At 42.3% G+C, this 288,358-nt stretch overlaps 1 protein-coding gene across 9 annotated transcripts; it reads right to left on the reverse strand.

Annotated features, from left to right (window-relative positions):
• Positions 1-28,434: 28,434 nt before the first annotated feature.
• ATP2B1 (ATPase plasma membrane Ca2+ transporting 1) lies at positions 28,435-151,094 on the reverse strand. Of its 9 annotated transcripts, none has more exons than XM_054027828.1 (22): positions 151,006-151,094; positions 96,210-96,646; positions 81,536-81,733; positions 77,651-77,905; positions 77,446-77,571; positions 75,486-75,623; positions 71,661-71,699; positions 70,939-71,100; positions 61,808-62,022; positions 59,552-59,794; positions 56,000-56,241; positions 51,684-51,921; positions 50,173-50,352; positions 49,998-50,085; positions 49,610-49,716; positions 44,101-44,292; positions 43,642-43,855; positions 43,271-43,482; positions 40,449-40,556; positions 39,568-39,750; positions 39,157-39,243; positions 28,435-31,695 (listed from the first exon to the last, which is right to left on the reverse strand). In XM_054027828.1, exons 2-22 carry the CDS (start codon positions 96,412-96,414, stop codon positions 31,384-31,386), a joined length of 3,744 nt encoding a protein of 1,247 aa, XP_053883803.1. In that variant the 5' UTR covers positions 96,415-96,646; positions 151,006-151,094; the 3' UTR covers positions 28,435-31,383. The 9 variants fall into 9 exon arrangements, with proteins under 9 accessions (XP_053883803.1, XP_053883828.1, XP_053883852.1 ...); XM_054027853.1 differs by having other exon boundaries at positions 150,951-151,024; XM_054027877.1 differs by lacking the exon at positions 151,006-151,094 and adding an exon at positions 150,947-150,963.
• Between the last annotated feature and the right edge of the window lie 137,264 nt (positions 151,095-288,358).

The following is a 288,358-nucleotide window of genomic DNA, read 5'->3' on the forward strand; positions in this document are numbered from 1 at the left end:
ACAGTGAACTTCTGGTCCGGGAAGAAAGTCCCTGCTTGCAGCTTCCTGAACAGGCCAACATTCCAAAAGATGCGTGCGTCATGTGCCTTTTTGCACCAGCCTGTGTTAATGTCCGTGAAACGCCCACGGTGATCCACAAGCGCCTGGAGAACCATTGAGAAATACCCCTTGCGATTAATGTACTCGGTGGCTAGGTGGTCTGGTGCCAGAATTGGAATATGCATGCCATCTATCGCCCTACCGCAGTTAGGGAAGTCCATTTGTGCAAAGCCATCTACAATGTCACGCATGTTGCCCAGAATCACAGTCTTTCGGAGCAGGACGTGATTAATGGCCCTGCAGACTTCCGTCAACACGAGTCCAATGATCGACTTTCCCACTCCGAACTGGTTAGCAACCGATCGGTAGCAGTCTGGAGTAGCCAGCTTCCACAATGCAATCGCCACCTACTTCTCCAATGGCAAGGTAGCTCTCGTTCTCATGTTCTTGTGCCAGAGGGCTGGGGTGAGCTCATCATACAGTCCCAGGAATGTGACTTTCCTCATCCAAAAGTTCTGCAGCCACTGCTCGTTATCCCAGATATGTATCACAATGTGATCCCACCACTCAGTGCTTATTTCCCGAGCCCAAAAGCATCATTCCACTGTGGTTAGCACCTCAGTGAATGCCACAAGCAATCTTGTGTCGTAGTACTATGCATGGCGAGATCAATGTTGCACTCCTCTTGCCTTTGTAGTTTAAGGAATAACTCCACTGCCACTAGTGATGTGTTGGTCAGAGCGAGCAGCATACTGGTCAACAGTTCGGGATCCATTCCTGCCACCCAAAGAGGCAGAGCGTGCAGTACACAAACCGTTGAAAGATGGTGCCAAATGCGGTCAGAAGCACAGGGATTGCTGGGATGCGAAGCAATGCATCATGGGACATGGGGCAGGACCCAGGATGCCCCATGACCCCCTCTGCCTTCCCACAGCTCTTAGCGGCAGAAAAGAAAGAGGGGCTCTATGGGATAGCTGCCCAGAGTGCACCGCTCCGAATACTGCTGCAAGTGCCACAAGTGTGAAAATGCTATTGCGCAGGCAGCTGACAGTGTGAACACACAACAGCGGTTTCCCTTCAGTGCTCTCTGAGCGGCGCTGTAACTCCTGGCACTGTAACACTGCCAGTGTAGACATGCCCTTATAAATCAATTTAGTTTAACGTAAAACTAATGTGAACTACATGCACCATCTGCGATAGGACAAAAAGTAAACTTTAAAACATGTTTTGACTATCAAAACATGGGCATGTGGAATTGAGAGATATTAACAGGCATTTTTTTTCATGCTTGTCCTAATCAGTGAAGTCATAAATGCTATAGTAGAAGCAGGAAAGACACAGAAAAATAGAACAGAGGTGCTAGGACAGTTAGAAGGAATCTGATGCCTGAAGCCACTGGAAGGATTTACAGCATGTCTGACAAAAGACTAATCAAATGGATGCCACCTACTTTTACCCTACAGATTTTAACAGCTTTGAGATGTGTCCTTTGGCAGAATAACTGTCAAATTGTTAGCTGCTAACTCTACTGTTTATGTTATTTGGCTTATAATGCTGCTGTTTAATTACATTGGTGCTCTTTTTTCCCCTTACACATACTCAGCTGAGGTATCTTAAAGTCTGAAAATTACCCTTCATCTGAAAATTAATAATATCAAACCATCCACCAGCTATAAGTTAAACTTCCTATAGTATAAGCTGCTTTATACATCTCTGAGATGCACTGAAGCTGAGCAGGTCCCCATTGTTTACCCTTCTTTATCAGTGTACATTGTGGCTCATAGACTTGTGCAAGTTCAGTTGTTTGTAAAAGGGCATTTGTTGCCAACGTTCATCAATAGAATAAAACAGATGTTTAAGGAGGCAAAGCTTCTGATTTATTTAGCCAAACCACTCCTTGAGATTCTTAATGTAAAACTTTCAGCTTCTGATCACTTAGAAACTGCATGACTAATAGAGCCACATCGAATAACTTTGATTCCAGAAAAAACAAAACAAAATATTTTTGGGGAAATATAGTTTTATTATAGTGGAGTTGCACTTAAGGGTATGTCTACACTACGAGAGTAGTTCGATTTTACTTAAAGCGAATTTGTGGAACCGATATTACGAAGTCAGACGTGTGTATCCACACTAAGGACAGTAATTCGACTTTGTGAGTCCACACTAACGGGGCAAGCATCGACATTGGAAACAGTGCACTGTGGGCAGCTATCCCACAGTTCCCACAGTCCCCGCTGCCCACTGGAATTCTGGGTCGAGCTCCCAATGCTTGCTGGGGCAAAAAATGTGTCGAGCATGGTTTTCGGTAACTGTCGTCATTCAACCCTCACTCCCGCCCTCCCTCCCTGAATGCGCCGGCGGGCAATCAGTTCGCGCACTTTTCTGGTGATTGACAGCGCGGATGGATCCTGCTGCGGTTCGCGCACTTTTCTGGTGATTGACAGCGCGGATGGATCCTGCTGCGATCATCGCTGCAGTTATGGCCATTGTCAACACCTCGCACCTTATCAAGCACCTTTTTCAGAGGCAGATGCTGAGAAATCGGGCGAGGAGGCTATGGCAGCGCGGTGAGGACATTAAGTCTGAGAGGGGCACAGACCTCTCACAAAGCACGGGACCCCACGCCATGAACATCATGATGGGAATGGGTCATGTTGATGCTGTGGAACGGTGATTCTGGGCCCGGGAAACAAGCACGGACTGGTGGGACCGGATAGTGCTGCAGGTCTGGGATGAATCACATTGGCTGCGAAACTTTCGCATGCGGAAGGGAACTTTCCTGGAATGTTGTGAGTTGCTGTCCCCTGCCCTGAAGCGCAAAGACACCCGGATGCAAGCAGCTCTGACTGTCCAGAAGCAAGTGGCCATAGCCCTCTGGAAGCTTGCAACACCAGACAGCTACCGGTCAGTCATGAACCAATTTGGAGTGGGCAAATCTACCGTGGGGGTTGCTGTGATGCAAGTAGCCAACGCAATCGTTGAGCTACTGCTCTCAAAGGTTGTGACCCTGGAAAACGTGCAGGTGATCATAGATGGCTTCGCTGCGATGGGATTCCCAAACTGCGGTGGGGCTATAGATGGAACTCACATCCCTATCCTGGGACCAGACCACCAGGCCAGCCAGTACATTAACCGAAAGGGCTACTTTTCAATGGTGCTGCAAGCACTGGTGGACCATAGGGGACGTCTTACCAACATCAACGTTGGATGGCCAGGTAAGGTTCATGATGCTCGCGTTTTCAGGAAGTCTGGTCTGTTTAGACAGCTGCAGGAAGGTATTTACTTCCCGGACCACAAAGTAACTGTTGGGGATGTGGATCCTCGGGGACTCAGCCTACCCGCTAATGCCCTGGCTCATGAAGCCCTATACAGGCGCCCTGGACAGTGAAAAAGAATTCTTCAACTACCGGCTGAGCAAGTGCAGAATGGTGGTGGAGTGTGCTTTTGGACGTCTTAAGGGGAGATGGAGAAGCTTATGACTCGCTCTGATCTCAGCGAAATCAATATCCCCATTGTTATTGCAGCTTGCTGTGTGCTCCACAATCTCTGTGAGAGTAAGGGGGAGACGTTTATGGCGGGGTGGGAGGTTGAGGCAAATCGCCTGGCTGCTGATTACACCCAGCCAGACAGCTGGGCGATTAGAAGAGCCCAGCGGGACGTGCTGTGCATCCGGGAAGCTTTGAAAGCTAAGTTCCAGAGTGAGCAGGGTAAGCTGTGACTATTAAGTTTGTTTAAACAGAAGCTGAACCTGCCCCTGTTTCTTTACCCAGTTACCAACCCCCTCCCCCCCCTTCCAACACACCTTTAAAAATAAAATAAATGAAACTTTGTTCATTAACACAGTTTTCTTCATTAAGGATTTCCTGGTAAAGTGTTGAAACTGGGACGCAGACTGTGGTGGGGAGCGGGTGTAGTGATGGAAAGGAAGCTTCTAAACTCGAGGAATGACAGGCTCCTGCTCCTAGAGCAGTCTGCAGTGGTGGGCTGGTTGTTTCAACGGAGCCTGCCACCCCTCCTTTTCGGGACTCTGTGTGTGGGGGTTATGTGACTTTGTGGCGGGGGAGGGCGGTTACAGATCCAGTGCTGCGTAGCTCTGTCATCCAGGCTAAGGACCGCTGTATAAGATCTGTAACCACCCTCCCCCGCCACAAACTCACATAGCGCCCCCCCCCCCCCCGAACATGAAAACCACCTCCCAGACTGACCAGGGAGCCTAGTGACTGCAACGTGTGTGTGACCTTCTGCTGAACCTGCCCCCGTGTCTGTACCCTGGTAAAGGTGACTGTCCTCTCCAATTACCAGCCCCCTTCTCCCCCTTCAAACACACTCTCCTCTAAAAGAACATGACGGAAACAGTGATTAACAGAAACATATTTTTTATTAACAACTACACAGTTAGGGGATGAAACTGGGACGGGGCTTGAGTGAGGTGCTTTTGGAGTGAAGGAAAGGACTTATCAAATCTTTGGGAATGAGAGTCTTCTGCTACTTGAGCAGTCTGCAGGGGTGGAGTGACTGTTTTCACGGCCCCTGCCGCCCCTCCTTCTCGGCACTTTGGGTGAGGGGGGGATGGGACTTTGTGGCGGGGGAGGGCGGTTAGAGATAGACTGCAGCGGGGCACTGTCCTCCTGCATCCAGTCCTGCAGAACATCTACAAGGTGCCGGAGCGTGTCTGTTTGCTCCCTCATTAGTCCAAGCAGCGTTTGAGTCGCCTGCTGGTCTTCCTGCTGCCACCTGTCCTCCCGTTTGCTGTGTGATCGTTGGTATTGCGACATGTTCTCCCTCCACTGGGTCTGCTGTGCCGCCTCGGCTTGGGAGCAGCCCATAAGTTCTGAGAACATCTTGTCCCGTGTCCTTCTCTTTCGTCGCCTGATCTGCGCCAGCCTCTGGGAGGGAGATGCCGGGGTAGCTCGGGAGACACTCGCAGCTGTGGGATGGGAAAAAGGGAGTGAATTCCTCACAAAGATACAGTTTTGCGAACAATGAATATAGTCTTTCTCTGTGAACAAGACCATGCACAGTACCTATCACATACGCACTCAGTACAAGGTCGAATTTTCGGCCTTCCCATTTCGTGCCTGGGGTCTTGCTGTACAGATCACACAAGCGGGGCCGGACAACGGAATTCGGCTAGCAGGCGGACATGGTAAGCCGTAGACTTTTGGCTGCTTAAAGCTTAATTTATAGTAGTGCCCTCCTTTCACGTTCCAAGCAATGCTCCTAGCGTTGGCCAGTTCCTGCTGCCAGCAATCCGGCCAGCATGAACTCTGCCCCTGTCCCACCCCCTCGCGGCTGTCCCCGGGAAAGATCCCTGCATGCTGCCCCTGTCCCGCCTCCACTGCGTGGCTGTAAACGGCCGGTTACAGTTATGTAAAGGAACAGGCAATCAGTCCCAATACTAACATTCCCCTAATTCAAAGCAGGTCACCATGAGTGATATCACTCTGATGAGGATTTTGGAGACAGAGAAAGAGCGCATGCTGCATGAATGCCAGCAAACACCAGGGCTGTATGCCGCCATGCTTTGCGAGGCAATGATCCCGGAGTACTTGCTGCTAGCCTGGCACAGAAAAGTTTCCTACCATGGAGGACGCAATAAGGCCGCTCTCCCCAGGAACCTGATGCAAAGGCTTTCACAATATCTCCAGGAGAGCTTCGTGGAGATGTCCCAGGAGGATTTCTTCTTTATCCCCGGACATATTGACAGAATTTTCCAGTAGCTGCACTGGCAAGGACTAAAAACTAAAGCGCCTAGGGCAAACTAATCATGAAAAGCCCATTGTTAAGATACCATTCCTATTCTGTTCAAAATAAATGTTTAAAAACACTTACCTACTGATCTTTCCCCTGATTCATGGTCCGGGTTACCGCCTTGGGAGGGTTGGTAGGGGATCTCAGTGAGGGTGATGAAGAGATCCTTGCTGTCGGGGAAATCAGCGTTGAAAGCGCTATCGACTGCCTTGTCCTCCTCATCTCCTTCCTCATCTTCCCCGTCCGCGAACATCTCCGAGGAAGCGGCCGTCGACAATACCCCATCATCAGAGTCCATGGACAGTGGTGGGGTAGTGGTGGCGGCCGCACCTAGAATGGAATGCAGTGCCTCGTAGAAACGGCATGTCTGGGGCTGGGATCTGGAGCATCCGTATGACTCTTTGGTCTTCTGGTACCCTTGTCTCAGCTCCTTGATTTTCACGTGGCACTGCGTTCCATCCCGGCTGTATCCTCTCTCCATCATGGCTTTTGAGATCTTCTCATAGATCTTCGCATTCCGTTTTTTCGATCGCAGCTCCGAAAGCACGGACTCATCGCCCCACACAGCGGTCAGATCCAAGACTTCCCGATCAATCCATGCTGGGGCCCTCTTTCTATTCTGCGATTGCATGATCACCTCTGCTGGAGAGCTCTGCATCATTGCCAGTGCTGCTGAGCTCGCCACGATGTCCAAACAGGAAATGAGATTCAAACTGGCCAGACAGGAAAAGGAATTCAAATTTTCCTGGGGCTTTTCCTGTGTTGCTGGTGGCTGGTCAGAGCATCCGAGCTCGGACTGCTGTCCAGAGCGTCAACAGAGTGGTGCACTGTGGAATAGCTCCCAGAGCTATTAGCGTCAAATTCCATCCACACCTACCCTAATTCGACATGGCCATGTCGAATTTAGCGCTACTCCCCTCATCGGGGAGGAGTACAGAAATTGATTTAAAGAGACCTCTATGTCGAAATAAATTGCTTCGTTGTGTGGACGGGTACAGGGTTAATTCGAGTTAACGCTGCTAAATTCGACATAACCTCCTAGTGTAGACCAGGCCAAAGTAAGGCTGCTATAGTTTATAATGGAAATATGGTAATGGGGATTGGAGGAAGTTTTACTATTTCCAAATACACCATACTATGATATAATATAAGTTTGTATTCTTGGCTGCCATTTATTTAAGAGCATGTAAAAATAGTCTAAATTCAGTACATTGATTCTGTGCCCGAAACAGGGTGTAGAACCTTTCACACCCAGGCCTTTTGTTTAAATAGGCCTTTACCAAGCTGGTAATGACGACTTTTTTTTTTTCCTATGAAAAATGCAGATTCAGATCAACCAAAACGTTTTGCAACTTCATGTCAATTTCAGTGAGGTGTTTTGGTTCAAACAAACAAGAATTTTAGAAATGCCAAAACAATTACATTATCTACGTTATTCTACATTATCAAAACAAAACGTTGAGTTTTTTTTTTGGGCTAGATTCACAAGGGGAAGTAAGTATCATTGACAAAACCAGGGAGGAGACAGTGTCCCCTTATGCCCAATAGCCCCATGTCAGGACAGTCACCTAGGATGTGGGAGATTACCAGTTTGACTTCCTGTTCTGGAGAAGGAACTGGAACCCAGGTGTCCCATCTCCTAGGTGAATGCCCGAATCACTAGACCGTAGAGTCATTTGCTCATTCTGGCCCAATGACTATTCAAGTATTTTATACAAAGTGGAACAGCTTTAATAGGAGAGCGAGACCCATACCAAAATCGCCTATAACCATTTTCCCAAGGCAGTAACCTAGGAGTGGGGTGACTTGGATTCAAGTCTCTGTTCCAGAGCAGGGATCCAGACTTAGGTCTCCCATATCTCCGGTGAGTGCCCTGCCCACAGGGAATAAAAGAGGGCTCTACCTCTGCCTCAGTTTCCTGAATCTAGCCCTTCATTTCCTTTGCTTCTATTAAAAAAGTTTAAAATAATTGAAACTTAAATTGTTTTGGATCAAACAATGTTTTTTGGTCCAACTTTCAATCCTGGTTTCTGTTTGACCCCAACTGAATTTTTTTTTTTTTTTTCAGAACTGCCAGTGAATTGAAAAATCAGTTATTCACAAAGCTCTAGTTGTAATGCATTCTAAAAGCTGTAGCTACTTCCTGGCTGAAAGGACCCTAGCCTCAATGTGTCTGATGGAGGTTGAATGTAGATCAAATACTACTTCTATACCTGTCAATTTCAACTGATGCAGCCTTAGGAAAGAGGGTGCTGAAGTCTACAGTTCCTAAATAAAATCCCATTGTTTACAAGGGCTGAGGCCTGGTCTACACTAAAAAAAAAAATAGGTTGACTCAGCTATGTCACTCAGGGGTGTGAAAAATCCACACCCCTGAGCGATGTAGTTAAGCTGATGTAACCCCTAGTGTAGATCGTGCTAGGTTGACAAAGAATTCTTCCATTGACTTAGCTACTGACTCTTGGGAAGATGGGTTACTTATGCCAATGGGAGAACCACTCCTGTTGGTGTAGGTAGTGTCTGCATTGAAGGTAGTATCTATACCTGGCCATTGATGTAGTAATAGTAAACACTAGAATGAACGTGGATATTGATTTAAAAATTGAGTATATGGAAATAAAAACAAAAAAGCGACAATTATATTAGGTAAATATGTAAGAGTGGAGAGAGAAGAGGCAAAGAGAAATGAGAGCTTAAGGAAAGAAAAAAAAAAAAGAGAGAATGGAATCTTGAAATCTGAGTTCATTCATTCAATGTTAGGCAAGACTGCTTTGTCTGAAGCCCAGGCTTTTGTGAGCCCAACTTTTGGCTCTTTGATGAACTTAATTAATAAAAAAAGGAGACAAATCTAACAAGCACTGGTTTGAAGTCAGGAAGAAAGCCTCAGTATAAACATTCTAGTACTTTCACATCACTGAATTCATATTTAACTGCACTATGGCATAAGTTAGTGATAAATATTTTCCATCAAACTGCACTGAAAAATGCAGTGAGGGGTTCAATGCTTACATTGAAGATAAAATTGAAGAATCTAGAAGTGATAGCACTTTACCAGACTATATAAACTTTACTTCATTTTCACAAGAAAAATCCAACAAGTATTAGAGCTGGTCAAAAAATTCATAGAAGTCAGTTTTCACTTGTTCCAGTTATTAGTATTTAGTATTATTTTCCAGTAGGGTGACCAGACGGCCCGATTTTATCGGGACTGTACCGATATTTCCTTGTTTGTCCCATGTCCCGACTGATGTGCGGTCGGGACACTGGACAAACAAGGAAATGCTCCGGAACCTGGAGCCTGGACGTGCTTGCGCTCCACCCCCCCCCCCCGCCCCGACTCTGCCCCCTCTTCCCGAACAGGCTCGGGGGGTTTGGGCCCGGGCGCCAGAGCCGTAGCCGCAGCTGCCGAGCTTGGCCATGGGCCGCTTCCTCCCCCCGCGGCAGTGGGAGCTGCAGCAGTGGCTGCTCCCGAGTCCCGCTGCCCGGGGGGGGAGAACAGCCGCTGCCTGGCCCCGCGGGCCGCTCCCCTACTCTCCCTACCGCCCGACTGAGTCCTGCCTGCTCGGGGCCAGGCCGGACTCACTCACCCTGGCCCCCTGCTTCCCCTGCGTCTCCCGGGCCTCCCTCCAGCACTTGTGGAGGAAGGGTGTTTTTTTTTTTTTTTTTGCCCTATTTTCCAGTAACGTAAAGCGATGCTAGGAGCTTCACAAATAAGGCACATTCCCTGTTCTGAAGTTTGCAGTTTAAAAGAGGAGATGAAACACATGTCATCCATACTTTGTTCACAAGAAGGAAGGAAAGGGAGTTTAAAAGATTATGTAGTTACTAATATATGTAGTGGGCACAGTTCCTAATTATCTATCCAGTACTTATTTGTTTTACTTCAATAGTTGAAAGTTGAGCTTGAGTGACAAGTGAGAGAATATGGAGAAGGGAGATGATGGTGAGGAGGAAAAGGTTGGAAGACAATGTTAAGGCGAGGAGGAAGAGGGTGGGAGGCATAATAAGGCAGGGCATACTGGTGAGGACAGACTGTCATTGGCTGTTGCTAATAGAGACTAGAGTCCTGGATTGTCTAGTACGCTGTTGAACTTGAAAGAATGGAGGTTGAAGTCTGAGGCAGGAGAGCGTATAAAGGTTCTGCTGTAGGGATTCCAGGAAAGATGAAAGAGCTCCAAAAAACTATCTTCATTTTTTTTAAAAATGGTAGTAATAAGGTAATTCATAGTTATGTAATGCTTTGTAGCCATAGATCTTGAAGAATTTTCTAAGTGTGGGCAAGCTATTTCATCTACAGGCTGGGAACATAGAAATAGCTATTTCTCTGTCTAAATACTTCAGAGGAACTCATTGTGCAGTCATGGAGGCCATCTAAAGATCTAGAAGAAGATTCCAATTTTAAAAAAACAAACTCAAAAAGGTTAAATGAAATGTTCAAGGCTACACAAGCAGTTAGCAGCAAAGTTGGGAACAGGACTCATACCTGATTTCCAATTCTGGATTCAGGACTGTGAAATTACCATTCTATGATTCAATGGTCTAATTAAAAACAAAATTTACTTACATATATCAGATTAAAACAGTAACAGTATGTATAATATGTTATCTGAACCTGAGCAAAAACTAAGTCACCTAGGTACATCTTAGGCTTAGTTGTAGGGAAGCAAAAAACCATCTTACATTTCCAATAACTTTTCCCCCTCTCTGATCCACTTGGATTGGTACCATTTCAGAGAGACTCAGTTACTGGTTTCGGGAGTCTTGTTTCATACCTCCTTTCGATCTCAGTTCCTTACAATCTTTAATCAGTAGTGTTAAGTGTCTGACAGTCACTTCATTGGGTCAAGTTTACATCAGCATGTCAACAATGTAATGTTTGATCAGGTGTGCCACCTAGTGTCTATTTTCAGCACCCATTCTATATAGCTCTGAAAGTACTTTGCCAGTTTCCACTCTATTTAGCTTTTTAAATGCCACTTTAAGGTTCAGGCAAAATCAGTCATCCTAAACTGTCAAGGCAGCTGGACCCTGGTTTGTATATTAGTTGTCTTTGGCTGGAGATGTTAGTTTGAGTAATTCAAACTGTCTTGAAAGCAACTGGATTTATATTTTTGTACTGTTTCCTTTTCCCAGTATTTCTACTCTTTATCAACTAGGAATTGATTAACATACTTCCATAAAACTGGCAGAAATGAGGAGTGCCTGGGCCAGCTACTGACAAATTAGTGTAGTGTTGTAAGACAGAAAGCTACGAACAACCCTTAAACAATGAGTGGTTGTATCTTGAGTAGCCTACAGCATAGTCAACTTTATTTTATTTATTACTCTAGCTACCCTTTCTTAGAAAGAGTTAGTGAGCTGGTGATGGAGATGGGTATCTCTACAGAGGAGATGGGGATTGGAGCTGGGGAGAAGGGCTGGCTAGGAGGAGATGGAGATAGACTTGGGCAGAAGGGCATAACCACTAGAGAACACATCCTCCAGAACATGGAATTGAATCCAGGAGTGCTGTGTCACTATGTTCAGCTGCTATCAGCAAAGAGCTGTAAAATCTACTCACTTTGTGAATGCAAGTCTGTGATGTGCATTTAAATGTTTGAAACTTGCCGGTGACTAAAGTTGGGTGCCAATATGGTTCTACATGATAGAATAACTGCTTTTTTATTTTTATTTATTTATTTATTTTAAGGGAAAAGGAAAGTTCATTCAAAATACCTATGTTAAAAAAAATAGGCTACAAAATCAAGCAAGCAAAAGTTAGGCAATTTTACTTCTGGCATTTCCTGTGTAAATTTAATTCACCCTTCCTTGTGCATATGAATTATGATACTGTAATTACATGATCACATACTATTTTCTCCAGAGAATCCATGCCTCATTCAGTAGACAGGATGGCCCTGCTTTGAGAACGAATTAGGGTTGTGTTATGAAAGAGGCTGTTGTTTTTAGGACCCCTGCTTCATTTGTTGCAGCAGAATAGAAGGTGTGTACTAATTACAAGTACTGATACAGGCAGATCTAGATCTTCCCCTTCACCTGACAGGGAGGAGCCATTGGACCCAGGATGCAACTGAAAACTGGGGATAACAAATGAAAAAACAGTGACAGGAGTGAGAACAAAGGTTGACAAATCAGGGAACCAGAGGGGGACACTGAGCAGAGAACCCCAGAGAGTGCCCCAAGGAACTGTAGCTGGGGACACAATTGAACTAGGAACCAGAAACAGGCCTGAGAGTCACAGAATGCCCTCCTGGCCAGCTTCTCTTTCTGGTGTGATGGATGGCTGTCTTAACCAGCATCAGAAGGAAGTTAAGAACATAAGAACGGCTATACTGGGTCAGAGCAACAGTCTATCTAGCTCAGTATCCTGTCTTCCAACAGTGGCCAATGCCAGGTGCCCCAGAGGGAATGAACAGAACAGGTAATCATCAAGTGATCCATCCCATATTGCCCATTCCCAGCCTCTAGCAAATAGAAGTCAGGGATATCAGCCCATCCTGGCTAATAGTCATTGATGGACCTATCCTCCATGAACTTACCTAGTTCTTTTTTTGCACCCTGTTATGATCTTGGCCTTCACAACACCCTCTGACAAAGAGTTCCAAAGACTGACCATGCGTTGTGAGAAAAAAAATACTTCCTTTTGTTTTAAACCTGCTGCCTATTGATTTCATTTGGTGAAATTTCATCAAGTTCAGGGGCCGGCCACCTTTCAGAAGTGATGTGCCGAGTCTTCATTTATTCACTCTAATTTAAGATTTCGCATGCCAGTAATACATTAACGTTTTTAGAAGATCTCTTTCTATAAGTCTATAATATATAACTAAACTATTGTTGTATGTAAAGTAAATAAGGTTTTTAATTTTAAATGAAGCTTAAACATTTTAAATTAAAATGCAGAGACTCCCGGACTGGTGGCCAGGACCTGGGCAATGTGAGTGCCACTGAAAATCAGCTTGCATGCCGCCTTCGACACACGTGCCATAGGTGGCCTATCCCTGCCCTAGTTCTTGTGTTACGAGTAAATAGCACTTCCTTATTTACTTTCTCCACATCAGTCTTGATTTTATAGATCTCAATCATATCCCCCCGGCATCTTTTTTCCAAGTTCAAGTGTCCCAGTCTTATTAAATCACTCCTCATATGGAAGCCATTCCATATCCCTAATTATTTTTGTTGCCCTTTTCTGAACCTTTTCCAATTCCAATATATCTTTTTTGAGAGGGGGCAACTACGTCTGCACACAGTATTGAGGAGGTACCATGGATTTATATAGAGGTAATATGATATTTTCTGTCTCATTAGCTATCCTTTTCGTAATGATTCCCAACATGCTTTGCTTTTTTGACTGCCGCTGCACATTGAGCGGATGTTTTCAGTTGACGAGGTCTTGTGAGGAGTGTGAAATCAGGAGGTGCGGGGAGAAGTGCAGCCAGAAACCCAGCAGGAGGTACTGGAAGAGCCAGCAGATGGGCTGCAACTCTGCATAGAGGTGTGCCAGCATCTCCCTTTCACTGCAAAAGGAACAAATGTTGGGGGAGTTTGTGAACTGTCCCAGGTACACTTCTGTGCTTATGGCTCCCTGAAGGAGCCACCAGGTAATATTCCCACCAAGCGATGGGACCACAGTGGATTATGGACTGAGTCAGGGGACTTCAGGAAGAGAAAGGATGATCCATGTATAAGGCAGTCACATGATGCCCTAGATTCTATCCCTGCCTCTGCTACAGAACTCCTAATGTGATGCTGGGTAAGGCACTTAAACCATACTTTTCAAAGGTGATCACTAATCCTGTGTTCATCATCTGATAGCTCAATGTGAAACCTCAGGGGTCTGATTTGTAGCAGGGTTGAGCACTTTGAGCTGCCACTGCAGTTGATTGGAGGAGCTGTGCTTTGAACATATAAAGTTATAAAAATCCTGAGTAGTGAAATATCAAGCTGTAAGTACCTCAAGTTGGCCACTTTAGCCATAATCTCGGTCTCCATACCCTAGCTGTAAAGTGGGGATAAATACCATCAAGAGGTATGGTGAAGATACATTCATTAACATCTGTGAAGCATTCACACAGTGGTGAAAGCACGTTCAAAGTTTTGAATTGAATGCAGGAGTTCGATGCAGGGGATGGGTTTAATAGGTAAGTCTGGTGCCGCATAAGGGAGGATAAAAATACAACTATTGAATGGTCTGTGTTTGTACAGCACTTAGCACAATGGGGTCCTGGTCTATGACTAAAGCTCCTAGGTGTTATGATAATACAAGTAACTCATTCACTAAATGAGGCCAAGTTCCTGTGGAAAAAATAGTATGTGATCACATAGTTAAAGACTCTCAATCACGCATGCACACAAGGGGGTAAATTAACATTGCCCAGATTACCTTAATTCTAGCATTAAACAACTGAGTACTTGATTTCGCAACTTGTTTTTTACAATCTCTAAAACATAATGCTCCACCCCCTTTCCTCCATAAATATCTCTTTTTAAAAGGAATAGACTCAGTGGACTCAAAGGCCTCAAGAGGGATATTCCTAATAAAGAAATAGTGTAACAAGCAGAATCTCCCTTTTTTAGCAGCATGTTTCAAGTCTTTATACATGAGCAAAAAAAGGGCACAAGTCTGACTGCAGTTTGCACAAGATACAAAGATCCTAGCGATGCATTTAATGATGTGGCATAGTCTCTTGCAAATCATTTATCTTCCCCTTCCTACTGGGCTTGTCCTCCACCATTCCTGTGTGTGCCACGTTGCACAGCTGAGGCCACAGTCAATGTAGTATTTCAGTGAAAGGGAGCAACTTCCACGTGTAAGACTCCAAGATAAGGCCCTGTAGCCTAGCCACAAAGCTCAGGCCTTGGCTACACTGGTGCTGTACAGCACTGCAACTTGCTGCGCTCAGGGGTGTGAACCCCCACGCGCAGCACTGTAAAGCGCCAGTGTAATCAGCGCTCGCAGCGCTGCACGCTCACTCGCAGCGCTGCAAGCTATTCCCCTCGGGGAGAGAGCTCTCGCAGCACTGGCAGCGTGACTACACTCGCACTTCACAGCACTGCCGCGGCAGCGCTATGAATCCCCAAGTGTAGCCAAGGCCTCAGCAAAATAAATCAGCCCCGCTTGTTTTTTAGAATGGCTAATTGTGTTCAATGCTCTCCTTCAGGAAGGTTTGGAAAAGCCAGCCTGCAACTGAAGCAGAAGAATCAAACTAAGAGGCTTTTCTGGCGGTGCAAGTAGAGTACACACTCCTTTGTATGGGACAGATCAGTTCCCCCCTTCCCCATTGACTAAAAGTTGTAGTCAATTGTTTGACTGTACTCACTCTTCATTCTTAAAAATGTTTAAGAGACCAAATAACCGAACTTAGCCAAATTTGTCTTAAAATTAACAGTGTAACAGACAGGAGACATACAAACCTTCCTGGGAAGCAAATCCTCAGCACATGTTCACCTTACAGATGGTGTCCTTCAAAGATAGGCCTTTTAGCTAGCAATATTCATAGTATGATTTGACTAATTATAAAACTTGTTACACATCACTAAAAGTTTAAGCTTGATCCACTTATTCGTGCCAGCTTTGTCCTTGGTACCTCCCTCTACTTCCCCATATCTCATTTTGAACACTACATTCCAAGTGTTGATGAGCCATGAAAGTACTCCTTAACTGTGCTTGGTACAAAGTATTCACGCAGCTTTGTAAAGTGTTGTGGGATGCTTGACATGGGTGAACAGAATTGTGGGATAATACATTCAGTTAACATAACTTCACAGCACTTACTATAATTACACACACCCCATGTGCATAATACCCATCAGTATGGTGTATATTATGCTTAACATATGTGTTGGCAAACAACTGCAATGCTGCAAAAGCACAATGAAGACCCCATAAGGTCCTGTGGGTTTTCCTACACATTCTAATCCTGTTATTTTTAAAAGGTTAAAAAAAACCCCACACATTTCTAAAGCTTTAACACCTGCATAAGACAAGCTTTGTAGAAATCCATTTAAACTTGCTGTTAAGAATCATTGTAATGGCAATAGAGTCAGTGAAGTTTTCAGTCAGGTGGGTCATTCTTTAATCAACGGACTCAGGCCATGTCTACCCTATAAAGTTCAGTTGATACAAATTATGTTGGCATATAACCACCAACTGTAATAAGTTGCTTATATGTGTACATACGTGGGTGCTTGCATCACATGCACAACTAGGTTGATGCAGTGCTGTCTGTACAAATTTCGTCTTGGATTAATGTAAGCTCCCTGTTACGCTGATGCAATAAACATCACGTCTTTCAATGACTACACACCCATGGTCAACTTACTTAGGGTTGACACAGGTCATAAAATGTCTACACTCACATTGCGTCAACTTAACAGCCCTTCTGCAGCTGTCCCACATTTCCCTTGTCCCTGTGACAGTGGCCACTCTGGTTACAATTTGGAATTCCATTCCCAAGGGTCACAGACCCTGGAAGCCTGCTCTTCCTATCCCACACATTGCCTTTAAAACCTTGCACATGTTTTTGAAATGCCTTTTCCTGATTGCCCACCACCTCACTTTTGTCATTTGCATCTGATTGTCCTACCATGCTGGCTCCATGAACACAGAGCTGCTAGAAGTGCTCCTTCCTGGAGCAGACAAGTAGTATTCGATCCTCTTGGCCTGGGGTGAAGAGGCTGTGCAAGCACTGCTAGAAATGTTGCCATCTACAGGCAGATTGGTTGGGGGATGCTGGCAAAGGGGCATGACAGATAGCAGAAGCAGTGCCACATGAAAGTGAAGGAACTTCACTAGGCATACCAGAAGGCAAGAATAAATCTGGCATGGCCCCACAGATCTGCCGCTTTGATGAAGAACTGCATGCCATACTTGCTGGGGACCCCACCAGCACCCCATGTACAACTGTGGGCACTTTGCAGGAGTCTGAAGTGGAGAGCCCTGCCATGAATGGCAAAGGCAAGGCAATGCAGCAGGGGACTCAAAGCATGCCATGAGCCAGGAGCTATTTGAAACTATTCTGGAGTCTAGCCAGTCCTGCCACCCGAACACAGACGATGAAAGGGAAGTCAGCTTGGGTAAATTTGTACAGGAATTATTCCTTATATTAAATTTTTCCCAGAAAAATCATCTCCCTCCCTTTCCTCACGCCCACTGCTCTTCTGTGATAAACTATGCATTTCCTCCCATACAGGAGCAATGAAGCTCAGGCCCTCTTCACACCTCTGTAATGTATTTAAGACTTTTCTGCTCTTTCATCAATAATGGGTTAATACCCTCCTCCCATCTGTGCAATTCAGAGGTGGTCCAATATTGCTGGAGGTTCCAGGACTAAAGGCTAGGGGTGGGGGTGAGGGGGGAGTGAGTTGTTTTTGGGCTACCAGCATAGGTTGACTGAGGAGAAGTTGCTAGCAAAAGAAAAATCTGGTAATAAGTTTTGCCTTCTGCAGCACAAAGCTTTCTGCCCCTCATAACAAAGGGGAAGTTGGGGAGGGGGGAGAGAAGCAAAGTATTATAGTACAATAGGTAGAAATGGGAGTGGTCTCCCTCCATCCCCACTCCAGCCCCGCATATGAAGCCAGAGCTATATAATTTAAAGAACTGTTGGGAATCAACTCAGTTGCACCTTCCTAGCAAAGGATACTTCTATCGAGGACTGGAAGTCTATTTTGCAAACCTTTCGGGAGGTATTCGGTCTAGTACTACATGACATTGATTAAAAACTAGCACTATACAATAAAGCAGACATTAAATCAATTAAGAACTGGCTATTAAACAAATAGCAAAAAGTAGTTTTCAAAGGGGTATCATTGAATGGGGGGATTTCTAGTGGGCTCCATGGTAGTTAACATTTTCACCAATGATTTGCAAGTAAATATAAAATCATTGCTGATCAAGTTTGCAGATTACACAAAGATTGGCAGCATAGTAAAGAATGAGGAGAGGGTAGTCACACAGTATTCTGGATCATTTCATTAGTTGGGCCCATTCAAACAAAATGTATTTTATTACAGCCAAGTGCACCATTATACATGTAGGAACAAGGAATGCAGACCATACCTAGAGAATGGGGGGCTATACTGGAAAGCAGTGAATATGAAAAGGTTCTAGGGCTCATTGTGGACAGTCAGATCACCATGAGCAATCAGGGCAGTGGTGTGACTAAAAGGGCTAATGTGATTCTTAGCAGTGTAAACAAGGGAAATGATTTTCACCTTTATATATGGCATTGGTGAGAGCATTAGTAGAGTATCGTGTTCAGTTCTGGTGTCTACACTTCAAAGAGGATGTTGAAAAATTGGGAGGAAAGCACAAAAAAGTGGTTTGAGGGCTGGAGAAAAGCCCTTCTACTGAAAGCTCTAAAAACCTTAACCCACTTAATAAAAAAAAGATGGGTGAGGTGACTTTGAATACAATGTAAAAGTATCATCAAGGGGGGGGAATTGCCAGGTACTAAAGAACTCTTATGTCATGGAGAAAGGCATAATGAGAACCAATGGCTGGAAGCTGAAGCCAGATAAATTCATAGTGGAAATAAAGGCACTTTAAAAACAAAAACAAAAAAGAGGTAAGGTTGATTAATTACTAGAATAGGAGACTGAGGAAAGTGGTGAATTCTCCATCTCTTGAAGTCTTCAAATCAAAACTGGATATCTTCTGGGAAAATATGTTTTAGTCAAACCCAAGTTTGAAGGTTTCTAACTGTCAGAAGAGTGAGGTTCTGGATCAGCCCCCCAATAGGAGTAGTTGGAGCAAACAACCTGTCTTTTTTAAGAGGGAGCTCAATAAGTTTATGAACAGGATTAAGTGGTGGGGACGCATGTGATGGCAGAGGACTAACTTCAGTGACCCAGGAGGAGCCTTCTGGTCATAAATTAATAGTCTGAATACAGGGCCAACTAGGTAAAGTTTAAGGGCTTGTGAAATACAGGAGGTCAGACGAGATGATATAATAATCCCTTCTGGCTATAATCTCTGCAAAAATAAAACTATGGAAGTATAGGTGGTCTGAGTCCAAATGGAGTCATCCCTTCTTCAAGAAGTCTGGCCTTCTGCCAGTGCAATGGAGGATCCTTGGCTGTTTATCAAGTCCAACAGCATATAAATACTCACATGTTACTCGAACGCCAAGTTAACAGGAAGTAGGAGGAAACTTCCTACGAGCACCATAATTGCCTAGGGCATGGTTTCTTGCTTCTTTTTCTGATGCAGCTGGTATTGGCCATTGTCAGACAGGACACAGGACTCGATGAATCATTGGTCCAATCCCATATAGCCATATTTTGTCATTCAGCTGTGTTTTTGATAGAGCTCTCAAAGTGAATTAAAAGGATGTGTTCTGATATTTGGAATTGGGTCTTTCAAGTATGCACCCCAACCTGCGAGGCTTGCTTTCATCCTGAGTATGCAAGAGTGTATGGTGGAATTTGGGTTGGCATTCAGAATGAGTTTGTACTTACCTGCCAAGAAAGGGGCAGTGATATGATCCAGGAATGGAGGTTAATTTTGCATTGTACAAGGTAAGCATTTCCATGTTCTCAGAAGGAATTTCTGGAGGTACATTTTGAGAAATCCCATTCAGGGGATGAAGGCTATGCATGGCACCAGCATCCTAGCCATGGGAAATAACTGCCTTCTGGTGACCACTGCCAACACATGACTGTTGCCATGACATTTTGGATTTTTTACAAAGCTTTAGCATGGTGGTAAAAATATGGCCAGAGCCATGCCTGTTTTGAATCCTGGGTAAGCAATTCTCTGTAGTGGGTCCAGAGGTTCTTGATTTTGCCACTGGCTAGTGCTGAATGAGTCTTTTTCCCTGTACAGGGTGCTGATTGATATGTTGTCTATGAATGGGAATAGATAGGTGGAGAGGGTGGATCACAGGGAAGAGTCTTGTGCAGGAATTAACATTCTCATACACAAGTGGTCATTTGTCTTTGTCATGCTGAGAATTTAATTGGTTTGGGAAGAATTTATCTTGGTTTCTTTGTAAACATCAGCTTGAGTTTGTTTCCTCCTCCTTCTGCTAGGGGGAGAGTGCCTTCTTGAATACCCTTGAAGTTGGTAGCAACCAACACATTGCCATGTTGGCTTTGATAGTGAGGGTTGAATCCCCTTGGGGAAATGTTATTGAAATTAATAGCTGGGATTGCAGAAACTCTTCACCTGTGTGTTTGGATGCACAAGGTACCAGTTTAGGATTACTGATTATTTATGGGTGCTTCACCACTTGACAACCTCATCATTTCTTTGTAGCCACCGAGTTAGGAGTCAGAGCTTATCACAAATTTCATGAAGGATTGACACAAAGCAGAACTTGAGACCTTTCACTCCAAGGAAGATTCATACCCCTGGACAACAAACCAAGTATATTTTCCTTACAAAGTATAGGATATTATTTTCTGAATGGTTGTGGCTTTGAGGGCCAGCGTAGTAAGTCCTTCTCTTGTGGACTATGGGGGTCTTCTGGAATGAAGCCCCCTTCTGAAGGTGACAATGTCTTTCACAGGTGGAGCTTCTGCTGATTGAACCTGAGGTTCCCAACATACAAGGTTGCTTTGTGTTCTTGTGTAACATTTAATTCCTTACAAGCCATTTGCTTCATGTCCTGGAAATCATAGAGGCTTTATTTTGGTGATGCACCTGTGGTACTTCCCCAGCTCTTTACAGGAAGGCTATTGATACGGGCCTGGGGACCACTCAACCATGAATAGGTATGGTTACAAATACCTCAATTGTGGGAATAGCTTGCTCAATGTCCCTAGGAGCCTGAAAGGCTGCCTGCCTGCTTTGCCAGGCTTGCTAGCACCCATGTGATTACTGTAGAAGCGACCCAATACCATTGGGGGCTTTACTTAATACAACGAGAGTTATTTTGAACATTGCAAGACATCTCACCTACTACTATAATATTTACATGTCTCTGTTCTCGGCACAGAATGCCCGATGTGCTCCTGATGCTTGAGTGTGGAGCCAGCCTATGGAGTGGAAGGGGGGGGGGGTGAAGAGTGACCCCTTCCCTCCCTTTCAGACTGTGATCTCCCTTCCATAGCAGAGCAGTCTGTGGGCTGAAAGCCAGACACACGATTACCATTACACCGCAGCATGAGGACAGGCTTCACTGGGGTAAACATGCTTAGCTGCAAGCCCAGACATATTGCCAGGTGAGGGAGGGGCAGTAGACCCTATAGGAGCACTGGGAGGCAGCTGGGGTCCTCAGAGGTGGACACTTTCCCAGGCTGGGAAAAGCAAGGGAGAGAATTTAATGACTGATCTTTATCCCATGACTTGTTCATTAACATTAATTTGATGCCTGGCAAAAGTCATGCTTGATTTTGCCTTTCTGGGACCACAGAGCCACTGGAGGTTGCAAGACTTATGCCTGAGCATCATAAGAATCTCAATGCACAGTGGGAAGAAGGGAGTGTGGAGCCCTGCTTCTTCCAAGGAATTAGGGCTCCACTCCAGTCTTTTGGGAGTGGGGAGGCTTTTGGATCCTTTCAATGGTTTCCTCTCCCTAGCCAACATCTGGAGTGGGACTTATTCCCAGAGCCAGCTGGAGAGTGTCCTCATCCTTAGACTCTTTCCCCAAAATGCTCAGAAGCCCCAATTTGGCACTAAAAAAATTTTAATGTGCAAGTTTGACCAGTATATGATTCACAATCAGTTTTGTAATTAAATGTGATATAACATGTAACTGTTCTTAAAGCACCCAAGCCTTGTGCATAAATCTAATCTATACTAAAAAATTTAAGTCACCATATAACTGCTCCCTGTTCCATTCAGGACACAGTCTACATTAAATTACAGAACAGGGCCATGAATCCTCTCTCCACAACAAGAAGTTTAGAGTATTTTTTCTTGAGGGGGAGGGCTCTGAAGTTAAAAAACAAAACTATACCTTTGAACTTTTACTTATAGGGTAAAAGGGTATTAAGACCCTTTTACCCTATACATCTTTAAGATTTAATATTTGTAACAAGATCCTTTTATCTTTAACTTGTAAAGCTTTTGTTACTCTCTAGCAAAAGACCAACACAGAAGTATGCTTTTAAATTCTAGCATATGTCATTCTATTGTGGAGACCAAACTTTCCACCTCCCACACATCTAGTGCAGTTTTGTTTCAAATAACTCACAACCGTAATGCAGAATCATGAAGCTAAGGCTATAGAATATTTTTGCTGATGAAAGTTTTCCACACCAATTTAAACTACTCATGCTTAGAGTTGTGTCTCATTGTGTGCTTTTCAAAAAGAAGTCAGTCCTATTATTTGGATATTGGCAGGTTGAAAGGTATACTTAGAATTCACATATCTATTTTTTTTAAAGCAAGTTATACTAAATTGGTTTTAGAAAGAAAACACGTCTTTTTACTGAGAATACTATTTGTTTTAAAAAGGGTACAGGAGAGGTAGTGGAGAATATATTGCAACTAAAGACAAATGCACAGCAAAATGAAAAGTTCCCACTTGTCAGTTACTCCTTTTGAAGAAGGAACACACTTGTTGATTACATATAGGGTCAGGTCCCAAGTCAATCAATGGAGGCAGCTAGAGCTTCGCACGTGGGCAAGCCTGGACAGTAGACTGCCTGCTCATGGGATTCCCTCCAGAATATGTTCCTCTACAGCTACTGTAAGTGACTAACACTTGAAATATATTTGAACTTTTCTGATCAAAACTAAAATGAGCTAGGAGGAATATCAGTTATAAAAGAGTAAAGGGAGGTAAATAGGGGACACAGTATAGAAATTACTCACACACTATGTAAACAAATCAGCACCACTGAACTGAAGAAACGTTGCCAAGACTGCATGTTGAGTTTGTATTTTATAAGAGCATGAATGTTGGAACAGTTAGTTTACATTTTACTTGCCTGCCTTTTCCACTCATTAAAGTTGTCCAACCAGAAATAGAAGATCCATGTGTAACTAGTGTTCTTAGGTCTCAGCCCTGTACCTCAGGATAGTTAAAAAGGACTTTAGACATCAAGACCAACCTCAAGATTAACCTTGACAACTGAAAAATCTAATGCATGCCAATTTCCTTGGCATTTGGGATTCCAGCAGAAAGATTGCCGAGCTAGGTTTTTGGATTTATGAAATGCCATTTTAAGTGTGGAATCTTCAGACCCAAAACACTAGAGTTATGAAATCCTAACTGAGGAAGGCCTCTTTTCAGCTGTTGAGTTGTGATGCCTCCATCAATGTGACCTTAAAGAATAAGGAAGTACACAAATAAAGGGTTTGAATGGGCAAGAGCCACTAAGATCAGATAGATGAATATATTATTCAAGGATTTATATTCAGTTCTGCACAGCATTCTATACACTCATTCCAGTAACTCAAGTATGTTCTGGATATGGATACCTTAAAGAGGCAGGTGTTAAATGACTTCCCTGGAATACCATGCTTTCTTCAACTGGTTCTGTTCAGCAGCCATGCTGCAAACCTAAGTCTTTTCAGACCCATATTTCAAAGGGCAGTGGGTTAAGATCTTCTTGAGGTAGAAGCCAAAGGAGTAGATTCATAATGAGGTGAGTGACCTCAGAACCAGGACTTCTCAGGTCATTGTAGCCCTGTGGCCTAATCTCATCTTCATTGACTAGTGTGATTCTATTGATGACTGGTCTTCTGTATGAGGAAAACTAATCATACAGCAGTCAACCAGTTTTCAGCTACCACTTTTTTTTTTTTTGTTCTGAACTATATCATCGTCTTAAAAAGAGTTAAGATATTTGTTGGCTGAAACAAAGTCAAGGAGTGCCTGAACCATCTGTAAGGACTCTTTTATAACCCTTAGCAAACACACACACTTTCCAGGGTACATTTTTCCACTTGGATGCTGTTACATTTAAAGTTGCTTCTTAGGTGATCATTCTTGATGAATTGTAGATGTCCTTTCCAATGAAACAATAGTATTGCTTCCATTTGGAGTGTTTACGTTCACCATTGTAGGAAGGTGCTGACTGCTTAGGGAACTCTCATCCATCTTTGTAACTGCTTTGAACTACAGTAGAAAATGCTGCAATTACTTCATTTTTCCATCACATCAGGGCAGCACTTCAAAATGAGTTTACCATTTCACAACAAGATGATTGAGTCCCCAGTATTTCCTCCCTTCATGGGTGGTCTGGTCTATGGTGAAGTTCCTGCCTATGTATAGGTGTGTTGATCTGGTAGTTCATAAAACCCAGTCAGAGGGCTCTGGTAATCCAACCTCTGTAACAGTGAGCATAAGTACTTCTGGTCAAAATCAGGGAGACCATTTCATGACAATTTGAATTCACACTTTATTGAATTATTAAATTTGAAATGGTCATTTAAATTTGAAAAAAAGTTGGCTAGTTGTATTAATATAGCCATCATCCAGAAGTGCACACACGTGTATTCTCTGCTCTTTGAGGTTGGCCTGCACCATAAGGCTGAATAGGATCACCTTGTACTGGAGTGTGAGGCTGTGAATGCAACCTGAAGAATTCTGCTATGGGTATTCATAGATTCCAAGGCCAGAAGGGACTATTGTGATATCTAGTCTGACCTCAACAAAAGCCTACATACAGAGGCCATAAAACTTCCCCAAAATAATTCCAAGAGCAGATCTTTTAGAAAATATCCAATCTTGATTTTTAAAATGGTCAGAAGTGCTCTGCTTTCTCCACAGGGGCCAGTTTGTGTTATGCATAAGTATGTAGCAGGGTTAATATCAGCCCAAAGCATCTAGAACTAGTTTTCCCCATATATTAACCTTTTGACAGGACTTGAAATGTAACTATGCAGTGTTGCCAACGTTCACGATTATATTGTGATTAGTAATTTTGGGTGTTTACCTGTCTCAAAAACTAGGATGGGAGGTCCCAACTCACAATTTTTCCTCTATTGCTGTCAGTTGGTCTGAAGCCAGCAAGATGGTTGCCATTTCTCTACAGAGTGAGGTTGCTATCACCCATTGTTTTCAGTGAGACTGAAGCCATGTCCACAGGCAAAATAGCTGCCATTCTATGGTTCAACGGGTAGACATGACACAGGAACTGTGAGGAGCAGCAGAGACACTGTGAAAGGTGGATGGGAAGAGAGGGGGAGATGAAAGAGATAGAGGTGGGGAAGGGGAGTCTCCTCCAAGAAGCCTAGCAATGTTGCCAAAACACATGAATTGATCACAAGTCACAGGATTCTAGGTGCTGACAGGAGGATGTTATGATGCAAGAAGCCTCTCTGATCCCACAATTTTCAGACTTGGCAGAGCTGTGTGAAAGCTTTTAGGGTTACAGATCTGCCCTGCCTTCAATATATGGTCCTAAAGCAGTGAGAGTCAAGGAAGAGAAGAGTCAGGGAAAAGGAGAATCCCCAGGGAGGAGATATTGCTGGGTCTGGGGGAGGGGAGGGAGTCAAGGTAGTGATAGGGGAACTGCCATCCATTTCCTATCTCGGGATGAGGAGATAGTATGTCGAGTCTTCCAGTAGAGCAGACAGGGAAAGGCGTGCATGGGTGTGCATATAAAGGATGACTTTTTAATCTGAAATTCTCTCTCACACACACAGCCAGAAGAGTAGAGGGGAATGAAAAAGCCCATATGGAAATAACTAAGAAAAATCATGGGTGGATACTGACTAGTGCAGAAGATCCATCCACTGACTAGAGCTTTTCCATCGTAAAGCTCCTAGGTTGATAGGTACATTTATCAGGACCTTGTGGTTTTGGAAGGCCTCCGATTCTTCCAAAGTTCAGAATGGAAGGGAAAACTGAGAAAGAACTGTATCAGTTCCTCCCCTTTAGAGAAGAGAGGATGTATGACTACTTCCATAAGGGAAAACAAGGGCTACATGAATTTGGAACTTGGTGGGGGAGAACGGGACTAAGAAAGAAACCCCTCTATGCTTCAAAATAATCCCAGAACAACTACTCCAGAACCTCCTTGTTTAAGGCAAATTTCCTTCAGGCATGGAGGAAACTGGGAACACATTCCCCCCCCCCCCCCCCCCCACTATCTTCTGGTTCACAGGCAAGCATGAAGATTTGTTGGTGTCACATGAGGTAATATGGCATGGATCCCAATGACAACTATCTTTTTCAGCTCAGTCATGAATGTTTCGTTCTATAGAACCTGTAGGTGAAAGGAAACATTCGTTCTGAGGGAAAGGTATCTTTTTCCTTTGATTCTTTAAGAGGATGGGGGTGAGCAATTTTCCTTTACCATTCTCTGCCACTTTTGGTCAAGCAATACTCCAAGTAGACTTCCATCTTGAAAGGTGGGACAGATGCTATAAACGTTTTTCCTATTAGTCTTCCAAGAACAGACTCTTACATCCCTTCTCACCATAATGGTGGCCACAGAACAAGAGGATTGATTCCTCCAATACAGACAGCAGTAAGGGATGAAGCTGCAGAAGTTTTGTTCTATTGGGCTGGTGCATATTGTCTTTTACGTTGGGCTTTTAAACTTCATGCTTAAAGAAGGGACATCCTAGCAAAGCTGGTGACTGAAGTGAAGACCTCCAGGATGCCAGCATTGCTTCGTTGCTTCTACAGAGGCAGGCATTGGCCTCTATTTTAATCCATTTGATCCATTATAATTTTTCAGTAGGCATGACTGTTTTGACCTTGCAATCCCATTCTGACACGGATTTTTGTCCCTGCACCAGGGTTTAGTCTTTTGTTAAAAGGTATAAAATGATATAGTTGAGCAAGTATCACTGGGATGACAGCAGGACAGGGAAATAAAACCAGGTCCTAATGAAGGTCACAGTAGCTGGGGTGAGATTTCCCCTCTTCCTGCAGCCCTAAGCATCCCATGCTTGACTTCTATAAGCACATCCCGGACAGTGATAGGCCAGGTGGTAAGTGGCCATGGAATGACCTGTAATGGATATAGAACAGCGGAAGAGTCCCTGTGTAGCTAGAGGAAAGAGGCATGCTTGCTTTCCTTAAGTCATAACCATCCAGTACACCAGCTCTTCGAGCACAGCCATTGGGGAGGGAAGAGAAGGATAATGGTGCTTGATGTCAAAGTTGATGAATGAGTAAGAGTGCATATTTTTAACCTCTTGCCCCTGCTACTGAGAAATTAGCCTTCTCTCTTGTTGCTAGATTTCCTTTTTTTTGGTGCAAAGTACCTCATCCTCACTTTAGTCTCTAAAGTAGTGCTGCCATACATGCAGCTGGTTCTCTTTTAATGCTTTTTTGGCTCTGAGCTAAGCATTCTGTAATGCCATGTTCTGTGTGGGGGCCCCAACCCATCCCATAGCTTCTGTATTCTCCTGCTCAGGAAGAAACCTGTGAGCAAAAAGGCATTTAGTAGGTGCCTTTAGAGGAGAGGGAATGGACTCCTGGGCTTCGACATGGCATAAACCATCTCCTTGATTGTTGCTATAGGCTCTTCAGAGGACTGTAAAAACTCTGTATGCAAACTGGGAAAAAGAAAATAGACAGGAATAGGAAAAAAAAAAAAAAAAAAAAAAATCAGGAAAAGAGGTCCACACAAGACTTCCTCAGAGACTTTCAACAGAAAATGGTGAAAAGAATGGAGATCATCTGGGCTGTCCATGTCGAGGAAAATAGATGGACAGGCCTCACCTGGTGGCCAGGCTAATCCAACAAAACTTTAGTTACATCAGTCCAAACAGCAGGGGGGCTCCAACATACAAAAGGATCAGCAGACATGCACTCAAAGGAAAAAAGCCTTTAGGACCAATAACTAGTCTCTGCATCTGAAGTAGTATTACTGAATTTAAGATGGACATTTCATTCTGTTTAAATCCATGCAAAGTTCAATATGAATCTGATCATTCCAGCGGTTCCAATTTCTGCAGAATTTAATTTTTTTATTGATTTTTTTTTAAGTCTTATCAGCCCTTTAGGACAATTTCCAAATATAAGCCCATGAAGTGTCTTCTGGAGTCTGCAGCAAGCCTCAAACAATAGCTCGAAGAGGTGGTAACATCTGCAATTCATCAATAGGTTATTGACTCTAAAACCTAATGATGGTAAAGTCAGAGTTCAGTTTCTCTGAATTGTTTAATTACAAAAGCTACCTGTAATATGCTTATCCAGTATAGTTGATTTGAAGAAGTAGGAATGATATGGGTTCATATCTAGTCCTTGCTTAAGGACTTTTGTACCCTACAGTATACTTAGCATTGCTTTGGGGTGACTAGAATCATCTGTTTCCATTACCTCTTAGGAGACTATTCCACAATTTAGATCTTATCAGGGAGGACGACAGACGGTAAAGTGGATACAGAAACAAAGAGGTTCCATATGTAGCAATTACTACTACTTTTTGCCCCATTTAAGACACTTAATTTCAGTTTGAACAAGACTTGCTGCCTTTATGTAAGTTATTCTTTGCATCCCATTATTCATCCTATTTACAAAGACTGATATTTGATATAATTAACCACTATTTTGTAAACAAGATTTATATTAAACCATTCTTCTGGCTAAAATGTTAATTCAGTACAAATAGAAAAAGTCAATGTTGCATGATCGTAGTACAGTACACATTTTACAGCATGTAACAAACTCAGTATTGAGATAAGTTGTAACATTTCAGGAGCAAAGTGATTACAGTAGTAGCATTAACTATCCATTTTCAAAATCTTAAACTGTACTGTATTACATTCAAATCAGTCCCCAATCAGACTGGAGATGAACAGCACATTTATTTATTTGTGTTACAATGAGCAAGACAAGTAAACCTTACAACCAGAAAGGTAATAAAGGGCTCAGCAGCTAAAAGTGATAATTATTTTTATAAGCTTAACAACAACATGTCATGGTTTGTTGAGATCACAACAAGAGAGAAAGCATTTCCCTTTTTAAACAAGTATTCCTAATTTCAGGTTTCACTTACACTTGCTATGAGGCAAAGTCAATGTACTGCATGTCAACATGATCAGAAGGAATCATTTGTGCACAAAGCCTACACATTTTTATGTTTCCCCCAACTGCTTAAGTGTATAATTCAGTTTTTTTAAAAGGTATAATGGAATCATGACCACCATTAGGACAGGCAGAGGGGTTAATTTTAAATTAAAGGTAAAAGTTAGCATGCAAATTCAATTGCACTGGGCAGAGTCATTTTAAGAAAAGACTTAAACAGCTTCCTTCCATTTTAAAGCTATCATTTATTGAGGAAGTTATTCTGAACTAGGTAGGGAGAACATCTGAGCCTATTTGAAGTCAAAACTCTACCTAGTTCCTAACTTAACTTTTTTTCCAGTTACATCAGTATTCTAAGAAGCTCTGGGAGAAGTTGTCATATAAAAGTGTTAAATACAAATATCCTGTACCTAGAAAGGAAGCCTCCTTCTTTCCAAGTCTATGGGCATAACAGAAAAAAAATCTCGGAAGGCTTAAAGAGTGGTTGACAGTGGGATACAGTGCTTGAAACCCCAAGAATGATTGCCCCCACTAATTTTTTCAGTTTTAAACAAGCAATATTTTCATTGTTTTCCCAAGAACTCCAGAGAGTTTATAGAGATCACACCCATAAAAGAGAGCAGTCTTCTCACTCTAAGTCTAATGCCTTTTAACCCAGTTTCTTCTGCATCTTGAGTTTTTAGATCCCCACCCCCACTCCTCTTTCCTGTCATTACTAGCCTGATTCCTTCAAGTCGTTTATGCACTCCTCTACCATGTGGGCAACTGGTGTCTACCTTCAGGGTTCAGACATACACCAGGATCCCTTGTGTGGCTTGTGCTGTGCCTATGAAAATCTACAACAGCTCACTAAACTGATTTAATAGTTTGAACCCTGATGGTACCTGCTGCCATAGCTCAGAAAGGAAAACACTATCTTTAGGGATGTAGGCAGTCTCCCCCAGTCAACCATGTCTATATCTGGACTACTTATCTGAGCTAGTGAATATCATCAGGACACTCACCCTGAATTAGTTCCACTGGCTAAAAACAAAACTAGGAGACAGGTAAAGGTGAAAAAGTTACATGCAGAAGAGGAAAGCTATGGAAGAATGGGATTCTGGGGTGGGGGAATGTTTGGTAGAACAATAATCCAAATGGTGGAGACAATGTGACTTATTCACCCAGTTGCTAGCAGGTAATTTTTTGGTGCCAGAAACTATTGCTTAACTAAGAACATGCAAACAACTTGTCAGCTACCCCATGTGAGCTAACCTGATTTTATTCAGATTTTGAAGGGTTTAATACAGTAAGTTATATAAATGAAAAAAAAAGACATTTACTATTCACATTACGTCTTTTCACCCTGAGATAAATTTTTCAGCCACAATCAGTCAACCAGAAGTATCCATTTGACTCAATGAAGATTTTTTTGAGTGCCTTAACTTGCATCCATTCTGTAGGGCAGTCACCAACATCTGATTTATAAAAGTGCTTTTTAAATGGGGCTGTTACCATCTTGAAATTGTAGTTTAATTTTACTAGTAATATAAAGCAGTCTACCTTTTCAATGTTTCCAATGAAGCTGAGAAAAATCTGTAAAAAACCATCGCTGCATATTTATTTTAATAAAAGGGCAGATTTATTCATGTTTACAAACAAATTCCAAAAACAAAAAGGAGAACAGGTATGCTACCTACTAACAACCTTTCAAAATGCCAACAGCCCTCATGCTGTATGAAGGATTCTATATATTAGAAAAATCAACACAGTTCCACTCACAATTCACCAAGACAGCACTATGCTAACATGTTTAGACAAAAACAAAAAGGACTAAGGTTCTGATGTATTTTGATTTAATCCATTTTGCCTGAGATAACAAAAGTATTTCAAGCAAGTTCCATCACATATTGATGTCCCGCATTAAACAATCCTCTACTAAATTCTGAACAAAAAAAGTTATTCAGTAAGTTTCTCAAAATTTTTAAAAATTAAACAGTTGTTTCAAAACCATTAAGTAGTAAATGTATTTAAGAAACTAATTAGGACAGAGGCCATAACTTCATTAGAACACCACTGCTCATGTTTTTACAAAGCATTAGTGTTATCTATTTGGCTATTAGTATTAGCAATTTATCTACAATATTTAACAAAGTAAATTGCAGGCAAAATTTAGTACAGTTTCAATAGAAACACCCTTTTCCTGAAAATACAGCAGTATTTGAAGGACTAATTTTTTTCTCTGCATCATTTATAAGGAAGCTTCCCATCTAAGAACAGGAACAAAAAAGTATCTACAAACCTTGTAAACAGATCTGTATCATTTATAAACATAAATAATCCAAATTATTAACAGCCAACAGCAGAAATTTAAGTATCGATTCAATGATCCAGGGCTTCTTTGCCCTTCCCAGCCCCCCCCTCAAAAGGATCAAGATAAACTAAAGTTCTAACACACTGTTCAGGACCATTAAGTACAACTAATGATCCGCAGGTCACTTATGCCGAGTTACCGTTTATCTGTCAGAGTTCATTATTATCCCCACACCCCAAAAACACCCTCAAGTCTGGCAGAAAGCTTTTTTAAAAAAATAAATCTACATTCGTACAAGTGTGTCTTCTGTTGAAGTCCAGGACAAGACTATTATCTTGTCCATCACAATGTGTGAAAAGACCCAGTTTCAATTTGTTTCTTTACAATGCAGCTAGTGTGTTAACATTCAGCTTACAATCAGAGTGATGTTTCCAAACTATGTAGTGGGCTCCCTGGGGATGAAGAGGTAGCAGACTTGTTCATGTCTGTTGTAAGGTGAATTCCACTGTCAACCGCATTGTTATTTTTGTTGGGAGACGGGGGAGGAGTGGAGTTGCGTTTTGTTGGAGCATCATCTTCAGCGTCAGTATCATCAATAAGGGGAATATGAGGCTCAGAATCTTCTATTCTAAACTCAGGATGCGTCATAAAATTGTGAATTGAACTTCGTGTCTCAGGTTTTTCTAACCCTTCATATAAGGAACTACGAAATGCATTCACCACTCGGATCTGTAAACATGAAAGAAATACAAAAAACTGTCAGTATGCTGCAGATTTACTGGTAGTGAATATGGTTCTTATGAGTTTGAATCCACAAACAGCTAGACATGAGTGAATCGAATTTGTATGTAATGTAGTGGAACTTGCAATAAACTGTAAAAAATGAGGAGCATTTCAGTAGAGCACTGCCAATCTACAGTTGGAATAAAAATTGTAGAAGTGTACTGTAAAAAACTGAAATGTCTAAAAATTCAAAGTAGTGCTAGAATTATTTCATTGCTTGACGTGGACTAAATGTTTTAAAAAAATGAAGTCAACATGAAAATTTTATCCAATGTACTTATTCACAAATTCAATAAGTTTTACTAAGGAATGTTTTATTCAACACCAAAGGGAAACGTCTAAAAAAGTTGGGGCACGCAGGGTTACTATTTCTCATGCTGGGAATTAGGATGTCACTGACTATGAAAAAGCCAAGCAAGTGTTCATCGAATGTCACAATGATTGGACAGTTACCAGCAGGACTCATGCAAAAGATACCTCTACAACAGCTGTAAATATTCGAGTATATACCTATTTGCCACAACAAAATACATTTCCCCCCATAAAAAGTAATACGTTCTGTGCCCCAATTTGTTAAAAGTGGTAATAAATTACAAGTTACATTTTGCAATTGTTTTCCATTATGTGCAAAATTAAGTTTTTCCTGATGCCTTTCAAAAGGTGAAAAAAAGTTAAGCATTTTAAATGCCTCCACACGAGCTAAGTGGCAGATACAAGAACCTCTTTTTGAGAACATTGTATGAAAATTCTCAAGCCATACAAGTATTGGAATTGCTGCACATTTCAGTATGAAGGCCACCACTGTAAGATTTAAGTAATCACCTTTATATACAAGTGTGCATCTCAAATGACAAAAACATACAAGACAACCAACCAATGTGTAAGCTGTCACTGGCTAATTATAACAAATTTTATATATACACACATGGCCATGTCGGTCTTCTATTAAGAGGTCAATTCTTCTCTGCTTTTGGTGCAGAGATGCACACAAGAAGAGTCCAAAAAGCTTCATATATACTGCTGAAGTTGTATGGCTTATGTACCATTTACAACTATTAGGTTCAGGACATTAGAAGTGGTCTGTTAATTTGCATTTTAGAGCCAAAAAATGATTTTCTACCAACCTAGTAGAATTTGTTACTTAATGAGAAGCTGATAGAATGTACACTCCATAAAAGTTAACAGGTTACAGAACTCTCTTAGGTAACATGTCGAGATCCAAAAATTAACCTTTGCATTTAGCATCTTTAAGAATTTTCTTTAGCATTGCCATATAATCCTCAAAGTATTAGTTTTGCTAACTGTTCAGTCTGAAATCAAAATCCTTAACTATTAACTTGTAATTAAATGAGTACCTATAAAAACCAACACTAATATCAAATTCTTTTTTCAGTGTCATTTTTGCCTGGAAAAATGTAATAGGAATGCTTCGTCACTTCTGTAGCTCCTTTCACTGAGGCTCTCTCAGGAATGTAATAGAAGTTGGGTATTATTCCCATTTTACCGGTGGAAAATGGATGTACAGAGAATAAGTAACTTGCCCAAGTAAAAGTAAATCAGCATAGAACCCTGGAATAATATGCAGGTCTGATTCCTAGTCCTCTGCCTTCATCAGCAAATTCCCATGATCAGCTGGTTCAGTACTATTCAGTTAGGCCCTGATTCAGTAAAGAATTTAAGCATGTGTTTAACTTTAGATAAATAGTCCCAATAAAATAAAAACACTCAGGTTCTTTGCTGCTATTAATTCAGCACTAAGGCCCTGATTCAGCAATGACTTCCCTTTGAAGTATTTTATATAAAAACAGACACGTTCTCACACCCATCATCATAGCACCTGAGCAATAAAAAAATGTACACTGACAGAACCCAAGACATGAGAGGCACTGAGGAAGTGCATGCAAGAACCAATTAACAGTGAAAAGAAAATATAATCTACATACAAGATTGGCACCAGTCTGTCAACGCCTGCACTCCATCTAGTCAAAGAAAGTGCATTTTGGCACCATCTCATGCAAAGAATCCTAGAGAGCCTAGCTTCAAATATCTCAATCAGTAAAGCTGTGTATGTACTTCCCTACAATCAGAAAAGTCTTGTTGTTACCAAGTTAAAGGGTTGAGGTCCTTACACTAGTTTCAACAGGGAAAGACCTTGTTACAAATAGTTGACTTAAAAGGTATTTAGCACATCCAGGACCACTTACATCTCTGCATTATTAATGACTTACAGCTTTAAGTATCAGGGAAACCATGTCTGACTCTGGTACACTTCCACTAAACTTCCTAGACATGTTTGGCCATGAAATTAATTCCTTTTCTTTGACTGGGATCCCAGTATATCAGAAGCGTTAACAAAATCTGATGCATTCAGCAAAATGAGGTCTTTGGAGTCTATAAGGGCACCTCACATGAAGGCATGCTATGGTTGTTTTTTGTTTGTTTTTTGTATAAAGATTCACCACAGAATCTATTAACCAACATTAATTTTACAACTGGTGTGGTTCTAGTTAGAACTGTGTTCTCTTTTCCACCTTAGGGGAGAAGGTGAGTCAGTTACTTCTCTGCTGAAGAAAGGATTCAAACAGGTTGAGTTTTGCTCCAAAGATTACAGGAGTTCATCCTAATCTCTTAAGGCAGAGCTCCACAGCCAGGCACTCCTTCAAGAATGGAAGTATTTAAAATAGAGGCCACCATGGCAGTCACCATAAAGTGAGTGATGGTTGCGGATTCATCTCCTTCGCGCCTTTCTCGAATGCAATGAAGAATTTGCTGCAATTGGCAAGAGCTTTGTTAACAGCACTGAATTTAAAAATAACCCATGAAGGGGGAAAATCCACAAATGATATCAGCATAAACCAATCCACAGCATGTTGCATAAATAACCTCTGCACTCATTCAGCAAAAAAACCTTTTACCAATTAGACCTAATGTGTATGAGTTAAGCTCCAATACATCATCTTCATTTTTGCTATGACAATCTTAAATTACCACAAACATTTGAGCCACATTAAGAACGTGTCAAATTAAAAAGAAAGAACATTCAAAATTGAGGATCCTCTGGTCCCAGTTGATCAGGCACAAGGGTTATTTTTTGCAAACATGTTAATGCATCAATAAATATATTAAATTAGACTGATCATCTCCATTGTCCGAGCTGAGTGAAGAATAGTACATTTTCAGTTTTAAGTAACTGAAGGGTTAAGAGTAATACCATTAAGGAAATCTGAAAATATAACCAGTTCTCTGTAAGTGTCCCTTTTACTTCAACTGTTAGTCTAGATCAGAGGTTCTCAAATTGTGGTGTACAACTCACCAATAGTTCAAGGAGCATTTGCTGGCCACATGGTGCCGGCTTGTCCTTATCTCCAATTGGTAAATCACATTAAAAAATTAAAAGTATTACTTTTCAACGTAAGTAATGCCATAGCTGCCACAGGGAGGTTAAGGTATCTCAAGGGGGTGGAGAGGTAGTTCTCAAAACACCACTATGATGTGGTCCATAATATGAAAAAGCTTGAGATCCTCTGCTCTAGATATCAATGTGTGGTACATAATTTCACATTGCTACAAGATCCTGCAAAAATCTAGGGATGACAGTACAATTCAGAGATTGTATCAGCACCTTAGTTACTCTTAAATGGCAAAACTGTACAGTTTATTGATAGAAATGAATTCCTCAGTTTATGTAGACAAAGGTATTGCATAAATATATATTCAAGGAGTATTTTAGAAGACAATTTGGTATGTATTATAAACATATAAAACATAATTCTGCTGATGTTATCAGGCCCCCCACCACAAAGGCTAAATTGTAGCTTTCCCTTATATGCCCACACAGTGATGGAGCGTTATAAGCACTGCACGTATATTTCCCTACCTACAAGGCTCGCATAAGGGCAGCTCAGAGTTGCAGCCTCAAAGCTCAGGGGAACACAGGGTCAAATTACTCCCCAATGATAGCTTTTAAAAAAGCTAAGAATGGCCATACTGGGTCAGACCAATGGTCCATCTAGCCAAGTATCCTGTCTTATGACTGTGGCTGGTGCCAGATGCTTCAGAGAGAATGAACAGAACAGTGATCCACCCTGTCATCCAGTCCCAGCTTCTAGCAATCAGAGGTTTAGGGTTGTGTCTCTGAACATCTTGGCTAATAACCATTGATAGACCTGTTCTCCACAAACTTCTTATTCTCTTCTGAACCCAGTTTTATTTTTGACGTTCACAACATCCCCTGGCACCGAGTTCCACACAGACTGTGCGTTGTGTAAAGTAGTACTTCCTTATGTTTCTTTTCAACCTGCTATCTATTAATTCCGTTGACCCCTGGTTTTTGTATTGTGAATTGGTAAATAACTCTTCCTTATTCATTTTCTCCACACCAGTCAAGATTTTATAGACCTTTACCATATTTCCTCTCAGTTGTCTCTTTTCCAAGCTGAAAAGTCTCTTTAATCTCTCCCCTATGGAAGCTTTTCCATACCCCTAATCATTTTTGTTGCCCTTCTCTTTACTTTGTTCCAAAATCTAATATATACTTTTTGAGATGGGTCAACCAGAACTGCATCCAATATTTAAGGTGTGGGAGTACAATGGATTTATATAGTGGCATTTAATATTTACTGTCGTTAACTATCCTGTTCCTAACGTTAGCTTTTTTGACTGTTGCTGCATATTGAGCAGACGTTTTCAAAGAATTATCCACAATGAATCCAAGATCTCTTTCTTGAATGTTAACAACTAATTTAGACCCCACCATTTTGTATGTATAGTTGGGATTATGTTTTCCCATGTGCATTACTTTGCATTTATCAATGATGAATTTCATCTACCATTTTGTTGCCCAGTCACCCAGTTTTGTGAGATCCCTTTCTAACTTTTCAGTCCGCTTTGGACTAATCTTGAGTAATTTCGTATCATCAGCAAACTTTGTCTCCTCACTATTTACCCCTTTTTTCAGATCATTCATGAGTATGTTGAACAGTACAGATCTTTTGCAGACCCCTCTATTTACCTCTCCACTGTGAAATCTGACCACTATTCCTACCTTTGTTTCCTATCTTTTTAACTAGTTACTGATCCATGAGAGGGCCTTCCCTCTTATCCCATGATTGCTTACTTTGCTTAAGAGCCTTGGGTGTTCCTAGCCTCTGTTTGCCAGAAGCTGGAAATGGACGACGGGATGGATCACTTGATGATTACCTGTTCAGTTCATTCCTTCTGGGGCACCTGGCACTGGCCACTCTCGGAAGACAGGATACTGGACTAGATGGACCTTTGGTCTGACCCAGTATGGCTGTTCTTATGTCTTTCTGAAAGTTCAAATAAACTATATCCACTGGATCACCTGTGTTCACATGCTTGTTGACAACCTCAAAGATTTCAAATAGATTGGTGAGGCATGATTTCTCTTTATAAAAGCCATGTTGACTCTTTCCCAACGTATTTTGTTCATCTGTGTGTCTGAATTCTGTTCTTTACTATAGTGTCAGCCCATATGCCTGATACTGAAGCTAGGCTTAACGACCCTGTAATTGCCAGGGAGGAGGCATGGCTCCTTCTCTACCTTGAGACACTGGCTATCAGAGCTGGGTGCCAGGACAGGAGTAAGTATGCTGTGCTCCTTAAAGCAATGTTGCAAATTAATCCCCTTTCCACACCAGGACAGCAAAATGCTTCCTGGCCGCTCACCCGAGGGTCACGTAGTTCTGTACTACCACTTGCAGCAGGCTCTGCTTAACAGGCAGAATGTAACCCAAAAAGTTTCTTTCCATATATGGGAAATAACTAATGAACATTCCCATAGACATCAGATTTTAAAATACAGTGCTGTACTGCACATCCCTAGTCCCACAAACAACAGAATGTACTTTGTATTTATGTGGCACTTTTCATTTAAAGATTCTAAGTGCTTTACAAACATCAAATGAATTAAGCCTCACAACATCCCTGTGAGGTAGGGAAGGATCCTCATTTTACAGAATGGAAAACAGGTAGACACACAAGTGACTTGCTCAAGAGCATACAGGAAATCTGAATCAGAAACAGAGCCCAGAGGACCATACTTTCTTTTTAAGAAGAAAACTCCTGAAAGCTGTAAAAAAGTCTCTGCCAGCACTTAGGCCAGCAATGTGCAAGTTCTTAAGTTAGCTAACTACTTTTCAGGCTAGTTAACTAATTAAGTTTGTCACCTAGCCAACCCATAAGAATGTATGCAAATGTTAAAAGGTAAATTATTAAAACAGGAGGGAAACTCATCTAGTCAAAAAAGTTTAATCTTTTTAAACATTTGTTTAAATAAAATACTTGTATATTTAATCTATAAATAAGTGTGCAGAAAATACCTACATGAAACAGATATAATTGAGATTAAGGATATAATGCATTTAAAGTATCCATTTTAGAATGAACTATTACACTTCTAGTCTTAACAGAAGAAGGCTGAAAAACCCAGATGCCACTTAGTTCAGAGAGCATAACGTAAAGAGAACAGAATTAATTAATTGACAAAACATCCCCTGCGCTGGAAGTTTATGTATTGCTGCCAAATGAACCTAGAGAGAGAGTTATCCAGTTTGAACGAAATAAAATGTTTTACAATTCAAATATTGTAATGTTCTTACCAATGCCCCTGGTTGATTGGCTGAATGCTTCTGCAGTTTTCTGTATAGTTGGAAATTTACTACTATTGTAACTATTTGGAACAAGCCTATTTTATTAACCTGTACCCTGAAGTTAAAAGATAAATAAATATTGCCATCTTGTTAAGAACAAGTCCAACAAAAAGTGAAGCATTCCGATCAGAAGCAAGCTTTTATTTGGTCTATATTTTAAACTTTGTAAACTTTAATTTAAATAATTTAAAATCAGATTATTTTGCCAGAGAAAGTGTTAAAATGTAAAATATGTAACTTTCAACTGTGTGTTATTTTAAATTATGGTTTATTTTCAAATTGGTATTACCTACTTTTGTTGGACCAGTTTAATGTTATATGCTGCATTGAGTAAATTATGAACATTTTCATAAAATGAATCATTAGAGGCATATACTCGAAAATTTACAACAGTTTTCCTATTTCAGTTTTTAAGAAGTCCCTCTGTACATGAATGAATGAAGGCACAGTACATACAGGCTCACAGCTTTCATGTTTAAGTCTTTTCTTGCAACTGTTTCCATCTGTTCTCTAGCCCTCTAAGAAAAACAGTCTGAGGACTCCACTTTGTGAAAAGAAAGCTTTATGAAAAGCCTGAACAATGAATTTAAATACTAAGGAGAAAATGAGAAACGTTAGGTGTGTGAATTAGGAAATGTTAATTTCATGCACTTAGGAACACACACTCACACCCCACAGTAGTAGAAGCAGTAGTAGAGGAAAACACTACATGTGTAGGGGTAGAAATATTTGTTACATCATGATGCTGGCTGGCGATGGAAGGTTGCCGCCTTAGAGCCCCCTGAATGGTACTTCCACTCTGGAAAGCATTCACTACATCCATCTGCAAGGAATCAGAGATTGTGACAGCTTGCTCAGCAAGAGAGAGAGAGAACAAGAGAAAGGACCATCCCATCTATAACACACAAGAAGTAAAGAAAAAAAGGCACTTTTTATAGAGAGATACACAGGCAAGAGTTGCATTTAGAGCTGAAGAAAGTAAAGAAGGAGCTTGAGGGATTACAGAGCCATCCATACCCCCATCTTGAGAAAATCTCAGTCACACAGTTTAAAATTGTCACCTTATTGGGGTAAAGGGGACAAAGGGGAAGATTTAATTAAAAACCTCAACTACCACTGTCTCCTCCTACCTTTTCCAAGACCATACCTGAGTTTGTATCCTGTTCAGGCCCCTAAACCACAAGATCTGACCACGACGCAGTTCTCTTTCAGCATGATCAATCTCTTCTACATCTTCTGAAAATTCTTCTTCAGGAATCTCCTCCTTCTGTGTTCCATGCCCAGCTTCTTTAAGGAATTTCAAACGGCTGGTTGGAATTGTTGAGATCAGCTAAAGATGAATGAAAAGATGTATAAGAATTAACAGAAGAATGGTAGTAAAAATTATATTTTTTTAAATGTAGTTTAAGTCACTGAACATACAATGTTGAAGTCTTTGCCATTTTGCCTTTAACCTATAATATTCCGCAAAAACTATTTTTAAAATGAAATGCATCTTTCTACTTCAGAGATACAACTTTCAGTGTAAAACAACTGTCCTGATATCACCCTATTCACTCAGTATTACTGGACACTCTCCAGCTAAGTAACAGCTGCAAAAAATGTGAGAACTCATCCCCCTACAGCCTCATTTCAAAGGTGTGCAGCTGAACTCAGGCTATTGAAATTCTAAAATTAAGTGCAAGCTCTTCACTAACTAAAGAAATTTTAAATTAAAAGTATAAACCTACATTAATATAATGTTACAGTTGTCTTTTTTTTTTTTTTTTTTTTTTTTTTAAAAACACTACAAGAGTCCGGTAATGCAAAAGTTAGAAAAACTGCCAAATTACATGTCTGTTATTTATTCATGTGGCCCACACACAGCAAGGCCCACTTAAAATTTTGAAACATGTTTAACATCTTTTGGATGTCAATACAATTCTCATATGTACCCAAAAAGAAAAACCCAAATATATCAGCAAAGCAAAACATGAATTCATCTCAGGTTGTCTTAGCTTGTACACACACACAAAAAAGTTGATTTACCTGGCCCCAGAGTAGTGTTCCCATTCCCAGGAAAATGGACCATAGCCATTGTTCTATTGTAAGTTCTGAACAACTGAAAGGTTTCCCACCAAACTGTACAATAATTATCTGTGGAAAAAGTCAAAAAGCAATACTTATTGAAGTTTGTAAGTTAGTGAATGTAGGTATTGTAAATTTTAGCTACTTGGTGCTTCAAATGTAACACCAGTCATAGAAGCTGTTTACGTAATATATTCACTTTAGTTTGTCATTTTAGTATTTTGATCCCCTGCACTTCCCCAGGCACCATCTTCAAACTACCTTTATTCTGAACCTCAGCTTAGATACAGAAGAGTTCTCCTCCATGCTTACCTTGTACTTCAAAAGTAAAATCTGATTGTAGTGATAATTTAAACAGTTAATCTGGTTCAATTTAACAGATAAAATACAATACTTTTCTTTATGCCTACATCTAGAAAAACAGCAGATTTTACAGAGACCAAGATTTAGGTTTACAATTTACTATTTTTTCCCCTGTTAGACAAAATACAGATGTGTAGTACCCAACCTAGAGTTACAACTCTGCTTTGTATAAAAGCAAGTACTGTATCAAGTGGACTCCCCTCCCAGAACTAGACATAGTGGTAGTATTTTCCTATTTTAAAGATTGTCCAAAAAATAGCAATTAACACAGCACTCATTAAACTGCATTTCTACACCTCCATTTCAAGCTTAGCAGCAAGTATAAAAACCAAAGAAGAGTTGATTAGGAACCATAATATGAGGAAAAGTGAAAATCTGAAATCAAACTAGAAATTAAGGTTAAGTGCAAATTGTAGTAATTATCCATGCCTTGTTTAGTGAGGGCAGCCAAACATATGCTATCATAAGCATATACACATTTGTATGCTTTACCTGTCAAAATTTAGAGAGCTTTTAGGAAAACCAAAATACCAGCATTAAAAATTAGTATTTGTAGTGTATACACACACATTACAGCATGGTAGCACTCAATTTGTGTATCATCATTTTAAGTTAGCCAAATGCTAACTAGATCTTTTCCCTAAAGCTTCACATATTGTATTTTAGGCTTTTAAAAAAAAAAAAAAAAAATCTCAAATTACTTTAAAATTAACCTTGTACTATTGATTTTTGTTGTCTGTCATTTGTATTAGGGAGCTCTCAAGGGGCATCAACCAAGATTGCGGAGCACAGAGTGCTCGGCACTGTACATACACATCATGAGAAACTCTTTGAAGAGTTCCCAAACCGAACAGCCAAGACAGGAAAAAAGGACAGGAGACAGTACTAATCCCATTTTATGGATAGGGAATTGAGGCAGAGAGATTCAGTTCCAAGGATACCTATTTTACTCCTTTTAAGGAACCATCTTGCCCCACTCAGCAAAGCGTTAATTTTTTGAACTCTGGTACTGTATGAGACAACCTACTAAATACATTGTTGGCACTGATGTAAAAGTAAAAGAGACTTCAGTTAATGAACTGGAAGCCATCTAACCAATTCAAGTTTTGTTTTAGCTAGCTGACAAGTAGGGATAAATCCTTTGTTTCACAATGCTGTATCAGAGTTTCAATGTGTTACAGTTTCTGTAGAGTACTTCACATTTGCAAAGTGATGCATAAACAATCTTTAAAAAACATCTTTGAGGTAAGTTAGTCTTAGCCCCATTTTATAGATTGGGAGGATAGAGTAACTTGCCCAGAGTTATACAGCAAATCAAGAGTAAGAGCCAGGATTAGAATTCTCAGGTTCCCTGATCCTATTCCTGTGTTCCTGTCTCTAAATCACAGTGCTTCCTGGTATCATAATTTTATGGAATTTCAAGTTTTCAGGTAAAACAATCTTAAAGGTGCGGGTGTGTCTTGGCAAGGCTAAGTGGCTATTTTATACTTGGCAGTTAAATGTTATGTCAAAAACATAGCGTAGTATTAAATATACGTTTCAGTACATTTCTAGTTCTCCTGATGAACCACTATCACCATAAAAAATAAAAAGGACCTGTTAGAAACAAATGTGAAACCACAAGTTTAAGAGTCCAGAGAACATAGTTAAGTTGTCATTCACATGTGTGAAGCTGAAAGATACTAGAATTACTTGGGCTGGAAAGTTAGCTGCCATGTGTCTGAAATATTTAAAACTTTGGCAGACTGTATAGTCTGACCAATTCTTTTAACATGTCCCATATACAAAAAAAAATAAATAAAAAAATAAAAGGGTCCCCAGATGTTTGTAGTCATTAAGCTTAGAATAAGTTAAAGGAAATATAACCTCAGAGTATAGTCAATTTATGTAATTTGTTGCAGCAGGACATTCAAATACTTGATTTGGTGATGCTGACATTTCCAAGCTGATTAGGTATAATTAATTCTCACTTTGTAAGGTATAAAAAAAACTGACCAACACTGCATGTTTGATAACGGTACACTTTTTCTTCTAATGGGTCTTAGTTCAGCTAATTATATATAGGAAGATACTGCACTTTACCACTGTTCTGACAATGGGTGACTTGTATTTAGATCACATTTAGGTACATAACTCTTCAAAGTCAGATTTTAAAGTATTGATTTCTATAATGGGAAACTGTTCAATATTTTAGGCTCAAATTTTACATTTGTAACTAAGTTTTAAAGCTCAATTTAAAATGGTCTATATGAACCAACTTTTCCTCCCGTGTTGACCAATGAAGCTGTTCATGTTTAGAGATACATAAACCTGATACTACTTTCTCTGGAAATGTTGAGAGACCTTTAGTGCAGATTCACCAGCAACAAATAAATTAAATATGATTAACAATATTAAACTAAAAATCTTCAATTACCTACCTGCACAATAAACGTGCCCAGAACAATAATACAGAAGATGGCATTGTTGAAGATTCCTTCAAAAACATTTCTTTCACCATGGATTTTTCGGGCATTGATTTCATTAAAAAGTTGCATCATCACAAATGTATTAAAAACAATAGTGTAATGCTCTGAAGGGGGAGCATGCAGAGGTGCATTTCTTCCACTATCAATATCAAAAATTTTCTCACCTGTGTAATAAGACATTTCAGTATCATGAATTAACAAAAAAATACACAATTAGAATCAAAAGATTAAAGAGGTCAGGATTAACATGACTAAGATTGAAATGCCATAATAAATTAGCTTTAACTTCTAGAAAATGAGCAAAGCTTTTATAATATTCTTACCAGCAAACAGGAGTGTAAAGACTACCACAAGTTGATAGACTGCATGACCCAAAATATTCTTCATCATCGTGCGAGAGATCAGAGGTTTATTTCTACCATAAGGTTTCCGCAGCAAGAGAGATTCAGTAGGTGGTTCCGTTGCCAAAGCAAGAGATGCTAATGTGTCCATTATGAGATTTACCCACAACATCTGCACAGCTTTAAGTGGAGAATCCTATAAAAAGGATATGTTTCCTAATAGATAACACAATAAATATCCTAGAAATGAACAAGTTGCAGCCATTAAAAAAAACACTTGCTATATGGAAATTTGGTGTATTGCTTTGAAGAGCAGTACATTCTTTAGAACAGCACGCAAAATGGTGACTTTGAAAAGATTTCAGTATGCAAGAGTTCAGTTAAAGAGGCACATGTTTTCAGATCTTAAATTAGTTGAAACCAGCTACCACCAGTACCTACTTGTGTAATACATGCTCCTGTGAACGCAACAATTACTGCTACGACATTGACAGTAAGCTGGAACTGAAGAAATTTGGAGATACTGTCATAAACATTTCGTCCCCACATAACTGCTTTAACAATGCTTGTGAAGTTATCATCTGTGAGAATAATATCAGAAGCTTCTTTAGCTACATCTGTTCCAGCAATACCCTGTTAGGAAGAACATACATAGCAACACCGTGAATCAAAACAGCAGGAATAACTGATATCTAGCATATTTAGCATAATAATTACATTTCTACTACACAACTTTCAATTAAGGAAAAAAGTACAACACTAGAATATTAGGCATACAGTAAACTCAGTTTTGGAGAACAAATATTGTTTCTTAAAAAGGTGTGAAGAAGCGCAAAATTGAAATGCAAGACTGAAATTTTAACAAGTTAAAGATACCGATGTTGATATGTATTTAAAAATTATCAATAAAATACAAAAGTTGAAGTACTTTACTGAGGCAGGTACCAAGGGATAAACACATTTTATATGCTTAATCAAATTAAGCTCTTGTGCTCAAACAATAAATCATCCTTTTGTTTAGTTTAAGCGTGTTTTTAATTTGAACCATTAGATAAACCTGACCTCTTGACATGGTTAAAAAAACCCAACCACATGTAACTGTATTGAGGAAACAGTTATTTTTTTAAGCAGGTGAATAGCTTGGGCAATCCAATAAAGAAATTATAAAAGTTAAGGTAGTTTTCCCATCGAAGTTTTATTTCACTGACCAGTTAACTTATTCTCTCAGATTATCTTTAATAAATGCTTTGTTACAGGAGCAGTATGTTTGCTACCATGTATACCAGCACAAATATCAAGATAGTGATGATCAGTTGATGTTTTAGTTAAAGCAGGAGTCCGCACAGAAAGCTGGAGTCTTTAAACCTAGTGTCTTTTTTTATTTCATTCATCATTTCTTGGCAATGGATTAGTAATCTTGGGGAAAAAACCCATCCTCAATATACTAGAGATTCATGGTCCACAGTACTTCTCCTGATAAGACTGTCATGATTTTGCTATAATTTAAGTACTATTCATGCTCTGCCATCCTCATTGTAAAACTGTCCCTGTAAAAGATATCACAGAAATATAAACTATACTTTAACAGTTGAAGTGTGCTGTAATCGGTCTATGGTGTAGTAATATTTAAAGGAGCCTCTCTAAAGGTGCTGCACAGGTAAAACATAACTACACAGTCTCAATCAGAGCAGACACTTTCTGCTCTTGTTTTTGAAAGAATATAAAAGGTGAAATAATTACACAAAATAATGACAGACTTGTCTGTGTGGTTTCTCGTTATTGAGAAAATACGTAGACATTTATTATCTAAGCTTATGTGGCTCCCCAACCAACATGGTTGGTTGAAACGGCTGAAGTACAGTAATAGTATTAAGTCTTTCTGAGCCACCAGATAGTGCAGTAGTACAGTACTGCAGCTTGTGCACCAAATCTAGCTGATTTATATAGGTTAACAGAAATTAACTTCATATGATCAGAAACAATGTACCTTTTGGAAGATAAACTTTTGTTTTATAATAGAGAATGCTTCTCTGCAAAAAACAGAAAAACAAGTATGTATGTATACAAGGCACAAGCATTGGGTAATGAGGGTCTGAGATATATTAGTTAACCATTTATAATTTTTTTTTTTAAATCCCATTGGAGGCTAAATTATGTTTTATAGATTTCAAGGAAGAGTATAGGACTATACCCCTCCCGCACTGAATGTAAGATACTGGACCCGTTGGTAGCAATATTTAATGACCTTCATTTGTGCAAACACTCTTGCCAGGAAGTCAACTCCCAGTGTCAAGAAATTAAAAATACATAGGCCACAATACTGGTATATATCAGTTTAACAAAAATCTCAATTCAACATTTAAAATTCATAAAATTCAGATGGCTGGAGAATGTCATACCAGAAACCATTATGCATGCAACAGTGCTTGTTTTAGTCAGAGGAAAATAGTATTTTTCACATGTTGGCATCAATACAATAGTGAGCTATGCTTCTGAAAAGTGCTAATTGAGACTGGTATGCGAGTTATTGTTTTGCTTTCCCATGTGAAACTTTACTGTCTACGTATCTGCTTCTGTTCTAGGAAAAATGCATCCATGTTAGCTTCAGCATTAAAAAAAAAAATCCCTAAAGAAAGAAAGCTTCAGGATCTTGTAACCAATCCATCTGACACCAAATTCCACAGAGATAACATGGTGTACATTCTTATCTTCAAGTTGGTGTCAGAATTCCACCTTGACAAGTAGCCAGAAAAAACAGAAGAAACTTGAACTCAAGTCTAGGTGCTTAAAAGGAGGTATCGGTTTTGTATTGACCGCATTAACATCTCATGATTGAGGATAGTTTTAAAATTAACCATCCTTGTAACTCAAGTAATTTCAAGTGTAGGGGAGAGCACCATCATCATCTAGTGCATTCTAATTCCAGGAATCCACTTCTCCACAGCCTTACTCAACTGCAATCCCATGCCTCTCTTGTAAGACTTTGGAACAATGAATTTATCTTACATTAAGTTAATGTAAAATGGACTGTCTTCCTAATATCACAGTAGCTGCCGTGTTAGTCTTTATCCACAAAAACAGCAAGGAGTCTGGTGGCACCTTAAAAACTAACAGATTTATTTGGGCATACGCTTTCGTGGGTAATGTGTGTCAGTATATTTATGCCTGCATCTGTAATTTTTTTTTTACTCATGGAAGCTTATGCCCAAATAAATCTGTTAGTCTTTAAGTTGCCACCGGACTCCTCGTTGTTTTTGTCTTCCTAATGTGAAAGTTAATTAAAATTACCATATATACACATTCATTAGCCCGTTCATTTATAAGCCGACCCCCAAGATGGTTAGGTAAAAATAGCAGAAACTGTATGACCCTTTCATAAGCCGACCCTGTATTTCAGGGGTTGGCAAACTTTGGCTCCTGGCCTGTTAGGATAAGCTGCTAGTGGACCTGGACGTTTTGTTTACCTGGAGCGTTCACAGGCACGGAGCCCCTCAGCTCCCAGTGTCCGCAGTTTGCCGTTCCCAGTCAATGGGAGCTGTGGCCACAGGGAGCCGAGGGGCTCCATGCCTGTAAATGCTTCAGGTAAACAAAATGAGAATGTATTAGATATTTAATTCAATGATTCCATAGAGTTTAAAATCAAATTTTGTTGTAGACCCATTTATAAGCCAACCCCCACTCTTTGATAAGTCATTTTTACCAAAAACATTTGGCTTATGAACGAGTATATACATTAGTTAATTATAAATAACTGAACAAAGTTGAAGCTAGAAAAATGTCCACAGAAAGATGAAATAGGTGCCAAATAAAGAAGGATGTTAATCCCAGACATAGAAAATAATCAAGTAGTTTTGCATGACAATATGAAGTTACTTTATCTTTTAGCGCATTAACATAGTTTTAGTCAAAGGGTACCAACTGGAAGTCCTAGAGAGTAACTCTTTTTGGTTTATCCACAGAAGAGGTACAATATGAAGAATTAGTTCAGTTTCCCTGCCCATTCAAATCCTTATCTTTGTCCCAATGCATCCAACAAGGGCCTATATCTATAATATTAGAGCTAAAATTAAAAATTGCATTTGGGAGCCCAACTCTTCAGCTCCTGTTTTTGAAAATCATCGTTGGGTGTCATGTAGTCAGTCAACTGGGGATGGAGACCAAACTCATCAAGTATATTAAACATCTATCAGGTAGTAATTAATTCCAATCATTAACCTGTGATAGACATATGATATGGAGTTTTGCCTATATTAGTTAATCCTGATATATTCAGTCCAAAATTAATATCTGAATCAGAACAGGCTTGGAACTTTCTAGTAAGCTATGGAAAATTCATCTTGGAGAATTTAAGGTTGCAATCCAGCTGCTCTCTACCCTCTCAGGATCTAGCCAGACCGGTACAGTTACCAGATTCTAATATAAAGAGATGCCTGGATTTGGATGATGAATGTTGAACAGAAAGGGTCCCACTATACTAGAGATCTCAATGGCCAATGTAAGTGGGAACAAAATTAGTCTAATACTGTGGGATTATCAGGATCACGTAACCCATACCTCCTCTCCATTCTTTAAGGTCAGCATACTTAAAGCCAACAATTTAGTGCTCTCCCACTCAGTGAGATCAGGCAATTGTAATGCAGTATGACTCAATGGGTAAGCCTATCTTCTTTTGCACTAGGAAACTGAATAGTACAAGTACCTGGCAAGATATTGCCCAGTCCCACACTTCAAGCTTTCCCAACAGGGGAAGATCTTTTTCCTTTCTTGTTGATGCTGTGGTCCAACTGATTCAAATTAGACCACAGTTTTGGGACACTACCTCTGAAATCTCCACTTGGTGCATCACAAATGTATTTGTTTTCTGGAAGTTTCTGAAGCTTGGACTACTATAGGGAAGCAGCTCACCTAGTATAGAAGCTTTTTTGTATGATCTCCCAGCCGAGGTCTGATGCAAATGGTCACTTGAACAGGAGGATTTTGGAAGTTCAGAGTTTAAATTTCCGTAATCCTCTATCAATCATAGCTTATTCATAGATTTTAAAGTCAGAAGGGACAACTGAGCATCTACTCTGACCTTCTGCATAATGCAGGCCCATAGAACTACCCTGAAATTATTGCTGCTTGAATTAGAGCACATCTTTTAGAAAAAGAGAATCTTGGAGGGAATTTGTTAAACGGATGCATCCATAGTCTGTTGTCCAAGACCTGGTCTCTGTTCTTTGAGGGTGCCTCCAGATGCAGTAGGCCATGGTATCTACAAAACACTGCTTTGACTGAAGACCCAACATCCTTCTGTATCGGATACTTTTGTGAAGAACTGGAAGCTCTGAGCATCCATAAACTCATTTAACTTTTCACTTCTAACAGGTCACTTTTAGACAAAATTATATAATAGATATCAATGAAGTACTGGAGGAAAATATCCTTGATAAATTTTAGAAATAATTTTTTTCTTCCAGTCAAAGCTGCAACAGGCTATGTTGATCTAAAATTATTTCTATATAAAACCAACTGCAAACATTGATCATATCTCACTTTAGGCACCTTGACAAGCATGACAAAAGGAGTAGAAGAGGTAGCAATGAACTTCTGCATAAAAACAGTTTGATTTGTAATTATTAAAACAGATTGGAGACGAATGCTTTTAAGTAGATTTCATTCAGCATCTTATGACACAAGAACACACCCTCATTCTCTACAACTGAAAACCTGAACCTTAGGTTAAAAGGTAAGGAAGTCTGAAGAAAATAAAAAAAAGTGTGGGAAGCAGTAGCTGTCAATGCTACATCTGGTAGCTCGGTGGGCTACCAAGCTACAAGCAAATTTGTTCAGCTTTGTCAATTCACATATGACACTCACAGCAAGAAAGATTGATGCTTTAGCTAAAAAAGGCTAAAAAACCCCAAATTACTTTTTTAACCACTGAAAGTAAAGAGACTAGAGTCCGTACCATGGCAAAGCCAACATCTGCTTTCTTCAATGCTGGACCATCATTAGTGCCATCTCCAGTTACAGCTACAACTTGTCTCTGCTCTGAGACAGTGCTGTCAATTATACCTAAAATGAAAGCACACAAAGATTTGAATTTCAGCATTGGTAATTACAAGTTTGTGGGGCAGCCTGACTGTAGTGCTCTGTGTTTATGCACAATACTTAGTTAAGATGGGCCAAATACTCCTTAGGTGAAAGGACTGGGATGCGAGACATGACCTCAGGTATTGAGATCATCAAATTTTAACAGATACAATGGGCAAGCCTAATTTAGTTTTTAAAAAGCCTGAGTCCGGTAAAAACTTGCATTTTGAATTTTTGAAACATTGAATGAACATGCACTTTACCTTTTACCAATGTGTGTTTGTCAGTGGGTGAAGATCTTGCAAGCACACGAAGCTTTGGCCAAATCTTATCTATTCGCTCTTGCTCTATCTGTACAAAGAATGCAGATTAGTTATACTGTGCAAGTAAAACACTATAAAAGACAAATGCAACCCTACTGAAAAAAAACAGACTAACCTCTCCTTTTTCATTACGTATTCGTCTGTTGAAGTCTTTGCCCTCTAAGCATATGAAGTCCTCACCCGGATTCAAAATGCCACATTTTGAAGCAATAGCACGAGCAGTGTTAATGTTGTCACCAGTGACCATGCGCACCGTTATGCCAGCACGCTGGCATTTTTTTATTGCATCTGGTACCTGTTTATGCAAAAAAAGCTTGTTATTATAGTTTTCATGTTGATTGCCTAGTACTTGTCCTAGCACCACCAAATAAAGTAATGGGTGATTACAGTAAATTCCACTACTGAAAAAAGATGCACTGTGTTCTTGACATGACCCATAGTAACACAATGTGACTGTATGGCCACCTCTAGTACTGGACTGCATAAAGAAGTTTACAAGTATTCCACTTCCTCTGAGATAATGGCCTTAGCCTCCGCCTCAAGTAGTAAAGGTCCTTCAGATCAAGGTTCTTTGTTCAATCCCCAACAGCTGACCAAGCAAAGCTGGTGTTCTAACATCAATAATTCATGTGTCCATGCACAGACTTCTTTTCCCCATAAAATTTAATTTTCAAATACATTTATTTTTTTTTTAGTTATCACTTAAAGAGCCTCACGCAATTGACCATTATTGTGCATTTCACTATCAGACTTTCTGCAGAGCACCACTATGAAATAAATTGTATACTTTAAATATCTGCAAAGAGCCACATGCCACGTTAGTAAGCTCTGGTGTTAAGGTTTACAAAAACAAATACCAGTATTTTATTCTCTGCATGTTTTATGATTTCACCATTGTTTCCAACTGTCAGTATGCTACAGTTGGTAGTGCTCACTTTTGGGATAGCTCAGTGGCTTGCTAAACCCAGGGTTGAGTTCAATCCTTAAGGGGGTCATTTAGGGAACTGGGATAAAAAAAATCTGTCTGAGGATTGGTCCTGCTTTGAGCAGGGGGTTTAGACTAGATGACCTCCTGAGGTCCCTTCCAACCTTGATATTCTATGATTGGACTCAAATCCCACCCTGGGATTTGTTCTCATACCCATTACTTATACTTAAATGCATTGTGAAGTGTTACTGTTCTCCTGAAAAGATCTACAAAGGAGAGGTCTTCTTTCCTTACCTCTGGTTATTGAGACCCTATAAAAAGATACAGAAGACAATGGCCAATATTATTTGGTCCTAAATAATGTTGTTTCTAATGTCCAAGTTTGTGAATGCATTACTACTGAGTGCTTACTGATTGTTCCATTTGCCTTCCAGGTCACTGTAGAGGGCTACAAGAAAACACTGGCAATATGAAAGTCTTAATTATTTATAGTCTCCATCTATCACTAGGTTCCTGGACCACCTTTCATCACATAAGCAACATTAAATCTTAAGCACAGTAAATAAATGAGACTTTTTTGGCAAACAGTCCTGTAAAGAATGTCAAGAATCCAGATGCCTAACCAACTGATATAGGTGAAGATTTATTTTAGCAAAAATACAGTTTAAGAGTTGCAATGAATTCACAGTTCTTCCTACCTCAGGCCTCACAGGATCTTCAATCCCTACCACAGCAATGCAGGTAAGACCAGTGACAATATCATTTTCATTGTCCCACACTGGCTCAGGTTCTCCTGCTGGGAAGTCTCTGAATGCTAGACATATAGTTCTGAGTCCCTCAGAGGCCATAGGTTCAATCACAGTTTTTATAATATCATCACGGTCCCTAGGTCTGAATGCCTTTGGTTCACCATTAGCACTCAATATTTTGAAGCACCTAAAAAAAGAATGGAAGAGGTGACTAAATACCACATAAAGGTATTAGTTTATGGTAAGATTCAGAACCACATAAACACCTGATAAAATGAAATTGTAATGCTCACAGGCATAACTAATCATTTTCCTCAAAGGAAAAAAATTTTGAGTCCCTCCAAAAAGGCAAAGGAAGGTGGTGTCAACCTTACATTAACTCCCCCTCATATACGCACTATATTTTGGAGGCACTTAAAATGGCAGAAATTGAAAGTTAATATATTAGTCTGTCTGTATTGTACTTCTGTGTTTTGTGTTCAGTGAGAGAGAGATCGACAGTGAGGAGCTCCACAGCACAAAACAATGCCCAAAAGCAGCAGCAGCTATGGTGGATGAGAGTGCATAAACTAACATTACCTTCAAAGAATTAAAACTCTCTAAACTGGTATTTAGATAATGCTCACTCTGACCAGCTGAGTCTAAGAAATTTACCTCTTGAGCAATATGAGAACCAGGCCTAATGTTTCCCGTGGTACAGGAGTAGGATTTAAATCAATTGTGCTTATCAATTTATATGGTACTTAATTTGGTCTGACAACAAAATATCTGCCTGCAAGACATCAGACCAAACTGCAGTGATTTTAAGCAATGTTTTTATAAAAATTATATTTCTAAGATTAGCTTCAGACTTGTTGTTTTTGCAAGTCTGAGCTTTACATCTACATGTATAACGTGAACACAAGAAAAACCCCTTTCCCATGCCCCGGGTGCCCTTGTGTTATGAATTGTCTGTGTATATTGTCGGGATTTCCAGTAAAGTTGGTAGTGAGTTGATAAACGTTTAGCAGTAAACAAGTGACTTCTCCCTACCCGCAGCAAGTAAGTGGTGTAGTCATTAGTAAGGCAGTGCCAACAATCTGTAAACTGAACCACAAGTTCTCTTTACACAGACTACAAAGGAAAGCATTACAATAGCCCAAAAGCAGTTTATCACTTCATAGGTTTATTCCTTCATCACTTGAAATACTTTAATATAGTATTCAACATTCATTAAAAATCAGCAGGTAATTTGTTTCAGAAAGAAACAAGTTTAGAGGATCTGACTAATGAGGAAAGAAATATTAGGTGTATTTTTGACAGTAGAAGAGTTTGATTTCTCATTGCCAGGAAATACAAAAATAAATGTGTTTCCTCCTCAAGCAGCAAAGCACTAAAAAAAAAAATTCCACTTAAAACTTCAAATACATTGCAATACAGTACAATATACACTAACTCCAGAAGCATAAGAAAGATGCTTTTTAAATATTAAGTCATAATTACATACAACTGAGTAGATGTGTTAACATTCTAAAGTACCAAATGACTCAACCATTCCCCACCACCATTATAGCCAAAATATGAATTTCAGGTCTCCCAAAAAGCATTTAGGAAAACTATGATGAATTCTTAAACTACACATTTAACTCAACACTTGTCAAACAAATAGAACATTCACAAACTACCTCATGATTTGTTGAGACTAGAAGGAAGGTAAAGAAGGAAAGATGCACAACTACTGTATATTTAAATATTGGGAAATTTTTATTACTTAAACAAAAGCTATGAAGCAGCCAAATCACAAATTCACAATGCCATAAGCTAAAATGTTTAAGTCTATAAAAATTTATGATTTTCCTTACCTTCCAAGAAAGGTCTTAAAAATATTTAAGGAGGTGATGAGGGAATCAAGCTCCTGCTAATAGTTATAGAAAGAGCCAGGGGGATGGAGGTGGGAAGTCACTGGTTAAGTAATTATCAAAAAAATGATAATGTAGAGATTACTTAAAGTATTATTCTGGCATACTAGATAGATTTCCTTATCTGCTATTTTCTTCTGTTACTTTTCACAAGACTGGAGTAATTTTATGTTTTCAGCTACTCAGGTAACTTCCAATTCCATCTAAGTTTTCATGTCCCCTCTTCCCAACCCTGGCCAGAGGTCCCAAACTCTACTTCCAGTTTGGCATGTAGAACAGAAGCTCATGAGGAAAAAAAAAAAAAAAAAACAGGAATAAAAAAAAGCCACACTGTTTAAATTTGGATAAGGGTAGGTGCCTGTTACACTAGTGGAGAGACTACTTCAATTTTCCAACATGGAAAGAATAAGGACAGCGAACATTTTAATTGTCAACAATTAAGTAGTCATGATTTGTGATACTCTGTTGATGAGATTTAGCATTAAATCAATGTGTGGAACAAACCTATGTCAATGGCTACATCCACATTCTGTGCCAAAGTGACCAGAGAAACACACAAGTTACTTCCAGCTATTGAGACACTGAACTATAGAGAGGAGGAAGGATTTCAGTTTTACCTTTCAGTAGTAAGAGATTAGCGATCTATCTACAAGAGTGCCCATGTTGACCAGTTTGATCTAGCAGCACTGTTCACTACCAATCCAACAAGATACAATTTTTAGTTTGCAACAGCTCCCTGAGACTTTCTCCTGGATCTAGCCCTGATAAAACAGCGAGGATATGATACAGGTCCATTTTATATACCCAAGCTTTTAAAAATACTCTAGCAGATACTGGAGAATAAAACTAGTTCTGGTAACAGACTGCTTTCTTTTCAAGGAGACAGGATCTCGGTCTAGTTTTGGCAACTCGGCTCTCTTTCTGGAAAATGGCTCAAGTTCTCCCATTCCTCCATGGAAGATTCAGAACTCCACATCTCAAAGAAAAATCCCCAAAGAGATCCTACCCATGTCGGGTTCTGCATGCCTCTTGAAGGACAGAAGAGTTTCTTCAGGCTGACATCTGCTTGGGAAAGGTCTTAACCCTGGAGTTGTGGATACAGCTTTAAAATCCTATGAGTTAGCTGGTCAGTTACATTATCACTAAATGATGAAACTGATGCAGAGGAAACAAAATAGACCAGAAAAATCATCTTAGTTAGGGGGGCATTAACTGCTGAGCATGAGGGAGTAGTTTCCTTTTGGTCACAGAAACTTAACATTTAGAGCAGTGAACTCAATCAACTATCATGACTGAATCAGAACTTTCACACTTGACATAGGGGGCCTAACTTTTGTTTCTTCTTGAAGGCTTGACTGGGCTGATGTTATGGTCTGGATCTATGTCTGACAGAGGCACTATCCTTCCCTAGAAAGTTGGCCACTGCCTGTGTCAGTTGTTCACAGCTGGGTGGGAAACATGCCGCACAGCAACCAACTAGCGACAAGACAGCCCAATGGTCTAAAAATAGGACGAGGAATTTCTCAGGTGCATGGCTGTCAACGTGAACTTGCTTTCTGGTCCCATTCACTTCTCACTTCTGACACTGTCCAGGTAAGAATGAGGACAACCGATGAGAGGGCTGACACACCTGAAACAAAATCACTGACACACAGAATGGACGAAGGAAAGCCTGTCTTCAGCTTCAGAGAGGCTTTATCTATCTTTTAAAAGGAATAAATAAATTGTTCTCAGGCAGGGCGTTGAAACTTGCCATGGGGGGGAGGGGGAGGGTTTGTAATGGTTTGTTGGTTCTATTTCTGTCTAGCAAGCATTTTGGGGCAGTAGCTGTCTCACATCTAGAGAGAGTCCCCACTTTGCATGAGCCTAAAGCCATAGCACTGTGGTTGTGACTAGCCTTCTGCTCTGCCCACTTACCTGCTTCCTGTCTCAAAAGCAGATTCAGAGTTTGCTTAGGCATAAGAAGCAGCATGCCATTGCCTGCACCACACTTCAACTTTTATGCAAGTTTTCCCTCTTCTGCAATGTGATTATAGGGAAGCAAAAAGGAAAAGAGAAACCTATTTTACTGTTTTCCTGCTTCACTGAAATAGGAAAAAGCAGTTGTGTGAAAAAGGCAAAATATAGTAAGAGCAGCTCTCAGGATAGTAGGAAATAAGTCTTGGTTACAGCTGGTTTTCACCTTGACTAACAGGAGAAAGGTGTATATCCCAAAATCTGCATTGGTGGCAGCCAACACATAGAAGAGCCAGTACTTTTGCATGGTATAGTTTAACAGTTTTACTGTTCTCAAATGGGAAGATAAAAAGATTATCTGATTAGTTTGTCAATTACATGTACATAACATTTAAAAAAAATTAATCTTACTTTTTAAGAACTATCTCAGAGGCACCCTTGCTGAATATCCGAAAACTGCCATCAGAATTTTTTAACACTGTACTCATTGATTTTCTGACTGAGTTGAAGGTGTATACTTTGTACAGTGCCTCTTCTGGTATTTCATTTCTTACATCCTGATAATCTCGTTTTAAATCCAGAAGCAATCCCAGCAAGGCACATTCTGTTTTATTACCAACATGACGTGGTAGGCCACCTTCTTTTTCAGGAGGCTGTAATAAAAAGATGCAATTCTATTCTAGTTTGCAGAATACAGTACTCCATTATTAGAAAATTGCAAATTTACGAGCAGTAGAAGTGAAGTTATTACAATCCTAGAACCAGATATACCCTGCTTATGAATTACTGAATTTGTAAATCAAAGTCACTCATTACAAGTGTTAAAAATCTGTATTTATAAATGCCCTGATCAAAGTGAAAAGAAATCGGCAGCTTTCATAAATTGTAAGCCAGGAAGGGACCATTTATGATTTTTCAGTCCGACATCCTGTAACAGGCCAAAGAATCCAACTCAATAGTTTCTGCATCGGATTCCGTAACTTCTGTTCAAGTGACATCTTTATGGAAAGATATCCAACTTTTGATTAAAAAGACTACAAATGACAGAATTCCCCACATTCAAAGGTAAGTTGTTCCAATTCTTAAGTGCCCTCATTGTTAAAGTTATTTCTAGTCCAAGTTTGTTTAATTTTGGATTCCAAAAATTGACACATTATGTCTTCTCTGATAGATTAAAGAGCCTATTACTATGAGATCTCTTCCCCTTGTAGGTACTCGTAGCCATGATGAAGTCACCCATTAACCTTCTCTAAACTAACTATATTGTACTTAAGTCTGATTGTAAGGCATATTTTATAGAACTCAAACTATTTTTAGCTCTTTTCTGAACCCTTTCCAACTTTTCAGCATCTTTTTTGAAGTGCTGACAACAGAACTGGACACCATATTCCAACAGCGGTCCCACTAATGCCATGTATAGGGACAGTACCACCTCCTTATTCCTACTCACTATTTCTCTACTTATATAGCCAAGGATCAAAAAGAATGGCCATACTGGGTGAGACCAATGGTCTGTCTAGTCCAGTCCAGTATCCTGTCTCCCAACAGTGGCCAGTGCCAGATGCTTCAGAGGGAATGAACAGAACTGGGCAACTGTTGAGTGAACTATCCCGTGTCATCCAACCCCAGCTTCTTGCAGTCAGAGGTTTAGGCACACCCAAAGCATGGGTTGCATCCTAGCTAATAGCTACTGATGGACCTATTCTCCATCAACTTATCTAATTCCTTTTTGAACTCAGTTATACTTTTGGCCTTTACAACATCACCTGGCAATAAGTTCCATGGTTAACTGCATTATGTGACAAAGTTTGCCCTCTTAGCTACAGGATTGCACTGTAAGTTTATGTTCAGTTTGTCACCCACCGAAATCTCTAAATAATTTTTGGAGTCACTTTCCACCCCCACTTCCCCAAGATACACTGCTGAATCTTTTAAGTATGATCTACATTCTTTATTCCTAGATGTAGCATCTGACATCTGGCTGCGTTAAACACACATGGTGTTCAAATGAGCCCACCTTACCAAGCAATCTAGGTTGGTCTGTATTACACCGATCTTTTCTCATCGTTATTTACCACTCCACCAATTTGTGTCATCTGCAAACTTTACCAACTTCTTTATATATTCTTCCATGTCGATTAATTAGCATTGAGCCAATGCCAGATCCCTGTTGGACCCACTAGAAACACCTCCAATTAAATTTTTCATATCAGTTAACCCATTTTATGTTGATTTTTGTCATGCTTTTAAACAATAAAGTCTTTTCAAAGTTTTTCCATTAGTTGATGCCAGCTAGCCTAATATACAGTTAATATATTCTGGACAAAATTTGCCTATTCAAATTAGAAGACATGCTCTTGCAGATTAACAAAACACACATAACATTAACAACTTCAACAGGCAGATGGTTTAGTATTTTTCACAGATTCTAGAATATTAAGATACTTGTGAGTTAAAAATTGTAGCTTGGATCTAGACAAGGTATTGTGATGCCTCTTCTCTGTAACGTGTTTTTTTGGGGAGTGGGGATAGTCAAGGGTACCACGGTTACTGGATATAGCGAAAGGCTTAGAGCAACTTTCCTTTTTACATGTACAGTAACACCAATATCATTCATAAGGGTTGTTTCCTACTATTTCTCCAAAAATCATTCTTCCCATGCCAGCATATTATAGGTCCCGAACCATCCGCACAAGACAAATTGGAGCAACGCATATTCTTGGAATGAACCTCAGCACTGAGCCACTCATATGCACCTACTGCACTCTTACTGGATATTTCTCTCTCCGTACTGGCTACTTTCTGAAAATTTTCACCAATTTTCTCTACAGGTAGCAAACATATCTTTTTCACAGAAAAAGTTCTAATTTAGCTATGTATTGTAGAGTTGATATTCCCTAACATATAGATGGGTCCTGGCAAACTTATGTAATTGGCTGGAGTATTTAAGGCATGTAAGCCATACTCTGCTATATGCTTCACAGTTTTCTGTCTACTCCGAAAGCAACCTCAACATTTTTCCTTATTATGTATGGCATGTAATATCTCCTGAGATCATGATTGGTGGTGTGTATATGAATCAGATAAGTGGATCCCACCATTAAATTACTAGACAAAAGTAACAAACTAAAAAGACAAGTTTCAGAGTAACAGCCGTGTTAGTCTGTATCCGCAAAAAGAAGAACAGGAGTACTTGTGGCACCTTAGAGACTAACAAATTTATTAGAGCATAAGCTTTCGTGGACTACAGCATCCGAAGAAGTGGGCTGTAGTCCACGAAAGCTTATGCTCTAATAAACTAAAAAGAGTGCAATATTTATACTGAATATCAAGTTGTGCAATAGATTTGTGATACAGGCACTGAACTATTCATTTCACAAATGCTCAACATAATGAAAAGGAATCATTGTTATGAACAATGATTGAAATTATTGACCCTTAATCTATGCACTTATTCTACTAACATTACATTATCCAGGAATAAAAACTGATCAATTAAATGAAGCCACTATTTGTACTTGCATTTTTCATTATCTCTAGTGAACACACTATACTGCTCTCACACGTTTATATTGTGGTAGCACCCAAAATGTGCTAGATGCTTTCCAAATGGAGGAGACAGGCCCTAGCCTGTAGAACAAAATTCGTAAGTTTATCCAAGAATTAGGTATTATAAGAAAGTCAGCTTCTTGGAGTCCATTTCTGAATCACCAATTCAAAATAATGCCACTGTAAAATAAGCCAGTATTTGTGTTTTGAATGGTTCCCAAACCAACTGAAATATTGGGGTGTCTTAAATTACTGTACAGTTAAAAGGTATCTTACCCTTAACTCAGTTTATACACATTTAAATCAGCTAGCTGATGGTCAAACATGACCATTATTTGTACAGGGTTTTTTTAGAACTAAAGATGAGTGGCCTTTTATTGTTACTATTGTATAAAATTAAGGAAATTCACTTACCAATATTTTGGAAGTATAAGCACAATTAACAGAAATTCCTGTTACAAGATGAGCCAGAGTTTTCTCAGGAATAGCATCTGGTTCTGGAATTTTTTTATAATGTTTTTCACTGACAAAAGCCTGCACCACTGTCATTCTGTTCATGGTCAATGTTCCAGTTTTATCTGAGCAAATGGCTGTTGCATTGCCCATGGTTTCACAAGCATCCAAGTGTCTCACCAAATTATTATCTTTCATCATTTTCTATGAAGAAAAAAAAAGCAAATATGAACAGCTAGTCGCCCCCACCGCCACCAGTGCTTCAAACTTTCAAAACTTCTGACTTTTAAGGTATTGGGTCTTCAGAAAGCACTAATACCTACCTGCAGAAGGGCAGGCCTCTTTAAAAGGTGCCTCAGGTTGGCAACCCAAATACTGACACACACAAACTCAGAAAATTTATACCCAAAAATATCATGCCACAATAAACTGCATTTTAAACATGTCTACTAGAGCCAGAGTCCATATTCTGCTGCATTTGTATGTCAAACTTAGGTGAATAAGTAGTAAAATTCCAGCGAATTACTCAAAGTGAGACACCAGCTATATCACTACACTAAGGGTACATCTACACTACAGGGGGGAGTCTATTTAAGATACGCAAATTCAGCTACGTGAATAGCGTAGCTGAATTCGACGTATCGCAGCTGACTTACCCCGCTGTGAGGACGGCGGCAAAATCGACTTCTGCGGCTTTCTGTCGACGGCGCTTATTCCCACCTCCGCTGGTGGAGTAAGAGCGCCGATTCTGGGATCGATTTATCGCGTCCCAATGGGACGCGATAAATTGATCCCCAAGAGGTCGATTTCTACCCGCCGATTCAGGCGGATAGTGTAGACCTTAGCCTAATAGAACCTGGGATCTGAGCAGACCACTTTCTAATAAAAGACATTTTGTTCAGCATCTACTCCTGACTGATCAACCGGAGATGAATATTCAACTGTTTCCAAAGACGAATGTCTCTGCTGTAGGAGACAGTTGCTTTACAACTGCTCTAAAAAAAAAGGGGGGGGGGGGAACGCGGGGGGGGGGGGGGAGAAGAGGACAGACATATAGGGAGGTTGAGCTCTTTCTCCCGCCCCAATTTTTAAGTTATGTTTTTACATAGTAAGATTAGCATACAACTTAAATATTTCAGCTTGCATTACAGGGTGCCCTCCATTCACTGACTGGAGAGCAAGACAGAACTACTTTGTTATATTTTCTTTTAGCCTAAAGGGCAAACTATTCAGTCATCTTAAAATTTGTGTGATGTTCGGACTGTATTTTTTTGTTAGAATTTTATTTAAAATGTTTCAAGTCAGTGAAATTTGACTATTCAAGAACTGAAATCTGTGATAATGGACTGAACAGCCAAGAGAAACAGACCAGATGGTGCAGAAAAGTAGTGCATGAGTTTCACCTATAGACATTAGTTCACCTATAGACTAGTTTCAATCTTTCTAGCTCCCAAAAGGCAGTTAAGTGGGCTATAGGTCTCGAATACCAACGCTGCTGCAAGTTGCAATAAAAGTTCATTAGCAGAGCTGTATGAAAAAGCAGCACACAGTCACTGTCTGCACTATGCCAATCTCAAAGCAGTGTTCAACCTTCCATTATCACTACTGTATTGGAACAAAATAAAGATATCTAAGAATCTGAAGTTTACCAAGGTAGCAGATACCTTGTTCTAGATAGGCTCTAGATATTCTGCAATATTGACTCAGAAGTAGGGGAAAACAATGAATTGGCAAGTACCCAAGCAGACTATGAAGGATTATTGCATCATTTTTGGCTTAAATTTACTAATTAGTAATGCTTATTGGACAAGTGTGTTAGTGGCAGAAAGGAAAGCTTACACAGATCAGTGTACAATCCTAACACACACACACACACACCTTTATTTTGAGTTAGTACAATAGGTTATGGCATGAATATGACAAGCATACTGGAGTGCTAAAACTATACACACACTATGCTTTACTTCATGTCAAGAAGACTATTTCTAAGTTTACATTATTCTGCCCAAGGAACCCGACTTATATTAATGCACAGAGGATTAGATACCAACTCGCCACAATGTTTTTTCATTGTACTGTACTACAGACGAGAATGAGTGAAGTAAGATTCCCTCAGTCTCCAATTAAGACAGTTTAACAGTGTAGAATTTCCTGCTTTGCATGATTTAGAACTGTTTTATGTGCCCACTTACCTTTAAGCATGCTTTTTACACATACCTTTACAGAGTAAGCCAGTGAAATAGTGACCGCAAGTGGAAGACCTTCTGGTACTGCCACCACCAGGACTGTAACTCCAATAATGAAGAACTTCACAAAGTATTGAATATAAATTGGTGTGCATTCAGCAAGCCAAGGTCGCTTCTGAACCCAGAAGGTATCAATTACAAAATACAAGATAAGGATAATGACTGTGATTGCAGACATCAACAAACCTTGTTAAAAAGAAAAGGATAAGCAGTTATTTAAAAAAAAATCCATCTTATCTATTATACAAATAACATCTAAAGTAAGATTTCAAAAAAAACTACCCTCATTTTCAGATTAAATACAAAAATCTGAAAGTGTTATTTAAAATGGGAAAAATAACAAAAATCTTAAGTATAAAATTGTAACAGGTAAGTCAGAAGATTTTGAGAACTTAGCTTCCAAACAATTTTTTAATCGGATATAAACTCTTACACCGCTATATTAAGATGTAAGTAATGGAAGAGTCTTCACAAAGGTGAAGGGCAAAGCACATTTGTGACAGACTTATGGGTAAGGGGAGAGTTCTCAGGAGAAAGAATAGCATTGAAGATAGCAGGCTGATCCAAAAGGATGAAAATGTAGAAGAGGCCTTGATATTTCACAACAGGACATTGCTGAGGGCAATTTCAGTGGAGTGAATGGAAGCTAGATTGTAGGGGATCATAATGCTAGTTAGTGAAAATACATTCAAGACAGGACTAGACAACATATTGATTAAGCATAAAGGCAAATGAAAGGAGGGAGATAGAAAAGTAGATGGAGAGAGAGTTGGGGTCAGAGAGAGTTTACACTAGTGAGACAATGACATTCATGCATATAGAAAAAAAGTTGCCAGAGGAGTGACTGGGGAAGAGAAGAAATGGGATTAATTTTAGGGCCAGATACAGGAGCAGACAGAATTGAGAGAAACAAGGAGAACACTTCAGAGTGAGAGCAGGAGAGTGCAAGCAGAAAGAAGAGGCATGGAAGGATCTCTTTAAAGAAGCTGAAGATAACCTAAGAAAAGGGATTTTAACAAGGGAGTGAAAGGCACAGAAGAAAGTTGTAGTGAGCTGCTCAAATGTGAAGTAAAACATTGTTTAGAAAGAAAAACTTGCATTGAATGCCTGGAAGAAGTGGAATTACACATGAAACACTTCAGTATAATTATTGAATGAAACTGAATGTGAACCCTTTGCACATCAACTACTAAAAATCTGTTCTCTTCCAATAAGATAAGCATAACTACATACATCAAGAAACGACTCCTGTGTTAAATGCCCTATTGCAATAATAATTTTCATGGTTTTGGTACAATTTTAGTACAATGAAACTATGAACTGGTCATTTTATATTACTTTAAAAATGGTGCACTTTCTAGTTCCTCTTCATAAACATAATAATTAGCTTTCTCATCCCATCAAATAAGCAATTGTTTGCCAAGCATTTATTTTGTCATGTGCTTCTAAGAGCTGAAACTATCTAGCTTTTTTATTATGTAGACGCATTTGTCTTTAAGACCTTTTTAAATAAAAGAAATCTCTTAATTATTAAAACTAAATATTTAAGATAAATATTGTATTTATGTGTATATTTATGCCTGCATCTGTAATTTTCACTCCATGCATCTGAAATGGGCTTTTTACCCACGGAAGCTTATGCCCAAATAAATCTGTTAGTCTTTAAGGTGCCACTGGACTCCTAGTTGTTTTTGTGGATACAGACTAACACGGCTACACCTCTGATATTTAAGATAAAGTAATAAGGGGAATGGGTGGAAAGAATAGTAATGTTAGTTTACAACATTAAGAAAATAAAGAGCATATGTAAAAACCTAATTTGCTAGTATACCATCCTGTGGAAGTATCAGATGAAGATGGACATGCAATATGACACTCTATGGATACACCGGCACATGCCACCAACCCAACAAAACAAACCCTAGGAATAACAAGCTGCTCCTGCCTGCCAAAAAGGGTCTGTTCTAAAATTTTAGTTTAGATAATACTAATAGTGACCTTGGAGCTAGTTACTCTCTCATGCTGATATGACTTGGTTACTGAGCTAGTGCTCCTCAGCTGTGTTTCAGGGCATCAGTCATTAGCGCCTAGGAAATGCCTGGCTCCAAGGTCATTACTGATCAATTTAAGAAAAAATAAGCTTCAATAATGACATTTCACATCTACTTCCCCATTTACTTTGGAAGGGCAGAGTCAAGAATTCAAAAGAAGACGGTTACTTACCTTCTGTAACTGTTGTTCTTCGAGATGTGTTGTTCACGTCCATTACACATTAGGTGTACGCGCGCCGCGTGCACGGACGTCGGAAACTTTTTCCCTTAGCGGCTCCCGTCGGGTCGGCGGGCCCCCTCCTTCCCGCCAGAGCGGCGCCCCGCTCCAGGGTATATATATCCCTGCCGACCCGACCCCTCCAGTTCCTTCTTGCCGGAGACTCCGACAGAGGGGAAGGAGGGTGGGAAGTGTAATGGACGTGAACAACACATCTCGAAGAACAACAGTTACAGAAGGTAAGTAACCGTCTTTTCTTCTTCGAGTGATTGTTCACGTCCATTACACATTAGGTGATTCCCAAGCTTACCATTGGAGGTGGGTAGGAGTCAAGGTACAACTGACTGTAGCACAGCCCGACCGACCATCGCGTCCTCTCTGGTCTGATGATGGATCGCGTAGTGGGCTGTGAACGTGTGTATGGATGACCAGGTGGCTGCCTTACAGATCTCCTGGATCGGGACCTGCGCCAAGTAGGCCATTGAGGACGCTTGGGCTCTAGTCGAATGGGCCCGGATCTCCGGGGCCAGAACATTGGCGAGCTCATAACAAGTGCGTATACAGTGCACAATCCATGCCGACAAGCGCTGTGTCGAAATAGGCAAGCCTTTCATACGTTCCGCAATAGCAATGAACAGCTGGGGTGTTCTGCGGAACGACCTGGTCCGCTCCAGGTAATATGCCAACGCCCTTCAGACATCCAGGGTATGTAGGCTGCGGTGGTGAGGGTCCGTATGGGGTTTTGGAAAAAACACCGGAAGGCAAATGTCTTGCCCCATGTGAAACTGTGACACCACCTTTGGGAGGAATTTGGGGTGCGGCCTAAGCTGCACCTTATCTTTATGGAACACCGTATAAGGTGGCTCCGACGAGAGGGCCTTCAATTCCGAAACCCTTCTGGCCGACGTGATGGCCACGAGAAACGCCACCTTCCAGGAGAGGTGCGTGAGGGAGCAAGTGGCCAGGGGCTCAAAGGGGGGACTCATAAGTCTATTTAGCACTAGGTTCAGAGACCACGTCGGAACCGGCGGGCGTGAGTAGGGAAACACCCTTTCCAGCCCCTTGAGGAATCGGGCCACTGTGGGGTTAGAGAATACTGACCCTCCCAATTCTCCCGGATGGAAAGCCGAAATAGCGGCTAAGTGAACCTTAATTGAGGCGGGCGCAAGCCCTTGATTCTTGAGGTGCAGTAAATAGTCCAAGATGGACGGAACCGAGGCCTGTAAAGGTTGTATGCGTTGGGGCTCACACCAGTGGGAGAACCTTTTCCACTTCGCCAGGTATGTTGCCCTTGTAGAGGGCTTCCTACTATTAAGGAGGACTTGCTGAACCTGGTGAGAGCACCTATGTTCTGCATCGTTCAGCCAGAGAGATACCATGCCATGAGATGAAGCGAAGACAGGTTCGGGTGGAGTAGGCGACCTTTGTCTTGTGTGACTAGGTCGCGATGGAGGGGAAGGGTGATTGGATCGGCCATGGACAGTTCCAGCAGGGACGTGAACCAATGCTGGCGGGGCCAGGCCGGGGCAATAAGAATGATCGTTGCCCTGTCCCTACGGGTCTTGAGAAGAACCTGGTGTATAAGTGGAAATGGAGGGAAGGCATATTTTAGGCTCCCTCCCCATGGGATCATGAAGGCATCCGCTACTGATCCCGGGCTGAGGTTCTGGAACTAGCAGAACTGAGGGCATTGGCTGTTGTCCTTGGTGGCGAACAGATCCACCCGGGGAAAACCCCACCTCCGGAAGATCGAATGCAGGACGTCTCCCTTCAGCGTCCATTCGTGCATTCGGTAGGATCGGCTGAGGCGGTCCGCTAAGCCGTTTTGAATTCCTGGAAGATATGTCGCGATGAGGTGTATCGCATGGGCTATACAGAAGTTCCATAATTGGAGAGCCTCGTGACAGAGGGGAGAAGACCGGGACCCGCCCTGCTTGTTTATATAGAACATGGCGGTAGTGTTGTCCGTCAGGACTGCCACGCTGTGACCTTTTAGGAAGGCGTGGAAGGTCTGGCAGGCGAGGCGAACCGCTCTTAGCTCCTTCAGATTGATGTGAAGCAGCTTGTCCTCGCTGGACCACAGCCCTTGTGTCCGCAGTTCCCCCAGGTGCGCCCCCCAACCTATGTCTGATGCGTCTGTCACTAACGTCAGAGTGGGTTGTGGGGTAGCGAAGGGGATCCCCTCGCATACCTGCTGGCGGTCGAGCCACCAGCGTAGCGAGCTGAGCACCTGGTTCGGGATCGTGACTACTTGATCCAATGGGTCTCTGTTGGGGCGATGCGTGTGGGCGAACCACAACTGTAAAGGCCGGAGCCTCAGCCGGGCATGTCTGACCACGTGTGTGCAAGCTGCCATATGCCCCAGAAGTTGCATGCAACATCTTGCTGTTGTCGTGGGAAATTTTTGGACCGAGCTTACGGCCCCGTGAATTGACATGAACCGTGCTTCTGGTAAACTCGCTCGCGCCGTTACCGAGTCCAGGGTGGCACCTATGAAGTCCAGCCTCTGAGTGGGGACTAACGTGGATTTCGGTACGTTGACCCGGAGGCCGAGCTCGTCGAACGTCTGCAAGGCCAGCGTTACGTGAGATCGGACTTCGGCCTCCGACCTGCCCACAAGTAGCCAATCGTCCAGGTACGGGAACACACGCATCCTTCTTTTTCGAAGGAAGGCTGCTACCACGGACATGCACTTCGTGAACACCCGTGGTGCTGACGCCATGCCGAAGGGCAGGACCGTAAATTGGAAATGGCGCTGGCCGACGATGAAGCGCAGAAACCTCCTGTGGGCCGGATTGATTGTGATGTGAAAATAGGCATCTTTCATATCGAGGGCAGCATACCAATCCCCCGGATCCAGGGATGGGATAATAGTTCCAAGGGAGACCATACGGAAGCGCGCTTTGATCAGGAACCTGTTTAGATCGCGCAGGTCCAAGATAGGACGGAGGCCCCCTTTTGCCTTGGGAATCAGGAAGTATCTGGAATAGAATCCTTTTCCCCTTAGGTCCAGAGGGACCTCTTCTACTGCTCCTGCAGTGAGAAGGGTCTGTATCTCCTGTACGAGGAGTTGCTCGTGAGAAGGGTCCCTGAAGAGGGACGGGGAAGGGGGATGGCAGGGAGGGGGCGAGGAAAACTGGAGGGTATAACCCGCCTTCACTGTGCGCAGGACCCAGCGGTCCGATGTTATGCGCGACCAGGCCCGGTAGAAACGGGACAGACGGTCCTTGAAACCCAAAGGAGGATCCGGTATAGGGGGTGGTACGCTGTCCTCGGGCATAGCTTCAAAAGCCTGGTTTATTTCCCGGCTGTGGCTTGCCCTGGCCATGATTCTGGCCCTGGTTAGGCGTATTGTTTCGTCTCCGCCTATTATCCCTGCCTCGACGGCGGTAAGGCTCGTGTCGGGGCCGAGGATGGTAATGCCTTTGCGGCGGCTGGGGCTTGAAGGGCTTACGCTGCGTCACCGGCGTGTGCATACCCAGTGACTTAAGGGTCGCTCGTGAGTCCTTAAGGCTGTGCAGCCTGGCGTCCGTCTGGTCGGAAAACAAGCCCAAACCTTCAAACGGGAGGTCCTGCAGCGTGGTCTGTACCTCCGGCGGGAGACCTGAAGCCTGCAACCACGCCGAACGCCGCATCACGACTCCCGACGCAATTGTTCTGGCCGCAGCGTCGGCTGAGTCTAGAGCGGCCTGCAAAGAGGTCTTGGCCACTGCCATTCCTTCCTCTACCAGCGCCGTGAACTCCTGATGAGCGTCAGGTGGGAGGGAGTCCTTAAACTTGGCGACTGATGCCCAGGAGTTGAAATTGTGCCTGTTTAGGATCGCCTGCTGATTGGCGATCCTCAGCTGAAGGCCTCCCGATGAATAGACTTTCCTCCCGAATAAGTCCAATCTCTTAGCTTCCTTGCCCTTGGGGGCAGGAGCTTGCTGGCCATGCCGCTCTTTCTCGTTCACCGCCGAGACCACCAGAGAACAGGGGGACGGATGTAGAAAGAGGAAGTCAAACCCTCTAGATGGGGCGAAGTACTTTCTCTCCACGCCCTTTGCAGTTGGCGCGCTAGAGGCCGGTGTTTGCCACACCGTCTTATAGTTGAACTGTACTGTCCGTATAATTGGAAGAGCGACTCTGGAGGGGCTCAGGATATCGACCATGGGGTCGTCCTGCTCCACGGTCTCTTCCGCCTGCAAACCCAGATTAAGGGCTACCCGGCGAAGCAGGTCTTGATGTGCCCGATGGTCAATCGGGGGAGGGCCGGACACCAATGTGCCCGCAACTGCCTCATCTGGCGAGGAGGACGAGGTCGGGGCCTTTTGCCCATCCTCAGTATCCTGCAGTCCGGCCTCAGCCAATTGCTCCTCTGCGGCATGACCCGCCGCGTGGGATTGGGACGGTACCGTACTCTGTGCCGAGTCCCCTCTTTCCCGCTCCGGTGGTCTAGAGACCGTTGCCTCCCTATACGATGGCGGACGGTGCCGCGGGGAGCGGGATCGGTACCGGGATGGCCCGGATCTCGAAGCCCTTGATGGGGGCCCTTGCTGGTGGTAGGCCCAGGGTGTCCAGAATGGCCATTGGCTCGGCTGGCCCCATTGTGACTGTCCGTAGTCCCTGCAGGCCTGTGATCTACGGGCGACCCCGCCGTATCGGTCTGAGTCAGTCCCCGAGACCACGGACGGTGACCTGGAAGGCCACGGTGGCGCAGTAGGACGGTGCCGGTCCGATCTTGGGGAATAGCGCCTTCGCGACCAGGACCTGGAACGGCGCCTCGTCGACCTGGACCTGGAACGGTACCGGTGATCCCGGGACCGGGAACGGCTACGGCTGGTCGGCCTTGGGTAGCGAGCCGCCAATGCTTCACGGTGCCGACTCGTGCTCGGTTGCTGAGTCGGTGCCGATCGTGTGCTGAAGCCCGACTGTTGCGGTGCTTCTTGCGCCGGGGGCAACCGGGAGTCCACCGAGGCGGAGCTCGACCGGGACCGGTCTCTGGAACGGTGCCGAGACGGCGACCGTGACGGGCGCACCATCGCCGGCTTGCCTCTGCGCGGCAGCATAGGCGGGGCGCCTTCAGCGCGTACTGGGGCCTCAACGGACAAGGCGATGAGGTCCTTAGCTGCCTCAAACGTGTCCGGAGTGGAGGGCTGTTCCACAAGTTCCTCTAGCCCTTCATTGTCGCTCGACGCGCTCATCCCGGGGCTCGACGGGCCCTTTGGCGCCGGAGCCACTACCGGGGTTCTTGACGAGGCCGTGTCGGCCTTCGGGGCACTCGAGGTTTTTACCGGTGCCGCCTTCTTATGCGGGGAGCGACCGCGGGCCTTAGGCTGGCCCTTCACTTTCGCCGGCGAAGACGATCGGCGTCGCGCCCTTCCCCGCTGGGCCGGTGCCGCGGTCTTCGAGTGACCCGCCGGTGCCGGTTCCCTCACCGAAGCCGGTGCGCTTCGCACGGAGGCAGACGGTGCCGTCGAAGTGGAGGGCTGTAGCGCCGTCTCCATGAGCAGCTGCTTAAGGCGAAAGTCCCTCTCTTTTCTAGTTCTGGGCTTAAAAGCCTTGCAGATTTTGCAGCGCTCTTTCTGATGAGCTTCCCCCAGGCAACGCAGACACGAAGCGTGGGGGTCGCTCAATGGCATAGGCCTGCGGCACGTGGCACAGGCCTTGAAACCCTGGGCATGTGGCATACCCCACCGCCCGGGGCCGGTGCCGGAGCTGAACAGACAACCCCAGCAGGAGCTTTAAGTACTCTAATGAGCCGTTAACTACTGAGTAAACTGTATCTTTGATGACTACTAGATAACTGTAATGACTATTTGCTAAGGGACACTCTCAGACGAGAGACAGAGTTGTTCCAACGCCGCCACGGATGGTAAGAAGGAACTGGAGGGGTTGGGTTGGCAGGGATATATATACCCTGGAGCGGGGCGCCGCTCTGGCGGGAAGGAGGGGGCCCGCCGACCCGACGGGAGCCGCTAAGGGAAAAAGTTTCCGACGTCCGTGCACGCGGCGCGCGTACACCTAATGTGTAATGGACGTGAACAATCACTCGAAGAAGAAGTCAACGTTAGTGGTAACTTAACTTTACTTATATCCTATAGCCTCTGTGCATCCCCCCCCCACCCCCACACACAAAACAATATGCTTGATTAGAGTGGGAACAGATTCTCAAACCTGAATATACACCAATACAATACACAAAAGAAATATCCAGAAAACAAACAAAAGTAATTGATAAAGATGCCATTGATATACTTTGTGGGAAGAGGAATCAGAGAAGAATGCCTCAATAGTGGGCCCTTTAAATCGAAGAAAAAGTCCTATCTTCAACAGTGTACGTCAACATTACAAATTCACATTCCCTCTGCTCAGATAAAGGGCAACAGATTCAACAATCACATTTCTATGCAGTACACTGCCTGGTCAAACATACAGTTTTCCAGGAAAGACATTAATATGCCAAAGTGAGAAGTAGTGTGAAAGGTGGAAATATTTCACAATACACACCATGCACCATCTTGGAAACCAATGTTCTAAAGCTGTACTTTCTTTAAGAGAAACTACCAATACATTCCTTTGATTATACACTCAAAGTAAAGCACACGCGGGTTCCTTGTAAGTTTTCACTTTACAATTAGTGTATATGTGCTTTAACTTGACTTAGCCATAAATGTCTATCAAATAAGCCAGTGTGATACTAGAAAAGGATAAAAACAAAAAACCAAAACAAAAATAAACAAAAAACCACCTACGAGTAGGTTATTTCAGAGCAGGGCCACCAGAATATTTCAGAACAATGACACCTAATTTGTTCAGTGTCAAAAACCACAAAAATATGAATAAAAATCATACCTGCTTTGCCAATCTGAACTGCTAGCTTTGTAAGTTTGCCTTGTAGAACTGATTTTTCTTTCTTTGGCATATTTGCTCTCTTCTTGTCTTTCTCATCTCCATCTCCACCATCTTCACTCTTCAAGGGTTGCATTTCCATGGCTGCACCATCTTGAGCTTTGGCTAAGTTTAGAAATATAGGGGACATATGAATGAATAATTACAAAGTCCAGTCAGACACTGGAATCAGTGTTAGATGCATGTGCTCAGCAATCCCAACTCCCATTAATATCAGCTTTAGTAGTGTCCTTGAAGCCAGTCATTCCCAGCTGATCAATAACTTCACCAGTGATCCCTGATCACGTCAAAACTGGCTTCAGGATCACCACCAGAAATGAATGCTATGTGACCTAGAGGGGCTCAGGTCACTTCTGTTTAGATGTTTAGCCAAGGCTTTTGGGAATTTAACATTGGACACTGTTTGAAAATTTGGGGTGAAGTTAGAAAATGTGGGTCTTAATGTTTGCTACTTTTGATTTTAATCATAAGGGACATTTCATATTGGCATTTTTGGGTTAGGTTCTGGCAACATTTACCTAGATCTATAATATTTAAACAAACTACTGTATATAAGTGAGGCAGATTAAGATACACAAGCTCTTTTTTCCCCCTATAACAGACACCTATACAAAAAGAAATGTTTTTAGTTTTTTTTTTATTATTATTATCAAATAAATACTTACCTTTGTTGCGGTTCTCAACAGCTCCATCTTGTTTTTTACCTATTAGGAACAAAAATAAGAAACTGTAATTTTCAAGCTCCATCTCTCTCTTTAACATATAACATTAAAAAAAGTAAGTTCTCAAGTCTTATTTCTGTAACCTATGGTTGCTTATTTCTCATATCAATTAACTTCAATTTAATTGTAGAAAATTTGACTGGATACCTAGGAGGAAAAGTAACTTCTTGTGTAATTTTTGTTTTATAATGGAACCATCAAGCTATGGGTTAATCATCTAAGTATAAATATCAACTTTGTTAGACCTGCATATCTCAGCAAAAGAGGTAGCTTAGACGTTCCTGTTTTGAAGTTCAGTCTGTTTTCTCCTGTTTATTCCTAGGGAAATTCTGTGCCAAAAAATTGAAAGTTCAGCACAAAAAAAATTTCTGCATGCAGTATTTCAAAATTCTGTGAATTTTATTTGTCAAAATAACACTACATATTCAAATCAGTTTCAATTATTTGGTAATTTATTTCAAAATACTTGTCAGCAGGTATGTCTAACAATACAGACAGAAAAATTCCCCCAGATATCCGCACCTCCTCAGATCCCAGCTTCAGGGTCCACCCTTGCCCAGATACACCCCCCCACCACCACCACCACCCAGAGCCCAGCTGTACCCCCCCACCCCAGCACAGACATCCACTCCCCCTACCCCTCAGAGCCCAGGAATCCAGAGGAGAAACAGCCTGATGCTGGGTCCCAGGCTTGTGTGGAGTTTCCTGTGCACCACCGTCTCCTTCCCCCAGAGTGTGCAGGGAACCGCACCTACCAGGAACCCTCTAGCTCCCTCCCCCCTCATGCTAGCAGTGTCTATGTACGAGGTGGGCTCTGTCAGGTCCAGCGGGCCGCTAGTGGCGGCCAGCAGCACTGCGGCTCATTTCTGTGCGGAAAAGGAAGTTCTGCACGCACAATAGTAATTTCTGCAAAATTCTGCATTGTGCAGTGGCACAGAATTCCCCTAGAAGTACCTGTTGGACTATTACAGCACCAGAACTAGGCTTTTTACACTACAGATGCTTCACCAGCGCGGCTATACTGATGTAGGTATGCCAGCATAGCCACCTGATGAAAATGCAGCATAAACTGACAGGAATTCTCCTAGCATAGCTAAACACCTCCCATGAATGCCATTAATTATGCTGACAGAAACACTGTTGAAAAAAACAGGGGGGTTTGCAAGCATAGCTATGTCAGCTAGGCAATGCGATTTTTAACTCCTTCCCTCCCCCTCCCCCCCCCCCGCCTTCTACCCCCCCACACACCTAGCTAACGTATCTATGCTAGGAAACTTTGCAGCATAGCTGAAACCTGAGCAGGGAGGTCACTGCCAAAACTGAAACCACAAATTTAGTAATGTTTTAGCAACACTGCAGATGAGAGAATAAAAACTCAAATTAATACATATTGATATTTAGAATCACAAATGCAGGACTGGAAGGGACCTCTTTACATTATCTAGTCTAGTCCCATGCACTGTGGCAGGACTAAGTATGATCCTTCTAGACCATCTCTGACAGGTGTTTTTCTAACCCGTTCTTAAAAACCTCCAATGACCTTCCCTTTCCAGAGGTATCTGTTAGGACAGTCTTATTTCTTAATGTCCTGTCTACATAGACATGGCAGACTACTTTTGAGTAACAGTTTTGTGTCTGGTCATTTGCCATACAAGGGAATGCCAAAAATCTTTGTGGATACCCTCTAATGATAATCTGCAGTAAAGTGGCCACCCAGGTAAATATGGAAAATCTGGATAGTTTCACATCGTGTTTTGTGTTAGGAAAACCACCTCAACCTTCCTTGAAGTCAGCTGCAGTGGGGGTAAGATCAAGATCCCAAGATCAATTACTGCAGCTGCTATCTTTTTCTGTGGAACCACAACAGCTGCTCCCACCTCTCTTCCTATTGCCCTATCCTGAAAGCGCCAGCATCTCCTGCACCAGCTGTTGCTTCTTTTTCCCCCTTACTTCCCCTCCCCGCCATTGTGAAGGCTACGCAGCTCCAGCTCTCTGAAAAGTGGCTCCCCTCTTAAATGAGCAGCAGGTCAGAGGCTGCTTTGCTCTTCACTCGCCCACTCATACTGGAAGAGGAGGGGGGAGGCGCTATCAGGGAACACAAGTGCACATTTTCTTACCATTTGTCCTGAAGGACCAAAATTTGGACAATCCTAGTTTAAGGCAACCCATTTACAGATCTGAATACAAGGCTGAACTACACTTCTATATCTTCTACATACAAAAAATGTTTTAATCAGGACAATGGAAACAAAGCAACTAAATAGGATTTTTTAAACTGAAAATTGATATGCAATGACACCAAAGCCAGTTTGAATAGGCTTCCAGTACTACCTTTGACAGAAGAATAAGTTATGTTTTCTGCAGAAAAAACCCCGCACTGGTTACTTCAGTAGTCAAGTCTCTAGTCTAATTCAATAAGCCATACAGCAGTAGTTTCTACTATAAGCCTAAATGTAACTGGGTAGGAGAAAGACTCACCACAGCAATCAGCATGTGCCAGACAAAGGCTGACATCCAGTCCATGCTGCTTAGTAAATATGTATTTTAGGTCATTGCCTTGACTATTCTCTTTACCCTGGAGGGAACCATGACTTTAGTTAAGTGGATCTTTATTTCCACAACCAATGCTGGCTTGATACATGGTTATTGTCTGAAATTGGAAAGGTATCCAGGTTGACACTTAAGCTACAAAATAAAAAAAACTTTAAACACACAGTCTTCATGATTTTGAATCCTCATATCTACACTGAGGATTTATCTGCAGGTTTGCATAGTGAATGAATTCAGAGAGTGCTGTTTCCAGATTTATGAGAGAAAGATGTTCCTAGTTTTTGAAAGACACTCAGATTATATGTAGGGACAAGTCAATATTGAACAAAAGAGCACTACATGCCAAAAGGGCTTTGTTCTTTGTCTGCTTTGGTTAATGTGAATTATATCAGAAAGTCTGTGTTACAAAGATAGAATTGAAGGAGGAAGGGAACAGATGCATTAACTCCATGCCAAGGGGTCAATGCTTGTTTGGTTTTTCTTAAATTTAAAGAATTAGCCTGCTTTACCTGAAGCCTTTGTTGATTTCTAATAGGAGTAAGAAAAGACAGGGTTAAGAGGAGAAAAGATACTCTGTGTGCTGAGCTACCATAAAAAGGTTCCAAAGGAACTGTAATTGCCAACCATATCTTCTGCTACTGTTTTGCCTTAGTAACCCAGCCCACCTTTTGAATTCTGGGGAAGTTTCTGGGATAAGATATGGAGTTATGTACCTCAAAAAGGAACATGGAATTATTTAAGATAGGAAGAAATATAATTAGCCTTTTGCAGAGATCCTAAAACAGATTATCATCCCCATAATAATTTATATAGATTATTGTGGAAGGAATATTTTGCTTCAAGTCCTTCCCAACTTCCTGGGAAGACATTTTTAGTGAGTGATGTAATGATTAAGGCCCTCTTCTAGGAGTCCTCATGTTTATCTCTGGTACTGCTTAGTTCCAATAGCCAGTTGCCAGAACTGAAGTTATGGAAAGTCATACAGAGTAAGACAACCTTTTCCAAAGAGCTGTTCTCCATTGATTTGTCTTCTTGAGAAGACAGTAGATGCCATGTTGAAAGATTTTTTGGCTGCAAGACATTACATGGGAACAGGTGCTCTGCACAGGCCGCTGCAATTTGACTGACCTTGCCAAACAGTACCGACAGGATAGGAGAATATAAACTTTAAAGAACTCTAATATTACATTTTTCAGCCATTTAAAATTCAATGCTTACTTTTCTTGTCCTTTTTGTCCTTCTCTTTCTCTTCATCATCCCCTCCAGCCCCAAGTAAGGTAAATATAATTCCAGTTTGAGAGTTCACACCTACAGCAGTAACTACCATTCTTCCAGAGCCTTCCATCACATGGGTACCTGAAACAGAGTACATCTTAATACTTTTCCCCATAAGTGTAAAAGTAGCCAGCTAGCAAAGCAATAAAATCAAATGTTATGGGTTTTTTGTTGTTTTTAATAGAAGAGTCACTAAATACTAGACAGACTGTTCTTAAGAGACTAATTGGATGCTAGGGCAATCTAAAAATGTATAAGGCATTTTCCTGCACTTTTTTCCTGCTATTCCAACTTGTTTTAACAGAAACACTCCCATCCACAGGCCAGGCTTTCATTCTGCTTAATCCTGCAATGAATTTAAAGAGAGTCACATTCTTATGTAAGCTACTTGCCAACTAAATTAGTTTAAAAGCTAGCATTAATATTACAAGGCACAATCAGAGACAAGGCAAGCTCTTAAGGAGTAAACACTGTCTTGACAGCAAAATAACCTATTTTAAAATAAATTATATTCTTAGACAAAAAAGTAAGAGTACGTATCAGCAGTTTAGGATAAAATACCCTACAGGGATATCACTGGTATCTCAAAACCAGGCATTATGGAACTAAGCAATTTAGAGCTGGGGCTAAATTTAAAAAAAAAAATCCAAATATGTTAAGGTGTAGATATATAGTTAGGGTATCCAAAACAACTCTGCACAATAGAAAAAATTGAGTTTAATCTGTCTTTAAAAATCAATTTACCTTACTCTGAAACTATGAACATTTATAAGTTAGTCATTTCCATACCTTAGCATGTTTGAATTTTTTTTTCATAGTTAAAACTAAATTTATTTGCTGGATTTATAATATATTGTTTTGGGATAATTACCACAACCTAGTATTTATTTCCCACTCAATTACTCAGACATTCTCACAAACTTAACCCAAGAATTTGCACCCAGGAATTTCAGAGTGCTTTACAAACAGATAAGAGTTCCACTAGTCCTAAGAGGTAAGCAAGATTTGAGTTTGTAAATATGGGAAACTAAAGCAAAAGTTAAGTGATTTGGCCAGAGCACACTGCAAACTGGCAGAACTATGAATCTAAGAATTGTCTTCTTCCTCCTTTGTTCCAACTACTAGAAAAAAAAATGTCTCCCAGCTAGCTATGTTGTAGGGACTAAAAAATAAATGTAAAGAAAATTATCAAACCTTAGCCACTTCTGTTAAGTGGTGAGATACAATGTTCTCTTCTTTACAGGCCATCTTTAAAAAGCTGAACATACTTATGTAGAATATAGAGCTAAAAGGTTCTCCCCGCTCCCCTGCCAAAACATCATGCTTATGCTTGTGCTTTATTAGACATTTCATATTGTCTGCCCTGAGATTACGGTGAGTAGAATACTCAAGAAATGACAAAAGGCACAAGAGACAAAGCTGAAGGCATTTTTATACTGTTTAGGTTTTGTTTTACACATTTAGCTTTCTTGGTTAACATTGTGAAGGGATAACATTAATAAAGCATGCCACAGAACAAGGGCTCATGAACACACTGTGAGCCATCCAACAAATCCTCCAACAAAACCAAAACCAAGACCAGACCAGACTTGATATTGCTGGTATTTCAAAGATAAACCTCAAAAAGCGTCCTAATATAAGCTGTCACGTCTGGTTTACATATCATAAATGATAACAGAATACAGCCCATTTTTAGAAGAGTCTTTTGCAAGTCACTTTGCAGGTGAAAATAGCTAACCTATGCAGACTTATTAGGCATTGCCTCCGATAGCACAAGCCCTTAGCAGGGTCATTGGGTCCAGTAGGAAGGAAAACCAGAATTCTAGAAATTCAAGTTCCAGGGTCAGTTATAACCTAGTATCAACTGCTCCATTCTATGAGTTAAATATTAATATTCACGCACCTGACAGCAGCATAGGATCTTTATCCAAAGTCTTCTTAACCTGATCTGATTCTCCAGTCAATGAGCTTTCATCAATTTTAAGGTCATTTCCTTGAATAAGTACACCATCAGCTGGCAGAAGATCACCTAAAATACAGAGCATTAAAAACTGCAAACTTGAAACATTATTAATAAAGTCAAATAATTGAGTTAAATATATATTCACCATATTTTACTTGCGCAATATCCCCAACAATTATGTCAGCTACTGGTATCTGGATGACTTGTCCACCCCTGATGACAGTGAACTTCTGTTCTTGTTCGATGCGGCTCTGCAGCCCCCTAAATTGTTTCTCTTTACTCCAGTCATTGAAAGCGGTTACCAATACCACACAAACTACAGATAAAAGGATTGCAGCTCCTTCAATCCAACCTGTTTCACCTTCCTCCTCTTCTTCACCAACAGTCACTGCTCCACATGCTGTAAGAAATAAAGACTTTTTTTAAAAGTTCAGAAACAGACTCCTTTGTAATCCATATTAACTTTCACAAGGAATAAATTTACACTGATTTTAGTCTGGTAAAAGGATTTCCTAAGAAAGGCTTAAATTAAAGCTGGTCAATGTCTCATTCAGAGATTACAAGAGAGAGTAGGAACAAGTAGGATCTTATGAGAGAAGTAGTGTAGTTCAGAAACTCAGGAAGCAAAGAAGGATTATAGGTGCTCAGCAGTTTAAAAATATCAGACCATTTATTTAGATATCAGAGTTAGGTGCTTAAGTTTGAAAATTTTAAGGGTCCTTATCACTGCAAAGGTAACAGCTATCCAGCTCCAGCAAATCTTTTTTGCTCACTTTTACCTGGCAGCTGCTCAGTGACAAGATTTTGGTCAGTTATCCTACTACTATTCAGAACTCTGCCTGTAGTGAAACAGAAGAAGGCCTGTTTCACTCTTCTGGCTGCTTGGAGAAAGCTCTGAGCAGCTGGAGGGAAGATCCAGAGGAACGGAGACCTTTCCTCCCCTCCCCAAAAGAATGTGAAGTGGAGTAGCAGAAGAGCAGATATTTAACCTCCCTTTTCAGTCACCCTCTGATCTTCCCAAAACAACAGTTAGGAAGAGGTTCTAGGCAGGAAAGGAAGGAAAAAAACCCTTCTCTGTTCCAGCAGCTAAAACGATGTGGAGCTTTAAGTGTGCCAGATAGTTAGTAGCTAGAGGCTTATTCAAAAGATGAGCCCCTGAGAGGGTTCCACCACCACCATCTTGGCAGGAAACCCTAGTACTCTCCTCATCTCAACAGCTATGTGCTGCATGGAAACTGATCTCTCCCAATGTTTCTCTTGACCTGGTTGGTGAATCTTCACCACTGTCTTGCTTTATCTACTTTTGACTACAAGCATTACCTGGTATATTTTTTCCAGTCCTGAACAGAATGAGATGAGATATTGAAACTAAAAAAAAAAAATTAGCATGTTTTCAATCTATAATTAATTTCTAGCTGTCTTCTGAACCACCTCCAGTCTTCCAGAGCAGACAATGCTTTTAACTTCTATTTACATGAAGAAATGTCCCCCCCACCTCAAATGTCACAGTAGAGGCAAAGGCTGCAACAGTGGATTTTCCTTCAAATTTTGAACCATAAAAACAAAAGCCATGCTTTGGCAAAAATTTCAGTTTGAAAATTTCAAGAAACTCTGGCTAGGACTTCAATGACAGTGCTTCTAAACAAGCTGTAAAAGGTAGTTGTGAAACTTATTTTGGATTTATGATTGGAACAGTTACTAAATTCTGCCATCCAAATTGACAGCAGCAGCTGTCAGTCTGAACGATCTACAGAATTCTGGAGGACTGCTCAAATGGTGAACTAGGAGCAGCTCTTAACTTTGACTATTTCAGAAGTTGTAACAAAATCAAAATAGGAGTTACTCTTTTAAAAGCTTTGATTTAACAACTGACAGTTATGTCAATAGTATGAGGTATGGTGGATAAAAACCATTAAAAATATTGGATTTTTTAAAATTGGATTTTGTTTATTTTTAAAAGTAAACATGTATTTAACTTAAATCTATTCAAAATTAAATTTGAAAAAAATCGATAGATTTTAATAAGTTTATCCCTTAACATAATTTATCCATTTTTTTTAATTAAGTTAATCAGCATACGTGTTTGCTGCCAACTTTTGGAGAAAGTCAAATCACTGAGCTGGTAGAAGGCACTGGCTAAGCACCTGGAACAAAGCTTGGTGAAATGCTATGCCAGCTCTCGATAGCAGTAGCCTCTTCTGAAGGCACAGAGAAAGTTTTCTTCATTTCAGTTTATTCAACTAGTTCAGTTCAATGGCTACTACATTCAAAGTTAAGAAATCAATTGGAAGTTGGAAAAAAAAAAACAGGAAAGTTTTTTATTCAGAGAGGGAAAGAAAAAAAAACAAAAACAGAGTTAGGTGTGAAAAGAGGAGATCTTCTAGTTCTAAAATCTTGACGGATATGACCAGAAATAATCAGTTCTGTTCACTAACTACAGTTAACACTTTAGTTTTAAATGCAAAACATGTTTTGTTAACTTTGATCATTTTTTCTTATGTAGCCATCACATTTGTTATATTTATCTAATACATTTTCAAATTCTTTTTTGCATTTAATTTGCATTTCCATCCAGAGCTCAACACAAATCAAATTAAAAAAACCCTAGTAAATAAGATTATTCACTATTTATAATACATTTAAAAATTAAGAATCCAAGTAAAATTCAGATGTAAATTAAGCAACATGATTGCTTACATAAATGTGTACAGATATCCTAAATTTAATGTAAAGGCTATAATTAATTGCAAATCAACAGGTTTTAATGCTTACAACTAATGAGAATCAACCTTTCCGAAAAACTAAGAAGTACAAATGCAAAATAATTTAAATCAATTTAAATCAGCGCATCCTGCTTGGTGATTTAAATCATGATTAAATTTGATTTTATTTAAAGAAATCCACCCTGCTATGAAGTCATCCTTGAGCAATACTACAAACAATTCTGTTTAGCTGATATTTATGCTAGTTTCTGAAACAGCAAAGGTTACTCAAATTCAGTCAGATCATCTGGTTGTCTCTCTTAGGTCTGAAGGGTTTTAGAAGATTCTTTGACAGGTACTGAAATAGCTGGCTCAATGGAGAAAAGGGCTTGGTGACTCAGACCTGTGATCACATTAGTCACAAGAACTAGAATGTCTAAACTGAACTTGAGAAGAACAACTTGTAGCAAAAACTCTACTATCTATGCAGCCTGGATAGGGTTTCACTTTGTCTTGATGGCTAGGTCAGCTTCTACAACCTCATGAAAGATGTCTGGGATCAGGGTGAAAGAGCACCAGACTGGAAACAGTTGTATGTCCATTTTTATTTAGTCAACACTTCTTTGCATTCTAGTTTCAACTTGTCAAAGCAAAGAAGCCACCATTATGTTTGCGCCCTCCCCCTCCCCCCAGAAAAACCCAAAAAACAAAAACCCTCACTTAAAGCCTGATCCAAAGCAGGTGCTGAAGTTTTTAAACTGATTGTCTGTACAGTCATTCAGAACTATCTTTTCATTTCTGAATTGGAGGATCAAAAACGGTGTTAACTATCATTTACAAATGAGAAACAGAAGACTGCTAGACATGCCAGCTCTCAGTGGAAAAAACCTGGTCAACACTATCTGGAAACAATTCTGTTTATTCAGAATCTTCAAGAAAGAGAAAAGCTAAATATTCATTTGCATTTCATTGCATGAAAACATGAACTGTGTGAGCGGTTTACTTTTGAAGAATCCAGCAGCTCCTGCTGCTTATACCTCATTTGAAGTATGAAAGCTTGTGTATGATATCACTTCACAGTCAAATATGACTATGAACACAGAATATTATTGGAATTGCTATTTTAAATGCAACCAATGCACCTGTTTTTTATGCTAGTGTTATCCCAGTAGAGAAGTGAAATGGAAAGCAAGCAAAATTACTTTGAATAAGAATTTTCTTGTCTCCATTGGCTGATTAAAATTGATCTTATGTAAAATTTAGAATTGAAGTTTCACAACACTGCAATTTACATATATTAAATATCTCTTGCTTCAGGGTTTACTTACCTGCTTCGTTCCCTCCTGGAGGCTGGTAAAAAGAAAGGCCCAATGATATTATGGCTGCAATTTCTAATATAATTAGGGTAACATCCTGTAGTGCTTCCCATACTAACTGAAGAAATGTTTTTGGCTTTTTAGGAGGTATAAAGTTCTTCCCAAACACTGCTTCTCTTCTCTCTATATCTGCTGGATTTCCACTTAGACCTAAATATTTAAAAAGAAAAAAAGAAAAAAAAAAGTAAATTTCAGCATTCTTTTTATAATCATATGTATTTCCCATTCACGAAACTCTGTATAAGCCAGAAGTGTCACTCTCTACAACCACAGCTAACTTAACAGGTAGGAATACAGCATGATACTATATATTAAATACTTTCAAGGATGATTCTTACATAATACAAAGTAATCTTTAAATTATTGGGGTTACAAAGTAGGAAACAATCACAAATCCACCCAATTTAGGTTTAATCTATTTCTGCCTTTTTTATACAATTTCAGAGAGAATTATTGTCTCTTATGTATCTGAACATATATGTATGCCAGACAATAGCTAAGACTGAATTGGTAGGGGGCTCAAGCTACCATATTGCGGGGCACCGAGAAGTTCTCCTATATCTCATAGCTACTAAGGCCAAAAAGACCATTATGATCTAGTCTGACCTCCTGTATAACACAGGCCATAGAACTTCCCCAAAATAATTCCTAGAGTAGATCTTTTAGAAAAAGATCCAATCTTGATTTTAAAATGATCAGTGATGGAGAATCCACTACAACCCTTGGTAACTTGTACCAATGGTTAATTATTCTCACCTATTAAAAGTTTATACCTTATTTCCAGTCTGAATTTCTCTAACTTCAACTTACAGCCATTGGATTGCATTTTACCTTTCTCTGCTAGATTGAAGAAGCCATTATTAAATATTTGTTCCCATACTTCTACACTGTAATCAAGTCACCCCTTAACCTTCTCTTTGATAAACTAAATAAATGGAGCTCCTTGAGTTTTTCACTATAAGGTAGGTTTTCTAGTCCTTTAAATCAATCATTCTCATGGCTCTTCTCTGAACCATCTCTAATTTATCAACATCCTTCTTGAATTGTGGGCACTAGAACTGGACACAGTATTCCAGCAGTGGTCGCACCAGTGCCAAATACAAAAGGTAAAGTAAAATAAGTCCTCTACTCCACTTGAGATTTCTCTGTTTGGGCATCTCAGGATCACATTAGCTCTTTTGGCCACTTCAATCATACAGGGAGCTCATGATGGTTGTCGCCTCCTCCGATCCCTTGGTCTGGTCCCCTCATTCCTGTCCTTCAGTTTCTGGTTCAGTATTTCTCCAATGAGAGCCATGTTCACTTGGATTATTTTACATTTTCACATTCCATATTACTGAACTTTTCTCCAATCAGCTTTTTAGCACATCACACTTTATGTAACCAGTACACTACACATGCGCAAGCTTCAATTTACATAAACTTCTGCATTTTTTTAGGTCATGTTTTGTGTTACCCTGTTTCTGGGTCATCCCACGAAAATGCTTCTTGTCATTTCAAGTTTGTGTTTTGACCTCAAAACTTCCAGCACATTACCTTTGTTCTGTTTGCAATAGAATCATTTTAAGCAAATCAGCAATTCTATGTAAAAGAAGAATTGGCAAAACCACACTTATGCTAGCAAGGCTTGGCATAAGCGTTCTCTCATACAAACTCATTCACTAACTATACATTAATGATTTGTAACTATAGATATCAGAGCTTTTAGTTGTACCATTAGCAATTCTTCATTTTTATATTTTTTAGTATCATTCAGTATGTTATCCTATTCTACCACTGAAGGGATGTGTGTGTGCGCATGTGTGTGGGGCGGGGGGGGGGGGGGAAGCAGAGGGGGAGAGGTTATGGAAAACAATGACCCTTTTCTGCCAACATTTCTTATAGTCTTTAAACGGGGTTTCAAAGGCCTTTTTATTCAATGTCCAGTTTTGTTTGGGAATCACTACCAAAAAAACTTCACAGGAAAATTTTGAAAGTTGTATTTTGAAGGGGTGTCTCCATTTTAGAGCCTTAATATTTAGTTGCTTTTAACAGTACCCCAACAACATCCATAAGTCGAACATGTCACAATCTGTAAGTTGAGTAACTCGAAGATCCACATATAAGGAGCAATAAGACATTCAAGTTGTGGCTTACATTCTCAGTATGCTAGTGCAAGCACACAAGATGCCGACTGAATGAATGGTACCACCCCCATGATAGTGAGAAACATCACTAACATTTCCAGAAAAAGCAAGATAATCACCAGGGGACTGCTTCATGACTAAACTGAAAAGGACAAAACACAGGTGAGTAGGCCAAATCCCAATAGGTTATTCTCTTCTCTCCCCACCCACCCCGCACACCTCTAAGTGCACACTTATTAATGTGTTGCTAGGAACAGAACCATTTTCTGTAGCTAAACAATAGTAATATGGATAAGGCAGTTGCGGGAGATATTCGTTTCCCTGATTCCTAAGGTGAGGGTCTGAACATCTAAATAATCGCAGCGGGGGGGGGGGGGGGAGGAAAGAGCAAAATCATATACAGTATACATCTTTAGGGCTCCTTTTCTGCAAGTCTACTTGAAAAAATTAACTATCTATCCTTATGCAGATAAGCTGCCACTACTGAGGCATTTGCTGAATGCTCAAGTAGCAGCCTACATGCAAATAGTAGTACTGGATACTGAAAATAAGCCAAATCCTACCACAGAAAAAAATTAATTTCTACGTGTTGCAATCTATCCTGTCCCACTGTCTAAACTGACACCAGTCTGTTGGGAATCCCACGTGCGGTTAAAGCTGTCTGGGTAGTGACTGATTACTGTTCCTAGAGCTGGGTCCACTCAGGCACACACCCCAGTTGTGGACCCCCATGTCTGACACTCCTGAGTCCGATCCTGCAGTCTCGCTCACCTAGGCCTTGGAACTAGTGCCACCACCCTCCTTAGCCCTCTCGTTGCTTCGACATGTTTCCTCCAGTAGGGTTACCATACGTCCTCTTTTTCCCGGACATGTCCGGCTTTTCGGCAGTCAAACCCCCGTCCGGGGGGAATTGCCAAAAAGCGGAACATGTCCGGGAAAATGGCGGCTCTGTTTAAGAGCCCGGCTGCCTGAACGCTCCCGGCTTCGGGCAGCCCCGTGCCTGGAGACCCTGCGCCGCTGGAGCCCGGGAGGGGAAGTGCCCGGCTGGGGGCGCAGGGTCTGCAGGCACGGGGCTGCCCGAAGCCGGTAGCGCTCGGGCAGCCCGGCTCTTAAATAGAGCCGCGGGGACTGGAGCCTCCAGCCGCCGGGGCTGTGTGTAACTGACACAGTGTCAGTTACACAGAGCCCCAGCCGCTGGAGGCTCTGTTTAAGAACCGGGCTGCCCGAGAGCTACCGGCTTCGGGCAGCCCCCTTGCCTCCGGACCCTGCGCCCCCAGCCGGGCACTTCCCCTCCCGGGCTCCGGCGGCGCAGGGTCTCCAGGCACGGGGCTGCCCGAAGCCAGTAGCTCTCGGGCAGCCCGGCTCTGTGTAACTGACACTGTGTCAGTTACACACAGCCCCGGCGGCTGGAGGCTCCAGCCCCCGCGGCTCTATTTAAGAGCCGGGCTGCCCGAGCGCTACCGGCTTCGGGCAGCCCCGTGCCTGGAGACCCTGCGCCGCTGGAGCCCGGGAGGGGAAGTGCCCGGCTGGGGGCGCAGGGTCCGGAGGCAAGGGGGCTGCCCGAAGCCGATAGCGCTTGGGCAGCCCGGCTCTTAAATAGAGCGGGGGCGGCTGAAGCCTCCAGCCCCCGGGGCTCTGTGTAACTGACCCAGTGTCAGTTACACAGAGACAAAGAGGAGAAAAGCCTCCAGCCCCCAGGGCTGTGTGTAACTGACACAGGGTCAGTTACAGAGCCCCAGCCGCTGGAGGCTCTGTTTAAGAACCGGGCTGCCCGAGAGCTACCGGCTTCGGGCAGCCCCCTTGCCTCCGGACCCTGCGCCCCCAGCTGGGCACTTCCTCTCCCGGGCTCCGGCGGCACAGGGTCCGGAGGCACGGGGGCTGCCCAAAGCCGGAAGCGCTGGGGCAGCCCGGCTCTTAAACAGAGCCTAAGAGGAGCAGAGCCTCCAGCTGCGGAGGCTCTGCTCCTCTTCGGCTCTGTGTAACTTATACAGTGTAAGTTACGCAGAGCCGCCGGAGCCCCGGAGGGGAAGTGCCCGGCTGGGGGCACAGGGTCCGGAGGCATGGGGGCTGCCCAAAGCCCGAGCGCTACCGGCTTCACGGTTTGCTGGGCAGCCTCCAGACCCTGCGCCCCCGGCTGGGCGCTTCCCCTCCCGGGCACCAGCTGCGCTGGGGAAGCGCCGGCTGGGGGCGCAGGGTCTGGGGGCTGCCCGGGAAACCGTGATGCTGGTAGCATTGGGGCAGCCCTTTCCCCCTGGCTGGGAGTGGAAGGGAGGAGGGGGCGGAGTTAGGGTGGGGGAAGGGGCGGAGTTGGGGCGGAGCTAGGGGTGGGGAAATGGGCGGGGCCATGGCCCGTGGAGGGTCCTCTTTTTTTATTTATGAGATATGGTAACCCTACCTCCAGGGTCTGCTGGTTGTGAGTGATCTGGGACATCAGGGACAGTGTGATATTAAAGTAAGGAAACAGACTTACAAAGACTTTTCTCACACACATTTTACTCAAAGCATAAAAATTAGCAATTTATGGAAACTCTTCAACACAATCCTCCTCAGTGGGATCTCTCACTTTTTGCAAGTCCCTGAATTTGGTCTAAGTCCTTTGAGAGAGGCCTGCCTCCACTTCTACCTGTATCTTCTGTTCTTGTGAGGATACTGCAGCTTTGGAGAAGTCCACCATTTAAGAGAGTATCTGTCCCTCTCTGGTAACAGAAAAAAAAACTACAGCTCTCCTAGCCATATGAGCAGACCAGGAGGAATTCCAGATAGCCCCACTCCACCATCTGATTTCCATAAAGAGTCCATTCAACAGTAGAGGCCCTGGAGGTAGCAATCCCATTGTTTCACCTAGGTATGGCCATTCAGTAGTGCTCCTTGATTGCTCTGTTACAGCTTTCTGTACATGTCAAGTTTCTATTACAACATGAATGGATCTAATCCACCACTGTTACAGTTCTGAATAGCCATCAAAACCAAATGAAATTCGCAATGGGGGACACACATTCACCTAGGATTTAGCTTAGGTCTATTCTATAAACTTTAGCAGCTCTACACCAATGTAACTTGCATCAGCCAAAGTTTGTATATAAATAAATAAATAGAGATATCCCATCTCCTAGAACTGGAAGGGACCTTGAAAGGTCATCAAGTCCAGCCCCCTGCCTTCACTAGCAGGACCAAGTACTGATTTTGCCCCAGATCCCTAAGTGGCCCCCTCAAGGATTGAACTCACAACCCTGGGTTTAACAGCCAATGCTTAAACCACTGAGCTATCCCTCCCCCCAGTAGGGCGAATGCATACTGGGAATGCATTGAAACAAAATGCAGCACACCACAAGTAGGTATCCCAGTGTACCATATGCCCACCATCTGGAGCAATACCTTTCGGGAATTTTCAAGTGAGTTGTGGTAGAATAAGGATGTCCAGGGATCTCTGGGACGTAGAGGTGAAGTTCCCAACGTGCAACTTCCCCATCCCATCAGATCATCCATATCCATCATTTTTTTAAAAAAAATCCCACAAACTCATGCAGCAATTCTCAGTCTCTGCTATCCCGGACAGAAGCATAGAACCCACAGAACGCTGAGCTATTCTCATGAATATGCAAAGACAGGATGTATGTATGATTCTCCTGTACTTGCAGACCTGCAGGAAGTACTGCAACAAAAGGGGAAGTGAAGATGTGTTTAAGAACAGTCTGCTGAGAAACAATGAAAGAACAATTGAAGGTTGCTGGCAGCATTCACAGAGCAGTTGCAGATGGGGGGGAACACCACTTCTGGGTCTGAAAAACAAGCACTGATGATGGGATTGCATTGTAATGCAGGTTTAGGACTATGAACAACAGCTGCAGAACTTTCAGATGTGAAAGGCCACATTCCTGGATCTGTGTGCTGAGCTCATCCCAGCCTTGCAGTGTGGGGACACTAGCATGAAAGTGGCATTGACAGTGGAGAAGCGAGTGGTGATAGTATTTTGGAAGCTTGCAATGCCAGATTCCCCATTACCCAGCAAGTCATTTTGGAGTTGGAAACTACACAATGGGGGCCGCTGTTATGCAAGTGTGTAGGGGTCATTAATCATCTCCTACTACACAGGACTGACTCAGCAACTAGTAGATGGATTTGCAGCAATGGGTTTCCCAAAGTGGGGAGGGAGGGAGCAATAGACAACAACATGTATATCCTGTTTTGGCATCGGCCCACCTTGTCACAGACATCAGTAGAAAGAGCTACTCTCCTATTGTTATGGGGATCCCCAGGTATGCTTCGCTGATATCAACGTGGGCTCATCAAGGAAAGTGCATGATGCCTGCATCTTTTAAAACACAGGACTGTTCACGAAGCTGCAAGCAGACACATTCTTCCCAACTAGTAGATTGTCATTGGCTATATTAAAATGCCAATAGTGATTCTGGGCCTATTCCCTTGCTCCCTTGACTCATGAAGCCTTTCGCTGGCCACCTTGACAGCACCAAGGAAAGATTCAACTACTGGCTCAGCAAGTGCAGAATGACAGTTGAATGTGCTTTTGGTAGATTGAAGGGGCACTAGTGCCTACTGACTAGACTGGATCTCAGTGAGAAAAATATCCCAGTGGTTAACGGCTTGTTATGTCCTGCTTACTATGAGGCAAAGGGGAAAAGCTGCTACTAGGGTGGAGATGGTGTAGCTGTCTGCCAACTTTGAACAGTCAGCCATGGGGGTTGTTACAAGAGCTCAAAGTGAAGCTGTGCAGTTGAGGGACGCTTTGAAAGAGCACTTTAATAATCAGCCACAGGAGTGTTCTGTGTTAGTGTTCTCTGGCCCTGGAGTTTTGAGTACTGCTAAATATTTATTTATAAATATGACTAGGTGTTTTCCTGAAGCTATGCTTTCTGTGGTAGTTAGTGTGCATTTACAAGTTCTGTTTGCTTGATTACTGCTATGCATCTGCAATATTGTTGTGAACTAAAGATAGTGATTCTCCAAAAATATAAAAAAAAACTTTGAGTGGGAAAAACAATACAGAGAATCAATGTTAATTTTGTATAAACAATTTAACGGAGTAAACATTTATGTCCCTTTGAGGGCACAATGTAGTTAGTTGTGGATACAAATACAACAACCACAGTTCTCACAGATCACAGTATGTGTAGCTGCGGTTTTCCTTGCTGTCCTCTGGTGTGGAGTAATATTGGTAAGGATACATCCCACACCACATTTTTGGGGTGCAGGGAGCAGCCACCAAGGAATTCTACAAGAACTGCAAAGAAAGGGAAGTCTGGGGCTTTTGGACCTGAAGTCAACCAAGGTCTGCAGCCTGTGAACAAACATAAGAAAATACTCCTTGTCCTGTTGGGACTCCTGGGCCTTTCTCCTGTCTCATCTTTCTCCATGCTGTTCATTGTACTGGCTCTCCAAGCCCTTAGTTCATGATCTGATGCTACACTGCAGGATCTCTTAGAACATGTACTCCCTTATCCTCATTTTTTCCTCTTCCTCATTAGGGTCAGGCATTCTGCAGGTATGGATCAGACTGCCTCAAAGCTGCAACTCCAGAAGCAGCTGACAAAAACCAGACAGATATGTCACTGGATTTACAGTCACAATAGAAAGGGAAAGTTTCAAAACTTGTTTTCCCTATTTCCATAAACACTTTAATAAGAAAGGCTTATTGACACTTCAGCTTTGGAGCACATCAGCACAGCACTGCTTTCCAGACCCAGCCATGGTCTGCCAAGGGAAAGGGGGTGAGTGCGAAGAATTTTCTGCTGCATGAAGCTGTACAATTTCAGACTATTCCATGGGTATGAGTATAGGGCAACATACACTGAATATTAGCACTATTTTCCATCGGTGGTGTTAGCACAGTGGTGCCCAAACTTTTCCTCTTGAACACCTCCCCCCACTTCCCCAGTAATGGAATGTGTCCGCCCCCTGCCCAGGGGGCTGAGAGCAGGGGCCAAGGGCCAAGAGCAGAGGCAAAGTGGGGCTGGGTGGCTCTCCCTCCCACATGGTGGCAGGACCAAGCCCCAGCCCTGCAGTGGCCCTCCCCATATGTTCCTCTGTGCCCCACAGTTTGGGGGACCATCGTATTAAGCAGATCTCACTCAAAGAATACAAAGGCACAGAAGAGCTGCCCAAGCCTGTATGCTGCTAGCTGAACTCACTACTGAGTGGCAGTCTCCTACTGCAGAGGAAGAAATAGAGCAGCCACCCCTATAAACCTTTGGGAGAGAATTGCAGGGTATCTCCATGAAAGCTTCATCAAGATCTCTCAGGAGGATAAGAGGCACCCCTATACACATGAATGATGTGCTCTGCATGCTCCCCCCTGTCCCTGTGGCTTATTTCAAATGGGGAATGAAAAGCAGATGCCAGTTCTACTTCTACTGAACTTGTCTCTTTGTGTACGAGTGAAATAATGAAGAGTTAATACTTTTTTTCTTGTTAACATGTGGATGGGCCAGGCACCATTTTAATACTCAAACAATGTAAGGAAAAAGGCATGTACACACTTACTTGAGTTTCCTTCCCTGTCATCAGGCTCCATCCGTGTTTGCCTATTGGGATGGCTAGACCATGGCAGAGTCTCAAACAGATCCTGGTTCACAGTATGTCTGGAGCCCCCTACCATGTCTCCTCCCTTTTGCTGTTCATGGTAGGGGGTCTCTGTCTTGGTCTCTTCCAAGGTATCCACAATAGTCTGTGGGGTGCTGGTCTGGTCTCCGCCAAGTATGCTGTGCAGTTCCTTGCTGAAGCAGCAGGTCTGCAGCGCAGCATCAGATCTACTGTTGTACTCCCTGGCCTTGTGGTATCCCCTGTGGTTCCTTCACTTTCACTATACACTGCTGCTGATCCTGTTGTACCCTTTTGCCTACATCTCCCATGCAATCTGGTTGTAGGTGTCCATATTTCTATGGCTTGTCCGTAGTTGTGTTTGCACAGCTTTTTCTGCCCACAGGCCCAGGAACTCCAATACTTCCTGTCTACTCCAGGTAAGAGCGCATCTAGAATCTGTGTGCACATGGAGCCGGCCTGGTCATTTGGGCAATTGCACACAAGAATGAGCTGCTAGATATTCTCACAGAGTTGGGCAATGAGAAAAGGGCATTTCAAAAAACAGAAGGAAAAAATTAAGAGGATGGTGGTTTCCAGTTTCTATGACCCCAGCGCAGTGGAGTTTAAAATTGTGACTAGAGCAGTCACTTTTTCAGGGAATGGGGCATTGTGGGACAGCTGCTGGATAACTGTTAGGATCAACGTACGTCATGCGGTATCTAGACCTGCACCATGTCAACCTCATTAGCCAGCCATGACTATGCCATTTGGGGAGATTGTTTAAAATGACTCAGTACAACCGAGTGCTTATGTGAGTTTGAGTGCAGACACATGCACAAACAGGTTGGCACAAGGTGACTTACACTATTACGGAGCATAGACTAGGCTTGGTCAAAAGGCAAATCATTCTTAATTCTGTAGATCAAAAAGACAAAAGAATTGCCAGTATGGCTTCCTGAGTGTAACTGAATGTGGTTTTTGCTAACATCGCCTGTTTCAAGCCCAAGTTTGGAGAATGTTTGTCAAAATTAAATTGTATTAAAGCTAATGTAAATTCACTCACCCGCAGATTGCCCTATTTGTTCTGGTACATACAGAAGTGAACACTGAACTTTAAGTGTCAATCTAACACCACATGTTTAGTTTAATGACTAGATAAATTGCTAGTGACTTAAGGAATTAATAGTTGAAGTTAGTTATAATTTAGTAGTTTCAGAAGGCTAAAGTTCTCCTACACAGAGTAGAACAAAGTTATAGGAATAGTTTAAAGTCACTTGCCTGGGGTAGGTTTATAGTATGCTGTATACACATTTCAAAAGCCTTTGAAAAAGAAGTTTTCAAAGAGGAAAGTCAGCAATAAACACCAACAAGAAGGTAATTGGTTCTGGAACTGTTACACACTGAAGTTTAAAATTAAAATCTGATAGATTTTATGGAAGATGAAACTATAAAGACAACTTCTGCTGTAAGTTTTCATGCAGCTATTTTGAAAGTCTTCCCTTTTTTGGGCTGTAATTGGCAAAGCTTAGTTTCATTCCCAATTAAGGACAACAAAAATTCTTAAAGCAAGAAATGCATCATAATAACTGAACACTAGAACTTCAACTGTACCTGTGGCTAGTCCTCACTTACGAGTTGTAAAGTCAATTTGAAAAGTAGGACAGTACAAAATGACAATGGAATTTGTATATGCACAATTTTAAAAGTTTTAAGCTGTGTAACTGCATATTGGTCAACTAATGTTTTACGTTATGGATCTTCGTGCCGAGTTTAATACCTATGCTTAAGCTGCACAAATCTCAGTTATGCAGCCATACTGCTAAGTCTAGGTTCCTTGTTCACCTGTCCTTTTGACATTAATTTAATAATGGTTACATTACAATCACAACCTTGGCTGGTTGGAGGGGAACTTAAAGAGAAACTTGACCAGCCCAATAGATAATAGAATGTTGGCATTTTAAGAACCATGAGGAAGGAAAAGCTTGAATCTATACCTAAGGAAAGAAAGCTTTCAGGGGAAAAAAGTGAGAAAGTACTGGGATGCAAGGAGTTAACAGCACAGAGTTTGCAGAATGGAAAGACATTAACAGAGAACAGACAACTAAATAGGCCATGGTGATAATGAAACGTACTAGTTCATTAACTTTTTTAGAATTTTTCCATTAAATTTAAATGTCAAATCATTTCATTGTCCATTACTGTTACTAGAGTTGCCAGCTCACCAAGAAATTCTGTGATTTATATACAGTAATTTGGGGTCCTTCTGTGGAATTTAGGTCTAAATTGCTGCATGGTACACAGGAGTATATAAACCACAAGAATTTTTATATCCTCCATTACAGTTACTCACCTATTTAAATAAAGTGATTTGTTGTCTGTCCAGAGCCATATTTTTGAACTAGGTGTCTCAAATAGAAACTCTGCTAGGTTTACAGTTATATTGACCCTATAGAGCCATTCAGTACAACCTTCCTTAGCTGATCAGTTTCCCCTCAGATACACTGGAGAAAGTTTATTGCCAGTATCAGCATATTTGCTATACACTACAATAATTTTGAATGTATGGATGCAGAGCAAGAATTTAAACTAGGCATAGAAATCATGAAATCCCTTTCTCTCCTGCTCCATTTAGAAGAATTATTTAAATAAATAAATAATATAGTGAAAGATCATACCTGTGCTGCTAGGCACATACCTTCTCTAGCAGTTTTGATGGCAGACGAGACTGACAATTCCACTAACTTCATCTGCTACACCCTACTACATTCACTTTTCAAGCAAAGTAGGTGCCGCTTCATCATTGGGATAGCACATGAAGTGGACAGGAACACAGCAACAGAAGATACAAGAATATGGCTAGCCTGATTGTCTAGTGCAGTAGTTTTCACCCTGTAGTCCATGGACTCCTGGGGGGGTCTGTAGACTATGTTTAAGACTTCCAAAGAGTCTGCACCTCCATTTGAAAATTTTTAAGGGTCTGCAAAAGGTTAAAAACCACTGGTCTAGCGATTTGGTAGTCTAGGGTCCATTAAGACCCTCAATTGGCAGCAAAAAGCTACTCATTTCATTACAAGTTTCAGGGATTTGTGGCACATTTTCTACTATACCTCTAATAATCACGTAGGACAGCACATAATACAACAAGCTTCAGTAATATGGGAAGTCCTGTAGTGAATAGCTGTGCAAGGTCACACAGAGGATGTGTCTGACATACAATGAGAGTGTACTGAATCTATTCAGTTAGTAGTCTTGCTCATTTAATTTTCCCCTCTTGTCTCCCATTATGTGCATCTATCCTCCCAACTCCTGTATTGATAGTGCACTGAATGACCACTAAGTGAAATTTACAAAGTTTCTGATCTGTGATGTTTCTAAGCATGTGTGTTCACTGGACAGTTAAAACTCCTCTCAAAACCTGGGTTAACTCTTAACTCCCCTACCATCAGGTTACATGGCTGGGGGGGGTATAGGTTAGAACTAGGGCTCCAGTTTCTCTCACTAGAACCCACCTATTTAGCAGCAAGAACATAGGCAAAGGTCACTTGATTGCCAATAGTCCTCCAATGCCCTTCCCACAATTCTCCTCAATGATAGACAAATTTTCTTGCAATTGACACAAGTGACCTGGAAAGAATCCAAGTGTTTCAGCACAAGGAATCATGGGGTATGCTCCCAGACTCATGGGCAAGTGCAGAAACAATAATGCGGGTAAAGTGCAAGCATCCCCACAGCAAAACTAGGGCACTAATCACGCAGATTAATTATGCAGTAAAGAGATACCACAAGAGACTCCACAATTTACACCATTAAGAAGTTTCACTTCATTGCCAGTGGAGTGACAAAGAACACCCCAGTGGGGAAAGCAACATAAAATAGTAGGTCCAGGTAGAGGTCAAAGAGAGCAGTTGACTAAAATAGCCAGGTAGTAAACTGGTGCTGGAACAGCCTGTTTGGGCGCATGTGGTAAATCCCAATCTTGTGCCAGACAAACAACTCTTGACAACTAGTTTCAAACTTGTTAAGTTTGCCCTACAAGCCATGGTTATGTTCATGATATCCCTACCCCTTATTAAAGGTTTACTCCAATCACAAAAAATAAAGAAAATTGGAATTATTCATTAAGATAAATGTATCCCAATGTGCAAGGAGTGTCCTGTTTAAGGCACAATTTTTATTACCATTCACGTTTCTATTTCTACAATGCTACCGTTCCTTTCATGGAACAAATAAACGGTTGTACAACAACTTTTCACCAATATCTGAATTTAAGACAAATGATATCAACTGATCTTTTCATCCGTTGCAGTGGTCTCCACAACTTTGTCTCCACTGCATGTGCTTTTACTCATGCTAAATGGTATATTGTCTAAGATATTTATATCTGTTCTTGCCCTCACCTCAGACCAATTTCATCCTCTGTACATCCTCAAGTTTATATCCTGTTTGGTCTACTACTCATGTTGTACTCTGGCTTGGAATATTCCAGTCCTCTGCTAGCACAGGAGACTAGGAAACATCCACCCCCCTACTTTCAACACCAATATATCTGATGTTCTTGTTCCAATACCCCTGGTTCACTATATGGGGCTGCTGGTTAGCCAGAGAGTAATAAAACTCTTACAAGGATTCTTAAACTGGTAACAATAAAATGACTGCTAATATGAAGTTGCATAAGTGGCAGATGTGTGGACTATGGCAGATTGAAATACAAGTGCAGCAGGAGGTTTTTTTTGTATCAACATGCAGTCACTCTCTGCTTTAAAAAAAAAAAAGCCTGCATTTTCCTCTCAGCACCACTAGTCATATTTGTAATTCAGGATACTTTAGAGTACTGAATGATATAGTCAATGATGGTTTTGTAGAAAATGCAAATCAGCAAAAAAAATTTGATTGACAAAAGTATCTCAGAGATACCATAAAATTACATAAGCCTCATGTGTCTGGTTGGTAAAGTTGCAAAATTCATCCATTAAGTTTTTCATGGTGCTTTATCACTTTCACACTTGTGAGCAAGCAATTTGCAGTGAACAGATCTGAAGTACTGTTAAATATAAAAGTTTGACAATTCTGTTTACTACAACTACATGTAAATATGCTGGAAAACAGTTGTCTTCAAACTTAGAGCAGGTCAAGTCAATCCTGAGGAGATTACTCCAATTTGCCTGAGCAGCAAATAGGCTTCTCATCAGGATTCAACAATAATGAAGTAGACAAGAAAAAAAAAAAAATGTAAAACCAGAACAATTTACAGTCATAATTCCCTCATTTAGACAAGATAGTTGAAATAAGAGCTTACCAGAGGATGAAGACAAAGTAATAAATGCAGTGTTTCAGATCCTTCAGTTTCCAAGGGTTTTAAAATACAAGTTTTTTCAAAAATGTAAAATTCAACTGAAACCATTCATTGTTTACACTGCAATAGGAGAGGTTCATGCATTAACACATTTCCCCTCCCCATATTGGGCAACAGATGAGCCCATATTGCCAATGTATAGTTGGGTAGCAATACATCAACTTAGATGGTAAGCATAGCTTTCGAACATACACAAGCCAAGGCTGGAGTTTTTTTCCAGCATAATCACCACTAGTTTATGAAACGGGGTTGACGATCTGTAACTTACCATTCAAGCTAGAAACAAGTTTGAAGGTTCTCAAAGTGCAATAAGAGATAAATTTGGCAAAGTTTATTTCAGCACTATGGAATAGATTTGTGTAACTGAGAATCATGACATTTTTTCAGAAATCTTGAAATACGTGACTTTGTGCAATTTTATATCAGTTACAAAAGTTGGTCTAGTTAAACTTGCTATTCGCTACCATGACAGATGATCATAATTCTATTCTTACAACAGCGAACACAAGCTAGCATTCTATTTAATTATTTATAACCACATTCAGAGCCAAAATAACTGATCTAATTTAAATAAAGATCTTCTGGACACATGCTACCACAATACACTTACCTTCATTTGGTGAAGTTTTCAATCTTGTACAGATAGCATAAACATCTCCATAACATTCTTGTATTTTATGCACTGCATCTGTAGATCGCAGTTCCATAAGGGCACGGAGCTCTTCAAGTGAGATTCCAAAATCTCCATGATTAGATTCTTTTACAGAGTTTTTTACGCCACTGTATGCAACTGAGTTGTTAGCCATGTCACCCATGATGTATACAGTCCTTAGTATGAGGAAACAGTTTCCAAAAAGGAAAAAAAATTTGACTTGAAGTACTTCCAAAAGTAAAATAAATCCTTTAGATATGAAGACAGTCAGATGAGCAGATACACATCACCCAAATAGAAGAGCGCGACAACAGTAACCCTTTCCAGAGAGGAATCTTGAATGTCGTCCCATGGTTAGTTCCTTTTCTTCAAGTTAGTCATATGAGGTGTATAGTCTAGGGAAAAAGAATATTAAAGCCATTATTTATAGCTGACAGGTTTCAGAGTGGTAGCTGTGTTACTCCTCATTATTTATAACTGTATTTTCAAAACTCTTAAACACTATATTGGAAGAACTTAGTTAAACAAAGTTACATCAAAATAGCAAAAGTGTAAGTTACATTGATGCAGTATTTGATGTATAAAAGCTTCAACCATGTCCTTCAAATCCTTAAGACCCATGTCTACTTTGATGCCTACCATAAATTGTCAACAATAATAGCCAGTCATCTGGTCAAAGAGATTAACGGTTCTCGCTTATGTCTTGAGACTCTAAGGTCTGTGAAATGGGCACAAAGGTTACATAACCTTTCCTGGTTTACACATTTTTGTACTCACTACCCTCAATCCTCCTTGCACTCCCTCCATTTGTTATACCCTCTTGTTTCTTGTGTTAGTGAACTCCTCAGAGCTGGGATTGCCTCTTTCTAGATATACAGTACCCAGCAGTATTGAGTTCCATCTTACCGTGGTCTCTGGATGATACTCTAATAAAAAAACAACAGCTATAGAAGCATCAGAAAAAAAAGTTTCCACAGTACCCATATGTTTGCATTCATGAAAGATGGCGTTACTGTGTTAAGATTGTGGGAGTGTGTAAAAACTTGATCAGGTCCTGGAATCCAGGGCTTAGTAGACTTCTCAGAGAAAACCTATGACTCAATGAAGCTTCTTCCTTCCACAACTAGTCAGATAACTTGGCCTTCACCTCCACACGCCCATTGGGCATCCTTGTGAAGTTTGATCCCTTCAGTGTTCAGGTAATACTGTATCACTATTCGGACAAACCTCAATCCACCAGCCTCTGAAGGATCTTAGCTCTAGTTCACCCGGAGAATGGGTTTTGGTTACAAACCTATTTCTTCTGCTGGATACCATAAAGCGCTTTCTCTGAGCAGGCCAGTTTATACATTCACTTGATCCAAAATAGTCTGCTTGCTTGCTCACAGTGCACTGAATATAGTTTCCTTCCCACAGTATTTTTTTAAAGTCTCATGCATTTACACAAGTTGTTACTTCCTTTGATGCAAAGATACTGCAACTGAAAAGTAAACATCTAGACTTAAGGGACAATATCAAGATAATTAAGCCTCTGATATGGCCTTTGTTCCAGCTACCCAGAAAAAGGTGAACTTCAACTAGATCTCAGACCTGAAACAAACTGCATTTTAAGAAATCAGATTTGAATAAGCCCTCTGACCCAGCTATCAATGTTCAGCACTACAATTACAATACATAATGGAATGACAAAAATAGTTACTTACATTACATTTTTCATCCAACTCTGAGTGCTTTTCAAAAAGCAGGCAAGTATCATTATCCCTTTGCCTCAGTTTCTCCACTGCAATGTGATTTGTCCAAGGTCACAATCCAAGAACAAAAAACCCAGATCACTCCTATTCCTAGGATGGAGCTAGATGGCATCTTAGGTCCAGCTATTTGGTCTAGTTTGGATCCTATCTTTCTCAAGTGCTTTAATTCCCAGAATTTGCTTCTAAGGCCTGGTCTACACTACGACTTTAATTCGGATGTATCAGCTTTAATTCGAATTAACCCTGCAACCGTCCACACAACGACGCTATTTATTTCGATGTAAAGGGCCCTTTAAATCGATTTCTGTACTCCACCCCGACGAGCGGAGTAGTGCCAAAATCGATTTTAGCAATTCGAATTAGGGTTAGTGTGGCCGCAATTCGATGGTATTGGCCTCCGGGAGCTATCCCACAGTGCATCATTGTGACCGCTCTGGACAGCAATCTAAACTCGGATGCACTGGCCAGGTAGACAGGAAAAGCCTCGCGAACATTTGAATTTCATTTCCTGTTTGCCCAGCGTGGAGAGCACAGGTGACCACAGATAGCTCATCAGCACAGGTAACCATGCAGGCTGATAATCGAAAAAGAGCACCAGCATGGACCGTGAGGGAGGTACTGGATCTGATCGCTGTATGGGGAGAGGATTCAGTGCTTGCAGAACTTCGTTCTAAAAGACGAAATGCAAAAACTTTTGAAAAAATCTCCAAGGGCATGATGGAGAGAGGCCACAATAGGGACTCAGATCAGTGCCGCGTGAAAGTCAAGGAGCTCAGACAAGCCTATCAAAAAACAAAGGAGGCAAACGGTCGCTCCGGGTCAGAGCCGCGGACATGCCGCTTCTACGCCGAGCTGCATGCAATTCTAGGGGGGGCTGCCACCACTACCCCACCTGTGTTCGTGGATTCTGGGTCGGGGATAGTCTCATCAGCGACGCCTGAGGATTCTGCCGATGGGGGAGAGGAGGAGGAGGAGGAGCTTGCAGAGAGCACACAGCACTCCATTCTCCCCAACAGCCAGGATCTTTTTATCACCCTGACTGAAGTACCCTCCCAAGCCAGTACCCAAGACTCTGACCCCATGGAAGGGACCTCAGGTGAGTTTACCTTTTAAAATATAAAACTTGTTTTAAAAGCAAACGTTTTTTAATGATTACTTTGCCTGACTTTGCATTCGCGGTCAGTTCAGCTACTGGAAAAGTCTGTAGCTACTGGAAAAGTCTGTTAACGTGTATGGGAATGGAGCGGAAATCCTCCAGGGACATCTCCATGAAGCTCTCCTGGAGGTACTCCGAAAGCCTTGCCAGAAGGTTTCTGGGCAGTTGCCCAGACCTGTGATCTCTAGCAGCAAAGCCACAGGCACTCAGCATTAAGAGGCAAGATGCGACCTTGCACAGAAATCACATGTGCTATGTAATGCGAACAGTGTTGGTCACCGTGAAAGAGTATAAGCATTGTTCTGCAAAATGTAGCTTTTAAAACAGTTCTCTCTTTTTTCCCCTCCCTACAGCAGCTGCAAATTCCTCAAGCCTCCCTCTTCCATCCCGAAGGTTATCACAGATAAGGTGTCATAAGAAGAGAACGCGAGAGGACATGTTTTCTGAAATTATGGAATCCAGCCGCAGTGACAGAGCTCATGTGAATGAGTGGAAGGAAACAGTTTCAAAGTATAGGAAAGAAGTCAGTGAACGTGAGGACAGGAGGGACCAACGTGAGGAGAGGAGGGACGCTCGAGATGAGAGGTGGCGGCAGGAAGACCAGAGGATGAAGGATGCAACGCTGGGGCTGCTCCGGCGTCTGGTGGAGGTTCAGGAACGGCTGCTGGAAAACAGACTGCCGCTTCAGCCCCTGTTCCACCCTCCCCGCTCCCCATGTTCCGTATCCTCCTCACCCAGACGTGTAAGAACGCGGGGAGGGAGGCTCCGTACACCTTCCCATTCCACCCCAGTAGACAGCCCAAGCAAAAGGCTGTCATTTTTTTAACCTTTTCTTCGTGGCTTTTTCCTTCCCAGCAATCCTCCTCCCAAATACCACCCGGGTTCCCTCCCTCTTTTTCTAATCTATTAATAAAGAATAAATGATTTTTAAATGATAGTGACTTTATTTGGTTTGAAAGAAAGCTGGGGGAAGGGGCAGGGTGGGTTCCTTACAGAAAATCAGTCAGTAAAGGGGGAGGGTTTTCATGAAGGAGAAACAAACAGATATTTCACACGGTAGCCTGGCCAGCCATGAAACTGGTTTTCAAAGCTTCTCTGATGCACAGCGCATCATGGTGTGATCTTCTAATCGCCCTGGTGTCTGGCTGCGCGTAATCAGCAGCCAGGCGATTTGCCTCAGCCTCCCACCCCGCCATAAAGGTCTCCCCCTTACTTTCACAGAGATTGTGGAGCACACAGCAAGCAGAAATAACAATGGGGAGATTTCTTTGGCTGAGGTCAGAGCGAGTCAATAATGATCTCCAGAGACCTTTTAAACGGCCAAATGCACATTCTACCACCATTCTGCACTTGCTTAGCCTGTAGTTAAACAGCTCCTGACTCCTGTCCAGGCTGCCTGTGTACGGCTTCATAAGCCATGGCATTAAGGGGTAGGCTGGGTCCCCAAGAATAACTATGGGCATTTCAACATCCCCAATGGTTATTTTCTGGTCCGGAAAGTAAGTCCCTTGCTGCAGCCCTTTAAACAGAGTAGTGTTCCTGAAGACGCGAGCGTCATGAACCCTTCCCGCCCAGCCCGCGTTGATGTTGGTGAAACGTCCCTTCTGATCCACAAGTGCTTGCAGCACCATTGAAAAGTACCCCTTGCGGTTTATGTACTCGGTGGCTTGGTGCTCCGGTGCCAAGATAGGGATATGGGTTCCGTCTATTGCCCCACCACAGTTAGGGAATCCCATTGCAGCAAAACCATCCACTATAGCCTGCACATTTCCCAGAGTCACAAACTTTCGTAGCAGCACCTGAGTGATTGCTTTGGCTACTTGCATCACAGCAGCCCCCACAGTAGATTTGCCCACTCCAAATTGATTCCCGACTGACCGGTAGCTGTCTGGCGTTGCAAGCTTCCACGGGGCTATCGCCACGCGCTTCTCAACTGTGAGGGCTGCTCTCATCTTGGTATTCTGGCGTTTCAGGGCAGGGGACAGCAAGTCACAAAGTTCCATGAAAGTGCCCTTACGCATGCGAAAGTTCCGCAGCCACTGGGAATCGTCCCAGACCTGCAACACTATGCGGTCCCACCAGTCTGTGCTTGTTTCCCTTGCCCAGAATCGGCGTTCCATGGATAGAATCTGCCCCATTAACAACATGATCTCCAAAGCACCGGGGCCTGTGGTTTCACTGAATTCTGTATCCGTGTCTGTGTCCATGTCCTCATCATGCTTGTCGCTGCGCTGCCGCCGCCGCTGCCTCCTCGCCTCGTTTCTCTGGTCCTGGCTGAGCATAAACTCCACGAGAACGCGCGAGGTGTTTACAATATTCATGACTGCTGTCTTGAGCTCAGCGGGCTCCATGCTTGCCATGGTATGGAGTCTGCAGTGTTCACCCACCCAGGAAAAAAGGCGCGAAAATGGTTGTCTGCCGTCCGTTGCTTTCATGCAGGGAGGGAGGGAGGGAGGAGGTGAGGCTGTACCCAGAACCACCTGCGACGATGTTTTTTGTCCCATCAGGCACTGGGATCTTAACCCACAATCCCAATGGGCGCGGGAGACTGCGGGAACTATGGGATAGCTATGGAATTGCTACCCACAGTGCAACGGTGCAGAAATCGACGCTAGCCCCGGTACTTGGACGCACACCACCGAAGTAATGTGCTTAGTGTGGCCGCATCCATTTCGACTTTATACAACCTGTTTTTCAAATCCGAATTATCTAAATTCGGATTAATCCCGTAGTGTAGACATACCATAAGAGTGAATTATGGTTTTACTGGAGGTGAACACTAGAGACCAGAAAAGCAAAGTTGGCTGTTTCTGCAATCTGGAGTCACATGTACAGCACAGTGTTAAATGAGAATATTTTCTTCTGAAATATAAAAAAGGCTTTCAATCATTTCAATGCAAGATTGATTCTAACACAATGTAAATTTCAGCCTACTTGCTGCCAAGCTAAGTGGTATTTTAAAACTGCTGAAGGTGAGAACTAAGAATACATACAATGCTGATGAAAAGTACCAGATTGACAGCCCTAGAAACTGACTCATTTATTTACTCACAAAAAGGAATACAACAGGGTACTAGAAGTATGACGTTCCCTACATGGCTGTCAGCAATGACCTAGAGGGACTATCAATACATGTCAGCTAGTAGTTCAGTCTCTATGCTTAGTAATTAGCCTCTGAGGGCCAAAGCTGGAGGTTTTATTACTATAAGCATCTCAATAAGGCAAACTTAATCACAAGGCCAAATCACCATCAAGATACTGACAGTCACTACAGAACAAGCTGCATTCAAATTCATGTGCTTGAGACAGAACTGTAGCTTCTCAGTCAGCTAGACCCGTTAACATAATTCAATACAAGTGAAGCCTCCCCCTTCCTTCATGATGGATTCTACATTTTTCATCCAAGTATGTGTAAGCAAAGCTTTACCTGGTATTTTCTAATGAAAGGAAGAAGCTATCCAATGAAGGCTCATACTTTGGACACCCAATGAGAGGTCAGGCCTGGACAGTCAAAGTGTTACTTCCATAAAATAGGATTAAAGGAATTGCCCTACAGGATCAGAACTGAGGTCCATCTAGTCCAGTAACAGGTTAGACAGTGGCCAGTGTTAAAAGCTTCTGAGGACAGTTCTAGAACCCCATATATTTGCAAGACAGGATGCAAGTAAGCCAATATACCACAGCAACAATAAAACAACACACTGGAGACAAACCTCATGACATACCATTGGAATTTTGGCAAGATACTATTTTAGCTAAGTAATTCCTCATCCTTGAAGTCACCATATTTAAGGTATTTGCAGCGTACAATTAGAACGCAGGCAGATGTTTTTTCATATGTATTTAACAAACCTGTAAGTAAGAGCAATATTGAAAGTAAAGTTTAAAGTAAACAGAGAGAGAGAGAGAAAGAAGATCAGATCTCACTCACATGGTGGTCACTTTATTCAAACACTTCATGGACCTTCAAATGTCAAAGTTTCACCAGTTAGATATCCTTTGCAACTGGGTTAGATTATGACCTATTAAAATAGTTCGAAGTTACTTATAGGTTGCAAGCCTTAGCTTTGCGAAGAATTTGACCTTTAACTGCACATTATCAGCAGCCCAGCTTTATTATGGGAAAAGACTCCCCAAGTGATTATCTTGGGAAAGCCTCTGACAATCTAATTAGTTCAACAAAGAACCAACAAATCTATGAACCCACAGTTTGCATTCTGGTAAGAACTGCCTCCTGATATTTGAATTCACTTGCCATTTCCAAGCGTTTAAGTTTCACAAATTAAATTTTAAGATAGCTGGCGTCAAACAAGATTTTTGTACTGAGGTACTTTAAAAAAAAGAAAAAAACAAACAAGTTATTTGTGTACAAATTAGGTTGAGATCTTCTGAGCAGATACTGTTTTGTTCCACGAAGCTCCTAGCACACTATAAATTGCTGTATCAATAAATAGTTGAGACACTCAAAACACACTTCCTGGGGGGGGAGGCAGAAGATGAAAAATTGCTTTGCTAGCAATTATGCTATTTAGGAGAACATGGTCACCTCATATTTTGTTCCTGTGACTAATTTACAAAAAGTTATCAAAGTCTAAAATTGTATGTAGGTTTAAAAAAAAACAAAAACAAAAACAAAAAATAACACACGCGCGCGAAGAGATTTGGGGTTGAACTGTTGTACAAAGGCGTGTGTTTTGCAATTAAAGTGTAAATAACAGGGTCCAATTTGGCAAGTTGCATAAAATTGTTTATAAAAAGCAAAAATAGCATTCAGATTTATACAAAATTGAGGAGTCCAAACTAAACGGAGCCTTAAAGGCTCCTGGAGAGGTAACAAGTTGGCATAAAAATAATTGAGGAAATCTGAAGGGGGGGGGGGGGGGGGAAGAGGGTGAAAATATTCCTAGTTGGAGTAACTGAAAAGATGCTTGGATTAGGTAATTTTGATGGAATGATGCTGCCCCCCCCCCCCTTTTGGAGACATTGCTTCTGTGTGTGCAACTTGCTTGAGAGTGGACAGTGTAATGAACAGCTTAAAAGGAGGGAAGCTTAACTAGCATAGCTAAAAGTCTCCCAGAAAACAGTTTTAGTTGACATCTATTTTCAATAGATAAGTTTCTCATTTAATATACCTCCAGCCCTTCAATGGAAAGGAGAACAGCCTCTACCAACATAAAGCTTCATTACTATGGGCTTGTCTACACTTAATGAAAAAGAAAAAGAAAAAAAAAATGCAGTGGCACCACTGCAGAGCTTCAGTAAAGATACTACCTACATCGACAGAAGAGCTTCTCCCACCAGTGTAGGTGACTTACCTTCCTGAGAGGCGGTAGCAAGTTTGACAGACCTAGCACTATGTATACCAGGGGTTTGGTTGATTTATATGCATCATTCAGGGGTGTGGATTTTTAACACCCCTGAGCAATGTAATTATACCAAACTAGTTTCCTAGAATAGACCAGGCCTATGGCTCCTGGGTTCCTCAGAATAAAAGTTAGAAGTTCTGAAATCTTTTGATCTGTCAAAGAAGAATTTGATAGCACATTTAAACAGTTTCAGAAGTTCCACTCTTTCCTAGCTTATAACAGAAGCTCATTAGTAAGTGTTCCTTTTACTGAAAATAATGTGAATTGGCTGGTGCTCCAAGACCTTCATCTGGTGGCAACATGGAAGACTAGAAACTGCTGGTGTCTGCAGAGCCTGCTGCCATGGGACCACCTCCTGCAGGTAACAGCACCCATTTAAGACTCAAAGCAGTTTACCAGTTGGAACTTATAACAGATTGTTTGAGAAATCAAGATATCAGAAGCTATTGGTCACTCTGTATTTAACGTTAGAGAAGACGGGGGCTCTAGAGATTAATGTATTCATAGTGTTCTCCCTCTCCCACATTTAGTGTTCCAGGTTTAAACAGCTGATGAAGAGGATATTAAATGCCTACTAACTTACCAAGAAAGATCAAATCTTCTTTACATTCCTCTAAAATTCAGAAGTTCCAAACCTGAGTATGGTAAAGGACCAAACTGATACAAGGGTTTAAGGATTTAAGTAGTTCTTTCAAAATATTCCCATGCATTAGTACAAGACTGTTGCAAAAACAGACTGGAGAGGCCTGGAGGCCCTGTGTTTATTCTTCAACCTATGATAAGAGCTTGAAAAAGTGAAGGGACATAATCCTCCTATTATATTACAAAAAGTTATTTTAAGAATTAATGGATGGACGTTTGACACTGAACTGTCCATACAAAAGGCCTTTTGTTTATCTCCCTCTTGAACCAATGTTGAGAAAAGAAATTAATTGGACTTTTCTGCTGTTTTTAGTTTTATTCATGACTGTGAAAGTAAGCTTTTCAAAAATTGAATCAAGGACACTATCTGATATTTCTTGAAAGGCCAATTTAAATATTTTGAAGTATTAAAACAGTATTTAATTCGCAATGCACAATCTAAAGTTTTGCATTATATGATATACTTGAGTTTTTCAGATTAGGTCTAATTTAAGGAAGCTTCAGAAAACTTCCACTGAACTCATCCAGTACCTGCTCTACAGGGGCTTTATAATCACTAACAATTCATTTTTTTTAGCCTGTCAAGTCTGATTTAGAGACTTTTACATTCCTAAATAAAATTATTTGGATTGTTTGCTATGAGAGGAGAAACTTTTCCCCTCTACTTGGAGATACCTTAATTTTTTTGATTGCCCCAAATATGTATAGTCACTGTGGTTTAAATGTTCTATTTAAATATGCTGTTTACAGCCTACATAAGACTGGTCCTCTCTTAAAAGGGATAAAAATTGAGATGAGGAACTGCTAAGATTTAAAATAGGACAACTGCTAGAAGGTAAAATTACTAATTCTACTCCATCATCAGATTCTCTGACACGGAAATTTTAAAAGGAGTGAAACAGATTTCTCTCCTCAGGCCACACCTGATGAGACAGCTCCTCTTACAGTTTTCCATCGCCCAACATCCATATTTGTTTGATGCCTCTTGAGTCTGTTAGTAGGAAAATCCTCCACTACTTGAAACCTGAGCTTTTTCACTCCACCTCTAACAAATTTCTTGTTGCCTACATTGTACTACTTACCTCAAATGAACAGCCTGGCAGGAACATCAGTCCAAGTGCTGTATTTTAACTTAATCCACAACCCTAAGCAAGAGTAGTCAACTGGTCAGAGATGCATGCTGTATAGTACATTATTTGATATAGGAAGTCTAGTCATGTCATGTAAGAGCACATTATTTAAGTTACAGGAAGTTCTGCATGGGAATCTTTCAGAAGATTTCCCCCAGATATTGGAAATTTCTAGCCAGGCACAATACTTTGACAGAAACTGCAAGATGTGTCAATGTAAAACTTGAACCTTTTTGAAGCTATAACCCTTTTTATAATCAAACAGGTTACATGAAAGCGTTACACTATCTTCTAAAGCATAATCAAAATGTAGGGTATGCTGGTTAACACTACAGCATTTATATGCTTCCCATCACCAAAACAGCTGTCTGATTAAACAAGCTATTGTCAAGCTCCTTCACTGGAGGATCCTTGTCTGAGACTCAGCAGAGAAGTAAATTCTGTTTATTCATCTTCACAGCATAATAAGCAGCACCTCTGACTTTTGTTGAGGGGATGGTAGATGTGCAGTCAGGGAGATAAGAGGCATGGATGAAGGTCTTGTAGTGCAGATCCCTGTGGCATTAGACATTTGTTGCATCAAATTGTGTACATGCTCATTAAGAATTTGTAATACAGTGCAATTATACACTAAACTATAAAAGTGAGAGAGTCAATATTTGACCCCACAATGATGATATGAAAAGCAAGACTGAACCTGGTCCTCCTGTAAGATATGTTGCCCTAGCTAAGTGGCTTACTATGCTGAAACTCTTCTTTTTGCTACCTTTCAAAGAGTAAGAAGTTAGGCTCTCATCTCTTGTCACTCTCCATTAAGGAAACAGCATCAAAGGGAGTCATTTTATCAAACTGTCCCAGGCCTGATAGACCTACATTCCAGCAGTCCCTAAATGGACAGGATTCCCTATTTCCACTTTGTCTTTTGAATCTCAAACCTTTTAAATGTTTTTATCTTCGTTTGAAGACTCATTCATGGTAGCCAAGCCAAACAGTCTTCCTTTTCTTTCGGAGCATAGTGAAAGAGCTAAACAAATTCACATGCTCAGAAAATGGACAACATACGGGCATTACTACATAGGATATCAAGCACTACTTCTGTGAAACAACTCTGGTTTATGTAAGTTTTACAGCATTTTCCCTACACTTCCTTAGGGAATCAAAATTGAGATTAACTTTTCTGTGGCTTTGCTCTACAAAGATTTAAGGTTATTTTCATATTCACAAAGATAAACAGCAATACCTCAGATTCCTAACTTGTCTGTATATGGAAGTGCAGGGATTTTTTTTCCTCCCTCCATCCCTCCAACCCCCCCAGCATGTAGATGATTTAACATAATAGTCCCTCCTTGTTGGCTACCCACTCCAACTACCTACCTACCTCACCCCATATCCTCCCAATAGCAGCAGCCTGCATAGGAATGTGAAATCCATGTTGCTGATGGAGTAAAAAAAGTGGGGGGGAGGAGAAGGAAAGTAAGGCCCATCACAATCCACTACACCGCCACTTCATCAGTTGTGCCCATCTGAGGACTATCATGCACATTTTCTGGTGTGCAGCACAACGTTGCTCGAAGGATCCAGAAAATTGGTACACCAGCACCTTCAGAAGGACTTCAAACCCTATTTCCCCCACCCTCCCAAATCCCCACTATCACCATGCACTAGGATAAATCCTAAAGTTGGGCATCTGAAGCAACTTTAAATAGAGAAGAGGGCTTGAAGCGCCTGCTGCCAAACGGAAAGTCCAGAGTCAACAAAATCATCATCTATCCATGATCTCATTTTGGATGAAGCATCCAAACTTGCGAGCATCACTAAAACATGGTTCAATGCCATCTTCAATCTTAATCTGGCATGGCCAGTCCCCACAGGATAGTGTCACAAGACAAGACAGACTCCAGAACATATTAGAAAAAAGAGTGGAGTATCAGTCCTGTTCCCCTGAAGCCTCAGATGCAGAGGACATGCCATCCCAGAAACAAAAGCCATTTGAGTGCATTCATGGGACCTTTGAGGTGATGGAAAAGGGGAACCTAGGACTCCTAGTAGTGCCTCCAGATGGAAGCCAGTCAGCTTCCTGGAGAAAGTTACAGAGACCTGCTGCCCACCATGGTACTGGAAAACCCCAAGTTCCTTGTCCTCAGTCTTCATATAGACAACATCAATGGTACAATAGTATTTGACCTTAGTCTACATGGAGACAAAAGGATTCTCCTAGGCAATCACTGGACCTACACATGCAGATGTGCATGTGGTTGGATCCTTTCTTTACCCTAGAACTGGAGATCAGAGATGTCACTAGTACACCACCCTTTTGGTCTTATTTCTATCTCATCCAGGCAGATACATCGACAAGCTCCTTCACACCAGCCGGTCCACTACCAAAGACTTCTGATCCCCTGAGGTTTTCAGCTTGCCTTAGGAGAACAAGCCACCCAAACAAGTTCGAGGTGCCAATGAGTTAATACAACAGTATAATCACCTGTTGTCCACTATCAGCAGTGTGGCTCCAAGCAGTCCACTCCCTCCATGCCAATCAAGATCATCACGATTCAAAGATGAAGTGCACATGGAAAAAGTTAGGATCCTAATGGCAAAAACACACTAAATCCCTTGGCTGGCAGCAAAAACAAAAAAGTCTACAGGACTATGCCACTGCAATCAAGGAGGCAAAGTGACCCTAATGGGAATAGTAAATGCTTCAAAGGGTTTGAACCACCCTCCTTGTAAACCTTCTCCCAGGTGTTGCTGGAAGCAGCAAGTGCCAGGTACAATACCTATGGGGTTGCTCTTAAAAAATAAAGAAATAAATCCTGCTCATGTCTCCACCCAGAAACTGAGGAAGCTAAAAATCTTCCCCTGGACTCCCTTAATATGCAAAACATCTCCACTTGCAAATGCTGTATATGTGTATAAAAAAAACTCAAGGAAAAGGAGAACTCAGTATTAATCTGAAAAAACACAGAATCATCTGTGTGTGACTAATAAGTCCAACACCCACAATATCTTTGTCAGTATGCCTTCACCTCATTTCCCCCACCTACAGGTATGAATATCCAAAGAACAAGTGTTCAAAGTTGAATATGCCACTCTCCTCCTTCCCTCCACTGCACCCCACTCATAGTCCCAGAGTCCAAGCGTGTATTCAGCCAGGTTCACCTCCACCCCTGAGGGAGTGGGAAAAGAGGCTGCCTGGCTTCCATTAAGAGGTACCTTGTCTGCACTTCCACAACATCTAAACCATCTCATCTCCCCACTGCTGAGGCCTCAGCGAGGAACGGTTTCGAGGAGGATTCAGAGATGCATACCCACCAAACTCCTTGAACATGCAATAACTTGCCATTCCATCATCCTGTTCCTCGGTAAGTGTGAGGAGAGGAAGGAGAAAAAAAAAAAAAAAGGTAACCACCAACCTCCAAAATGTCACATCAGCCAACTTCCTAGATACCTCACAGCCAGGACACAGACAAGGGCACAGCACACAGACTGCTCTAGTGGCACTACAAAGATTGCCTCCTCATGGACCACAGACAGTTAAGATCTCCATGCTCATTCTGTTGGACTTCTTTGCAGTTTTTTTATTCAGTGGCCCATAACATACTACTAACACACCTACATTACATAGGAGGAGTAGATGGTCTAGCAATACAGTAGTTTCAAGTTCCTCTTCAAAGGCCCTCACCTGCAGCATGGCATAGGAATCCATATTAAGTGGTTTTCAGGGTCAACATGAGATAACCAGGAGACAGGATCCCCTGAGTTTACCTGCCAACAGCATACTGATACACTCAGCTACAAATATCAGAGGGGTAGCCGTGTTAGTCTGAATCTGTAAAAAGCAACAGAGGGTCCTGTGGCACCTTTGAGACTAACAGAAGTACTGGGAGCATAAGCTTTCGTGGGTCAGAACCTCACTTCTTGCATCTGAAGAAGTGAGGTTCTGACCCACGAAAGCTTATGCTCCCAGTACTTCTGTTAGTCTCAAAGGTGCCACAGGACCCTCTGTTGCTTTTTTCAGCTACAAATCTTATTCTTAAACTGATACAGCCACCTCTAAAGTCAGAATGCCTACAGGAAATTAGCTTTCGGATGAACAGCAGTTGGCTCAAGTTGAACCCAAGCAAAAGACCCAAATGGAAGGGAGAAAAGCTTCAACAAGCTGGTCAAGTCTCCGTCTCCACCTTCCATTGATGAATGGGAACTGTATGCCTTCAAAGCTGTGTGAAAAGTCTCAGAATCCTGTTTGACTCCTTGCTAAGCTTGGATGACAAGATAGCATCAGTTTCCTCCCCCGCCCAAAAAAGCTGTTACTACAGCTTGCTAGGAGACTTCATCAATTCCTCCCAGCTAAGGACTTTGCCACCATAATCCATGAATGGGTCACTCTCAGGCTGGATTGCTATAATTTACTGAAATTGAATTAAGACAATGCACAGGCTCCACAGGTCAGCTTCTGTACCAAATGACTGGAGGATAGCTAATGTGACGCCAATTTTTTAAAAAGAGACTCCAGAGGCAATCCTAGCAATTACAGGCCAATAAACCTAATTTCATTACCAGACAAACTGGTTGAAATTATAATAAAGAACAGAATTATCAGACACATAGATGAAGGCAATTTGTTGGGGAAGAGTCAACGTGATTTTTGTAAAGGGAACTCATGCCTCACCAATCTACTAGAATTCTTCGAGGGGGTCAACAAGCATGTGGACAATGGTGATCCCTCACCAAAGACTCTGAAGCAAAATAAGATGTCATGGGATAAGGGGGAAAGTCCTCTCACAGATCAGTAACTGGTTAAAAGATAGGAAACAAAGGGTAGGAATAAATGGTCAGTTTTCACAGTGAAGAGAGGCAAATAGTGGCATCCTCCAGAGGTCTGTACTGGGAACAGTACTGTTCAACATATTCATAAGTGATCTGGAAAAAGGGGTAAACAGTGAGGTGGCAAAATTTGCAAATGATACAAAAGTTAACTATCTTGAGTAAGTCCAAACCTGACTGCAAAGAGTTACAAAAGGACCTCACAAAACAGGGTGACTGAGCAACTAAATGGCAGATGAAATTCAATGTTGATAAATGCAAAGTAATGCACATTGGAAAACAATCTCAACTATACATATAAAATGATGGGGTCTAAATTAGCTGTTCCCACTCAAAGCTCTTGGAGTCACTGTGGAGGATTCTCTGAAAAACCATCCACTCAGTGTACAACAGTCGAAAAAGGTTAAAAGAATGCTGTGAATCTTTAGGAAAGGGATAGACAGAAAACATCATATTGCCTCTATATAAATCCATGGTATGCCCACATCTTGAATACTGCCTGCAGTTCTGGTCCCATCCCCCTACCTCAAACCTCAAAAAAAGATATATATTGGAATTGGAAAAGGTTCAGAAAAGGTCAACAAAAATTATTAGGGATATGGAACAGCTTCCATATGGAGGAGAAATAAAGATTAGCACTATTCATCTTGGAAGAGACACAACTAAGGGGGATATGATAGAGGTCTATAATATCATGACTGATGTGGAGAAAGTCAATAAGAAAGTGGAATTTTAGCCCTTCACATAATATAAGAACTAGGGATCACCAAACGACATTAATAGGCAGCAGGTTTAAAAGAAATAAAAAAAGTATTTCTTCACACAATGACAGTCAACCTGTGGAACTTCTTGTCAGAAGAGGTTGTGAAGGCCAAGACTATAACAGGGTTCAAAGAAGAACTAGATAAGTTCATGGAGGATAGGTCCATCAATGGCTATTAGTCAGGATGGGCAGGGATGCAAAAACCATGCTCTGAAGTGTACCTACCCTTGGTTTGCCAGAAGCTGGAAATGGGCAACAGGGATCACTTGATGATTACCTATTCTGTTAATTCTCTCTGAAGCATCTGGCATTGGCCACCATCTGAAGACTGGATACTGGGCTAGATGAACCATTGGTCTGAATCAGGATGGATGTTCTTATGTATGGAATGGAACTGCCCATATTCCCCATGGCTGTGAGTACATAAGGCCTTTGCGCAAGTCTCTCTACTAGTTCCCAATCAGCCTTCAATGCCACTTTGGATCTTTCTGTAGTACAGCTAGGAGGTACAATTCCCAGCTCAGGTAGGCAGCCTCACACTAGCTCTGCTTGAGCTGTCACATTAAAAATAGTGTGCGTGTTGCAGCACAAGCCAGCAGCTTAGGCTAGCCACCTAAGTCCAAGCCCACCTGACCCACTAAGGTTTGAGTTCATGGGCTAGCCTGAGTCACCGCCCATGAGGCAATACATTTGGCATGCTAGTCAGAGAAGAACTAGAGCCACTGTGCAATGCTAGGAATCAACTCCAAACTGCAGTGTAGGTCCATGGTCCTTTAAGGCCATGGTCCTAATTTTCAAAGCAACTAATGGATCAAGACTAGTTATATCAGACAGCTTTGATCTAGGACCCCTTATGATATCTACAAGTGCACTCCTGAGACAAGACACATCAGAAAGCCCAGAATGAAGCACATGAGAGGTGGTGACAAAGCAGTTTTGGAAAGGGAATCTCACCACAGAACAATCTTTCAGAGGAGAAAATGTGAATCCCACATCTGACCATCTTCAGGGAAAGTTGCAAAGATTCTCTTTGAAAAAGTCCTTTCCATCATAAGTGACAATTCAAAAAACAGCCGTTTTATTTCCAAACCCCTCTGGAAATTACCTAGCCCAAACAGAATTCTACCCCAGAAAGAGAGAAGTGCTAGTGACTTCATGAAATCCACTCTGAACTTGATTTTACGTGGAAAGGCTTTGATATGGCAATGGGCGGCAGTATAAACTAGATATAATCTTGTACACACTGAATATTCCCTATGGAGGGAATATCAAAAATAATTTTTCCTTATCACCTGGGGACCACAATTTTAGACAATACAAAGAGACAAGCCAGTGGAGGGAAAGCTTAACACCCAACACATGCTCAAATAGGTTGAAAAGCAAAAGCAAACAAACAATCTCCACTTACAGAAATAAGGAACAAGTGTTTTTGTGTGGACATAAATCCACAAGTGCAGTATACTGTCAATTTACAATGGTCTGAAATTTAAAGAGTTTGACATGAGACATAGCACTGGAAAGCATTTTTGAACTTTGTAGTTTTGATAAAAGGTTGGAGATGTTCAAAATTGGAAATTAAACTTAGCTTTATTTTGGTGTAGCAGCTTACATGCAGACAAAGTTATCGTTGAGTTATCTTAAGTGCCTATACACAAATGCAAGAAGCCTGGGAAACAAGCAGGGAGAACTGGAAGTCCTGGCACAGTCAGGGAACTATGATGTGATTGGAATAACAGAGACTTGGTGGGATAACTCACATGACTGGATTACTGTCATGGATGGATATAAACTGTTCAGGAAGGACAGGCAGGGCAGAAAAGGTGGGGGAGTTGCGTTGTATGTAAGAGAGGAGTATGACTGCTCAGAGCTCCGGTATGATACTGCAGAAAAACCTGAGAGTCTCTGGATAAAGTTGAGAAATGTGAGCAACAAGGGTGATGTCGTGGTTGGAGTCTGCTATAGACCACCAGACCAGGGGGATGAGGTGGACGAGGCTTTCTTCTGGCAACTAGCAGAAGTTGCTAGATCGCAGGCCCTGGTTCTCATGAGAGACTTTAATCACCCTGATATCTGCTGGGAGAGCAATACAGCGGTGCACAGGCAATCCAGGAAATTTTTGGAAAGTGTAGGGGACAATTTCCTGGTGCAAGTGCTGGAGGAACCAACTAGGGGCAAAGCTTTTCTTGACCTGCTGCTCACAAACAGGGAAGAACTAGTAGGGGAAGCAAAAGTGGATGGGAACCTGGGAGGCAGTGACCATGAGATGGTCGAGTTCAGGATCCTGACACAAGGAAGAAAGGAGAGCAGCAGAATACGGACCCTGGACTTCAGAAAAGCAGACTTTGACTCCCTCAGGGAACAGATGGGCAGGATCCCCTGGGAGAATAACATGAAGGGCAAAGGGGTCCAGGAGAGCTGGCTGTATTTTAAAGAATCCTTATTGAGGTTGCAGGAACAAACCATCCCGATGTGTAGAAAGAATAGTAAATATGGCAGGCGACCAGCTTGGCTAAACAGTGAAATCCTTGCTGATCTTAAACGCAAAAAAGAGGCTTATAAGGAGTGGAAGATTGGACAAATGACCAGGGAGGAGTATAAAAATATTGCTCAGGCGTGCAGGAGTGAAATCAGGAAGGCCAAATCACACTTGGAGTTGCAGTTAGCAAGAGATGTTAAGAGTAACAAGAAGGGTTTCTTCAGGTATGTTAGCAACAAGAAGAAAATCAAGGAAAGTGTGGGCCCCTTACTGAATGAGGGAGGCAACCTAGTGACCGAGGATGTGGAAAAAGCTAATGTACTCAATGATTTTTTTGCCTCTGTCTTCACGCACAAGGTCAGCTCCCAGATTGCTGCACTGGGCAGTACAGCATGGGGAGAAGGTGACCAACCCTCTGTGGAGAAAGAAGTGGTTCGGGACTATTTAGAAAAACTGGACGTGCACAAGTCCATGGGGCCGGATGCGCTGCATCCGAGGGTGCTAAAGGAGTTGGCGGGTGAGATTGCAGAGCCATTAGCCATTATTTTTGAAAACTCATGGCGATCGGGGGAGGTCCCAGATGACTGGAAAAAGGCTAATGTAGTGCCCATCTTTAAAAAAGGGAAGAAGGAGGATCCGGGGAACTACAGGCCAGTCAGCCTCACCTCAGTCCCTGGAAAAATCATGGAGCAGGTCCTCAAGGAATCAATTATGAAACATTTAGAGGACAAGAAAGTGATCAGGAACAGTCAGCATGGATTCACGAAGGGGAAGTCGTGCCTGACTAACCTAATTGCCTTCTATGATGAGATAACTGGCTCTGTGGATGAGGGGAAAGCAGTGGATGTCTTATTTCTTGACTTTAGCAAAGCTTTTGATACTGTTTCCCACAGTATTCTTGCCACCAAGTTAAAGAAGTATGGGCTGGATGAATGGACTGTAAGGTGGATAGAAAGCTGGCTAGATCGTCGGGCTCAACGGGTAGTGATCAATGGCTCCATGTCTATTTGGCAGCTGGTTTCAAGTGGAGTGCCCCAAGGGTCGGTCCTGGGGCCGGTTTTGTTTAATATCTTTATTAATGATCTGGAGGATGGTGTGGACTGCACTCTCAGCAAGTTTGCAGATGACACTAAACTAGGAGGCGTGGTAGATACACTAGAGGGTAGGGATCGGATACAGAGGGACCTAGACAAATTAGAGGATTGGGCAGAAAAAAACCTGATGAGGTTCAACAAGGACAAGTGCAGAGTCCTGCACTTAGGACGGAAGAATCCCATGCACTGCTACAGACTAGGGACCGAATGGCTAGGTAGCAGTTCTGCTGAAAAGGACCTAGGGGTCACAGTGGACGAGAAGCTGGATATGAGTCAACAGTGTGCTCTTGTTGCCAAGAAGGCTAACGGCATTTTGGGCTGTATAAGTAGGGGCATTGCCAGCAGATCAAGGAACGTGATCGTTCCCCTTTATTCGACATTGGTGAGGCCTCATCTGGAATACTGTGTCCAGTTTTGGTCCCCACACTACAAGAAGGATGTGGAAAAATTGGAAAGAGTCCAGCGGAGGGCAACAAAAATGATTAGGGGTCTGGAGCACATGACTTATGAGGAGAGGCTGAGAGAACTGGGATTGTTTAGTCTCCAGAAGAGAAGAATGAGGGGGGATTTGATAGCAGCCTTCAACTACCTGAAGGGGGGTTCCAAAGAGGATGGAGCTCGGCTGTTCTCAGTGGTGGCAGATGACAGAACAAGGAGCAATGGTCTCAAGTTGCAGTGGGGGAGGTCCAGGTTGGATATCAGGAAAAACTATTTCACTAGGAGGGTGGTGAAACACTGGAATGCGTTACCTAGGGAGGTGGTGGAGTCTCCTTCCTTGGAGGTTTTTAAGGCCCGGCTTGACAAAGCCCTGGCTGGGATGATTTAGCTGGGAATTGGTCCTGCTTTGAGCAGGGGGTTGGACTAGATGACCTCTTGAGGTCCCTTCCAACTCTGATATTCTATGATTCTATGAAAAAGGATTCACTCTCTCTCTTTAGTATACCATCCTGTCTTTTTGTTTAATGTGGAAAAGGGATAACAATCTAACAAACATTCTGCACTTAACTCTTTAGAGAGCAAGACTGAGTAGCATGGAACAAATAAAGAATGAGCCAGAAAAGTTCAGAGAGTGTAAAACTTACATACTAGTAAACCAAGACAAACTTACTTCAAAAATCTCTAATCACTATCATCTCCAAAATTTCTGTTATTCATACAGGAAATCTCAACCCTCATAGATGGCATTGCTAGAAGCAAAATGGGGTCCAAACTAGTGTTTGCACAGGACAATAGAACTGCTGCTCTGCATATCCTTCCATATCCCACATCTTTTGAACCATGGAAGACGCTACCATTTTGGTATAATTCATTCAGCAGAGAGTCCTGATGTCCCATTTAAACCAGAACAGACAAAATAGAAGTTGCCCAGAGAGCTTTGAAAAACAAGCTAACATGTGGTCTGAGATTTTAGTCTAGAACAGATTCTGACAAGCACAGACATTCCATGGTAAATCATCATTCAAAGGAACTGTAGTCACTCTAAGCCTCACAGCACTCTTCTGAAGTAAAAGAATATTGTTCTTGTTCCACATGTGGGTAAAATGAGAAGCGGCAACACTAAGTGGTTTGCTGACATTCAAAATCTTTAGATTCCCTTCCTGACTCAGTCACATATTCCAAGTCCAGTTACACAGCAATACAGTACTACTATAGAATGCTTCCAGGGAAGGAAACAAGCTTCAGATTTCAGAACACTTCACAGTATTCTTGTTTGTGCTACAAGAGTTTACATGACAAAGCAGCAGATTTCCCCCTCCCCATTTGATTACAGAATAGAGTTACTGAAGGAAATCATGGGTTTAAAATCCATGGGGCAACTGAACTTATAAAACCCTGTGCTTTTTCAGATAACTAGCTCAAATAATGATTTGCAGAGCTCACTGAAAAAAAAAAATCAAATTCCTAGAGAGAACTGTGTTAACAGATGCTACTTGAGCACTGTATAAGATCATGACATCTTACTTGATCCCTTTCAGCTTGACGTTTAATGGTTCCAAGAGCTATAATTTGCCCCCAACACTAGAGTAACCCTTTAATCTGCTGAAAGACAAAGGAATAGTTTTGACCTATCAAATAAGAGTTGCATGTGTGCCTGAAAGACAGCCTTCCTTTGATTCTCCTATCTTCAGTCAGAAAACCTGGAAGCAATGCTTCTATTTTTGCACTACAATAGCACCTTGGAGCCCTGATCCATGACTGGGGCCCCTTTGTGCTAGGTAGAGTACAAAAATAAGGGTTGGTCTACACTGGGGGGGAGGGGGGAGAAAATCGATCCAAGATACGCAACTTCAGCTAGGCAAATAGCGTAGCTGAAGTCGAAGTATCTTGGATCGAATTACCTGGGTCCAGACGGCGTGGGATCGATGGCCGCCGCTCCCCCGTCGACTGCTCTACCACCGCTCGCTCTGGTGGAGTTCCGGAGTCTACGGTGAGCGCGTTCGGGGATCGATATATCGTGTCTTAACGAGACGCGATATATCGATCCCGGATAAATCGATTGCTACCCGCCGTATCGGCGGGTAGTGAAGACATACCCAAAGACAGTCCTTGTTCCAAATAGCTTATAAACTGAACTATAGGAGAAAGATAGGGGAACCACAAAGGAACAATGGACAAATTACTCCTAGCTTCTGAGTATCGGGAAAGTCCTTGGGTTTTGCGGAGGGGGAGTGGTGGATCTGGAAGGCCTCACAAGCAGTTACATGATTTATGCCAGGCAATTGTAGTATCAGGTTTGAGTTCACCCTTCATGAAGTATTTTTTACAGCAATTATTTGGATCAGCATCCAAGATATGGGAAAGTATTAAGCAGCTAGTATCACTCATCCAGAATCCTCTGCCTATTGACAGGCCAAAGATATTTTGTTTGAAACTTGGATACTGTTATTCTGTCCCACCCACCTGCCTCAAAAACAATGGTAGGTACTACCAACTGCAGTAGTTCTAAAGTTTAGATTTTAGGTTTGCAAGCACTTGGTAACTCCTAATTCAGGGTCTCTGTAAACAAGAATGGAATGTGGCCAAAGCACATTATGCCCCACGTAAGATGTGTCAGTGAGAAGAGATCTTATAAACAGAATAGAACTCTTAAAAACTTCGTATTAAAGTACTACTTGGAATACAGAGGCAGATTTTCTTAAAGTAAAATTCACTGTTACCAAGGGAAACATGAACCACCATTACAAAAAAGATTCAGAAGCCTTTGGTCTTTGTCAAGACTATGACAATAATATACAAGAGACTATTAACATTTAAAGTACTCAGAATCCAAAGTCATCTTATTCATTCATTTAGCACCTACACTCCTACGGCATGCTTACTGCCATGTAGTCCAAAGCATTCCATGCCCTGAAAAACTTATAATCTAAGGCTTGAGCTACACTACAGACTTACGTCAGTATAACTACAACGCTCAGGGGTGTGGAAAATCTACACCTCTAAGCAACACAGATATACCAACCCAACACCTGTTGTAGATGGCGCTATGTCAATAGGACAGCTTCTCTAGTCAACATAGCTAGCGCCTCTTAGGAAGTGAAATACCTACACCAAAAGAAGAAACTCCTGTCAGCAGGGCCGTCCCTGGGGGAGGAGTGCAGGACCCAGGACATAGGTGCCAAGTTTCTAATGTGTCAAGGGGTGCTCCCCCTGGCTCCGCCCAGGCTCTGCTCCCACTCCACCCCTTCCCTAAGGCCCCACCTCCACCCCGCCCCCCTGAGTACACTGTGCCATCACTCTTCTCCCCTCCTCCCAGCGCTTCCTGATGCCATGAAACATCTGATCTGCGGCAGGTGCTGAGAGGGAGGGGGAGGCGCTGATCAGTGGGACCTACCGGCGGGCAGGAAGTGCTGGGGGGAGAGGGAGATTTCTGGTAGGGGAACCCTTCGCCTCCTCCCTCCCCCACACCCACCACTTACCTTCTCACCCCTTTTACCCACCCACCTCACCTCCCCACCCAGCTCCTCATAATAAAAAGTGTGCCCCCCCCCCCCCCAAAGCACAGGGCAGTTGCCCCTATTCGCCATACCCAAGGATGGCTCTGCCTCTCAGTATAGGTAGCATCTTCACTAAGCACTGTATGTGCAGACAAGCCTTAAATGTTTAAATATTTTCTTCAGTTTAGAGCTTTAAGAGAGCCCTCAAGCCACAGGACTGACATAACTGATAAACATTTACTCTGTTACAATACACACACGTGGAAAAGCTTGTATGGTGCAAGTGATTTTAACATTTCTTTAATCTTGTTCAAGATTGCATCAGGTGCAACTGTATCTAAAATATGTTATACTAAAAGCCCATTATGGAGTCATAGCCTCAGCTTCAGTAGAATAGATAGAACTATAAAATGTATTTATTAAGTATTTCATAAGTGTGCTGGCTAACTGAAGCATTCTATTAAAGAAAACAGTTACAGAGCCTCGACCAGGGGTATAAAATGTATGACAAAACCAAGCAGCAGTCAGAAATAAAAGAAAATTGAAACTTTCAGTGCTGTAAGCAAATGCCAGGTTTGTTCCTTGAACCACGTTCTGCAACTTTTAAATTTAAGGTGTCAAATTAGCCTATGGGGACACCTCCCCAAGTGTTTCCCTGTATCAGCTCCAAGACACAGGAATGCTCTGTCCCCCCCTCTGCAACTCCTCCTGTTGCATCACAGGGAAGGAGCAGCAGCAGCACAGGTGTACTGTGCAAGTCCCAGAGAGCAGAATTCAGGCTCAACAGGTCCTTACCAAGTCTAGAGCTACTTCTAGCAAAGAATAGCTGTCCTGCCCTACACAGCTGCCTGAGTATTCCTGAAGAGAGGAAGGGGGAAAAAAGAAGAAAAAAAAAAATGAGAAATAGCTATCAGTTATTGCTCCTCAACTCTATGCCCCAACTCAGGTTAGAGGATACTGGGGGCTGCTTTACCTTGTGCCAGGTTGCAATGTTCTCTTCTAGGCCACAAAGCAGTCAAATACTTTCTGTACAATGTGCTCCAACCACTCTCTCCCCCAACATGTTTTCATATCAGGTGCTACAAGGAGGGAGATGTAGGAGCCAGGTTTGTGTATTCAGTTTCCAATTTTGATAGGGAGCAGAATAGGGTAAAGATTCTGCTCCAGAGTACTGATTGTGGCTCTTTAATGTTTAAACATAAACTCAGCCCTCTGACTGAACATCACTGGTTTAGACTGCATATGTAGACTACACAAAGGTTTATAAAGTGATCCACATTACTGCCCTTGTAGAAGAACTGTTCAATCAGACTTCATCCTTTACTTTCCTGCATTAAGCTGTTTTCCATAGCAAAAGTCTCTTCAATTTTACAGAGCAATACATTAGAAAAAAAAACATTTATGAAATAGTTAAGGCTCCTACACACATACCAACCACACAAGATATAGTGATAAAGAGGGATGAATCCTAGAATGGCAGCTACTCCACCTCAAGTCTGGAGATCTCCCAGCAATAAGCAGGATGGCTCACTTTTGTGCCTTTTTTTGGGTTAAAAAACTCAACCTTAGATTGCACAAAAGTGGGGGATGGGAAATTTTCCCCTACTGGATCACATCCAGGGAATGAAGCAAACAGTGCCTGGGAGTGGGACAGGAGGAAAAAGTGAAAATAAGGATGACAACGGAAGTATTGGTGGACTAACACAAAAAACTAAATCATGCGTGTCCCTCCTGTCCAACATCAGTGACTTTGTTACTTTGCACTTTTAAGGGGAAAGAATTCTGGTGAACAATTTATTCAAAATTAAACCGGAGATGCCCAATTGCAAGCCTCCAGCTAGCTGCTCAGTGGGCTACACTGTCTCCCTTACATTCCCAAGGTTCCCTTGGATTCCTCTATAATACCTTCCACCTCTGAGTGCCCCCTTCTGCATGGGACAGGGGCTGCGCTCAAGGATGAGGGCAGCTCATCTTCACTTCTATTGGGGAAAAAGGAAAGCGACTGCCATCTTTGCCAAGAATAGCCCAAGCTTCCTCCCACACAGATTATAGCAAAGCTGATAGTTTATCTGAATGCAGCTTGTGTCTTCAGTCCTATTGTTCCCAATGAGCAGCGGCCACTTTGAAGAGGGCCATTTTTTCCAGAGTTCTCTGCTGGATAAAAGATTATTCACCAATCTCTGACAGAAGCTTTCCAATTATGAACTACAGAAAAATTGATCCTTTCATGCTGAAGTATTTTCACAAACTTTCCATTGTAGCAGATCAAGAGCCATAGCTGACAATTTGAGTAGAATGCCTTTAAAAATTAGTGTCACTGCCTGTCATGAACAAATTTCAGAATAGTTTCAGACATTGGCTTTTCATACAATTTTAATAGACAAACAACCCCCCCAATCAAAGTTTCATTTTGAAAGGTCACCTACTTGGGAGGGGACGGACAAGGGGGGGAGTTATGTTCCATTCTAAAGTTGTGTTTTGAAATGGGCTCAACAATGGATTAACATTCAGCACCTTCAGGATATTTTTATTCAATGTTATGCACTGTGGCAATTGTTTTAGAAAAAATATTTACTACAAAGCTTTCCCTATTAACAAGGGAAGATAATTGCACCATATTTACTTCAATTTGAAACACCTGATTGCTTGCTGCTCCTTTTGGTGTCTTTCATTTCCACCAAATTCAATTTAAAGACATTAAAATCTAGGATTAAACTCCAAAAATCTGTAGTCTGACAGGGTCTTCAATTAGCCATATAGTTATGAGTTTCAAGATAAAAATCCCACCACAACCAACTTACAGTAAACGTTTATTAGTAAGTATATTTTAAAGTTTCCTATCACCACTTTTTCTTATTTTAAAATCTTTCATTGTAGCTTGTGAACATTAATGCAGTTTCTTACATGACTACATTTCTAATACTCAGCTTTCAACCTCTTTTCAAACAATTTTAATTTGTTAAATATATGTTAACTGTGGCCCATCCATAGTGATGAGGGAGATTGGGCAAAGTACCAAGAGGATATTCTTTGACAGCCGTATAACCTATCATTGCCACAGTTTCCAGAACTTTAACCCACCGTACCTGTTACAGTTACATATCCTTAACAGCATCAGTTACCTAAATACTTAACCCATATAATGAGTTCTCAGTCTGCCATCTGCACAAGCCATATAGAGAGAGCGGGTTTAACATATTTCTTCTCTATTTCTGAATTCCTGATTGCCAACAGTTTCACTTCCTTTTAGAATCAGGGCTTGTCTATACTTAAAACTGCAGCAGCACAGATGCACCACTATAGCTCTTCGGTGAAGAGTTTACCTATGCCAACAGGAGGGCTTCTCCCCTAAGCGCAAGTACTCCACCTCCCCAAGAGATAGTAGCTAAGTTGACTGAAGAATTCTCCCCTCGACCTAACACTGCCTACACCAGGGGTTAGGCAAGTTTAACTGCATCGCTCAAAGATGTGGATTTTTCACACACATGATATAGTTATACAACCTACCTTCCTAGCCTAGATCAGGACTCAGTTTGGCTGGTAAACAGTTGCTACTAAAGTTTTATGCCAAAAAACAGACAGGATTCACATCAGCATGTGTATTTCATCCAGGATCTAGGAAGAGTAAGATTATCTGGGTTTGACTTATTAATACTGTAACTCTAAACTTCTCAGATCAAAGTTTAATTACTATCACCAACCACTTATGTAGTTTTCCCATTTTGACTAGGAATCTGTTATAGGTTACATAGAGATGCTTCCTCTACATTCTTAACCAGGTATCCAGGGATCAAACTATCAGATGGTTTATATCAATCCCTTCATTACCCTCTGAGAAACAGAAAATGCATTTTATTTGCCCGGATTTCATTTTCGACGACATTATTGCTCAAACAAGGATGACCTGTAACATGGTTTCCTCATAGTCTGGGAACACAGTGCAGTAAAATCTCATTCTGTGGACAAGTTAACAATAGAAAGGTCATTTGATTTTTTTTTTTAAAAAACCAAAACACACACCCTACAGAATCAATTCCAATGGTGTCACCCTCTGCAACATGGCAGGGGGACTTGCTGCCCCCACTACCTCTCTGCTCCAGGTCCACTGGTTGGTGAAAATTGATAATATAACATCACTAGGTATCATTCAAAAGTGCATTCTCCCACAAACGCAATGGTAGCAAACATGACAACCCCAAAACAACTAAAGTAGATCAATATTTGAGGGGAAAAAGTGTTTAAAATCATTCTTTAAAATTATACTTTAACATAAGGATGCATTGCTTACATTAAAAAAAGGACATTGATCTTCAGTAATCCTAGGGAAGTTAGCCTTGACATGTAGGACTGAAAACATTTATTCATCAATAATTTATTCATTCATCAGCACCATCTCCATCTAGGACACCACTGCTAGACACTGTAAAATTGATCTTTGTCTGTGCCATGCTCAGACAACTCTGTAAAAGGCAGGCTGCTGGCCAAACATTTGCAGGGCGGTGAGCATCTGGTCTTTCCATGTGACGATTTGATTAGCTGAAGATTGATGTGGGAGAGCATGATATTTCACACAACTGATGTGATCAGTCCATCCTCGGAGAGCCATCCATGACCGACAGAGGGAGGGGAGTTTTAGTATACTTGACCATTCCAGAGCCATTCCACTGCTTGAAAAATTGCCCTCTTGATAGCAAGTATAAACGTACCGCTTGTCAGTGGCAATTTTTCTCCATTTGCTTCTTGGAAGACATCCGTCAACATAGCTCTGCAAGTGTCATAATGTGATCTTCAAATGGTAAACAGCACATGAATGCCTCCAGTACAGTGGAGGATGACCTGTGGCCTGTCAGGGTAATCCGTTGGCAGGCCACGAGACAGTTTGTTTACACGGACCATCCGCAGGCACCGACGCCCACAGCTCCAAGTAGCCACGGTTCGCCATTCCCGGCCACTGGAAGCTGCGGGAAGTGGTGGCCAGGAACAACGAATCACGGCCACTGGGAGCTCTGGGCAGCCATGCATGTGGATGGTCAATGTGAACAAACTGTCTTGTGGCCCGCCAGTGGATTAACCTGACAGGCAAAGTGTGGACCACAGGCCGCAGATTGCCCACCAATGCTCTAGTACATTTATGACCTCAGGACTGTCTCAGCTGTTTCGAGCACCCTCAGAGTAAAGAAAGTCTTCAAATGCTGAATCAAATGCTTTTCAGTAAAATAATTTGGACTTTCCAATGGCCAATGCCTGTGGCGGATTACTCATATGACGTACAGTTGCCATGTATATGTTGGAAACCTGCCATTCACCCAAGCATCCATACGTGAGGCTTTGTGATAGAATGGCAGCCTTGTGTTCCACATGCTTACTGTTATATTGAAGACACCAAGACCACCAATGCACCATTTAAAATTAGTACAGGCCACATGGTTACCCCCCCACACACACACACTCACACATTTGGTATCAGCTATCAATCCTTCAAACTCCTACCAACTCCAGGACAAAATGCTTTTCTGTAAACTTTTAGCATGAAGACCATTTGCAGCTGCTACTGTTGAAATCAGCATTGTCTTCTGCTTTTGATAGCATCATATCTTTTGTAGCTTTTAAGAATATGCATGGCGATTCACTTCTGAGGATAGGATTGTTTTGCCTTTCTGCTAAGCTTTGTTCCTCTTCAATCCCATGCTAAGGAGAGAAAAATATGTGCTTTGTCTCTGCATCAACCATTGCCACTGCTTTCATCCATTAGAGCATCTGTGAGGCAATTTATGAATGCCAGCTGACTTGCACAGTTTGCAGTAGCCAAAAAAATCAAAAATCAATCAATCAGTATTTGTTTGTTTTTAACCTTTTGACATAACCCATTACAACATACATTCTTGGTGTAGCACTCTATGGAATACGCAATGTCATATGCATGGAGGTCTTTTGGGTCCATGCACTCACTTAACTTTATTTCCCATGTAATATTCTCACGTAAGAAACTGTCTGAAGCAGTCATTCTTATTGTCTCACATGCTGAAACTGTGCTTAATGGATGCCTTCAGGCTTACTGCAGAAGCCATATTCTTTAAATTCATGCATGGGACCTAGTATAAGGCAAGTCTCAAGGTTTTTAAGGTCAGGCTTGACAAATCCTTGGCTGGGATGATTTAGTTGGAGATTGGTCCTGCTTTGAGCAGGGGCTTGGACTAGATGACCTCCTGAGGGCCCTTCCAACCCTGATATTCTATGATTCAATTGTCCCAGCATCTACAATTCTTTTCCCCCCGCTGCTCAGTGTACTTCTCTAATCTCATCAAATTCAGTTTAAGGTGCTTCTAATAGCATGGTAGGTGCCACCAAGCATTATGTTTAACCAGGTCCCCGGTGGTGGTATTCTCCAAAAAGATTCAGCTACTAATTGGTACTCTTCTCCCCACTGATGCCTAAAAATAATCAAGATGGAAGTAAAAACAAGGATTTTGTAAGAAGTTACTTTAGAGTTGTAATGAATTATGTTATATAACTATGTGGATACCATTTCTGGATGGATTCCAGTAATTTCTGCTGGATGTTGACATTTTAACCAGTGCCTCCTGACAACTCTTCGCATAATAAACAAAGCAGATAATCAATACCACTGAACTGCTTCTTTTTTGCTGATGATGGCAAATCAACTTGAAGAACTCCTATTTATAGACATCTTTAATATTAAACACAAAACAAACAAATGATCAAGTATCATGTTCTGAGCATTATCTGATAGCAATGCTGTCAGATGAGGGCCACAATTTAACTATGCGCGGGCTACGTGTTTGACATGTCTATATTAAAGTCTGAAGTTTAAATATTTTCTCAAATATATATCTATGTAATTGTTCTAGGTGTATCATGTTTGGTACCACTATGTTCATGTGAAAAAGGGCTTTCAAATGAAACCCAAACTGACCCATTTCTGACATCATCATCATCATCATATTTCCACAAACTGGAGGACCTAGAGCTCGGAGCAGCAAGTCACCGCCTGCCACGTCACGGAGGGTGACACCACTGAAATTAGGATTCTGCAGATTTTTACAAATCAAATGACACCTCCTTACTATTCTATCATTAACTTGCCCATGGCATTGCACGTTTCCAGACTGTTATTCTCAGTTGCTAAATTATAATTAAAAGGGATAGCTAAAATACAATAAAAGCTTTCCTAGTAGTATTCTCTGTAAGCAAGTACTGCAGTTGTCACATTCATTTGTGATTGCATGACAGCAAAGAGCTAGCATCGCAGACAAAAACTATGTGCCAAGAGATGAAGTACTGGAAAATACAAAATACAGTTAAGTTTGAACACCTCTTGCATTTTTCCCCTTTCTACAAGCAATTTTTCTAGTCTCTTCCTCTCAATATTCCACATTAGTACCCCCTTCTGTCAGTTCAATTTAGCATCACTTTCTTAGGGAAAGAAGATATTGTCCCTTAAGGTTAGCAGCAGCAAGGAATACATGAGGCCATGGCCTGTTACTATATCAGGATAATAATGGCTTGCACATGCATCAGACCTCTCTTACTTCTAGTGTACAAGAATAAGCAAGTCTTCAAAAAGGTGTTTGTTTGGTTTTTTTTTGAGGCAGGAAATATTCTGCAACCTACCTCAACCAGCTACCTGCAGTAAGTTGTACTGAAGGACCCCAGAAGGCTAAAAATCAGGCATTCAAATGTTCAACTGTATTTTTAATTTAAGCGATTAATACATTTGAGTTCACCTTGATGACTGGACTGTGAATATAAGCCAGAGGGTGTCAAGCACACATTCCTGTACCTCCCTTGGGAGGTACAACACATTTTATTTATTTTTAATTAAAAAGAGCTCTTGCTGTCCCAGCCTCAGGTGGCTGGGATTCATGCAGAAGGGCCGTGCATACCCAGGAAGCAAGGTTAAAGGGGACAGCCAGGGCCCCGTCACCTGGGCTTTTCTCTCCTCCCCACAACCCCTCGCCTATCTGCTATGAAAAGTGATATTCATCAATATCACTTTTCATATTGCCACCTTTACTTCTCTGCTTCTGCTGGCACGGCAGAGCCTTCAGAGCTGGGTGCCCTGCAGTAGCCACTGCTCTCCAATCTGCCCTCAGAGCTGACTGGTAGTATATGTACTGATCGTGAGGGGGGGGGGGGTGGGAGGAGGGAAATCCAATAACTTTCAGAACAGATATAAAGCCACATTTACATTTTACTTCTGTTCAATATGAATTCCCCACACCCTCACCATGTGCTCTAATGCTTCCCCCTCTAGCAGTCAACAATATTTCATCTTCTAGCTCATTACTGGAAAAATGAACTGATAAAAGATTACTCACATAGGAATGGTCAGTACTCAGTCTGATTCCTAATTTAAACCAATCCTCTACCCAAACAGCTTTGTTTGTTGAGCAATACTGTTTCATCAGGATTGGAAGACAAGAAATAAGTACCTCAAGACAGTTGTGTAATTAAGTGATAGCCTCAGCAACATGTGCAAGAGGCAGGGAGATGGTATATGGCCAACAAATTGACCTCTTCTTGATCTTGCTAGGCCTAGATGGTCCTCCCAGAAGAGTGCCACACCAGAACTACAATGTAATTTTGCACAACATGGTACAGTCAACTGTGAAAAAGTGTTGCCTCATGTACACATTAAGCATCTGACTGATTTTTGATGCCTAAACTGTTTACACTATAGTTCTTGTCTGAGATAGTGGTAAGTTTTTATAAAGGTAGTAATGATACAACTTAACAAAAAAGGTACAGCTATGGAAACAATCAAAGGAAGAATCACCACTTCTTTTAAATATGTAGAATTGCTTCAGAGGACTTTGTTATTCTTAACAGACAAGTTGAAAGTTAAAGGAGAGCTGAAAGTGATGGAACCATGTAGACAGCCTTCTCACCCATTCATTAGTGGGAACCCTGAAAGACTTAGTAATAAAGAATTAAGAATTCTACATTACTAAGTTACTATGCTAAACTTTCCTAGAAATATTCAATGGCAGGATTTTCACAAGGATTGAGAACTTGCAGCTACTGTTGACTACTTGGAAGACTGAGATTGAAGTTTTATGGTCTATGTTACACAAGTCAGCAAGTTTGTTAACTAACCACATTAGAAAACTTTTCTAGCTAGAAATTCACCCCCAAAAATTGAATAAGAAGTTAACTTAATCTGAGGAATTCCAGCATTGCCAGGATTTGTGGCTCCATAAAAGTCAACTGCTCTTTGATCACAAGTATTTGATATCCTTCCCTTCTGTACTGAGGGTAAATATTTGTTTACCCTCTCATGATCAGAGTCTCTGTGCCAAGAGAAATCTCCTGCATCCAAGCTGGAGAAGACTCAGTGACAGCACAGTGAGTTCTTTGGCTGAGCCCATGTCCTCCATTGACAACAGTAATGCAGCTGGGAAGGAGTGTAAATTGCAACACTGAGAACTTGCAACTTGTTTCCATCCATAGTCTGGACAGTTTCCTGCCTGTTCCCTCTCAGGCAGAGGGAAACTTTGTCAACTGTCTGAAATGGGCCATCTTGATCATCACTACAAACGTTTTTCTCCTGCTGATAATAGCTCATCTTAGTTAATTAGCCTCTTAGAGCTGGTATGGCAACTTCCACCTTTTCATGGGGGGGGGGGGGTGTGTGTGTCTCTTCTTACTATATGTTCCATTCTATGCATCTGATGAAGTGGGCTGTAGCCCACGAAAGCTTATGCTCAAATAACTGTGTTAGTCTCTAAGGTGCCACAAGTACTCCTGTTCTTTTTTCAATCCAAAGGATATGCCCCTCTCACTGGACATTGTAGCCTACCTGCACAGTCCTGGCTGCCTCACGTAAAGCAGGAAGAGAGTGACTGCCTTCCAGAGAAGGAAACAAATTAATTCAAGATCAGCATGGTATTTGGATTCAGCTGAAGAGGGAACAGGGACAGCGATCGTTGGCTCTGTATCATGCATGCTCCATACAAGATGTGTCTTCCTGGGTGGTGTGTTCTCAAGAGAAAAGACACCACCAAATTGAATCTGTTCAAGAGTCTAGCACCCAATCCCTGAAACATCTTCTCTATCTAGTAAAGAAGATGATGTGTTGCTAGTCAAGGAGAAAGATTTTGGTGCCTTTTATCAGCTGATGGGTGGAACAACGTGAATAAGCAAAAGAACAAAAGAGCAACATTTACTCCCTCCAACAAGCTTATGAAGTGAGAAACAAGGTGCAACTGTGAGTTGTGCTGTAAAATGTCAGCTGACAGCTATGATGTGTTATACTACAAGCCTGATTATGTCTCAGTCAAGAAATATTTTTAGTATTCAACTAGAATTAGCAGACTGTCTCATTAATTTTCTTTGCCTATTTCATTCTCTATTAGAACAGCTTCTCTTCCTCACCATAACCATTCTTAATATGGCAGAATTTACAATAGCTAGTTGATGATCATTTTTCACATCAGCAATGTGGTTGTCGTCACACCCTTAGTGCAACAGATAGTTAACTGATTTTTGCAAAGCCAGCAGAGGGAGTACAGACATTGTTTTTGCTAGTTCCATATACAGTTGCTTTAAATATCAGTAGAGGAAAATAGAGAATTTAAAAAAAAAAATTAGAGACCCGGTTAAGTAAGAAAAAAAATATACAAATTTTGGATCTAAATAACTGCATTTTACAGTAACTAACTAGTCAAAAATGAAGCAGAGAGTTTCCTCATGCACCAATACATAGTATACTAATTGGTGTACTAATACAACTAGTAGGTTGATTGACAGCAATTTTTCTAGCCAAGAATTAAACCTTGGAAAATAAGAATTTGCATAATGAGTGCACTGACCTGACCTTAACTGTATTAGCATGAATGAGCCTTATAAAATAAGCAGAGTAGTTTTGGCTTAAATTGAGATTAACAGCTACAGTTTAACAGGATCAAAAGAGCTAGCAACTTCTGCTTTGCCTTTTTTATTTATTTATTTTTAAAGCACTGCAGAATTCGTTCATTACGATCAAATTTAAACTTTGTGACAGGGTTTTTTTTTTTTTAAACGTTTGATTAAGATTATATTTGGATTTTTAAATTGAAAATAATTCAGTAGTTAAAAATTCACTTTTCTACATTTCTCACCTTTCACACTTGATACTACAGTACAATTCCAGTGATCCAAACTCCTTTTATCCAAAAATCCTAGTTATCTGAACTGCAGTGTTCCTCCCCCCCCCCCACCAATGTTAATAGCACTTCTGTTTATTTGCTTGCCTGGTTATCCAAAATTTTCAGATGTTCCCCAGGCCATTCGCATGAATGGGAGTGTACTGTACAAAGACCTATGGGATGGTCTACATTAGAAGTATTGCACTGGAGAAAATATATCCGTTTTAAATTCAATTACTCCAATGAAACTTTTTTAATGTTAAGAAGCACTGTGATAGCACGGAGAGCTGCATTTTGCACTGCTTTAGTTGTTGTTGGCTATGTAGCCAAGAGATCCCTGCCAGGAAGAACATTCAACTTAACAGAACAGATGAGTTCACAGGATTGAGGTCTAAGACATCTAGGTTTCAACTTCACAGGGAAAAAAAGTATTAATTCAAGTTAGTACAGTGTAAAATCCTAATAAAGGCTAGGCAATTATGTCATTTTCAACCTGCTAACTTGTGTGAAAATGACTAACTGCTTCATCTTCACTAGATGAAGTGAATTAACACACCTTCCCCACCCCTGTGAAGACAAGACACAAGTGGAATCATTTGTGAGATTCTGCCAATACACTTTGTGGCCACTAAGGAAGCAATGGTTACTTACCCTATAGTAACTGTGATTCAAGATGCTGTAGTCAGTGTGAATCCTACTGCAGGTACATGTGCACGTACACCTCAGGTATGAGATCAGAATCTCAAAGAGCGTCCTTTAAGGCTGTACATCTACCTTGTGTCTCTTCACGTTCCCATGAGACCATAAAGGACAGAGCAGCCACAACTCTCCTCAGTTCCGTTGCAATTCAAATCCTGTTTTGCTCATTCCTTTGAAAAGCAGCGATGGACAGCAGGTCGTGGGATCCACACCAAATACATTTCAAAGAATCATAGTTAATATAGAGCAGTTAATCATTCTCTTAGAGTATGGCTGTAGATCCCATTGGAGGCAACTGGCAAGCCATATCCCCCCCTCCCCTCCCCGATGGTGGGGATAATGAGTTCTACATGAATCAAACAGCAGTTGTAGTACTGTGCTCCCAAACTTAGCAGCTGATGGCAAGTCCAAGGCAAAGTGTTTGGCAAAGCTCAGTGGGTTACCTCACATTGAGATCTGCATGGTGGCAGATAAGCAATCACACCTTCTGGAAAGAAGGTGTGAGAGTGCTGTAGAACTCACTCCATGCTTCTTTTTTGGGGGAAGGCGAAGGAGGTACTGCCAACAGGTAATGTGTGATACATTGTGTAATCCATTTTGATATCCTATTATGAAGTAGCCTGACCTTTAGTTATTTGTAGCCAGGAATTCTAAGGAGACAATTTGAACCGTTTGGTTCAGTCAGTGAAATAAAGGTAAGTTTCCTCACTTCAGTGGGGTTTTAAGAAGAATCAAAGTTAACTGATTACTTTGGGTGAGACTCAGACCACTTGTCAAGTCCCAGTTGAGCAACCCATCTCACAAACTCACTAGTTTGCTACGAGGAACCCAGCTGCTGGGTCCGTGGCTGTTTTAAGCTTCCAGGGTCTCAGCAGGCTGCAGCATTGTTTCCTTCCCTGGCACATTTCCTGGGCACCAACCTGGCATCTGTTACCCCTTCATGGAAGTGGAGCCCCTCAACCCACCTGCCTAAGGCTGCCAGGACTAATGCCGACTGCCCTCCCACCCCAATCCCCAAAATGTCCCAGTAACTTTAATAAGTCCTCTCCCAGAATTCCACCCAAATGTGAGAGACCTCTGGTTTACCTCTCATGGGAGGCATATAGTAAGTGTAATAGATACTTTGCACAAGATTTTAATAACATTGCTGTTTTACTTAAAAGCTAAAGCGACAGAGTATAGATAACATCCTAATCACAATGCCCCTCAGTAGATCCCCCTTCCCATGAAGTCCTTGGGGGCAGGGAAATGATCTACATTCAGGAAGGTGGGCAGCTAGCCTGATGGCCATAAACTGAGGATGTTTGTGTGGAGGCTCGTCTTCTGGGGACCAGGTTCCTTGCATCTGTAGCTGGTCCAGGTGGTCTCTCCAACTTGTGCCCAATGTACCTGATCATTGCCAGAACCCAGCTGAGAATGGTATTCTGCTTTGCATGTTTTGGGGTGTAGATACCAATTCAGCTTTAATATTATATTCTGCGGAACTATGACCTTGTTCATCTGGTGTTAGGTCAGACTAAACTGACCTGAGACAGAGATGTAAAGGCTGCTGGTGAAGTCTGGCAACTGGTGTCATGTACGTGCATTCCAATATGTGGCATATCTATTATTATGGTTTGAGGGGAAAGAGCCTTTCCAAATGAAAGCCTGTGAAACTTTCGTCTTTCCATAGCTGCAGCTGAACAGATCTAGTGCTTCTCTTAACGCTGCTGTTCAAAACTTTACCAAGTAATTTCAACATTATTGTAAAGAAGTTTTGCCAACATATTTAGCATTACACCTGTGTCTGTTTCACATAACTTCTGTTTGGGAAGCCTATAAACAGCTGATACAGGCACTAGAACTATTCATAAAATAGGAAGGTCAGAAGAAAGAGGAAGTCTTAGAGGTCTGCTTTTCCAGAGTCAGTGTTGAGTCTGTGACAGACTGTCAACCTATAAGAATCTGGGGACCATCACACCAAAGAACCACTTTGACTGCAAAAAGCCACTCAATCATGCTAAATGCCCACCGCTGAACCTCATTAACCTAGACAGACGCAAGGACTTGCATGCCACTTATGTGAGGCATAACCACTATGACAAGCAGGTCTTTGGTTTCCAGTAAATAGTACTAGACACCGCCACACAACCCAAACTTATTACACTTCAGCAGTCAGAAGGAATTGGGGTGGCCTCAAATGCCTCTCCTTTTATACTCTGGAAACCCTGTGTTGGGGAGCGGAGCGTGGCTACAAACATTGCTCTCTAGATGATTCTGGAATCTCAGATGTCTTGACTCCACAAGTGAAAATATGCAGAGGCTACCTTGACAGAGAACTAAATATTTTAGATAGTTCTTCATTCCTTCCACAAGGGGTGTTCAGTCAAATAAAGAATTTAAGGCAAGATTTTCAAGAAAGACACATTAGCAAGGCCTCATTAGCAAGGGACGGTTTTGCAGCCTTGTCTGGAAAGCAAAGCCCACTTAAGACCACTCAGGTTGTGCATTCAAAAAGAGTCACCAGTCACTTTTGAAAGTCTTAGTTTAAAATGTATATAAAACAATATTTTCAGGTAGTCTACTCCCCAAAACACAACCACACCAATCTCGGTGTGAAAGTGTCATGCAATCATTGTGGAACAGACACTATGGTAACAGTTTCATTACAAGTGTCTTTGCACGCATCAGGATGTGCATCTGATGAGAAGCAGTACAGAATAGTACTACTGACCAGAATTGTGGTACTAGAATCAGAAGCGAACATTAAATTCAGGAATGAGCAGATGGGAGGTGGAGATGGAGATGTATTCTACAGAGCAGTGACATTCTATGTCTAGTATAGATAGGATGAACAAGTAAACCAATGTCATCTATTTGATCAGCAAAACAGACAACACAAGCCAGTTGAGTAACTGGAGACAAAACATATATAAACAGTTGGAGACAAGAACAATTCAGGCTTAAAAGCAAAACAAAGTTACTGCAACTGAGATCAGGAAAAAAAGTTTTTATTTTTGCTCTAACTTTTGAAGAAAACATATGCAGTCAGCTCTCCTATTTGCATGGATCTGTCAAACAGCATCAGTGAAAGAGAAACTCTGTATTGCATGGAAGTGAGAACTAAAAGTAGTTTAGATGTTTTAAGAAAATAAAAGGAACATTGCCAGAATGGAATTTAGTAAAGGTTAAATAATGTTTACCTAGGGTTTTTAACCACACCAGTATCCCAGTTGCTCATGTCCTTTTCAGGTCGTTGTCGTGCATTATGAATGAATAAGAAGTTACCTTTATTAATGAAGACAAGTTCCTTACAAGCTTCTGTAAGATGACTTTACCAAAGACAACCAAAATCTCAAGTCCTGTTGTCCCATTAGTTATTTGGCTAGAAAATTTTAGACACAAGATCTGTATTTCAGAATTAATCTGTGTTGTATCAAGGGCAGGGTAATGCACTGATCTGACTGGAACTTAAATACTGTGTGACTTATTTAGCTATCACCTGCAACTTAGGGCAGAAAGAATTAATATCTTCCCATTTCCTCATAATAAATGCCTCCAATATGCCAGTCCTGTTCCATTTTAGAGACTGTGCATACATGATCATACCATCTCCCTAGCGTGTGGCATAGTGACTTGCTGAGCCAAAAAGGAACTTGAAATAATACATCAGGAGGACAAGTAATTGATTTTTTTTTTTTTTTTAAACACTGATGTCCAGCATACAACAGGGTTTATACAGAATAATTCTTTTCTCCATATTGGTATTCAGAGGTCAGCAGCTTGCACCCAGTGAGCAGTGCATTTTGGTTTTCTTGGGGTGATGGCCAATAGTTTTCCAAACTTGCTTTACCTTTTGAAAAAGAGAAAGGCAGCAAGTTACTTAGGAAGACTATCCCGTTAAACCAGTGGTTCTCAAACTGGGGGTCATGACCACTTAGGGAGTTGCAAAGTGATTACATGGGGGTTGTGAGCAGTCAGCTCCGAGCTCCCATTAAGTTACCCCATTTTTTAATTTTAAGGGGTGAGGGTCACACAGATTCTTGCTGTGTGAAAGGAATCTAACACAGTTTGAAAACCATTGTGTTAAAAGTAATTTAAAAATCCCTTGAGTTCACACAGTAGATTATAAATGCAAGACTCAGACATAAGTATTTATTAGGGCTGTCGATTAATCGCAATTAACTCACGCGATTCAAAAAATTTTAAAAAAAAAATCGCAATTAATTGCACTGTTTAATAAATTTCAATTGGTATTCTATTTAATATTTTGGATGTTTTTCTACATTTTCAAATATATTGATTTCTATTACAACACAGAATACTAAGTGTACAAGGCTCACTTTATTTTTTATTCTAAATACCTGCACTGTAAAAATGATAAAAGAAATAGTATTTTTCAATTCACCTCATACAAGTACTGTAGCGCAATCTCTATTGTGAAAGCGTAACTTACAAATGTAGATTTTTTGTTACATAAAAACACAAACAAAATAACGTGAAACTTTAGAGCCTACAAGTTCACTCAGTCCTACTTCTTGTTCAGCCAATTGCTAAGACAAACAAGTTTGTTTACATTTACAGAAGATACTGCTGACCGCTTCTTATTTACAATGTCACCTGAAAGTGAGAACAGGTGTTCGCATGGCACTTCTGTAGCCAGCGTTGCAAGATATTTATGTGCCAGATGTGCTAAACATTCATATGCACCTTCATGCTTCAGCAATATTCCAGACGACATGCTTCCATGCTGATGATGCTCATTTAAAATAATATGCTAATAAAATTTTTGACTGAACTCCTTGTGGGAGAATTGTAAGTCTCCTGTTCGGTTTTACCCACATTCTGCTACATAATTTCATGTTATAGCAGTCTCGGATGATGACCCAGCATATGTTCGTTTTAAGAACACTTTCACAGCAGATTTGACAAAATGCAAAGAAGGTACCAATGTGAGATTTCTAAGGATAGATACTGCACTTGACCCAAGGTTTAAGAATCTGAAGTGCCTTCCAAAATCTGAGAGGGACGAGGCGTGGAGCATGCTTTCAGCTGTCTTAAAAGAGCAACACTCCGACGCGGAAGCTACAGAACCCAAACCACCAAAGAAGAAAATCAATCTTCTGCTGGTGGCATCTGACTCAGATGAGGAAAATGAATATGCGTCAATCCGTGCTGCTTTACATCGTTATCGAGCAGAAATGATCATCAGCATGGATGCAGGTCTTCTGGAATGGTGTTTGAAGCATGAAGGGACATATGAATCTTTAGCACATCTGGCATGTAAATATCTTGCGATGCTAGCTACAACAGTGCCAGCAGAACATTTGTTCTCACTTTCAGGTGACACTGTAAACAAGACGTGGGCAGCAGTATCTCCTGCAAATTGTAACTAATCTTGTTTGTCTGAGTGATTGGCTGAAGTAGGACTGAGTGGATTTGTAGGTTCTAAAGTTTTACATTTTATTTTATTTTTGAATGCAGTTACTTTTTGTACATAATTCTACTTTGTAAGTTCAACTTTCATTATAAAGAGATTGCACTATAGAACTTGTATTTTATTTTTTATAGTGCAAATATTTGTAATAAATAAATATAAAGTGGGTACTGTACACTTTGTATTCTGTGTTGTAATTGAAATCAATATATTTGAAAATGTAGAAAACATCCAAAAATATTTAAATAAATGGTATTCTATTAATAGTGCGATTAATCGCGTGATTAATTTTTTTAATAGCTTGACAGACCTAGTATTTATGCGTCCCTCCCCTTCCAGCTCACAGAGAGAACAATTTCTGATTCTCTTGCATTACCATTCTGTAGTGTTCGGGCTGCAAAAAGCACAGGGATTTGAATTAAAGACCATATCCTTAGTGTTTTTTTCCAGGAAATTCATTACGGTTTTCTATTAAAATACAGATCCTTTTCAAATATCAAAAATCTATATACTTGCTGTTGTGTGTTTCTCCAAATTAATGCTTTGAGAATTTTCAGTATCAATCTATGAGGACATTCTTTCATCTTATGCAGATAATTCATACAAGTTCTGAAACTGAAATAAAAGAGTCATGAAAACATTTCTAGAGTTTTAGAAACAAGACTTATAGTCTGAATTTGGAACCTGCAGTTTTCTTAGTGTTCAGATTTTAAATTTGACTATTTCTCATGTACACAGTTAACCATTTATTGCTGTTTTACAGCATAAACACTCAGTGGTAATTAGTACGGGAGGGAGGGAGGAAAAAAAAAAAAAAAAAAAAACCCAGAAAACAGTTGATGCCACAAAGTCCTTTATACATACAGGGATAAGTTATCTGCCATGATTGCCTCCAGTCCCTCGTCCTCTTTTTAGCAGTTAAGAGAATGTTGTAGAAAGTATTTATTAATTATTGGAATTTCAAATCACACAAATTAATAAGCTATGCTTGAAAACTTGAAACTGATCTATTCCCTTGCATCCTTCCTCAAGGACACAAGGGTTGCAGAGGTTTAATCTTAAAACCATACTTTTTAGTTAAACTGGTTCAAATTTGTATGTAGACAACACCAGGACATTCATGCTGATTTTTGCACTCTGTTAATCTGATACAATTGTAAATTTAAAGAACAACCACTGCAAAAATATAGCGATCTTGTTTAAATACAGAAATTGATTTTAAAACGGGTTTTAGTTATTGTAGGTTTCCTCACAAAGTTGAGCAGATGTGTGTCGAAAGGGACAGGTGATGAGATAGAAATAAAAAGGCAGATCAGTTTTGCATTGAAAGTCTTGAGTGCCTTTGAAATGGCTAAATGAGAGTGAAAAATTACTAAATATTTTTGTACTTTCAGAGAGACCAAAGGGACCATTCTCTTACCTGTGAGTTTTCACTATTTTGACTGCATAGAAACAGAAGTTCTGATTAAGTAAACATGAATCCAAATATTTTATACCCAACAGTTTTCAGTACAGGCAGAACGGATAACAATGACAGAGTTTCATATGCACAGGATGCTAAGTGACAGAGGATAACCTATTTATTCAGTTAATTAATGCTGTCTGCCAAACTGATTCAAGACAACAGGAATTAGCACACACTTTGGTGATATATTCACCCGGTAACAGTAGACATATAAGCATATACCTGCTGCCCTCACTAACTGAAGTTTTGGGCACATTTCACCTACTTGGATAAAGGTTTTACTACTATTGGTAGCAATTCATGAAGTGCTGTTTAAAGTTCTCACTTGAGAGCCTTAAAATTTGAAGTAAGTATTTGAGAGCACACTCCAAGTACATACACTATTTTTTACAGGTAATCACTAACAGGTTAGTAAGATCACAAAAAACTGCTTTATAGCCAACTACACATTGTCTTCACTGCTAGCTAGATGTTTAACTGCCTTATTTTTTTAAGACCAGAACACAAATACACCTTGATTAACATCTAGACTATTAGTAAGGTCTATGCAATTATATTAGCAGATGCAAACCAAAACCAGTTTCTTAGATACTTGGAGCATAAACAAGGGTTAAAATAAATAAATATGACCTACAGTGGCATATTTAATTGCTCAGCTACTTTTACAACAAGGTAAAGAGCCTGAAGCAGATTCCTCAGTGAAACAGCTGTCAAACTCAGATGTGGTCTACCACTACCAACTTATGTCGGTGTAACTACATTGCTCAGGGGTGTGGAAAAGTATACCAATCTAAGCCCCAGTTTAGACAGCGTTATGTTGATGTGAGGGCTCCTCCTGTCAACATAACTACTGCCTCTCAAGGAGGTGGAGTACCTATGCCCATGGGAACCCGTTGGCATACATGCCATTTTCACTACTACAGCAGCACTGTAAATGTAGAGAAGCCTTAACTTACAACAATCTAATCAAGGTAGCATCAAACTAATACTACCCTACTACCTTCTTGCATATAACTATAGGAGTAAACGGCATATTTACCCAATGTATTGAATTTTATATACACAAAATTTAGTATGCTTACAAACTCTTGTTTTGTCTTACCTCTCTAGTTTTTAGCTCATGAAGTTTCGAAGAGAAGAGCTTCATAAAGATTCCCCAAATACAAATATATTAAAAAAAAATTTAGTTTTAGATTGACTAGCCCACATGCTAAAAAAAAAAAAAAAAAAAAAAAAGGCATTGTAATACCATTTTAGAAACTTGAAGATTCCCCTTCAAGCCCCCATCAGTAGCACTTCTCCATCTGAAGCGGATTTCCTGTGCTTTGAGGCTAGCTGAAATTAGCATAGTATTTTTGTTTTAAATTTTCAATCTTAGGTAACCTTAGACTGTTTGAGTGTAGGAAGTACAGAGTTCCTATCCAGGGTTCCCTTTGACATAGCATTGAGTACAATCATAAACAGAGTAGACTGAAAAGTCAACTGCTCACTTGCAAAAACGTACCACCACCACAAATATCAACTCTCATTGTGTCCATTCCTTAAAATCCTGGGAAGAGGAAGAGAGAGAGACAGGCTTTGCAGAATACCCTGAAGGATGAATGATCAGGGCTACTTCAGACTAAGGATAGGGGTGAATGAAAAAAGGAGTATCAGAAGTGAATGCCAATAGTCCTCTCCTAACCCTCTTTTCTTTCAATGTCTGGTCTGGGGCCTCCAGCTTGAGTGTCTCTACTGACCACAACTGCATCAGAATGGCAAGGACAGAAAGAACCTCTCACATATGCTAGCCTTTGATCATTTGGTAATTTATAGATAAAAAAGTCAAACTCATCTCAGAAGACTGGCGCAGCTCAAAAGACAACCAATGTCATACATATGGTGAGAAACTCCTTAGCAAGCAGGATTTACACTCCACACCACTTCAATTTAAAAACTTAAGACCCAAGCTCCTTGTTATTTGCATCCACTTAGCTATCTAAATACACCCCTTAGCACAGAATTTCACACCAGAACTCAAGCTTTCATTTGAGTTTCCAAACCTTATGGTTGCGCAGAAAAAAAAGAGTTGCAAATGTGAGCCAAGTCAGTGATGTCTGCCTAAGGCCTCGCCTATTCTAGAAGAGTTGTGCTGGTTTAACTAGATTAATGATTTTAAAATCTAAAACAGATTTAATTCTTGCTTCAATTGTTTTAACATGTTCAGTAAGGGTTAAGTTTGTTTAAGTTCACACTGATTTAATTAGATAAATTTAAATACATTTAAAACAAGTTAAACCAGTGCAACTTTCTTAGATTAGACAATAGTCTTGCATACATGAATAAGCTTCAGTTTATTTTAAAGGTGTTACTTTAAATCAGTTTAGTTCAACCAAAGCAAGGGGTCATGTAGATACATTTTAGTTTAAACCAGATTAACTCTGTATTTCATCTACTTAAACTGAAGAAAACCAGATTTAAATCAAAATAAGAGCATGCACCAGTGTTTTCCCCAGTTTAAAAAAAAAAAGAAGAAGAAGTTAAACGGTCTAAAACCAGTGCAAGTCTGGAAGCAGCCTGAAACAATAGCTAAGATATTAACTGCTGCCATTCATCTCAATGAGGTTTTTATTCTAACTTATAAAATATGCAAGTTTGTGTCAACATTAATTTTTTTTTTTTTTTTTTTTTTTTTTTACAGAGCATTTTAACATCCAGACAGCATTTATCTCCGTAACCTAAAACTACCTCCCATATCTTCCCAGCTTTTAAGAACCCTAACTATCCCTGTCCAACCACCCAAGAAACTTCTGTAAGAGTTATGTATATTTTAATTAAATTCCTCAATACAATAGAAGTTATGGGGCAATGTAAGTTTTACATAACACTGATGATCCCTTACCCCTCCTTCTCTCTCACACACAGACTCTTCAGGCATTCCTGTAACACAAATCAAACAATATGCTCTAGAGACCATTTCATACTTGATCCAATAGAAAAAAAATTATTTAAGTTTGAAAATTATGAGCCAGCCCCATTCTACCAAAGAATACTAAAGGAATCAGCAGACCTATGCATATTGCACTAGTTTAATTGTGAGGTGACTACAGGATGGAACACTGTAGCAGTGGTTCCCAGGAGAAACTGATTAACTCCTGGCCATATGTATATTAAGTCTACCCTGGGCTCTGCTTTACTTAACTATCTGAGAGGGTAGATATAAGTAATTGTAGGAAAGGGCATTAACAATTTGCCGTATCTTCCACTTGCTTCCCTAGCCTACTAACATCAGTTTAGTCTTCTCCAGACCGACTTTCAGACAGCAAGCCCTTACTACAGTATATCCAAATGTCTACCATTGTAGAAAGCATTTGACAGCTGACTGGGTTGGTGAGGTTGAGCTGCACCTTAATACTGTATTTAATGCCTCTTTACCAATAGAGCTAGATGAGATCTTTTTCAGCAAGTAATTTGTTGGGGGGGGGGGGGGGGAAGCTTCAATAAACCTAAAACTATCAGTAAATTCATTTATGTCAGATTTGCCAAATATTTTAAATTTTTTTGCAGTTTCATCAAAACTGTTTCAGTAGAGTCAACACAAAACAGTTTTTTACATTACTGAAATTCTGATTTTATGGGCTGGAATCACCAAGTGACCTGCTGAGAAGATGCTGGAGCCAGCCTCATGAGTTTTAGCCAAGTGATTAGGTGCCTCACCAGGAACATGGAAGTCCCAGGTTAGATTCCTCCATTTGTCGGATATGGCGATTTGAACTTGGGTCTCCCATACTGCAGGAGAGTGCAATAGCCACCAAGCTATGGGTTATTTGGGGCGGGGGGTGGGAGGATCCTCAATCCCTCATGAGAAGCTGTTCCTGACGATAAACATGGACCATTCATGGGGCAATTCACAGTATTCGTCATGAGTGACAAATCATTGGGCCAAGGAAAGAGGAACAGCTTCAACAGGAGAAACTGAGGAAGATCCTCACCAGACCATCCCATAGCTCAATGGCTAGGGTAGTCTCTTGCATTGTGGGAAACCCAAGTTCAAATTCCTTCTCCATATCAGGCAGAAGCGGGGAAATGCCTCTGTCCCCCATCTGCACCCTAGGTGAGTACCCTAAACACCGGGCTAACACTTATAAGGAAATCACCCCTTTGCCCTCCAGCCATTGTGTGAATCTAATCCTCTTTTGCGTTTAGCAGAGTGCCTGAAATTGAAACCAAAAATTTCAAGTCTGCTCAAACTATGTTTTCTGATTTATTGGAAGTTTACACACACACAAACACACACACACACACACACACATACACAGAGAGGTGTTGGTACATCCCAAAAATGAAACTTTGATTTCTGGAACTGTGAGCAAACTGAAAAAATAAAATAAAAAATTATTCACCTAGATCTACTTGCTAATGCTCCTAATGAATATTTGCACACTTCTAAAGAAGAAAGGACCCTGCACAACCCCTCCCAAGAACCCTCGGGCAGAAGATTAGTTACCAAAAAGCTTTCTGCAGAGATGCAAGATTAGAATTAAGACACTTAAAGGCAGCCCCATCTACACTAGCATTTGCAGGAAAAGGAACTAGCTCATAGTTGAGATTGAATAGATAGAACAGACAGCTCGAACATCAGCACTGACACCTGATCTCAATACATTAGCAGAAGAGGATCTACCAACACAACCAATGCAGTCTATGCTCTAGCACGGTCAGTATTTTTTCCTTATTGACAAAGGCCAAGCAGATCCAAGGCATTCAAACAGATATTTAAAAAAATTGACTCATACCAGCCTTTAACCTAAAAGGGGAGATTACATTATGCCAGAAGTCTCTGTACACCAGCTTCAAACCTCTGATAAACACTGCTGTCACTGAAGACTACCAACAGCTATAGGAAAAAAAGCATGGCCTATCTTTTTTTAAAATAGAGATATTAGGAGAAAGGCTGCAATAACCCATCACTGGGCCCTAAGCAAACTTACACTTCTCCCAGTCCAGTGCAGAGGAGAGGCCAAGGCCAAGAGACTAAGCCCACTCTGCACCTCGTTCTGCAGCAGCAGCTCCTGCCCCATGGGGCAGCTCCACTCACGCAGTTATGGTCTGGCTACACCTCTGACATGACATGCTTTTACACAAAGTCACCTATGTCCCAAGGTTCTTTAAGTTATTCAGCACAAAACCCTATATTTAACTACGTTCTTTCAAGCATCACTTACGGCACATCTAAAAAGTCTAACAAGCCAAAAGTCAATTAAGTGGAATGCAAGCATGGGGGATATTTCAGTGAAGAAGAGCCATAAGATCTGAATAAGACAAAAGACCAACATGACCTTTCAGCATCTGGATCCTAACAACCTGAGAGCCTGATAGCAACATAAAGCAAAAGTGCCCAAATGACCCCCTCTCCTTTTAAATATAAACAGTAATGAAAAGTTGTCTGTCAAGTGTTTCTGTTCAGCACCGTAAGAATGTGGAGCAAATAAGGTCCCTGATCCATAGATCAGATACTGTACACCTGGTGATCACAACTGAATAATGTAGTATTCTCTCCTGCCACCTTATCTTTAAGTGAAAGTGTAAGGGCACAAGCTAGGGTAGCAGATTACAGGTTCCATGGAAGTGTTTTTGAGGGTGGTAGGTATCTCCTATACCTACCTTAGAGTTAACATCACATTCCTCTCAGTGATATAAAAAGTATTCCACCTGTAAGTGACAATACTGAAGGTATCAAGTTCTTGACACATCTGCACAGGTGAAGGACCATGCCTCTATTCACCTGAAAGTAGACGTGACATCCAAACCTCAAGATCATAGATTTTACCCTAACTTCACCTTCCTGAAAAAGAGTCCTAGCAGAGACCAGACAGTTTGTAGTACTTACACATCAGTGTGAAATATACAGGATTGCATGCATACAAGATTTTTTGAATATGTAAAGTATATGTATATACTACACACACACACTATACATTTAAAAATCCTCAACATCCCTATAGGTTTTAAAGAGAATGTTAACAAAAATAGGATGAAGTTTTCAGAAGCACTCAGTCTTAGGAGCCCAAATTTCATTTTGAGCAGTGACTAGAGGTTCTAAGTCAGTAAAGTGACTCTGAAAACTTTACCTCAAATGAACTTTAAGTTCCCCTAGTAGTGTTCTGATATAATACACGAATGAGATGGACAATACAAGCAAGTTGAGTGTTTCTTTTAACTCTAAATTTTGGTTATTGCTAGTTATTTAGATATATTTACAATTATATCCACCCAAGATTGTATGTCCAATACAAGATTTTATCATGATCTGTTCACTGTTCTTCACTGTAAGTGCTAACAAAAAAAGTCCCATGTTTAGAACTCTTAATCAACAGTGCGTCAAAAACCTGGCACATTTTCTCCTTCCTTGGTATCCTCTATTACAGCTATACCACCTTGGATTGTGGCTCTTGGACTTGAGCAAGGTTGGCCGGGTTCTGAATTGTGAAGGATTCTAAAGGGGGAACAAAAACAAAACAAACAGGCACTTCAGGAAATAGCATTCCTCCAAGTTGGTGTAAAGCCATTACACCAATATAATGTTTGGAGTCACTGTGATGAGAGATCCTTTTTTCAAATGGGATTTTAAGCAAGCTCTTAACAGTCTACAGCAGAGTGTCAAATATTTGGAAGCAAGAACGGAATGTTGTGTTTAATTATGGCCCATAAATCATGGTTTAAGTTCAGGACTAAACACTCCTCAAACAGAGGAATGCCCACTGATGTCAGTAATAGGTCTGTACAGAAGTGAAGGGGAGGATATGGTACCTATATAGTTATTGTTTGTTCAGCACCATGTCACATTCATTCATAATATACTTTCCTAATGTCCCATCCTTATTTCTATCCTTTGTTTCTATCCCTCTTCCTTATTCTTTTGACTCTCCTATACTCTTCCCTGCATTCCCATGCAGGAACTTTCAACCCCCAACCTAGTGTACTCCACTCCTTCACCGTACCATCAACTAAGTGAGTAAAAAGGTAATATTGATATTCAGAATCAGCATTTGGCATTAAAAGTCAGATTTATCAAGGCCAGCAGAATTCACATTCCTGCACACATCCTGAAACAATTACTTAGACATAGCGACATCAGTTTCACTCAGCTGAGATTGGGAAGGGTGTCTTCAGTCATAAGGACTCGCAATGCAAGTTTTATATCTTAAATTCTGGGGAAAAAAAAAAAATCTACTAGTGTTAGGCAAGCTATACAAAAACATAATGTGGACAAGTTCCAGCCTATTATCTGACTCCCAATGTAGGGGAGTTAATGATCTCATGTTTAAAAACCTCTATCCCAGGTCCAAGGCAAGTTAGCTGACTGAGTCTTCTTAAGTTCTCCCACTTGCTGTATTCATTGTAATAGTACTTCCCCCTATATTTGTCTCTTAAACTGTTGTACAATGTTGCTGTGCTGCCATGTTCCACAGAGATACTGAATCTAGTCTTATTTATAATACAGTCAGATGCAAGAACCTATGCAGGCTTAAGATTGAGTTAATAACCCTCTGCGTCCCTCATTGTAAATTACATGGTAAAAAAAATATAAAGTAGGAAACGGCAACTTTTCTCTTTTCCCAAGGATTATTTTTGGGCAAAGACAGAGGAATGGTGAATAAGAAAAGAAGCCTGACAGCTACATTCAGCTTATTTTAATATCAGGTGATCCAAGTTTCACACGAGAAGAAGATAGTGTTGCAACCACACAATAGTTAATCGCTCAAGAAAATGAATAATGATAGAAGAGTTTTCATGCAGAACTCAGTGTTAATAATTCTAAACAAGCCAAACATCTTCCAGATAAGAATGTGTCAATAAACCAGTTATCTATTTTGATTTTTAGACTGAGGCATCTGGTTTCCAATAAGCAGCAGCAGCACTTACTTCACTGTAAAGCCAGATGGATAAAGTGATTAGAAATACATATTTTGCCCTATTTTAACATTTATCATTTTTGTGCCACAAAAAAGAAATTGGTACCTTCAAGAGGGAAGTTATTCAGTATGATAAATAGGTGTAAGGACTATAGTTCTCTAGAACTCATTTCAAGACGAGTGAGTTTTGGGCCCACCATAGTAGGTTACTAGAAACTGCTAGTCTCAATCCATAAGCAAAATACAGTCATCTAGTTGATAAAACCACAAAAATTAGGATAGAAAGATGTTTGATTATGGAATATTAATACAACAGTTTAATTAAATCCATTGTAAAAATGCAGATGGATTATCAAAGCAAGTTCTTAAGATTACTAAAGAGCCTAGTTGTTATTAGATTTTAATTCAAGACTGTACTGGTTCTCTTTTGGGGAGCAAACTTGTTACCAATCTCTTCTTCAGTTAGCGCATGACAGATTCATGGTATTTTCTCTTATCATATAAAGTTTACATTTAAAAGCCTAGAGACAAACGGTCTGCTTATCTTCCTCTATTAGTTTACTTTAAGCTGGAACCAGTTTCAGTTGCCAAAAACAGAATCTGTTTAAGAATAAACACCCTTCTTACACTTCATTGTATTGTGCTGTTTCTCCTTTAAACAATGAAGATAGTGTATACCCTGAAAAAAATCTGTTAAAACCATTCTAATTCACTTATAGAAAGTATTTAGAAATATTAAGTATATGCAACAAGATTAAGTATGAATTTCTTTTTATATTTAATTTAGAAAATTTACAAAATTAAAGTGGTTAAGAACATAGTAAACTAGTAGTTAAAATGTAATAACGTTGTATATTTTTGAACAATGTAGGTATCTCTTGTTTATGTTGCATGGTTTTATTAAAAGCCTTATATCCATGAAAAATTTGCACATCCAAATGTCTATCTGAAGTTCTACTGCACTGAGGTCCAGTGACATTTTAGTTGTCTAAAGAATACTTGAGTGCCATTAATATTTACTTTATATTAATGAAAAATTTGAGTTGGAAAAGACTAGGTTATCTTGTCCATCTATGTGCCAACACAGAATTATTCCCTATGGCATAACTGCTTTACCATCATTTTGCAGTTACTCAGGCAGCATAATTTCTACCACATCTCCTAGGTGTACTATTCCCCACATCTACAGTTCCTTAACTAGGTGGTGGTCTTCATGTTAGTTTTAAAGATTTTCCTTCACTCATTTTTATCCCAGTTCTCTAGACCATATCATGTAGAGCCACCTCAATTTCTTCTCCTTCCTTGGCATTTCCATCCTTTGAGTACTTGCAGCTTATCTTCTCCCCTCGTGTCTAGCCAAACTGCATATATGTTCTGCATGGTTCAAATAAGTAGACAGCTTAGAGTTGTGTTTCATTACGCAAGATCTTCATAAGCATTTACAAGTTTACCTTAGCAGAGGTCTTACAGCATTTTTCAGAAGTTGAGCAAAAATACTATTAAACCATAATACAGCAACTGAAATCCTCAAAATTTAACATCTGACAGACTGAAAGGTTCTACCTATACTGCTTATGAATTGAGATAGTGACACTAGACAAAATTCCGCTTTAAATTTCCAAGCGCGTTTTTAAGGTAAGTGATGAAGAATAATGTCATAATATCCAGAAAAATAGCAAGAGTTGGGTAAAGCACAAGTCCCTGTAAAATATAGTTAGTTCATTTCACTTGCATCAAAAGTGAAGATTAATTTTGTGGTCTCCATTATCCACAGCATAAGCAGCATATTTGACAGTCTCTGCTCAGTAGGAATTTGACTAATATAGTAAAGGATTGCAGTTAAGAATTGGGGTACACTGGCATACTGCCTAGAAAAAAAAAAAGTGGTTTTGCCCATATTAGCAGTAGCTTGGACCTACTAGTCCCCTACTATTTGAGCAAACTGAATTCTTATCTACATGAAAAAACGCAACTACCATCACAGTAGCCTGGTACCAGTAAAGGGAAACCAGGAGTGATAAGAAAATAAGCACCCCACAATGTTGGTTCCAAACCTGCGATTTCACACTTTAAACCATGGTGGTGGGGGGGTTAAAGCTATTTTTGTGCTCTACTATTAAGTGACCACTTCTTCCACTTATGCACTAAAAAAAAGTTTCCATTCATTATGCCATAAGTATTTAAGTTTAGTACGCTGGAAGCCATTTCTGCCAAGAGAGACACCAATGGCTTAAGGATATACAAAAAGTTTACTCATTGTTCCAAATACCATAAATGCAAAATTTGGACAAGTTCCTGAAAAGTTAAAAAAAAAAAAAAAAAAAAACACAACTAGTAATTCTGAACAATTTTTTCACTAGCTATAGTGAGACAGTTACTGCCTGCTTCCTAAATGGAACAGAAAAAAAAATGGCAAACGAAACTATCAAGGTCATTTAACAAAAAGTTTTTTAAACTCTCAATTGCAGAAGCACCTGTAAACATTTATAGCTGTGTTTTTTCCAGAGATTTGCACACTGCTGTACCCCTTCCCACAAGTGTACAAGTATTTTGTTAAAAATGATGAGATATTAATGTTGTAAGGGTACATCTTATTTGAACTTCATTCCCAGAACATGTTTTATAATTTTACTGAGGGACCTCTCAAGAGTCTTCCAGAACCCCAACCCCACCATGTTTTGGGCCCAGATACTAATGACCCTTCCCCTAAGCTAAAGTGCAGCAGCTTTAAATGTAATTAACACAACACAAGTCCACTTAATGCTTTGTTTACAAAATAAGCTTTCGAGTTTTGATAGGTAGCTCTTGAAAAAATTATCCAAAAATAAGTTTTATGCTGAAGGCAGCATACAACAACTTCAGTTTCAGAGAACAACTTGGTTGTTTCTTTCGTCTTCTATTTTGTTGGGGGGGTGGTTAAAGTCAATATAAAAATAGTCTAACAATTGTTACTGTATATCTTTCATCCTTCTTATATTTAAAGTTTACAAAAAATGAAACGAAAGAAGAAACATTTAAATGAATTATGCTGTAACAAGTTTCATGCTGAGTTCAGAACGCTGTCCTTAATTCACCCCCACAATGGCAATGTAGATCATATTAAAACTGGCCACTATTCAAAGACCCTTATATTAACAGCTAGTCAAATTGAGACATCCGGGACACTTCTTAGCCTTAAATGTCCTAGTTTTGACAAATTAAGGCAGACACTGCTAGTTATTTTGGTAGGAATCACTTACATTGCAAGTGGGGAAAAATATGATAAACGAAATGCCTCCAAGGTCACTGGAAACCTAGTTGATAAAGCTTATGCCCAACAAGCTTCTTCCTGAAATCCTATCAGAAGTTCTTCCAACTTCTAGACTTTCACATCAGCAGGGAAAATAAAATTGCTCTGACATCGGTGAGATATTCTCCCAGTCACCATCTTCTGAATGCCCCCATCCCCTCTCACTCCAGAATGAGCAGCAGCACTCCCTTCTGCGACAGGCAGCAATCATCCCCCAGTATTAAGGCCTCTTCATAAACTCACGTGGTGTAACATCCAAAGGTTACATACACCATTTGGCTGAGGATGACACTGTCATACAAGCGCCACCGTTAGAGACACTTCCTGCTACTAAGTGGGACAAGAAGGACATCACCCTGCTCACACAAACGCCCTCCCGCAATCTGCTGAAAGCAGCCTCAATGGTCCTTCCTCTATTTCAGAGGCGTTGCAGAGATGCCTTCATCCTAGTCCAGAATCAAAACACACAGAGTCCGTCTAGCCATTAATAAATCAGAACAGCAAGTCCGCTGGGGTAAAGGGGGGAATTTCTGTCTGCCTCTTTGCCTGCTCTTAACTAACCTGGACTGGGGAGTTGCCCACAAGACAAAGCGGCGGAAGGCCGGGGGGAGGGGAGTCTGCTAGGGCAACTGAAAAGGCAGAGACCCTCAGCTACAAGCGCCGTCTCCCCCGCCCCAGGCCAGCGGAGGCTAGCTGGCTCCATGCAGGGCTGGCAAGGAGGCAGGCTGAGGATGATCATGCCGTGCAGCAGCAGACGACTAATCCCAACTACTTAACCCGGCAGGGAACAGGGGCTAAGCACCACCTATGGTGTGTGCACCCGGGAAGGGAGGGAGCTCGCACGGCGAACAGCGCCTCTGCGCCCACTGGAGTAGCCGGGCTCGGCACTGCCAGTGCTGCCGGGGGAGATGGGAGGGGGAAGAGGCAGCTGCAGCCCCCCAATCACCCAGCCCAGCACACATGTCACACAACGCCGGCGCCGCTTACCCCGTCTCCTCCCTAGGAGGGTCCGAGCTGCAGCAACGCCCGCCCCGCGCAGGAGTCCAGGCAGGGGGAGACCCCCGTATCGGCCGCCCTCAAGGTCACACGGCGCCCCGGATACAGCGCAGCAGCCCGCTGCAGGGGTTAGCGGCCACCCCACGGGGGCAAAGGCGCTGAGCCCACAGAGCAGGCGGGCGGAAAGCAGCCGCAGCTCCGCCCCTGCACCCGGCGGCTGGAGGGGGCGCTGCCCTGCCTCGGGGCCGGCTGATACTCCAGCTACTGGCTCCGGGGCTGCCGCTTACCTCGGCCGCTGCACAACCGCACGCTGGACGGCGCCTCCGGACGCACCGGGAATCTGCCGCTGCAGCTGCTGCCGCCGCCTGCTCGGCGCACAAGGTGCCCGCGTCCCCCGCCCTGCTCCGGGTGGCCAGCCCCGCCCCGCCCCGCCAACGGGGGGAAGGCAATGAGGGGGGCGGGCCCCAGTCCCACCCCCGGCAGGCAGCGGCTTCACCCTCGCACGCGCCCCGCGGCGGCTCGGCCCCTACCAGCACCGGCTCAGCAGCACCCTTCGCGCCGCGGAGCCCCAGCCCTGCAGAGTAACCGCTCCCGCCGCCACCTCCTGGCCGGGCTGCAGGGCAGAGCAGCCCGTCTCCCCCCGTCACTCACTCACTCGTTCGCTGCTCGCCGAGCCACCCCCTCCCCACACTGCAACTGCCGCTTCCTACCCCTCGTCCCGGCGGTCACATGACAGGGGTCTTGTTCGGGTGAAGGGGCTCCAGACGTGCGGCGCCTTCAATGGGGGAGGAGAGGGAGGAGCCTCCGCCGGGAAAAGGGGGAGTGGGCGGAGCCAGGCGCTCTCCCCGCCTCCCCCCTCTCCCATTGGCTGTTGGGCGATGACGTGCTTGTTTCCATGACGTGTGTGGGCCGGGCCGAGGCGTTTGATGGGGCCCGGCGGGCTTGTCGGTGACTTTGCTACGAGCTTCTCTTCGGGGAGGGGGCGGGTGCAGTGCGCTCTGCCCCTCCCCCGCCTTAAAACCCCCCGGCCATCCCCGTGCCTGGGGGCGGCAGTAGGAGTGGAGGGAGGGAGGAGCAGCTCATTGCGCGGGGTAGCGGGGCACAAGGGGGAGCTCCCTGCACAGGGGAGGGGGGCAGTGGGGGAGCCCATCGCACAGGAGAGAAGGCAGAGCGCGGGAGCTCATTGCATGCGCGGGGCAGATAGGGGGAGCTCCGTGCACAGGGGAGGGGAGCAGAGAGAGGGAGCTCCCTGCATAGGCGGGGCAGAGGAGAGTATAAACTCGCAGGGGGAGAGGGTTCTCGCTTTATGTAAGGCGTGGGGAGGAATTGGCCCGCTCACCCCCTTTCTGGAGGTTGGAGAGTAGGGGGATCTTACCCTTCTCAGGGTTGAGGGGAGGCTGACTATCTCGAGTCAGCTCTCCTCCCTTGTTTCCGTCTGAGGGTGAAATCAAATTACAGTGACCACAATCCGGAAAGCAGCTAGTTAAATATCTGGCTGCTGCCTAGACCGCGTGAATGAGGGACACTTCAAACCAGGCTGAGGGCGATTGATTGTAAATGTCTCATTGAAACACACAGCAAAATCCTCCCCCAACCCCAGAGGGCGAGGACTGATTTAAATTTCATTTTCGGTGAGACAGCTTTCCTTCCCCCACACCCAAAGACAGATCTGTAAATCCTCTCTCTGTTCCATCATCTCAGCAAAACCCGTGGGGGTGCCTCATGTATTTCCAGTTTTAGTTCTGTACCTGTCATTTTACAGAGAAGTGCTCCGAGTTACCGTGGCTTTATTTGTTTTCTAATTCTGAATGGAAGTTATGGAGATGATTTATGCAACCTGATTGGCTGTTTTACAAAGCATTAATTCCCTTAAAATGCTCAGTCTATATCAGTTTATTAATAATAATATAACTATGATGATCTCAAAAATCTTATATTAAAAAATAAGCCAGCCTCATAAAACCTCTCCTCTATAAGATAATATATCCATTGTTACATCCATTTTTAAAATGGGAAAATTTGAGGTATAGAATTTGTCAACATTTTCAAAGGCGCATAGTAATTTTGACTGCCTCAGCTTCTGAGTGCCCAACTTCCAACACCTCAGACTTGACTTTCAGTGGTGTGGATCATTATCCATAGCTCCTGCTGAAGAAACTTTGGAAGCTGCAGATATTCAGCACTTTTCTATGTCAAGCCCTGGAACTTCCAAAGATAAGGAATATTAGTGGAGGCTTGAAAATCTGGGCCTAAATGACATAATGAAGAACACACAGCAAGTTGGCAGCAGAGCTGGGAACAAGAACCCAGAACTCCTGATTTCTCTCTCCCCCCTTCTCCAGCTCAGTAGATCACCCTTCTCAGTGAAAATACTCCATAAAACACATTTATTGCTATATGCTCTTTGTTTTGTTATTCTGATTTTCCTTTTCTTTTTGACACAATATCAACCTCTCTGCTGGGCACTTCAGTGGAATGAATGGCCAGCTGTGTTTGGTCCATCAGGTTCTTTTAGCCAGCTGTAAACACCCCATCTCTCCATAGTTATTGCTCAAAACCCACAGCTATTTAAAATCAAAGTTGAAAAGGAAATTAAATGTAGAAGCTTGTGTAATGCTAGTGGCGAAGCCTGAGAGGTGTAACAGAACCTAGTGGGTTAAAGCAACCTTCATGCAAACAAATTCTAGTGAAGTCAATGTAAACCGGCCCCCAAGGACCAGAACATAAATAAGTCACTTTAACTACATTATCATTCGCTTAGTTGTGTTTCATTGTCTGTTATTCTTTCTTACCTGAATCTGTGAAGCAGTCACAAAAGGGCTGCTAACTAATTGGCTCCTGCCCATGTTGAAGGCTGCTAAAAATATTACCTTATGCCACATCTCTTGAGGCCAATAGAGAAATCAAAACAATGAAAAAGACAAATCCTGCAGATTAATATATCAAAATTTTCTTGTATTTCTTCCCAGAAGGAGAAAATAAAATATCTAAACCCATATATCACAAGAAATTCTCTTGCATTCCATCTGCAACTCAGTGTCCTCATGTGCACTGATCACAGTGGCTCAGCAAGACTTCCCCAGACACTTGAAAATTGCATTTCTGGATACAGCTTTATGAAACTGGCAGATGTGTTCTGCACAGCTCTGCCATGTCTCCTAGCTCTTAGCTAGACAAAAAGGGCTAAGGAAGCATGTTCTTGTGATTAAGACACTGAGATCTTGATTCATTTTTGGATTCTGCCACAGACTTCCTGTGTGATGTAGGGGGAAGTCACTCAATCTCTCTGTGCTTCCATTCTCCATCCATAAAATGGGAACAATAATAATTTCCTATCTCCCAGGGATGATGTGACATTATTTAATGTTTACAAAATGTCAGATCCTGTGATGATGAAGGCGATAGATTTTTCATAAGAAGATTCAAAATATTAGGCTCAGTCACTGTATCATCATTGTAGTATTAACATTTATTTTACAATGAAGTATAAGAATAATGTATACAAGATACAACACAAAAAGAGTGTGGGGCGGGGGGAAGGTTATTGGTGCTTCTATAATGTTATCTATCTGAGGATTTTGAAATTCTTACCAAATTAATCCTCATAAGTAGAATGTTCTTGCCCATTTTCCCGAGATATATTAAATCAAAAAATATTTCTTCAGGGTCTTCTGTGTCTAACACACACAAGCTAACATTTTCCAAATATGCCACTAATTTTGGGTGCCCAAACTTTTGCAGCATCAACTTCAAACAAGACTTGTAAATGCTTAGACCTACACTGATTCATTTTGAGCAATCTCAGTGCTACTGTAGACAGGAAGCATTGGCATTTCTTTTCAATTGATTTTCTCAGCACAGTCCCACAATGTTCCTTCCCACTTATTGCGGACTACTCTAGACAAGAGTCCTATTTTCTCTGTGCTCCTGCCTGGAGTATCCCAGGAGCAATTTTCCTGGAAGTCTTTTACCTGTATATAATTCCCCTATCTCACCTCCAGCAATTATTATATGCGGTGTTGTTGCAGATGGTCCCAGGATATTAGAGAGACAAGGTGGGTGAGGTAATATCTTTTATTGGGCCAACTTCTGTTGGTAAGCAAGACAAGCTATCATGCTACACTGAGCTTTCCCTCAGGTCTGGGCTCAAAAGCTTGTCTCTCTCACCAACAGAATTTGGTCCAATAAAAGATTACCTCACCCGCCTTGTGTCTCTAATATTTGGTCCAATTTAGTTGGGCAAAAGGAGGATGGGATCTGTGAACCAGGTCTAATGATTTAAAAGGTGCAACCACTGTTGTAAGGGTGGATACAAGTAACTGTGGAAGTCTGTGTATTTCCCCTCTTCCCCTTGCCAATCTCAGCTCTTTCTGGTCAGCAATGAATGAGTAGGGTGTGGAATGCATCCCAGTAGCTGAACAATTGCTGAAAAACCAAAGACCTCCTGCCTCCTTCTCAAAGTGAACAAACATGCACTGTCATCTTCCACTAGTACCATTATGACTGGATTCTCGCTTCAGCTATGTACTTCACTCTAGGCCTCTTGTTGTTATGTTGGTGAATAAAGGATGGACATTCTTAAGCTTCTATGGACCCCACAAACTGCCCAATATCATTGTGATCTGCAACAAAATGGCACCTGAATGATTATAAAGAATAAAAGTGTGAAAATACACAGGGACAGTATTATTACCAATTCAAAAGCCATATCTATTTATCACACTAAGCTACTTAGTAAGCACAAATGCCCCAACTAGTAATAGGTAATTCATGGGTCAGTCAGTCAATCAGTTAGTTTCTTGGCTAGCAAGACCAGGCAGCTATCTAGCTCATGTAACAGTTTTTCTCCCCCTTTTCTTCTAGGGATCATGAGCAATGAATTGCTCACTCAACCACTTATGCAGCTTAGCAATGAGGTTGTGAAGCAAAGCAACCTTCCCTCAGCCTCCTCTAAGATGGACATGGCCTCTCTATCCCTGCTAGGCTCCTTTCTTGGTAATCTCCAGTGCAGATTTATCAGGGTGTAACTGACCTATTGTAAACAAGACTCCTTGGACTTTGGCTGGAATGTTCAGGAGCCCAATGTCCACCTGTAGGCCTGCATTTAACATCTATTTCCCAACAAAGGCCTGAAATAAAAGAGCATCTTTAAGGCTTTGTGCTGAACCACCCTCTTCCCCTATCTTCCACCCAAAATGGTAAATTTTAATTTCTTTAAAAAATATTTTTCATGAGGTTTTGTATTCCCTGCTGTAATAATATGCAGCCCACAAATAAAAAATGAAAAATAAACCAGAGGAATAAAGGAATTAGGGACAAAGTAGATTGTTGCACAAGCCACCTTTATCTTCATCATGTCACATTTGAAAGAGAAAGAAAGTACATTACCTTCATTAACTCTTTCTTCTTTCATTTCCTTTTCAGATACTGCTACAACACAGCAACTCGACAGCCTCATTACAGACAGAAGAGTACAAAGGAAAGTACTTCATGTAGATAGACTCAAAACCTACATTAAAAAAAAAACCAAAACCAACCAACCAAACAAAACCAACAGTGAAGGATATCATTCTCTTGGACCTGAATGAGATGAAAAGGGAGCCTCCCTCGGTGGAGAACCTGAAGCAGGAGCGAAAGAGGAAAGGAGAATGGAGGAGGAGGAGGATCACTTCAGACTGCTATCAAGATCAGCAAAGAATACACATGGACGGCACTTCAGAAGGAAAATTAGAGAATGAAGGAAAGCATTGAACATGAAAAGGAAATGAGACAGTTGAAAATGAAACAACATTCTACAGCCATCTGTCAGATGACAAAAAATGTTGGAGAATAAATGTTCACCAGTACACTGGAAAAAAAGTGCCAGGGCAGCCAGGCATTGCCTACCACCAACACTCCAACCCATGTGACAGATATGACAATATCCTGGACAAACCTTATGGAATTAAGTTAAAGTATCTTAGGAGGTCATTATATTAAAATGCAAACCTTTATGTATTATCATGGCATGGTATGTAACTTCTTTTAAGGGGGAGACAAGACTAATGTAAACACTGGGAAGTGTTATGTGCTTCAAAGAACTCTTTTACAACAATGGAGCAGACAAGATTGAACTTTTAGTTGAGCAGTGTTCTTAGGAAATATTTGGGGCATGCAAATTACTCACCTCTAGAGCCATCCTTTTGAAGCTGCACCTTGAAGAGAAACCCATTATCTGACTGATTACCCACTCAGTCTCTTCAAAGGCCTAAACTGGATAAAGGAGGGACTCACAGGGAAGCTGTTCTGAGTTAATGTGGTTACAAGCTGGTGACCACAGGAAAAAGCCCTGTTTGGGGTCTGAAGAACTGATCACCACCCAGAGCCCTTGTAGGAGTTAGGGTTATCTCTAGTAAGCTTATTAGCATGTGTGTAGGGTCTCTTATTGTTTTAACATGTTTTCTCTGTAATGTTTTTACCTTAAGAATAAAAGTTCTTCCTTAGAAAGAGCTGTGTGGTCATTTATAATTGTTGGCACTAACACTGTCTATCATCTCTGAGGAAAAAAGTAAAGTAGGCCAGCTTAGGCAGCATGACTTTACTGGGGAGGTCACAGTACAGACAAGGACCTGTGCCATCTAGAAATATCCTGGTCAGCAGGGAGAGAGACGTGTTGCCACTCAAGTGAGGTGATGGCTGAGGAGCTTAGAGTGGTAACCTTGCTGGACCACAGAAGGGACATACAGGTGCAGTTGCCCTGACTATGGCACCCCTGCGCTAGTGACTTCTCCTACATGACATTTCACCATTTTGGAATGTTCCATTTATACTCTCCATCTCTCTCCTGGCCAACTCCATGATCTTTTAATACCTGCCTTCCAAAAGGACAATAAAAGCCCCCAGTACCCATACCCAATACTTCCAATTATATTTGTCAGTATACAGAAGTAGTTTTAGTGTTTGTGATTTCTAGCAATAGAATTTGGCATTGCAATGCATCATACTCAGTTGGTTTGGTTGGATTTGATTTTGCACCAGTGCTGTTGTTTTTCTGTGATGATTTTTAAGCCTTTTTCCAGCAATATTGCTTTTTACTGGTTAACTAATGAAGCTGGTGTTCTTGTTTTTAAGATCAGATTCTCAGTGTAACTCCATTGATTTCACTAGCTGTATGCCAACTGAGGATCTGGCCCTTTAAGTTCACTGTGGTATTCTGTTCTATGATCAGTTTACAAATGTTAGTTCACTCTCTCCCGACCTCCCCTCTTCCAAAAAACAAAAATCACTACAGAAGCAACTGTAGCCCTCTCTCTGAGGCCAGCATCAACATTACTGCTCATTCTGAGTCATACTCCTGACTCACAGAAATTAGTATTAGAATAAATATAGCCCGTTCCTCTCTTTCTTCAGTGTAGGGTAACTGTTTTGAGACAGATAATAAATTGTCTCCTACTAATGCTACTGTGCTGCTGCAGTGCTTCAGTGTAGACACTACTTATGCCAATGGGAAGTTCTCCATCTCCCTGAGAGGTGGTAGGTAGGGTGATGGAAGAATTTTTCTGTCGACCTAGTACTGTCTACACAGGGACTTAGGCGAGCTTAACAATGCCGCTCAGAGGTGTAGACCAGGCCTGAGGTTGCTTTAGCAAATGTTAGCATATCTACTTCAAGTAGTTCAAGAAGATTCTGAAACATTTAAGAGTCACTATAGCTAATGATTGTCATCCTGTTTTTTTTTCCTCTCTCCAAGGAATGGTGGCAGAAGAAAATCAATTATACATTCCACTTTACTAATCATTTGAATGCTTAATTCTTCATTAATCACTCTAACACCATAAACAAATGCTTTTATTTTGTTTTGTTGGTCAGTTGCAGCTCCAAGTCATCACGTCTGCTTTTAAATACTGAGGTCATGAAGGGGGGGGGGGGGGAATCTCACATCACAGTTTTTAAGCTCAATAATTACAAATTTTGTAAGCAATTAAAAGTTTAAAAGTTTGGTTCTGGCCCAGCAAACCTTAATCACAAGAATAAGTGCTTCAGGATTACAAACTGGGGATCTGTGTAATATAACAGGGATGGCCCAATTGAAGCTTGTGAGCCACATGTTGCTCTTTTACAGTTAAAATGTGCATCGTGGAGCTCCCCACATGCTCCCATTCTCTGGCTAGCCAACTGTGGGGGGAGAGAGGGATGCTCAGGACTTCTGCCCTGCAGCAAGGTGGTGGGGCTAGAGGCTTCTGCCAGAGATGACTGGTGCCTGTTGTGAGTGGGGAAAACACAATTCAAAAGTTTGCCCCCCCAAAAGCTTGAATCACATCCCCCGAAGCATGCCCCCCACCCCCATCCTCAGCAGCCCCTCCCTGCAGCTCCCAGGTGCTAGCTCTTCATGGAGAGGCAGTGGCAAACAGTGGGAGCTGCAGGAAGGGGCCACTGCTTTAGCTCCGTGGAGACAGACAGCAACAAAAGCAATAGCTCTCTGCAGCTCCCAGCTGTTTGCTGCTGCATCTCCCCATAGTCACAGCTCCCAGCTTGCTGGCTCCAGCAGCTGCACCATATGACCATGCGGGCCCAGCAAATCTGGGAAAAATCTGGCCCCATGTGCCTCCCCACATGTCGCCTCTGGATCCTTCTGCCCAGTGGCAAGGGGGGTCTAAGGGCTGAAGCCCCCCAGCTCTTGAACTTCTGAAGATTGTCATATGTGGCTCAGAGAGTCAGTAAGTTTGGCCACCCCGTCATATAACATTAAACCATATAATAAAGTATTACTTTTACATTATGTTTGGGATAAAGGGGGTTAGTATTGAACCCACCAAGTTTAAACATGTCATTTTAGGAATACATCTAGTAATAGGATTACTGTAGGATATTTTGGGATGACTTAGTTTGGGGACTTAAGGTACTGCTCCCAGTAAAGACACTGTTCCAGAACAGCATCAGATTAATATGCATATTTTAAAAATTGCTTAGATACCAGCCAAATGCTGAAAGTTGAGCACCTTCAGTTCTTATTGGCTTCAGTGATTCTTGCAGTCACTCAATACCTTTTAGGACTGGTACCTGTGTTACCAATGATATCTTAGATTATTAAAAGGAATTTTTTATAATTCTAATTTCTCCCTGTGGAGTTGGTTTAGTTTTTGCAGTTTAGCTTGGCAGTAAAAACAGCCAAATCAATTTCACTTTCTAATTCTTGTGACCTAGCGCCCTTCTGCAATGTTTAAATTCCAAATATTGCAGAGGAATAATTTTTTTTATTATTAAACAACTGTTCCAACAGGAATCTGTGCTCCAGTTGGTAGGAGCAGCTGCAGAAGCAGCAAAAGTAGGGACTGTTGCACTGAGTAGGGGTGAAAGAGGGCCTAGCCACCATCCTTTCCCCCCTACTCCTTCCCTGATCCCAGAACTGTCAAGGGAGACTCTCCACATATACATTCTGAGGGCACTAGGAGCCATGGGAGTTAGGTGCCAAGGCAATTTTGAAAATCCCATTAGGCATGTATCTGCATTTTTAGGTGCCTAGATACGTTTAAATGTCTGGCCCTAAGCCTACTGATCCAAAAGCCTACTGAAATCAATGGAAGGACTCCTATTAACTGCAGTGGGCTCTGAATTGGGCTTCACGTGCAAAATCCATCTCTTCACCTTTACTTTCCTTCAACAATCAATACAATAGAACCAGCAAATTCTCAAAAGAAGACTTAAATAAAGGAGGGCACTTGCCCTGTTTTTTAAAACTGCTTTGTCAGTGACTTGTAATCAGCACAGTTGTTCTTTTTCTGATTCACCTGCAGACTTTTATTAAAGGTTACCCCAAACAAAGCCTTGAAACATAAATAGAAATTAATAGTCCCTTTGAAAATAGCCCAATTACCTCAGGTGGGTTTCCCAGAGCATGACTGAAGTTTATTTGACTCTGATGGGACTATTTAGATGAGTAAAGATCCTCATATTGTAATGGTTGCAGGATAAGATCAGATTCTTGGTTTGAATTCCACTGAATGGGTGGTCTGAGTTTCTAGTTGGATGGTATTTACACAACACAAAACATCAACACAATTACCAGATATCAGAGGGGTAGCCGTGTTAGTCTGAATCTGTAAAAAGCAACAGAGGGTCCTGTGGCACCTTTGAGACTAACGCCCCAATACTTCTGTTAGTCTCAAAGTTGCCACAGGACCCTCTGTTGCTTTTTACAATTACCAGAATTGTTGGTAGAATTAATAGAGAAATAGTGGAGTAAATGGGCATGTGCTCTACTCTAGTACCGATAGATGTGGTTCCTTCACAACAAGATTTGAGACACAGGATAGGGAAGCTGGCACTGGCACTGTCTTTGATGTGCCTATTTTGTGGTAGTGGAAGGACTTCCATTCTTTTGCATTCTGGATCTTTTTCACTAAACTCAATTTGGGAGGTGGGGGGTGAAAAGTACTGTACTTCTTAAATGCAAGTAAAGAGACTCAGACCAGACATGTCAAGCCTGCAAACAAACAAACAAACAAACAAAATGCAGAAATTGGGCTTGTTTTTGGCTTAATTGGCTTGAGAGTTGCTTATTGGGAAGTTTTTGGCTTGTAGCTAGTTGCTTGTTGTAGCTTGTTGCTTCTTTTTTTTTTTTTTGATTGGCTCCCAGCAAGCAGGGGCAAGGGGCAAGCAGGGGCAAGGGGAGGGTGCGAGTCAGGGGTGCACAGCGGGCCCACCACAGTCCCAGACTGCACGCCAGGGGGATCTAGTCACATAGCGTGTTGGGGTTCTTAGGGATTGGCTTGTTTTGGCCTTGTTTTGAAATGGGATTAGCCTGATTTTTGTCTTATTGTGAATGTTGGAGTGCTTATTTACCACATGAAAGTTGGCAACTGTGACTCAGACCCCTGATCCTGCAATTCCCTGGATGTTGGTGCACTGCCATACCCCTGGAGTCCCTTTAAAGTCAATAGGGCTCTTCATAGATGATGTGGGTCTTGTGCTCTCAATAAATTACAGGATCATGTGCTAAGTATCCCTTTTTGAGAATGTACTGTACATACCTATACCTAGGGCCCTACCAAATTTATGGCAGTGAAAAATGCATCACAGACTGTGAAATTTCGTGCGCAGTCAGGGGCTCCTACCCTGCGCAGGACTCCAGCTGCTAGTCCTAGCAGGGGATGGGGAAGGGTCAGGACTTCCTCTTCCCTTGAAGGGGCTGCTCCCAGGGCAGGGCAGACCCAGCTCTTAGAACCTCCCCCTGCTGTGGGAAGCTGCGCAGCTTGAGCTGTCATCTCCCCCTGTGGAGAGGCTGCGGCTCGAACTGTCTCACACATACACACCTGCATGGAGAGGCTACAGCTCCAGCTGTCAGCTCCCCACACTGCTGGGAAAACTGGACATAAACCCCTTCTCCCCCCCCCGACCCTCACTTCTGCACTGCTGCTGGCGATGGTCCTGGCTTTAGAACTAGGTGACTGGCCAGCTCTGAAGGCAACGCCCCTACTAGCAGCAGGGCAGAAGTAAGGGTGCCAATCCCATAATCCCCCACAATAACCTTGCCAAACCCCCTCTCCCGACTGTCTTTTGTGTCGGAACCCCCACGGTTACAACATTGTGAAATTTCAGATGTAAACACCTGAAAATGTGAAATTGACTAATTTTAAAAAACCCTGGCTGTGAAATTGACCAAAATGGACTGTGAATTTGGTAGGGCCCTACCTATACTTAAACAAAAACTTGGTTGATAAAAGGAGTTAAGGTTAAAAATATCTTTCAATTGTCTCAGCCAAAACTCCAAACCAATATTACATGTTGAAAAAATTCCTAAACCTTTAAAAAACAATAAACATGTAAATGTCTGTCAGGGCCAGCTCTAGCTTTTTTGCTGCCCCAAGCAGCAAAAAAAAGCGCCGCCCCCCGAGCCTCCCCGCCGAGCACCGCCGGAACCCCCCCAGAGCGCCGCCCCCGCGCCGAGCCCCTTGCGCCTGTTGAGATGAGTTCCTGTCTGCATCCTGTAAAACTTGCCCATACCGGTATTGCCCTGGCCTCTTCTTTTGTCATTCAGTGTTGCACGCATTCTATAGCAATATGCATTTCCTCACCTTTTGGGGGCGAAGCCAGACTTTGAGGCACCTGCTCCCCTACTTGGTGTAAACTTTGCTTGTGCCAATCAGAAACGAACACAAACAGGTTTTGGGCCCCGTCCCCTATGACACTTCTATGATGTCATAGTTGGTACTTTATGGGCTGCCTGCCATGTGCAGGCAGGGAGAGGAGAAAGAAAAACGAATCCTGTGTATCCTGTGTACACCCGTAACCGAGCCTGATCACCTCGAAGCCTCTCTCTCAGCTCATGTGTTTCAAACAGAGTGTCTACGTTTGCCGGTCGTTATGCGTTGGTTTGTATTTGTAAGTATCAGTTATTACTAATTGCTGCATCTTTGTTTATAAATATTGTTAGTAGATATTTTAGTCATTGTGTGTTTTAAGTTTCATTAACTCTATTAGCTAATCAAATGCTGCTCCCTTACCCCTTGTAATTATCCCCAATAAAACTTTAAATTGATTCATTTTAGTTGTGTGTGTGTCTGCAGCTTGCATCGTGACCCATACTCTCCTTGCATCCCTTACCAATATAGTCTATTGCCACGTGCAGCCTGGTAAATAACAGGCCTGCATTTTCTTTCACCCCTGTGTGCTCGTGGCAATCCACAGCGCCGGAACCCCCCCCCCCCCCGAGCGCCGAGCTCCACGCTGCCCCCCCCCGCTGAGCGCCGCGCCGCCGGAGTCCGCCCCCTGCCGAGCGCCGCTGGAACCCCCCTCCAGCTCCGTGTCCACGCCGCCCCCCCGCCGAGCGCCAGAACACCCCCCCTGAGCACCGAGCGCCGCGCTGCTGGAGCCCGCCCCCGCCCCCCGCCAAGCGCCGCCGGAAACCACCCCCCCAGAGCGCCGCCCGCCCACGCTGCACCCCCGCCGAGTGCTGCGCCGCTGGAGCGCCCCCTCCCCCGCGGAATGCCGCGCCGCGCTCCCCCCGCTGCCCCTTACCAGGTGCCGTCCCAAGCATGTGCTTGGGTGCCTGGTGCCTGGTGCCTGGAGCCGGCCCTGATGTCTGTAAATGTCCGACTATCAGAGAATTCTTCATTGCTTACTCTCACCCCTTCCTGATTTATATCACCCACCCAGCCTTAACTTTGCCCACTAAAACTTACAAACACATATGCAACTGACAAAAAACCAAATTAGTAGGTCTCTGTCTCATAGCTTTGTATTGCAACCCTGCAAAACTCAGCATCTTTGGCTTCGTTTCATTTTGATAGTTTTAGGTTCCAAAGAACCCAGAACTCAAAATGAAACTCGGTGGATGTGAACCTATGAGCACTAAAACCAAGAAGAGTTAAATAAACCCTCTTCAAACTGAAACCACTGAGTTTTGCAAAGCTCTACCCAAGAGATAGTTTTCTTGTGTTTTACTCTTTTCTAAAGTAACACGAAAAATGAAATTCATAGACAAGTTAAACTGAGATAATGCAGCTGTCTTAAACCCACAAACCCAGGAAATTCAGAGTTAAAGCTGGGACATTATTCTTATCCCATCCTGCAGCACTTCTGGTATTTTCAAACACTGTTGAAAGACTACTGCAGTACCTAGGTATAATTAAATGGGTTTAGGTCAGAGTTTTAGCCTTACCTTCAAATTTCTTTGATTTTGTAGGCTAATGTTAGACTGTCACATTTTATTCTGGTCAGTCTTCTATGCACTCTCATTTTAATTTCATTTTTATGGCCGTGACAATAAATAAAAGTAAATAAAAGAATGGGAGGGGAGGTATGTAAATATTATGTAAATGATTATATTAGATCTTAACTATACTTTTTGTATTTTTCTTTTGGACATTCATGGCATATATACTATAGTCCCAAATGTGCATATTAAGGGCTTGTTTGTGGCATTTGGGATATGTCTACATTGCAACTGAACACCCGTGGTTGCCTATGTCAGCTGACTCAGGTGTGCGAAGCTCAGACTACGGGCTGTAAAATTACAGTGTAGCTGTTCGGGCTCAGACTGGAGTCCAAGCTCCAGGATCTCATGAGGGCAGAGGGCCCCAGAGCATCTACGCCATAATTTTGCAGCTTGAGCCCTACACAGACTAACACAGGCTACCCAGGGGTGTTTAATTGCAGTGTAGACCTATCCACAGTCACTCTTACAAGTTAGGGTCAATACAGTCACACCACTTCCTCTCTGGGTTCCCAGTGTGTAGAGTGAGTGCATATCTCCCTTTAGCTATCCTGTTCCCCTACCTTTCCTGGCTAGCTCTGCCAGTTTCTGTGAAGGTCTGGGGTGAGAGAGGCACCTTCTCCTCATTCTCTTCTGGATAGTTAATGCCCTTGGAAAGCAGTGCGTCATGCATGGCTTGACAATGTGCAATGGCCAGAGAAGCTACACACATTAAGCCCCTGATGCGGCAAATATTGATGCACACGTTTAGCTTACCTAGTAGTTCCATTGACTTTAGTGGGACTGTTCATAGAGATTAAATAAACTTAAGCATATGTATAAATCTTTGCAGGATTGGGACCTAAATAGATCCATTAAGCAAATAGATAGAAGAAATCCCTTATGAAAAGTACTGTGGTTGCTGCGCTTGCATAATGGCATCTTTGTTAGACATTCCTCCGTATCTCCATTGTTTTAAATATCAAAAAGCAATTAGTGTGGATTATAGACTATTCCTCTGAACAATTTAATTTCAACATATGCAGCTATTTTTTAGGCAGATGAGCACAAGAAAGTCTCTGCTGCCAATACGTTTAATCTTTAGCACACTCATTAGCCTATCTGATCTGCAGCTTTAAAGTGCATGACATTTTCACCCAGGATACAAATATCTGGAAATAGAATTTCTCAGGGAGACTCTGACAAGGCCCACCTTGCTCCCCTGCTCAACCCTGTCCAGATTTGCCTTTGGTCATGGTGGGGAGAGGAGCAGGGAGTGGGAGAAGCCCTGGGTCCATACTCCCCTTACTTATCAGGAAGACTTACTAGCCAGGGGTTTGATGGTGTATAGGTTGCTCCATTGCAGTGGGTGAAGGCCAACGGTGAAGCTAGGAGTGGAAATTTGAATGGGCCCCTCTTATGTTGGATGGGCAATGATAGATTCATGCTAGCTCAGCTTGAGCTAGCCTACTAAAAATAACAGTGTGGACTTTGTGGTGGCACTGGTTAGTTGCCTGAGTCCAAACATGCCTGACTCCCAGAGTCTGAGGCAGGAAGAAGCAGGAGAAACTAAACTGCCTAAAGGAGGTACACACAGCCACAGCTTTCAGGAGCAAAACATGGTGCAAGCTGCAGCCTAGTCCCTTGAGGCTGAGGGGCTGACACCCGCACAGAGAGGAAGGCTCTGCTCATTGTAAGTATGGCTCTTGATTGGGTAGAGAGCGCGACCAGGCTCCCAGCTGTGTGGGAAAGGGCTCTTGAGGGGCATTGGGGTGGGGAAGTCCCCACCCCTGTGCACATATGGGAAGAGCCTGCTGTCTGGGTGAGGGGGAGACAGGCCCTGCTCTCTGTGTGTGGGTTGCTCTGCAGTCTTGAACTTGGCTTTGGGTGGAGGGAAGGACCCAGGAGTTGGAGAGTGAGCCAAGCCCCCACTCACCATGCAGCAATAACCCCAGTCTCACAAGGCTGGGCTTGGATTCCCACTCAAGCTCACTACCTCTTGGTGCTTGCGGATTCGGAGGATCCCACCGAAGTATCACTTCATGTGTGCCTCTGTGTGCAGATGGGCCCTTCCTCCCCCTGTGGTGCCCCGTGCCCTTCTTGGACCTGGTGCCACCAGATGGGGGACGCTGTTCTAGATTTGATTTTCATAAATAAGGAGGAACTAATTGAGAATTTGAAAGTGGAAGGCAACTTGGGTGAAAGTGATCATGAAATGGTAGAGTTCACGATTCTAAGGAATGGTCGGAGGGAGAACAGCACAATAAAGACAATGGATTTCAAGAAGGCAGACTTTAGCAAACTCAGGGAGCTGGTAGGTAAAATTCCATGGGAAGCAAGCCTAAGGGGAAAAACAATTGAAGACAGTTGGCAGTTTTCAAAGAGACACTATTAAAGGCACAAGAGCAAACTATCCCACTGCATAGGAAAGATAGGAAGTATGGCAAGAGACCACCCTGTCTTAACCAGGAGATCTTCAATGATCTAAAACTCAAAAAAGAGTCCTACAAAAAGTGGAAACTCCGTCAAATTACAAAGGATGAATATAAACAAATAACACAAGTATGTAGGGACACAATTAGAAAAGTCAAGGCAAAAATGAGATCAAACTAGCTAGGGACATAAAAGGAAACAAGAAAACATTCTACAAATACATTAGAAGCAAGAGGAAGACCAAGGACAGGGTAAGCTCATTACTCAATGAGGGGGGAAAGACAATAGCAGAAAATGTGGAAATGGCAGAGGTGCTTAATGACTTATTTCGGTTGTCACCAAGAAGGTGGTGGCAATTGGACGTCTAACATAGTGAATGCCAGTGAAAATGAAGTAGGATCAGAGTCTAAAATAGGGAAAGAACAAGTTAAAAATTACTTAGACAAGTTAGATGTCTTCAAATCACCAGAGCCTGATGAAATGCATCATAGAATACTCAAGGAGCTGACTGAGGAGATATCTGAGCCATTAGCAATTATCTTTGAAAAGTCATGGAAGATGTGAGAGATTCCAGAAGACTGGGAAAGGGCAAATATAGTGCCCATCTATAAAAAGGGAAACAAGGACAACCCAGGGAATTACAGACCAGTCAGCTTAATTTCTGTACTGGAAAGATAATGGGGTAAATAATTAAGCAATACATTTGCAAACACCTAGAAGATAATAAGGTGATAAATAACAGTCAGCATGGATTTGTCAAGAACAAATCGTGTCAAACCAACCAGATAGCTTTCTTTGACAGGGTAACAAGACTTGTGGGTAGGAGGGAAGTGAAAGATGTGGTATATCTCGACTTTAGTAAGGCTTTTGATACTCTCTTGCATGACCTTCTCATAAACAAACTAGGGAAATACAACCTAGATGGAGCTACTATATGGTGGGTGCATAACTGGTTGGAAAATCATTCCCAGAGAGTAGTTAGCAGTTGTTCACAGTCATGCTGGAAGGGCATAATGAGTGAAGTCCCGCAGGGATCAGTTCTGGGTACGGTTCTGTTCAATATCTTCATCAATCATTTAGATAATGGCATAGAGAGTACACTTATAAAGTTTGCGGATGATACCAAGTTGGGAGGAGTTGCAAGTGCTTTGGAGGATAGGAGTAAAATTCAAAATGATCTGGATAAACTGGAGAAATGGTCTGAAGTAAATAGGATGAAGTTCAATAAAGACAAATGCAAAGTACTCCACTTAGGAAGGAACAATCAGTTGCACACATACAAAATGGGAAATGACTGCCTCGGAAGGAGTACTGTGGAAAGGGATCTGGGGGTTATAGTGGATCACAAGCTAAATATGAGCCAACAGTGTAACGCTGTTGCAAAAAAAGCAAACATCATTCTGGGATGTATTAATAGGAGTATTGTAAGCAAGACACGAGAAGTAATTCTTCTGCTCTACTCCATGCTGATTAGGCCTCAACTGGAGTATTGTGTCTATTTCAGGAAAGATGTGGACAAATTGGAGAAAGTCAGAGAAGAGCAACAAAAATGATTAAAGGTCTAGAAAACATGACCTATGAGGGAAGATTGAAAAAATTGGGTTTGTTTAGTTTGAAAAAAAGAAGACAGAGGGGACATAGTAACAGTTTTCAAGTACATAAAAGGTTGTTACAAAGAGGAGGGAGAAAAATTGTTGTTCTTAACCTCTGCAGATAGGACAAGAAGCAATGGGCTTAAATTGCAGCAAGAGCAGTTTAGGTTGGACATTAGGAAAAACTTCCTAACTGTCAGAGTGGTTAAGCACTGGAATAAATTGCCTAGGGAGGTGGTGAAATTTCCATCATTGGGGATTTTTAAGAGCAGGTTGGACAAACACCTGTCAGGAATGATCTAGATAATACTTAGTCCTGCCTTGAGTGCAGGGGACTGGACTAGATGACCTCTTGAGGTCCCTTCCAGTTCTATGATTCTATATGAGTTTCACCTGCTGAGCTGGACACATGTGGTGGCTCAGAATATGACAAGGCAGAATTTCCAGAGCCTAGCTTTATGCAATGCCTCAGCATAGCTCTGTCCACATCCTTTTTTCATGATCACTTCCACCCAAGTTGCCTTCCACTTTCAAATTCAGATACTGAAGTGAGGCTCAAGGCTACTCCAGCCGCACTACCCCGCTCAGATTTGTATGGGCTTGGGTGCTAAATGAATGGCTTGTGACCCTCCCAGGCCCACCCCTGTCTAAACCCCTGATGAAGGCCCAGCTCCTCAAAGGTATCTAGATTCTTAAGTTCCATTGAAATCAATGGGATTTAGGTGCCTAAATGCATTTGTGGATCTGGGCTGAAGAAATTTACTCCTTCTCTAGAGCCAGGGGGACACATGGATGGAACTTACAGTTGTCTCTCTGGGGCACAGTGCTTCCCAGGGCTGTCCCTGGGGTGATACAATCTATACCTCTTCCTTTGCATGATCTAACCCGACATTAACAAACTATCCAGGGTACGGGAAGTAAAAACGATTTGTGCATGAAAGTATACATGATGAATTGTATAAGGTGTATGCTATCTTTACTTAAGTACCTGCACCCCATACATTGATTTCATGACCCAACTGTGAAATAACAGATACTGCAAAAATGGGAAGTTAATCACAAAAGATATTTCAAAACATATTATTTGTGTTTAAGAGAAATGCATTGTAGTTCACTGCTAACTATGTAAGGTGGATATGAAATCTTGTTTTTCCACATTGCCTTTAGTCACACATTGTGCTTTGGATTTTTTTTTTAAACCACAGACTCATGAGGTTTCTCTGTATTTATTATACAGTTTTTTCCTTCCTGACAATGCCTATTTGTTCTCTATTTTTGGCTTGTTTTTGCACTGTTATCTCTAAAGTACAGAATATTTGCTGTTGACTGCAGGGGCTGTTTAATTAAAGCAACTATATCAGTATAAGTAAGATGTATTGCAGTATATATACATATATCTATATATTCATTCAGTCTCTAATTACCATAGGTTATTGATTGGTGTGAGAGGTAAATTCTCTGTATTTGATGTTTTCCTTGAGAATGTTGCAAAAGAACCCAAAATAAGTAACGCATGCCATGCATTAGGTACAATTCATATGATTCAAGTGACTTCTGAACCAAAACAGCTGTGTATCTGTTAAAATCAAGACTCAAAGGAGATATGGACATATCATAAAAACCTATACCCTAACTGACCAAAATTGGCACCTTATGTCTTTCTCAGCCGAGGCCCCAAAGATTCATGGGAATGGAGATTAAACTAAAATACCCTTTAACTCTTGGAGGTTGTCTTTCCATGCCATTGTTAAAGTATATTGGTGGATCAGCATGGGGAAATTTGCAGTGCTAGCAGGAGCGCCGCCAGCTTTTCTGCCGCCCTAGGTGGCAAAAGGTCCCGCCCCGAAATGCCGCCCCCCACAGAGGCAGCAGAAGGTCCCGCCGCCAAAATACCGCCACGGTCACCCCCCCCCCCCAAATTGTAGTGCCCTAGGTGACCGCCTAGGTTGCCTAATGGGTTGCACCGGCCCTGAGTGCTAGCCATGCTGAGCCTGTACCATGGATAAACAGACAACTTCAGTCTCATGGACTAGCAATTCAGCATCTTTCACAAATACTACAAGTGCTAAAGGTCAGATTACACCAATTCAGTAAGACCACTCAATGAGTAAAGTACTACTTTACATCAGTAAGAGTAGCAAGATCTGGCTCTGACTTGTTAAAGAACTATTGGAGGAAAGTTATCCGTTGTTTTCTGTCTACATGGTAATTGCTTCCCTCTGAAATTAGTATTTACCTTTAAGGCTAGCATTTATTTTAGAGATAAATTATACCTCGGAAGAAGAGTGCTCCCCTCACCGGCTTTATAGTCTACCAGATTAATTGGCATTCTATTCTTTAATAATCTAATTCTTTATAAACTTTCACAACCATTATTTTGTAAAGTCAAATCTCTGAGGAGAGTATGTTACACTTTAAGGCTCCTATCATAAGGCATTAATTAGATTTCTTTTTAAAAATATAACAATGGGGATATGTATTTTAGAAATACAACTTAATGTTATACAATTTCTATTTGTCTAATAATAGTAATACCTTACACTTAAACAGCATATTTAATGCATATGATAAGGACTCTAAGATATTTTACAGTGCCTCTCTCTTTCTTTTTAGGTGAAATTATTTGGGTTTCTATCACGCTGCTTTAATCCTCTCATTTGACACATGTTTCTGTGTTTTTCTGAACTCAGGGTGTTTGATGTGTTGTACATCAGTTGCTGAGGATACAGAGTTCAGAACTTTTGGCCTGTTGGTTGACATCAACTGGAGAAGGAGAACATACCAGAAGAAATAGTGTTGCCTTTAAAGTCCTTAATGGGAAATCAATTGTGTTCATTGCCAGTGTAAATCTATGAGTGTCTGTGTCTCCAGATTAACCGTGGCAGTCTTAAAAGAAGAATAGTTCAAGTTTCTATTTTTTTCCTTTAAAATAAAGGGAAAAACATACTTATTGGTTAGATGCATGTAATTATGTTTAAAGATATCTTCCTTTATTTACACCCAATCCACAGGATCTACCTTAGCATACTATAAAATAATTAATATGCTCCCAGTCTATATATAACTGCTAAGGGCTTCTCTCCCAAATACAGTGTCTGATCATTAAATTTCTGATCACATATCACTGGTCTGACTCAGTCTGAAGTTCCTTGGGGCAATCAAGCTTGCATCTCTGTGGTACAATCTCCCCAGCATATGTTGGAATGAGACAATTGTTTCAATATGCTTTGGGATTTGTTTTTCAGACAGACTCTCTCCTTTTTATCTGGCTGATGGGATTTGAGCAGCTACATTCATAATGAACTGTTTCTCTCTCAGGTAATGTGACTCTGAGGCTTCTCTGAGAGGATACCCCTTTAAATAGGAGACACTCAAATGCAATTATAATGATCACATTGATCATCAATTTACAAGATAAAACTCATGTAGCACAGGAAAGAACATGAAATGAAAATGAAATATACAAATCTGCATTTCTACAAATTATCTAGCAGATTTATTTATGCTATTGGGAAGCTTTGTTACAGGGAAAGGCAAAAGTAGATTTAATAAAACTTTAAAACACCTGACCTTAGAAATCAGATTACAGCTATGTCTACACTACAGAGTTTATGGTGGCACAGCTGTAGCCCTGCACTGCTATAAGGTCTCCCATCTAGCCACTCTATGCCAAGGGAAGAGAGCTCTCCCATTGGCATAACTAAACCACCCCCAACAAACGGCAGTAGCTATGTGTCAGGACAGCGTCTCCTGCTGACATAGTGCTGTCCTCACCAGTGCTTCTGTCAGTGAAACTTATGTTGGTCAGGAGCATGTTTTTTCACACCTCTGACAAACAAAAGTTTTACTGATAAAAGTGCTAATGTAACACAGCCTTTATTTCTGTCCCAGGAGCTTGAAAGGAGCCATCCAAGTTTTTCTCCTATGTTCTCAGTCTTATATATCTCCTCAGAATTGCTTGTCTATATCTCTCACTGACCTTTCCAACTGGTTTTTAAAAAACACGTTATCTTTTTGCATATTCACATTCATATTGCTATCAGTAATGGACTTCAACATACACTTTGGATAGTACACCACCAGGAGACCTCACTCATGCAGGGAAGTTTAGAGGCTACCCTTTGTTCCGTTTTTACATCAAGTGCTCAACAACAGATCCCAATTCGGATAATACAAGACAGCACTTGAGCCAAATGGCCTGTATGAGTAATGCAGAAACATTTTTTATTTTCTAGAGCAATTAATTAGACATTCACACTTTCACTCCCACACTGAAATGAATCTCCATATGTTCAATTATCATAGAGAAAAAAATTAAATTAAAGAAAAAAATATAGTGAAAAGTCATAATCATGTCCTAGTAACATTTACTCAGAGCGCTAACTTTCCGTCAACATATTTGGACCTCATAGCCTTATTAATATATGTTTAATTAGTCTGCACACCTCATACTTTAAATACAAACAATGGCCCCCTCACTTCTCATCAAATAAATAATATAGACAGAGCAATTCGAGGTCTTTTATAAATGAGACTTCATTACTTTTGCAAAGTATACTGCCAGACATCATTATTAAATAGTACTATGAAATATTATCTACAATTAAAATTAAACTGCACTTATAAAACTACTCATTCTGTGATGTATTGTCCTTGGTGCATTTTTTATTTGTTTCATTTACTTGCTAACTTCTCAGTCATTAATATGAATTGCCGAAGTTCCAATGCATCTCACTGGAAACTTCTAGAGGATGTTGTGAAAGCCAAGATTATTAGAGGGTTCAAAAAAGAACTAGATAAATTCATGGAGGATAGGTCCATCAATGGCTATCAGTCAGGATGAGCAGGGATTGTATCCCTAGACTCTGTTTGCCAGAAGCAGGGAATGGATCACTTTATAATTACCTGTTCATTCCCTCTGGGGCACCTGACAGTGGCCACTGTCAGAAGACAGGATACTGGGCAAGATGGATCTTTGGTCTGATCTAGTATGGCCATTCTCATGTTCGACATCTCTCTCTTCAAGTGAAGTTTATTGCCTTAAGTTTCAGTGAGAGAACTGCAAAGCACATCTGAATTGGGCTGCCATCCCAAGACACAAAAGTAACACCTCACAACTAGAGAGAGATGGAAGCACAACCATTAATAGTTTATAAATCACTGGAAAGTCATATTTGTTTACACTGTATACTTTCCCCTGAGCTTAAGGGAAATAAGGCACTCTGGCAAAAATATGTCCTTATCTGTATAGGACAGTATCCGATTGGTCAGTATATACAGAAGTTTAGAGTGTACCTGATAGGCACAATCCTGCATTGGGGCAGGGCCCCATTGTTCCTTGGGCAGGGGTTGGCCATCTTCCTCTTCCCAGTTCACAGATGGATTGCACAGGCTGAACCATCTTTTAGGACGATCATCTATGGGCAGTTGTGGATAGTCACATCTCCTCCCTACTCCTTTAGGAGCCACCCGAGAGGCATATGGAGAAGTAGTCCCTCTGTTTCTCTGATTGTCCCTAGCTCTCTGCTCAGACTGCTAGACCATGCCTGTCTCTCAACACTATTAATGTCATTATTTATTATTAGTTTTACAGCCCCCAAAGTGTGGTAGATGCTTACAAACATTGAATCAGACAGTTTTCTACCCCCAAGATTTTACAATTTAAGTAAACATAACCAGACTAGGGAAGGAGCAAAGGACACAAGCATACATGCAAGTGACTTAGTGATGTTTGACAAGCCTCATGTTCGATCCATAATTTTGGTGTTTTTAATGTTTCTCGCTTCCCTTCTCTTCTCCAAACCCTCTTCCCCTCTTGACTCGATGCTTTCTTCCAGTTCTTCCCCAGTTACTAGCTGCCTAGTTCCATGCCATTCCTCACCCACATTTAGTATAGCAAAAACTCCTTAGTGATAGTCAGTCCCCATACATCATCTAGCTCCTCATTCTTGGTCCTCTTCCTCATCCAACACATATCCCCACCCAGCAGTCAGTCTCCAACCCCCACAAAACACCTAAAAATCTGGAACTGCTGACTTCTAAGGCAGTGAAATTGCTACCCCTTGTTAGTCTCAACAGTTGCTGCACCTGAATGTTTCCTTCTTGGAGGAAGCAGGAGCTTTCTTAAAGGGCCATGCCTTCTCTGAGAGATACAGCACACATTGTGCTCCTGGTGGAGGGGTGGGCTTCTTGGAGCCATGTGCTGCCAAAGTCCTGGCTCTTTATGAAGTGGAGCTTTGGGAGCTCAGCTTTCTCAGGCTATACTCAGGAGAACAGTGTCTCCTTCTTTCTAACAAATTCAGTAAACTTACCTATGACTTCAGTGGGGTTTCTGCACACAGGGTAACTATACAACCAGCCATTAAATGAGTTGTTGTTATAGGTAAGAGAAATGAAAATTGTCGTCAGTGGGAAAATTTCCATTGAAACAAAAATTTCAGTGAAAATGGAAAAAATATTTCCTGCATAAAATTTTGTGGAAAATATATTCTATTTTCTGACCAGCTGTAAAGCTGCTCAGAAAATTTTCATTGCAATGAATTTTTTGGGGAAAAAAATGGGGGTGAAATTCACAATTTCTTCCCCACATTTTCTAGTTAAAGTTAAAATACTCCAAGGTATATCCTGTATCAAAGGAAAATTAACCCCCTTTCCATATCTCTAGCTATAGAATGCGGTAAAAACTTTCAACAAAAAACAACATTTGAAAAAATAGGACAATTTTCATTTCTAGCTTGTGAGGCAGAAACAATGTGCTTTTCATTTGGAGTACTAAAAACAGTCATTCTGGGTTCAACTATCCCATATTCTTGATCAAGGTAAATCTTTTCTAAAACCCCTGATAAAGTTATATGTTCTGGTCATACTAGATAAAGGAATTATAAAAGCAAAGTGGGTTTCTTGGTGTGTTCTGTTGCTTGCCAACTCCCAGAACTTTGTTCCACATCATTGTTATTCCATGGCAATACTAAAATCAGACCTCTGAGAACAGAGCAAAACGCTTGGGTGTGCTTAAGTGTGCTCATTCTTTTCTATGCAATGTAAAAAGCTGTCCCCACGTTTACCTTGTACGCAATTTTGCAAGAGGGGAGTGATTGAAAGTTCTTTTTAAAAGTACAGTCAGTATATTGGTTAATTAATCATGTAGTGCTCTTTTGTGAGAGTAACTTGCTAACAGACGTATGACTCTTACTTTCATTTTTACTGAGCTAATAAAATTTCCTTCTGGATTTGAGGTCCGGTTCATGGCTCTAATTTTACATACATTCATATATTTCTTACACTTTGATTTATTCAAATCAGGTTTTTAAAGCACAAGTATATGAAATACATGAACTCATTGCAAAACATGGCACATATATCTATGCACAAAAATAGATTACTAAACTGGAAATTGTTTTTCATCCTCCAAGAATCCTGTTCTTGCACATCCATTTTAGTGGTCCAGTCCCAAAAAGACTTATGTTGTACTTATCTTTATGTCGTTGAATAGTTCCAGTGAAGTCAATGAAACTACCCTACGTGTAAATTTAAAGCATGTGTTTAAGTCTTTGCAGGGTCACTTTCTATGTTAGTTGATTGAGACACCATATTTTCTTGGAAGGAAACAAATTCTAATACTCCTAACAGGAAACTCAGTAAAACTCAGCTTTTAAATGGGCAATATGGATGAATATAAGATGATGACCTACGCATATATACATATAGAAGCGTGAGAATTTGTTTGAAGAAAAATAAATAAGTTACGAACAATTTATGTGGTAAGACATTTGTTAGGAGGTTTTGGGAAGAAAGAGTTTTTGGGTTGGAGGTGGGCTGAACACAATAGGCCAGGTTCTTGGGCTCATTACATTTATTTTGCACCACTCCAGAAGCACAAAGAAGTAGCTAGTTGAGGATTTCCCCAATATGGGGGAAACTCCAGGTGGGGTAGGGCCAGTATATCATCTCCTGTACCAGTCCTCTTCTAGCAGTGCTATACAGGTTGTGGTCAACGTAAAAAGGTGTAGCCAGAATAAGCCCTGGAGGCTATTGGCAGAGCAACCTTTAGGTTTAAACTTGGTCGTAATATGTAAATTGTTGATAGTGGGCAGCTCTGTTTCACTTGGGTGACTGGGGCTAGTGTTTGATTTCTGTAAGCTCTCATTTCTCATATGGCTGTTTTTCTGGTGACAATACCTTTAGCAGAAATGCTGAAAAATAACTGTTCTCATCACTAAGGGCTTAGGCTATACTTACAAGTTAGAGCGCATTAAAGCAGCCCAGTGCACTCTAACTCATGATGCATCCACACTGGTAAGGCACGTAGAGCGCTCTGACTCCGCGGCTAGAGCGCTCCTGGTACTCCACCTCAGCGAGTCGAATAATGTTTGATGCGCCCCTGCTGAAGCGCCACAGCGCCAGTGTGGATGCCTTGGTCTGTTAATGCACTCTGATCGGCCTCCAGAAGTGTCCCACAATGCCTGTTCTAGCCACTCTGCTTATCACTTTGAACTCTACTGCCCTCAGGTGACCAACCATCAGACCCGCCCTTTAAATTCTCTGGGAATTTTGAAAATCCCCTTCCTGTTTGCTCAGCCAGGCGTGGAGTGCTCTCAGTGAATCTTTCCAGGTGACCATGCCTCCATGAGCCAGTCAATCCCCAGTATGGAGCAATGGCGAGGTGCTGGACCTCATCAGTGTTTGTGGGGAGGAAGCTGTCCAGTCCCAGCTGTGCTCTAGCCGTAGGAATTACAAAACCTTTGGGCAGATATCAAGGGACATGACGGAAAGGGGCCATGACCGGGATGCACTGCAGTGCCGGGTTAAAGTGAAGGAGCTGCGGAATGCCTACCGCAAAGCCCGCGAGGCAAACCACCACTCTGGTGCTGCCCCCGCAACCTGCTGTTTCTACAAAGAGCTGGACGTGATACTTGGGGGCGACCCCACCCCCACTCCGAGTACCACCATGGACACTTCAGAGCCCAGTTCAACAAAGCAGGAGGAGGAGGAGGAAAGTGGAAGCGAGGGTGCTGAGGAGGAGGAAGACACCCCAGAATCCCCAGATGCATACAACCAGGAGCTTTTTTTGAGCCAGGAGGAAGGTAGCCAGTCGCGGTGGTCGGTGCTTGGGGAAGGACAAACATCAGAGGAGGTTCCCGGAAAGCGGCTTTTATTTTGGGAAGGAAGTTATTCGGTGCGGGCTCTTGGGGGTGAGGATGGTTAGGGGATGCATGCCTAGATGCGGAGAAGGGCATTGATGTGCTCTCTCACATTGCGGTAATCGGCCTCAGTGATCTCTTCAAAAGTCTTAGCCAGAACTTGGGCAATGTGCTTGCGCAGGTTTATTGGGAGAGCCACTGTGGTTCTTGTCCCAGTCAGGCTAACATATCCATGCCACTGTGCTGTGAGGGGCAGGCGGACAATTGCTGCACACAGGCAAGCTGCATATGAGCCAAGGCAGAAGCCGTATTGGAGTAGAATACCATCCCTTGCTTCCCAGGTCACCCTCAGCAGCAAGATATCTTCCAGGAAGAATTCCTGTGGAAAATGTGGGTACAGTGTTCAGTATAGGTGCCCCCTGTAGCTGTTGGCTCTCCCCAAGGCACAGAAACGCAGAGGACTGTACAGTCATGAAACAATCAGTCCCCCTTGACTCTGTGCTTACTCACCATTTTGGGGCTCCCGGGAGTTATGTGCGCTCACTTTGGGATGGGCAAATTATGCTATTGTGTAGACTGTGCTTGTCCTCCTTAAGCACAAGGGAATCATTGCTCTGTCTGGTGTGAACAATGCTGCCTCTGTTAAGTGTTGCATTTTGCCTTTATAGATGCAACCTCGAGATCTCAGCAGTCCATGTTATCACTGGCAGAGAGACTGCAAAGAATCAGGAAGAGGCCAAGTAGCAGCAAAGAAGACATGCTGCATGAAGTAATGCAGCAGTTACTTAACGAGAATCTAAAAGTGCAGGAGTGGAGGGAGAGTGAAAGGAGGATCCGCCAACAGAATGAGGAGCGCCGGCACAAAAGCGCGGAGCTCCGGCAGCAAAGCACGGATCGGCTGATAAGCGTCATGGAGTGCCAAGCGGACTCTATCCAGGCACTCGTAGCTATGCAGGCAGAGCACTACCGCTCCCACCCATCCCCCCCCTGCAGCCTTGTCTCCAAACTCTTTCCCATGTGCCACCATGTCACCTCCAACTCACTTTCCCCAACATCCGGGTTCTTACCGCCACCAGCTGCCTCCAACACCTGTAGCTTCACCACCCAGCCCTGAAAACTACGATCCTTACGCACTGCACTCAACCCCCATCACCATGCAGTATAGCCATCCTGAAGTGCAGCACTCGTTGCACAGCACTCCAGACAGGAAGGCTGAGTATGATAACAGGGCATACGCAAATCTGTGATTGTACCGTTCCCCACCCCACCCCCTTGCCCTATCTGTTTCCCATGCAGTTGTGTTTCTTTTCAATAAATGGATTTTTTGGCTTTGAAAACATTCTTTATTATTGCATAATGTAAAGATACCTTAGCCCAGGAAAGCAACAGGCACTACAAGTCAGCATAGCAAACACAGATTCCTACTAACATTGGAACCACTGCACTTCACTCCCTGCAGAGCACCAAACATTACTGGTGGCTTTCAGCCTCAAATTGCTCCCTCAAGGCATCCCTAATCCTTGCAGCCCTGCACTGGGCCCCTCTAACAGCCCTGCTCTCTGGCTGTCCAAGGTCAGCCTCCAGGTGTTGAACCTCCGAGTTCCATGCCTGAGGTAATCTTTCACCTTTCCCTTCACAAATGTTATGGAAGGTATAGCACATGGATATAACCGCAGGGATGCTGTGATCGGCCAAGTCCAGCTTCCCATATAGAGAGCACCAGTGGCCCTTTAAATGGCCAAAAGCACACTCCACAGTCATTCTGCACTGGCTCAGCCTGTTGTTGAACCGTTCCTTGCTGCTCTCAAGGCTCCCTGTGTAGGGTTCCATGAGCCATGGCATTAACGGGTAACGGGGTCTCCAAGGATTACAATGGGCATTTCGACTTCCCCTACGGTGATCTTCTGATCTGGGAAAAAAGTCCCAGCTTGCAGCTTCCTGAACAGGCCAGTGTTCCGAAAGATGCGTGCGTCATGCACCTGCATAATGTCAATGAAATGCCCACGGTGATCCACAAGCGCCTGGACAACCATAGAGAAATACCCCTTCTGATTAACGTACTTGGAGGCTAGGTGGGCTGGTGAACAAGAATCCTTAGGTTCTACACATGCATTCAAAATTCCTTACAAATGTGCTGCCAGAATTTCACATGAGACAAACATCCTGTGAATCCCCCTACAATCACATATGTAATCACAGCAAAGCTTTTCAGCTTATATTAGCCTATGCCTGGTGTGACAGCTTTAAGAATCCTGTCTCCAACCAGTTGCAAACCCTGTTTTGCCAGAGCTGTGAGTTACCAGATCAAAGGACTATAAACAGTTAAAAAGTGGCTGGATTCCTAGGAAAGTGGGTGCGGTGAGTTGCCAGTGGCTCTCCAGAGAATGTCAGTGAGCTCTGACAGGGAGACAAGCTGTCAAAGAGAAGGTTTGTGGAGGAGTCCATGGGTAGTTAGTCCTAGTCCAGGGTCTCCATGTGGAAGATGGTTAAACACCTGGTAAGCTAGACAAGTCTGTTTTATTGTTTTTGAGTTCTGTTTTTCTCTGAAATAACTTGTTTTAAATAAATGATACTTTACTTTAAGGAGACTGTTTGGTCACTGATTACCACTGTCATTGTCCAAGAGGACAGAATTGCAGGGTCTGGACATAAGTCAGATCTGCTAAGCTAAATCACATTTGATATACACATGAACTGCAACTGAGGGCCCGGTCTGAGAGTGGAGGAATCATATGTCACTCCAAGAGATGGGTGATGGCTAGAGGACTGAGACCTAGAGGGGGTGAATTTGGAGAGACCAAGAGAAGGTGAGAGGTGCAGTTCTAAAGCAAAAGGTAACACTTTCAGATGTGCCTAGATGTTCAAATGTGACATAAGTACTTAGGGGCCTAAGTCTAGTAAACATGGAATTTAAGGAAACACTTAAGCATATGTTTAACTTTAATTTGAAGCTAATGGGACTTGAGCATGTGCTTAAGTGCTTTGCTGAATAGGAATGGATTTAAGTACCAACTTAAAATCAAGAACATGTTTAAATGGACTTTGCTAAATTGGAGCTACAGCTTCTAGAATATAGTTCATTCTTACACCCAAAAATAGAGGATTAAAAAAGTAGAGTTCTAAGATTCCTGTGTATAACAGTGTATTTCTATCTACAGCTAGTAACTTATTTATTTTTAGTGGAAATTCTCTGGGACCTCCCAGTTTTCCATCTATAGCCTCTACCTGCAAAGACCCTGCATCATGACAACTTCCCTGTAGCTGAGGAGAGCAGGATTTAGTGTCTTCTGGAGCCTATCTGTGCTGCTCCAATTCTTCAATCAAATGGGGCCATTCAAGAATGATGTGAGGTTATTCCCACACCCTTATTTCACTGGAGCAGAGCTGGTTGTCTTTGCAGAACTCCTGATGGAGGAAGGGAGAGTTTCCTCTCTCCTTTTGAAGTACTTCATTGTATAACTATTTGATGAGGGATTTTTTCTGTATTGTCTTTATGCACAGGTCACCATTTACTTCCACTCCAGTCAAGAGCTGTGTAAAGTTGAGAGCAATTCTGATATAAAGGGAAAGAGAAGCTTGAGAATCAATACTCTGTTTACTCCTTTCCAACTTGATTGCAGATGTTGCTGGAGTGAGAGTTGTGGGTGCTAGAAACATTTAGGCCTTGTCTGCACTTAAGTTTTGCTGGAACAACTATGTTGGTTAGAAGTGTGAAAAATCATGACCCTAACTGGCATAGCTATATTGGCAAACCAGTTATGCCAGCAAAAAAGTCCTTTTGGTGCTATAGCCTGTGCTTAATTTGTAATGAAAGAGGTGCCGGGACTCAAGCAATTTTTTACATTCATAACTGATGCAGCAAGTCAGAGGTGCTGGGGCTATAAACTGCCAAGTCTAGAGGTGTGGGGCTCAGCCCTGGCAAGCCCTGGCATAAATTAAGCACTTGTTATAGCTCATATCATTCAGGGAACTGTTATAAGCTACCCTGGCAAGAAACTAGGAGGGTTTCCTGGTATAATTATATGGTTGTAGTTTACCAGCAAACACTTTCTACTTTTAGACAAGGCCTTAGAGCCTTAGAGTAAACAAACTGCCAATGTTTTAAGCACTGTGTTATCTATTCCTGCTCAGAGCAGGTCTAATCAACATTGTACTTAAAATGCCAGTAGCGGACTGTGGCTTGTTTACACTCTGGCTCCCAACTCTGCTAATAGCAGGGGACCTGAACCAGTCAAGATATTAGGGTATTGCTTTATGTTGATATGTAACACAAGAATGTGATGTTAGGAGGAATAATTACAGGTAATTCCCTTTTTCAGAATGATCAGGCCAGATCATCAGCCAGTCAATGGAGCCAAATAGACTGAATAGATTTATACCAGCTGAGAATCTGGCCCACAGTATGTAATTCAAATGATAGTTAGACATTATATGAAGATTCTAAATGTTTTGGAGGGGCAACCAGCTTTCCACTGTGAACCAGACTTTGCTTTTGCAAATGCTGAGATAGGGTCCTTTCCACTTCGAATGTCACATCTGTGATTTGTACACAGACATGTAGTGGTACTGCAAAATGAACAAGAAGTTTTTGATGCATAGGAGTTGGAAAAAATTTGGTGTAAAACATAACACTTTTTTGTTTTGCCTTACCTGAAATAAAAAACAGATTTAGATGGACAGTATATAAAGCATGTGTGTGGCAGAGGGGTCCAGGGCTGTGTTAAGTTTTTGTGGGACCTTGACTTACATTTTGTCATAAATGCGTTTTATTTGTTCTTTTTCTTTATGTTTTACTTCAACTGAAAATGTCCAGCTCTCCAATATATGTGTTTTAAAATGTTAATGTTCTCTTAAGTTACTTAAATATAGTTAGAAACTTATCTCCACCTTAATTAAACTTTTTGTCATTGAATTATCATAGGGTGCCTTTTAAAGTATTTTAATTGCATTTTATTTTATTCATATTTATTAAGTGAAACTCTTGGATCAAATCAAAATGAGCAGAGAGTGGCATTTTATTTTGAAATTTTAAGACAGCATTTTTAAAGAATGGAGGTTAAAAAATACAAAGGAATTAATTGTCATTGCCCTTTTAATTTGCTGCCCTGCCGAAGTGCTGTAGATTCCTATCTTAAAATGTTATTTGCAGCAGATTCACCAGATCACCAAATATGGCGTCATCGTTTCATTTATTACATTTATTTTTGTTTTCTGACTGGGTTTATTCTAATGATTAAAAACAGAAGAGTTCTAAGTGGGCCTTGTGGGATACTGAAACAGCATTTCATTTCCAGTGACATATTCTTGTTATTATCTAAACAGTATCATACATTATACTTAATATGTAAGAGACAGATTTTGCCCTCCCTTACATGGCAATGGGAGAGAGAGAGGTTGTGTGTTTGTGTGTGAAGGGGGGCAAGGTGGAGGGAGTAAGGGGCCTCTCTTTCCTTCACAGCCCATGTAAAGTCCTTTCCAGAGCCACAGGGCAGCTTGAGAGCAAGTGGTCTGGAAAGGAAATGGGGAGGAGTAGGGAAGGGGGGGAGGTAGTGGGCCTGGCTGGGTGGCCATAAGAGGAGAAGTATGTTGCACCTCTTAAAAAGATGTCACAGTTTATTTCACTCCCTCCACCAGCACAATTGGATTGCTCAGGAAGACATTCTCTGAGGCAGAATGCCTTCCAGTGCTCCCGCACAGGCAGCACAGCCCTGCAATGCCTCAGAGGGCTGTGACTAAAAACTACAATTTGGCCTTAAATGTAAGAACACATTACAAAATGGAGAATAAAACATGATTCTTGTCCCAAGGACCTTCCACTCTAGTACAGGCAAAGCCCAACCTGAGACAACAGTCCAGAGAAGGGAGGAAGTAGAGAGAAACAATTGACATTCAGGGAGTTCAGTAAAGGGAGGGTGTGGAGCAATAATTAGTGAGGAGAGCACTGTGGGAAAGTTGCAGCAATGTAGTGGGTTTTAAGGAGAGATTTGCAGTGTGTGTGTGGTGTTTGCCTGACAAAGAGAGACTTCCAGACACGGGGGGATGAATAAAAGAAGGCACAAATCTGAGTGAGAAGTGAGGAAAGAAGACTCACTGAGAAGAATGTAGGGAGGGAAAGGGCAGCAGGAGGGTTTTCTACTTCTATTTGTAACTTTTTTTAGTAATTCTATTTTCCTGATTACCACACACAATCAATTTTCTTTCTTTTGTTTACAATAGGGACACATATGAAATAAGTGCTCAACATTATTATCCTTATCATGTCAGCGGTTAAGTTTTGTCCTCTTATTTGCACAGAATTGCCTAAAGCCGTAATATAGGAGGACTTTTAGGATAGGTTTTTTTTCCACCTGTCCATGAAGGCAGAACTAACAAGACTGAGATGAAATGGACCTTCCACTCACTGCTGGATAACAACTCTTTTTTTATCTGGAATACATTGAGCTAAGACTTGACTTGATGTGTTTTACGTTGTCATTAAATATTGACACAAACAATATCTTTGTTTACACTGCATGATGCTTCCTTTAGGTCCTATTAAGAAATAAGGTGGGTGTTGGTTCTTTTTTGTACTCCGTGATCAAGCCTGGGTTAGGGATATGTGGGGAGTGAGTTGTCAAAGTTTGCGATGTGTACGCGAATGATTTAGATTTATGTATATTTTCTGAACAACTGAAGAGGATTATTGTTATATCAAATATTCTCTAAGTCAAGTCAATAGGGCCAAATGCTTTCAACTGTATCAGTTACTGCCTAATAAATTATTGGCATAAACAACATAATGTGCTACAGACAACATAATGTGATGTGAGCAGCAAACTTTAGAGGAGTACATCAGTACTTGAAATTAATGGGAGCTTATGAATCAGTTGTGCTAGTGAAATAATACCCTGGTGATAAAAATTGCTTATGTCTACAATCCTGTGGTTAGATTATTCTGTTTTCAACAAATTGGTATTTTATGTTTATATTTTGTTGTTCAGACAATGGGGACAGACTGACTGAACACTGTGGAAAAATAATGTAAAATAATAGTTCCTGGTATCCGATGAATTATTACAGCCCCTTAAATAAGATAAGACTAAGCCACCACCTCTGTGGTTGTCCCTGCTGTCAGAGCTCGGGCAGTTCATGTAACAGAGAATTGCAAGTTCAAAGTGTCTGGCTGCAAACTCACCAGTTCAAGAGACAACAGGGTGGATTCAGAAGTGACAGTCACAGAAATTACACTTTGATAAATCAGCATGGGTGAAAGTGATTGTAACTTACACACGGAGGTGATGGAAGCATGGAATTGTAGCACAAAAATCTACCAACAAGATAGTGTAAGAAGTTGTAAAATGACACTAACAGGAAGGTATTAGAAGGTACAGAGTAACTTTATCTTACGTCTTCCTGCCAGTAGCTTTTCTTGCTACAACCCTGTCCTTCCACTCCCTCATCATGTAAGTTAAACCCACTTACACTTATGCTGACTTACCCAAGTGTAACTTGCCTCACCAATGATACCTGCTTGACATCACCTTCATATCAGCTGCAAACACCACCATCTCTCATCGATCAAAGGGCCTGCTGAGATCAGCAAATGCTGAAGGTGGCTGAATCTGAAACTGGAAAAGAATGAGATGGTGGGAGGCATCTAGGACAACTGACTATCTCTGTAACAAGTTTCAGAGTAGCAGCCGTGTTAGTCTGTATCCGCAAAAAGGAGTTCTTGTGGCACCTTAGAGACTGACAGATTTATTAGAGCATAAGCTTTCGTGGGCTACAGCCCACTTCTTCGGATGCATATAGAATGGAACATATATTGAGGAGATATATATACACACATACAGAAAGCATGAACAGGTGGGAGTTGACAACTCTGTAACATCACCCTCCACGGTGGGCATTCACACTCAGATTAAGACATCTGTTACCTTGGTGTTTTCCTGGAGCCTGATTCTATGTTGCTCTACACATTTTGCAGTCATTGACACCAGTGCAAAATGGATGTAAAATGCAGTCAGATGAAATGGACAAAAACATTAGAAGATCTGATGGATGAAACTCAAGTTAGACAAATTCAGACAACTTCAGACACACATTTTTAACAATAAGGGTAATTAATCATTGGAACAACTTACCAAGGTAAGTGGTGGAAACTCCATCACTTCAAGTCTTTAAATCAATACTGGATGTCTCTCTAAAAGATATGCTGTAGTGTAGCCAGAAGTTATGGGCTTGATGCAGAATCACTTGCTGAAATTGAAAGGACCTGTGTTATGCCAGGTGATTGTAGTGGTTCTTTCTGGCCTTAAAATCTATGAACCTATGAATCAATTATGCAAGCAAAAAAGACACACACACAAAGTCAACATATGGCCTTTCTTGCATCAAGTGACAAAAAAAAGTGGTAGACTTAAACACAAATAACAATCTAAGGACAATGGGCCAAAATCTGGTCACAAAGATGTAAATTAGGAGTGACTGCACTGAAGTCAATGGAGTGATGCTAATGTGAACTGATATAGGTGAGAGAAGAATCAGACCAACAGTAAATAATTCTTCAATGTTCATTCATTTCTTTGCAGTTTGTTAACAATTTCAGTCAAGAGTTACTATCTCTGTTGCCTCATTATATTCCTCATAGTGTTGACTCTGAGGCAATTATTTCATACATCTCCATGAGTGAGTTTTTCCATTGTATCTTTATGTTGGTTTTTCACAAAAAAATCAAAAGTGTAATAAGGAGTTGTAAACTGGATTCTGAAACTAAGCACAGCTGTGAAATTCAGTACGGGTGTAAATGGGTGTGACTCCCATTGCTTTATTTTAAGTTGTGTCCGATTTCCACATTGTTGAATTTGTTCCAGAAGGTGCACAAGTTCTGCACAATTTCAAAAGATTCCATATGTCCATGTACTGAAGAATGTGTTTTAGGCTCCATCACCACTTGCCATCTCTTAAGAGAAATCCAGCATCTGAAGGCAAACAATGTCAGTGACAGTGAAAGGACCATAAAAGGGCCATACTGAATGAACTTAGATTGTTGTTTGTGCCAGGAAAAGTGGGAACTGGCTGGATACACTCCCACTACTTCTGCTTCTGCAGAATAAAATAAACACCCAAAACACCAACAAGCAGGTGCAAAACTGAATGCAGTGTGATTTGTTCTATCACTGAAATAAGTGGACTAAATAACAGTATAGCTAATACATGGGTGAACCAGAAGTAGTGGGAGTGTAAAGAGGGAGATGGGGCTTTCATAGGCTATCTGGGCCATACATTTTTGTCTCCTCAGCTCTCTGCATGGCCTGTTTGCCAGCTGATGATATGCTACGGATTCATTGATTATATATGTTTTTCTATGTATTAATACTATTTTAACATTTATTTGGGGGCAACCTTGCTTCCATTTCTGAGGCCAAACAGCCCTGCTGGGAAACAGATATTCATGATTTCCCTAACCTGCAGACACAGCAGCACAACCTTCCCTCTTCCTGTGCTTTGCTGAAATGTCAGGCATCAAGGCTCACATTTGTGCAACCACAGGGGCTGGAAACAGCCTAAGAATAGGCTTTCTTGTATTAGTTCAAGTTCATTTTCGGATTTCAGCCTGGTGAAAAACAATATGATAATAGTCTCTCTTGCACTGTTTCATATCCAGCTGAAAGCAGGTACTGCTAGCATGCCATTGGAGGAGCATGAAAATGAAAATAAAGGGTCAATTTCACCAGCATGCTCCACTGACACAAAACCTTGACTGAACTGGCTGGTTAAAGAAGCCGCAGCATACTGGTGAGTCTGGCCCAAAATAAAGAAATCATGAAATAAAGAGAACCTTCTAAGAGATTTGTCTATGGACTAGATCTCCTATCCTTACTAGTGGGGCTTTATTATCGTGTTAATTATCTGAATATTTCTCAACTCTCAAGAATTCACCCTAGATCACATTATCTCGACAGTAGAGGTTTGATTATTATGTGAATTGTTTAAGAGATAAGAAATTTTTAGATTGGGAAAAAACACTGGTCTTGGTAGTCCGAGAGAAAAGTGGCAGAGTCAAGAGGTTATGAAAAATATTTATTGTAATATACTAAATGTGGCTGACATAAATTATATTTTTAATTGATCTATGGCATGGTGCCATTTCTCTTTTCCTGTTAAGACTTAACTACTATAACAAAAGCTGATTAAAAAGGAAGGGGACTTAATCTGAGATGCAGGAGTATGGGATTGAGTGGACTGTATTTATTTATTTTACTTTTTATGTTCAATCTGTTCAGGTTGGACATTGCCTAGAAGTAGATATAGTAGGCTAAATTCAGCCTGGTGTACGGTGATGCCACTGCCACTGATTTCAATGAGTGTGGTAACCATTTACACAAAGGAATACATTTAATTTAATACGGGTTTACAAAATGGGGAAAAAAGGAGAAAAAAGAAAATTACACACAAACCTTATATATTTTTTTTTAAAATGGAAGCAAAACAAATGAACAAACTAAGAATAACACAAGAGATTTGTACTCCAGAAAAGCTATAAGGTCTTTGTGTTACTGCATATAATAAAGTATAATCGCAGTTGACCAAGGACTTATTTTGCAGGACAGATCTGTGAATTCTTCTCTCAGTTGCAGAAACAAAATGCTGTTTGAGCTCTTTAAAGCACAGTCAGTTTTAACCACACCTTTCCTGTTCCCAAAATAGTTAAAAATATAACTGAAGCCTTCTTGTCAGGTCCTAACCACATTTATTTTGTTGTGTGGTTACATGCTGTAAATATACTACCATTTTTTGTTGCCAATGGATATATGTTGTTATAATATCAACACTGCAAGCTTTATGAAGTTATACCTGTGTACAACAGGGATACCAAGAGATTGTAGCATGGGTCAACAGATAATTCATGAAATCCCCAATTAATAATTTAATCAGCAACTGCTGCATTTTGCCAAAAAAATTGTGAAAGGGAAGATTGAAATAATAATGAATTAAATCCTGTAAGCTATAAACGGGTGTAATAATAGTTGAGTCAATGTCAATTTTACTGGAGGATAATGGTATGTGTCTCCAAACTATTTTTGGGGGGTGATATAATAGCAACAATATATAATGGTGATTGCATATAAGGATGCATGGCACAGGGGCCCTCTTTCTAAACATGGTAATTAATTTAGAAGAGTTAAACTTGGCCAGAACAAAATTATTGATTTTATTCAAACAATAAATATTTGGACTAATTCCAAGTTTCAGCTTGTGTCTCTGACATTTACTTCTGTACACCACTGACAACGGAAACTTAATAGGGCCAGATCCTGAGATGGTGAAAGTCAGTGTAGCCCTATTGGCCTGCAATGGAGTCATGCCATTTTACACAAGCTGAGAATCTGGCCCACCATCACCAAAACTTGGGCCTAATTTTCTATTGCTTTGCACCTTGCTTAGTCATTCACGCTTTTGCAAAGTGAGTGTAGAATACTACCATTCTATCTTGATTACCTTTAACGTTTTAATCAAGTGTAAATGTCTACATAAATTGCAAAGCTGAGGAGAATCAGGCCCCTTATTTTTCCTCCTCAAACCTCCCCACTCCTCCCATTCTCCATCACATCTGAAAACACTTTTTAAGTGTCTTACAGGTCCATAACCTGGGGGTCATCTTTGACCTCTCCCCTTGCCCCATACATGCATACCATGTCCAAATCCTGCAGTTTCTTCTCCATTACATCCCCCCCCACACACACACTTTCCTTCCCCCACAAATCCATTCAAATCACAGCTTCTAAGATCACTTTCCTGGCCCATCTCGCTGACTAGATCATGACCCACTTTGAACCCTCTCATTAACTCCCCATTTTCCACCACACCCAATTCAAACTTCTTGTCTTCATCTTCAAGGCCTGGTATAACTCTGCCGCTCCTCACCCACCTGCTCTTGTCTCTTATTATATTGCACCCATTACCTCTATCCCAACAATGATACCAGTCTCAAGTACCCATATCTACTTCTCTGCATTTTAATCTATGCTGCCTCTTCTATATACCCTCCTGAATTACTCTGTAAGGCAGCTATCCTCTCCTTCTTCAGATCCCTAAGACCCATGCCTGCTGTGATCCCTATAAGAAATCAGCAAACCAGTGAGAGCCTGGTCATGAGGAAGTTGGGAATAGTTGACTTTATTTGTTAAGGACCCATCATGTGCCATTAAAGACAAAGACAAAGAAAAATCTGCCAATGATTGGAATGGGAACAGAATGAAGACCCTAAAGCTAAAACATCCTCTCTTCCCCTCAAACTTTCAGTTTTATTGGAACCATTAAGTTATTTACCTAGATAACCTATGTGATTTTATGATCATTTCCGTAGTCTTTCCTCCACCACTCCCTCCTATTGATTGTCACATAGACTTGTTACATTTTGTTTCCAATTAGATTGTAATCTCTTTGGGGCAGGGACCACGTCTACCTCTGTGTTTGTGTAGCCTCTAGACCAACAGGGCCCTGATCCCGTCTTTGGGCACTACCACAATACAAATAATAATAATGATGTAATAAACTTCAAACCAAAAATAAGCTATCAGACAGCCAAAGATGGGGAATGGGAGAAAGGGAAAGGAGCAGATAGGGTAGAGGAGCACAGATGTGACCTGCTGTAGGGGACAGGTTGTGGAAGCTAGGCAAGGAGCTAAGTGGTGGACTGAGTATGTGACTGAATGCAGGCGGAAGCAGTTGAAGGCCATGCAATGAACTTTGTTCGGCAGACCCTGCCAAAATATAGTTTAGTATAGTTCAGCATGTTTTTGTCTGTAAACAAGTTAGCTTATATAATGAGTACGATTTATGAATGAAATGAATGTAGCCAGCTGTTGACCCCATGTAACCTTGAGATAAGCGTGGGGGGATATAGCATTGCAGCAGACTTCCTTCAGTGGAGTCCTGCCTGGCCAGCTGTTCTGGACGGTCAGAATCCCCCGCAGCCCCTCCGCGCGCCTCAGGGACTCCCCACGCAGCTTGGAGTGTAAGTTCTTCCTTCAGTGAAGCCTTGCTTTTTACTCTCAGGCACTGAGTGTCATTCTTTCGCCGGTATCACGGCCCCCCTTGTGGGCACACCTGCCATAAGATAGATTTCTATGGCAGTGCTAACGTCTAATAAAATGGATAGCCATATGTTTTATTGAGCACATTTATAGGGCTGTCTCCTCACTCCTGCTCCCCGGGAAAAAAACTCCTCAGGCTGGTACTGGGGCCAGTTCTGGACACAGTCCACTGCTTGACTTTGATACTGATTTTGGTCCATGTGGATTCAGGCTGGGCACAAGCTCATTAGCTGCACTAGTCCCACTCAATCTGTTGACCAACTAGTGCCTTGGAACCTATTGGCCAACTAGTGCCTTGGAACCTATTGGCCAACTAGTGCCTTGGAATCTTTAACTTCCCATTTACAGCTGCTAGACCTAGTAAGAAAGGACTTCTGTTTAATATCTCCTCAGAAATACGACACCACTAACATGCACACCTGGCTGGTGCTGTACTGTCTTATCAGCATTGCGTACGAACAGAGCAAATGCAATATAAGACTTTTAAAGCAAGCAATCTTAATAATATATTCTTAAGGCCAGATCCTTAGCTGGTATAAACTGGTATATGACCATTGACTTCAAAGGAGATATGCTTATTTATACCAGCTGAGAATCCAGCCCTTCAAATGCAAAAATTTTCCTTCAAAGTATACTGCTTCTAAAGCTTTGTTTGAAAAAATGCCAAGTAAACTTTAGGAAGCTTGTTTTTGTTTTTCGGCAGGCAGGTAAAAAAAAATCTGACATTTTAAGGCTATTACATTTATTTTGGAAAAGTATCAATATGCATAGACTGCTAAAATGCATTTGAAAAAATATGCTGATAGCAAAGTGATATTTTAGATGACAGAATTAAAACCAGCCACCTGCTACATTAAGAACACTTGGTATTTCATCATCATATATACATTTATCAGCATTGTGACTCAGATAGGTATTACTTCTTTGCATAAAAATCTTAATGTGTCCACTGCAATTATGTTCAGAGGCAACATCAGCCCTGGGGGTATATTTCCATTGCAATTGCTTTTTTCTGTTTGCAACAGCACTGCGTCTATTGTGTGAATATGTATAGAATTAGAAGGTTAGTACATAAAGGTATAGAATGATAAATAAAGACGTGGCAAAAGATTAAAGTCCCTCAAAAAAAAAAAAAAAAAACCCAGCTTTTCCTGATGCTTCTCAAAAAACAGATCTTAGTTGTCAAAATCCTTTCTGTTCTATCTCAGTATGGCGTATGGTATATGGAAACATATAAGAATGCATTCTTCATGCCTGTGGAGTCTGCAGTATTAAAGGCAAGAGAAACATTTGGCAGACAGGAGTTATCTGGGAAGGGAGGTTACAGACTGCATAATGCTAGTAAAGTAAGCTCACACTGTTTATGTCCACACCATATGGCCTGTGTATAAACAGAGTGCTTGAATACTCAGCATCTCATTCTTATCCTACATTCTCTTCCTCTTATTCTAATCTACCCTTGCTTGTTGATTATTTTCCATTAATGTCAACAGCAGTATCTACTGATTGTAGCAGGCAATGGCATTACTGCAGCTTTATTTACAGTTCTGCTAATTCCTGTTATTGATTTTGCAGTGTAAACTGACCTAACGATGTAGAGGTACTCAGAAATATTGCCCACTCTTGTACATGTGAATGGAAATTCTTCAGGCCAATTTAATCTCTTACTTCAGAGATTAATTTGGTCTATTATGATTAGGTAAGATCAAGACCAATAAACCAAATGGTGATAGGTTAGATTCAGACTGAACTGGCAATGAATTATCAGATCTTAAGGGGTGAGTGGTGAAAAATCTTAGGATGAGATTTTGTTGACCAATTCTTAGTCACAAAGCTAGGGACAGAAAACAGTTGCGCCAACAAGTTTACAAGTCTCCCTCTGCTTCTCCTAATTGTGCACTTTGCTAGTTTATGTAGCCATGAGATCCTGTCACTTTTACCCTCATCTCCCCTCTCCATAACTACCAGTTGTTTTTTACATCTGCTTGTTGCATCTTGTCTCAAATTAGACAATAAGATATTCAAGTCAGAGACTCTCTCTCTTACTCTATGTTTGGATACCTCCGAGCACAATGATGCCCTGGTAGGGACCTTTACAACAGCAATATTTATTAAGGATAACACTACCACAATAAGCAGCCTGTTGCTGTAGCCAGAAAGACTTAAAGGGTCAACAAGATAAATAGAGCTGTGCACTAAAAATGTATATGCACTCACATTTACACTCACAAACCCACATTGGGTCACACATTGGGTCACACTCAGCTTAGTACATGCCTGGAGAGTGAACAACTTTCATCCAGAAATAGATTTCTATGCAAAAAGAGAAATAAACGGTTAAGTAAGTTACAAACTCACATGTATGGTTGTGTTATACTACTCATTATGTATGACTGTGACATTAAAGCTACCTCATACATAGATATATAAAATACAAATTGAATACACTGCAGTATAACTTATTGTGGTAGTCTCTTTCATATAAAATGCATCTCAAAATGTCCCTAGCAGCTCTTGTTATTAGGTCAGTGCAAAGGTGGCTTAAAACCATTTTTGTCTCACCCCAGCTGCACTGAATGGAGCTCTGGACCTTTAATGTTTGAGGTCCTCCAATAAAAAGCACTATAATAATAAATAATAATAACAATAAATAATGATGGCATACAACAGAAGGACCCAAGCAAAATTCCTGTTCTCCTTAGGGGACCTTGTATATCCACTGCTTGAAGAGAACAGTCTAGGTTGAATTTGTTTTCCTTGTGTTTATAAACTATTAAGCTACTCTAGTAGTAAAGTTTGAAGAGTGCTATAGCAATGACTAGTAATTAGAAGGTTCCTAGCTGGATTCATATGTGAGCTGATAAACTCACTTGCATATTCACTCTCAGTTTGGTCTTTCTTGACCTCCATATAACTCAGGCTTTGTGTATATACAAACTTGGTCTGAAATAACAATCAGTTTTAACTTGCACTTTTAGTTACTTTGGTGCAAGGCTGTGTGTGGTACACTCTTATTGTGGATTATATATAGACATGCACTGGCATAACTACAGATGTGAGGTAAAACTGATAGTTATTCTGGTTCCAGTTTGTGTGTAGACAAGAACTCAGTCAACCCAGTTGTTAGGGTGGAATGTGGACTCTCAACTGAACCATATGTTACATCTGAGTTCCATCACTAATCAACAGGCCTGCAACATATTTCAGCTCCTTATTCATGCACCTGTGGGACAGGAGGACAAGAATGGAAAGTTAATGGCCTACATGCTGCCCCCATTTATGTTGTAAACCCATGGAAGTCAAGGAGATTACATATATGTAACTGAGAGCCAATTTGATCCTATGCATTTCATATTACACTAGAAAATAAAACATAATTTTAACCATATGAATGACAAGAACACCAATGCTTCCAGACATGTCAGAGCAGAATACTTTCCAGGTGATTAGTAACTACCCTTTTAGAATCAGAATGTAAAGTGGTCTGGCAAATTTGGCAAGTGTTACTAACTAATGCCTTACCAGTTCCTCATATTGAAACTTCAGTGGAGTTACTCCTGAATTACCTCTTTGTAAGTGTGAGGAGACTCAGACCTCTAAGTGCTTAATGACTGAATTCATCAAGGTGCAGAGTAGAATACTTTTTTTCTAAAATATTTAATAAATGTTTATGTTATTTTGAAATATTGAATAGAAAAATGCACCCCAGAGTATATAGAATGTCTGAGGATTCAATACTGCCTCATTTTCACACATTCAAAGTAACATATCCCTTGAATGGCAGAGTGAAGAACAGATACGATTAAGTTATATTAGATATACCAAACGTAATAATAGTGGAATCCTTTTAAAAAAACATATTAAATGCATTGATTTACAAAGGGGAAGATCCGGGTCCTCTTTTATTGTACAGCTGTGAGAAGAGACCCCATTTTAAGCACTGTGCTATCATACAGTGACACGAGAGTCACTCGTGTTTTCCAAGGACAAAAAACATGCTTTTAGTGTTATTCATAATTTGCCCTAGTGATTTTAGAAGAGTAACAAGGTGTTTGTACCATGCTGTAATTTATAGCAATTATTGAAATAGGGATGACAATTAAAACAATCTCCTGATCAAAACACACCACTGGAAGTTTAATCCCATCACAAAACTAGAGAAGTTAGTTAACTAAGGATCAGAAAACTGTTATTCTTCTGTTTCTGACATCCAAACTTTTGATACACCCTGAATAAAACAGAAAGGCCCCAATTCTTGTTCTGACTGAGCTGCACAGGACATGTAGGTGGAGGGAGGATGAGAAATGTGAAAGTACAATAACCTTCATTGCTCCCAGACCCTGAGATTGTCTGGGGGCTGGTTCAGGTTTAGGGTTGCTGTAATTTATGCAAACTGGCCAAGGATCATTCTGGCAGCTGAGAATATTTACAATGCACAGGCATTTTCCTCCACTACCTCCTTCAAATCACCGCCCTATATCAGTCCCCTTTCACTGGTGGAATTTCCAGCTGGCCATATCTGTCACCCTCTTTTACACCAGTAGAGAGAAGCAAAATGAGATTAGGTGTTCAAGAAGAGCGGAGACTGAACCAGATCTCCTGAGTCCCAGTCCAGTGCCTTAACTATGAGATCATTGGTCCTTTCATAAACTGTTTATTTTAATATGTTATTTAATAATTTATGCATCTGAGAGGCTAACCACATTCTCCAAACAAAAAACAACTTAACCAAAGCCTATTATGTTGCCAGGATACAGTACCCTTCAAAAAGCAAGATTTAGGCAAGCTACATATATATTGAATCTGAGATAGAAGATTTCTAAAATGGAATATAGTTGGATCAGAAGCATACTAATCTGTTTGTACACTCCCTCTGAAGTGGGTGTATCAACAACAAATGTAACTTTGTAACTTATTTAATTGTAATTAATTAAATTAAATTAATTGTAACTTACTCTAGACCTTCCTTGGGCTAAATACAAAGGATGGTTATTTATTATTTGTATTACAGTAGCTCCATTCATGGACTCCAGCCAGGATTAATGTTTCATTGTGTATAGGTACTGTAAGCACAGCACATAGGGACAGACAGTTCCTCCCACAAAGGGTTTAGAATACAACTTCAGTTACTAAGGATTTAACAGTTTACACATGATGTCCATACTTCAGCTAATTCAGAGTTCCAAATTCAATAGCTATCATTCCTTAGGTAGCACTCCTTAGTGGACTTTGTGTCCATAAACCAGTAAATCAGCTGCACTCATCCCTAGGTGTAGTTTCATGACAGATTGAAAAATAGTCTTCATTTCATTTCAGATCTGCAGAACACCATCTGGGAGAGAACATAACAGAATGGAAATTGCTCATACAAGATGTGAGAGGGGGTTGCAAAATTTCACAGTATGTGGCCTGCCTCTTAGTGAAGTGAAAGTCATGTCACACAACAGACAAAAAATTAGACTGTGACTTGCCTTTTACTTCATTTTACAAAAAATGCTGCAACCACAACTGAAGAGTAATGGAGCGCATATTAGTCTGTAACCATACCAGTTCAGGCTCTCCATCACCTCACCCCTTGGGGTCATAGTGTTACATCTACAAAAGAATTTCAACCCATCCTTTAATTTTGTGTTCAAAATCATTTGCAGCCAGAAATATTAAAACTCATGCACACAATTTCATGTGCAAATTGGGTAGTTAAATTGCATCCACAGCATGTCCAAACAATTGTGCAAGCAAAATTACATGCAAATGTAAAGGCTTTTTTTGGTGAACATGGATCATTTTTCTTAAGTATATAGGCATTGTTGACCCTTGTGTCTTGATTATGCTGCCTAAACATTCCCTTGTGGTTTCAACCAAATAAGATATCTGCTACTCTTAAACACCATTGCCATCCACTCAGATGTTTCAGGTGCATTTCCAGTGATGGATAAAAGACTATTTTGAGCTCTTTGGGAGTCTTGGATGAAAAACATTATGTAATCTGAATAAGAGCTCCCATTGTGATGCTGTGGCCAAAAGGGCTAATGTGATCCTTGGCTGTATAAAGAGGGGACGCATTTATTACTTCTATATTTGGCATTGATGCACCTGGACTGGAATACTGTGTTCAGTTCTGATGTTCACAATTCCAGGCTGTTGAAAAACTGGAGAGGGTTCAGAGAAGGGCCACCAGAATGATTAAAGGACTGAAAACGTGCATTGATAGTGAAAGACCCAAGGAGCTCAATCTGTTTAGCTTATCAGATAGAACGTTAAGGGTTAACTTGATCACAGCTTATAAAGTAACTACACAAGGAAAATAAATTTGAAAATAGAGGACTCTTCAGTCTAGCAGACAATGTCTAAAAAAATCCAATGGCTGGAAGCTGAAGCTAGACAAATTCAGACTGCAAATAAGGTGCATATTTTTAACAGTGAAGTTTGTGGTGGTTTCTCCATCACTGGAAGTTGTTAAATCAAGATTGGATGTTTTTCTAAAAGACCCGCTCTAGTTCAAACTGGAATTAATTCAGGGAAGCCCTATAGGCTGAGTTATGCAGGAGGTGAGACTAGATGATCACAACATTCCCTTCTGGCCTTAGAATCTATAAGTATGAGTCATCATATTAGTCAAGTAAGTTAATAGATTCATATAATGTTGTATTGTTAGGATGTATACAGCTATTTACTACTACTACAACAAGAGGACTGGGAAGCAAAAATTAGCTATATTGGCCTATCCCTGGCTGCTGTAATTGTCCCACAGGGCTACTGTCAATCAGAGTAAATGAGAAAAGGCATTAATTATTATTATTATTACTATGTCTATGTTGCCATGTCTCCTGATTTCATCAGGAGTCTCTCAGTATTTGGTGTTTTTCTTAAGCCTCAGTTCCTCGAGGCAAGCAATTATGTGAGAATCTCCGCTTTAGTTTAAAAAATAAGAACGTTTCTAGCCCGATGGTTGAAAAGAGAAGCTTTAAAACTTGACATGAGTGCACTCTAAAGACTCAGAAACCAGAAGGAAGATAAAAAGAGCCCATGTTTAAAAAAAAAAAATTAAGCCCAGTTTAGGAGTTTTGAATGCTTGAGGCTGGCAATATGGTAATATGTTTAGTGCCACCAATGTGCTTGTGTAATCCATTGATCAGTGCATGCTCTCCATATCTCTTTCTGTGCCTATCTACAGAGGACATGGGTCTGTTACAGCTCTCAGCTGGTGCGTCTGTCTCTTTAGCTCGAGTTGTAGCAATTCATGCTTTCAGCTCTGGAGAGCCCCAGTTTAATCCCAAGGGTCAGTTGTGATGATGGCTGCCCTGCTTGATTCTATACAACGCATAAAATTCTCCACTAGTGTATAAACTCACACAAAAATATGGGCTACATTATGACTATGTCTACACTACACTCAAAGGTGTGATTGCAGCTCAGAAGGCATATCTAGGCTAGCTTGAAACTAGCTAGCAGAGCTAAAACAGGGCAGCACAGACCAGAGCACAGGCTAGCAACAAGAATACATACCCAGGTTTCTGGGTAGGCTTGTACAGCCTGAGCTGGGCTCCCTGCCACAGTCTCTTCACTTCTATTTTTAGCCTCAATTAAAGCTAGTGTGGGTATGCCTACCTGAGCTGTAATCATACCTCTGATAGAATTGCAGGCATATGGCAAGGGCTTGTCTAGATGAACAGTATGTGCACGGCAAACCGGGGTGTAAAGCTCGCTACACAGCATTAGTCTGCTGTGCTTTGTCTCTTTGGACCTTGCTGCTGAGGACTAAAAGTTCTCCACTGCACATTGATCTGCCCATTCCAACCCAGAGTAGATCAAAGCACACTAGGGAACTTTTAGTGCAAGGTAGCGGGCTCCTCATGGACAGTTAGTGCCTGGCACATTAGTGCATTGTAGATTTACACCCCAGGGTGCCACGCACTAACTGTTCATCTAGACAAGGCCTAAGCCTTGAATGCTTTATATATTCCTTTAATTTATTTCCCAACTATCTCTCTTATGTACTTATATGGCCCCTATAACTGTACAGTGGCCCAAGTATTTAAAATAGAAATAACAGCCTGGGAAAGAAGAAAGAGACAGATTATCGGAGAAATAGCTTGTAGGGATTTTGTTTGTAAGTGAGTGAGTAGGTATATTCTTTGTTGATGTGTGTGCACTTGAAGAACTTACTGAGGGAAAGCTATCTCAAAGAAATAGTGTTGGCGCTTAATTCTGAAAGTGGCAAGATCCCTGGTCATTTTTATCTTGGAGGATGCTACAGAGGAGACAAGTTCTTCGAAGCACTGCCCTCTTTTTTTACCAGAATCACATCAGTCTTGCCTGGGTTCCACTTTAGCAGGCTCTTCATCCAAGTGCTGATTCCAGCGAGGCACTGAGAAATCTGGGGGACAGCATTTGTTATGTTTGATGCAAAGTGCAGCGTTGTCTGCTTAGTGCTGCCATTTCAGCAATTGTTTTCTCCTGAAAGATTTATAAAAGTGTTCGATAGTATCAGAGAGAGGATTGAGCCTTAGCAGACTCCAAAGATGTGGACTTTTTGATTTATTTTTTAATTATAAACTCATTTCCTGTGGCCCTCATGGAAGGATTGGGTTTTCAAGGGCACTTTAATGTGTTTTATTCCTGGCTCACACTTGCCTAATAGCCTGCCATTTACATATACTTAATAAATTAATTATGAAGGGATGCTAACTATGAGACTAGAACAACAGTTTCCAAAGCTGGTGCTTTGTTATTGACTGTAAAGAGAATACTCATTATCTTAATCTGTCAGTGTGGTTATAGCAAGCAACTCAGATTTCATTACAGTGGCTGTATGTCCTTCTTCACATTAAATTAAAAAAAACCAAAAAGGCTCTCTCACTGATAGACCAGAATAAAAACCTCTTTGTAACACTTTTAGTATATTTTGTTTTGTAGGGCTATTGATTTTTTACTTGAGTGATTTTTTTTTAAACCAGCTCTGGTATATTTTTCAGGCTATGTTACCATTTGATTGTGAATTTTACTTGTTTATCCATGGTTAGCTGTTTAGAGGTTATGGAGTATGAGCCATTTAGAATTCAAAGATGATTTATTATGAACTGTTATTAATCTAAATATTTATATTGCAAAACCATTATTTCTTCTTATATAAATTAATTGCAACTGAGCATCTACTCCAGTTGAAAATATGTGTTATATGGGTACCTGAGAACGGAAGTCAGTATGGCAGATGGGTGCTAGCCCTGGAACAGTGCTGTGCAATGTAAACATAAGGCCATCATCAGGCAAATGGCTTCTGTGGCAGCTATAGTCCAATATTTTTAGTCTGTTAAGTCACACAATACCACCTCAATCAGTAAAGCGGGGTGATTTATTTGTGAGAAGAGATGCAATGTATTTGTACGTTGTAACAGCTATACAATATTTCACATGTTCTCAAAGAGCCAGATCCTTAGCTCCAATTCCAGTCACTTTGTGGTACTCAGGCAGCCCAAAGGCTGCCCAAAAGGGGGCAACCAGGAATTTTTCTGGAGTAACAGAAACCCAGTGTAAGACAGTTCTACACCACCTAGCCCCACACCTCTGCTTAAGGGGTTTGTCAGGGATGGGGAAGGGTAATGGCAGGGCATGTTGGAGACAGGGCCAGGACACTCCACCTGGTCTTCAGCTGGCAGAATGTCCCCTATGGAACTGTTGCAGCCAGCATAATATATAGAAGCCCTTATGCTGCTTTAAATACCAGGGTCATTTTAATCCCAGGATCACGAGAGGAGAAAGGAGGCTTAGAGCCCTTCCTGGTCCCTCCCCTATTCCTCAACTGTGCCAAACTCAGCACAACTGAGAATTTGGTCCTAAGTTTTCTGTTTTTCTGCCTTTTACTAGCTCAGGGTCAGATCATGAAATGTGCCGAGCACCCACAATTCCCATGGTTTTCTCAGGACTTTTCAGGAGCAGGCCCTAATCTTATAAAAGCAGAAATAAAAGATCTAACGCTGTTAGTGCTAACTGGTCTGAATATCATCTGGACAAATGCTGCTTTGCCCTTTCTCCTTTTATACACATCTGTGTGTAACTGAAATACAAGGTCTGCAATTATCAAAGAGCTCCCCCTCCTCTATTCACATTTTAAAGATTAGTCTAATGACTTCCAGGCAGAGGGAGAATTTAGGTGGCTATGTGGGAAGAATTGAATCGAGATGTCTCACTCAGATATGTTGGAGACAAAAAGATTCCTCCTGCCCCTTTCTGCACAGGCTACATAGTTAAAGATGCCTCACTGGGCAGAACTTGCTTCCATCAGACAGTCAGTTGCTAGTAACAAATGATTGGATCACTCTTATAATTACCTTTCTCATTGCAAGAAACACATTACAGAAGTGTGAGAAATGCCCTTGTCTCACATAGGGACACAAGGTGGATGAGGTAATATCTTTTATTGGACTGACTTCTGTTGGTGAGAGAGACAAGTTTCGAGCCACACAGAAAAGAATTCTGTGTTAGCTCAAAAGCTTGTCTCTCTCACCAACAGAAGTGAGTCCAATAAAAAGATGCTACCTCACACACCTTGTCTCTAATATATTTTAAAATAGCCTATATCTTTTAAATGTTCTAGCTCTGGCTATGCAAGAGTTGATAAATACGCTCTCCTTACTGGGATAAGGCTAAGATGTTCAAAAGTGACTATGGTTATGGGTACCTTGCTTTTTAAGGTGCCCAACTTGAGGCACCTTAAATAGACCCAATTTTCAGGGAATTAAATGAGTGTTCAACGCTTCCTGAAAAATTAGGTCACCTTAGGTTTGTCTAAAATTGGCACCCAAAATCACTAGTCACTTTTGAAAATCTTGCCCACAGCAAATCACAGAAAAGTATCTCAGGCAGCAAAACCTAATGACTAATTCATGAGTCTAGATGGAGTGCACACATTGTAACAGCAATAAATGATTTCATAACCTATGATGAGATTTCTGTTTCTCTATTATCTTTGTACTTGTTTATTTTGTAAATAGAATATTTAACTCTAATCTGCTATTGAGTCTAATTTGCCTGGATCCCATCTGCCTGGATCCCTTATACTTTTATTATAAAAGGTCAGCATTCACAAGAAGGCAAAGCTATGTCTACATTGCAATATTTTCACAACAATTGATTGGATAACCAGTCCAGTAACATTAAACTGCAAGAAAATGTAGGCATGTTCATGAGTTTTAGCATCTATGAATAAATGAGAGAAATCATTACAGTTGATAGATGAAAGGCAAATGGAAAATTAAATTGCACTATATTTCTACAATTGGAACTTTTAAAAGGAACAGATTTTAAATTCAGGGTTGGGTTTGTTTGCATTTGACCCATTCTTGAAACGTACCGCTGTAATTGAACTTGTGACAGGCTTCATGAGTGCTGCCTGAAGAATGAAAGCTTCTGTGTTGTGGTGCGTTAAAAGGGGAACCCTGCTCAGTGGCCAAAGTGGCCGTGTCAGCAGAACATTTAAAACATTTTAACTGGAAAATTCTAAAAACTTCATGCTAAAAAAAATACACTTGGTATGGTGCTATTACTAGACAGTTTCATATTTTCATTAAATGACTAAAGCTGGTTGAAATATTTCACATAGAAAATTTTCTCATTGGAAAATGTAGTTTTACTGAAACCAAAACCTTTTGATGGAAAATGTCAATTTTTAGGTTTAGTTTTCCAATTGGGAGAACTGAAACAAACAAACAAAAAAATCATATCAAGATGACATTTTGAAACAAAATGTTAAATGTTAAAAAATGAGATTTTTAATTTCAAAATGTTGATTCAAAACAAAAATGTTCCTCCAACATGTTGAATTATTTTGTTTTGATCAAAGATGTCAACATTTTTCACTCTGACATTTCCAATTTGTAACTTTTCAGATTTTTTTCAATGCACAACATTTTCAATATTTCAGGTTTCCATTCTGATTTGGAATGGAAACTACATTTCAAAATGTTGACATTTCCAAAGAGATGAAAATTCTGTTTCCCAGCCAGCTCTACAAGTGACCAATCAATGAAGGGTTTTGTAGTAAATCAGGAATTATTGCTGTATCAAAAATATACATATTTTGATAGTAATCCTAAAATCTCTGAAACAGCAAATTTTAAGGCAAATTGTACCCTTTACTCCACAGATGTAAATGTAGCACAGAGATTCTGTAACAACCCACCTGCCCCTGAGTCCTTGATGTAAGAGGCATAGTTAATGGGAAAGGGAATATGGCTGGGGTACCAAGTGCTCCATGATACACTAGGCAGCGGGGCATAAGTTAGAGCAACCTAAGGTTACTTTAACTTTCCTTGGGGATAGGGTCAGTCCCTCCAGAAGTCACCATTGTCCCCACTTGGCTCCTGGACCAAGTGCAGCTTTGTCAGAACTGAGAATTAGTACTTGTTTCCCAGGCCAGGAAAAAAAATTCCTTGTCAATGTTTTGCTTGAAACTAGAATGATAAAATCTTCTGAAGCTCTCCACCTCTCCACTCTGTCCCATTTCTAATCCTAGGAAATGGAACCTACAAGCATGTAACAAAGTCTGAAGGAATCACAAAAATCAACTTGTCTATATTTTCATCCACAGAGCTCAGTACAGGGAGGCTGTTTTGGTCACCACAAGAACGTCATGACCACACCCTCATGCGTCCTTCTATTCACACCCACTCAACTTGTACCATGTTAACCACACACCTGGAGGCACTTTATTCCTTGTGGTTTAATATCACTGGCGAGGATCAAATATTTTGTAGTGAATAATTTATTCACCAAATTTAGCCTTTTTTCCTAATCTAGACTGCACTGTCTGCCCCTGTGATAATAGAACTGGCTCCTGGGGAGACAAATTTTTCTCTGCTTGAGTTTCAGCTTGTGATGCTTGCTGAGATTCTGAAGGTGTTGGGGGCTGGGATATGACCTCTTCGTTAGACTCATGTTCTTCCTAGCTGGTGAAAGCCAGAGGGGAGGTGCTGGGACTGAAGTTAGAGTTTATTTTCAATGCCTTCCTGAGGCAGGACAAGATACTGGCACCCCTTATAGAAACAAGTATTAAAATCTTGCTTAGGAAAGCATCTCCTGACATGGATACTCAGCTACCACACTGATGGGCCTGGTATAAAAACAGGTACTAGAGGGAGGGAAGGCCTACACTACACATTTACAGCGGCGCAGCTGCATCAAATACACCTGTGCTGCTGTAGCACTTCTGGAGAAGATGCTCTAAGCTGATGGGAAAGAGCTCTCCCATCAGCTTAATAACTCCACCTCTGTGAGAGGCGGTAGCTATGTTGGTGGGAGAAGCTCTCCCGCCAAAATATTGCTGTCTACAAGGACGCTTAAGTCGGTATAACTATGTCACTCGGGGTGTGGATTATTCACACCCCCGAGTGACATAGTTATACTCAAGTAATTTTGTAGTGTAGACCAGGGCAGAGCATCCTTCCGAATATCACTGCATCTCAGATCTCCCCACATTTGTGAAGATTATCCAGAAGGCTGTGGTGATAACTAATAATAATAGTGATTAGTGATATTTGTATTACTGTAATTCCTAGGACCCCAGTCATGGACCAGGGCTCCTTTATGCTAGGTGCTGTACAAACAGAACAAAAGATCTTCCAACATTCTAGTCCTGGATGCATTAAGCAGCCTGAGTTAAGCTACAACACTGGGATTGCCAGATGTCATGGTTGTGTTAGGGGTTATTGTGTTATTCAAAGTGGTTGGAAGAGACAACACCTTACAGCATTTGGATCCTTGAACATGCTCCCCCAAAGCCTAAATCAAAACATCTGCCCCCACCCTTAGGAGTGGGAGGAGCTGAAGCTCGAGTCACGTTCTAAGTCCTCCAAGAATTGCTAAAATTTTACCCCAAAACACAAGCAGAAATATACCATCAGCACAAAGCCATCTTTATATACCAGAGACGAGCAGCAAAGAGTGCAAGCAATCAACAGTTCTTCTTTATCACATGTCACCTTTCAATAAAAGGTTAAATTATTGTTTTTTAAAAGCAAGTTTGTGTGATAATGCAGAAGGCAGTTATTCAGTTCAAACATTGCCTGATACAAACATTTTTGACATTTGGCACATTTTTGTCCTTTTGTGACTGCAACCAAGATGCAATGAACTGTTGCCATACCAATAGTTAGGAAGAAAATGTTAACTCCTCCACATGGACTACCCACATAGATTCCATGTATGCAGTTTGTAAAATGCTTTGGGCATAAAAGATACTGCGATGAGACACACATGGCTGACAAAGTCAGATCTAGCCCCTGAGTTACACAGGCTAGATCATGTGCCGGTGAACTGAAAAGCAGTGAAGCTATATTGATGTATACCAGCTCAAGATCTAGCCCACTGAGTGTCTTGCTGCACTCCTTATTCTCACCTTATTCAGACATTTGTAGTGTGTGAGAGGAGCTGCTATCAGAAGGTTGGGCCTTTTCCTATCCCCCCTGAAGACTGGTTAGACCAGGACACCATCTGTAGCCAAATATCTTTAAGGTTGGCACTTGAATTCTTCAGGGCTACAGTGGTTAGTACGGTCTATACCTGTCTATAATTCCAATGCACTTTGTATAATCTACACAGCAGATGAAAATAGAGGAGTTTTTTTTTAATTTTCTTTGTACTGAGGTGAGGAAAGTGGGTATGTTTGCCTGTATTTTGGCCTGAGTTCTATGGTATTTATATGTTTTGTGTTGCCTGCTCACTACTGTTAGGTATTAGGAGACATTTGTGCATCTAGTAAAACAACACTTCTGCATTGCAACCAATATGTGTGCCTTCATTTTTAAAATTTAATATTGTTAATTACCCTTTAAACATTGCCTGTTTTTCCCCTTTCCCAAACCTCTGCTTGTCTGTTCTTAGATTGGGAGCATCTTGAAGCAGGAGCCACCTCTTGAATTATTGGAAAATACTTACCACATCACAGGGGCTATTGAAAATACAAGATAAATTATACAGAATAGTAATAATAATGCACTGGCTCATCTACTCTTAGACATCCACCCTATAAAACAGGAAGAATGGTCTCCATGGTCCACCCTGAAACAATAGACCCAAGGAAACACTAAGCATAAAGGAAAGAATCAGTGATGACAAGTTACATAAATACAGTCTCACAACATGTAATTCATTTTCAGATTCTCAAAGAATATAAGTTATTCAGAGCTGAACCTACATCTGAATTAAATAGGGAATTCATATCTTTTACATGCAGCTAGGTTGTGACGGGTTGGATCACAGAAACCCTCTTGGGAGCTGCCACCTGATGTGCCAAGACTATTTCTACCCATGCTTTCCCTGCCAGCTCGGGGCCCCAGCAACCTGTCTTGCTGAGCCAGACATGCCTGTCTGCTCCAACACAGACCCAGGGTCTGCACCAAGTGCCCAAAAGCTGCAGGTTTACCTGAAAGCAGCTAACAGAAGTGTTCCAGTCTTTAACACTCAGATGCCCAACTCCCAATGGGGTCTAAACCCAAATAAATCCGTTTTACCCTGTATAAAGCTTATGCAGGGTAAACTCATAAATTGTTCACCCTCTATAACACCGATAGAGAGATATGCACAGTTGTTTGCTTCCCCAGGTATTAATACATACTCTGGGTCAATTAATAAGTAAAAAGTGATTTTATTAAATACAGAAAGTAGGATTTAAGGGGTTCCAAGTAGTAACAGACAGAACAAAGTAAGTCACCAAGCAAAATAAAATAAAACGTGCAAATCTATGTCTAATCAAACTGAATACAGATAATCTCACCCTCAGAGATGCTTCAGTAAGTTTTTTCCTCAGACTGGACACCTTCCAGGCCTGGGCACAATTCTTTCCCCTGGTATAGCTCTTGTTCCAGCTCAGGTGGTAGCTAGGGGATTCTTCATGATGGCTCCTCCTGCTTTGTTCTCTTCCACCCCTTTATATATCTTTTGCAAAAGGCGGGAATCCTTTGTCCCTCTCTGGGTTCCCACCCCCTCCTTCTCAATGGAAAGACACCAGGTTAAAGATGGATTCCAGTCAGGTGACATGTTCACATGTCACTGCAAGACTTCATTGCCCACTTGCCAGCACATGTGTATACAGGAAGACTCACAGGTAAAACAGAGCCATCTGCAGACAGTTGTCCTGGTTAATGGGAGTCATCAAGATTCCAAACCACCATTAATGGCCCACACTTTGCATAATTACAATAGGCCCTCAGAGTTATATTTCATATTTCTAGTTTCAGATACAAGAGTGGTACATTTATACAAATAGGATGATCACACTCAGTAGACTATAAGCTTTGTAATAATACCTTACAAGAGACCTTTTGCATGAAGCATATTCCAGTTACATTATATTCACTCATTAGCATATTTTTATAAAACCATATAGACTGCAACGTCACATAGGTATCATGTAAGGTTTCATAGTTCATGTTTCAGTGGACTGCTTGAGGCCATTCCAAATTCATACCTTGTGTAATGTCACTGACTTCAAACTTACTTCAAACCAGGGATGAATTTGTCCACTTGCACTCATTCAAGTATAGAATCTTTTATCCAGTGTCTTGCTACTAATAGGAAAATTCCTACTGTTTTCACTGATGAACATTTCCTCTAAGATGCTCACCTGAAAAACTTTAGTATGTCTTTCTGCATGTCTTTCTGCATTTCGCCTCTTATTTCAGATGTAGATCTGAGATCAGTGGTTATGTTATCTTAATGTCCATTTATCCCTACCCTTTGTTTCCTGTCTTTTAACCAGTTACTGATCCATGAGAGGACCTTCCCTTTTATCCCGTAACTGCTTACTTTGTTTAAGAGCCATTTGCTTGGGACATTGTCAAAGGCTTTCTGAAAGTCCAAGTACACCATATCCACTGGATCACCCATGTCCACATGCTTGTTGACCCCATCAAAGAATTCTAATAGATTGCTGAGGCATGATTTCCCTTTACAAAAGCTGTGTTGACTCTTCCCCAACAAACCATGTTCATCTGTGTGTCTGATAATTCTATCCTTCAATATACTTTCAACCAGTTTGCCTGGTACTGAAGTTAGGCTTACTGGCCTGTAATTGGTAGGATCACTTCTGGACCCTTTTTAAAAAGCTGGTGTCTCATTAACTATCCTCTAGTCATCTGGCCAAGAAGCTGATTTAAATGATTGGTTAATGTTTTAACATGCATCCCTTATCTCCCAATATAAACTCATCTAGCTAGGGCTTAATTCACAGTGGCACAAAGCAGATTTAAAGTGGGCCAGGATCTGCGTAAATTATTTGTAACTATGTATTTGTTATGAGCACTGGACAGTAGCTCATATCATCTCTTACACCTTTCTTTTAGCTAAGGATGGTGAGCTGCTCAAGTATATTTAATGCTACCACAAAAAGTTACCTAAATCATAAGAAATACACCAAGAGAAGGGCAAATTAATTTTAGTTTCTGAATTGTCATCACCTTTGTATATATTTTAGTTGACATATTTTATTGAATCTTTACCATTTCTATTTAGACCACTGTGTAAATTAAGCTTTTTCACAGTAACTGTGTCTTCTTTAACTACAAACTTTAATGATTCATAGATTTTAAGACCAGAGGGGGCCATTAAATCTCATCCTACTTCTTGCATAACACAAGCCGCAGAAATTCATCCAATTACCCCTGCAGTAAGCCGGATAACTTGTGATGAAAATGGCACAGAGCTCCCATAGTCAGACTTGGTAGCACTCTGGCTGAAACATTCACCCAGCTGATTCTAACAGCCTTGAGGTAAAGAGTAAATCTTACCAGGTCACCATCACAAATCTTATGAACTTTGAAGGACTTGTTCACTGCTGTTGCAGGGGCTCTGAGCTCTTGGAAAATAAAAATAGTGCTCAGCTATTGTCCCAGTTCTCCTTTAGGATATCCATGCACAACAACTTTTTACCTCAGTGGGAGTTGCACAGAAGTGTCTGGTAGAAATGGACCCAATATCGTTAACTGTAAGGAATTTTAGTGATGCAGATATAAAAGGTCTATTTCAAAAAACATTACCCTGATGACAGAGGATATGACTGCATGATCTATTGCTGGAACAATAGAGTGGGTGCTGAGACCAACTGAACCAAACTGTAAACCCTGTATATGATGGAAACCACTTCAAGCCAGGGGATGTGGCAGCCTGTCTCAACATCCCTAGTTCCAGCACCTATGTCTGTATGTTACAGAGGAGGTCGGATTAGATGGTCATGATGGTTCCTTCCCGCTTCTAAATCTATGACTCTTTACAGTCCCAATCCAAAGCCCATTGAAGGCAACAGAAAAACTGCTGGTGATTACAACGGCTTTGGATCAGACAAATGGGGCAATGGGGCTGCAGCTTCTATTCTAGCCTGGAATAGCTGCACAGCAACTTCTTACTCATGCCCCAGGCGTGGGGAAGGGGTGAATGTAAGCACTGCAGCTCCTCACCACTTCACTTGTATGAAGGCCATTTTCTTTGGCTTTTTGTAAATAAAATTAATTTCACCCTCATGGACCAGCGCCAGTCCCTGAAATCTCCCTGATACAGTTTAGGAAGGCGGCAAGCTGGTCACTGGTATCAAAAAGGTTGACAAACACTGGGCAAGACTGTCTATTTCCCAAGTTGCCCTGACTAAGCAGCACCATCTCAGGAGCAGCCAAGGGATGGAACTAAGAGAGGCAATTTCTTCCCTGCTCCCTACTCTCTCCCAGGAATGGTAATCCACTCCTGGACCTTACCAGCTGTGCTGGCCAGGTCATTTGGGATCTGGAACCAAGGCTTAGTCCATTCCACTCCATTTGCCTGGGGTTGGGAGTATTAGGCACACAGCCTCTGCATATCTTCTCCAGTGATGTGTGGATAGAGTGTGTGTCTCCTAATGCCTCTGTGCAGGGACGGCTCTAGCTTTTTTGCCACCCCAAGCAGGGGGGAAAAAAAAGCGCCGATCGGCGGCATCCCAGTCGCACCGCTTCATTCTTTGGCGGCAATTCAGCAGTGGGTCCTTTGCTCCCTCTCTTCCTCTTCGGCGGCACTTTGGCGGCAGCTCAAAGAGGAAGAGAGGGACTGATGGATCCACCGCCAAAGTGCCACCAAAGACCCGGAGGTGCCGCCCTGATACCGAATGGAGTGCCGCCCCTTTGTATTGGCCGCCCCCAAACACCTGCTTCCTTCGCTGGTTCCTGGAGCCGTCCCTGCCTCTGTGAACCTATCTGAGCCACAATCTAGCTCTAAACAAACATTTAAACAAAACATTTAAACAAACATTAAAAAAAATCTGCATTTCTCCTCTTCAGTTACAATTACAGGACACTCGTGTCCACTTATAAGTGTTGCCCTTCACAAAAGTTTACTTCATAAGGAGTTCTAGATTCCTTCAATATTTTGCAGGTGATCCCTGGAAACCCCAGGCTCAACATTCTATACTGTACTTTAATACCTCTTTCATACTGACTTTCAGTTTCTTTAATAGCTGTTTAGGTTTCAGATCCTAAACTTTACAAATTCTGGCCCATTGAAAGAAAACCAAGCTGCTTTATTAAATTCATTATTCAAGGAAATCACAGTAAACCTAATAAGATTTGTTATGTTTTTCCACTCAGTGTCAACAGGGAATCAGATTAAATTAAGGCTGAAGGTCTCAACTGCATTCTAGCCCTTGATCAAGTTACTAATGCTTCAGTTTAAGAAGTATGACAAGATGATTAGATGATTTTAAAAGCCCTGTGCTTGAAGAGATAGTTGATATCACTGAAGCAATTATTTTTGCAGTCAAATTATGCAGTTCTTGCAGTCACATTAATAAACGGAGGTTTGTCAAATTCTGCAATAAGGTGCTTTAATGAAAGGAATTCAGTTGTATCTGCATGGGTTTCCTTTGTTTAATTTATATACCTAAAAACAGCAGCAGTCAAAAGCCCAACCAACATCACTAGGTTTGTACACACACTCCAGCTGATGTCATGACCCGTGGGGTGTGAATCTGGGTTAGCAAGGGTCATGGAAGCAGTCATACACCAACCCTTCACCGGGAAGATGCTAGCAATAGCTCACCTGAGACTCATAAGCTCACCCGCAGTGTGAGGCTCTGCCCTCAGACCATAGGCGTGCGCAGCATATTTAATTAGGGTGTGCATACAGGGAATTTTTTTTTAAAAGGCGAACATCATAAAGGTTGGGGTGTGCGGGGGGTGTGTGTGCGGTGTGCAGGAAGGGGCTCAGGGCAAGGGATTGGGGCAGAGGAGGGGTGCGGGGTGTATAAGGGAGCTCAGGACAGGGAGTTGGGGTGCAGGAGGGGTGTGGTGGGGGCTCAGGACAGGGAGTTGGGGTGCAGGAGGGGTACAGGGAGGGGGCTCAGGGCAGGGAGTTGGGGTGCAGGAGGGGTACAGGCAGGGGGCTCAGGGCAGGAGGCTGGGGTGCAGGGGGCAGGAGGGGGCTCAGGGCAGGGGTTTGGGGTGCAGTAGGGGTACGGGGTGCGGCAGGGGCTCAGGACAGGGAGTTGGGGTGCAGAAGGGGTGCGGGGTGCAGGCAGGGGGCTCAGGGCAGGGAGTTGGGATGCAGGAGGGGTGCGGGGTGCAGTCAGGGGGTTCAGGGCAGGAGTTGGGGGGCAGGAGCAGGAGGGGGCTCAGGGCACGGGGTTAGGGTAAGAGGGGCAGGAGCAGGAGGGGGCTCAGGGCACGGGGTTAGGGTAAGAGGTGCAGGCAGGGGGCTCAGGGCAGGGAGTTGGGGGCAGGAGGTGGCTCAGGGCAGGGGGTTGGGGTGGGAGGTGCAGGCAGGCAGGGGGCTCAGGGGGTTGGGGGGCCAGGGAACAGGAGGGAGCTCAGGGCAGGGGGCAGGGAGTTGGGGTGCAGGAGGGTAGGCTGTTTGCAGGTGGGCCCCAGGCTGGGGATCTGGGCTCCCCGGTCCCGGCGGGAAGGCTTGGGAGCCGGGCAGAGAGGGCCGGGCTGGATGCTTGGGGCCAGGCCAGGCAGAGGCAGCTGGGGCGGATCGCAGCGGGGCCTGGCTGCTCCCGGAGCTGGATTCAAGGCCGAGGGAGCTGGGCCAGAGCCCCTGAACAGCGCCAGGGAGCTGAGCTCGCAGCCGGGCTCTGGGGGGTCCTGTGGGCCTGGCTCGCCCCCTGCTCCAGACCTGCTGGCTCCTGAGCCCCACTTAAGGTGGGCTGAGCTCGGGGGCGGCCTGACCCTCCCAGGTGGTGCCTGGACCTACGGCCAGTGCTGGGAGCCGCAGGCGGGTTCGGGACCCCGGACGCAGGAGCGGGTCAGCTGCGTGGGGGGGGGCTGCGGTAGTGCCCCCGTGAGCCCCATGGGCCACCTTAAGTGGCTGTGTTGGTGCTGCTGGGTGGGAGGCTGCCAGGGTACATGGGGCTGTTAAAGCAGCCGGGCCAGGCCCTGGGGAAGGGGAGCCCGGCCCAACAGGGTGCAGGAGGGGTTCAGGCTCTGGCCCGGCGCCGCTTACCCGCAGCGGCGCACTCCCTGCCTGTCAGGGTCCCACGCCGCTCACCACGTCCCCGCGCAGCCCCGGGAGAGGAGGGGGGGCGGCACAGGGCTCTGCACGCTGCCCTTGCCACGCCTCCAGGTACCTCCCCCGAAGCTCCCATTGGCTGCAGTTCCCTGTTCCCGGCCAATGGGAGCTGTGGGGGGCGGTGCCTGAAGCAACCGTCCCCCTGGCCCCAGGGACGTGGTGCTATGCCGGCCACTTCTGAGAGGGCATTAGGGTGTGCCTGGGCACATCCGGCACACCCCGTGCGCACGCCTATGCCTGAGACACAATTGATGGAGTCCCAGAGTGGCTGATTGGCCTGCTGGCCCTACTTTAGCCAGCAGCAGGAACAGGAAGCTGTCTCAACTGGGCTCCACCCTGGTCAGGACTGTTTGCCTTGTGCTTCCTACTTCTCCTACCCGCTCCTGCTACCTACTACCAAGCTCCTGCTTCCCTAGCTTGAACTCCTGGCACTCTGACCTGGCTTGACTCTTGGCATCTGACCTATGGTTCCTGACCTCCACTTTGTCACTTGCCTCTGACCCGCTGGTATCCTGACCTGGATTGACCCTGGTTCCTGACTTGAACCAAGACTTGTGGTTCTGATCTCCAGTTTTTCTCCTGCTTCTGACCTCCTGGTATCCCAATCCTGCTGACTTTTGACTCCTGTTTCATGACTGCAGACTGGCTCCAACTACTTGATCTGGGCACGCAGGACCCGGCCATAACAACTTGTTTGGACCACAATAACCCTGTGGGATGGTGCAAGAAGGATGGGCCCAGCAGGGCTATCACAGCCACCAGAAGCATCCCAAATGGGCCCTCTGCCTCCTGGAGGATAATCAAGCACTGCAAGCCCAAGTTGCGCAGCTGACCTCGGACAACCAGTGGCTGCAGGACAAATGAGGCAGCACTGAAAATATCGCACTGCATACAGCCTGCAGTGCCTTGCCTAACACAGACCCTGCAAAACCCTTGCCTAAATGGTTCGACGGAAACTGCGGGTGGTTCTGGGGTTTTATGAACTGATGCCACCTTCTGTTTCTGATGCGTCCCCAAACTACGCCTCTGACCTTGTAAGGTGACCTTGGTACTCAGCCTGCTGATAGGAGATGTGTTAGAGTGGGCCTCCCCTTGGCTGGAAGGCCAGAGGTTGGTGCTGTCTAACTGGGACACCCTTTTTCCAATCAGGGTCAACAATCTTTGATGACCCACGCTGAGTCTGAATGGCCAAGGTCACACTGAAGAGACTCCGGCAGGACCAAGGCACAGGGGCCTCCTATGCTGCACACTTCTGCAGCCTCACAATGGATACAGAGTGGAACAAAGCAATGCCTATGTATCAGTTCTGCTGGAGCTTACAGGAAGAAATCAAAGATGAACTGGCCCATGTAGAGATGCCTACAGGCCTAGAAGTCTTGTGGACCTTACCATCTGCTTAGATAGTGAGCTGCAAGAACAAAGGGAGAAGAAAAGAAGTTCCCTGCAGGCCCTCTACTTGCATACCATGACCTCATGAGTCTTCATGATCCCCTTGTTCACTGACGAGAGCAGAAGGTCACTTTCCCATTGGAATTCTGCCAACAGCATGACCAGGGACCAGCAAACATTGCATCCAGACCTAGGAAGGCTCAAACAGATGTAATCACCCTCATTGAAATATCCACTGGGGGAACTATGGAACTCCCCCGATCCCCTAAGTACTTTGACTATGCCAATGTCCTTGAGAAGAATGTGGAAAACTTCTCCCCACATTGGGACTATGATTGCCCCATAGAACTGCAGCTAGAGGTAAAGATACCATTTTGGCAGACATATGCATTGTTGGAACCTAAACTGGCAGTATTGCGAGAATATCTCCAAGAGAACCAGGCCCAGGGGTTCATCCACAAGTTGAACTTAGTGGCTGGTGCCCTGGTCCTTTTCATAAAAAAGAAGGATGTCTGTCTTCGCCTCTGTGTCAATTACTGAACCCTAAATCAGTTAACAATGCAGAACCACTACCCACTATCCTAATCCCTGAGTTGTTGGACCACGTGGGGGCTGCCCATTTATTCACTAAACTGGATCTTCAGGGAGCTTACAATCTTGTCTGTATCAGAGAAGGAACAAATAGAAGACCACCTTTTGGACCTTCTATAGCCACTTTGAATATATAGTTATGCCATTCAGACTGAGTAATTCCCCATGATGTTCCACCACTTCATTAATGATGTTTTAGGAGACTTACTGGACCAGTTCATGGTGGTATACTTAGATGATAAATTGGTCTTCTCAGACAATCTGGATCAACACAGCACTCATGTCTGCACAGTCCTGGGGAGACTACAACAACATGGTCACATGTTGAAGTATGCATTCAATCAGACCTCAGCTGAGTTTTTGGGTTTCTTCCTTCCTCTGAAGGAATCAAAATGGATTTGTGCAAGATCAGGCTGTTCATGGCTGGGCAACCCCCTACAATATGCATGACCTACAAAAATTTTAAGGCTTCATGGACTTCTACCAGAGTTCATTTCAAATTTTTCAAAATAAGCTGAGCCCCTTAGTGCCCTACTCTGGAAAAAAACACTCAGTTCTATTGGTTGCCCCAGGGCCAACACTCATTCTAGTAGCTTAAGCTTATCTTCACCACCACTTCAGTATTGGCCCACCTAGACATGATGCAAGCTTTTGTTGTGGAAGCCAATGCCTTTAGTATGGTGATCAGGGCAGTCCTCCCCCAAATACTGCACCCCATCACTTACTACTCAAGGAGTCTAACTCTTGCTGAGCGAAACTGAGATCTTCAACAAGGAGCTCCTGGAAATTAAGACCACCTTTTGAGGAGTGGGGACACTACATGAAAGGGGATGGCTATCTAGTCCAAGTGCTTACCAACCATAAAAACTGGGAGTACCTGTGGAGGGCCACAGCCTTAAATCAACAACAACTCCGGTGGGCCCTATTCTTCTCCCAGTTCAACTTTACCTTGACCTACAGCCCTGCAGCCAGAAATGGTTCTGAAGATATAGCTCTGACCAATGAGACCCCACTTTGGAACCTGCCCACATTCTCAAGTCTCATAATTTCCTAAATGCAACTTGCCATCAGGACCTGCTCACACCTATTCGCTCTATCTCTGTCTCCGGAATTTCACCCAACAAAATGGCGATTTTCAACCAAGAACTGCACAACACTCAGAAGGGGATCATATTCATAAGGGACTGCATCTGTATTGTCCCAGGACCTGCGGTTCTTCAACTGTGCCACAACTCCACCTTGGGAGGATGTTTAGGGTGATATAAAACCTGATGCTAAGTACCCCAAATGCACCCCATGATAAATACCTTTGTTGCTTCCTCCAGTGTGTGTTCCCTCACCAAGATCCCACACCAGAGACCCTGCAGTCTTCTTCAACTGGTGGATGCCCCATCTTGGCCCTGGAAGGCAATTTCCATTGATTTTATGGTGGACTACCAGAATCCAGTGGTTTCACAACCATCCTGATGGTATAGATTGCTTTTCTAAAATGGCTCATTTCATTCTCTGCATGTGTTTTACCCTTTATGGAGGAAACCATCAGGCTCTGCATAAAACAACATAGTCAATCTTCATGGCCTCCTGGATTATGTCACCTCTGACCAAAGGCCACAGTTGACTGCCAGCTTCTGGCACGAGACTCTACGTTTATTAGGAGTCTGCGCACACACCTGTCTTCTGCTTACCATTCTCAGTCAAATAGCCAAACAGAAACAATCACCAGATCCTCAAACGGTACTTATGATGTTACATCAACCATCACCAGAATGACTGTCTTCACTCTTACCATATGCAGAATTCTTGTACAATGTGGACCATGCATCCAAAGGCCACTGCCCCTTCTTTGTCAACAATGGACACCACTGCAATTTCACCCACAACTACCCATATCTTCCCCCAACCCATCTGCCTTGGACGTAGTACATCACATCCAAAAGGGGGTGAAAGGACACCTGGAAAAGACGAAGGAGACCTACCAGGCACATGGACAAACAGACAACAGGACCCCACCTACCCTGTAGGACAAAAGGTTGGCTTTCAAAAGAACACCTCTGCATGGACAGACCCTCTTGGAATCTAGACTACCCGTTACTTGGCCCATACTTGGTCTGCCAACAAGTCAGATGCTCTGCTTCCCTTTTAAGCTCCTTCTCCAGCCTGGGGTGCCTTGCAAGGATGGCAGGATAGAGCTGCCCAAGCCCGGAGAAGCTCCATTACCCCTTGTTTTCCAGAGTGGGATTTGTATACTCCATCACAAAGGGGCTTTGCCATGATTGTCTCTGCGGGTTTGTGGTCTGATTTCTGGGTGGCCATAGATGTACAGATGGAATCACTCCACTCCAACTACCACAGCCAGAAGCTCATTTTCTATTTGGGCATACTCTTGTTCAGCTTTGATAGGGCTGTGCTGGTATAAGTGACTGGCTACTTCTGCAACAGAGCTACATCCAGTCTTTCCACTAAGTGTGTGTGGCTCTCCTGGCTGGTGTAATGCTTCAGGAGAGAGGCATTCATTACCATTTGGTTCAGCATGTCAAATGCTGGCTGTTGGGAAGCTACTCAATCCCACTCAACATTCTCTCTTGTGAGCTGACATGCAAGTTTTGCTATTGCAGCCAGATGTGGACAGAACTTGGACAGAAAATGCATCATTCCTATGAAGTGCAATATCACTTCATATCCACTGGAGCTGGCTTGTCTCCTACTGCCTTGATCTACTTTCAGCCCCTCTGCTGTGTGTAAATATCGAATGTTACTGCATAGCAGTAGTAAAGTTTGTAGTTTTCTGTTCTGGTCTCATTCAGCTTCTATATCATTGCTCCCTTCACCTACAACAAGAATATCATCTGCAATTATGTTCACCTCAGGCAGCCCCTTCAGGGCTTGGGTGAGTCTTCTCTGGAACCCCTTTTGTGCTGAGTTTATGCCCATCAGCATGTGCAGCCATCTGTAGCAACCAAATGGTGTTGCAAAGGTTGTCAGCATGCTGGACTCTTTCCCCCCCCCCCCCCAGGCTTATGTGCCAAATCTGAATTCTCACATCACAGACTGTAAAGATTCTGGCTTTGGAAAATTCTGTCAAGGTGTCATCAAGTATGGGTAGTGGATAGTGGCATCTTTTGAATACCTGATTCAGTGGCTTTGGGTCTATGCAGATGCATAATTTGCCTGACACCACCATGCTATTTACCCTGGCTGTACTGATGTCTGCAGGTGCTGATACATCTGCTTTGCATACTTTTAAGATCCTTGCATACCAAATTATGTAGTGCCAATGGAATTTTTCTTCATTGTAAACACACAGGTTCCACTCTAGGGTCTACATCTAAACACAGCTTTCCTTCAAGACTCCTTTTACCTTTGAAAACATCCCTGTATGCTTTTGTCTCTCTTATCTATAAGACTCAACCTTTTGCTTCTTGCACAGCAGCTATAACGTTCTAATGCTCCACTTTGTTCAGATCAATGGCTTGCATGGCTGTATTCCTCAAGAAGGGCCTGTGGTACTTACCATCCACTACCACAAACTTCATTGGGTACCTTCTTTTATTTTTCAGGTTAGTTATTATGAGGCTACATTTTCTTTCAGACTGCATTATGGTCTCATTATGCATTATTACATTTCTCCTGCTCTTTGGAATGGGCTTGTTTGAGTCTAATTCAACCTAAGGAATCACATTGCAGGAATGCCTGCTATCCAGCTGAAATTACACAGGGTATTTACCAATTAATATTATTACCTGCACAGAGGTTGGTATTGTCCCTTGTTGCTTTCCTGTCCCAACTGCCTGAACCTGCTATGCTCTTTGACTCAAGAAGAGAGAATATCACTGCTATCTTATGTGCCCTCTCCTTCTTGTTCAAGTTTGTTGGACTTTTTCTGGGACCTTCCTCTTCTCTTGTACACACTGCTAAAATGGTTCAGCTTGCCACATTCCTTGCAATGCTGTCTTAGTGCATGGCACTTCTCTTTTACCCCTCATGCTGTCTCCCACAGTAAATGCCTCTCACTATAGATATGGAACATTGGCCACTTGCTCTCCTTTGCTGTTGTCTCACTGCATGTACTTCTGGGGGTGTTGTACCTCCTAGGGCTTTCATCCTTTCTCTGGAAACTTCTGTGGCACACCCCATGTCTAAGCATCTGTCTAATAGGAGGTCACCTTCCTGGAGCAGCCACTCCCATAAAACTATCCTGTCCTGAATCAGGGAATCTGTCACATCCCCAAAATTGCATGTAGCAGTGTGTATGTAAGGCAGTAACACAGGGGTCTGTCCCCTCCCCTTTGGATTGGTCTATAGTGAAAGATCTGTGTCACTCCACAGTTTCTTTCTGCTTTGGGGAGCAACAGTATCCCAGGGCTCCTAAGACTGCTGTGAGGCTTGTGGTAGTATATGGTGCAGATCTCTCTGCCTTGTTCCCAGAAAAGGTAAAATAATAGATTTATTTTCTTGCTGTTGTCGTCCTTCTGCATAACTAGGGTTACCATATTTTGAGTGTCCAAAAAGAGGACACTCCACGGGGCCCCGGCCCTGCCCCCGCCCCCCGCCCCAACTCCACCCCTTCCCCAAAGTCCCCACCCCAACTCCGCCCCCTCCCCTGCTTCCCGCGAACATTTAATTCGCGGGAAGCCTGAAGCAGGAAGCAGGCAGCAGGTAAACTGGGAGGGTAGGGCGAGGAGGCGCAGTCCAGTCTGGCCCCCTCTGGCGGCCGGCCCCAGCGTCTCCAGCCTGGCTCGGCTCGGGCCCTGGGGTGCCGGCCCCGGGCCAGCACCACCCGCCCCGGCCCCAGCTCCCGGCCCAGCGCACCCCCGGCCCCGGGCGGCCCAGCGCACCCCCCGGCCGCCCAGCACCGCCGGCCCCCGGCGGCCCGGCGCACTCCCCGGCCGCCCAGCACCGCCGGCCCCCGGCGGCCTGGCGCACATCCCGGCGGCCGGGCGCACCCCCCGGCCACCCAACACCGCCGGCCCCTGGTGGCCCCCGGCGGCCCGGCGCACCCCCGGCGGCCCAGCACCGCTGGCTCCCGGCGGCCCGGCTCATCCCCCGGCCGCTCAACACCGCTGGCCCCTGGTGGCCCCCGGTGGCCCGGCGCACCCCCCGGCCGCCCAGCACCGCCGGCCCCCGGCCCCGGGCCAGCCCCCGGCCCAGCGGCGCCGGATTTTCCCGGACATGTTTGGCTTTTTGGGATTTCCACCCGGACAGGGATTTGAGTCCCAAAAAGCCGGACATGTCCGGGAAAATCCGGATGTATGGTAACCCTAGCATAACCAAGTCTGTGTTCAGCTCAAACTCCTCCTTCCACTGGATCCATTTCTAGGCTAGGTTTGAGTCTGCAAAGTCCAGGGCTCTGCAGGGCTTCAGACCAAGTTCCATGGCTCACATTGTTAGCTGCTGCATGTCTGAGAACTCACCGCTCCGAGGCTGCCAGCATGTTTCATTAGCAACGAGTGAAGCTGGATGCAGGTTATGTTGAACAGGTGGAACTTTATTAAACCCTGTGCACTACCATGTCCATGGGGCTGAGTTGCTTTCAGCCTAACTCCATGCCTGTTCCCCTGGTGTCCCACCAATGACAGTCCCTCGAGGGAAAATCTCTGTCTCCAGTTCCTCTGATCAAGATAGAGTACTGCAAGGACAAACACAAAGAGCCATGCCTAAAGCAGCAACTAGAGAACTCCCTGCCCTGGAAATCTCCACATGTATTAAGCTCTCCTGCTAGACCACATCCTGTTCTTCTCTGGTGACGATAGAGGACTAAGAATTTTACAATCCACTCCACAAGTCCTATGGAAAACTGATTCCCTGCTATATACATGGAGTGTGAGAATTTTATATGCTGCCAGTGAGAGTGCTTGTGTGTGCACGCATATGTGCATGCCAGGGGTTGGTGAGGATGGGACAGCATGGATTGTCACTATCATAGGAATAGACCAAATACATGGGATAGCTGTGAACCTGCAAGGCTAGGCAGCACTAGAACCATGAATGTCATGGAATAATCTGAACTGTAATCTCACTGCACTTTGATAGCCTATGAGATAAGTATTTTCAATTTGCTCTAAGCAAAGTGATAGCTGAGAATCCTCCTTATAATGAGTCAGGTCACTGGAGGTTATTTTCCCATTAATAAACATTTAAAAGAATAGTGATGCACAAACAGACAAATGTATTCTTCAGAACATATCACACAGGGATCCTTTAATGAAACAAAATGATGTAGGCTGATAGAAACTGTCAGTCTCTCTATTGTCACTTGCTAGCTAATGCTGGATTATAGGTTATCAGTCTACTGTACTTCTAGAACACTGATATACGGAGATCAGAAGTTTCCATCTTTTCCCCCAGCTGGATGCATTTAATGCAGAGGTGAAAGTAAGCCAGTTCAGTCTGGTACGGCATACTGGTAAGAAAGTGGCCACCAGTACTCAGCCGACTATACCGGCAGGGCTGCTGATGGGGGTAGGGGGCAGCTGCCCCGGGGCCCAGTGATTTAAAAGGGCCTGGGGCTCTCAGCAGCGGTGGGAGCCCTGGGCCCTTTAAATTGTCACTACAGCCCCAGAGCTCTCGGCTGATGCTGATGCTGCTGCCGCTACCCCAGGGCTCTGGTGACAATTTAAAAGGCCCGGGGCTCCCAGCCAATGCTGCCGCTACTGTACCAGCAGCCAGATCCCCGGGCAGCGCAGGCCGGGCGGTGCTGAAGGGCTGGCTGGGGGAGTCTGGCCCCAGCCCCGCCCCTTCTGCCTGAGGCCCTGCCCCTTTTGCTCGAGCCTCCCCCCCCTTGCCCATGACCCCAGCCGCCCTGCGTACCGGTAAGTCCTTTAAGTTACTTTCACCCCTGATTTAATGACAGTCTTAAATACAAACCCCCAAAATGTAAAGATCTGCATCACTGAAAATTTGATTTGATTATTTCAGATTACACAATGGTTGCAGCCTGAAAACACTAATGCATTGCATACTAACCACAGTTAACTGCATACTAACCAACTAACTGCAGCTGCCGAGCCTTATGTTGCTTAATTACAGAGGTATCTTAAAATATCTCCTATGAGAAGCGAGTATATATGAATGATTTATTCTAATTAAAAGAAGCAAAGGAATAAAACATTTACATGGTACACGCTCAATGTGACTGAAAAAGCACAAAGAATAATGGTGTATGTGTTGAGAGAATTTAATTTATTTTATATTTTTGTGAGTAAATTAATAGGGGAATGTTTTGCTGTCAGCAAACCTATACAACCAACTGCTTAAACTTATTAACATTGCTTTGTAAGCTGTTGACCAAAAAGGAGAGAGAAAGAAAGCATATGCGTATATTTTATAACAGACTGATGTTTCACGATCAGCTAGAATCTGCTTACTAAGGAAGAGCTAGGGCATAGGTTTTCATTTTGTGAAATTCCTGCTTAAGAGAAGATGCCTTTTCAATGGTAATGCTGTTGGCGAGGGCATGGCAATGAGCTCGTCATATTGCTAGCCAGGCTCAAGGAGTTGGGAGAAGGCATTCTTTGAACTGCGGTAGGACCTGAGCCTTCTGCTTGACCAGTGCCAGCATGTGGACAGCTGCACGACACATGGTGGCTCAGTGTGTGTAGCTGGCCTGGGAGGAACGAGCTAGCAGCCAGGAACACACAGCACAGAAGTGCTTCCCATATGTGATGTGTTGAAATATGTCATGTATATATATGGCGCACTTTCTTCGTGTATCAGAGATAAGGAGGGATTGAAAGTGGTTGTTAAGGAGATAATAGAAGGGCTCACACGAGACAGACACACACACAAAATTAAGCAGCCTTAAATAACCAGAGTGGCCCCCAGGAATCCATGTTTGCTGTGACAGCTGTGACAAAAAATATGCAACCTTACTTAGGGCTGCATTGTGACTTGGACTGTGTGCAGACTGTGGGCCTGGGTGTGTAGAAATAGGCAATTGCTGTGAGCCTGATTACTCTCATTCCAGAGCAGGTGGGTAGGGAATCAGTGGAGATGGGTTCGGGATAACCTTAATTCTGGCAGTTCCTAACTTCTGAGTGCTGGAATTTGCAACCTTAATGTTCTTTTAACATAGGCTGTGTATGTGTAATAAGGTCACTTTAGTTGGATGCTGTGGCTTTCTGATGTGTTTACCTGATGTCATTTACTGCAGTAAGATACCTCTACTGCTCTGGTCTGAATTTTTCTCTACATTGAGAAGGACCTAATGTCATATATCAGAGGAGTATTGTGTTAGTCTGTATCCACAAAAACAATGAGGAGTCCGGTGGCACCTTAAAGACTAACAGATTTATTTGGGCATAAGCTTTCATGGGTAAAAATCCCACTTCTTCAAATGCATGGAGTGAAAAATGAAAAAATGAAAAAAAAAAAAAAGGAATGCCATGAAATATCGGGACCGTCCTGTTTTTAATCGGGACATATGGTCACCCTACTGCTGAGAAGGATCTGGGAGTTGTGGTGGATCATCAACCTCAACATGAGTCAGCAATGTGATGCTGTTGCAAAAAAAGCAATTTTAGGTTGCATTAACAAAGGCATAGTGTGCAAATCATGGGAGGTGATAGTACCTCGCTACTCAAATAATAACATATGGAGATATACCTATCTTATAGAATTGGAAGGGTCATCAAGTCCAGTCCCCTGCCTTCACTAGCAGGACCAATTTTTTTGCCCCAGATTTGTAAATAGCCCCCTCAAGGATTGAACTCACAACTGTGGGTTTAGCAGGCTAATGCTCAAACCACTGAGCTATCCCTCCCTGCCAAGTACTCCGTGCTGATTAGGCCTCAGTGTACTGTCTCCTGTTTTGGTCACCAGTATATAGAAAGTATGTGGAGAAACTGGAAAGGATCCAGAGGCGAGCAACAAAGATGATTAAAGGGATGAAATGCACATCATAAGAGCAAAGGCTGAAGGAATGGGGTATGTTTAATTTGGAAAAGAGGAGATTAAGGGGGGACATGTTAGCGGTCTTCAGATACTAGAAAGGCTGCCATAAAACAAGATGGAGAAAAGTTGTTCTCTCTTGCCACAGACAGCAGTACAAGAAGCAATGGGTTCAAACCACAGCATAAGATTTAGATTAAATCTCAGGAAAAACTTCCTAACTGTAAGAACAGTAAAACAATGGAACAGACGGGCCTCGGGAGGTTGTGGAAGCTTCTTCACTGGGGGTTTTCAAAAGGAGGCTGGATAGTCATCTGTCGTGGATGGTTTAGACACAACAATCCTTCATCTTGGCAGGAGGTTAGACTACATAACCCTTGTGATCCCGTCAAACCCTATGATTCTATAAATACTGCTTTGCAATGTCTGCAATGACTAAGGACCCCTTTCATGAATTAGGACCATAGTGTGCTTGATACTGTACAAAAAAGTAACAAGGCCTGTAGATTTCTGACAAGATATGAAAGGCAGATGATAATACACAAGGGGAGTGGGAAGTGGGAGAAGAGGATAACAGCAAAATAAGCATATTTTATATAATAGAAGCTAGTTTCTGCTCACCACTCGTCTAGCCATTCGGCAGAGCTCCTATTATAATTGGCACTTTTATTAGCAATAATCATCAAAGATGCCAAGAACTGAACGGGCAGGAGGCCTGAATTGCCTTCTCATTCCAAGATATCCCTTAAGGGTCCATGTTGGGGAAAGGCCGCAGGGAAGTGTGGGGAAGTGTGCATTACCTTAGCCCAGGCTGTAACTGTTTTGTGTACAAACAGTCTTCCATGCTGTCCATCTACTACCTTTCAGGAGGCACTACATTAATTTTAACCAAGGAAAAGGTAAACAAGTTTCAGCAGGCTACTGTGCAGTAATTCATTAGATCTCTTATTACATCTTGTCAAATGGAATAAGCATGCAAGGATGAAGATGGTATATCTCTCTTGCATACTAAAAAACAGGGGAAGACAGAATTTGCTACTGTTGTCATGGAAAAGCTGGTAAACAATGAAAAATATGCCTTAGATTAACATTATTTCAACTTCATCTAATAATGCAAACCAACCTGCTAATGAGAACTAAGTTCCCCCTCATCCATATCTTTCCTTTCACATGAACTGTGGCAATAAAGTAGCAAGGGCAGGAAAACCTAGAAGTCTCTCTACTAAATCATTCCTTCCTGCAGTTCAAAATACACACTAGAGTTCAAAATGCATCAAAGGCAATTGGAAATGACATACTATATTTTTAACATTCATGGAGATTCTTTCCTATCAAATGCTGTTGAAATGGCTTCCTACACAGAAACATTTCCCTTTTTCCATAACAGGTGAGACAATGTTTAATGTTTTCCATAACAGATGAGACAATCTCAGATATGTTTATTATTGACACAAATAAATACAAATGATGTAAAAGAGTGTAGTCTGATTGATGTCAATGGAGCTACACCAGTTTACACCAGTTGAGGATCTAGCCCAAGATTTCAGTATCTGCTAATAAATGCCTGCTCACTATACAAGATTTTAAAAATCTGTGCCAGTGAAATTATATTTAGCCTATGCTGCACAGGAGACATTTTCTTTATTACATCTTAAAGACTGGTATAGAAACATGAACAAAGCAATCAACAGCAACAAAACATATTGGGATACTCTACATAATTTTCATTTCAATGCGACCAAGTTCTTTTTAAGCCTGTGGAAGTCAATGTCAGCTTCTTTTTCTTTTAAACGTTATCTGTTTAATGATTCACTGAACCATCAAAATGATAAAATGATTATCATGAGAGCAAAGCTAAGGGCCCTATTCTGATGTTACAAATTATGTCTGATACACAGGCTTGTTAAAGAACTGATAAGAGAACTAGTAGCATGTAATCAGATTAGTTTTAAAGTAACAGATTACGTTAACAAATACCTTTAAAATGGAATCTTGAGGAGTACTCTGATAACTTTCAGTAGAAAGAAATGCATATTATTTTCATTTACTTTTCTTTACTGCCATTCCTGTCTTCAGGATGAGCAGTGAAGTCATGGTTCCCAGTTCTGCTAGAGCATGGGATCCACTGCTAGGGCAGTGGTTTTCAACCCTGGTGGTCTGCAGACTCCTGGGGGTCCGCAGACTTGTGTCACATATTGGTGCATCATGTTAGGCTAATATTTGACATCAGATTGCTGTAATGGAATGTAACATATCAGGAATTTTATCAAAGGAGTTTTAATTAGGTAGACGTTTTATTAACTCAGGGAAGGGAATATCTGCTTTGGGTTTACTGCAGGAGGCAAAAAAGTGCAAATACCTAAATACTGGTGCTGAATACCAAGCTGAGTATCCTGTACTCTCCTGATTAGTTACATACTATTTGGATGAGTTGGCTAATTTAAAATATAACCATTGGCAATATATATATATATATATATATATATATATATATATATATATATATTATGCCAATGGTTATATTTTAAATTAGCCAACTCATCCAAATAATTTCTCCAAAGATTTCAAAGCACTCAGCAAACCTCATTAAAGGATGATATGTCATATGCTGTACAAAGAGGTCACTTCACTACTCACCGAAATGCAGCATCTTGTGGTGCAGGGGTGGAATCAGCCGGGGTGGGGAAAGCTGTGGTACTCTGCCAAGCTCTTCTCAGTATCCAAGCTCTGCCTCCTTGAGCAGCCACTCACAGTAGATTGCACAGATGTTCAAAGTATAATTGTATGTTCTCTGCTGGGCTTGGATCTGTTATTGGCCTCTGTGGCATTTTCTCCCCCTTGGTGGGGCTTGGATGTCCTAGTGGTCTGTAAAGGATTGGCTCTCTTCTGGTGGGTTCAGCTGTCCCCATGGGCTTTGTTGCATTGTCTTCACAGGTGAGATGGGGGTGGGGGGGAGTGGCAGTGCACCACTCCCTCATGGCACCATAATAAGTTGTCACTACTGCAGATTGTGTAGATCTTCATAGTATGATTACCCTCTCCTTTTTCACATGCTATGATTAGCAGTGAAATAGTTACAGGTTTCAGAGTAACAGCCGTGTTAGTCTGTATCCGCAAAAAGAAGAACAGGAGTACTTGTGGCACCTTAGAGACTAACAAATTTATTAGAGCATAAGATGCATCCGAAGAAGTGGGCTGTAGTCCACGAAAGCTTATGCTCTAATAAATTTGTTAGTCTCTAAGGTGCCACAAGTACTCCTGTTCTTCTTTTAGTGAAATAGTTAATACTGACTGTCACTGGGCATTGAGTTGATATGGGCAGTTCACACCTCTCAGAGCAATTGTTTTAGGCTGTCTGGGGATTCAGACAATTAACTCAGTTACACTCCGATCACATTTTGAAGGTTTTCTTCATAGCCATACGAGCTAGAGATTTACTTTTTAAAAAAAAGAAAGGAAGGAGAGTCTGGAGCTCAAGACGGCAGCCTCACAGAGGTACTAGCTCATTGAGCTGCTGTGAGCCAGTCCAATTCAACCTCTATGTCTGGGCTGGAAGGCTACAGCCTCTAAACTGTTCCCAGAAACAGTACATAAGGGTTCAGGAAATTAAAAAAAGGGGGGGAATGTCAATTTGAAGCCATAGGGAGGAAAGGCAGAATATAACTACTCCATTAGGGCTGCAATCTGCCACCCCAGCAGTGAGCAATACCTCACTCCACAGGCTACTCCATAGAAATCAGTGGTACTACTCAGTGTGCCATACTACTCAGCGTAAGTAAAGGGGGCGGATTCAGGCCCCTAATTAGGCCAGACCATTAATTCTATAATAAAAAGCAGCATGGGATTTTTGAGGCCGATATGTGGGCAGAAGGCCCTCCGTTTATCTCTCATTTAAGAATGACACCTCCAGCAGCATCCTGGGGCATTAATTCAGTACTGAGTCAGAGGGAAGAGCATGACTCACTGCGGCACTTAATTTTTCCTTGGAAGTTTCTCATCCAAGCACTGACCCAGCCTGACTCTGTTTAATGTATGAGACCCAAGAGATTGCAGCCTATTCAAAATACAGAATAGCACACAGACTAGGATCCTGAATAACTGATTTTAAAAGAATGGCTAATTCTGTGGGATGCAGTTAGAGTATTTAACTCAGGAATATTCATCTTGCAGTTGACTTTAAAAAAAACCCAACCTTAGCTGTTAAGTAACAGATACAGCGTGTGTCATACTATAAACACTTGCTTCCTTTAGTAAATACGCACACAGTAAACAGGAATAACTAATTACAATATACCATTAACATGTATTTGGTTAGAAAAGAGCACAACCTACTAATTCTTTATCTTTGCTACCCAGCTACCTGAATTTCGCAGCGGAACTGAGTGCCTAGCCGAAAGCTTGACGTGAATCCACTTGTAAACTGACAGACACCAGTGGGGGTGCCAGGATTTCACCACGCTGTGGGGCTCTGTTGGTTGTCAGTGTATTGACAATGATCAGTGACTCAGTATTTCTCATTCTTAATCCAGCCCACTCTGCCACTGGTGGGAGCAAATCCAGGCACACACACAGGAACAGGTCCAATGCTATATTACTGGCAGGACTCCAGCAGTCTGCTTCATGCTCGAACAGCTTATGTGCTACCCACCTATTCTACTAGCAGTGCTCAGTTGCTGGCTCTATGGTGCCTTTTAAAGGCACACACTGTTACACTAGTGCTGTTCTGCTTCTAAGCACAGAATTTCCCCCATATTCAAACAAGATGAATGTTTTTTTAAAAAAGGGTAAAACATTTAAACCACTGATATTATATATATGCTATAGGTCTATATGTATATGATATGGTGTATGTACACAAGTGAGTGAGAAATGCATCTTGTGGCACAAATCTGCCACAAGCCAGCCCCTGAATAATCTCTCCAGTGCAGAGGGATCCCAGGTGACAAGAGCTGCAGCTACACACCTATTGTTGTGTTTAAACTTGGCACCACTGTGGAGAGGGGAGAAAGGTGTCTTTAAAACTTCATTTCTGCTGCCCCAGTCCTGCCTGATTCAGCACCAAACAGCCTTCATATAACTTACAGGATCTGCTAAGTCAGTGGTTCTCAACCTGGGGGGTACACAGAGGTCTTCCATCAACTCATCTAGATATTGGTTTAGTTTTACAACAGGCTACAGAAAAAGCACTAATGAAGTCAGTACAAACTAAAATTTCATACAGACACTGGACTTGTTTATACTGCTCTATATACTATACATGTAAGTACAATATTTGTATTCCAATAGATTTATTTTATAATTATAAGGTAAAAATGAAAAAAGTAAGCAATTTTTCAGTAGTGTGCAGTGACACTTGTATTTTTATGTCTGATTTTGTAAGCAAGTCGTTTTTAAGTGAGGTGAAACTTGGGTGCACGCAAGACAAATCAGACTCCTGAAAGGGGTACAGTAGTCTGGAAAGGTTGACAGCTACTGTGCTAAGTTATGCAGAAGCTGCAGAAGCTCATGATATGCCACAGAGCCATGCACTACACCCCCCTCACTGCTGCCTGACATACTGCTCCCTCCCGGCCTTTCTCTGGCCCCAACATGCCCCCTAAAGTGAGGTGGTTGGGAAGCAGGTAGCCTAGAGCTGGCTTTACAAAACCGGAGGATACCCTGCAGCGGAAGGAGACTTTGCCTGCCAAGTACTCCCTTAGCAATGTAAAGCAAATGGAACTCGGCCTGAGGAGTGCGCTCCCTCTAAATTATAATGCAAGTTGCAAAGCAGTGGAGAATCAAGCTCAATGTGCTTTCAAAGGGCTAATACTTCTAAAGGCCTGAGGGCATTAAAGGAATAGATAGATGCCTGTACAACAGGTGTAGTCTGGACTCTTTCCAACACAGCCATCCTGGTTCACAGAGAGAAGACCAGAGATCTGCCATCGCTCTTGCCTGCACATCCCAGTTATAGGAGGCATCTCATGCCTGCGGAGACAATTTTTAAAACCAAAAACCGGATCACTTTTGTGGCAACACTTTTTAGGGTCACGAGTCAAACAAAAGACAAAAGTACACTTTAAAAATGCATGTGCTGGTGTCGCTACTGCCAACATCTCACTCAACAGTGAGATGTGCATATGTCTTGGAGTGGAGGACTTTTTTCCAGCACGGTGGAGGTCTGAATGAACTTATCATGAACCACTGAACAGGTGTAGCTAACGTTCACTTTGAGCTAAAGAACAGCTTGGATGGTGTCTACACACATTTGATTTTTCCCTTCACTCCAAACACAGTTCATCACATTAAGCTCTATTATATCTCCTTAATGTTTTGATTGATGAAAGGAAAACCAGGACATTTGAAGTGCCCCCTAGCCCCAAGATCTTGGCAGACAGGGACATTATATGAATAACTTTGGGTAAAACTGGAATACATGGTCTTCCTACTTATACCTGGATCCCACATGAATTTGCTATGGTGATAAAAAGGCTCCCACCATCCTTTTCTCCCTTCTGCTCCCAGAACACATGCCCACGGGACACATGATTTAACCAAATGACTCCCATTATCTATTTTCCTTTCCATAAAAATCACCTGCTGGGCAAACATATACATTTCTGTATTGCAATAGAATGCTTAGGATTGTTGTCCCCAAGCTTTGCTCTACAGTTCCTCATTATCATCATCAGCTCCAGGGATGGAAGAAGCTCCACCTATTATTTTTGGCATATACTGTGTCTCATTCTCTTCCAGGATCACTCAGTATCACCAGACATTGGCAGAGCATATGCCATACACATCTTGCCCACAAGCAGGATCTCAGGCTCCTCCCATTGAAATCCATGACAAAACGTTCATTTGAGTCAATCGGAACATGGTTGAGCCCACAGCCCGGATGGTACCTGCCATCCTAGTGCTTAAGAAAAATCAAATATATTTTTATTCCAATCATTTATTTGGAGTGAAGTCTGAGACTTGCTGAGGCTCATCTGTCCCAAGACATAAATATCCAGCTTTATTCTTTCAGAAGATAAGCACATGCCAACATGAGAACACATGCAATATCCGATGCTCCTGAGAGGGGACAACTGTTTAGATGCAACCTTAAAGCATACAGAGGCAGACTATATGCCTACTGCCTGTTCAATACCTGATTACACAAGCCACTTATGTGGACAAGTTACTCTTCATTTTGAAGAGTGATTGAGAAATATTAGGACTGATACTCATACCCTTCTTTTGGTTTACTATTGCTTTTATTCAGCATTATGATATCTACCATCACTACAATATAGTCTCCTGAAGTTGTAATGCTATCATCATTGAATCAGTGCAAATTCAAATATGTGACAACAATCCTTGTCAAAAGTATAAAGAGAAGAGCTTGTTACGTATAAGATGTTAGCTTGGGGCGTAACCATTATACTTACCAAACTTTCTATATTAAAGATGCAATGGCAGAGAATCATTAGAATATTATTTGTTCCCGATAGGCATTGCTCATTGATAACTATCTATTAGTGGTTCGTTTCAATTTAAATATGTCCCCAAACTTCAGGTGGATGACCAAAATTTTAATATTGCATTACAGTGGACAGGATTTATCTGTTATGAAACAAGCTTACCGTTGTATGTCACCTTGACTTTGAGCAAATGTATCATATTATAACTGAAATCATTCAGAGTATAATGGAGCATAAAAGAAAAATGATTCTCAAAGGCACAGGCACAAGTTGACTTTCATACTTCCTAAGCATAAAGGCAAGAATAAAGTGTGAAACATCCTATTTGTTCATTTGCTTTTCCTCTCCAGAGTGTTCTGGGAGTCTCCCAAGGCTTATGAATTACACTATTTCAGTCCAGTTCAGTGTAAGACGCAGTGTCTCTAGTCATAAACAATTACACACACACACACGAGTAAACAAGAGATACCACCCCGAAGATTCTTTCTATTGTATTCTAGTCATAGCACTGACAGTCATTTAGCTGAGGCCATTTTAAGGTTTCCTTTGCTAATAATAAGCAAGAGGCAATGAAGCTCTTATTACTTTATGATTTCTAAACATTCAAACTCTTTCCTATGTTGCATGTCAGTTTGTGAAACCAGAACAATATTTTACAGAAGGGAAGTAAGATAGCAATTTATATTGTTTTATTGGGAATTTATATGAATGAATTTAATAATATTTTATCTTACTCGTATTAAAATAAATCTGTATTTTAAATAGGTAAATGTATATTTTGAATAGGCAAAAATCTTCATTTGATCTTTACCATAACACTGTCCCTCCATATTGCTTAAAGCTTATTCTTCACAGTTAACAGTAAACATCCTTGGCTAAATTATGACTGCAGACTTCTGCTACAATCAGAAATGATTATTTAAAAATGTTTAGGAAATGCAATGGTTTTTGCAGCACACTTGCTCGCAGTGCTCTCAGTCACTGAAACCACTGTGTAGTATTAATTAATTCAGTCTTAGCAAATCTCATTAAAGGTAAAACTATAAACATTTCCTAAATTGTTGTAGAACATCTAATAAGCTTGGATATTCTACTTGGTGCTTTTTAGAAAAAGCTTTAACCTCTAGAATAGAATTTCAGGGGACAATCTCATCCAATATGTCTGAAAAATGTGTCACGTCAAGCCACCAGCCAATTCTAACCTTTACTATATGTAATACTTAACAGAGAAAACAATTTAGGCTAACTGTATCCTCAGGATACAGAAGAGAGACTGATATCACTTACAGTACATTCTGGTGGATAAGGTTTCATTTCCCACTTTGGTATAGGACTATGTTAAGCCTAACATACAATATAGACCGTGATGTTCTGTTTTTACTTGCCAAAATGCAAATCCAGGTAAAGCACAGGAATCCAAAGGGTGAGTGGCATTATGTTTCTAAAAACACATTATTTATATAGCATTATGCTATTGGTTTTAAATGCTGTTGTGGCATTTTGATGAACGGCCAAGTTAACTCTTATAATGTTTATCACTTACATGATAATTAGTAATTTGAGAAAGCCTGAAGGTTGTTTGAAAGACTTATAAACAGTTTTTCAAAATGGGTTTCAACAAACTCTGCATTCGGTTCAACTTAGTCTCTTTATACTATAAAATGTCTAAATGTGAATATTGGATTCAAGTTTGAGCTGTTCCTAATGTCTATGATTATGAAGCACACCCTATCAACTTAAAAGTTAATGTTAATCAGTGCTTAGCTGCAAGTGAGAAAAAATACAGCTGAATAACACCGCATTAATATATTTCCTTAAGATATGTAGCTCATGCAGTTAGGATTCAATTTAAATGAAAATATATTTCCTTTTGGATAGTTGTTTCTCTTTTCATGTTACATAAGTGATATTTTATGGCAAGTGCAATGAAAATCTTTTAGGTTCTACATTAGTTTATTTCCCTCTTTCTGATAACTGGACATTAACCATGTTACATAATATAATGGAAGTCTTTGCTGCCAAACTGGAGTTAATAGAGCAGCACATGCGTTAGTTACCTAACATGTTGAATAGATTCCAGTTAAGGCCTTGCCTATCTAATTATAATGAGTCCAGGTTTTTGAAGTGCTGTACGCATTTGTTTTTGTCTCAAGTAACTAATTAATGAAGGCTGAAATAATTAATGATGAATGGAACAGAAGTATAGTGGTAGATAGTGAAGTTAGTGAATCTATCTCCTTTCTCACCATCCATTTGTTCTCTATCGACATATCTCTGCTATTAATTGAGTAAATTGTCAAATCAAGAATCTTATGTGTACAGCCTAAAACTTATGAGCACCAGAATATTTCTATGTAGCATCATAGTACACGATAATACTCGACAATCAGTCTGAATCTAATATTGTCAATTGCTGGTCAGATGACTGAAGTTGGAAAGTTACAGTAAGTGGTGGTTGAGGGTGCTTAACATTTCACAGAAGGTACTCTGCACCTCACCAGACTGAACTCTGAACCTGAGGAAAGTGGAATCATTCCTACTACTCAAAAAAATCTAAAGAAAAATGAATCTTTCTTTCTTGTTATTAAAAACAAGTTTTCCCAGGAGCATCTGGCTTTCCAAATGTTTATCATGTGGATGACTCACTAGCTTTATGCGAAGATGCCATGCTGTTATTTCAAAACCAAAATATCAGCATTGACATTTTCATATGTTGCATTGAGATCCTTAATCTTTCTCATTATTATATATTAGTTTGGCTTTTAAAATTCTAAGCAGCAGCTTGGACTATACATGATGTTGCTTTTGGGTGCAGGAAACACTTCTGAAAAGGCTCTATCTCTCTCTGACAGACTGACTGTCTTTATGGCTGATCACTTCTTTACAAAAATAGCAGCGTTTCCCCTTTTTGGGCCACATTCCCACGGCCAACTGAATTCTATTTGCTGCAGGATCTGAAGGTGCCTGTTCTCAGGGCCTTCTGGTGGGGCAAATGAGCTCCTGTTGTAACTTGGGCCTGGTCTACACTACGACTTTAATTCGGATTTATCAGCTTTAATTCGAATTAACCCTGTAACCGTCCACACAACGACGCCATTTAATTCGATGTAAAGGGCCCTTTAAATCGATTTCTGTACTCCACCCCAACGAGCGGAGTAGCGCCAAAATCGATTTTAGCAATTCGAATTAGGGTTAGTGTGGCCGCAATTCGATGGTATTGGCCTCCGGGAGCTATCCCACAGTGCATCATTGTGACCGCTCTGGACAGCAATCCGAACTCGGATGCACTGGCCAGGTAGACAGGAAAAGCCCCGCGAACATTTGAACTTCATTTCCTGTTTGCCCAGCATGGAGAGCACAGGTGACCACAGATACCTCATCAGCACAGGTAACCATGCAGGCTGATAATCGAAAAAGAGCACCAGCATGGACCGTGAGGGAGGTACTGGATCTGATCGCTGTATGGGGAGAGGATTCAGTGCTTGCAGAACTTCGTTCTAAAAGACGAAATGCAAAAACTTTTGAAAAAATTTCCAAGGGCATGATGGAGAGAGGCCACAATAGGGACTCTGAGCAGTGCCGCGTGAAGGTCAAGGAGCTCAGACAAGCCTATCAAAAAACAAAGGAGGCAAACGGTCGCTCCGGGTCAGAGCCGCGGACATGCCGCTACTACGCCGAGCTGCATGCAATTCTAGGGGGGGCTGCCACCACTACCCCACCTTTGTTCGTGGATTCTGGGTCGGGGATAGTCTCGACGCCTGAGGATTCTGCCGATGGGGTAGAGGAGGAGGAGGAGGAGGATGAGCTTGCAGAGAGCACACAGCACTCCATTCTCCCCAACAGCCAGGATCTTTTTCTCACCCTGACTGAAGTACCCTCCCAAGCCTCCCAAGCCAGTACCCAAGACTCTGACCCCATGGAAGGGACCTCAGGTGAGTTTACCTTTTAAAATATAAAACTTGTTTTAAAAGCAAACGGTTTTTAATGATTACTTTGCCTGACTTTGCATTCGCGGTCAGTTCAGCTACTGGAAAAGTCTGTAGCTACTGGAAAAGTCTGTTAACGTGTCTGGGGATGGAGCGGAAATCCTCCAGGGACATCTCCATGAAGCTCTCCTGGAGGTACTCCGAAAGCCTTGCCAGAAGGTTTCTGGGCAGTGCATCCTTATTCCCTCCTCCATGGTAGGACACTTGACCACGCCATGCTTGCAGCAAGTAATCTGGTATCATTGCCTGACAAAGCCTAGCAGCGTATGGTCCCGGTGTTTGCTGGCATTCAAGCAACATCCGTTCTTTATCTTGTTGTGTAATCCTCAGGAGAGTGATATCACTCCTGGTAACCTGGTTGAAATACGGGAACTTAATTAAGGGGACAGAGGTGGCCGTTCCTACTGGGCTGTTTGCCTGTGGCGGAAAATAAATCCTTCCCTGCAGTTAGCCAAGCGCAGATGGGAAATTGGCCCTGAAGTTTTCCGCGTTTGGCTAGCAGGGTTCTTCCCTGTTACCAGCCACGCGGTGGGGGGAGGGTACCGTGATCATCCCAGAGAATTCATGGCGAGGGAGGGGGTCGGCGGCGGGGGGGGGGGTAGTTTGGTGCCTGCAGGGATCTTCCCTGATACCAGCCATGCGGTGGGGGGAGGGGTACCGTGATCATCCCAGAGAATTCATGGCGGGGGGGGGGTTAGTTTGTTTTCTGGTGCTGCTGAATGTTAACAGAAAAACCGCAGCACTCTACTTGCCTGAAGGGGCCCAGACAAGCCCCCCCACACTGCCCCCCCCCAACTGGCTGAGATTGGCCAGGCTTCTGCAGCACTCTACAGGCTATGCTTGGTATGTGGGAAAGGAGGGTGCAGAAGCTGTAAAACAATGGCTTACCATGGCCGCATGCAAGCCGAATTCTGTTGCCCAGACCTGTGATCTCTAGCAGCAAAGCCACAAGCACTCAGCATTAAGAGGCAAAATGCGACCTTGCACAGAAATCACATGTGCTATGTAATGTGAACAGTGTTGGTCACCGTGAAAGAGTATAAGCATTGTTCTGCAAAATGTAGCTTTTAAAACAATTCTCTCTTTTTTCCCCTCCCTACAGCAGCTGCAAATTCCTCAAGCCTCCCTCCTCCATCCCGAAGGTTATCACAGATAAGGCGTCGTAAGAAGAAGACGCGGGAGGACATGTTTTCTGAAATTATGCAATCCAGCAGGAGTGACAGAGCTCATCTGAATGAGTGGAAGGAAACAGTTTCAAAGTATAGGAAAGAAGTCAGTGAACGTGAGGAGAGGAGGGACCAACGTGAGGAGAGGAGGGACCAACGTGAGGAGAGGAGAGACGATCGAGATGAGAGATGGCGGCAGGAAGACCAGAGGATGAAGGATGCAACGCTGGGGCTGCTCCGGCGTCTGGTGGAGGTTCAGGAACGGCTGCTGGAAAACAGACTGCCGCTTCAGCCCCTGTTCCACCCTCCCCCCTCCCCATGTTCCGTATCCTCCTCACCCAGACGTGTAAGAACGCGGGGGGGGAGGCTCCGTACACCTTCCCATTCCACCCCAGTAGACAGCCCAAGCAAAAGGCTGTCATTTTTTTAACCTTTTCTTTGTGGCTTTTTCCTTCCCAGCAATCCTCCTCCCAAATACCACCCGGGTTCCCTCCCTCTTTTTCTAATCTATTAATAAAGAATAAATGATTTTTAAATGATAGTGACTTTATTTGGTTTGAAAGAAAGCTGGGGGAAGGGGCAGGGTGGGTTCCTTACAGAAAATCAGTCAGTAAAGGGGGAGGGTTTTCATGAAGGAGAAACAAACAGATATTTCACACGGTAGCATGGCCAGCCATGAAACTGGTTTTCAAAGCTTCTCTGATGCACAGCGCTTCATGGTGTGATCTTCTAATCGCCCTGGTGTCTGGCTGCGCGTAATCAGCAGCCAGGCGATTTGCCTCAGCCTCCCACCCCGCCATAAAGGTCTCCCCCTTACTTTCACAGAGATTGTGGAGCACACAGCAAGCAGAAATAACAATGGGGAGATTTCTTTGGCTGAGGTCAGAGCGAGTCAATAATGAACGCCAGCGACCTTTTAAACGGCCAAATGCACATTCTACCACCATTCTGCACTTGCTTAGCCTGTAGTTAAACAGCTCCTGACTCCTGTCCAGGCTGCCTGTGTATGGCTTCATAAGCCATGGCATTAAGGGGTAGGCTGGGTCCCCAAGAATAACTATGGGCATTTCAACATCCCCAACGGTTATTTTCTGGTCCGGAAAGTAAGTCCCTTGCTGCAGCCCTTTAAACAGAGTAGTGTTCCTGAAGACGCGAGCGTCATGAACCCTTCCCGCCCAGCCCGCGTTGATGTTGGTGAAACGTCCCTTGTGATCCACAAGTGCTTGCAGCACCATTGAAAAGTACCCCTTGCGGTTTATGTACTCGGTGGCTTGGTGCTCCGGTGCCAAGATAGGGATATGGGTTCCGTCTATTGCCCCACCACAGTTAGGGAATCCCATTGCAGCAAAACCATCCACTATAGCCTGCACATTTCCCAGAGTCACTAACTTTCGTAGCAGCACCTGAGTGATTGCTTTGGCTACTTGCATCACAGCAGCCCCCACCGTAGATTTGCCCACTCCAAATTGATTCCCGACTGACCGGTAGCTGTCTGGCGTTGCAAGCTTCCACAGGGCTATCGCCACGCGCTTCTCAACTGTGAGGGCTGCTCTCATCTTGGTATTCTGGCGTTTCAGGGCAGGAGACAGCAAGTCACAAAGTTCCATGAAAGTGCCCTTACGCATGCGAAAGTTCCGCAGCCACTGGGAATCGTCCCAGACCTGCAACACTATGCGGTCCCACCAGTCTGTGCTTGTTTCCCTTGCCCAGAATCGGCGTTCCATGGATAGAATCTGCCCCATTAACAACATGATCTCCAAAGCACCGGGGCCTGTGGTTTCACTGAATTCTGTGTCCGTGTCCGTGTCCATGTCCTCATTATGCTTGTCGCTGCGCTGCCGCCGCCGCTGCCTCCTCGCCTCGTTTTTCTGGTCCTGGCTGAGCATAAACTCCACAAGAACGCGCGAGGTGTTTGCAATATTCATGAGTGCTGTCTTGACCTCAGCGGGCTCCATGCTTGCCGTGGTATGGAGTCTGCAGTGTTCACCCACCCAGGAAAAAAGGCGCGAAAATGGTTGTCTGCCGTCCGTTGCTTTCATGCAGGGAGGGAGGGAGGGAGGGAGTGAGGCTGTACCCAGAACCACCTGCGACGATGTTTTTTGTCCCATCAGGCACTGGGATCTTAACCCACAATCCCAATGGGCGCAGGAGACTGCGGGAACTATGGGATAGCTATGGAATTGCTACCCACAGTGCAACGGTGCAGAAATCGACGCTAGCCCCGGTACTTGGACGCACACCACCGAATTACTGTGCTAGTGTGGCCGCACTCATTTCGACTTTATACAACCTGTTTCTCAAATCCGAATTATCTAAATTCGGATTAATCCCGTAGTGTAGACATACCCTTAGAGCCTAAGGGCTTTTCTGAGTTATGCCTGCTAGTTTGGTCCCCAAGGGACTGCTTTGCTGTCTGGGTATTGCTAAAGCACAGTAGTTTAGCTGTTCCCTCCCACTTCTGGTCATATCCTTGACCTGCCCAGGAACATCCACATCTGGGAGTAGAGAGCTACAACATCCAGCGAGTTCTCTAGGTCAGGTGAACCTCAGATGCTCTGTTAGAGTGGTACAATGGCAGCCTGGCCTTTTTTTCTGTTTTGGTGTTTATATAGCACCAGCTGTGTGTTAGGGAGGAAGACAAAGCCCTTTTCCTAAGAACTTACAATTTAAGGACCAATCTTGCTGTCCTTGGGTACCTATGATGCCCACCTACTTCAGCAGGAGTTCTGGATGCACCAGGAATACAAACTTGGTGTCTCTGTGTAGTCCTTCATATGATCATCTTTTGTATCAAATTACAGCTGTGGATATTTTCAGTATGAATAATCAAACATTTCAGAGGGATTAAGAGGAGGCAGAGAAGTGGCAAGAGAGGGCTTCCTTACAGACTGGGTCCCTACAGGTTTCTCCCCTCCCTTCAGCACAAGGGGATTGTTGAGCGGTACAGTATCAATGTAGCAGATCCTATGCCCCAGGAGTGTGGCTGGGGAAAAAAGAGCAAGGCTGGGTCATCCCCAGCCCTGGCTTATCCCTAATTACATGGGGGCCTTTAGCAGGCTCCAATTTCTGCTGAGAACTAGATTAGTGTCCAGGTAGCCCCAGGATCAAGAAAGCACAAAAGGTGCCCTAAAGCTACCTTTACATTTCCCCTGCTCCTGGCCTTGTAGCAATTGCTCCTTGCTCACGCCGGAGAATCAGACCCTCTGACTGTATTGTGCATGGTCCAGAGAAAAGAAAATGACATCAGAGCTAGTGGCTATTCTAAAATGTGACTTAATGGAACATTTAGAGAGACCAACAAACTGGATGTTTGTTTATAAGCTTCCATCAGTTCTGAACAGAAGAGATTTTCTTTTATAAAAATAAAATGACTGGAAATTAATGGATGGTGGCTTTGCAGAGCACAGAATACATCCAATGCTTTTCATGATATGTATGATCTTCTCAAGCCACTTTGGGCTCAGAGTGAAAATCTCCCTGGTTTCTGTCCATTCGGAGGGAAGGCTGCTCCCACTGGGGCAGATTACCCCATATCTGCCTACTGTGGGGTTTCTTAGATCTTCCTCTGAAGCATATGAAACTGGCCATTGTTAGAAACAGGATGATGATCTAGATACACCCTGGTCCCGTATGGCAATTCCTATGCTATACTTAGGGCCCCTACCAAATTCATGTCCATGAAAAATGCACCATGGACCGTGAAATCTGGTCTCCCCTCATGAAATCTAGTCTTTTGTGTGCTTTTACCCTATACTATACAGCTTTCATGGGGGAGACCAGCATTTCTCAAATTGGGGGTCCGGTCTCAAAAGGGAGTTGCAGGGTGGGCACAAGGTTATTTTAGGGGGGTGGTGGTATTGCCACCTTCACTTCTGCACTGCTTTCAGAGCTGGGTGGCCGAAGAGTGGCACCCTCCCAGCAGCAATGCAGAAGTAAGGGTTGGCAATACCATATCATGCCATCCTTACTTCTGTGCTGCTGCTGGCGGTGGCTCTGCCTTGAGAGCGGGGCTCCTGGCCAGTGGCCGCAGCTTTCCAGCTGCCCAGCTCTGAAGGCAGCGCTGCCACCAGCAGCAGAGCACAGAAGTCAGGGTAGCAGTACCACAACCCCACCCCACAATAACCTTGCAACCCCCCCCCCAACTCCTTTTTGGGTCATGACCCCTATAATTACAACACCTTGAAATTGCAGATTTAAATAGCTGAAATCATGAAATGTACAATTTTAAAATTGTATGGCCTTGAAATTGACCAAAATGGACCGTGAATTTGGTAGGGCCCTAGTTATATTCTTTGCCCCCTGCCCTCCTGGCCTTGCTCATAGACCCCTGCATTCAATCATGGGATCTAGCAGGAAAACCAGACACAGATAAGAGGTGGGCCTGAACTCCTCTTAATGGCCCAGCTGAATCTCTGCCAGAGCCTAGCACTATCTTAGAGCTAGAGTTAGCTATTATTATTACTTCTCTTTATATATGGTCACTGGCATTTTTCTAAAGTTCATCAAATAATAAAATAAAATAAAAAAGAGAAAGTACAAATATGAAAGTGTCATTTCACACTTAGGGCCCAATGATGCATTTCTTGTGCCCTCCAAACTCCATTGCCTTCACTGCCCCTACCTCTCAGACCTACTGCCAGGCTTTAGGGATATAATTTCTTCTCAGTGGCTAATGAGACTCAAGAAGCACATTGAGAGAAGAATACAGCATCTGAAGTTTAACAAATGGTGCTGATTCTGGTCTCAGTTACACTGGTTTCAAATTAGTTATGCTGCTCATATAAATGAGACCAGCAACTAGCCCAGAGTCTTCAGTTTTTAATTACGGGGGGGGGGGGGGGAGGGAGAGGGGAAGTGACAGAACCCCCAAATTTTATCACAATAATTTAACTCATTTTTAAAAACCCAGATTAAACCAAACGTAAAAAAAACCCTGAATATGAGGTGGCTGATTAGCGTATTAAGTTATGCTAAATCTTTTCCAAATCTCTTTTGCATACTGCAACTATAGCTCTTTTTTATCTGCTTTTCAACCCTATTTTTTCAATAGGCATTGGAACTGATAACACTGTGCTGATAACTGATAAGACAGAGTTACATGTTATAATTGGAAGCTTAATACTTCTTTATTAAAGAAGGTCCTTTAAATATACCCTTGAACCAAATACCTAATTATTTTTGCACTGGACAGGTTTATACTTAGTCTACAGATTGATTCATGGCCAAAATGAGGTATTTTGGCAGAAGAAAGAAATATTGTATGCTAAGCCACTCAGAGGAACTTTTATTCTGGAAAAAATACTGTCCCCAGATGCAGCGATCACATCACCATAATGAGCAGGTTGTTCAGAACTTGTTAGGAATCAAAGGTGAGTCAATGGAAAAAGACATCAAGAGGACAACAAATGCCAGTTGGCTCATGAGCAGCTTAACCCTCTGAGTCAGGCATCTTTCTACCACATTCATTTTCATTCATTCATTCAGATAACAGTAATAACCACAAAATAAACACTCTGCTGAAATTCAGGGCTCCTCCATTTGGATTATTATTAGTTTAATAATGCATGAGTACAAATAACCAAAGAAGGGCAAAAGGCAGGGGATTTCATAGTAGTACTAACCCTTAGATGGAAGAACTAAATATGCAAAATGCTGAGATTTCTACCTTGAATAATGAGCGTTCAGCCCCCAAATCCTTTTAGAATGTTTTGGATAGGGAAAGTTGGAATTAAGAATGACAGCATCCTGGAGATATGGGGTAGCAGATGTTCCTCCTGATGTGTTTTGAGAGCATACATATATTGTTAGTTCTACTATTGGCTTACTGGGTAACATTGTGCAAGTCACCTGATCCGTGGTGCCTTAGTTTCCTATCTGTAAAAATAGGTTAACGATTCCAACCTTTTTTGTAAACTGCTTTGGGATGTACAGATGAAAAGTGCTAAGAGATAGGTGTTGTTATTACACAGACAATGGTGGTAAGGAATACTCTAGAGATACTGGTAAATAATTTTTCATTTCTTGTTAATCAGTATTTGTATTGTCATTGTTCTATACATCTATAAGACCAAATGTATCGTGTTTCTTTGTGTGCATGATAGCAAGTGGGATTAGGAGCTAGTTTATCAACTGGTGTAAATAGAAGTAACTCCACCCAAGTCAATGGAGCTGCATCATTTTCCAAGAGCTGAGGATTTGGCTCATGTTATCTATATGTTCCTTATACAATTGAATGTGCTCTGATCATAAAACTAGAGTGAAGAGGGGAAAACAATAAAACCAGCCTCACATTCTTCTATATGCTTCTGAGTAAAACTGTTCTTATTCTGCTCACATACTGATATGTCAAAGAAGGCAATAAATACTAGTGTATGTTTCAGGTCAACACTTCCATCTTTTTCTTTCGTATGAAGGGATTCATTGTAAATATATAATATTTTACATATGTGAAAAATAGATTAAAGGAAATTATATGAGCCTTAAGGGGCTCACATTTGTCTCCAACAAATTGATTACAACAATCCAGAGAAGGATACCATGACTGCATTACTATCCTTCTTGAATTATTCCTCCTTTACCAGTAGTGACATTCATTACCGCGAGAGGAGATAAACTAAGGATTGGAATGACCCAAATATTCCATATTTGATACCTGACCATGGAGTTTGCTGGATCTGAAAGTAAATCCACCTGATGCTATTTCTAAATCCTTCTGCAACGCCTGACAAAGAAATGGTTAGTCAATTCTAAATGGGAGAGGCTGTAACATTTGACTGCCATCACAGATACACGAATGACTAAGTCTAAGTTCATTAGCAATGTGGCTTTATATTCCTTTTCCCCAGCACCAGCCTTGATTGGATATAATGGGTGAAGCAGCATTTCTTTTCTGAGTATCTTCCACTTTATCGAATTGAAACAATAAGCATCAGGGAGTGTTCTATAATAAGAAAAGCAATGTAAACTGTCAAGAGGTAGTTTAGAATTATATTCATTTTGAGGTGTATTTTCCTTTCCACGTATACAGTAGTAATACAGTAATGATAATGTTAAGCTGTCAGTCTCAGTCTCTGTTTTGCAAGCACACCTGATTATGGCTGTACAAGTGGATGTGCACTTGTTTTGCAGACAACACATTTGCATATGTAAATCAGAATTTGAGTGCATAATCCCAATTTGCACATGCCAAAGGTTGTTGCACCCTAAAAATGCATACATATTTGCCCACCCTTGTGGGTGCAGCCAGTTATATATGTAAGGGTGGGGGCACAAAACATAGCCTGGGGGTAAAAAATTCATTCAAATGTGAACATTGAAGGAATAGGCCCCAATGAATTTTTCATTCTTAGTTTAGAAACCAAAAGCAGTTAAGAAGATAATTCATTTTTCTTAAAAATGCACACTTAGGACCCATTCCTGCAAACAGTTAAGTATATAAGTAAATTTACTCATTTTAGTAGCCTATTGAGTTCAACAGGAAAGTTACTCATGAGTAAAGTTACTCATGTACATAAGTGTTCACAAGATCAGGACCTTAATGTTCAATTTGCTGTAGAGATGTTACCAGTGTCCCATATTATAATCAGGGAAGTGAATTCAACTGAGTAGGCAAATGTCAACCAACCTACACCTAATAAGCCAGAATGATTTTCTCAGCTCTTTAGTTCTGCTGCCTTCTATTTTACTCCTACATCTGCAGATTTGAATATTCAGGAACTAGACTAGGAGTGGGAGTAAATTATTTTTGGGCTACTGGCATTTAGTCTGAAATTGTCAGTCTGAAGTCATTGTAGAGCGAGGAACAAATCCTGCAAAAGTTTGGAAAAGCACCTTTATTACTGTTACTGTAACATGTATTTGTACTAAATAATTCTGAATTAAATGAAATGTTAATAATTTCTAAGTTGTGTATTCAGTATTAGCACATGTACACTTCCTGTTAAGTGTCATAAAGCAACTTAATACATAAGTAAAAACAACTTCCTAAGATTTCAGTTCCTTTAGTGGTTTCTCACAATTGCGTAGAAACTTTTCTGAAGCAAATGAATATGAATGTGGCTTTCTTTTTGACTTGTGTGCATGTCTTCACAGCTGGATTTAGACTTGCAACTTCAGGACTCATCACTGCATACTTGCATGAAAACTAGAAGTTATACTTCTGGTGATGTGAAACGTAACATTAACCGCACATGCTCCATCTGCCAACTGACTGTGTTAACTCAAAAACTCAGGAAGCTCTTAGAGAAAGGAAGAGGACAACACCCAACCACACCCATATTGCTTTACCAGATTCATCCTGCCACTGGTTTGAGCACAATTGTTATGAAGAAACAATATATTATTATAACATCATCTATAAAAACCCTCCCTCACAACAATTCAACAATATGAAGATCATGACAAAAAAGCCTGGAAATTAAAAATTAAGGCCAACACTGCTGTGCAAATATTGAACGCAGGATAGATGTCAGACTCCTCATCATGTGCTGGTTTTCATTACAGACAAAAATGCTCTTTGAATTTGTTTTGAAATTTTATTTTTGATTTTTTGCTACTATCTTCTCCCCCAAAGTGAAAGAAAAAACTCCTTACAACTCTTTTTTTCTTTTTTTTTGTAGAAAACAGATAGGATAATATCCTGGCTTCATTGCAGTCTATGGGAGTTTTGCCATGGACTTCAATGAGGCCAGAATTTCACCTGCATTATTTAATTAGAGTAAAATGGGTTCTTTTCGTAACAACAATCTTTCCATCCTTTGTTTATAACTTTAAATAGTTTGACTTATGCCTCTGCCACTTTAGCTAATCATTAAATATTTAGTTTTTTAAATACTTATTCTTCCAGCCCCTTGATCATATTTGTTTATCTTTTCTGTACTGCCTCTACGAGACACAGCACAGAACTCGCAGCTGAGGGGAAGGGGGCTAAGGTGGCTTTCAGTCACCTTTGAACTTTCCCAATCTTGGGCTGCTCTGGAGGCTGGAGAGTCCCCAGCATTACTTAGGTCAATGTAAGCTGCACTGTATAGACCAGACCTAAATTGCTTAGATCAGACCTATGGAAGCGTCTACACTTAAATATCACTCCTGCCGATGTAACTGCCCCACTATGCTGACTTAATAACTCCACCTCCAGGAGCAGGATAGAGTCAAGGTCGATGTAGGTAGGTCGACGCAGTATCAGTGTTGAAAATGCATTGCTTATGTCGACTATTACTGGCTTTCAGGAGCCATCCCACAGTGCCCCACACTGACAGTACAATCGATACAAGCGCTCCTGGTGACACCGACACAAGGAGCAAAGCTTAGACACACGCAAGTGATGTAATTACTGTGGCAGTTTTATGTTGACCTAAGTTAGGTTGACTTAATTTTGTAGTATTGACATGGTGTGGAGGACCTCCCTAAACTACAGCATCTTCCTGAGTATTGGGGTCTGCTTATGGTCTGAAGTACTACCTGGAGTCTCGCAGTGCTTCATAACATGACCCTCCCCCTATCTTGTGACGGGATTCTTGGAAGGCAGCCTTACATCTTCCTGTCACAGTGCCTGTGTAACCTGCAGGTGAGTGTGTGTACCCGGCCCCCCTCTGTGCCACTCCACAGAGATTAGGAGTCCTTACAGCCCTCAGCTCCAGAACATTGGTTCTGTAGCCTGAGCTATACGCAGCTCATACTTTTATCTCTGGAGGCCCCTCATTCAATCCATGATGCCTCAGCCAAGGAAGACAGCAGTCACCTGTGGGATTCAAACTGCTGTTGGCTTCATGGGCTTGAGACAAGCTTTCTTTGAGCAGAGGAAGCATGCAACCCACTGGTGACTGTGTATTACATGTCCACTGTGGCTCTTTACTGGAAGCTCTAGCAGCTCATGCTTTTAGCTCAGGAGTCCTCATTTCAATCCCGGGTGTGCCAATCAATAGGGCCAGGGGGCTGGGGGAATATGCTGAAGAATGAAAAAGGATTAAAAAACCCTCAACCTTTTTTCACAGACCTGAAAATTCATTTCCTGAGCAGCTCTATAGGAACTTCTCACATTGACTGTTCAACATCATAAATATTGCGGCCCATGCTGCTAATCAGTATTTTTCCTGTGAAAATCCCCTATTATCTGGGATTTGTGACTCAACATCTGTTTTAAAAAGGAACGGCTGTGTATCTTTTTGTGTACATGGTGCATCACTGTTAGTGTGGATATGCCTGTGTGATCGGGCTCTCTTCATGTGTGGAGGTGTTCGCAGGATCAGGCTCTTTCTTTGTGTTCACTATAAAAACCTAAATCTAATTCTTCAGTGTTTGCAAGATGGGGCCCCTAACCTGTTGTATTTCTCTGTTAGAAAAAAACAGAAAGGGTTGCACCTCAGTGAGCCCCTGAAAGTGTATTGTTGTTCAATTGAATTATTTCGTGCATTATAAGTAAAGAAAAATACTCTGATCTAATTAATAGAAACTAGGCAATGTCATAACATCAGTTAGACTCCTGCTTGAGCTATTCAGATGGCAATGAGTAGGTGATAATGGGCAATCTAACATCCATTGCCTCTTATGCTTATCATGCAAGATAATACTGCTAATTATAAAGTGAAATCTGTCACAAGCAACTACTCAGGGACCAAAAAAAGAAAGATTTTTTGTGTGTGTTATATAATAAAGGTGGAGCAGAACTATACTAATTAGATTTGGGGATATTTTTGGGGGTAGTCTCTCAACTTTAGTGGCGCAGTTGTAAAGGTTCCACTTCGGATATTGCTAAAGGAAGCAAGAATATTGTGCTCCATATATTTGGGAGGATCCCAAGACAAGACAGTGTTTAGAAATAGTGGTCTCTTGTAAAGCCTCCTCTGTGAATATGGTAAATTGATAAGTTATGAAGTAAGTATGTTTCTTATAAGTGTTATGCTCTTGTTCTTATACGTGTAACCAACATTGGTGACATGGCTTTATTGTGCCATGGCTTTATTGTGTTTCATTTATGGGATTTTAATGCTCTATCCTTTTTGTATGATTTTGAAAGTGGCAATAGCCATTACTCAGAAGTTCAGCAGCAATGTCAATGTATGGGCTAAGTGATGTGGCAATTGTAGGCTGTTTCTAGTTATGTAGGTCCAACTTTTCAAAAGTGGACTTCTGACTTTCAATGTGTGTCAGTTTGGGTGCCCAGCTTGAGGCCCCTCGATTCTGATTTTCAGAGAGGAGTATTTGGTTCTTCTATTGACTTTAACTGGCAATGTGGGTGCTGAGGCCTCTGAAAATCAGGCCCAGGTGTCTCAAATCACGTACCAAAACAAATGGACGCACTGAAAATCAGAGGCCCTAACCACCGTGAACTAAATTACTGACTAGAGCACCCTGCTGATAAAACCCTTGGGACACCTAATCAGTTTCTTTTTCCAAATTAGCATATTAGAGATTGGAGTGAAAACCCTACATAAAAGCGCTCCACTGTTATAGAAGGTCAACATCAGAATATTTGTTCAATACATTCTGAAAAAACAGTCTAGAAAGTGCAAGTTATTCCAATGACTGGAATATATTTTAAGTACCGCCCTGATATTCTGGGCTGCTTCATATGTGAAGTGTACATGTATACCAAGTTTTTCAAGCTTGCCTGTCTACAGTTAGCTACTTCAGTGTGAGCTGCGGGTGCTCAGCACTTTTGAAGAAAAAAAAAAACAAAAAACAGGTCACTTTTCTGTGGTCTCCTAAACATGGAGGTAGAAGTCCATCTTCCACACCTGCGTTTCAAAATTTTGGCCTTTGCTTTTGACCTAAAATCATTTAATGATGAGATCAGCATGGGCTCCATCACCATTTCTGGGAAAGGTCTGAATGCCATTCCACTGCAAAAACAAAGTGCATGTACAATATCAATGCTACTGGTTATGTCAAAAGAACTGAGAGCCAGACTCTGCCTTCATATAGCCTTCAGCAATCTGGCATCTTTTTTCTGAAGCCAGTGGGAACTGCCCACCCCTATGCAATGCAGAATCTGGACCCAAGTTATAAGAAAAAATAAGGTGGAAAAAATACCCCAAAGGGGCATTTAATAGGTATGAAAAATAAAATCTGAAAAAGGGAACAGGATGGTTCAGAGATTGACACTGAGCCTTTCTTCTCTAGTTCACCAGTTCAAATAGAGCCCAGAACAGCAGTAGCTGAAAGTTGTTACCATTTGGCTCTTCGGTGCCTAGAAGAAAGGAAATGGTGTTCACAGTTCAGTTCCCACTGGATGGGTGGTCATAACAGCCACGTGCATAACAGTTGCCTAAATGAGTGGTGTTACGCCTGTGCTCAAAACTTAAGCACTTGCCTAAGTACCTTGCTGAATCAGTGCCATGACAGAAACCATCATCCCATTTGTTGCTAACTGGTATCTTTGTAGGAAGCCTAAGCCAAAAAAGACAAGGAAGGAATGGGCATGGCCCCTGAACTATTCTTCCCAGCTCTGGAAGCATGTTGGAAGGGTATGGTGGGAACTTGTACTGTCATTAGACAGGCTGCACTTGTATCTGGGGATAAATTATTTACTTTATACTGATTTCTTTTAACTATTCAGCCTATGTTCTGGCATCTTCTGAGGATATCCATGTATGTTCTAATATTTGTAGATCTAGAAGAAACTCCTCTCTCACTAGAAATAGGTTTATATTTACCCATCTCCACAATCAGAATGACAGCAGCCTTGTATTTAATCACCCCATCTCTGCACGCTACTGCCCACATCTTTCAACACACCTCACCAGTCAGTTTTCTGGGCTGGAACATTTTATTTGAAAAGCACATAAAATAAATGAGAATGGCTAACTCCAATATAGGAATGTCAGGGCCTGTAAAAGTCTGAAGCTCACCAGCTGTTTTAATTTTTTTTGGTGGAGTGCATGTTATCTTTACAGTGCTTCTGCATCAAAGGATGGTGTAGGGAAGAGCATCTACAGCAATTTGTAATTAGAATAGTAAAGGAAAATGGTCACTTTCCATCCCTGAAAAGTGGCAACTTTTCAAAATGTTGCCTGTCTGTTTGCATGTCTTAAGAAAATGTATGAAGGCACACAGGGGTTCTTTAAAGCGCTTGCATAAGGCTTTAGACATACATTTTCAAACAGTGCAAATTCATCTGGCTAATGCAGCCCTTCAGAGGAGTGGGTTGCATATTAGCAGAGGTACAAGAAATGTGTGACTAATAGCTGAGAGGGAGGGCGCATGACTAACTGCTTGGGGATAAATCTGAAGATTTCCTAGAAAAAATAAATAGGTACCCAGGTAATGTTTCATTGCTAGCGGAACTGGTTATATTAATGAGTGCAGGCAGACACATATCTTAAGCCTTCCACATCTTTTGAATATAGGGTCTGATCCAATGCCTAGTATAGGCAACGGGAATCTTTCCATTGACTTCAGTAGGCACTGGAGGTCCAAGGACCACTCTAGCCTGGGCAAATTAGAGCAGCCATTACACTTCTCTAAATCATGTTAGAGCTGTCCCTCGAATTGGGCCAAGATTCTGGGGAGGTGTAAAGCTAGCTTAAAGCCACCTTTGCCTCCCTCATGCTAAACCGGAGTGAGAGCTCTGTGCAATTCAGGGCTGAGCCCCATGGCAGCTCAAATCAATAGTGATTGTTTTGCGACAAGACAAAAATTCACAGGCGACTTGTACCTTTTAGTGCTCCACACATCTTGTTCTGAGTGCCATCAAGCCTCTCTCTGCATCAGACCAATGTATACTTAGTCTTGGCAAGAAGCTAAACTCTTCAGACTGAAAATAGCTTGTTTCTGAAATTGCACGGAAAGAGGCACTGACAAGAAGATAGAACCCCCCGCTTTGGTCCTGTGTCTGTCACTTATCTATTTAGATCGCAAGCCACCTGTCTTAATTAGTTTGCTTCATAAATAAGTAAATAAATACAAACTACTAATAGTTTGGTTTTTCAAACATTGTGTTTAACATTTCTCAGTCAAAACAAAGGAAAGTAGAGTACTACAGTGTACAGAGTACTACACTCTTAGGCCATGTCTACACTACAAAGTTAAGTCGACTTCATGTAAGTTGACATCGAGTCTCCAATTTAAGCAAGTCGAACTTGCACGTCACACTACGCTCATTGTGTTGGGGGAGTGCATCCTCAGTAGCATGGCTTGCATCCATGCATTGAGCACTGCACTGTAGATAGCTAGTCCACAGTGCACGGAGCCGAGTGGAATTTTGGATTGGGCAATGCCTTATGGGACCAAAACATTGGCACAGGTGCTTATGGGAATATGGCATTAGCCTCCCATGATGCACTTACCTCCATCCCAGAAATCAAAGGGGGGGGGGGGCTTTTTTGTGCCTTTTTTCGTAAGCCTGGGTTACCCACATGGATGCCATAGCACCATAAGCATGGACCCCGCTCAGCTGTACACTGTTGTTGTGAGCATTACGAACATCTCGCGCCTTCTCCTGCAGTATTTACACAGCTGATACAGGAGCCACCAGTAGCTGAAGGGTAGCTCAGTAAGGGGGAGGGATAGCTCAGTGGTTTGAGCATTGGCCTGCTAAATCCAGGGTTGTGAGCTCAATCCTTGAGGGGACCACTTAGGGATCTGGGGTAAAATCAATAGTTGGTCCTGCTAGTGAAGGCAGGGGACTGGACTTAATAACCTTTCAGGGTCCCTTCCAGTTCTATGAGATACATATATCTCCATATTATTATAATGTGATGCCGTGCTAGCAGCCCTGCTGGAAGACAGAGCAGAGCAATTCACAGTTGCTGGTGACAATCGTGCATCACCTTGACATAGTTGAGCGCCATTTCTGGGCATGAGAGTCAAGCACTGACTGGTGGGATCGCATCGTCATGCAGCTATGGGATGAAGAACAGTGGCTGCAGAGCTTTTGAATGCATAAGGCCACTTTCCAGGAAGTGTGTGAAGTGCTTTCCCCACCCTGAAGCACAGCAATACTAAAAATGAGACATGCTCTGACAGTGGAGAAGCGAATGGCAATCGCTCTGCAGAAGCTTGCAATGCCAGACTGCTACCGATCAGTGGGGCATCATTTTTGAGTGGGTAAATCTACTATGGGATCTGTTGTGATCCAAGTTTGCAGAAATTAACAGACTTCTGCTAAGAAGGGTAGTGACTCTGGGAAATGTACAGGACATAATGGATGGTTTTGCCACAGTGGGGTTCCCTAACTGCAGTGGGGCAATAGACGGAATGCATATCCCTATCTTGGCACCAGACCACTTTGCCAAAGAGTACATAAACCAAAAGGGGTACTTCTCAATGGTATTGCAAGCATCAGGTGATCACAGGGGCTGTTTCACTGACATCAACGTGGGATGGTCAGGAAAGGTGCATGACGTACGCATCTTTAGGAACACAGAACTGTTCAGAAAGCTGCAAGCAGGGACTTCTTTCCAGACTGCAAAATAAGCATTGGTGATGTTGAAATGCCAATCATGATCCTGGGAGACCCAGCCTACCCCTTGCTCCCTTGGCTCATGAAGCCATACACAGGCAGCCTGGACAGCAGTAATGGCTGGTTCAACCATAGGCTGAGCAAGTGCAGAAGGGTGGTGGAATGTGCCTTTGGACGTTGAAAAGGTTGCTGGCATTGTTTGCTTACAAGGCTAGAACTCAGTGAAAGCAATATCCCCATTGTTGTTGCTGCATGTTCCATAATATCTGTGAAACAAAGGGAGAAAAGTTTCCGCCGGGGTGGGGTGTTGAGGCAGATTGCATGGCAGCTAATTTTGAGCAGGCAGACACCAGGGCAATAAGAAGAGTACATCAAGGGGCTCTGTGTCTCTGTGAGGCTTTGGAATACCAAACTGTCCCCTTTGTTTGCATTTTCTCCCTAGTAAACTCCACCCCCATCAACCACCGTGTGTTGGATGAATAAAAGAGCTTTTTCTCCTCAATCCGTTAAGTTTTATTATGCACACAAACAGACAGAGACAGGAAAGAAAAGTAAGATAACCTGGGGGAAAAGGGCTGATAACACTGTGGGGGGAGAAACAAGGAAAGGTTGCTTACAGATGCACTGCAGTAACAATCAAAGGTGTGGGAATGGGCACCTTCTGGTCCTTGTACCCTCCCCTGGTGTGGAGTGCAAGGGATACTGAACTCCAGGCTCCCCCCCCCCCTGCCTCATAGGACGTTTTGGGGAGGAGGATGTAGAACTGGGCGATTATAGCAGCAGGTTCAGCATAGGCTGCAGAGGGACTCTAGCATCCAGATGCCTTCTTGAACCTCAACCAGATGTCTCAACATGTCTGATTGCTCCTTCATAACCTGCAGCATTTCTTCCTGAGTGGCACGCTGTTGTTCCCTGCATGCTTTCCTGTCCTCCGTGTCCATGTTCAGGTTCTTGGACAGTGTAATCCTCCATGCTCTGAGCTCCATCTTGCCAGTCTCAAAGGCGTGCATTAACTCATTAAACATCCTCCCAAGTCTTCTTTTTCCACCTTCTAATCTGCGAAAGTCTCTGTCCCCAGTGTGGAGGATGTGCCAACAGACAAGGTTTCTGCATTCCTTGCAGCTAAGCACAAAGGTAGCAATGACAGTACATACATTGTTTTTGGGACAAGGTAAGTTTTTTTTTAATAAAAAAACCACCCCACAATACACTTCACTGCAAGCCACAACGTAATCATAACTGCTGGCTACTGCAAGAGTCGGTTTGCTGCTCCAGCCCTGGTGAGTAAGGCCACAAGGCATGGGCGAGAGGTCTTGTGCTGCTGCTTTTCTGAAGACATCCTTGGGATTGGAGGTTGGAACTTGAGAAAAGCCCCTTTCCCCTAGCAACCTGGATGGTGCTTGAGGACAGGCACCAGTGTAAAGCCCCCCAACTAGTTTGTTTTTTACAAAAGTGGTACCAGGTGGGGCGGAGTGGGGGGGTTGGAGACAAACAGGAAGCCGCTACCCCCACTCCTTTTTTTCCAATGCTGCTTGCAATACACAGTGATCCCTTCCAACCACAACAACGGTGCATTTGGGAAAGCGTGGTTGTGTGACCCAGATGTCACCAAACGGGGGGCGGATTACTTGTTGAATTATTTGCGGTTTAAGGGCTAGTGTGGAAAACTTCCCGCTTCCCCTATGCGGCAAGGGAGCAGATACTGCAAGCGTCTGGGTACATACCTGGTCCTTATGCTGCAATGCTGTGTTCTGCAATTATGCCAGCAGAGTTACTACTGGAGTGGCGTGGGAAAGTGTCTTACCGTGGTGGATGAAATAAGGCAGCCCTTCCCAGAAACCTTCTGCAAAGGATTGCAGAGTACCTCCATGAAAGCTTCCTGGAGATCTCCTTGGAGGATTCCAGGGCCATCTCCATGCACATAAACAGTCTTTTTTGGAGAGCACTCTTTGTGTAGCTGGAGTGGTCACTCATACCCACTACACTTACATTTTTGTTCAGATTAAACATACAAAAAAATAGCAGCATGTAACCTCTTCAGTTTGATTGGAAATATGGACTCATCAGAGGTGCCTTCCCTAGCATCATGCTCCGCTGCCAACTGGTCCTGTGAAGGGATGGGCTCCAGGGTTAAAAATAGTTCTTGGCTGTCGAGAAGAATGGATCTTCTCCTTGCCTGCCTCACATTCATCAACAATGTCTTCCTTGTTGTTGCTCTGGGTCACCCGGGGCTCCTGGAAGGTATCCATGGAGTGTTTTGGGGTAGTGGTGGGGTTACCACTGAGAATCGCATGCAGCTCCTCATAAAAGTGGCATATCTGTGGGGCAGAACCAGAATGGCTGTTCGCCTCCCTTGTCTTCTGCTACGCTTGCCAAAGCTCCTTTATTTTCATGCGGCACTGCTGCATGCCCTTCTCCCCCATGCCCCGCGCAATCTTGGCATAGATGTCAGCATTTTTTCTGCTGAATCAGAGCTGTGCCTGCACAAACTCTTCTCCCCACACAGCAATAAGATCCATCACCTCCTGTGTACTCCATGCTGGAGTGTGTTTGTTGTCTTGAGTCTCCATGATCAGCTGTGCTGGTGAGCTCTCCACACTGATCAAACAGGAAATGAAAATTCAAAAGTTCCCATGGCTTTAACAGGGGAGTGGCCATTTCCTGTGTACCTGGCTGATGTGTAGTGGAGTTGAGAGTGGTTACAGCAGAGCACTGTGGGGCACTTCCTGGAGGCCAGTTCATTCGAATTACACAACGCAGTATCTACACCAGGGGTCGGCAACCTTTCAGAAGTGGTGTGCCGAGTCTTCATTTGGTCACTCTAATTTAAGGTTTTGTGTGCCAGTAATACATTTTAAAATTTGTAGAAGGTCTCTTTCTATAAGTCTATAATATATAACTAAACTATTGTTGTATGTAAAGTAAATTAGGTTTTTAAAATGTTTAAGAAGCTTCATTTAAAATTAAATTCAAATTAAAATGCAGAGCCCCCCGGACCGGTGGCCAGGACCCAGGCAGCGTGAGTGCCACTGAAAATCCGCCTTCGGCACGTGTGCCATAGGTTGCCTACCCGGGTCTACACTATCCCCATGTTGACCCGTGGATGTCGAATCAAGCGCTACGCCTCTTGCGGAGGTGGAGTTCAGAAGTCGACTTTACAGGCCACTTAGGTTAGCAGAAGGGACTCGGTAGTGTAGACACATACATTATTAGATTGCCTTAATGTGGCTTATGTCGAGGTGTATATGAGGCCTTAGAAACAGCAAGAAAACAGCCTAGGTGTTCTGAAGAGGTTTTGGTTGCCCAACCCAAGACACCTTAAAGTGGTCTGTTTTTCAGACAGTGTTGAGCACCCACCTGTTGAAAATTAGGAACCTTTAGGGGTATCTCAAATTGGGCACCCAAAAATCAAGGTACCCCATATTAAGAGACACTGAAAAATAATGGCCTCAGTTTGCCTCACACCTAAGGAAACCCAGTCTAGAAAAGCTAACCATCACTTGTCTTTCAGAGATTTACAATATAACCAAAAATCTCCCCCCACCCCTGCTCTAACTCAGGAGGTAGGCACCAAAAGAGGGGGTAAAGCCACTTTATCCTTAGATCTGGATAACTTTGCATTTTTACCTTTGGGACTAACCTTTTATGCTATTTTAAAAAGTATTCAATATCTACATTTAATTTTACAAAGCTATAACAAATAAGGCACTAAGCAAATAGAAACTCATATTTGTACCATTACACTAATAAGCTTAATAACAATAATTCACCAACATCTGCAATCAGAAAATAAAAACTTCATTATCATTTCAATACAGTTAATACAAGTCCTCAGGTTAGCCAGTACAACAGCTGTGTCCTGGTGCTTTACAACACAAAACAGCAATTCATGCAAAATTACCAGTCTTTGTTTGTGACACTTTCTCCCTGGCTCCAGTCCCAAAATATTCCTGCTGTTCAGGTCTATTGTTTACTCACACTGAAAACCTTTTATTTCCTGGGAAACAGAAAGGATTGTCCCCATGGATGCTTGCAGTAGCCTTCTCACTTCGAAGATTCATGCCTCCAGCTTTTTATTTCTCTCAATTAACAGTCTCAAGTGCTTGGTTAATAGTCTCTACGTATTTGACTGTTTACAACCCTTATTTCCTGTCACTGCTGTAGACGTACCAAATTCCTTTAGCACCTCTCAGCCTCCAAGTGACTCAAAAGCTTAGAATATTAGGCAAAAGTAACAGGATAAACAACAAATGAAAACCTACATTTATATAGCAACTGACAGTCCAGGATTTCAAAACAAACAGTTAGCACCTCTCTTTGAAATAGGACAATATTCTTATGGTGTAATATGTGTATTACACTAATACACAGAGACTCCAACTGAGAACACGGCTCTATTGTGTTAGGCATTGCACAGACACTTTAATAGATTGCAAACTCCTTAGGGCAGGAACTATCTAAATAGATAGGCCCAGAGAGGTGAAGTGACTTGCCCAAGGTCACTTGGCAGATCAGGATTCTGTTCCCAGCGCAACCACTGATCTCCTGACTCCCAGTTCCCTATCCATTAGTAGCCCCATTTTACAGATGCGTTTGGTGCCTCAGCTTGCGCAAAACAATCTGACTCTTCATTTTCATAAGCAACATCAGAACATGTTCTCTCAGTTTTTCCTGGTATGAGCCAACTGAATAGCCTCCCTTCAGATGGTTTAAATTCAAATCCAGGTCCTCCCTGTGAGCCAGCAAACTGCAACATCTTAGGTCCCAAAGAGCATTTATCACTCCTATTTCCTGTGCCTATTATGCACTCATAGAACAATGATCCAACCCTGAATAAATAAGCAAGTATCCAATTCAGGAAGAAGTGTGCATTCCTATTAGGTCATGTGATCTTGTTTACATCGCATATCTTGGGTGCATTTGTTACACTGTTTTACATACTTCTGAAAGCTGCAAGTGGGCTATAGGAACCTGCAGAGACTAGGGCCTCACATGTTTTGTCTAAACTGCAATCAAAGACTCATGGCATGGCCACGGCTGGCCTGGGTCTGCTCAGGCTGTGGGGTTATAAAATTGCTGTGTAGCTGTTCAGGTTTGGGATGGAGCTTGTGCTTGGAAACCCCGTGAAGGCAAGGGTGTTTTGCAAAACATTTGCAAATTTCAGTCAAAAGCATGTCAACCAGCTCTAACATGGACCTTTGAGGAATGTATGGCTTGATTTGCAGACGGGACAAACAGGAAATTTTGACTAACGCTACATGAACCAGAATCTGGCAGGCTCATACAGCTCTAGGCCTGACTCTAGTGAAACAAACAAACATTGTCAACCAATCATTTCCAATTTTGGGGTCTCACTCCAGCTTTGCCTTCTGTGCGCCCTGCAGTCAATACATATGGTACGTGTTTTTAATAAAGGTCCCTTAGGACACATTTTGTAAATATCCCAATTTAATTTGGACAATATCCACTTTTAAAGGTCAATCCTTCTACCCTGTCATCAAAATCCCTTTTTGTTTTCATTGCTACTCAGCTGATTCACTCTTTCCTCCTTGAGTCAGATATAGAAATCCCACCCTGACCTTCTTGGTATCTGATGTAGATTAGATTCTACACCATATGTAGGAAGGAATGCAGGCAGACTCTCAAGTTCTCCTGGTGTGTCCTCAGCTGATGAGCAAAACAACCCTTCATCAGCATAGAAACATTCAATAAAATGTCTGAGAAGACTTCCTTCTCCAAGAGGTAGAATGCTTTCCTGGGCCATTTGAGAGTAAGGGAGTTCCTCATTCAGGAGAACAACACAACCACCAACTTATTAGATATGCCAGTAATTAGCACTCTAAAATACCACACATTTTGACTGTGGCCAGAGAGCTTTGAAAATGACTGTGTCGGATGTCTGCTTGTGTCAGTAATACTCAGCAATCCATAGATCACATATTTCTCCCTCCTTCTTTACAATTTCTATTTTATAATAGCAATAAGACAATAGGCAGAGCATTTTCAGGCAATCTTACATTTCCTGCCTGGTGGAAGTCACTTAGCCTTCAGCCCTTTCTCGGTGTGTTGCACCGTTTGAGGCCCGAAACCATCCCCCAGAAATGCTATGGGCATTGGCTGTCATGTCTTGTTGCTTCAATAAGTCACACTGGGTCTCTTCAGTTTTTGCCTGAATTGAAATAATTTTACATCAACAAGGGCCTACCACAGAAATGAGCATTTTGAAATAACAGCAAAAAGGGGAACCAGAACCTGCTGTTTGCTGATAATTTAACATTTTATGCATTATGCTACAAGCAATAACCTGTCTGTTCCTTTTCTGTCTAGTCACTACTAGATTTGTATTATTAATATAATTATTATGAAGAGCAGAAGGATAGGCTTGTGCTTGAGGTATTGGACTAGGACTTGGAGGTCTGAGTTCAAGTCCCAGCTGCCTGACACTAACTTCCTGTATGACTTTGGGCAAGTCACTTAATGCCTCCATGCCTCAATTCCCCATCTTTTTTTTTGTTTTAAATATCAAGATAAGGTGCTAGGACTATAGAGTGGAACTTTCTGGAGATTGCTAGAGTGATGGACACAAGGTACTTCCATCATTTTGGCTTACTATCAGGTGCCCTTTGGAGATAATTGAGTATATCTAACGGTACCAGGTACTGTAATACTGGTGAATACCATATATTTGGCACTTACTACCTGGCTCTTCAGGTCTGATTCTCCCCTACCTTGCACCTTGTGTAGTCATTGACACTTATGCAAAGTGAATGCAAAATGTTTCCATATCAGAATTCTGCCCTTACTGCTATTGATAGCAGTGTTTTCCAGCCACTGTGCCCTGATGTAGTATGTCCATAGAGGTAGAAGGCAGTGGAATACGCCTATTATATAACTTGACAATGGATAACTGATCCAACCATAGGTGTTTTCTCCTGAAAACGTCACCCCTATTATCATGTGCTTTTACTGATATGGAGTAATATTTTGTGAGATATGTCCAAGTGCAGTATATTACCTGACACTATAGACTTAGCTTGAGAAATAACAGAACAAAATGAGATAGTGAAAAGTGTAAAGAGGGCACAGTATCTTTTTGTGTGTTTTACAGTACCAAAGGCCAAGCACCAAGGGCCGTGATCCTGACAGAGACCTGTGGGTGCTACCACAATGTAAATAAACAACACCTCACTGGCCACCATGCTCTCTCAAGTCAGGTGCTGGAAAACAATATGACTGCAGGTTTAACAGCCTCCTGGAGAAATCTAACTTTAAAGCAACGAAAGCCAACGGTAAAGTTGGTCATATACAATCTAGCATTTCCATTTATTCCTTGAAGGTAGACAGAATTATTGGTGACTAATACCCGTTAGTCTGTTGAGGCAAGATCCTCAACTGGTGCATATTTTGGCTCAACTGATTTTATGCCAATTTACATGCGTGGTGATCTGGATATGGAAATGAACTCACTTTTCACTTACCAGAAAGAGAGCCCAGAGGCAGTATGCTGCAAAGTGAAGAGAATGCTTGAAATACGTACCAAACCTATCCCCAGTCTGCGCTTGCTGAAACCTACTGCTTGGTATGAGGCCATTCTAAATTCTAACACAAAATCTCTACCAGATAGAAGATCAGCATTTATTTCCTACTGTTACTATTGTGTATACGGGCTGTATAATGAATAGCACAAAGACCTTTCACATCACCTTCCTGCTGCTGTTACATCCTCCATTGCCATTGCTGGACATTCTCTGTTGCTTCTGGGCCTTTCCCTGCTTGAACATTGTTGTCCCCATCCCAGTGCTGTTTCCTCTCCTTCCTGCCTGATGGCAGGGGGCCTTCATTACAGGTGTCTAGTTCCACAGCAGGAGCTGGATCCAGAATAGGTATGTTTTTCGCCACAGGCTCCCTTGATTCACCTCATTTCACATTCCTGGTAAGTAGCTGGCTCCCTGTGGCCCATCCAGACCAAAAATGGTGCCATATGGAGGATGTCATAGCCCTTGCTACTACTGCTGTAGAACATGCTCTGGAGGGCCCTCCCCTTCACTGCTGAATTTTTTTATTTTTTTAAATTTTTTTTTAAGAAGCATTTCCTTCTTAGCTCTTCTTCCTATCTCATGCCTCTCCATGCACTCAAAACCATGATTAAAAAGCTGGCCAAGCATACGTTCTCTGAATATCCATGCAAGAAAAACTCAATGGGTCTGAGTTTTTGTGGTAAGCGAACACAAAAGGAGTGCATGGTTGAAGCAACATCAATTTCATACTTGACCATATACTCATAAACCTTCTTGTGATAGTCATTTGGTCTCAGCAGCCACACACTTTGCTAGTGCATTGGTTAGTGGATATCCAAGGACATAAAGGCAATCAATCTGTAAATGTTGTTGGTGCGGCATGTAATCTTCATCTCTGCCTGCAATCAGTAGAGATGTGTAAAATGGTTGGCTTGAACCTCCAATCCAATCAAAATCATTCTAGTTTTAAATCTGACCTACATTTGAGCAAACAGTTTTTAGCACCACTGTTATTAGTGGCCCACAAACTTTGTCAAATATGGCTATGAAATTTTATTACTTTATCTGTCTATCTATGAATGTTTAAGGCTGCTACTTGTCCATGTTTTGGGTTCAAACCTAGTTCCCTAGGGGAAATAGCAATATTTTAAAAATACCACATTATCAATTCAATTTTCTGTCCTAACAGACATGTGCGAACCTATGTAAAGACAAGTAACCTTGCCAATGGGTTTCCAAAGAAAGCACGGAGAAACAAGTCTCAGTTTCAAACCTTTTCAGACGTCAGGCCTGTGAACCCATGCAAACTAGTATGGCAGCAACAACAACAAATGCAGACTTATTTTGAAGTGAGCTTGGAAAGGTTTGTACAATACTATTTGCCAATGGTAGCTGCATGTTTGTATATTCCTTAGCCCTTATCCAGTGGTGGGCAACCTGTGGATCATCAGAGTAATCTGATTGCGGGCCGTGAGACATTTTGCTGATGTTGCCCGGTCCGCAGGCACACCCCCCGCAGCTCCCAGTGCCTAGTACAATGGGGTCCTGACCCGTGACTGGGACTCCTAGGTGCTATCACAATACAAAAGTGACATTTGCCTAATTTGACTAGGAATCATGCATCAGGCAAGGCCTGAGTGGTGCAGAAAGAAAAAGCTTAAAAAAAATAAAATCCTCTAATCCTGCTTATCTCCTGCTTCTTCTCCCTAAAGGGCTGCCTTTCCGTGAGACACACAGAACCCAGTGGTTCTTCAAGCCTCTCTGATTGTCCGAGTTCTGCTCACAAGGAAGTAACAGTGAACACATGATCTCAACCAACCAACACGACTCACACTTGTATCAAATATTTGCAGCAGCTGTTCGCAACTAATCCAACAACCTATTGAGTTCAAACAACAAATCGGTTAATTGAAATTATGACATGCTCAAGAGATGTCCAGTCAGAAAAGAGGCTAAATTTCATTACATTATTCATTCAGTTCTATGACGCACCTTCCTCAACATAGTACCAAGAGCTTAGGTCTCTGTATAAAAGATTTTCCTAGCCACACACTGGGACTTATGACAGCATAGATTTTCCCATTGGAACAGATGGCATACTGCAGCAGAACTTGTTTTGACTGCCCTTCAGATTATTTTCTCCTGCATTTCTGCTCCTTTCCCCCCTTTTTTCTTTAAAATGAAAGGGAATTACATGGCCCTGAAACTGGAATTAGCATGAAGACATGTGTGGCCTCTTGCAAATCTGTTCTGCATAAATAATCATTCAGCTGACTGACCTGCTAAGGCTCCTAGCCGACAGTCACGCAGCAAAGCCTGTAATTTCTCCCATTTTGTGCTGCTCCGCTGTTCCCTTATCCTGACTTCTAAGCTGTTTCGTGTCTCTTGTATCTGACATCAGCTAAGATAATCAGCTGTGGATTAGGAACATCATCATCACTGTAGGTCTTATCAGTATAAGTATCTTAGATTAGTAGGAAGACAGATAGTTATCAACAAAAGGATGTGACAGGACACAAGGTGGTAACATTATGAACATTTAAATTTCCAGAAAGTGTTTTATTTCGATTTCTCCATAAATCAGGGTTGTAACAGATGGGAGGAATGTAGGTCAGTTGCGGCCAGAGACAGACATCTCAGTAAGCACCTGCTTAGGATTTCTTTGATCATTTCTGTTTCGCTATAGCAGTATAAAAAGTGGATTTAAATCAATCAGCTATTTTAGCCAGAAAAAAAAAATACAGATTATTAACATTGTGACATGGACCAACAATAGCAGAACTGCAACATTAGGGCTGGCACACTGTCCATGACTTGTCTCTTTGGCCAAATTCATTTCTGGTGCACGTCTAATGAAGTCAGTGGAGTTACCTGAGGGCTGACTTTGGATCATCACCACTACGTATTGTGGCACATATGTTACATAAGATCCCACGCTGAGCTGAAGCCCTTGCAATCCCAGGGCACCAAGAGTTCAACTAAGGACAAAGTGGCAGCCTTGACTTTGAATTTCCCAGCTTCTGTTGATCTGTCTCACAAACTGACTGCCCCTTCAACTTCATTTGTCTTCTCTTTTATTTTGAAACATAATAGAAATATAAATCAGATTTTACCTGGTCAGACTGTACAGCCTCTCATGTAAACATGTGTTTAGGAATGTTTAAAAATTGTGGGGTTTTAAACAGTGCGTTCTTCAGAGTTGTTGTGGCCTGCTGTATAAATCCTTCTTAGTTCACAGTCATGATGGATGTAACTGCTCCTTTGGAGCTGTAATAGTCTATCATGTTAATGCGTCTGCTGCACATGCTGCAGGGTTTATTCTCCTCATGACGTGTCTGGGGTTTTTGTGCATTGCTGTATCCCAGTGTATATTTATTACATTGCTAGGCAGAGGACCAGTGGAGATGACTGATATTTATTTTTACCTTACAAAAATAAAAAATATGAAACAATTCAAAATCTGTCACAATTATCCTCAGTCTCCCTTTCTTGTTCCCTCTGATTGTTTGTTACAGTCTGATCTAAGAGAAAATGCAAGAAGTGGGTGTAAACTCCTTGCTTTGCATCAGGGATTGACTCTTCCCATGGCCCCAATCCAGCATGTGCTTAATTTTAATTACAGAAGTAGTCTCACTGAATTAAGTGGGGCTGCACATGTGCTTATACATACTCATGTGCATAAGTGTTTTCCTGGCTTATGGCTTAAGTGCTTGTACAGCACCTAGCACAATGGTGTCCTAATCCTGAGTGAGGTCCCTGGGCACTGCTGTAAATAATAGTTCCCATACTGAAAGATGAATTGTTCTCAAAGTCTGTACACTGAGAATTCTTACAAATTCATATGGAAAACAGTGACTGGGCTTGATTCACCGCCCCATCTTTTTCCCATGGCTGCAGAGGAGAATGAGACTGGGTCTCACTACATCCATGGGAGCACCTGCTGTGGAGTGGGATTCAAACATCTAGGAGGGAAGTCACTGACACTGCTTCCTCCTCCTCCACCTATGCTCCACTCAGAGGATGCCACTGAAAATTTTGGTGGAGGCCTAACTGGTGATCCAATGGTCACTGAACTCAATGGAAAGATTGCCAATGATTTCAACGTTTCTTTGGATCAGCTCCTGTCCACAGATGCTGCCCAGGAGTTGTGCTGATTCAGCACATCTCCTGGGCACCCTAGCCCTGCTCCCTCCTTGGTTGGTCCCATCCACTTTGTTAGCTGAACTGGTTGGTTCCAGATGCTTCGAGGAGCAAGGGGCAGTAGACAACTGCGCTTGCGTTACCTTCCTCTAGCCAGACCGTCTGCTGCCATCAGGAGCTTGCAGCTCTAGTTCTGCTGTTGGAAGTGAATCCAGCCACGATGTAGAATGGAAACAGAACACTTGTTAATTTAAGAGTGTGTGTGTGTGTGCGCGGGTGCATGGAGTGAGGAGGTGTTTGGGACTAGTAACCCCAAAGTAAAACTTCTGAAGGCCACATAGTGAAAACTACGAGGGAGTTGGTGCTTGTTCTTGCCATCTTTGGTGCAGGTTTATTATATTTAATGTTTTCCCCTTCCTAGAGTGCTCCTAAACTACCAACTATGCCACGTCATCCTTCAGCCTTGAATTGTGGGAGGAGTTTTGATGTCAGTCACAAAACATAGGCTTATAATGGAAAATTGGACAAAATCACTAGTGCATAATCACTATGACTGAGATAAAGTTCCAGCATGGTCTGCAAGTCATCATAGCTGTGATGGTATTGTGAGGAACTGCATGTCTTGTTCCCCACACACCCCACCATACATCCCACTTGGCTGGTATGAATATGTTCACCGGTGCTATTATTACAGTATAGCTGAGATGCCCCAGTGTACCAAGGCAGTGTGGTCCCCCACCACCCCAAAGAAGGACGACCCCCTCCGGACACCAAAGTGGGCAGAGCCAGCAAGTCCTGCGCCCGCCCTCGCAGAGGTCCAGGCACAGGAAAGGAAGTATAAAAACCCAATCCCAGAGCTCATTAGATGAGCAGCCGTTGGAGAGGCCAGACACCTGTGGCCTAGCACCTGGTTGGGAGACCCCGGCAACGGACCCAAAGACTGGCCCACCCGACCAACGCCTGATGCTGACCAGAGCCTGGAGGAGCTGCCAAATCTGCCCCTCGCCAGTTACCCAGAGGAGCCCATGGTGCTTGACCCCCTGAAGGACACCATCCTGACCCAGCGACCTCTAGAGGGGGAGTTAGGAAGTAGACTGGGGGCAGCTGATCCTAGTCTTGCTGCAGCACTGCCAGAGCCTATGTCAGTGTGTTGTGGCCAGGATCCCCACTGACTCAGCAGCAGGTCCTCTGCAGCTGTTAGGGTCCTCTGCAGCTGCATGCCCCCTGCCACCCAACGTGTGGGTGTCAGTCTCCCCCTCTCCCAGGCCCCTCTGAGCTCAGAGCCCGGGCTGGTTGTTTACCTGTGTTTGCTCAGCCCCTGCCTGAGGGCCTGAGCCATTAACACTCTCTTGCCCCGCCCCTACCCAGGGCCTGGGCCTGATAATTATATAACGGTTGCTCAGCTCCTGCCTGAGGACCTGAGCCCTGGACTCACTATTGCCCCCTGATCATGGGACAGATGTGAATAACTGTCTGTTTGCCTCTACTGCTGCCGTGGCCAGAGACTCCCACGGCCAGGCTAATTCCCCGTCAACAACTGGAAGGAAGTACTGAGGCGGTGTGGTCCCCCACCACCCTGAAGAGGGACGAGCCTCGACCAACCCCTTCTACATCCAGTCATGGATCAGGGCCCTACAGTGGTAGGTGCTCTACAAACGGAGAACAGGAATATGGTCCCTGCCCTGAAGAGCCTACTGTCTCTGTAACTGGAAGTCTAAAATATTAATATTCTTGTTGAAAAGCTATACAATAGCAATAAAGTTCCCTTTGGAGTAACTACAAATTGCTGTTCTAGTTGACCCTTGAGATGGAATGAGAATTACAGCAATGAGGTATCAAAATACCTTTGATCTGAAATGGCTGGTACAAAATGCACTTCTCATGGGCAGCTGCCCCTACCTTCAGGGTACAGGTAGAAGAACACTCATAAGTGATTTTACACTTGGTTTTAGACCCTTGCATCCAAACATGTCAAATACCCATTTTTATTTAAGACACTATGAAGCAAAAAAACATTGTCATCATCTTATGGACCTTATTCCCAGGGAGGGGAGTGTGTTTGGTCTTGGGGCTTTGTCCAGACTTCAAAGGAATTATCAGAAGTTCAGCCCATGTCCCTCTCATACCCACCTCGAACACTAAATTTGCCCTTTTGCAGCTACTCTCAGGGTTGACAGTGCACAACTTCCCTAATGCATCAGACAATCAGTTATGCCACAGTGGGGACTTTTTCTGAAGTGGGGCTTTGACACATTGGAGTATATTTTCAAACCAATACAAAAAGTATGCTTGTGTGTCTCGTTATTTCTGAAGTGAACTGAACCCGAGCCTGCCAGGTGCTGAACATCCTGGCCCCAATCCAGCAAAGCACTTGCACATGTGCTTAACTTTAGGCACACGGGCGGTTTCACGAAATCATGTGTGTAAAGATAAGCACATGCTTAAGGGCTTTGCTGGATTGAGGCTAGAGAGCTCTATAGGCAACACCTGGAAGGACTGAGTCCCTGGTACACACATCTCTCTCATATCACTATTTTAACTTATCCCAGTATGCCAAATTCAGTAGTTAGAGCAGAAAGATACACCCCTTGTGACACAGCTGCTCCTGCACATACACAATATTTTTACCATTTTAAAAAAAATTCCCTCAAAAAAAGAAGAGAGAAAGTAAATTATAGCCTGGCAGAGATGACATTTTTCAGGATTGGCTGTGCCCAAAATGGACCTTGTTGCTTGCAATTGTAGAATCATTGATTATCTTTTCTGCCAGGCAGTGACTGCTCTATTTCCTGTGCAAAAAGCTTCTCTGAGATGGCAGTGGGGAAAGCGGCGAAATGATGATGACAGGCTTCATCATTGCAGAAGTTGGACACTACACAAGCTGACCAATTCTAAAAAAGTCAATGGCAATACACATGTTGTTATGATACTGTTCAGTGGCTGGAACCAGGAGCAGGCTCCCCACTGTGCTAGATGCTGTACAGACATGGTCCCTGCCTCAAAGAGCTAACAACCTAAAAGCCTGATCCAGCATCCACAGAAGTCAATGGGAAGCCACCCAGGGAACTATGCTGATACACCAGCTGAGAATCTGGACATTGATTTAATGGGAGTTTGCTTGAGTAGAGATTGTGGAGCCAGGCTTTTTACTAGGGGTTCCCAGATACTACTGACAAGGTTTCTTCCCTCATTTTCCCACCCAAATCTTCCTGAGGTTTGGAGAGAGAAAAAGAAACTAGCTTCTACTTCCAGGTTTGTTGTCCAGCTCAGATATCTCTGACATTGGCAGACCAGGTGCCAGCTCATGCTAAGACCTCTAAAACACTGACAAATGCATAGCTGGAAACCAGTCTGGCTAACCTGTGTGTTAGTATTATTAAAATAGCTATTAGAGTTATACAAACATGTTTAAAGTTTATGAAATGCTTGTAGGATGCTGCATGTATTAATCCTACTTATAATATCTGTATCCCATGTTATCAAGTAATATTTAAATGTTTGCTCTGTAACTATAAATATGTTTTCTAAGACTGTAATTTCCCCACAGTCCAGGGAGAAGCACTACCAAGTGTGAAATGCTAGCTTATTACAAGAGGTGTTATCTTCAACAAAAGGTCTACAGACATCAGACAAGCCACTGTGAACAAAAGACTGTTGATTGTTTCCCCTCACACTCCTCAGCCCACCACATCTTTAATGCTGGGGAAAGGGAATAAAAACCTGTTAAAAGAAATTGGAATCTTCATGCTGTCTGGACTCTAAGGGGCAAAGACTCCCAAATATAAGCCAGAGATCCCCAAGGTACTTGGCTTGGGTTAGCCCTAGGGGACATAAAAGCTTAATTATCACAGGCGCTTCTATTACCTTTTGAACTTAAGATTGTACCTCATTTGTGTGTGTCTGTTTACCTGTTTTAACATTATAAATAACTCATTTATTTTCTGAGTTACTAAATCTTTAGTTAGTTACAGGACTACCTACAAGTGCTGTCTTTGTGGATTTGAGAACTGACCTTGGGTAAGTGACTCATTCTTTGGGACTGGCAGTAATCTGAATATTGATGTGATTTGTGGTGTAAGCAGCCATCTATCACACACAGTCCAGCCTGCCTGGGTGGCAAGACAGACTGGAACGCCCAAGGAGACTGTCTCTGACTCCCTGGTAAGACTGTTATAACGAGTTAAGAATTCACACGCGTTACTGGGTTGGTGAAATCTAATTATAGAACATACAAACCAGTTTGATGTCTGTCTTGCTTCTTGACAGTCTGCCCTGATGTTGGCATTTAGGGTCGTGAACCACTCCAGACAGCATGACAATCTCAATTATAACGAAACAGCTGTATATACACTGAGTGAGTGAACATTTCTTTACAATTCTGATGCATTAAAGCTGAATATCTTCACTTTGTTCACGAACACTACTAACTTCAGTTTCAAATCCAATTCAAACTACAGAGCGTTAATAAATTAAGTCAACTGATGCAGCAGATTCCCACTGTGTATAATCTTAAACTCTGCAAGATTTACTAATGTCTCATATCCCTAGATCTAACATGACTAGTATAGTTAGAAGGAACTGTAAAGACTACAGCTGGAAGATAAGATTTAGATTAAGAGAACCATTACCTCACAACTGCATTAGGGAAAGAATCATAACTGTTGAACTCAATTTGGACATTGCTCAAAGCAGCATGTAAAGCAGCAGTAGTAATCTACAGAATCTGATTGTGTTGGGCATATTTCCTTCCTTAATGCAGCAGCAGCAAATTGCTAATAAAAGCTTGACAATATGATTTTTTTTTAAATGCTGAACATTAGTTAATGAACACAGGGCATACTCTCTACATTGATGGGTGTGACTCCATCATCATTCAATGTTACAAGGCAAGTGGGAGGAGTCTGTCAGTTGTCAAAAGATACCTCTTCCCATGAAAGATACTGAGATCTTCACTAGTTTTATTTTCGGCACTAAGACATGAGGATCTGCTGCTGAGCAAGACTCCTTGACATATGTGCTGTACTCAAAGCTGCTACAGCAGTGTTTCTCAAACTGGGGCCACTGCTTGTGTAGGGAAAGCCCCTGTGGTTCGTCGCTGCAGGCCAATGGGAACTGCTGGAGGTGGTGCGGGCCGAGGAACGTACTGGCCACTGCTTCCAGCAGCTCCCATTGGCCTGCAGCGGCGAACCATGGCCAGTGGGAGCCGCGATTGGCCAGACCTGCGGATGGGGTAGGTAAACAAACTGGCCCGGCCTGCCGGAGGCTTTCCCTACACAAGCGGCTGCCCCAGTTTGAGAAACACTGTGCTACAGGAAGCTGAAAACTGGAACCACCATGTATAGCCAAATGGTCAAAAGTAGCATCCACAATTCTAATCTGAGTGGGCTCTGCTGGCAAAATAACACCTGCGTCTTTCTTTGCGTACTACCATGAACTGTTTCAGATGGTGTACCCGATGCAGATAACCAGCTGCTCAGCTGAGCTCCACAGCCTTTTGTGGCTTGCATGGTATAGCCAATAGTACATATTTCCTGCTTATTAGTACACATCCGGTATTGAGCACTATTCTCTCTAGGCAGTGGTAACATTTTTCTCTCTCAATTTCTTCCCTTCTTTGTTATTTGTTTATGTGTTCACAGACACATATTGATTAAACAGTTACAAAAGGATTTTCCAGTCTCTCAAAGCTCCTAGTGATCCAGTTTGTCACATTGTTCAGATGTGGCCCCTTAAAGAATCGTGAATGGGAATCGTGAATGTTTTAGTGATTTGTGACTCAGTTTTTCTTTTAAAGCGAACCAGGCAGCTGAAATTGATCACCAGTTATCTGGCATACAGTATATTCTTCGCATGTTTATATTATTCGGATGCTTTCAAAAGATCTTTGTAGATTCGGATTTAAGTCAGAATTTTGTCTGAATTAAGTCAGATCACTACTTCTAAGAGAAGCAAGGACACTGGCTAAGGTAAAATTTGGTCCTACAGCCGAGCAGAGTAGGTCATTAAGCAATGAAACAAGAATGATGTCTGACAATTTGATAATTATCACACTAGTACTCTGGCAGGCCAGGGCAGGGTTCCACAGAGCCCTGGAAAGCAACAATTTGCGCCCCCAGCTAGCAGATAGCACTACCAACCACAGCACAGTGTATCCAACTGGGGGATGTAAGCATCTCCCAGCTGGTAGACTGTACACCTTCAGGCTCTACTGCATGGGCTGACAGGGGAGTTAGTTTCCAGTCCCAGGGGTTTCTTCAACACTAAGGCCTTGGCTACACTTGGCAATTCACAGTGCTGCCGCGGCAGCGCTGTAAAGCGTGAGTGTAGTCGCGCCGCCAGCGCTGCGAGAACTCTCTCACAGCGCTGTATGTTCTCCACCTCTCCGAGGGGAGTAGCTTGCGGCGCTGCGAGTGAGCGCGCAGCACTGCAGGCACTGATTACACTGGCGCTTTACAGCGCTGCACTCGCTGGGCTCGGGGGGGGGAGGGGCATTTTCACACCCCTGAGCGCAGCAAGTTGCAGCGCTGTACAGCACCAGTGTAGCCAAGGCCTAAGTTGTACTTCTTGTTTAAACAAATCCTGGCTAAGGGCCTGCAATTGGCTTTCTTCAAACATTCACATGAACTATATCTCACTCAAGTGAATATTTGCCCAAAGTACACAAAAAGGGTATAAACATGGTTGAATCAAAATGTTCAGAGTTTGTGTGTTTGCTCAAGAATCCTTTACTGTTTACACAGTTCTACAGAGGAATAAGGTCTAGCGGCTAGGGTGCTGGACTGAGAATTAGGAGCACAGGGTTCAGTTCCTGGTTCTGTCACTGACATGTTGTGAAACTTTGGGCAGGCCACTTCTCCTCTCCTTCCACCCTTTGTCTTGTTGATTTAGGTTGGAAGCAACTTTGGGACAGGGACAGCCTTTTCCTGTGTGTCTATACAGTGTCTAGCACAATGGGGTTCGGATCTTGGCTGGGGCCTCTAGGTCAGGGGTTTTCAAACTTCATTGCATTGCGACCCCCTTCCAACACCACAAATTACTACACGACCCCAGGAGGAAGGAATGAAGCTTGAGCCTTCCTGAGCCCCACCACCCTGGGTGGGGGTGCCAAAGCAGAAGCCCCACTGCCCTGGGTGTATGGGGCCAAAGCCCCAGGCAGGGGGCCTGTAACCTGAGTCCCAGAGCCCCAGACAATGGGGCTCAGGCTTCGGCCTCAGGCCCCAGCAAGTCTAAGCCAGCCCTGGCAACCCCATTAAAATAGGTTCCCAACCCACAGTTTGAGAACTGCTGCTCTAGGTGCTAGTGTAATACAAATAATAATCAGCATTGCCTAAAATCTTTATGCTAGGGATGTGGAGAAAGAGATATTGTAAGGATTTAGGAGCAGCCTGGATGTCAAATGTGACACCAGAATTGTCTGGGAGAGTAGAAAGAGAATGGAATAACCCAAAGTGATTAAAAAGAAATGCAGAACATGCAGAGCATTTAATTATACCAGAAATGTACACCTGTGATACAGCGTATTGTAAAGCTAAAAAAAGAAAAGTCAATATTCTAACCTTGCTATCACAAACCAGCCCTCACATTTGGAGCTCTTAGCATCTTTGAGTGTGTGGAAAGGGTTAAGTGTTTAAAAAAGGCACAGCCTCTTCTTGTTAAACTTTCAGTGATGCCAATATAAATCATTCATAAACAAGAGGTATTTTTCATGTGAGTTTTTTTTTGAACACCCAGAGGGTAAAGGATTAAAAATGGAAACTTTCCATCTCCACAGAGCTCTTTCGGTGAACTGCAAACTGGATGTGATTGGATTTAAACTGGTTCCAGGTTATGGCCCTTTGAAATAAAGCCAGTTTAGCAGCTGAGCCTGTCTTACCAGGGTAAGAGAATAAATCAAGGGTTATCTTTGAGTCCTTTTGGCTCAGTATTGGTACTTGTGGCAAACTTAACTGAGTTAAATATTCCTATTCTAGTTTCTATAATTTAGCCACTTCAGTGTATTGTAATCTCTTTTCTCAACAGAATGTCCTGCAGGGGCCTAATGCGTCCAATTCAAACATGACATGAAAATGTATTACATTCAAAAAAATTAGACATGGATGCACTATTATCCCTAAACCTTTGAAATACAAGTTTTGTCATCACATTATTAATTATTATGGATCCTTATATTTAGGTAGCCTAACACTTTTTATTCTTCAGGAGTTTTGCAACCTCTCTCGGAGAAGCTCTCCCCCCCTCATTGTTTGCAGCAAAACTGATAATTTGGCAGGGAGAACACCCGCAGGCTACAGAAATGTTTTTTTTCTTTGTTGCATGAAATTCAGTTCAGGTTTAGCTGAGATATAAACTTAGAAGTTACTATTTTCCTTGTCTCACTTGTATTCACATTTTTTTGCCAGAATGAACAACTGAACACTAGATCAGGTTGCAAATTCTGCCACCTTATAAGTATGAATTATGATGGTGCAGTCTTTAATTACATGATCACAGACTATTTTTTCCACAAGCTCCCTGCCTCCTTCAAATGTACAGGATAGATACACAAGACCACCAAATTAAAGCTGCACAGGCAACTGTAAGTCTGGCATGTCCTAACTTTTGAGTCCTTGACTTTGCAACATTAGTGTTCTTTGAAAGCAAGGTTTCTGTATGTAATTTAATATTTATATTGCAGTAGTGCACAGACAGGGCCGTAGTAGAACAAATTAGGACGCTAGACATATTATGATGTGTGCACACCACAGCTATTCCTCTGTGGCCTGTCCCGCCAGCCTCAAGTGATCTAACAGGGGCTCTTCCCTCCAGCAGTGGCAAGAGACTTGCCTCCCCCAGAAAGGCAAGGGTGGCAGCAGCTCTGCCCCCTACTCACACCATTACTCACCCCAGCTGCTGATAGGTATCTGCTTGAACGGGTGGGCTGGGCCCCCTGCAATCTTTTCTTTCTGCTGCCCGCAGAATCCTCTCTTGGGGTGGTGTTGGCAGGGCCTCACAAAGAAATATGTGTCTTTGCTGTTAATAAGATGAACAGGGCAGCTAACTCCCTTAGAGCTATTATTCCAGGCTGCCTGCAGACTCAGGTACTCATGATAGTGATTACAGGGAGGTCTCATTTTCAAGCTCGTCTTCACCACCATGTGGGCTAGGAATGTACTTTATTTTCAATATGAAAGATGAGTTTCTGAAGTAATGATCTCTCTTCAGGAGCTAGGCCCTTGACATAGGCCTATCTAGGTCTTAATCCAGCCTTGACAAGATAACAAGGCCATGATCCTGATTAGGTATTTAGCAGGTGCAAACCCATATAAAGACAGTCTCTCCCCTGGAGGAGTTTCGTCAGGTACTCCTCATTAGCTACCCCATTTTAGCTTGCAGAGCTCCCTAGTGCTGGTGCAATACTGTCATTAAGTATTTTACTTACATCCTTTGCATAAGATTATCTCTGTGATGAAATTTCTCATTTAACCTGAGCCATACTCCTTTCTTAGCCAATCCTCACCATGTCTAGTTCTTTACTGCAAAGATAGAGGAGCCTATATGAGTCTGGGGTGGCATGTAGCCATATTAGCTCCAAAGTCACAATTCCTCCACTGTGCCTTTCTCGGAGGGAATTAATTCAATGCAGCCCTGAAAAGGGTACAGTTTACTTTCCCCACAGTGGCCAGCCAGCTCCTCCATGGCTCTACCCATCCTCTTTCTTGTAGGAGGAGTGGCAGTGGCAGAGCTGTGGAAAGGGGTGGGTGGGGGAAGCACTCATTACCCCTGTAGCTATAAGGATGGAATGGAGATCCGTGCTTCTTCCTCTTCCCCTGTGCACCCATGTTAGAGCTAACAATAATCTAGCTTTTAAAGCTCTCCTGGCAGAGCTGGAATAGAACATTTACTTTAAAATCCTAAGTTAGCTGAAAAGAGTCACCAAACAAAGGGCCAGATTCCAGTCTTTGGAACACCCATGTACATCTGGAATTGCTTTTTCCTGACTACAGTGGAGTTACCGGAGCTTTGCACCAGCACAACTAAGTTCAGGCTTGGGCCCAAACTGCAAAGGATGCTATGTTGCCTTTTTTACTCAGGTTTAGTTCAAGTGTGTATATATAAACACTAGCAGGTAGGAATAAATGTCTGGGCTTTATATGGCTGAGTGGGGACATTCCAGACATTCTTGTAGATGCTGGTGAGTAGATTCAGCTCTGCAAGAATTCAGAACAATGCTGCAGACAGCCTTTGGCCATTGCTCTCAGAAGGAGAGATTCCTATCATCTTATCAGCTGCAGCATATGACTACAGAACTGACTAAGCATTGGCAGTACAGTTTCCATAGCTGTGACCCAGAAATGAATGGCAGATAATCTGCTAGAATACAGAAGGTCAGAGATCTTGCTGGCAACTCAGAATACATGGAGGACAAACACTTCTCTCAGACCTTGGCTACACTCGCGGATTCACAGCGCTGCCGAGGGGAATAGCTTGCAGTGCTGCGAGTGAGCGTGCAGCGCTGCAGGCGCTGATTACACTGGCGCTTTACAGCGCTGCACTCGGGGGGGTGTTTTTTCACACCCCTGAGTGCAGCAAGTGCAGCGCTGTGAATTGCCAGTGTAGCCAAGGCCTCAGTTACATAGCCATAAGCCCAGAAAAATTCCTTTAACCGCAATGGAATTTCTCTGGATTTACACCAGAGCAGAATTTGGCCTACTGTGTTTTGCTATATCATTGAATGACCATCTTAACCTGTTTCCTGTTTGAAAGCTAATGATGGAAAATGTGCCTCATAAAAGTATATATATTGCAGCTGTGTAAATATATATATATATATATATATATATATATATATATATATAAACTGTAAGCAAACATGTGAATGCTTCAATAAGTTCTCTGGATTCCACCTAGCTTTACTTTTATTTTCCACACACATAAAATTTTATAGCATTGGAAGAGTAGAAGGTCTCAGGAAAGCTATTTCTGACAAATCTGTTCACAAAATCAAGATGAACAGTATCCCCTTGACTGAGTGAGTGCATGTTACAGGACGTGTTGAATATGAAACATTTTATAAGCTTTACTTGGTGCTTGCACTGTTGGTGCCAAATTGTGAAATTCAAGAGTAATTCTGAAAAAAGAACCTTGGGACAGAAACACCAGAGGGGAGAAAATATGCTCACTAACATAAGGGTAAATCAAGAGATATGCCAATGAAGGCAATAGTTACACTAGTGTCAAACTGTGAAGAGAATCAGGCCTCAGGAGAGACTGCTTGCTTTCTCTCTCCGGATTCTACTGTGACTTGAACAGCATGCCTGCACAAAGGACAAATGCTGAGTAAGAACATGAATGGCCTAGCTTGTGTGCAGTAAATAGGTGCTGTATGCCTGCTTATCCTTCCTCCAGAGCAGGTCAATGAGGAGTGGCCAGGGAGGAGCAGTGAATAGGCTTTGTCTCCATCCTCCAAGACATCAGCAAGAGCACCTGAACTTGCACAGTAGTTATCATTTGATGAGTTTATAGGTCAGTGACAAATTATTATCTACCTGGATCAAAGGAGGGAGCCAGGAAGAGATTTCTCAGGCCCAATACCGCCTGTGGCAATGCTGCATATACACCACCCTTGCTCAGGGCTGTGCCTAAAAGTCACAATCTTCTACCTTTCAATTTTTATGAGTGGTGTTTAGTCAGCAAAGTAGTCCTTGACCTACCACCCAACCAACTGATAACTTCTCTGTCCACCTATTTCAAGGGGGGAAACAAGGGTGGGGCAGGGTTTGACATGTCTGATATTTTGAAGAGCTAATAAAATGGTTAATCTGTACAACTGAGGAGTGGTGTTTTTGTCAAAGCTATTGAGGCCTATTTACAGCATGCAGTCAGAAAATAAAGTTGTTCAAAATAAGCTATACTCAGTGACAAAGAAAATATTGGATGTGTGCAAAATGAAAGCATTAAACAATGGATGCATTTCCTGAGGATCTGAGCCTTAGAAAAAGCCAGACAAAATATTTTTAGTGGCATTCCAGCACTCTGTGTTGGAGAGCCATTTATAACAGAGCTCATTATGAGTTATTCCTCTCTGCAACAGGGAGTACCAAAAATAAATAGATAACCCTCTGAAAGAGACTAGAGAAACAAATGCTGGAACCAGGAGTAAAAAACAAAACAAAACAAAAACAAACGGCAGCCGCAGGGAGCGCGTGGAGGGCGGTCAAGGCGGCTCGCAGGGGGGTGAAGGGCGGCGCCTCGCAGCCGGGCGAGAGGAGCTCCTCCCTCCGGCCTTGGGGTACCTCTCCCGGCTGGGCAGGCGGAGCCCCCGGGGGTTGCAGGAGGTACTGGCTCAGCCGCTCCTTTAAAAGCGGCTGGGCTGGGCTCAGAGCAGCACGGGAGGCGGAGGCCGGTGCAGGCGGCAGGAAGTGGCTCGTCCCAGGGAGCCCGGCGGCACGGTGAGCGGTGGGGATCGCTAGTTCCTGCCCCCCCCCGGGCCGGGGTCCGTGCCCCGGCAGGGCTGGGCTGGGACTGGCGGAGCACGGGAAGCCGGCTGGGGGCTCCGGCGGGCTGCCAAAGCCAAAAAAAAAAAAAAAGAACCACGGCAGGGCAGCTGGAATGTGCTGCCCCAAGATTGGCCAGAATGACGCCCCTTACAATGTGCCGCCCCAGGCACGTGCTTTTTCATCTGGTGTCTGGAGCTGGCCCTGACTGTGGGTGCAGCAGCTTGAAGTGGTTTCCATCATATACAGGGTTTATAGTTTGGTTCAATGGCTTTCAGTCCCCTCCCTCCAATTATACAAATGGTTCTAGCCCCCCTGTAAAGAAATATTTACCCATTAGAAAGACTCTCAGTACCTGGTTTTATTTGACAGGGATCACGTATGCAAAGACTCCAGGCAAATTTCTCTTCTTCAATCCGTCATATGAGCTGAAGAGAAGAATTTTGCTTTAATGTAATGTCACCAAATCCTCAACCCCCCTTACCTCCTTAAGAGCGTTATACATCTTCAGCTGTTCTACCCTCCAGTAGCGTGAAAAGTCCACAGAGAGGCCTCTGCAGAACTACTGTAGGGCACAGAGGATAGTAAACAGAAGGGCTGAACCCATAAGATTTAATTTCCTTGTTTTCCCCTACAGGGCAATTGCTCTGAACCTTATTAGAGCACATACAGTATATATTTCAACAATGAGCTACTGCATTGGGCAATAAAATGAGCTTTTTAAATGTCTCATTCCACTGAAATCCCAGGTACAATTTCTAGAGCCCTGCTTAGCCACTTGTCAAACTGTAAGGGCTATATCATGGTGGCTACAGCCAGTGTGTGTGTGCGGGAAGTGGAGGGGAAGGGAGAAAGGGGAGAAAATGTGTAGCATCTGAGCAACAGTGGCTAAAATGCCTTCAGAGAGGCTAGGGGGAGTGTGCTCAGATGCAGCACTTTCTAGACTTTTGAAGAGGTACAGCTGGCACCTTCTGTAATACTGGGCAGAAGTTAGGCATGGACTGCCCAACCTGGCCACTAATAGTTGAAGCAGGAGTCATGCCCAGTGGGTACAGCAAGACTTAGTAGCCAGGAATCATAGTACAGAGTTGGAGCTGGAGGCCAGGTGCCAGAACTGAAGTCAGAAGTAAGGAAATGGAGCAGAGGGTCAAGACCAGGTTACCAGGCATAAGGTAAGGCTGGGGCCAAGGCAGGAGCATGCCTGGGAACAAGCAGACACAGAAGCTACCACAGCTGTGGGCAAATACTTTGCAGAGCTACTGAACTGCTGCTGCTGGGCTTAAGAACCAGTCTTCTGATTCTTCCTACCAATCAGGTGGTGTAGCCTGTCAGACAGCCTACTACAGATCAGCTGTGCTCATTAGGTTGCCCACAGACTGGCTCTGCTGAAAACCCTAATTCCGGACACCAGTCACCCTTACTTGCAGTGAATGCTGCCTTTGCTCATTGTAGCTGTCTTCTTTGCAGACGCATTGCACCCTTTCCTTGCCATAATGCCCCTTTCCTGGAATATAGTGGTTATAATTTGGCTCTAGACATAGTCTATACAGGTTACGTCATGTCACTGTCCAACAGCCTCCAAAGCAGAAATTAAAGATAGAAAAGACCTCTTGGATCAACTTGTTTATCCCCTGGATTATAGAGCATTGCTACCTACAGTGCATTAAGTGCTTTGTCTAGTCCAATGTCAGACATTGTAACGATTTAAACAGAACTACTAAGTGTTCTCTGGTTCTACTGGACATGTGTTTTACAGGCAACTGTTCATTGAGACTTTGATCCTGCTCATGTTAAAGAAATTATGGGAAAAAAATCTCTCATTGACTTCAGTGGGACCTGGATCATGCTCTAAGTTTGTAAAAGTGAGCAATAGCCTATAATTCTAAGAAGTATATGCTCCAGTGAAAAAAATTACATATCAGGGCCAAATTCTCCTTTAATTTATGCCAGTGGAACCCCATTCTAGCTGAGAGAAATGTTGGCCCTAGTTCTTTAAGGCAGAAAGGGGAATAGCTATCATGGATATAGGTGATTACTACAAGCTTGTTGGTCCCCACTCCCCATTGCCTGGCGCTGTTTGCCCAGTAAGCCTAGCTGTCACCTTGACCTAGGAATTTTGTGAAGGGATTGTTCAAGTGACTCCAGAAATTTCCATAAGGAACTAAGTCATTTATAATAAAAATTTTAAATTATTGCCTCATTCAGAAGCTAACCTTAGAGGATCCATAACTCACTACAAGCAGGTTGCATATTTTCCCTTAGAGTAAACATTGTATTTTAACACAAAGACATTGATGTTAATTGCAGTATATTTTACATTAGATATCAGAGGCTAAATTCTACTTCGTTACACAAGCGTATATCCAGAGTAGCTCCACTGGGCCAGATTCACCCCTGCTAGCATAGGGTATGATTCGACTCCCATTGAAAACAAAAAACAAAAACAAACCCCATCACAAACAGGAGTCTTTCCATTGACTTTATTAGGAGTTGGATTGATCCCACAGAGGAGTATAAATGAGGGTAAGCGGCTAGCAACAAGACTATGCATTTACATAGGATAGCTAGGTGCTTAACTAGATGGCACGAGAGGAAATGGTTATAAAATATAAAATGTGAAGTTTGCTAAAAACTAAGAGTATCCTCAAACACCTAGAACGTGCTCCAAGAAAAAAACAAAACAAACAAACAAACAAAAAAACAAACCACACACAAACACTTTTATTTTGTGGGTTTTTGGGGATGGAAAATGGTCCATATTAAAATGGAGAGCATAGTAATAGAATTCTATAGAGAAATTTTCAGACACAAACAATGGGCAGTTCAGTCCTGCACGTCTCATTCATTCCTTACTCGGGCATATCTCCCACTGGAGTCAACAAGTGGCATGCCCGAGAAAGGTGTGAGTACTGGAGCATTGGACTGGGCTCAGAGCACCAGCTGTTCAAAACAGAATGCATAATCAATGGTCCTATCCCCATGGGCCCCATCACCTTCTCTTGTGTATTGCACTGCACTTATTACAAAGTGCTAAGGTACTTTTTGGAAATATAGGCATGGTGGCTCTCCTGTCCCATGCAAATAGGCAATTATAGTCAAGCTCCCTATATTTTCATTCAGACAGCCATAATATAGCCCTATTACTTATTAAACACTTGGCAATATTTGGATGAAAGTAGCTATTCCAGGACCTGATCACTTTTCCCACAGCTGTCACTGTAACCATTGAAATGCCAACTGTTCATTGTGCTTGACTTTAAGCACATGAGTAGTCCCAATAAAGCCAACAGGAGTGCTCACATGCTTATAGTTGAGCACATGCATAAGTGTTTGCATGATAGGGACTCAAATGTCTAACCATCATCATTGAAAATTTGCCATACCCTTCACACCATTATCACAATCCCTGGAGCATGCAGTCTAGTCAGCTTGCAGAATAATTAGATCCTCAACATACCTGTTTTCCAAACAATGAATATACTAGATATGAAGTAGTTGGCTTCTGTGGCACCTGCTTGTGGTGCATCTGGGGATTAGTTCACCACTGCTTTGATACTTCTTCTGGCAGTTTCTCAGCCCCTCATCCCAATCTCATACTTGGACCTTTTCTCATGCCTAACAAGCTGCAGCATTTCCTCTTCATAGCTTTGCCCTCTGGCTAGGTCACTACAGTTTGCTTCCTTTCAGGGTACTAAAGGGTTTCTAAACAAAACCACCTTAGGCAGTCTTCAAATCCATTGTCCTCTTTGTGATGCTTGCTCAGGGACTGGCAAAGGAACGCAAGACTGCCCTCTACACTGGGTTCCAGCCTAGGGATCTTACAATTAGCAGCTAAGATCCATATGGTTTCACCCTTGCTATTGTTTTCCGTAGGCTTCTTACTACTCCTGTCTCTCAACCCTAGGAGTGACTGCTGATCCCTTCTCTGCCATACTGTACTGTACTCTGCTCCCTGGCTTTATATTAGCCCTTTCCTGCCCAGCTGGGCTTCATGTTCAATTAGAGTTGTACAGCTAGCCTGCACCTCATTCCATCCTGTCCAGTGGCCCCTTCTGATACATTTTAACCCGTTCAGGGACAGTGTTGGGGAGAAAACCCCATCACACTAGAAAAAGTAATATATTTTCATCATGAAAAAAACCATTAAGTATTATACTATGTTCTTATCTACATTAATCTGTCGCTATAAAAACTTTGTTACATCTAATAACTGAAAGTTCAATATATTGTACTATTTATAGTCTAAAAACGGTCAGTATCTTCCCTCAGGATTAAAAGTCTGAAACAGCTGTTTATGGAATAAAAATCTAATAGAAGGAATCATAGAAGCTTCTATTAAAATAGACTCCATCTAACAGGCGTTTTAGGGTATTTCACTCCATGGAAGGTTGTAATATGATCCAAAGTGAGTTTTTTTCTGTACTTGTCTGGTTTTCCCAATAAATGTTAATTTGACTTAGTGCTGTACTGTGCTGTGATTTGTATAAATTATCTTCAGATTGCATAGCTTTAAAACATGCCATTGCTCTTTACCTGACTCCGAGTTTGGCCTTTTCAAAGTGCAATACCATGTTGATTTCAGCTGGAGGAGGAGGATTCATTTCATTCTTCCTCCTTGAAACGTACCAGGCCAAATTTTATGCTGCTTTACTGTGTGAATCCAGTTAAAGCTAATGGGACTATATGGGATGCAACACACCACAAAATTTGACCTGTAATTGTAGATAGCTTGAGGAAATTCAAATCTGAAGGGAAAGTCTAAGAAAATATTGTTTGCTTGTAATAGTTAATGCAGACAAGCTAAATAGCATTTCATTTAAAGCATTTATCTGTTAATCCTAAATAAAAAGTTATAAAAAGCAACAGAAATAATGACTCTTTCCTCCTTTTTACTTTGTATGAGTCCACAGTTTTGCACTAGTCTATAAACTAGATTCAGGGTCCCTTATGATTCTGGATGATTGATTTAAGATGGCAATTTGTGTGAAGGCCAGTTTAATAGAGTTTGCATTTCACCTGGGTCTTAGTGTGAGCATTAAATGTTGGGAAAAATTATTCAGGAATATTTTCACAAATTCTGAATCATTTTTCAATTCATCTATGTTTACACCCCTTTTGTTTGCTCTTCTCTTGAGACTAAGGTTTTGTTTGCATGAATGACTGGAAATGGTTAGTCTTCATGCAATTACCCATTTTCAAATACAGCTTTACCCTGCAGGTGGCAAATATGGATATGTATTTTATCGAAGGCAAATATGCATTTGTAATTCATCATTTGCCCCAAAAGTTCTTGCCCTTGTTTATAAAGTTTCATCCATCCAATCAGGCAGCAGAAACAATACCATAGTATTTAGGTAACCAATGACACACTAAGAATAATGAATACTTAAAGTTATCATTGAATAATTCATGAAAAACCTGTAGCCTGAAATATGTGCACACAAGACATTTATTGAACCATTGTGAATTACGCCCCAAATAATCAAGGCACAACTGGACTTTGAAGTTAAGAAATTCTGGGTCTGGATGGTTTTTGTTTGGTGCTTCCCTGTAACCTATGTGTATAAGTCGCTTTGTAGTAAGAGGAGGTTAGGATCTAAAAATGCAATCCATTTGTGGTTCTTCTGGAAATCACAATATGGTGCCTGCCTCAGTACTGAAATATTCTTCTAGGAATTGCCACTATTTGCAGTTGAAGGAACTTATGAAAATATTGTCAAAAACATGGGGGTGGGGGGACACTGCTACACAAAAGAAGTTATCAGTGTCAAAACGCCTGTCCTATGCTATCCCAAGGTTTTTTAAATCCACATTTTCCTTAACATTTCTGGACCATCTCTAGTTAGAAGCACTCACATTTATTGATTGACATCCGTATTTATAAAACGTGCCCATCGCCCAAGCATCTGGGTGATTTACATCCACAAAAAGCAGGATAAATAATTCAGAGCATATTATCCACAATTGGCAGTAAAGGGACAATCTCCAAACTAATTACTATCCCTGAGCACAAAAACCCTCCTATAGGTACCATACCTAACAAATTTCACAATCAGTCCTTTAAGACAGGAGGCTCTTCCTTTTTCCATCCAAAAATCTGCTTGGGAAAAGGCCTAAGTTAACAGACAAACTTTGCACTGTGCTCTGAAGATCAACAGTGTTTGGCAGTCCAACAAGAGAAATGACCTCTAGAGCCAAGAACCCTCCTGGAAAATGTTGCTTTTTCAGTATCTGAAACCTGAATTGATAACAGAAATGCCTTAAGTGAACTCAATGGTTGGGCGGGTACCTACAGCAAGAGAGAACGCCCAAGCCAGTCAGGGCTTTGTACATCACAAAAACTCCTTTAATATTATTTTTCCACAAACATAACTTTATATTGCACCTTCCTCCAAAACACACTGGGAACTAAGAGTAAAATGTCCAGGATGTTCATTTATGACGCAATAAAAGTAAATTAGTCATGGAACCATATGCAAAAGTAATACCAGTCCAGATTTGTTTATCTGAACACTTTACAACCTGGAAAATAAAAGAATGATTTGGAAAATTTTTATATCTAGGCAATAAACCCTTTAAGTAGTCATGTATGCTATGTATCACTTAACAAGACATTTGCAAGCTCTTTGGAATATAGTAAACTTGGTGCACTCATTGACATACACAATAAGTAGAGTATATGAATGAACCCTGAAGAGTTCACTTCATGTAGGTTGGATGAACCTGACCTTGCAGAGTCAACTCACAGGAGCTGGCACTGGGCAAATTCCTGGAGGTTTGCATTTCCCAGTTGTTGGGGTTCCCTAGCTTATACTCCAAGTCCTACTGGTCACTACTGTCTCAGCAGCTGCTGCGCTCATTGACTGCAGCAGGAGGGGGAGCTTTTCCTTTTATAAGAGGTGCAGTCGTACCCAATGTGTTCTCATTTCCCCCCCAAGAGCATTATTGGTTGCAGGAGCAGTGGCATTACTTGATGGGAGATGGGTTAAGTAGCAATATCAGTTGGGGATGGGTGGGTTTAAGCAACAGGCCTTCTCCCAAAACACTTAAGGAAAGGTTAGAGGAGATCCCTGGCAAGGAGAATGGTGGGACCTCTAGGGGAACTGGGGACAGCACTGTGGCAGGTAGCGGGAAGAGAAAGGCAGAGTGGGTAACTGTCTAAGTCTGAGAACAATCATGGAACATTTACATAATGAAGCTGTATGCACAGCTCTACTTCTAAGCCACAAGGGGCCCTTTAAATTTTACCTGCTTTACAGCTCATTTGATGAAATCTCCAGAACACTTGTTTTCTGATACAACATGTAAGTGCCCATGAAACAGCTACACTTGAAGAAACCCTGAAAAAGTGATTTTCACCTCCAAACATTAACTACTCACTCTACTAAGTTAAGGGCAAATTCTGACCTTCACCTTCACAGGTGTGTAGTGATCAAAAGTCAGCAACACTGGGGCAGTTCCATGGTGCAGGGTGTGGGGAACCTGCTGAGGGAGATCTGCATTGAAATCCAGCTCGCCTCACTGTGTAGCTCTGACCCCCCCGATAGGCCTGGACTTAGAAAGTAATTGACTCCAAAGGGAATATTCAGGTGTTTAAAGCTAGCCACGTGCTGAACTAAATTGTTGAACCAGGGTCATAGCTTACAAATGGTAGAAGTGATTTCTCTGAGGAATGGTTATATAAGTTCAGAGCCACACTGAAATAACACACGGTAGTGGGCTGACCCAAAATAACCTCAGCCACTGGGAAAGAACACCATCTATTTGATGTTGGCATAGCTGGAAACAATGGTTACTATCAGATAACTTTTGTTAGCTCTACCACATTATTTCCTGATTACAATGCAAATAAAGAGTATTACCACAGATGAGTTTTGTTTTGCAGCCAAGTTATCATTCCCAGACACATGACTATATAGAAATTCTGAGACCCATAACCTAGTGGTGTGACTAGGACTGCTTTCTTCCCCACACTTTATACCAAGGGTTAGCTACTAGATGTGGCAAAATGCTTATACCATGTCCAGTATGACAGCAGAGTCCGTCATCTGCTGAATTACTATTTGTGATGCCTCTAAATCCTGCAGGAGGAAGGTGTAGATAAGAAGAGAGAAAATCTCTGAAGATCCTCCTGCAGAATTCTTCCCTGCTTGTTCCAGTGTGTTACCTCCTATGGAACAGGCCACAGAGCCAGCACACCCCAAACTCAGCAGATCCGGAGGGATCCAAGGGGTTTAGCAAAAGCTGTCGTTCCTCCATGTAGGGACTGTGACCCTGGCAGCCCTCCATCCCCCTTCACATACTTTCCAGTGGAGCCAAGCTTCTAGGGACAATCTCTGGCTCAAGCAGCCCTATGGGCCCTTCTTAAAGGAGAATCCCCACCATGGAGCCAGCTCTGCAGAAATGTTAAGACAGTCTTAGGCCCTAGGCTGATAAATTCAATAGGGCTGAAGAAGGGATGATGTGCGTCTCAATGACCCCTCGCCCATCACACGCAGGGACCCTCAGGCCTGGTCCCCAGTCTGCACATTCCATGTTATTTCCCTTTGCATGGATCTGGCCAGGCACATACAGCCTTGGTAGAGCAATTCCTATCTGGACACTAACCAGGCTGTTGAGTTGGGTCCTGAAACTAGTGCTGGCTCCTTCAGTCCCCCCAGTAGCTTAAGCACTCCATTTCCCAGAACTTCAACCATACAGGCCTTCTGGGTTTACCTCCTCAAGGGCACATGATAGTGAAGAAAACAGGAACAAGGACAGACTTTTGCTTAGGATTCAAACACATTTACTCATTACTTAGACAGCATGAGAAATACAAGGATCCAGACCAAGTAAAAAACACATCTATATTTCCTGCCTCCATTTCCACACCACTTTAGAGAGTTCTTTGGCCTTAGTGCAGAGTCACCTAGGGAGTCCAGCATCCTCACCCATGCACAGGGCTTCTTCTCTGAACCATGGAGTCTCTCCCTGACTCGGACTTCTGCAGTCAATGCCCTTCTGCTGTCCTGCCCCAAGCTTCCTCTGCTTCTAGTCTCTTCTCCAAATGACTTGTCAGAGACCTTCTCTTTTAAACCCTCCCATCCCCTGTGTCAGGTGACCCTGTGTTCAGCCTCACCAGATGAGTTGTTGCATAGTTACCAGCCCACCTGGGCAGCCTAGTCTCTGGATAGTAGCCAACTCTTTATCTAAGGGTGTTTCTATTTGAACAGAAGACCATGAAGGTTTAACAACTCTTTATTGTCAGCCCTGTGCCACCATCTCTTGGAATTATGGTCCAACATGGAGATAAAAAGAGAACAGAGAAGGCAACCAAGCCTCACATTCAAAATAGTTTTCATTCTGACACAGATACCTGCAGAGTCCATAATCTTAAACAGAATTCATAAACTATAGGTAGATTTCCCAAATCATCATAGATCCAGACTCTGCAGGTCGCCACCCGAGAGGTCTGGATTAAAGGTGGTGTTGCTGTCATGGAGATGTCCTTCTCCTTTTTGCAGGACATGGTTATTCCCACACATACAGATTCCCTGATTCATCAAATCTTGGGGGTGCAATCTGGCCCTCAGTTCAGACCCTCTATAGGACCTCCATCTCTTTAAATCACTATCCTTGAACGGGTTAAAATGGATCAGAAGGGGCCACTGGACAGGATGGAGTGAGGTGCAGGCTAGGGGTGACCAACCTGAGCCTGAGAAGGAGCCAGAATTTACCAATGTACATTGTCAAAGAGCCACAGTAATATGTCAGCAGCCCCCCGTCAGCTCCCCACCCCCCTGCTCCCAGCACCTCCGACCCACCAGCAGCCCCGCCGATCAGTGCCTCCCCCTCTCTCCCCGCACCTCCCGATCAGCTGTTCATGGCTTGCAGGAGGCTCTGTGGGGGGAGGGGACAGGAGCGAGGGCATGGTGGGGGCGGGAAGAGGTGGAGTGGGGGCAGGGCCTGTGGCAGAGCCAGGGGTTGAGCAGTGAGCACCCCCTGGCACATTGGAAAGTTGGCGCCTGTAGCTCCAGCCCCGGAGTCGGTGCCTATACAAGGAGCTGCATATTAACTTCTGAAGAGCTGCATGTGGCTCCAGAGCCACAGGTTGGCCACCCCTGCTTTAAATTGTAGCATAAATGTAGATGATTTGCTGAGTCTGAAGACTTCTAAAATAATGATCCAGAGATTTACTATGTTACAAATAGCTGCTACATAAATGGTGACCAATAGACAAATAACTCATATACCTAAAACCACCATGCATTGTCCTTTCACTTGTGTCTTAGCAAGATGTTACGCATCTGCTGTAAGGTTCTGTGATCATCAATGGGAAGCTGAGGGATCTCAGTACCTTATAGAATCAAGCCTTCTGAATTTTTAGCATCTCATGGGCATTGCTTCGCTCTTTATAGTGTGGCTTGCAAACCTCTAGCAATAAAAATAGATATGTATTCTTCATTAGTACTCTGGGACAAATTCAAGCCTGATGTAAGTGTGCCCAACTCTACTGATGTCAGGGAAGCTGTTACACTCATAAGTAAGCGCAACAAAGAATGCAATCCCCATCTAAAACTGTTAAAAATATCTCAGCTATTTTCTTTAATATCAGACCCACTGCCTTTCAACAACATATTATGAGCAAAGCTGTGTAAATGAAAAGCTTAGCCTAGATGTTATCAAACATTCACTAAGGTTCATGAAACTTTGGTCCTGAATTTATGACGTTATTTTGAAAACCATGGAAATCTTACCATTTCCCTAGGTTTTGACCTAAAAACAGGCTTCAGCTGAGTTTTGCATGAACCTCGGGGTTCATTCATTCATCTAAACCCATATGAATAGACACTGAGTTGAAACCACCAAATACTGCTCAAATAAGCAGGGTAAGTCTTATTCTCATTGAAGCCAAACTCAATGGAAGCAGATCAGGCTTCAATTTATTCACTTATGAGTCTACAAAGATTTATAACTGGAGGGATTAAAGTAACTTTGTGACTAAGTATATGGGCCTGATTCTCAGTTACTGAGCACTCAAAATTGAAATTGAAATTATGGGCTCTGTGTGTTCTCAACACTGCTGGAAGGAGGGGTCGGGGGACAGGGAACAAGCCTGCAGTGCATATGGAAAATGAAAGAACAGCTGCATTTGAAAAATGCAGCTCATCAAGTATGAAAAAACAACCACAACAGTGCAAAATATCTTCTGTTGGTTCTGATTTTAGTGAGTTGTTTGCTGAGATCAAATAAAATGCAGAACGTTTACACAAAGAGTCTCTATTTGCAGTAGGCTGAGTTTACCCCTGCCTCCCATCCCAAACTTTATTCTGATGGATCCATCCATGTCACCTTGATTGCTCTGACCATCGGCCCTCACTGAGAGAGCGCCAATCACAACACATCCTTCGTGTTGTTCTAGACATTTTTTCAGTCAGCCACTGACCAGGCTGTCAGTGGCACCGGATGCCCAACCTGCATAGTGAACCACAGCTTAGAACTCAAGCGATCCGCCAGCCTCAGCCTCCCAAGTAGCTGAGATTACAGGCGCACACTACTGCACCCAGTTCAATCCATGTGCATCAGTGTAATATCTCATCCAATAAAGAAGGATTGGATGCTAGTAATTTAGTTCTTACCACAGTATTTCTTTAATCAGATTCCGTGCCATTGGAAATGGAGTCCAATGTTAACTCTCATGAGCCAGTGGAGTGATAAATATTGCAAAAAAGCTTTATGATTGTTGGCCTAAATCCCTGATGACTTCTTTGTTAGTGAGGACTGTGGTTCAAAGCTTGTAAACAACCTACATATTTGTAAGATTAGGTAACGAGTTAGAAAAAAACCAGCTCATGAATATTTTATACCCTCTCGCATCATATGTCTGTAGGGTTTTTTTTTGTTCCATTGTAGATTAGTGATATACTGTAGTTACAGAGCCAGATGGAACATCACGAATACATACGCACAAATGCATATATTGTTACAAACCAATGCTGTGCAAGACAGAATACCGTTGTAAATGAAAGCAACTGATCCAATGTATCATACAGATGACTTAAAATGTGCCTGCTTCTGTATTATGTAAAGTGGAGGGTCGGGACAAAGTCTAAGTGACTGTTCAGTTTTCTGTCATAAACACCTGCCGATGATTACTTTTCCTGCTCCAGCCCTTTGGCATCAGGATGTATATCTCATATGAGAGGCGTTTTAATGTGTAGCAGGGTGAAAACTATTTTAGTTTGCCTCTCTGCATTGTAGCAGACAAAGCTGCATATGAAACTTACAATAGACTTCCAGAGAATGATGATTCTATTTCAATAAAGACATGCTGTGTGTTTTGTCAGGTTCAGAAATAAGTGCAAACTTAAGAGAAGCCCTTAGAACAAACAAAAGTTGCCATTTGAAGCTCTCCACATTTTCAGTGGCTACCATCGTCAAGTCAGCACTAGTTACGACACAGTATCCTCTGGACTAATGCAGTATTTCCCTATCTGCAGAATGGAAAATAACTGCGGTATCTCAGATACCATGGAGTATACTGTACTGTACTGTGTAAAATGCATCTGCACTGTTGGTAAAATGTGAACTGTTTCAATGGTGACAACTGTATGTAACTTATTGTCAGCTTTCTCCTGTTGTATATTATATCCATCTGCAGTAGCAGTTAGCCATTTACTTCCATTCACCACTATTGGCATGAGAAATAATCAAGGTACAACTTTAGGGAAGTGGGCCTATATCCACTTCGAGTGCTATAAGAGTTTATATAAACTGCGGAATTGTCAAGGCTGAATCCCCACTCTGTCACTCCGAGTGCAGAAAGTGGGGGCCCGCAAAGATTTTAAAAATTAATACTTGCCACTTCAGGCTTGTATTAAACTCCCAAGATTACAGCTTTTCTCTGACCTTGGTTTGGTAAATGGTGCCATCACCTAAGTGCAAAAAACCCCTTGGACCTAGGAAGGAACACTTGGGAATTCCTCCCTGTGGGGTACCCTCAAGCCCTTTCACCCCCCCCCCCACGCCCCGGGGAAGAGCCGAGAAGAAAACAAAGGAAATTAGCTGTTGCCACCAGCTAATCAAACAGCATAGGCACAAACCTCTTAGGACACAACAATCCAAATCCTGTTCTTAAAAAAAGTAAATTTTATTAAAAACAAAAAGAAAGAAAATACATCTGGAATTTAGACTTTTGCTAGATTTCAAAGAGCAATTCCAAAAATTAAGCACCCAAAATAGCTTTCTTGGGGGTTCAGCTTAAAGGTTACAAACAAACAAAAGCATCTGGGGTTAGCACAGAGGAGATCCACAAGCCAAAATAAAGAAATAAACCTGATCATATTTATCTAAACCAGGGGTCAGCAACCTCTGGCACGCAGCTCGCCAGGGTAAGCACCCTGGCAGGCCGGGCCAGTTTGTTTACCTGCCGCCTTGGCAGGTCGGCCGATCGTGGTTCCCACTGGCCGCGGTTCGCCGTCCCAGGCCAATGGGGGCGGCAGGAAGCCGCGGCCAGCACATCAGTCACCCGTGCCACTTCTCGCCGCCCCCGCTGGTCTGGGACGGTGAACCGCGGCCAGTGAGAACCACGATTGGCTGACCTGCCAAGACGGCAGGTAAACAAACTGGCCCAGCCTGCCAGGGTGCTTACCCTGGTGA

Source organism: Malaclemys terrapin, chromosome 1 (assembly GCF_027887155.1).
Source record: "Malaclemys terrapin pileata isolate rMalTer1 chromosome 1, rMalTer1.hap1, whole genome shotgun sequence".
In the NCBI taxonomy this organism is placed as follows: domain Eukaryota; kingdom Metazoa; phylum Chordata; order Testudines; family Emydidae; genus Malaclemys; species Malaclemys terrapin.

Excerpts from the sequence above, each read along its gene's own strand:
- ATP2B1 (XM_054027828.1), bottom strand. The coding sequence starts at position 96,414 with ATGGGTGACATGGCTAACAACTCAGTTGCATACAGTGGCGTAAAAAAC. Across the intron at positions 81,734-96,209 it reads GAAAACTTCACCAAATGAAG|GTCTAAGTGGAAATCCAGCA; the intron begins GTAAGTGTATTG and ends TTAAATATTTAG. Across the intron at positions 71,700-75,485 it reads GGACAAAAAGGACAAGAAAA|GTAAAAAACAAGATGGAGCT; the intron begins GTAAGCATTGAA and ends TGTTCCTAATAG.